The following is a 273,996-nucleotide window of genomic DNA, read 5'->3' as shown; positions in this document are numbered from 1 at the left end:
ACTATAAGGTCCCAGCCCAATACCCCGGAGCTGCACTCACTAAACACTGTAAGGTCCCAGCCCAATACCCCGGAGCTGCACTCACTAAACACTATAAGGTCCCAGCCCAATACCCCGGAGCTGCACTCACTAAACACTATAAGGTCCCAGCCCAATACCCCGGAGCTGCACTCACTAAACACTATAAGGTCCCAGCCCAATACCCCGGAGCTGCACTCACTAAACACTATAAGGTCCCAGCCCAATACCCCGGAGCTGCACTCACTAAACACTGTAAGGTGTCAGCCCAATACCCCGGAGCTGCACTCACTAAACACTGTAAGGTGCCAGCCCAATACCCCGGAGCTGCACTCACTAAACACTGTAAGGTGTCAGCCCAATACCCCGGAGCTGCACTCACTAAACACTGTAAGGTGCCAGCCCAATACCCCGGAGCTGCACTCACTAAACACTGTAAGGTTCCAGCCCAATACCCCAGAGCTGCACTCACTAAACACTGTAAGGTGCCAGCCCAATACCCCGGAGCTGCACTCACTAAACACTATAAGGTCCCAGCCCAATACCCCAGAGCTGCACTCACTAAACACTGTAAGGTCCCAGCCCAATACCCCGGAGCTGCACTCACTAAACACTGTAAGGTCCCAGCCCAATACCCCAGAGCTGCACTCACTAAACACTATAAGGTGCCAGCCCAGTACCCCGGAGCTGCACTCACTAAACACTGTAAGGTGCCAGCCCAATACCCCGGAGCTGCACTCACTAAACACTATAAGGTCCCAGCCCAATACCCCAGAGCTGCACTCACTAAACACTAAGGTCCCAGCCCAATACCCCGGAGTTGCACTCACTAAACACTGTAAGGTCCCAGCCCAGTACCCCGGAGCTGCACTCACTAAACACTGTAAGGTGCCAGCCCAATACCCCAGAGCTGCACTCACTAAACACTAAGGTCCCAGCCCAATACCCCGGAGCTGCACTCACTAAACACTGTAAGGTGCCAGCCCAATACCCCAGAGCTGCACTCACTAAACACTATAAGGTCCCAGCCCAATACCCCGGAGCTGCACTCACTAAACACTGTAAGGTGTCAGCCCAATACCCCGGAGCTGCACTCACTAAACACTGTAAGGTGCCAGCCCAATACCCCAGAGCTGCACTCACTAAACACTGTAAGGTGCCAGCCCAATACCCCAGAGCTGCACTCACTAAACACTATAAGGTGCCAGCCCAATACCCCAGAGCTGCACTCACTAAACACTGTAAGGTGCCAGCCCAATACCCCGGAGCTGCACTCACTAAACACTATAAGGTGCCAGCCCAATACCCCAGAGCTGCACTCACTAAACACTATAAGGTCCCAGCCCAATACCCCGGAGCTGCACTCACTAAATACTGTAAGGTGCCAGCCCAATACCCCGGAGCTGCACTCACTAAACACTGTAAGGTCCCAGCCCAATACCCCGGAGCTGCACTCACTAAACACTGTAAGGTGCCAGCCCAATACCCCGGAGCTGCACTCACTAAACACTATAAGGTCCCAGCCCAATACCCCGGAGCTGCACTCACTAAACACTATAAGGTCCCAGCCCAATACCCCGGAGCTGCACTCACTAAACACTATAAGGTGCCAGCCCAATACCCCGGAGCTGCACTCACTAAACACTATAAGGTCCCAGCCCAATACCCCAGAGCTGCACTCACTAAACACTATAAGGTCCCAGCCCAATACCCCAGAGCTGCACTCACTAAACACTATAAGGTCCCAGCCCAATACCCCGGAGCTGCACTCACTAAACACTGTAAGGTCCCAGCCCAGTACCCCAGAGCTGCACTCACTAAACACTATAAGGTCCCAGCCCAATACCCCAGAGCTGCACTCACTAAACACTATAAGGTCCCAGCCCAATACCCCAGAGCTGCACTCACTAAACACTATAAGGTCCCAGCCCAATACCCCGGAGCTGCACTCACTAAACACTATAAGGTGTCAGCCCAATACCCCGGAGCTGCACTCACTAAACACTATAAGGTGCCAGTCTAGTACCCCAGAGCTGCACTCATAGTAACATAGTAACATAGTAACATAGTTAGTAAGGCCGAAAAAAGACATTTGTCCATCCAGTTCAGCCTATATTCCATCATAATAAATCCCCAGATCTACGTCCTTCTACAGAACCTAATTGTATGATACAATATTGTTCTGCTCCACTCACTCAACACTATAAGGTCCCAGCCCAATACCCCAGAGCTGCACTCACTAAACACTGTAAGGTACCAGCCCAATACCCCAGAGCTGCACTCACTAAACACTGTAAGGTCCCAGCCCAGTACCCCAGAGCTGCACTCACTAAACACTATAAGGTCCCAGCCCAATACCCCAGAGCTGCACTCACTAAACACTATAAGGTGTCAGCCCAATACCCCGGAGCTGCACTCACTAAACACTATAAGGTGCCAGCCTAGTACCCCAGAGCTGCACTCACTAAACACTATAAGGTCCCAGCCCAATACCCCAGAGCTGCACTCACTAAACACTGTAAGGTCCCAGCCCAATACCCCAGAGCTGCACTCACTAAACACTGTAAGGTCCCAGCCCAATACCCCAGAGCTGCACTCACTAAACACTGTAAGGTCCCAGCCCAATACCCCGGAGCTGCACTCACTAAACACTATAAGGTGCCAGCCCAATACCCCAGAGCTGCACTCACTAAACACTGTAAGGTCCCAGCCCAATACCCCAGAGCTGCACTCACTAAACACTGTAAGGTGCCAGCCCAATACCCCGGAGCTGCACTCACTAAACACTATAAGGTGCCAGCCCAATACCCCAGAGCTGCACTCACTAAACACTATAAGGTCCCAGCCCAGTACCCCAGAGCTGCACTCACTAAACACTGTAAGGTGCCAGCCCAATACCCCGGAGCTGCACTCACTAAACACTATAAGGTGCCAGCCCAATACCCCAGAGCTGCACTCACTAAACACTGTAAGGTCCCAGCCCAATACCCCGGAGCTGCACTCACTAAACACTGTAAGGTCCCAGCCCAATACCCCAGAGCTGCACTCACTAAACACTGTAAGGTGCCAGCCCAATACCCCAGAGCTGCACTCACTAAACACTGTAAGGTCCCAGCCCAATACCCCAGAGCTGCACTCACTAAACACTGTAAGGTCCCAGCCCAGTACCCCAGAGCTGCACTCACTAAACACTATAAGGTCCCAGCCCAATACCCCAGAGCTGCACTCACTAAACACTATAAGGTCCCAGCCCAATACCCCGGAGCTGCACTCACTAAACACTATAAGGTGTCAGCCCAACACCCCGGAGCTGCACTCACTAAACACTATAAGGTGCCAGCCTAGTACCCCAGAGCTGCACTCACTAAACACTATAAGGTCCCAGCCCAATACCCCAGAGCTGCACTCACTAAACACTGTAAGGTACCAGCCCAATACCCCAGAGCTGCACTCACTAAACACTGTAAGGTCCCAGCCCAGTACCCCAGAGCTGCACTCACTAAACACTATAAGGTCCCAGCCCAATACCCCAGAGCTGCACTCACTAAACACTATAAGGTGTCAGCCCAATACCCCGGAGCTGCACTCACTAAACACTGTAAGGTCCCAGCCCAGTACCCCAGAGCTGCACTCACTAAACACTGTAAGGTCCCAGCCCAGTACCCCAGAGCTGCACTCACTAAACACTATAAGGTGCCAGCCCAATACCCCAGAGCTGCACTCACTAAACACTGTAAGGTCCCAGCCCAATACCCCAGAGCTGCACCCACTAAACACTGTAAGGTCCCAGCCCAATACCCCAGAGCTGCACTCACTAAACACTGTAAGGTGCCAGCCCAATACCCCAGAGCTGCACTCACTAAACACTGTAAGGTCCCAGCCCAATACCCCGGAGCTGCACTCACTAAACACTGTAAGGTCCCAGCCTAGTACCCCAGAGCTGCACTCACTAAACACTATAAGGTTCCAGCCCAATACCCCAGAGCTGCACTCACTAAACACTATAAGGTGCCAGCCCAATACCCCGGAGCTGCACTCACTAAACACTATAAGGTGCCAGCCCAGTACCCCAGAGCTGCACTCACTAAACACTATAAGGTGCCAGCCCAATACCCCAGAGCTGCACTCACTAAACACTGTAAGGTGCCAGCCCAATACCCCAGAGCTGCACTCACTAAACACTGTAAGGTCCCAGCCCAATACCCCAGAGCTGCACTCACTAAACACTGTAAGGTCCCAGCCCAATACCCCGGAGCTGCACTCACTAAACACTGTAAGGTCCCAGCCCAGTACCCCAGAGCTGCACTCACTAAACACTATAAGGTGCCAGCCCAATACCCCAGAGCTGCACTCACTAAACACTGTAAGGTCCCAGCCCAGTACCCCAGAGCTGCACTCACTAAACACTATAAGGTGCCAGCCCAGTACCCCAGAGCTGCACTCACTAAACACTATAAGGTGCCAGCCCAGTACCCCAGAGCTGCACTTACTAAACACTATAAGGTGCCAGCCCAGTACCCCAGAGCTGCACTCACTAAACACTGTAAGGTCCCAGCCCAGTACCGCAGAGCTGCACTCACTAAACACTATAAGGTCCCAGCCCAATACCCCAGAGCTGCACTCACTAAACACTATAAGGTGCCAGCCCAGTACCCCAGAGCTGCACTCACTAAACACTATAAGGTGCCAGCCCAGTACCCCAGAGCTGCACTCACTAAACACTATAAGGTGCCAGCCCAGTACCCCAGAGCTGCACTCACTAAACACTGTAAGGTCCCAGCCCAGTACCCCAGAGCTGCACTCACTAAACACTATAAGGTCCCAGCCCAATACCCCAGAGCTGCACTCACTAAACACTATAAGGTGCCAGCCCAATACCCCAGAGCTGCACTCACTAAACACTGTAAGGTCCCAGCCCAATACCCCAGAGCTGCACTCACTAAACACTGTAAGGTGCCAGCCCAATACCCCAGAGCTGCACTCACTAAACACTGTAAGGTCCCAGCCCAATACCCCGGAGCTGCACTCACTAAACACTGTAAGGTCCCAGCCCAGTACCCCAGAGCTGCACTCACTAAACACTATAAGGTGCCAGCCCAATACCCCAGAGCTGCACTCACTAAACACTGTAAGGTCCCAGCCCAGTACCCCAGAGCTGCACTCACTAAACACTATAAGGTGCCAGCCCAGTACCCCAGAGCTGCACTCACTAAACACTATAAGGTGCCAGCCCAGTACCCCAGAGCTGCACTCACTAAACACTATAAGGTGCCAGCCCAGTACCCCAGAGCTGCACTCACTAAACACTGTAAGGTCCCAGCCCAGTACCCCAGAGCTGCACTCACTAAACACTATAAGGTCCCAGCCCAATACCCAAGAGCTGCACTCACTAAACACTATAAGGTGCCAGCCCAGTACCCCAGAGCTGCACTCACTAAACACTATAAGGTGCCAGCCCAATACCCCAGAGCTGCACTCACTAAACACTATAAGGTGCCAGCCCAGTACCCCAGAGCTGCACTCACTAAACACTATAAGGTGCCAGCCCAGTACCCCAGAGCTGCACTCACTAAACACTATAAGGTCCCAGCCCAGTACCCCAGAGCTGCACTCACTAAACACTATAAGGTGCCAGCCCAATACCCCGGAGCTGCACTCACTAAACACTATAAGGTCCCAGCCCAATACCCCGGAGCTGCACTCACTAAACACTATAAGGTGCCAGCCCAGTACCCCAGAGCTGCACTCACTAAACACTATAAGGTGCCAGCCCAGTACCCCAGAGCTGCACTCACTAAACACTATAAGGTGCCAGCCCAGTACCCCAGAGCTGCACTCACTAAACACTGTAAGGTCCCAGCCCAGTACCCCAGAGCTGCACTCACTAAACACTATAAGGTCCCAACCCAATACCCCAGAGCTGCACTCACTAAACACTATAAGGTGCCAGCCCAGTACCCCAGAGCTGCACTCACTAAACACTATAAGGTGCCAGCCCAATACCCCAGAGCTGCACTCACTAAACACTATAAGGTGCCAGCCCAGTACCCCAGAGCTGCACTCACTAAACACTATAAGATCCCAGCCCAATACCCCGGAGCTGCACTCACTAAACACTATAAGGTGCCAGCCCAGTACCCCAGAGCTGCACTCACTAAACACTATAAGGTGCCAGCCCAGTACCCCAGAGCTGCACTCACTAAACACTATAAGGTGCCAGCCCAGTACCCCAGAGCTGCACTCACTAAACACTGTAAGGTCCCAGCCCAGTACCCCAGAGCTGCACTCACTAAACACTGTAAGGTCCCAGCCCAGTACCCCAGAGCTGCACTCACTAAACACTATAAGGTCCCAGCCCAATACCCCAGAGCTGCACTCACTAAACACTATAAGGTGCCAGCCCAGTACCCCAGAGCTGCACTCACTAAACACTATAAGGTGCCAGCCCAATACCCCAGAGCTGCACTCACTAAACACTATAAGGTGCCAGCCCAGTACCCCAGAGCTGCACTCACTAAACACTATAAGGTCCCAGCCCAGTACCCCAGAGCTGCACTCACTAAACACTATAAGGTGCCAGCCCAATACCCCGGAGCTGCACTCACTAAACACTATAAGGTCCCAGCCCAATACCCCGGAGCTGCACTCACTAAACACTATAAGGTGCCAGCCCAATACCCCAGAGCTGCACTCACTAAACACTATAAGGTGCCAGCCCAATACCCCAGAGCTGCACTCACTAAACACTATAAGGTCCTAGCCCAATACCCCGGAGCTGCACTCACTAAACACTACAAGGTCCCAGCCCAGTACCCCAGAGCTGCACTCACTAAACACTATAAGGTGCCAGCCCAATACCCCAGAGCTGCACTCACTAAACACTATAAGGTCCCAGCCCAATACCCCGGAGCTGCACTCACTAAACACTATAAGGTCCCAGCCCAGTACCCCAGAGCTGCACTCACTAAACACTATAAGGTGCCAGCCCAATACCCCAGAGCTGCTCTCACTAAACACTATAAGGTGCCAGCCCAATACCCCAGAGCTGCACTCACTAAACACTATAAGGTCCCAGCCCAGTACCCCAGAGCTGCACTCACTAAACACTGTAAGGTCCCAGCCCAATACCCCGGAGCTGCACTCACTAAACACTATAAGGTCCCAGCCCAATACCCCAGAGCTGCACTCACTAAACACTATAAGGTGCCAGCCCAATACCCCAGAGCTGCACTCACTAAACACTATAAGGTGCCAGCCCAATACCCCAGAGCTGCACTCACTAAACACTATAAGGTGCCAGCCCAATACCCCGGAGCTGCACTCACTAAACATTATAAGGTACCAGCCCAATACCCCAGAGCTGCACTCACTAAACACTAAAAGGTGCCAGCCCAATACCCCGGAGCTGCACTCACTAAACACTATAAGGTCCCAGCCCATTACCCCGGAGCTGCACTCACTAAACACTGTAAGGTTCCAGCCCAATACCCCAGAGCTGCACTCACTAAACACTATAAGGTCCCAGCCCAATACCCCGGAGCTGCACTCACTAAACACTATAAGGTCCCATCCCAATACCCCAGAGCTGCACTCACTAAACACTATAAGGTCCCAGCCCAATACCCCAGAGCTGCACTCACTAAACACTGTAAGGTGCCAGCCCAATACCCCAGAGCTGCACTCGCTAAACACTATAAGGTGCCAGCCCAGTACCCCAGAGCTGCACTCACTAAACACTGTAAGGTCCCAGCCCAATACCCCAGAGCTGCACTCACTAAACACTGTAAGGTTCCAGCCCAATACCCCAGAGCTGCACTCACTAAACACTGTAAGGTCCCAGCCCAATACCCCAGAGCTGCACTCGCTAAACACTGTAAGGTCCCAGCCCAGTACCCCAGAGCTGCACTCACTAAACACTGTAAGGTGCCAGCCCAATACCCCAGAGCTGCACTCACTAAACACTGTAAGGTCCCAGCCCAATACCCCGGAGCTGCACTCACTAAACACTGTAAGGTGCCAGCCCAATACCCCGGAGCTGCACTCACTAAACACTATAAGGTGCCAGCCCAATACCCCAGAGCTGCACTCACTAAACACTATAAGGTCCCAGCCCAATACCCCAGAGCTGCACTCACTAAACACTATAAGGTGCCAGCCCAATACCCCGCAGCTGCACTCACTAAACACTATAAGGTCCCAGCCCAATACCCCAGAGCTGCACTCACTAAACACTATAAGGTCCCAGCCCAATACCCCGGAGCTGCACTCACTAAACACTGTAAGGTCCCAGCCCAGTACCCCAGAGCTGCACTCACTAAACACTATAAGGTCCCAGCCCAATACCCCAGAGCTGCACTCACTAAACACTATAAGGTCCCAGCCCAATACCCCAGAGCTGCACTCACTAAACACTATAAGGTCCCAGCCCAATACCCCGGAGCTGCACTCACTAAACACTATAAGGTGTCAGCCCAATACCCCGGAGCTGCACTCACTAAACACTATAAGGTGCCAGCCTAGTACCCCAGAGCTGCACTCACTAAACACTATAAGGTACCAGCCCAATACCCCAGAGCTGCACTCACTAAACACTGTAAGGTCCCAGCCCAATACCCCAGAGCTGCACTCACTAAACACTGTAAGGTGCCAGCCCAGTACCCCAGAGCTGCACTCACTAAACACTATAAGGTTCCAGCCCAATACCCCAGAGCTGCACTCACTAAACACTGTAAGGTCCCAGCCAAATACTCCAGAGCTGCACTTACTAAACACTGTAAGGTCCCAGCCCAATACCCCGGAGCTGCACTCACTAAACACTGTAAGGTCCCAGCCAAATACTCCAGAGCTGCACTTACTAAACACTGTAAGGTGCCAGCCCAGTACCCCAGAGCTGCACTCACTAAACACTATAAGGTACCAGCCCAATACCCCAGAGCTGCACTCACTAAACACTATAAGCTACCAGCCCAATACCCCAGAGCTACACTCACTAAACACTGTAAGGTGCCAGCCCAATACCCCGGAGCTGCACTCACTAAACACTGTAAGGTGCCAGCCCAATACCCGGGAGCTGCACTCACTAAACACTATAAGGTACCAGCCCAATACCCCAGAGCTGCACTCACTAAACACTATAAGGTACCAGCCCAATACCCCAGATCTGCACTCACTAAACACTATAAGGTACCAGCCCAATACCCCAGAGCTGCACTCACTAAACACTATAAGGTACCAGCCCAATACCCCAGAGCTGCACTCACTAAACACTATAAGGTCCCAGCCCAATACCCCGGAGCTGCACTCACTAAACACTGTAAGGTCCCAGCCCAATACCCCAGAGCTGCACTCACTAAACACTATAAGGTCCCAGCCCAGTACCCCAGAGCTGCACTCACTAAACACTGTAAGGTGCCAGCCCAATACCCCGGAGCTGCACTCACTAAACACTGTAAGGTGCCAGCCCAATACCCCGGAGCTGCACTCACTAAACACTATAAGGTACCAGCCCAATACCCCAGAGCTGCACTCACTAAACACTATAAGGTACCAGCCCAATACCCCAGAGCTGCACTCACTAAACACTATAAGGTGCCAGCCCAATACCCCGGCGCTGCACTCACTAAACACTATAAGGTACCAGCCCAATACCCCGGAGCTGCACTCACTAAACACTATATAGTGCCAGCCCAATACCCCGGAGCTGCACTCACTAAACACTATAAGGTACCAGCCCAATACCCCAGAGCTGCACTCACTAAACACTGTAAGGTCCCAGCCCAATACCCCAGAGCTGCACTCACTAAACACTGTAAGGTGCCAGCCCAATACCCCGGAGCTGCACTCACTAAACACTGTAAGGTCCCAGCCCAATACCCCGGAGCTGCACTCACTAAACACTATAAGGTCCCAGCCCAATACCCCAGAGCTGCACTCACTAAACACTGTAAGGTGCCAGCCCAATACCCCGGAGCTGCACTCACTAAACACTGTAAGGTCCCAGCCCAATACCCCAGAGCTGCACTCACTAAACACTATAAGGTCCCAGCCCAATACCCCAGAGCTGCACTCACTAAACACTATAAGGTGCCAGCCCAATACTCTAGAGCTGCACTCACTAAACACTATAAGGTCCCAACCCAATACCCCAGAGCTGCACTCACTAAACACTGTAAAGTCCCAACCCAATACCCCAGAGCTGCACTCACTAAACACTATAAGGTTCCAGCCCAATACCCCAGAGCTGCACTCACTAAACACTGTAAGGTCCCAGCCCAATACCCCAGAGCTGCACTCACTAAACACTGTAAGGTCCCAACCCAATACCCCAGAGCTGCACTCACTAAACACTGTAAGGTCCCAGCCCAGTACCCCAGAGCTGCACTCACTAAACACTATAAGGTTCCTGCCCAATACCCCAGAGCTGCACTCACTAAACACTATAAGGTCCCAGCCCAGTACCCCAGAGCTGCACTCACTAAACACTGTAAGGTCCCAGCCCAATACCCCAGAGCTGCACTCACTAAACACTGTAAGGTCCCAGCCCAGTACCCCAGAGCTGCACTCACTAAACACTATAAGGTCCCAGCCCAATGCCCCAGAGCTGCACTCACTAAACACTATAAGATACCAGCCCAATACCCCAGAGCTGCACTCACTAAACACTGTAAGGTGCCAGCCCAATACCCCAGAGCTGCACTCACTAAACACTGTAAGGTCCCAACCCAATACCCCAGAGCTGCACTCACTAAACACTATAAGGTCCCAGCCCAATACCCCAGAGCTGCACTCACTAAACACTATAAGATACCAGCCCAATACCCCAGAGCTGCACTCACTAAACACTGTAAGGTCCCAGCCCAATACCCCAGAGCTGCACTCACTAAACACTGTAAGGTCCCAACCCAATACCCCAGAGCTGCACTCACTAAACACTGTAAGGTCCCAGCCCAATACCCCAGAGCTGCACTCACTAAGCACTATAAGATACCAGCCCAATACCCCAGAGCTGCACTCACTAAACACTATAAGGTCCCAGCCCAATACCCCAGAGCTGCACTCACTAAACACTATAAGGTCCCAGCCCAATACCCCAGAGCTGCACTCACTAAACACTGTAAGGTCCCAACCCAATACCCAAGAGCTGCACTCACTAAACACTGTAAGGTCCCAGCCCAGTACCCCAGAGCTGCACTCACTAAACACTATAAGGTTCCTGCCCAATACCCCAGAGCTGCACTCACTAAACACTATAAGGTCCCAGCCCAGTACCCCAGAGCTGCACTCACTAAACACTGTAAGGTCCCAGCCCAATACCCCAGAGCTGCACTCACTAAACACTGTAAGGTCCCAGCCCAGTACCCCAGAGCTGCACTCACTAAACACTATAAGGTCCCAGCCCAATACCCCAGAGCTGCACTCACTAAACACTATAAGATACCAGCCCAATACCCCAGAGCTGCACTCACTAAACACTATAAGGTCCCAGCCCAATACCCCAGAGCTGCACTCACTAAACACTATAAGATACCAGCCCAATACCCCAGAGCTGCACTCACTAAACACTGTAAGGTGCCAGCCCAATACCCCGGAGCTGCACTCACTAAACACTATAAGGTTCCAGCCCAATACCCCGGAGCTGAACTCACTAAACACTGTAAGGTTCCAGCCCAATACCCCGGAGCTGCACTCACTAAACACTATAAGGTTCCAGCCCAATACCCCGGAGCTGAACTCACTAAACACTGTAAGGTCCCAGCCCAATACCCCAGAGCTGCACTCACTAAACACTATAAGGTGCCAGCCCAATACCCCAGAGCTGCACTCACTAAACACTATAAGGTTCCAGCCCAATACCCCAGAGCTGCACTCACTAAACACTGTAAGGTCCCAGCCCAATACCCCAGAGCTGCACTCACTAAACACTATAAGGTTCCAGCCCAATACCCCAGAGCTGCACTCACTAAACACTGTAAGGTCCCAGCCCAATACCCCAGAGCTGCACTCACTAAACACTATAAGGTCCCAGCCCAATACCCCAGAGCTGCACTCACCAAACACTATAAGGTGCCAGCCCAATACCCCAGAGCTGCACTCACTAAACACTATAAGGTTCCAGCCCAATACCCCAGAGCTGCTCTCACTAAACACTGTAAGGTCCCAGCCCAGTACCCCAGAGCTGCACTCACTAAACACTATAAGGTTCCAGCCCAATACCCCAGAGCTGCACTCACTAAACACTATAAGGTCCCAGCCCAGTACGCCAGAGCTGCACTCACTAAACACTGTAAGGTTCCAGCCCAATACCCCAGAGCTGCACTCACTAAACACTGTAAGGTCCCAGCCCAATACCCCAGAGCTGCACTCACTAAACACTGTAAGGTCCCAACCAAATACCCAAGAGCTGCACTCACTAAACACTGTAAGGTTCCAGCCCAATACCCCAGAGCTGCACTCACTAAACACTATAAGGTGCCAGCCCAATAACCCAGAGCTGCACTCACTAAACACTATAAGGTTCCAGCCCAATACCCCAGAGCTGCACTCACTAAACACTGTAAGGTCCCAACCAAATACCCCAGAGCTGCACTCACTAAACACTGTAAGGTTCCAGCCCAATACCCCAGAGCTGCACTCACTAAACACTATAAGGTGCCAGCCCAATAACCCAGAGCTGCACTCACTAAACACTATAAGGTTCCAGCCCAATACCCCAGAGCTGCACTCACTAAACACTGTAAGGTCCCAGTCCAATACCCCAGAGCTGCACTCACTAAACACTATAAGGTTCCAGCCCAATACCCCAGAGCTGCACTCACTAAACACTGTAAGGTCCCAGCCCAATACCCCAGAGCTGCACTCACTAAACACTATAAGGTCCCAGCCCAATACCCCAGAGCTGCACTCACCAAACACTATAAGGTGCCAGCCCAATACCCCAGAGCTGCACTCACTAAACACTATAAGGTTCCAGCCCAATACCCCAGAGCTGCTCTCACTAAACACTGTAAGGTCCCAGCCTAGTACCCCAGAGCTGCACTCACTAAACACTATAAGGTTCCAGCCCAATACCCCAGAGCTGCACTCACTAAACACTATAAGGTCCCAGCCCAATACCCCAGAGCTGCACTCACTAAACACTGTAAGGTCCCAGCCCAGTACCCCAGAGCTGCACTCACTAAACACTGTAAGGTCCCAGCCCAGTACCCCAGAGCTGCACTCACTAAACACTATAAGGTCCCAGCCCAATACCCCGGAGCTGCACTCACTAAACACTATAAGGTACCAGCCCAATACCCCAGAGCTGCACTCACTAAACACTGTAAGGTGCCAGCCCAATACCCCAGAGCTGCACTCACTAAACACTGTAAGGTTCCAGCCCAATACCCCGGAGCTGCACTCACTAAACACTATAAGGTTCCAGCCCAATACCCTGGAGCTGAACTCACTAAACACTGTAAGGTACCAGCCCAATACCCCAGAGCTGCACTCACTAAACACTATAAAGTGCCAGCTGTTGTGAATTCTGTTGTCAAGCTCCCTCCTGTGGTCATGAATGGTACTTCGGCTGGTTCTGTCCATTGGCTTCCTCTGGTGGTTGTGAGTGGGGCTGCTTCTGAGTTTCCTTCCACAGGTGACGAGGTTAATTCGTTAGCTGGCTGCTCTATTTAACTCCACTTAGATCATTGCTCCATGCCACCTGTCAATGTTCCAGTATTGGTCTAGTTCTCTCCTGGATTGTTCTTGTGACCTGTCTTCCCAGCAGAAGCTAAGTTCCTGCTTGTTTTTCTCTTGTTTGCTATTTTTCTGTCCAGCTTGCTACTTTGATTTTTGTTTTGCTTGCTGGAAGCTCTGGGACGCAGAGGGAGCGCCTCCGCACCGTGAGTCGGTGCGGAGGGTCTTTTTGCGCCCTCTGCATGGTCTTTTTGTAGTTTTTTGTGCTGACCGCAAAGTTGCCTTTCCTATCCTCAGTCTGTTCAGTAAGTCGGGCCTCACTTTGCTAAATCTATTTCATCTCTGTGTTTGTAATTTTCATCTTTACTCACAGTCATTATATGTGGGGGGCTGCCTTTTCCTTTGGGCAATTTCTCTGAGGCAAGGTAGGATTTATTTTTCTTTCTTCAGGGCTAGCTAGTTCCTTAGGCTGTGCCGAGTTGCATAGGGAGCGTTAGGCGCAATCCACGGCTATTTCTAGTGTGTTTGATAGTATAAGGGATTGCGGTCAGCAGAGTTCCCACGTCTCAGAGCTCGTCCTATATTATTAGTAACTATCAGGTCATTCCGTGTGCTCTTTACCACCAGGTCCATTATTGTCCTAACCACCAGGTCATAACAGCCAGCCCAATACCCCGGAGCTGCACTCACTAAACACTATAAGGTCCCAGCCCAATACCCCAGAGCTGCACTCACTAAACACTGTAAGGTACCAGCCCAATACCCCGGAGCTGCACTCACTAAACACTGTAAAGTACAAGCCCAGTACTCCAGAGCTGCACTCACTAAACACTGTAAGGTACCAGCCCAGTACCCTAGAGCTGCACTCACTAAACACTGTAAGGTCCCAGCCCAATACCCCAGAGCTGCACTCACTAAACACTATAAGGTCCCAGCCCAATACCCCGGAGCTGCACTCACTAAACACTGTAAGGTTCCAGCCCAATACCCCAGAGCTGCACTCACTAAACACTATAAGGTACCAGCCCAATACCCCAGAGCTGCACTCACTAAACACTGTAAGGTGCCAGCCCAATACCCCAGAGCTGCACTCACTAAACACTGTAAGGTTCCAGCCCAATACCCCGGAGCTGCACTCACTAAACACTATAAGGTTCCAGCCCAATACCCCGGAGCTGAACTCACTAAACACTGTAAGGTACCAGCCCAATACCCCAGAGCTGCACTCACTAAACACTATAAGGTGCCAGCTGTTGTGAATTCTGTTGTCAAGCTCCCTCCTGTGGTCATGAATGGTACTTCGGCTGGTTCTGTCCATTGGCTTCCTCTGGTGGTTGTGAGTGGGGCTGCTGCTTCTGAGTTTCCTTCCACAGGTGACGAGGTTAATTCGTTAGCTGGCTGCTCTATTTAACTCCACTTAGATCATTGCTCCATGCCACCTGTCAATGTTCCAGTATTGGTCTAGTTCTCTCCTGGATCGTTCTTGTGACCTGTCTTCCCAGCAGAAGCTAAGTTCCTGCTTGTTTTTCTCTTGTGTGCTATTTTTCTGTCCAGCTTGCTACTTTGATTTTTGTTTTGCTTGCTGGAAGCTCTGGGACGCAGAGGGAGCGCCTCCGCACCGTGAGTCGGTGCGGAGGGTCTTTTTGCGCCCTCTGCATGGTCTTTTTGTAGTTTTTTGTGCTGACCGCAAAGTTGCCTTTCCTATCCTGAGTCTGTTCAGTAAGTCGGGCCTCACTTTGCTAAATCTATTTCATCTCTGTGTTTGTAATTTTCATCTTTACTCACAGTCATTATATGTGGGGGGCTGCCTTTTCCTTTGGGCAATTTCTCTGAGGCAAGGTAGGCTTTATTTTTCTTTCTTCAGGGCTAGCTAGTTCCTTAGGCTGTGCCGAGTTGCATAGGGAGCGTTAGGCGCAATCCACGGCTATTTCTAGTGTGTTTGATAGTATTAGGGATTGCGGTCAGCAGAGTTCCCACGTCTCAGAGCTCGTCCTATATTATTAGTAACTATCAGGTCATTCCGTGTGCTCTTTACCACCAGGTCCATTATTGTCCTAACCACCAGGTCATAACAGCCAGCCCAATACCCCGGAGCTGCACTCACTAAACACTATAAGGTCCCAGCCCAATACCCCAGAGCTGCACTCACTAAACACTGTAAGGTACCAGCCCAATACCCCGGAGCTGCACTCACTAAACACTGTAAAGTACAAGCCCAGTACTCCAGAGCTGCACTCACTAAACACTGTAAGGTATCAGTCCAGTACCCTAGAGCTGCACTCACTAAACACTGTAAGGTCCCAGCCCAATACCCCAGAGCTGCACTCACTAAACACTATAAGGTCCCAGCCCAATACCCCGGAGCTGCGCTCACTAAACACTATAAGGTCCCAGCCCAATACCCCGGAGCTGCCCTCACTAAACACTATAAGGTCCCAGCCCAATACCCCGGAGCTGCACTCACTAAACACTATGAGGTGCCAGCCCAATACCCCAGAGCTGCACTCACTAAACACTATGAGGTACCAGCCCAATACCCCAGAGCTGCACTCACTAAACACTATAAGGTGCCAGCCCAATACCCCGGAGCTGCACTCACTAAACACTATAAGGTGCCAGCCCAATACCCCGGAGCTGCACTCACTAAACACTATAAGGTGCCAGCCCAATACCCCAGAGCTGCACTCACTAAACACTATAAGGTGCCAGCCCAATACCCCAGAGCTGCACTCACTAAACACTATAAGGTGCCAGCCCAATACCCCGGAGCTGCACTCACTAAACACTATAAGGTGCCAGCCCAATACCCCGGGGCTGAGCTCACTAAACACTATAAGGTGCCAGCCCAATACCCCAGAGCTGAACTCACTAAACACTATAAGGTGCCAGCCCAATACCCCGGGGCTGAACTCACTAAACACTATAAGGTGCCAGCCCAATACCCCAGAGCTGAACTCACTAAACACTATAAGGTGCCAGCCCAATACCCCAGAGCTGAACTCACTATTCCAAACCTCCCAACTTTCGAGGAAGGGAAAGAGGGATAAAGTAAGCAGTGCGCACAGCGGCAAATTTTAGGTCACACCTCTGACCACACCCATTTCACAACTAGTCACACCCCAACCACACCCATTTAGCACTTCTGATCACAATGTTTCGTAAACATAAACAATAATTATAAACAAAAATAAATATGGCCACACAGTGGTCCATACAGTATAATGGGCCCACATGATGCTCCACACAGTATAATGGGCCCACATGATGCTGCATACTGTATAATGACCCAAATGATGCTGCGTACAGTATACTGGCCCCACGTGATGCTCCATACTGTATAATGGCCACACATGATGCTCCATACTGTATAATGACCCCACATGATGCTGCATACTGTATAATGGCCACACATGATGCTGCATACTGTATAATGGCCACACAGTGCTCCATACTGTATAATGTCCCCAAATGATGCTGCATACAGTATACTGGCCCCACGTGATGCTCCATACTGTATAATGGCCACACATGATGCTCCATACTGTATAATGGCCACACATGATGCTCCATACTATATAATGGCCCGCAATGATGCTGCATACAGTGTACTGGCCCCACGTGAAGCTCCATACAGTATAATAGGCCCACATGATGCTGCATACTGTATAATGGCCACACATGATGCTCCATACTGTATAATGGCCACACATGATGCTCCATACTGTATAATGGCCCCAAATGATGCTGCATACAGTGTACTGGCCCCACGTGATGCTGCATACTATATAATGGCCACACATGATGCTCCATACTGTATATTGGCCACACAGTGCTCCATACTGTATAATGGGCCCACATGATGTTCCATACAGTATAACGGGCCCACATGATGCTGGATCTCTATATATATAATTGTCTAAGGGTTTTTCCGTCTGTCTTTCTGTCTGTCTTTCTGTCTGTCTGTCCTGGAAATCCCGCGTCTCTGATTGGTCGAGGCCGCCAGGCAGTCAGCGACGGGCACAGCGACGATGATGTCATAAAGGACGTAGACATACAGCGTCTCTGATTGGTCGAGGCCGCCAGTCAATCAGCGACGGGCACAGCGACGATGATGTCATAAAGGACGTATAAATCCCACGTTTCTGATTCAGCGACGGGCACAGTATCGACGTAGATGTCATAATGGTTGCCATGGCGACGATGTCATAAAGGTTGCCTCGACCAATCAGCGACGGGCACAATCTGCTGCGAATTCTGGAATCATCATTGTCCATATACTACGGGGACATGCAAATTCTAGAATATCCGATGCGTTAGAATCGGGCCACAATCGTAGTATACTACATGACTGGGCAGTATACTACGTGGCTGGGCAATATACTATGTGGCTCTGTGCTGTATACTACGTGGCTGGGCAATATACTACGTGGCTGGGCAATATACTACGTGGCTGGGAAATATACTACGTGGCTGGGCAATATACTACGTGACTGGGCAATATACTACGTGGCTGGGCACGTATACTGGGCTCTGTGCTGTATACTACGTGGCTGGGCAATATACTACGTGGCTGGGCAATATACTACGTGGCAGGGCAATATACTACGTGGCTGGGCAATATACTACGTGGCAGGGCAATATACTACGTGGCTGGGCAGTATACTACGTGACTGGGCAGTATACTATGTGACTCTGTGCTGTATACTACGTGGCTGGCCAATATATTATGTGAACTACGTGGCTGGGCAATATACTACGTGGCTCTGTGCTGTATACTACATGGCTGGGCAATATACTACGTGGCTGGGCACTATACTACTTGGCTGGGCAATTGTCTAAGGGTTTTTCTGTTTGTCTTTCTGTCCTAGAAATCCCGCGTCTCTGATAACGGGGACATGCATATTCTAGAATACCCGATGTGTTAGAATCGGGCCACAATCTAGTACTGTATAATGACCCAAATTATGCTGCGTACAGTATACTGGCCCCACGTGATGCTCCATACTGTATAATGGCCACACATGATGCTCCATACTGTATAATGACCCCACATGATGCTCATCCTGTATAATGGCCCCAAATGATGCTGCATACAGTATACTGGCCTCACGTGATGCTCCATACTGTATAATGGCCACACATGATGCTCCATACTGTATAATGGCCCCAAATGATGCTGCATACAGTATACTGGCCCACGTGATGCTCCATACTGTATAATGGCCACACATGATGCTCCATACTGTATAATGGCCACACATGATGCTCCATACTGTATAATTGCCCCAAATGATGCTCCATACTGTATAATGACCCCACATGATGCTCCATACTGTATAATGGCCACACATGATGCTCCATTCTGTATAATGGCCACACATGATGCTCCATACTGTATAATGGCCACACATGATGCTCCATACTGTATAATGGGCCCAAATGATGCTGCATACAGTATACTGGTCCCACGTGATGCTCCATACTGTACAATGGCCACACATGATGCTCCATACTGTATAATGGCCCCAAATGATGCTCCATACTGTATAATGGCCCCAAATGATGCTCCATACTGTATAATGTAAGCAAATGATGCTGCGTACAGTGTACTGGCCCCACGTGATGCTCCATACTGTATAATGGCCACACATGATGCTCCATACTGTATAATGGCCCCAAATGATGCTGCATACAGTATACTGGCCCCACGTGATGCTTCATACTGTATAATGGCCACACATGATGCTCCATACTGTATAATGGCCACACATGATGCTCCATACTGTATAATGGCCCCAAATGATGCTCCATACTGTATAATGGCCACACATGATGCTCCATACTGTATAATGGCCCCAAATGATGCTGCGTACAGTGTACTGGCCCCACGTGATGCTCCATACCGTATAATGGCCACACATGATGCTCCATACTGTATAATGACCCCACATGATGCTCATCCTGTATAATGGCCCCAAATGATGCTGCATACAGTATACTGTATAATGGCCACACAGTGCTCCATACTGTATAATGTCCCCAAATGATGCTGCGTACAGTGTACTGGCCCCACGTGATGCTCCATACTGTATAATGGCCCCCCATGATGCTGCATACAGTGTACTGGCCCCACGTGATGCTCCATACTGTATAATGGCCCCCCATGATGCTGCATACAGTGTACTGGCCCCACGTGATGCTCCATACTGTATAATGGCCACACATGATGCTCCATACAGTGTACTGGCCCCACGTGATGCTCCATACAGTATAATGGGCCCACATGATGCTGCATACTGTATAATGGCCACACATGATGTTCCATAATGTATAATGGCTCCACATGATGCTCCATACTGTATATTGGCCACACAGTGCTCCATACTGTATAATGGCCACACAGTGCTCCATACTGTATAATGGCTACACACTATGCTCCATACTGTATAATGGCCACACATGATGCTCCATACTGTATAATGGCCACACATGATGCTACTTACTGTATAATGGCTCCACATGATGCTCCATACTGTATAATGGCCACATTATGCTCCATACTGTATAATGGCCCCACATGATGCTGCGTACAGTATACTTGCCCTACATGATGGTCCATACAGTATAATAGCCCGACATGATGCTTTGTACAGTATTGTCATGCCGTTGCTGCCGCCTCCTCTCCCCACTGCAGCTCGCCGGGTGCGCGCGCGCCGCATTCAGCTCTGCGCGTACGCACATCTGATTCCTCTGTTGGCGCTCTTTCCTGTCCTCTCTGTCATCCTGGAGGACTGTAACCCGGAAGTAGCTCCCATGCTGCTATGTAAACTGCTTCCTGCTGCTCCTCTGTGCCTGATGTTCATTTGTGTTTACAAGTGCTTCTGGCCACCTGTGGTCTCTGTGCGTTCCTAGCTCTCTGACTTTGGGTCTCCTCCGCCCTCTGCAGTGCCTGCCTGTTTCCTGTGTTCCTGCCTTGTTCCTTCAGTTCCTTTTCCTCTGCGGTACCTGCCCGGCTCCTATATCTTTTCCTTGCTCCCGTCAGCCTCGGTCTCTCCATATTGTCCTGCCAGTCTCCGTGCCTCTGTAGCGTTCCCATCTTCTCCCTTGTCTCAGTATTTCCTTTCTGTTCCCTCTTTCCCGTCTGTGCCTGCTGTGTTCCCATCTGTTCTCAGTCGACCCTGCAGCTTCCGTGGCGATAGTCCCTCACGGGCCTGCCCCTAACTCTCCCTGTATAGGGGGCGGTCCACCTGGTCAGCTCGTCCGAGAGGGGTTCGTCATCACGGTCCAGTGGGTCCAATCTCCGTTTGAATCTACATGCTCTAATCGGACTGCACTCGGGTGACATCCGAGTGCAGCCAGATTCTTACAGCGTCACAAGTATACTGGCCCCACACGATGCTCCATACAGTATAATGACCCCACAGAATGCTGGGCACAGTATAATGGCCCCACACGATGCTTCATACAGTATAATGGCCGCACACAATGCTGGGTACAGTATAATGGCCACACAAAGTTACCCGACCCCCATCATTGCCTTTTCCATCACTACACACACACACCTTTCACCGCGCACCCTCGCTGCAGCCGGCAGCTTCCACTCCCACGGCGCTGAATGGTGTCATCCAGCTGTGCCGCCGACTGCCCACGTCGTCGCTGCAGCGGTGATACGCCACTGATAAAGACCCCTCCGTGTCTCCTGTGCCAGTCAGTGTCAGAGCGAGGAGCAATATCTGCTCCGATCTGACACAGCCAGCGTCCGCTCCGTACACCTCGTACACATGCAACTCCGCTCCATACACCTCGTACACATGACTCCGCTCCCTACACCTTGCACAGGCGGCTCCGCTTCGTACACCTCATACACACACGGCTCATCTCCATACATCTCGTACACATCTTACACACAGGACTCTGCTCCATACACCTTTCACATGCTGCTCCGCTCCGTACACCTCGTATACACGCGGCTGTGCTCCGTACACGTCTTACACACACGACTCTGCTCCATACACCTTTCACACGCTGCTATACTCTGTACACCTCGCATACACGCAGCTGTGCTCCATACACCTCGTACACACGGCTCCGTACACCTCTTACATACACGATTCCACTCCGTACACCTTTCACACGCTGCTCCAATCCGTAGACCTCGTACACACGTGGCTGTGCTCCGTACACCTCATGCACACAGCTCCGTACACCTCTTACACACACTACTCCGCTCCGCACACCTTTCACACGCTGCTCCAATCCGTAGACCTTGTACACACGTGGCTGAGCTCCGTACACCTCATGCACACAGCTCCGTACACCTCTTACACACACTACTCCGCTCCGCACACCTTTCACACGCTGCTCCAATCCGTAGACCTCGTACATACGCGGCTGAGCTCCGTACACCTCATGCACACAGCTCCGTACACCTCTTACACACACTACTCCGCTCCGCACACCTTTCACACGCTGCTCCAATCCGTAGACCTCGTACGTACGCGGCTCTGCTACATCCACACTGTAAATGCAACGCCCCAGAGTCCTGGTCGTTGCAGTAATGTTATTCTTCCACCAGGGGGAGTGATGTTACGTCTGAGGGCAATGAAGGAGATCTTCTGTCCAGGTATCACAACCACAATACACACTTCACACTCCAGGCCGCCAGGGGGAGCCATGCTTCTATCTATTAAGGCACTCCTCACAATTAGGTAAAACTGGTGGTCGGGAGAGAAAGTTAGTGAGAAGGAGGAGAGGAGAGCAGACTGCGGTCTGCGGGAGAACGAGGGTTCACGGAGCTGCGCCTGCCCCACGTGCGGCAGCATCCAAAGAAAGGGACATTGAAAGGAATTGTGTTGCAGTGAGTGAGAAACAAAGTCATAGCAAAAGGAGAGGAACATCAGAGGGAGACCAGCTAGAAGCAGGCTGCCTCCTTCTGAAGCGCAGTACTGATAGCCAGAACACCGAGGGAGTAAGGATCTCTATGCTTTACTTCGGAGACTGGCAGGACAGTTGATTCCACGTTGGCTGCTCGGCCATATACCCAGGAGGCACGGTGGCAACTTGTGGAGGCCGGGGCATCTCTAGGGTCCCTATAAAAAGCCTCAGGCCACCAGTCATACGGGTTTGTCCTATCCATCAGGGGGACAGAAAGAGACTTAACACCTACAATAGTTGTGAGGACCTTACTGAGTTGCTCAGCAGGGAGGAACTACAACACTCAGGCGCTAGAGGAAGGCTATTGAATTCCACCTGGATAAGGGGACTCTGGATTTGCCTTCAGACCGCCCGGACCCTGCCTGCCCTGTGGTCCCTACCCTGGACTGTGGATGCTGAAGCCTTCAGTAAAAGGTAAAGAGACTGCAACCTTGTGTCCTCGTTATTCACTGCGCCTTACATCATCCACCATCCACTATCTACACTCTGGGAAGCCCTGGGGACATACTTCACCTGCGGGAAGGTATACCATCTAGCTGCCAAAACATCACCCCAGCGGATCCCTAAGCAGCGTTGGTCACCCTGAACGAATACCACAGGTGTCCCCTAGGGCCACAAACCGGGTCAGCCACCGTGACATCCCTGATGAAAACCGAAGGGCCCGGTACCGAGTAACCCCTAGCCCTTGGGGGCGCTCCATAAACACCTCCTGACCTCACATATACGCTTACCCTCCTCCAGCGTCATGACAACCAGCAGAGTCCTGTACACAGAGGTCCTCCCAATCATGTGACCCCCTGACTCCTCCCATCCTGTGACTTTATCACAGGTCCTGTGCGCAGAGCAGCCAATATGTGGTGTGCTGCTCTGCGGGTGCAGCTGACCGGGTGTTATTACACACTCCCAACCAGTGCGGGATAACTAATGTCCCGCCCGGGATCGCGGGGCTGACTGTCAAAATCAGGACAGTCCCGCTGGATCCGGGACGGTTGGGAAGTATGCTATTCTGCTGGTGCGGTCACTGTGTACATACATTACATTACTGTTCCTGAGTTACATCGTGTATTATACCCCAGAGCTGCACTCACTATTCTGCTGGTGCAGTCACTGTGTACATACATTACTGATCCTGAGTTACATCGTGTATTATACCCTAGAGCTGCACTCACTATTCTGCTGGTGCAGTCACTGTGTACATACATTACATTACTGATCCTGAGTTACATCGTGTATTATACCCTAGAGCTGCACTCACTATTCTGCTGGTGCAGTCACTGTGTACATACATTACATTACTTATCCTGAGTTACATCCTGTATTATTCTCCAGAGCTCCACTCACTATTCTGCTTGTGCAGTCACTGTGTACATACATTACTGATCCTGAGTTACCTCCTGTATTACTGATCCTGAGTTACATCCTGTATTATACTCCAGAGCTGCACTCACTATTCTGCTGGTGCAGTCACTGTGTACATACATTACATTACTGATCCTGAGTTACATCCTGTATTATACCCCAGAGCTGCACTCACTATTCTGCTGGTGCAGTCACTGTGTACATACATTACATTACTTATCCTGAGTTACATCCTGTATTATTCTCCAGAGCTCCACTCACTATTCTGCTTGTGCAGTCACTGTGTACATACATTACTGATCCTGAGTTACATCGTGTATTATACCCTAGAGCTGCACTCACTATTCTGCTGGTGCAGTCACTGTGTACATACATTACATTACTTATCCTGAGTTACATCCTGTATTATTCTCCAGAGCTCCACTCACTATTCTGCTTGTGCAGTCACTGTGTACATACATTACTGATCCTGAGTTACCTCCTGTATTACTGATCCTGAGTTACATCCTGTATTATACTCCAGAGCTGCACTCACTATTCTGCTGGTGCAGTCACTGTGTACATACATTACATTACTGATCCTGAGTTACATCCTGTATTATACCCCAGAGCTGCACTCACTATTCTGCTGGTGCAGTCACTGTGTACATACATTACTGATCCTGAGTTACATCGTGTATTATACCCCAGAGCTGCACTCACTATTCTGCTGGAGCAGTCACTGTGTACATACATTACTGATCCTGAGTTACATCGTGTATTATACCGCAGAGCTGCACTCACTATTCTGCTGGTGCAGTCACTGTGTACATACATTACTGATCCTGAGTTACATCCTGTATTATTCTCCAGAGCTCCACTCACTATTCTGCTGGTGCAGTCACTGTGTACATACATTACTGATCCTGAGTTACATCGTGTATTATACCCTAGAGCTGCACTCACTATTCTGCTGGTGCAGTCACTGTGTACATACATTACATTACTGATCCTGAGTTACATCGTGTATTATACCCTAGAGCTGCACTCACTATTCTGCTGGTGCAGTCACTGTGTACATACATTACATTACTTATCCTGAGTTACATCCTTTATTATTCTCCAGAGCTCCACTCACTATTCTGCTTGTGCAGTCACTGTGTACATACATTACTGATCCTGAGTTACATCGTGTATTATACCCTAGAGCTGCACTCACTATTCTGCTGGTGCAGTCACTGTGTACATACATTACATTACTTATCCTGAGTTACATCCTGTATTATTCTCCAGAGCTCCACTCACTATTCTGCTGGTGCAGTCACTGTGTACATACATTACTGATCCTGAGTTACATCGTGTATTATACCCTAGAGCTGCACTCACTATTCTGCTGGTGCAGTCACTGTGTACATACATTACATTACTGATCCTGAGTTACATCGTGTATTATACCCTAGAGCTGCACTCACTATTCTGCTGGTGCAGTCACTGTGTACATACATTACATTACTTATCCTGAGTTACATCCTGTATTATTCTCCAGAGCTCCATTCACTATTCTGCTTGTGCAGTCACTGTGTACATACATTACTGATCCTGAGTTACCTCCTGTATTACTGATCCTGAGTTACATCCTGTATTATACTCCAGAGCTGCACTCACTATTCTGCTGGTGCAGTCACTGTGTACATACATTACATTACTGATCCTGAGTTACATCCTGTATTATACCCCAGAGCTGCACTCACTATTCTGCTGGTGCAGTCACTGTGTACATACATTACTGATCCTGAGTTACATCGTGTATTATACCCCAGAGCTGCACTCACTATTCTGCTGGAGCAGTCACTGTGTACATACATTACATTACTGATCCTGAGTTACATCGTGTATTATACCGCAGAGCTGCACTCACTATTCTGCTGGTGCAGTCACTGTGTACATACATTACATTACTGATCCTGAATTACATCCTGTGTTATACTCCAGAGCTGCACTCAGCTCACTATTCTGCTGGTGCAGTCACTGTGTACATACATTACATTACTGATCCTGAATTACATCCTGTGTTATACTCCAGAGCTGCACTCAGCTCACTATTCTGCTGGTGCAGTCACTGTGTAGATACATTACATTACTGATCCTGAGTTACATCCTGTATTATAACCCAGAGCTGCACTCACTATTCTGCTGGTGCAGTCACTGTGTACATACATTACATTACTGATCCTGAGTTACCTCCTGTATTATACCCCAGAGCTGCACTCACTATTCTGCTGGTGCAGTCACTGTGTACATACATTACATTACTGATCAAGTTACCTCCTGTATTATACCCAAGAGCTGCACTCACTATTCTGCTGGTGCAGTCACTGTGTACATACATTACTGATCCCGAGTTACCTCCTGTATTATATCCCAGAGCTGCACTCACTATTCTGCTTGTGCAGTCACTGTGTACATACATTACATTACTGATCCTGAATTACCTCCTGTATTATACTCCAGAGCTGCACTCACTATTCTGCTGGTGCAGTCACTGTGTACATACATTACATTACTGATCCTGAGTTGCCTCCTGTATTATACTCCAGAGCTGCACTCACTATTCTGCTGGTGCAGTCACTGTGTACATACATTACTGATCCTGAATTACCTCCTGTATTATACTCCAGAGCTGCACTCACTATTCTGCTGGTGCAGTCACTGTGTACATACATTACATTACTGATCCTGAGTTACCTCCTGTATTATACTCCAGAGCTGCACTCACTATTCTGCTGGTGCAGTCACTGTGTACATACATTACATTACTGATCCTGAATTACCTCCTGTATTATACTCCAGAGCTGCACTCACTATTCTGCTGGTGCAGTCACTGTGTACATACATTACTGATCCTGGGTTACATCCTGTATTATACTCCAGAGCTGCATTCACTATTCTGCTTGTGCAGTCACTGTGTACATACATTACATTACTGATCCTGAATTACCTCCTGTATTATACTCCAGAGCTGCACTCACTATTCTGCTGGTGCAGTCACTGTGTACATACATTACATTACTGATCCTGAGTTGCCTCCTGTATTATACTCCAGAGCTGCACTCACTATTCTGCTGGTGCAGTCACTGTGTACATACATTACATTACTGATCCTGAATTACCTCCTGCATTATACTCCAGAGCTGCACTCACTATTCTGCTGGTGCAGTCACTGTGTACATACATTACTGATCCTGAGTTACCTCCTGTATTATACTCCAGAGCTGCACTCACTATTCTGCTGGTGCAGTCACTGTGTACATACATTACATTACTGATCCTGAATTACCTCCTGTATTATACTCCAGAGCTGCACTCACTATTCTGCTGGTGCAGTCACTGTGTACATACATTACTGATCCTGGGTTACATCCTGTATTATACTCCAGAGCTGCATTCACTATTCTGCTGGTGCAGTCACTGTGTACATACATTACATTACTGATCCAGAGTTACATCCTGTATTAGGTTAGGTTCATATTGCGTTAGTGCAACCCGTTTAGCGCTAGCGGGTTGCGCCAACGCAATGTTTTTAATGGGGCCGCGTCCCGGGGTCGCGGTAACGTCCCCGCTCTCGCAGATCCCCGGTCTGCGAGAGCGGGGAACGGACAGCGGGCGCGCCTCGGACGCTGCAAGCAGCGTCCGCGGCGCGCCAGGAAACACCGGCGCTTCGCATAGCGCGTGCCGAACATGGCACGCGCTAGTGCTGCGCGTTCCCATTGCTGTGAATGGGCGCGCTAACGGACGCGTTGCACGGCGTTAATTTCACCGTGCAACGCTGTCCGTTAGCGCTTTCCCATTAACGCAATGTGAACCCAGCCTTATACTCCAGAGCTGCACTCACTATTCTGCTGGTGCAGTCACTGTGTACATACATTACATTACTGATCCTGAGATACATCCTGTATTATACTTCAGAGCTGCACTCACTATTCTGCTGGTACAGTCACTGTGTACATACATTACATTACTGATCCTGAGATACATCCTGTATTATACCCCAGAGCTGCACTCACTATTCTGCTGGTGCAGTCACTGTGTACATACATTACATTACTTATCCTGAGTTACATCCTGTATTATACCTCAGAGCTGCACTCACTATTCTGCTGGTGCAGTCACTGTGTACATACATTACTGATCCTGAGTTACATCCTGTATTATACCCCAGAGCTGCACTCACTATTCTGCTGGTGCAGTCACTGTGTACATACATTACATTACTGATCCTGAGTTACATCCTGTATTATACTCCAGAGCTGCACTCATTACTCTGCTGGTGCAGTCACTGTGTACATACATTACATTATTTATCCTGAGTTCCCTCCTGTAGTATAACCCAGAGCTGCACTCACCATTCTGATACTTTGGAGCTGTAATCTCCCAGCATTCCTGTGTTCTGGTGAGTTGCATGCTGGGAGGTGAAAACTTTGCTGTGCACAGATATATTTGCCTCCCGCATTAGAGGAATTACTGACAGACGATGTTTCTGGGTTTTTTTCTTTTTTTCAAGATTTAACATTTATTTTACAAAAAAGGAATTGATAAAGGCGTCGTCACCGCAGCACATGGAGCCTCCAGTAATTGGGCCATTTTTTTTTCTTATATATATATGCTTTAAAAAAATGACAATGGGGCACGAGACCAAAGAAATAAATAGATATCTATAAACAGAGGTGAGTGGCGGTATAATGACCGTCCTGACACCGCGCCGAGGTCCCGGAGCAGAGTCGTCATGTCCGCGCGGTGGTGGAGGTGCCGGCTCCTCTCCGCTGTCCCTGGCCGAGGTTTGCTGCAAACGTTGTATTTGGCAAATTTGTGAGAGATGTTACAACGTCGAGGAACCCAAGGTCAAAAAATGACCGGACATCACCGGGAGATCCTGAGCGTCTACCTACTAACTAGTGTTCTAAGAGCTGCGGCAGTACGGGGGTTAACTGCAGTCTGTCCAAAGACAGATCACGTGGGACCACTGTATCGCAGACAGGACCGCCAGATCACTAACAGGACCGCCGTATCGCAGACAGGACCGCCATATCACTAACAGGACCACTGTCACAGATGGGACCACCGTATCGCAGATGGGACCGCCGTATCGCAGACAGGACCGCTGTCACAGATGGGACCGCTGTCACAGAAGGGACGGCGTATCGCAGACAGGACCGCCATATCACTAACAGGACCACTGTCACAGATGGGACCACCGTATCGCAGACAGGACCGCCGTATCGCAGACAGGACCGCTGTCACAGATGGGACCACCGTATCGCAGATGGGACCGCCGTATCGCAGACAGGACCGCTGTCACAGATGGGACCGCTGTCACAGAAGGGACGGCGTATCGCAGACAGGACTGCCATATCACTAACAGGACCGCCGTATCGCAGACAGGACCGCCATATCACTAACAGGACCGCCGTATCGCAGACAGGACCGCCATATCACTAACAGGACCGCCGTATTGCAGACAGGACCGCCATATCACTAACAGGACTGCTGTCACAGAAGGGACCGCCGTATCGCAGACAGGACCGCCATATCACTAACAGGACCACTGTCACAGATGGGACCACCGTATCGCAGATGGGACCACCGTATCGCAGACAGGACCGCCATATCACTAACAGGACCACTGTCACAGATGGGACCACCGTATCGCAGACAGGACCGCTGTCACAGATGGGACCGCTGTCACAGAAGGGACGGCGTATCGCAGACAGGACTGCCATATCACTAACAGGACCGCCGTATCGCAGACAGGACCGCCATATCACTAACAGGACCGCCGTATCGCAGACAGGACCGCCATATCACTAACAGGACCGCTGTCACAGATGGGACCGCCGTATCGCAGACAGGACCGCCATATCACTAACAGGACTGCTGTCACAGAAGGGACCGCCGTATCGCAGACAGGACCGCCATATCACTAACAGGACCGCCGTATCGCAGACAGGACCGCCATATCACTAACAGGACCGCTGTCACAGATGGGACCGCCGTATCGCAGACAGGACCGCCATATCACTAAACAGGACCGCTGTCACAGATGGGACCGCCGTATTGCAGAGAGGACCGCTGTCACAGATGGGACCGCCGTATCGTAGAGAGGACCACCATATCACTAAACAGGACCGCTGTCACAGATGGGACCGCCATATCACTAACAGGACCGCCGGATCACAGACAGGACCGCCATATCGTAGACAGGACCGCGCATCACAGATAGGACCGCCATATCGCAGACAGTACCGCCATATCACTAACAGGACCGCCGTATTGCAGACAGGACCGCTGTCACAGATGGGACCGCCATATCGCAGACAGTACCGCCATATCACTAACAGGACCGCCGTATCACAGACAGGACCGCCATATCGCAGACAGGACCGCGTATCCCAGATAGGACCGCCATATCGCGGAATATGAACCCTGAATCTTATTTTTGTATAGTTCGGTTTAGGATTTTATTAGGAATTTAAAGCCATTTGATCGTCAGTAATCTACCCGTCACATTTGGAAAGGGCAAAGAGTTAAACATTTATTTAACACCATAAGACAGGATTGAGTCCTGCAACTATGGAGGGTTTTCGACACAGCACGTCCCCCTCACCGGTCAGGACTAGTCCTCGCTGCTGCTCAGCCATTACTTGGTTGTATCTGAGGATGATCCCCGTGGCCGCTCCGCGCTGCTGCCGCCACTGATCACGGCTGCTGTGTGGATCCCACGCACCTCTGCCATATAGGATATCAGGATTTGTCCAGTTGAAAGTATTACACATGAAATCACCGCAGACGTAACTGATCAAAAAATGATGGAAAAATTGGAACGATATTTACAACCTCTGGATTCTTCAGTCCAGAGTCTGAGCCTCGTGCAGAAATCCCGACACCTCCGGCCTCGGCTGCTGTCACTGAGGTTATTAATAGTCGCTTGAGGAAGGAAATCCTCAGAGTCTGCTGCTCGCAGCTCCCGTGTAATCACCGACCAATGACGTCCCTGATGTGCTCGATGGCGACAAGTCCGGCGGCGCTGCAGCCACAGGAGACAAGTCCAGAGACACTGCAGCCATAGGAGACAAGTCCGGCGGCGCTGCAGCCACAGGAGACAAGTCCAGAGACACTGCAGCCACAGGAGACAAGTACGGCGGCGCTGAAGCCACAGGGACAAGCCTGGAGACGCTGCAGCCACAGGAGACAAGTACGGCGGCGCTGCAGCCACAGGGACAAGCCTGGAGACGCTGCAGCCACAGGAGACAAGTCCAGAGACACTGCAGCCACAGGAGACAAGTACGGCGGCGCTGCAGCCACAGGGACAAGCCTGGAGACGCTGCAGCCACAGGAGACAAGTACGGCGGCGCTGCAGCCACAGGGACAAGCCTGGAGACGCTGCAGCCACAGGAGACAAGTCCAGAGACACTGCAGCCACAGGAGACAAGTACGGCGGCGCTGCAGCCACAGGGACAAGCCTGGAGACGCTGCAGCCACAGGAGACAAGTACGGCGGCGCTGCAGCCACAGGAGACAAGTCCGGAGACGCTGCAGCCATGGGAGACAAGTCTGGAGATGCTGCAGCCACGGGAGACAAGTCTGGAGATGCTGCAGCCACAGGAGACAAGTCCAGAGACACTGCAGCCGTGGGAGACAAGTCCGGAGACGCTGCAGCCACGGGAGACAAGGCCGGAGATGCTGCAGCCACGGGAGACAAGTCTGGAGATGCTGCAGCCACAGGAGACAAGTCCGGAGACGTTGCAGCTAAGGAACACAAGTCCGGAGACCCTGCAGCCACGGGAGACAAGTCCGGAGCTGCTGCAGCCACGGGAGACAAGTCCGGAGACGCTGCAGCCACGGAAGACAAGTCCGGAGCCGCTGCAGCCACGGGAGACAAGTCCGGAGCCGCTGCAGCCACGGGAGACAAGTCCGTCCGGAGACACTGCAGCCACAGGAGACAAGTCCAGAGACGTTGCAGCTAAGAAACACAAGTCCAGGGACACTGCAGCCACGGGAGACAAGTCCAGAGATACTGCAGCCGTGGGAGACAAGTCTGGAGACGCTGCAGCCACAGGAGACAAGTCAGGAGACACTGCAGCCACAGGGGACAAGTCCAGAGACGTTGCAGCTAAGAAACACAAGTCCAGGGACACTACAGCCACGGGAGACAAGTCCAGAGATACTGCAGCCGTGGGAGACAAGTCTGGAGACGCTGCAGCCACGGGAGCAGGTTTAGGCCATGCAGGAAGTACAAGGAATATGCAACCTTTGGTTGTGTTGTAAAATGGCCGCACCAGTGGATCCATGATTGATCTAATGTGTACTGCAAGTGAAGTTATATGTCATATATTGAGCTTGAGGCGTCAGAGTCTACACAAAATATCAGGAGACGTGTGCGTAACATAATATTCGATAGCCGGACCCATCCTGTCTTCATTTCAGGTGCACTAACATCTCGATGTTAATTTGTTGGTGGAAACAGTGTCCATTTCTCCAGTGTTCCTAGACCAGTATTTAGCGCGACACGTCCAGGCCACATGTTCCTCGCACTACTGTGAGCCACCAGTGTGACCTAGACCTGAAGCCCTAGCTGCAGCATTTCAGGATTTCTCTCCCGTGGCTGCAGCATTTCTGGATTTCTCTCCCGTGGCTGCAGCATTTCCAGACTTGTCTCCCGTGGCTGCAGCGTCTCCAGACTTGTCTTCCGTGGCTGCAGCATCTCCAGACTTGTCTCCCGTGGCTGCAGCGTCACTGGACTTGTCTCCCGTGGCTGCAGCGTCTCCAGACTTGTCTCCCGTGGCTGCAGCGTCTCCAGACTTGTCTCCTGTGGCTGCAGCGTCTCTGGTCTTGCCATCAGGGACGCCATTGGTCGGTGGTCACATGGAAGCTGCCGGCAGAGGATCCTGATGATTTGTACAATCAGCAGCAGAACCTCCCTCAGACGACATTAATAATGTCAGTGACAGCAGCTGAGGCCGATGGTGCCAGGATTTCTGCACGAGGTTCTAACTCTGGACTGGAGAATCCAGAGGTTGTGACAATTTAGTTTCCATCACTTGCAGACGAGTGACATCTCCGTCCTGTGATCTCCCATCATCCTTCTCCTTTTTGGGTCCGTAATAGTGACCTGCGCAGTGTGAGGATAGCTGCGCATTTCCACAGCTAACCCAGCCGCCTCCTCGGTCACGGCCAATTCGCAGACGCAGGGGTCTGGCTTAGCTACAGAGGGGTCTGGCTTAGCTACAGAGACTGAGCGGTCAGCCGCCCCTTTCACACCGAGCACATGGCAGCAGAGGAGCCGCTGAGCCCGGGGGGGATGTCTAGAGATCGGGCCCCCGTGATCAGTGCATTGTGCCCCTTTCATGTATAATGTGGACGTGACAGAGGAATCGTCCCCCAGGAATGGCGCAGCAACCAGGGGGTGTGCGAGCGACAGATTTCCATCCCTTTCCCCTCACCCCACCTCCTATATTAACACTGTGCCCAAAATTGATGTCGGTCTCTGTACTTTATATCAGGTGACGAGGTAAAACGTACAATAAAAAAATAAGATTTAAAAGGAAATACAGTAAAATACCTGACAAACCGCAACGTATAAACCCCTCCCTGCTGGGGGTGCGCTTTACAACCTGCCTGACAAATCTGCAACTAAACTTAATGCAGCAGAACTTCTCTAGAGGCGACTTCCTGCGACATCCAACGAGTCACTGACTACACGCAGGAAAGCGTCGGGCGAGCGGGGCGTCTGCGCACGGACCTGACCTCTGGCGGAGCGTACAAACCCCCCACATCGGCGCACGATCCTCCCTCACTGACGGCGGCTCAGTGCCGCTCTACGATGGTGGACGTGTGACTACAATGGCCGTTCCCTGTGCAGGACGGCGTCCCAGACCATCCTGACGGTGTAGGAAAGTGTTTAGGAAGTTGAGTTTCTCTGGAAGTCTGACAACCGACACTCATTTAGGTCATTAGTCCTGAGGAGAGGGGAGGTGCCCCCCGTCCTGTCCCCTTCCCTGTGGAATGACAAGAATGATGAAACTGTGCTTGTTGCCCCCGCAGCGCTTAGTCAGGGCCCTGGAGCGGTACCCCCCACAACTGAAGATCCAGCGGAGTGGGGGGAGGCACAGTCCTCTGCCAATGCCTATCGGCACCGAGTCCTCACTGCCCTGGTACCTCCACCACGTCATCGTCTTTCCCATCCTCCTCGCTGGACTCCAGCTCGCCCTCGCCCAGAGGAAGGGAGCGGGAAGCAGCTCCGGCAGCTGGAGGTTGGTAGCCGGGCTGGGAGGAGAGGTAGCCAGGGAAGGTCGAAGCCGCGCTGTTAGTGGAGAGACCTCGGTTCAGCATTGAAGATGGAAATGGGGCAAACATTCGTGTCTGAGCGGGCAATGACTGTGTGAAGGGCATAGAGAAGGACGGGGGCAGAAGGTACGGGGGCACACTGGAGGAGGCTGAGGAGGTGCCTGAGGTGGGGGGCAGTAGGGGGTCAGGAACCATCGGGAGACCTAACTGTGGGTCCGATAGCAAGGAGGGCAGCTGAAAGTGGGGAGCACCACCGCCGGCCCCCATATACACAGAGTTCGCTGCCCTTGATAAGCTGTGATTCAGCGAGGAGGGAGTGACGCCAAAGCCTGCCAAACCGGGGAAAGGCAGCTGGCTGAAGGGGTGCCGCTTACTGGACGACCACTGGCTGGACTGGTCCGGCAGCTCTTTGCGCTTTCTGGACTGTATTTTGGGCACCTGAATCACACCGTGAGGATGAATGTTGGGGATCGGGAGCTGGGGGGCACTCTGTGAGCTGCGTGGCCCCGTGGCCTGTGCATACTGCTGCAGCTCGCTCAGAATCTGTGGGCTGTCTGGAGAGAGCGGTCGTGATGGCTCCTCGCGGTCCTGGGAAGGGGAGCTAGACGTATGACGCCCATTACTCACATAGGGCACTGGCTGACCTTGGCCCGGGCCCTGGGCACCTGCAGATGGAAACAGAGACAAGACAAGTAAGTCCTCGGTGTCAGGGAGAGTAGATCGGCTGCAATACTGGGGCTGAGGAATGAGAGGGCGGCGTATTACCTAACTGCAACGAACGCCGCAGTTCAGAACTTTTCTGTTTGCTGCTTGACCTGATGGCGAATATCCGCCCGTCACTGGTACGGATGTACGTTCCTGAAATGAAGAGGATAACAAAGCTGAGCGATACCGCAGAGTTATTAGGCCTTCTGCTACTTTCTAGTAACTTCGTGATTCCGTTTCTTATTTCCAAGATCTCTGCTTGCTGTCAATAAATACGAAGGCTTATTGTTATCTATCAGGGTAAGGAATCCTGTGTGATCACAAATCTCACTACTGTCCTAAATGCTGCAATCAGCTGCCAGCAAGCAGAGATCTTATAAATAATGAGGAATTTCAAAGACGTCTTAGCAAGTCACTAATGGTCAGCAGGCTCTCCTCACCTTTTGTTCCCCGGATAACGTGAATGCTCTCGCCCGCACTGATTCGCGCCTGCACGTCCGTGGATGTCGTCATTCCCGGTATTACAATATCTACAAGAGAGACCATCAGAATATGGACGGAGGGTCTCAGCATAAAAGCAATCTGAGCTGCCCACCACAGTGACCCCATGAGACCGCTGGCTCCAGCACCTACCCGTGGTGGTGACCACCTTCTGAACAATGACCCCCGCCCTCTGAAGGTAGTTCACAGGGAAGTTAAAGGAAGGGACAGAGCCGGAGGCAGAACCATGGCCGACAGGAATGTGCCGGGGCATCATGGGGATTGGTGTGGACTGCAGAGGTCGGACACTGGCCACCGGCCGATCGTCGCCCTTCAGCAATGGCCGCCTGGGATCAAACATAAAGACAGTGAGCTGATTAAGCTACAGACACCGTGCGCATCTTGTCGGCTCCTGCTCCCTCACCAGTTCCTCTGGCTGAAAGCTGGGATGTTTGCCAGGTTGTGGTCTGGTGCCGGGTAGTACTGGGTATAGGATGGTCGGGTGTAGGGCACAGATGCCCTCTTCTCCTCCTCATAGCTGCGTTTTGCCGCTTTCTTCTCAGCCAGAGTCAGTTTTTGTTCCTTACGATCCAGGAGAAGAGATTCGTGTTGGAAAGGATCCTGCAGACGAGAGCGAAGATGATGATGGAACAATGCGCGGACATTATGAATGACTGCATGCGATGGGCCGGGGTGCAGGACGCAAGTCTCCCCCATGGTCGGGGCGGCGGTGCCAGGGGCGGCTCACCTTGGTGATCAGCTGAGGATACGCCGTACAAGCTTTCTGCAGCACAGTCTCATTGAATTTCTCGGGATCCAGGTGCTGACGGGACAGATCCGGTTCCTCTTCCACAAAATGCAGCAGATTCTCCACTTCTCGTCGGGTGAAGTTTACATCTGGGTTCAGGTCATCGACCACACGATCTGGAGAGAGACGGTGGCGTTACCTCCCCGGGGCGCAGGACACGGTGTGTCACCGTCAGCCGCACACTCACCTGACATGCCCTGCTTGGTGATCTGCCGGTCGTATATCTTCCTTTCTAAGGTGAAGTCAGACACTAGGCGGTAAATGTGACAAGGTTTCCGCTGGCCATATCTGTAGACGCGGCACACGGCCTGGGCGTCATGACACGGGTTCCACGAGGCATCAAACACGACCACTCGGTTAGCGCCAATCAGGTTGACACCCAGGCAGCCGGCACTGGAAAAAAAACTGCTGTTGTCAGCTCCTGACTGATGGAAAAAGATCCATCATTGTCTGACAAGGCCTGCCCCTCCCCCACTCACCGGGTGGACAACAGGAACAGCCAGACATTCTCATTACCGGGATCGTTAAACTGATTTATTAACCTCTCCCGTTCTGAGGCCGAAGTGCTTCCATCCAATCCTGATAAAGGAGAAGACGAGTAGAAAGCAATGAAAAAATACAGAGGTGACGTCGGAGGTCTCCTGACAAATCAGATCCTTCCCTAATAAACATCAAATGAAAACACACTAAACTTTATGATGCAGTTTCAGCAGTGGCCACTAGATGTCAGCAGAGGACGCTAAACCAAGTCATGCTCTATTGCTCCTATCAGGGTGTGAGCGAAGGGTTAATGACAGGATCCATCTCTGCTGGGAAGGGTTAATGACAGGAGCCATCTCTGCTGGGAAGGGTTAATGACAGGAGCCATCTCTGCTGGGAAGGGTTAATGACAGGAGCCATCTCTGCTGGGAAGGGTTAATGACAGGAGCCATCTCTGCTGGGAAGGGTTAATGACAGGAGCCATCTCTGCTGGGAAGGGTTAATGACAGAGGCCATCTCTGCTGGGAAGGGTTAATGACAGAGGCCATCTCTGCTGGGAAGGGTTAACGACAGGAGCCATCTCTGCTGGGAAGGGTTAACGACAGGGGCAATCTCTGCTGGGAAGGGTTAACGACAGGGGCAATCTCTGCTGGGAAGGGTTAACGACAGGGGCAATCTCTGCTGGAAAGGGTTAACGACAGGGGCTATCTCTGCTGGGAAGGGTTAATGACAGGATTTATCTCTGCTGGGAAGGGTTAATGACAGAGGCCATCTCTGCTGGGAAGGGTTAACGACAGAGGCCATCTCTGCTGGGAAGGGTTAACGACAGGAGCCATCTCTGCTGGGAAGGGTTAACGACAGGGGCAATCTCTGCTGGGAAGGGTTAACGACAGGGGCAATCTCTGCTGGGAAGGGTTAACGACAGGGGCAATCTCTGCTGGGAAGGGTTAACGACAGGGGCAATCTCTGCTGGGAAGGGTTAACGACAGGGGCAATCTCTGCTGGGAAGGGTTAACGACAGGGGCAATCTCTGCTGGGAAGGGTTAACGACAGGGGCTATCTCTGCTGGGAAGGGTTAATGACAGGATTTATCTCTGCTGGGAAGGGTTAATGACAGAGGCCATCTCTGCTGGGAAGGGTTAATGACAGGAGCCATCTCTGCTGGGAAGGGTTAATGACAGGAGCCATCTCTGCTGGGAAGGGTTAATGACAGAGGCCATCTCTGCTGGGTAGGGTTAATGACAGGATTTATCTCTGCTGGGAAGGGTTAATGACAGAGGCCATCTCTGCTGGGAAGGGTTAATGACAGGAGCCATCTCTGCTGGGAAGGGTTAATGACAGGGGCCGTCTCCGCTGGGAAGGGTTAATGACAGGGGCCATCTCTGCTGGGAAGGGTTAATGACAGGGGCAATCTCTGCTGGGAAGGGTTAATGACAGGGGCCGTCTCTGCTGGGAAGGGTTAATGCTTGGTGAGGCACACCCCATCATTTATTACAGGATGGGGGCGCTGCACCAGGCGGCACTCACTGTAGTAGTTGACGTTCCTGACCCAGGTGTTCCTGTCTTGACTTTCCTTCCCCGGAGCGACGGGCATCGGCCTCTTCGATAAAAAATCTTCAATGATGGAAAGTGTTGACAAGCTCTGACTGCAAGAGAAAGGCTGTGAGCTCAAAAGCTGCAAACCAGACGACTGCACGGTCCCCATCATTACCCAGGGGCCCTGCACCCCACCTCCCTGAACCACTGCACAGCCCCAATGTATCCCCCACAATCACTGCAAGCCCACCTAGTATCCCCCAGAATCACTGCTCGCCCCCAGGTATCCCCCAGGAGCAGTGCACGTCCACCTCCCAGAATCACTGCTCGCCCCCAGGTATCCCCCAGGAGCAGTGCACGCCCACCTCCCAGAATCACTGCTCGGCCCCCAGGTATCCCCCAGGAGCAGTGCACGTCCACCTCCCAGAATCACTGCTCGGCCCCCAGGTATCCCCCAGGAGCAGTGCACGCCCACCTCCCAGAATCACTGCTCGGCCCCCAGGTATCCCCCAGGAGCAGTGCACGTCCATCTCCCAGAATCACTGCTCGGCCCCCAGGTATCCCCCAGGAGCAGTGCACGCCCACCTCCCAGAATCGCTGCTCGCCCCCAGGTATCCCCCAGGAGCAGTGCACGCCCACCTCCCAGAATCACTGCTCGGCCCCCAGGTATCCCCCAGGAGCAGTGCACGCCCACCTCCCAGAATCACTGCTCGGCCCCCAGGTATCCCCCAGGAGCAGTGCACGTCCATCTCCCAGAATCACTGCTCGGCCCCCAGGTATCCCCCAGGAGCAGTGCACGCCCACCTTCCAGAATCACTGCTCGGCCCCCAGGTATCCCCCAGGAGCAGTGCACGCCCACCTCCCAGAATCACTGCTCGGCCCCAGATATCCCCCAGGAGCAGTGCACGTCCATCTCCCAGAATCACTGCTCGGCCCCCAGGTATCCCCCAGGAGCAGTGCACGCCCACCTCCCAGAATCACTGCTCGGCCCCCAGGTATCCCCCAGGAGCAGTGCACGTCCATCTCCCAGAATCACTGCTCGGCCCCCAGGTATCCCCCAGGAGCAGTGCACGCCCACCTTCCAGAATCACTGCTCGGCCCCCAGGTATCCCCCAGGAGCAATGCACGCCCACCTCCCAGAATCACTGCTCGCCCCCAGATATCCCCCAGGAGCAGTGCACGTCCACCTCCCAGAATCACTGCTCGGCCCCCAGGTATCCCCCAGGAGCAGTGCACGTCCATCTCCCAGAATCACTGCTCGGCCCCCAGGTATCCCCCAGGAGCAGTGCACGCCCACCTCCCAGAATCACTGCTCGGCCCCCAGGTATCCCCCAGGAGCAGTGGACGTCCACCTCCAAGAATCACTGCTCGGCCCCCAGGTATCCCCTAGGAGCAGTGCACGTCCACCTCCCTGAACCACTGCACAGCCCCAATATATCCCCCAGAAACACTGCAAGCCCACCTAGTATCCCCCAGAATCACTGCTCGGCCCCCAGGAGCAGTGCACGTCCACCTCCCAGAATCACTGCTTGCCCCCAGGTATCTCCCAGGAGCAGTGCACGCCCACCTCCCAGAATCACTGCTCGCCCCCAGGTATCCCCCAGGAGCAGTGCACATCCACCTCCCAGAATCACTGCTCGCCCCCAGGTATCCCCCAGGAGCAGTGCACGTCGTCCACCTCCCAGAATCACTACTCGCCCCCAGGAGCACTGCACGCCCATCTCCCAGAATCACTGCTCGCCCCCAGGTATCCCCCAGGAGCAGTGCACGCCCATCTCCCAGAATCACTGCTCGCCCCCAGGTATCCCCCAGGAGCAGTGCACGCCCATCTCCCAGAATCACTGCTCGGCCCCCAGGTATCCCCAGGAGCAGTGCACGCCCACCTCCCAGAATCACTGCTCGCCCCCAGGTATCCCCCAGGAGCAGTGCACGTCCACCTCCCAGAATCACTGCTCGCCCCCAGGTATCCCCAGGAGCAGTGCACATCCACCTCCCAGAATCACTGCTCGCCCCCAGGTATCCCCCAGGAGCAGTGCACGCCAACCTCCCAGAATCACTGCTCGCCCCCAGGTATCCCCAGGAGCAGTGCACGCCCACCTCCCAGAATCACTGCTCGGCCCCCAGGTATCCCCCAGGAGCACTGCACGCCCATCTCCCAGAATCACTGCTCGGCCCCCAGGTATCCCCCAGGAGCAGTGCACGCCCACCTCCCAGAATCACTGCTCGGCCCCCAGGTATCCCCCAGGAGCACTGCACGCCCATCTCCCAAAATCACTGCTCGGCCCCCAGGTATCCCCAGGAGCAGTGCACGCCCACCTCCCAGAATCACTGCTCGGCCCCCAGGTATCCCCAGGAGCAGTGCACGCCAACCTCCCAGAATCACTGCTCGGCCCCCAGGTATCCCCCAGGAGCAGTGCACGCCCATCTCCCAGAATCACTGCTCGGCCCCCAGGTATCCCCCAGGAGCAGTGCACGCCCCCCTCCTAGAATCACTGCTCGGGCCCCAGGTATCCCCAGGAGCAGTGCACGCCCATCTCCCAGAATCACTGCTCGCCCCCAGGTATCCCCCAGGAGCAGTGCACGCCCCCCTCCTAGAATCACTGCTCGGGCCCCAGGTATCCCCAGGAGCAGTGCACGCCCACCTCCCAGAATCACTGCTCGCCCCCAGGTATCCCCAGGAGCACTGCACGCCCACCTCCCAGAATCACTGCTCGGGCCCCAGGTATCCCCAGGAGCAGTGCACGCCCACCTCCCAGAATCACTGCTCGCCCCCAGATATCCCCCAGGAGCACTGCACGCCCACCTCCCAGAATCACTGCTCGCCCCCAGGTATCCCCCAGGAGCAGTGCACGCCCATCTCCCAGAATCACTGCTCGCCCCCAGGTATCTCCCAGGACCACACACCTGAACACCAGGATCTTGTCTCCCAGTTTCATGCTTTCCTCAATGAGGTGGAACAGCAGGACCATCTTTGGGGAGTTTGTCAGGACGCCCGTTTGGTAGTCACACAGAATCTCTTTGGCCTGAAGACGACAGAAAGGAACAGACTGTCAATGATCCCACAACGGGGTCACTGCTGATTTTAAAATTTGTGGGGGTGCAGGGGAAATGTAGCACTGTAATAACATGTAAAGGGGAAACAGAGGGCGACGTGATGTGCCGCAGCCCTGCCACCCGGTACACGGAGGCGAGCAGGCGGAGGTCCGGGCACTCACCCACTCATACGTAACAACTTGGTTGGCTTTCTCCTGGCCGGGATGGAAGCCCATGCCTTGCAGAAGTTTGCTATTGGCTGCCTCGCCCATAAGGGCCCCTAATGCCCCAGTTTCCACTTTGACTTTTGATCCCTGGGTCTGACATCGGGTGTTTGTTCCGAGATCATCAACATCCAAATCCTGTTCATTGGCCAAGTTCTCCTTCTGCAGAGCCTCGTACAAAACGTCCGGATGATTCCAGATCTGGAAGGAGAAAACGTAGTCACATCCACTGTATGAACACTGCCGGACCTGACAAGTCATGGTGTGAGGGTCTGGACCGTCACCACTGCTGGACCTGACAAGTCGTGGTGTGAGGGTCTGGACCGTCAAAACTGCTGGACCTGACAAGTCGTGGTGTGAGGGTGCAGACCGTCACCACTGCCGGACCTGATAAGTCGTGGTGTGAGGGTGCGGACCGTCACCACTGCCGGACCTGATAAGTCGTGGTGTGAGGGTGCAGACAGTCACCACTGTCGGACCTGACAAGTCATGGTGTGAGGGTGCGGACCGTCACCACTGCCGGACCTGACAAGTCGTGGTGTGAGGGTGCGGACCGTCACCACTGCCGGACCTGACAATTCGTAGTGTGAGGGTGCAGACCGTCACCACTGCTGGACCTGACAAGTCGTGGTGTAAGGGTGCAGACCGTCATCACTGCCGGACCTGACAAGTCATGGTGTGAGGGTCCAGACCGTCACCACTGCTGGACCTGACAAGTCGTGGTGTAAGGGTGCAGACCGTCATCACTGCCGGACCTGACAAGTCGTGGTGTGAGGGTGCGGACCGTCACCACTGCCAGACCTGACAAGTCGTGGTGTGAGGGTGCAAACCGTCACCACTGCTGGACCTGACAAGTCGTGGTGTAAGGGTGCAGACCGTCATCACTGCCGGACCTGACAAGTCATGGTGTGAGGGTCCAGACCGTCACCACTGCCGGACCTGACAAGTCATGGTGTGAGGGTCCAGACCGTCACCACTGCCGGACCTGACAAGTCATGGTGTGAGGGTGCGGACCGTCACCACTGCTGGACCTGACAAGTCATGGTGTGAGTGTGCTGACCGTCACCACTGCCGGACCTGACAAGTCATGGTGTGAGGGTCCAGATCGTCACCACTGCCGGACCTGACAGGGGGCGGTGTGAGGGTCCGGACAGTCACCACTGCCGGACCTGACAAGTCATGGTGTGAGGGTGCGGACCGTCACCACTGCTGGACCTGACAAGTCATGGTGTGAGGGTCCAGATCGTCACCACTGCCGGACTTGACAGGGGGCGGTGTGAGGGTCCGGACCGTCACCACTGCCGGACCTGACAAGTCATGGTGTGAGGGTGTGGACCGTCACCACTGCTGGACCTGACAAGTCATGGTGTGAGGGTCCAGACCGTCACCACTGCCGGACCTGACGGGGCGGTGTCAGGGTGCGGACTATCACCACTGTCGGACCTGACAAGGAACGGTATGAACACTGTCAGACCTGACAGGGGGCGGTTTGAGGGTCCGGATTGTTACCACTATATGAACGCTGCTGGACATGACAAGGCGGTGTGAGGGTCCGGACCGTCACCACTGTACTAACTCTCAGAATCAGCGCTCACCTTGCAGCAGACACAGAAAGCTTTCAGCGGGTTGAGCCCGAGCCATCCACTGTTCCCAGCATCCCGGAACCTGTTCATGAACTCTGTGTACAGCGCCCGCTGTATCGGGGACAGACGAACCAGGATCACATGTTCTTCTTTAGAGGGGAGCTGCGCCTTTAAAACTGTATGCCCACGCCTACACCACACAGGTGAAAACAGAGAACAGTAGCCTCAGAGCCCAGGACTGGACAATTCCATCAAAACAGTGCACCGATATCAGAGCGTTACGTAGGTCTGCAGCTTCCGAACATTAATCCTAATATCAGAAAATCATCTGATCGTCCGGCACAGGTCAGATGAGGGTCGAGGCACCTCATGAGTTTAGTGATACTAAAGCGCCCATGAATTGACCCCAGATCTGACACACCACGTGCCGGACTATGAGGTGAGGGAATACATGTGTGCTATGTATGTTCAGATTTTCCAATAATCCAGAAAATCGTATGCATTCCTGGGATCCTGCTGCCCTCGTGCCCCTGCAGGAGGCCCCTATAAGCCCAGCCAGCGAGTGGTGCCCCATCCTCACCTCTGTACGAAGCCTTCCAGCAGGCTGTGGAGCACGTGGCTGCGGTACCTCATCAGCCGCTTGTCCTGCGGCGTACTGTCCGTACATTGACCATTCAGGATGGGCCGCTCAAACATGTTACTGAACTCTTGCCTGGTGCCCAGAAAGTCCGGTCGCACAAAGTCCACCATGCACCAGTACTCAATGAGGTTGTTCTGCAGAGGGTATCCGGTCAAGACCACCCGCCGCCTGGACCGGATGTTCTTCAGGGCTTGGGATGTGCTGGCGTGACAGTTCTTTATACGATGGCCCTCATCACAGATGACCACATCCGGGCCTGGCCGAGACAAAGCCTTCTCCATCCCTAGGAACAAAGGGGATGTTAGTAAGAAGCTACACTAGGGAGATATGTGGTGATGGGTCCAAGCTACGTCTCTCCTGGGACTTCCTGAAGCACCGCGACCAGAACACCACCAACCTTTTAGCATCTCTTGCTGCCGATCCTCCTCATCCAGGTCAATAATCACCGGCCCGGCTGCTTTCTTGCTCCTTTTCTTTCTACCCACTGTGAAGGATTTCTTGAGGGACAGGAGCCGGTACATCTCATACCCCATTAAGAGGACGCCTCCATCTGCTGCCCACTCATTCACAACCTTGGCTCGAGCAGCTGTTGTTCTAGAGGAAATGAGGAATTATTACACAGTATGTCCGATAGGCAGGTCCAACCCGGGACACCCATGTAGCCAGCACTGGTGGGGTCCAATCCGGGACACCCATATAGCCAGCAATGCTGGGGTCCAACCCAGGGACACCCATATAGCCAGCACTGATGGGGTCCAACCCGGGACACCCACATACCCAGCACAGGTGGGGTCCAACCCGGGACACCCATATAGCCAGCACTGATGGGGTCCAACCCGGGACACCCACATACCCAGCACTGGTGGGGTCCAACCCGGGACACCCATATAGCCAGCACTGGTGGGGTCCAACCCAGGGACACCCATATAGCCAGCACTGGTGGGGTCCAACCCAGGGACACCCATATAGCCAGCACTGATGGGGTCCAACCCGGGACACCCACATACCCAGCACTGGTGGGGTCCAACCCGGGACACCCATATAGCCAGCACTGATGGGGTCCAACCCGGGACACCCACATACCCAGCACTGGTGGGGTCCAACCCGGGACACCCATATAGCCAGCACTGGTGGGGTCCAACCCAGGGACACCCATATAGCCAGCACTGGTGGGGTCCAACCCAGGGACACCCATATAGCCAGCACTGATGGGGTCCAACCCGGGACACCCACCTACCCAGCACTGGTGGGGTCCAACCCGGGACACCCATATAGCCAGCACTGATGGGGTCCAACCCGGGACACCCATATACCCAGCACTGGTGGGGTCCAACCCGGGACACCCATATAGCCAGCACTGATGGGGTCCAACCCAGGGACACCCATATAGCCAGCACTGATGGGGTCCAACCCGGGACACCCACATACCCAGCACTGGTGGGGTCCAACCCGGGACACCCATATAGCCAGCACTGATGGGGTCCAACCCGGGACACCCACATACCCAGCACTGGTGGGGTCCAACCTGGGACACCCATATAGCCAGCACTGGTGGGGTCCAACCCGGGACACCCATATAGCCAGCACTGATGGGGTCCAACCCGGGACACCCACATACCCAGCACTGGTGGGGTCCAACCCGGGACACCCATATAGCCAGCACTGATGGGGTCCAACCCGGGACACCCACATACCCAGCACTGGTGGGGTCCAACCCGGGACACCCATATAGCCAGCACTGATGGGGTCCAACCCGGGACACCCACATACCCAGCACTGGTGGGGTCCAACCCGGGACACCCATATAGCCAGCACTGGTGGGGTCCAACCCGGGACACCCATATAGCCAGCACTGATGGGGTCCAACCCGGGACACCCACATACCCAGCACTGGTGGGGTCCAACCCGGGACACCCATATAGCCAGCACTGATGGGGTCCAACCCGGGACACCCATATAGCCAGCACTGGTGGGGTCCAACCCGGGACACCCATATAGCCAGCACTGATGGGGTCCAACCCGGGACACCCATATACCCAGCACTGGTGGGGTCCAACCCGGGACACCCATATAGCCAGCACTGGTGGGGTCCAACCCGGGACACCCATATAGCCAGCACTGGTGGGGTCCAACCCAGGGACACCCATATAGCCAGCACTGATGGGGTCCAACCCGGGACACCCACATACCCAGCACTGGTGGGGTCCAACCCGGGACACCCATATAGCCAGCACTGATGGGGTCCAACCCGGGACACCCATATAGCCAGCACTGGTGGGGTCCAACCCAGGGACACCCATATAGCCAGCACTGCTGGGGTCCAACCCGGGACACCCATAAAGCCAGCACTGCTGGGGTCCAACCCGAGGCACCCACATACCCAGCACTGGTGGAGTCCAAACTGGGACACCCACATACCCGGCACTGGTGGGGTCCAACCCAGGGTCACTCAGGCACCCACATACCCGGCACTGGTGGGGTCAGACCCCAGGGAACCCACAGACTTAGATATGCAGTAACTTCCCCACACACACAGAGCGGAGACACTTACTTGTGCTCATCATTCAGCGTATGAACTTTGAACGCTCGTGGCTGCACAAACTCAGGGTCGTGATCAGGAGGTAACGACTCAGGAGCAGGAAGCCACATATTAAACTCAGCTAGCCAATTCTGCAGAGTGTTCACCTGACAAGAGAAATTACCATATAAGACCCCAACATTAAGGAGGTCCAAAGCTAAGAGCACATCCCCTCCTATATAGGTAAACCAGTCATCTTATATCACCTGCAGAATTACTGCACCAGCAGAATAGTGAGTGCAGCTCTGGAGTATAATACAGGATGTAACTCAGGATCAGTAATGTAATGTATGTACACAGTGACTGCACCAGCAGAATAGTGAGCGCAGCTCTGGGGTATAATACAGGAGGTAACTCAGGATCAGTAATGTAATGTGTGTACACAGTGACTGCACCAGCAGAATAGTGAGTGCAGCTCTGGAGTATAATACAGGATGTAACTCAGGATCAGTAATGTAATGTATGTACACAGTGACTGCACCAGCAGAATAGTGAGTGCAGCTCTGGAGTATAATACAGGATGTAACTCAGGATCAGTAATGTAATGTATGTACACAGTGACTGCACCAGCAGAATAGTGAGTGCAGCTCTGGAGTATAATACAGGATGTAACTCAGGATCAGTAATGTAATGTATGTACACAGTGACTGCACCAGCAGAATAGTGAGTGCAGCTCTGGGGTATAATACAGGAGGTAACTCAGGATCAGTAATGTATGTACACAGTGACTACACCAGCAGAATAGTGAGTGCAGCTCTGGAGTATAATACAGGATGCAACTCAGGATCAGTAATGTAATGTATGTACACAGTGACTGCACCAGCAGAATAGTGAGTGCAGCTCTGGAGTATAATACAGGATGCAACTCAGGATCAGTAATGTAATGTATGTACACAGTGACTGCACCAGCAGAATAGTGAGTGCAGCTCTGGAGTATAATACAGGATGCAACTCAGGATCAGTAATGTAATGTATGTACACAGTGACTGCACCAGCAGAATAGTGAGTGCAGCTCTGGAGTATAATACAGGATGCAACTCAGGATCAGTAATGTAATGTATGTACACAGTGACTGCACCAGCAGAATAGTGAGTGCAGCTCTGGGGTATAATACAGGATGTAACTCAGGATCAGTAATGTAATGTATGTACACAGTGACTGCACCATCAGAATAGTGAGTGCAGCTCTGGAGTATAATACAGGAGGTAACTCAGGATCAGTAATGTAATGTATGTACACAGTGACTGCACCATCAGAATAGTGAGTGCAGCTCTGGAGTATAATACAGGATGTAACTCGGGATCAGTAATGTAATGTATGTACACAGTGACTGCACCAGCAGAATAGTGAGTGCAGCTCTGGGGTATAATACAGGATGTAACTCAGGATCAGTAATGTAATGTATGTACACAGTGACTGCACCAGCAGAATAGTGAGTGCAGCTCTGGAGTATAATACAGGATGTAACTCAGGATCAGTAATGTATGTACACAGTGACCGCACCAGCAGAATAGTGAGTGCAGCTCTGGGGTATAATACAGGATGTAACTCAGGATCAGTAATGTAATGTATGTACACAGTGACTGCACCAGCAGAATAGTGAGTGCAGCTCTGGAGTGTAATACAGGATGTAACTCAGGATCAGTAATGTAATGTATGTACACAGTGACTGCACCAGCAGAATAGTGAGTGCAGCTCTGGAGTATAATACAGGATGTAACTCAGGATCAGTAATGTAATGTATGTACACAGTGACTGCACCAGCAGAATAGTGAGTGCAGCTCTGGAGTATAATACAGGATGTAACTCAGGATCAGTAATGTAATGTATGTACACAGTGACTGCACCAGCAGAATAGTGAGTGCAGCTCTGGGGTATAATACAGGATGTAACTCAGGATCAGTAATGTAATGTATGTACACAGTGACTGCACCAGCAGAATAGTGAGTGCAGATCTGGGGTATAATACAGGATGTAACTCAGGATCAGTAATGTAATGTATGTACACAGTGACTGCACCAGCAGAATAGTGAGGGCAGCTCTGGGGTATAATACAGGATGTAACTCAGGATCAGTAATGTAATGTATGTACACAGTGACTGCTCCAGCAGAATAGTGAGTGCAGCTCTGGAGTATAATACAGGAGGTAACTCAGGATCAGTAATGTAATGTATGTACACAGTGACTGCTCCAGCAGAATAGTGAGTGCAGCTCTGGAGTATAATACAGGATGTAACTCAGGATCAGTAATGTAATGTATGTACAGTGACTGCACCAGCAGAATAGTGAGTGCAGCTCTGGAGTATAATACAGGAGGTAACTCAGGATCAGTAATGTATGTACACAGTGACTGCACCAGCAGAATAGTGAGTGCAGCTCTGGAGTATAATACAGGAGGTAACTCAGGATCAGTAATGTAATGTATGTACACAGTGACTGCTCCAGCAGAATAGTGAGTGCAGCTCTGGAGTATAATACAGGAGGTAACTCAGGATCAGTAATGTAATGAATGTACACAGTGACTGCACCAGCAGAATAGTGAGTGCAGCTCTGGAGTATAATACAGGAGGTAACTCAGGATCAGTAATGTAATGTATGTACACAGTGACTGCTCCAGCAGAATAGTGAGTGCAGCTCTGGAGTATAATACAGGATGTAACTCAGGATCAGTAATGTAATGTATGTACACAGTGACTGCACCAGCAGAATAGTGAGTGCAGCTCTGGAGTATAATACAGGATGTAACTCAGGATCAGTAATGTAATGTATGTACACAGTGACTGCACCAGCAGAATAGTGAGTGCAGCTCTGGGGTATAATACAGGATGTAACTCAGGATCAGTAATGTAATGTATGTACACAGTGACTGCACCAGCAGAATAGTGAGTGCAGCTCTGGGGTATAATACAGGATGTAACTCAGGATCAGTAATGTAATGTATGTACACAGTGACTGCTCCAGCAGAATAGTGAGTGCAGCTCTGGAGTATAATACAGGAGGTAACTCAGGATCAGTAATGTAATGTATGTACACAGTGACTGCACCAGCAGAATAGTGAGTGCAGCTCTGGGGTATAATACAGGAGGTAACTCAGGATCAGTAATGTAATGTATGTACACAGTGACTGCACCAGCAGAATAGTGAGTGCAGCTCTGGAGTATAATACAGGAGGTAACTCAGGATCAGTAATGTAATGTATGTACACAGTGACTGCACCAGCAGAATAGTGAGTGCAGCTCTGGAGTATAATACAGGAGGTAACTCAGGTGATGCTGCCTATTAAATCCTATCTATAACCTGTAGAATGATCAGACCTGATTCTGGGCCTTTAGCTCGAGGCCACGTTTTGCTTTCATCGATGACATTTTGTGTTAGCCTCCTTGCAGGTTTCACTACTATATGACTATACTCTGGCTGTGATGCTGTCCATAGTTTTGCAATATGTGGATACCCAGGTAATGAAACACGAGAGCTCCTCACCGGTACAATCGCCAGCACGGTCTTGGCCGGCGTGTGCTGGAAGAGAACGTCCAGGAACGAGATGACCTGCAGGGTCTTGCCCAATCCCATGCTGTGCGCCAGGATGCAGCCAAACCCACTGCTGCTGGAAAATCTCTCCAGAGACTCCACGAGGTTATCGTACAGAAAGCGGATGCCCCCAATCTGCCCAGGAGAGAACGGCAGATATTGGGGGTTACATGGCACAGCAGGAGACATGGGGGAGTCATTAGAAGCAGAACGGAGGCCGTGCACTCACCTGATGTGGTTTCACAGATCCGGCCAGTTGTGGTGCCAGGAAAATGTCCTTCTCATTGGGCGGGTGGTTAATATTGACAAGGACCTGTCCAAAGGCATCCGGCAGGTTCAAAGTGTCATTGACGTGGGAGCCGCTGTTTTCACCCCCGAGATCAGCGTCATCGACTTCACTAGTGGAATCGCCAGTGTCCACAGTCTGCAGAGATTCCTCCTCCCCCGAGCTCAGCTCGATCACCTCTGTAAGGAGCACACAAAGAGGGAGAGTGATAATGATGGGAGTTGTGGTACGTTCACTCCCAGACCCTCGGACCAAACACTGAAGAGAAGCCTCCGAGGCCTTACACCCCCCAACGTATGTCCTCACCAGCCAGAACTTTCCTCTGGGCCTCGTCCTCGCTGTCCCCGCTGCTGCTGTCCAGGCAGATGATCTCCTGGTTCCCCACAATGTGTGACACGTCTGCCGTCCTCAGCCCGATCTCTTCTGTAAAGTAAATTGCACATCACTCTAGTGGTGGTCCCGGCTCTACCGTCCCTCCTGGCCCCAATCAGCCCCTGCGCCCGTACCAGTGAGGAAGTCCAGAGAGCCAGCAGGCAGCGTAGGGATCAGGGGTACGGGGTAGTCCTTCCTCTGCTGCTCCAGACGCTTCCGTCTTTCCAGCTCCTCCTGTTGTGCGGTCTTGGTCACCGCCTCCAACTGATCCTCACGGAGCAGCTTCCTGCGTCACAGCGAGACAAGTGTCATTATTCAGTGCGTCACACATAGGAGGACCCAACCCCAACCACTGTGTGTTCATACAGGTGGGCATAATGCAGACCCACCCCCTGGACTGCGAGATCAGACCCGCCCCCTGGACTGAGAGATCAGACCCATCCATATGGACTGCGAGATTAGACCCACCCCCTGGACTGAGAGATCAGACCCGCCCCCATGGACTGCGAGATTAGACCCGCCACCCTGGACTGCGAGATCAGACCCGCCACCCTGGACTGCGAGATCAGACCCGTCCATATGGACTGCGAGATCAGACCCGCCTCCATGGACTGCGAGATCAGACCCGCCCCCATGGACTGCGAGATCAGACCCGCCCCCATGGACTGCGAGATCAGACCCGCCCCCATGGACTGCGAGATCAGACCCGCCACCCTGGACTGCGAGATCAGACCCGCCCACATGGACTGAGAGATCAGACCCGCCCCCAGGGACTGAGAAATCAGACCCGCCCCCATGGACTGCGAGATCAGACCCGTCCATATGGACTGCGAGATTAGACCCACCCCCTGGACTGAGAGATCAGACCCGCCCCCATGGACTGCGAGATTAGACCCGCCACCCTGGACTGCGAGATCAGACCCGCCCACATGGACTGCGAGATCAGACCCACCCACATGGACTGCGAGATCAGACCCGTCCATATGGACTGCGAGATCAGACCCGTCCATATGGACTGCGAGATCAGACCCGCCTCCATGGACTGCGAGATCAGACCCGCCCCCATGGACTGCGAGATCAGACCCGCCACCCTGGACTGCGAGATCAGACCCGCCCACATGGACTGAGAGATCAGACCCGCCCCCAGGGACTGAGAAATCAGACCCGCCCCCATGGACTGCGAGATCAGACCCGTCCATATGGACTGCGAGATCAGACCCGCCCACATGGACTACGAGATCAGACGAGCCGCCATGGACTGCGAGATCAGACCCGCCCACATGGACTGCAAAATCAGACCCGCCCCCATGGACTGCGAGATCAGACCCGCCCCCATGGACTGCGAGATCAGACCCGCCCCCATGGACTGCGAGGTAAGACCTGCCCCCATGGACTGCGAGATCAGACCCGCCCCCATGGACTGCGAGATCAGACCCGCCCCCACATTATGAGATCAGACCCGCCCCCGCACTATAAGATCAGACCCGCCCCCGCACTATAAGATCAGACCCGCCCCCGCAATATAAGATCAGACCCGCCCCCGCACTATGAGATCAGACCCGCCCCCGCACTATAAGATCAGATCCGCCCCCGCACTATAAGATCAGACCCGCCCCCGCACTATGAAATCAGACCCGCCCCCGCACTATGCGATCAGACCCGCCCCCGCACTATGCGATCAGACCCGCCCCCGCACTATGAGATCAGACCCGCCCCCGCACTATGAGATCAGACCCGCTCCCGCACTATGAGATCAGACCCGCCCCCGCACTATGCGATCAGACCCGCCCCCGCACTATGCGATCAGACCCGCCCCCGCACTATGAGATCAGACCCGCCCCCGCACTATGAGATCAGACCCGTCCCCGCACTATGAGATCAGACCCGCCCCCGCACTATGAGATCAGACCCGCCCCCGCACTATAAGATCAGACCCGCCCCCGCACTATGCGATCTGACCCACCCCCGCACTATGCGATCAGACCCGCCCCCGCACTATGCGATCAGACCCGCCCCCGCACTGAGATCAGACCCGCCCCCGCACTATGCGATCAGACCCGCCCCCGCACTATGCGATCAGACCCGCCCCCGCACTATGCGATCAGACCCGCCCCCGCACTATGCGATCAGACCCGCCCCCGCACTATGCGATCAGACCCGCCCCCGCACTATGCGATCAGACCCGCCCCCGCACTATGCGATCAGACCCGCCCCCGCACTATGCGATCAGACCCGCCCCCGCACTATGCGATCAGACCCGCCCCCGCACTATGCGATCAGACCCGCCCCCGCACTATGCGATCAGACCCGCCCCCGCACTATGCGCTCAGACCCGCCCCCGCACTATGCGATCAGACCCGCCCCCGCACTATGAGATCAGACCCGCCCCCGCACTATGAGATCAGACCCGCCCCCGCACTATGAGATCAGACCCGCCCCCGCACTATGAGATCAGACCCGCCCCCGCACTATGAGATCAGACCCGCCCCCGCACTATGAGATCAGACCCGCCCCCGCACTATGAGATCAGACCTGCCCCCGCACTATGCGATCAGACCCGCCCCCGCACTATGCGATCAGACCTGCCCCCGCACTATGAGATCAGACCCGCCCCCGCATATTCTCACCTGATGTTCCTCCTCATGTTGGTTGGCTTCTGTAATCGTTTCTTCATTTCCTCCTCATTTGATGTCGCCTTCTCCCCCTTTTCGCTCTGCTCTGAGGTAGATGAGCATTTCCTTTCATCCTCACCACCGGAGCCGTGGTCAGAATTTTCTGCACCAAGTGCGGCGCTCTGAGACTTTTCTGCAAAAGAGAGAAGAAATCTGAGACGTTCCTCACAATAAGTGAACATTTGGGCAGCATCCAGTAGGGGGCGCTCAGGAGGGAGATTAGGGCAGGTATCCAGTGGGGTGGATGGGAGCGGTGTAACGATGGGCGGACAGTCCGTGCACCCCCGACACCTTTCCCACCAGGATCTATCCAGCAGTCACCCCTGAATATAGGTCATAGTGTGTCTGCCTACTTATCGCCATCTGTGTCCTGCACAGACACCGTCCTGCGCCCTCCACACTAACAGCGAGTGCAACGCCCGGCGAGAATATGTGCGCGAGGAGACGCCATGTCAGTGGGGAGGGATCTGGAACATAAGGGGTTACACAGCTCAATATTTGGCCTCCTGTTATATAAGCGGTTAATCTGCTGGGTGTTACATAAAGAGGCCGCGACGTTACATAACGCTGCAAGGACCAGACGACGCAGACCCCAGAAAGGCCGGAAACTGACCCTGAAGGCTGGACAAAAGCCGGGCACAATCACCAAGAACAGGGACTGCAGGGAGGGCTCATATCCCGCAGGGTGGGCACAGACCCTGAGCACAGACCCCACAGGGTGGGAACAGACTCCGAGCACAGACCACGGAGGGTGGGCACAGACCCGAGCACAGACCCCGGAGGGTGGGCACAGACCCGAGCACAGACTCCGGAGGGTGGGCACAGACCCGAGCACAGACCCCGGAGGGTGGGCACAGACACCGAGCACAGACTCCGGAGGATGGGCACAGACACCGAGCACAGACCACGGAGGGTGGGTACAGACCCGAGCACAGACCCCGGAGGGTGGGCACAGACCCGAGCACAGACCCCGGAGGGTGGGCACAGACCCGAGCACAGACTCCGGAGGGTGGGCACAGACCCGAGCACAGACTCCGGAGGGTGAGCACAGACACCGAGCACAGACCCCGGAGGGTGAGCACAGACACCGAGCACAGACCCCGGAGGGTGGGCACAGACCCGAGCACAGACTCCGGAGGGTGAGCACAGACACCGAGCACAGACCCCGGAGGGTGAGCACAGACACCGAGCACAGACCCCGGAGGGTGAGCACAGACACCGAGCACAGACTCCGGAGGGTGAGCACAGACACCGAGCACAGACCCCGGAGGGTGAGCACAGACACCGAGCACAGACTCCGGAGGGTGGGCACAGACCCGAGCACAGACCCCGGAGGGTGGGCACAGACCCGAGCACAGACCCCGGAGGGTGGGCACAGACACCGAGCACAGACTCCGGAGGGTGAGCACAGACACCGAGCACAGACTCCGGAGGGTGGGCACAGACACCGAGCACAGACTCCGGAGGGTGGGCACAGACCCGAGCACAGACCCCGGAGGGTGGGCACAGACACCGAGCACAGACTCCGGAGGGTGGGCACAGACACCGAGCACAGACTCCGGAGGGTGGGCACAGACCCCGGAGGGTGGGAACAGACCCTGAACACAGACCCTGGAGGGTGGACAAACAGTGGTCATAAGTAAAAAAAAAAAAAAAAAAAGGAAGTGTGGTCAATGATATCTGTGATACCTACCTTCTCACTACAAGCCCCAGCATGCCCATATAATTGAAGGATGAGATCTCACACATGCAGGAATCCGCTCTTTTATTCATGGGATTGATGGTGTCCGGCGCCGGCAGCCGCCATGATAAAACCGGGCTGCCGCTTTCCTGCACGTATGTAAGGAGGGGGCGGCAGTGAGGACCGGGGCGCAACAACACGGTGAGCGGTGACTGCACCTGGAGGAGCCCCGGGACCCACTCACCCACCGCTCCTACCTGACCCCTGGGGCGCAGCACACCAACACCGCTCACATGTGTGGCAGAGCCGAGTATGTCGTCGACTTGTGTCATTCCAAAGACATACTGATAGGGAATTTAGATTGTGAGCCCCAACGGGGACAGTGATGATAATGTGTGCAAACTGTAAAGCGCTGCGGAATATGTTAGCGCTATATAAAAATAAAGATTATTATCCACTTCAGACCGAAGACAGGGTAATAGATTGTAGTCTCCTCCCCAGTAATGGCTGATAACAGGGAGTAATAGATTGTAGTCTCCTCCCCCAGTAATGGCTGATAACAGGGAGTAATAGATTGTAGTCTCCTCCCCCAGTAATGGCTGATAACAGGGAGTAATAGATTGTAGTCTCCTCCCCCAGTAATGGCTGATAACAGGGAGTAATAGATTGTAGTCTCCTCCCCAGTAATGGCTGATAACAGGGAGTAATAGATTGTAGTCTCCTCCCCCAGTAATGGCTGATAACAGGGAGTAATAGATTGTAGTCTCCCCCCTGTAATGGCTGATAACAGGGAGTAATAGATTGTAGTCTCCTCCCCCAGTAATGGCTGATAACAGGGAGTAATAGATTGTAGTCTCCTCCCCAGTAATGGCTGATAACAGGGAGTAATAGACTGTAGTCTCCTCCCCAGTAATGGCTGATAACAGGGAGTAATAGATTGTAGTCTCCTCCCCCAGTAATGGCTGATAACAGGGAGTAATAGATTGTAGTCACCTCCCCCAGTAATGGCTGATAACAGGGAGTAATAGATTGTAGTCTCCTCCCCCAGTAATGGCTGATAACAGGGAGTAATAGACTGTAGTCTCCTCCCCAGTAATGGCTGATAACAGGGAGTAATAGATTGTAGTCTCCTCCCCAGTAATGGCTGATAACAGGGAGTAATAGACTGTAGTCTCCTCCCCAGTAATGGCTGATAACAGGGAGTAATAGATTGTAGTCTCCTCCCCCAGTAATGGCTGATAACAGGGAGTAATAGATTGTAGTCTCCTCCCCAGTAATGGCTGATAACAGGGAGTAATAGACTGTAGTCTCCTCCCCAGTAATGGCTGATAACAGGGAGTAATAGATTGTAGTCTCCTCCCCCAGTAATGGCTGATAACAGGGAGTAATAGATTGTAGTCACCTCCCCCAGTAATGGCTGATAACAGGGAGTAATAGATTGTAGTCTCCTCCCCAGTAATGACTGATAACAGGGAGTAATAGATTGTAGTCTCCTCCCCCAGTAATGGCTGATAACAGGGAGTAATAGACTGTAGTCTCCTCCCCCAGTAATGGCTGATAACAGGGAGTAATAGACTGTAGTCTCCTCCCCAGTAATGGCTGATAACAGGGAGTAATAGACTGTAGTCTCCTCCCCAGTAATGGCTGATAACAGGGAGTAATAGATTGTAGTCTCCTCCCCAGTAATGGCTGATAACAGGGAGTAATAGATTGTAGTCTCCTCCCCAGTAATGGCTGATAACAGGGAGTAATAGATTGTAGTCTCCCCCCAGTAATGGCTGATAACAGGGAGTAATAGATTGTAGTCTCCTCCCCCAGTAATGGCTGATAACAGGGAGTAATAGATTGTAGTCTCCTCCCCAGTAATGGCTGATAACAGGGAGTAATAGATTGTAGTCTCCCCCCAGTAATGGCTGATAACAGGGAGTAATAGATTGTAGTCTCCTCCCCCAGTAATGGCTGATAACAGGGAGTAATAGATTGCAGTCTCCTCCCCAGTAATGGCTGATAACAGGGAGTAATAGATTGTAGTCTCCCCCCAGTAATGGCTGATAACAGGGAGTAATAGATTGTAGTCTCCCCCCAGTAATGGCTGATAACAGGGAGTAATAGACTGTAGTCTCCTCCCCAGTAATGGCTGATAACAGGGAGTAATAGATTGCAGTCTCCTCCCCAGTAATGGCTGATAACAGGGAGTAATAGATTGTAGTCTCCCCCCAGTAATGGCTGATAACAGGGAGTAATAGATTGTAGTCTCCTCCCCCAGTAATGGCTGATAACAGGGAGTAATAGATTGTAGTCTCCTCCCCAGTAATGGCTGATAACAGGGAGTAATAGATTGCAGTCTCCTCCCCAGTAATGGCTGATAACAGGGAGTAATAGATTGTAGTCTCCTCCCCCAGTAATGGCTGATAACAGGGAGTAATAGATTGTAGTCTCCTCCCCAGTAATGGCTGATAACAGGGAGTAATAGATTGTAGTCTCCTCCCCCAGTAATGGCTGATAACAGGGAGTAATAGATTGTAGTCTCCTCCCCCAGTAATGGCTGATAACAGGGAGTAATAGATTGTAGTCTCCTCCCCCAGTAATGGCTGATAACAGGGAGTAATAGATTGTAGTCTCCTCCCCAGTAATGGCTGATAACAGGGAGTAATAGATTGTAGTCTCCTCCCCAGTAATGGCTGATAACAGGGAGTAATAGATTGTAGTCTCCTCCCCCAGTAATGGCTGATAACAGGGAGTAATAGATTGCAGTCTCCTCCCCAGTAATGGCTGATAACAGGGAGTAATAGATTGTAGTCTCCTCCCCCAGTAATGGCTGATAACAGGGAGTAATAGATTGTAGTCTCCTCCCAGTAATGGCTGATAACAGGGAGTAATAGATTGTAGTCTCCTCCCCCAGTAATGGCTGATAACAGGGAGTAATAGATTGTAGTCTCCTCCCCCAGTAATGGCTGATAACAGGGAGTAATAGATTGTAGTCTCCTCCCCCAGTAATGGCTGATAACAGGGAGTAATAGATTGTAGTCTCCTCCCCCAGTAATGGCTGATAACAGGGAGTAATAGATTGTAGTCTCCTCCCCCAGTAATGGCTGATAACAGGGAGTAATAGATTGTAGTCTCCTCCCCCAGTAATGGCTGATAACAGGGAGTAATAGATTGTAGTCTCCTCCCAGTAATGGCTGATAACAGGGAGTAATAGATTGTAGTCTCCTCCCCCAGTAATGGCTGATAACAGGGAGTAATAGATTGCAGTCTCCTCCCCAGTAATGGCTGATAACAGGGAGTAATAGATTGTAGTCTCCTCCCCAGTAATGGCTGATAACAGGGAGTAATAGATTGTAGTCTCCTCCCCAGTAATGGCTGATAACAGGGAGTAATAGATTGTAGTCTCCTCCCCCAGTAATGGCTGATAACAGGGAGTAATAGATTGTAGTCTCCTCCCCCAGTAATGGCTGATATCAGGGAGTAATAGATTGTAGTCTCCTCCCCAGTAATGGCTGATAACAGGGAGTAATAGATTGTAGTCTCCTCCCCCAGTAATGGCTGATAACAGGGAGTAATAGATTGCAGTCTCCTCCCCAGTAATGGCTGATAACAGGGAGTAATAGATTGTAGTCTCCTCCCCCAGTAATGGCTGATAACAGGGAGTAATAGATTGTAGTCTCCTCCCAGTAATGGCTGATAACAGGGAGTAATAGATTGTAGTCTCCTCCCCAGTAATGGCTGATAACAGGGAGTAATAGATTGCAGTCTCCTCCCCCAGTAATGGCTGATATCAGGGAGTAATAGATTGTAGTCTCCTCCCCCAGTAATGGCTGATAACAGGGAGTAATAGATTGCAGTCTCCTCCCCAGTAATGGCTGATAACAGGGAGTAATAGATTGTAGTCTCCTCCCCCAGTAATGGCTGATAACAGGGAGTAATAGATTGTAGTCTCCTCCCAGTAATGGCTGATAACAGGGAGTAATAGATTGCAGTCTCCTCCCCCAGTAATGGCTGATAACAGGGAGTAATAGATTGTAGTCTCCTCCCCCAGTAATGGCTGATAACAGGGAGTAATAGATTGCAGTCTCCTCCCCCAGTAATGGCTGATAACAGGGAGTAATAGATAGCAGTCTCCTCCCCCAGTAATGGCTGATAACAGGGAGTAATAGACTGTAGTCTCCTCCCCCAGTAATGGCTGATATCAGGGAGTAATAGATTGCAGTCTCTCCCCAGTAATGGCTGATAACAGGGAGTAATAGATTGCAGTCTCCTCCCCAGTAATGGCTGATAACAGGGAGTAATAGATTGTAGTCTCCTCCCCCAGTAATGGCTGATAACAGGGAGTAATAGATTGTAGTCTCCTCCCAGTAATGGCTGATAACAGGGAGTAATAGATTGCAGTCTCCTCCCCCAGTAATGGCTGATAACAGGGAGTAATAGATTGTAGTCTCCTCCCCCAGTAATGGCTGATAACAGGGAGTAATAGACTGTAGTCTCCTCCCCCAGTAATGGCTGATAACAGGGAGTAATAGATTGCAGTCTCCTCCCCCAGTAATGGCTGATATCAGGGAGTAATAGATAGCAGTCTCCTCCCCCAGTAATGGCTGATAACAGGGAGTAATAGACTGTAGTCTCCTCCCCCAGTAATGGCTGATAACAGGGAGTAATAGATTGTGGTCTCCTCCCCCAGTAATGGCTGATAACAGGGAGTAATAGATTGTAGTCTCCTCCCCCAGTAATGGCTGATAACAGGGAGTAATAGATTGCAGTCTCCTCCCCCAGTAATGGCTGATATCAGGGAGTAATAGATAGCAGTCTCCTCCCCCAGTAATGGCTGATAACAGGGAGTAATAGACTGTAGTCTCCTCCCCCAGTAATGGCTGATAACAGGGAGTAATAGATTGCAGTCTCCTCCCCAGTAATGGCTGATAACAGGGAGTAATAGATTGTAGTCTCCTCCCCCAGTAATGGCTGATAACAGGGAGTAATAGATTACAGTCTCCTCCCCCAGTAATGGCTGATAACAGGGAGTAATAGATTGTGGTCTCCTCCCCCAGTAATGGCTGATAACAGGGAGTAATAGATTGTAGTCTCCTCCCCCAGTAATGGCTGATAACAGGGAGTAATAGATTGCAGTCTCCTCCCCAGTAATGGCTGATAACAGGGAGTAATAGATTGTAGTCTCCTCCCCCAGTAATGGCTGATAACAGGGAGTAATAGATTGTAGTCTCCTCCCAGTAATGGCTGATAACAGGGAGTAATAGATTGTAGTCTCCTCCCCCAGTAATGGCTGATAACAGGGAGTAATAGATTGCAGTCTCCCCCCAGTAATGGCTGATAACAGGGAGTAATAGATTGTAGTCTCCTCCCAGTAATGGCTGATAACAGGGAGTAATAGATTGTAGTCTCCTCCCCCAGTAATGGCTGATAACAGGGAGTAATAGATTGTAGTCTCCCCCCAGTAATGGCTGATATCAGGGAGTAATAGATTGCAGTCTCTCCCCAGTAATGGCTGATAACAGGGAGTAATAGATTGTAGTCTCCTCCCCCAGTAATGGCTGATAACAGGGAGTAATAGATTGCAGTCTCCTCCCCAGTAATGGCTGATAACAGGGAGTAATAGATTGTAGTCTCCTCCCAGTAATGGCTGATAACAGGGAGTAATAGATTGCAGTCTCCTCCCCCAGTAATGGCTGATAACAGGGAGTAATAGATTGTAGTCTCCTCCCCCAGTAATGGCTGATAACAGGGAGTAATAGATTGTAGTCTCCCCCCAGTAATGGCTGATAACAGGGAGTAATAGACTGTAGTCTCCCCCCAGTAATGGCTGATAACAGGGAGTAATAGATTGTAGTCTCCTCCCCCAGTAATGGCTGATAACAGGGAGTAATAGATTGTAGTCTCCTCCCCCAGTAATGGCTGATAACAGGGAGTAATAGACTGTAGTCTCCTCCCCCAGTAATGGCTGATAACAGGGAGTAATAGATTGCAGTCTCCTCCCCCAGTAATGGCTGATATCAGGGAGTAATAGATAGCAGTCTCCTCCCCCAGTAATGGCTGATAACAGGGAGTAATAGATTGTAGTCTCCTCCCCAGTAATGGCTGATAACAGGGAGTAATAGACTGTAGTCTCCTCCCCCAGTAATGGCTGATAACAGGGAGTAATAGATTGTGGTCTCCTCCCCCAGTAATGGCTGATAACAGGGAGTAATAGATTGTAGTCTCCTCCCCAGTAATGGCTGATAACAGGGAGTAATAGATTGTAGTCTCCTCCCCAGTAATGGCTGATAACAGGGAGTAATAGACTGTAGTCTCCTCCCCAGTAATGGCTGATAACAGGGAGTAATAGACTGTAGTCTCCTCCCCCAGTAATGGCTGATAACAGGGAGTAATAGATTGTGGTCTCCTCCCCCAGTAATGGCTGATAACAGGGAGTAATAGATTGTAGTCTCCTCCCCAGTAATGGCTGATAACAGGGAGTAATAGATTGTAGTCTCCTCCCCAGTAATGGCTGATAACAGGGAGTAATAGATTGTAGTCTCCTCCCCCAGTAATGGCTGATAACAGGGAGTAATAGATTGTAGTCTCCTCCCCAGTAATGGCTGATAACAGGGAGTAATAGATTGTAGTCTCCCCCCCAGTAATGGCTGATAACAGGGAGTAATAGATTGTAGTCTCCTCCCCCAGTAATGGCTGATAACAGGGAGTAATAGATTGTAGTCTCCTCCCCAGTAATGGCTGATAACAGGGAGTAATAGATTGTAGTCTCCCCCCCAGTAATGGCTGATAACAGGGAGTAATAGATTGTAGTCTCCCCCCCAGTAATGGCTGATAACAGGGAGTAATAGATTGCAGTCTCCCCCCCAGTAATGGCTGATAACAGGGAGTAATAGATTGTAGTCTCCTCCCCAGTAATGGCTGATAACAGGGAGTAATAGATTGTAGTCACCTCCCCCAGTAATGGCTGATAACAGGGAGTAATAGATTGTAGTCTCCTCCCCAGTAATGGCTGATAACAGGGAGTAATAGATTGTAGTCTCCTCCCCCAGTAATGGCTGATAACAGGGAGTAATAGATTGTAGTCTCCTCCCCCAGTAATGGCTGATAACAGGGAGTAATAGATTGCGGTCTCCTCCCCAGTAATGGCTGATAACAGGGAGTAATAGATTGTAGTCTCCTCCCCAGTAATGGCTGATAACAGGGAGTAATAGATTGTAGGCTCCTCCCCCAGTAATGGCTGATAACAGGGAGTAATAGATTGTAGTCTCCTCCCCAGTAATGGCTGATAACAGGGAGTAATAGACTGTAGTCTCCCCCCAGTAATGGCTGATAACAGGAGTAATAGATTGTAGTCTCCTCCCCAGTAATGGCTGATAACAGGGAGTAATAGATTGTAGTCTCCTCCCCAGTAATGGCTGATAACAGGGAGTAATAGATTGTAGTCTCCCCCCAGTAATGGCTGATAACAGGGAGTAATAGATTGTAGTCTCCTCCCCCAGTAATGGCTGATAACAGGGAGTAATAGATTGTAGTCTCCTCCCAGTAATGGCTGATAACAGGGAGTAATAGATTGCAGTCTCCTCCCCAGTAATGGCTGATAACAGGGAGTAATAGATTGTAGTCTCCTCCCCCAGTAATGGCTGATAACAGGGAGTAATAGATTGTAGTCTCCTCCCCCAGTAATGGCTGATAACAGGGAGTAATAGATTGTAGTCTCCTCCCCAGTAATGGCTGATAACAGGGAGTAATAGATTGTAGTCTCCTCCCCCAGTAATGGCTGATAACAGGGAGTAATAGATTGTAGTCTCCTCCCCCAGTAATGGCTGATAACAGGGAGTAATAGATTGTAGTCTCCTCCCCCAGTAATGGCTGATAACAGGGAGTAATAGATTGTAGTCTCCTCCCCAGTAATGGCTGATAACAGGGAGTAATAGATTGTAGTCTCCTCCCCCAGTAATGGCTGATAACAGGGAGTAATAGATTGTAGTCTCCTCCCCCAGTAATGGCTGATAACAGGGAGTAATAGATTGTAGTCTCCTCCCCCAGTAATGGCTGATAACAGGGAGTAATAGATTGTAGTCTCCTCCCCCAGTAATGGCTGATAACAGGGAGTAATAGATTGTAGTCTCCTCCCCCAGTAATGGCTGATAACAGGGAGTAATAGATTGTAGTCTCCTCCCCCAGTAATGGCTGATAACAGGGAGTAATAGATTGTAGTCTCCTCCCCCAGTAATGGCTGATAACAGGGAGTAATAGATTGTAGTCTCCTCCCCCAGTAATGGCTGATAACAGGGAGTAATAGATTGTAGTCTCCTCCCCCAGTAATGGCTGATAACAGGGAGTAATAGATTGTAGTCTCCTCCCCCAGTAATGGCTGATAACAGGGAGTAATAGATTGTAGTCTCCTCCCCAGTAATGGCTGATAACAGGGAGTAATAGATTGTAGTCTCCTCCCCAGTAATGGCTGATAACAGGGAGTAATAGATTGTAGTCTCCTCCCCCAGTAATGGCTGATAACAGGGAGTAATAGATTGTAGTCTCCCCCAGTAATGGCTGATAACAGGGAGTAATAGATTGTAGTCTCCTCCCCAGTAATGGCTGATAACAGGGAGTAATAGATTGCAGTCTCCTCCCCAGTAATGGCTGATAACAGGGAGTAATAGATTGCAGTCTCCTCCCCCAGTAATGGCTGATAACAGGGAGTAATAGACTGTAGTCTCCTCCCCCAGTAATGGCTGATAACAGGGAGTAATAGATTGTAGTCTCCTCCCAGTAATGGCTGATAACAGGGAGTAATAGATTGTAGTCTCTTCCCCCAGTAATGGCTGATAACAGGGAGTAATAGACTGTAGTCTCCTCCCCCAGTAATGGCTGATAACAGGGAGTAATAGATTGTAGTCTCCTCCCAGTAATGGCTGATAACAGGGAGTAATAGATTGCAGTCTCCTCCCCCAGTAATGGCTGATAACAGGGAGTAATAGATTGCAGTCTCCTCCCCAGTAATGGCTGATAACAGGGAGTAATAGATTATAGTCTCCTCCCAGTAATGGCTGATAACAGGGAGTAATAGATTGTAGTCTCCCCCCAGTAATGACTGATAACAGGGAGTAATAGATTGTAGTCTCCTCCCCAGTAATGGCTGATAACAGGGAGTAATAGATTGTAGTCTCCTCCCCAGTAATGGCTGATAACAGGGAGTAATAGATTGTAGTCTCCCCCCAGTAATGACTGATAACAGGGAGTAATAGATTGCAGTCTCCTCCCCAGTAATGGCTGATAACAGGGAGTAATAGATTGTAGTCTCCTCCCCAGTAATGGCTGATAACAGGGAGTAATAGATTGTAGTCTCCTCCCCCAGTAATGGCTGATAACAGGGAGTAATAGATTGTAGTCTCCTCCCAGTAATGGCTGATAACAGGGAGTAATAGATTGTAGTCTCCTCCCCAGTAATGGCTGATAACAGGGAGTAATAGATTGTAGTCTCCTCCCAGTAATGGCTGATAACAGGGAGTAATAGATTGTAGTCTCCTCCCCAGTAATGGCTGATAACAGGGAGTAATAGATTGTAGTCTCCCCCAGTAATGGCTGATAACAGGGAGTAATAGATTGCAGTCTCCTCCCCAGTAATGGCTGATAACAGGGAGTAATAGATTGTAGTCTCCTCCCAGTAATGGCTGATAACAGGGAGTAATAGATTGCAGTCTCCTCCCCCAGTAATGGCTGATAACAGGGAGTAATAGATTGCAGTCTCCTCCCCAGTAATGGCTGATAACAGGGAGTAATAGATTGTAGTCTCCTCCCCAGTAATGGCTGATAACAGGGAGTAATAGATTGCAGTCTCCCCCCCCAGTAATGGCTGATAACAGGGAGTAATAGATTGTAGTCTCCTCCCCAGTAATGGCTGATAACAGGGAGTAATAGATTGTAGTCTCCCCCAGTAATGGCTGATAACAGGGAGTAATAGATTGTAGTCTCCTCCCAGTAATGGCTGATAACAGGGAGTAATAGATTGTAGTCTCCCCCAGTAATGGCTGATAACAGGGAGTAATAGATTGTAGTCTCCTCCCAGTAATGGCTGATAACAGGGAGTAATAGATTGTAGTCTCCTCCCCAGTAATGGCTGATAACAGGGAGTAATAGATTATAGTCTCCTCCCAGTAATGGCTGATAACAGGGAGTAATAGATTGTAGTCTCCTCCCCAGTAATGGCTGATAACAGGGAGTAATAGATTGTAGTCTCCCCCCAGTAATGGCTGATAACAGGGAGTAATAGATTGTAGTCTCCTCCCCAGTAATGGCTGATAACAGGGAGTAATAGATTGTAGTCTCCCCCCAGTAATGGCTGATAACAGGGAGTAATAGATTGCAGTCTCCCCCCCAGTAATGGCTGATAACAGGGAGTAATAGATTGTAGTCTCCTCCCCAGTAATGGCTGATAACAGGGAGTAATAGATAGCAGTCTCCTCCCCAGTAATGGCTGATAACAGGGAGTAATAGATTGCAGTCTCCTCCCCCAGTAATGGCTGATAACAGGGAGTAATAGATTATAGTCTCCTCCCAGTAATGGCTGATAACAGGGAGTAATAGATTGTAGTCTCCTCCCCAGTAATGGCTGATAACAGGGAGTAATAGATTGTAGTCTCCTCCCCCAGTAATGGCTGATAACAGGGAGTAATAGATTGTAGTCTCCTCCCCCAGTAATGGCTGATAACAGGGAGTAATAGACTGTAGTCTCCTCCCCCAGTAATGGCTGATAACAGGGAGTAATAGACTGTAGTCTCCTCCCCCAGTAATGGCTGATAACAGGGAGTAATAGATTGTAGTCTCCTCCCCAGTAATGGCTGATAACAGGGAGTAATAGATTGTAGTCTCCTCCCAGTAATGGCTGATAACAGGGAGTAATAGATTGTAGTCTCCTCCCCCAGTAATGGCTGATAACAGGGAGTAATAGATTGTAGTCTCCTCCCCCAGTAATGGCTGATAACAGGGAGTAATAGATTGTAGTCTCCTCCCCAGTAATGGCTGATAACAGGGAGTAATAGACTGTAGTCTCCTCCCCCAGTAATGGCTGATAACAGGGAGTAATAGATTGTAGTCTCCTCCCCAGTAATGGCTGATAACAGGGAGTAATAGATTGTAGTCTCCTCCCAGTAATGGCTGATAACAGGGAGTAATAGATTGTAGTCTCCTCCCCAGTAATGGCTGATAACAGGGAGTAATAGATTGTAGTCTCCCCCAGTAATGGCTGATAACAGGGAGTAATAGATTGTAGTCTCCTCCCCAGTAATGGCTGATAACAGGGAGTAATAGATTGCAGTCTCCTCCCCAGTAATGGCTGATAACAGGGAGTAATAGATTATAGTCTCCTCCCAGTAATGGCTGATAACAGGGAGTAATAGATTGCAGTCTCCTCCCCAGTAATGGCTGATACCAGGGAGTAATAGATTGTAGTCTCCTCCCCCAGTAATGGCTGATAACAGGGAGTAATAGACTGTAGTCTCCTCCCCAGTAATGGCTGATAACAGGGAGTAATAGATTGTAGTCTCCTCCCCAGTAATGGCTGATAACAGGGAGTAATAGACTGTAGTCTCCTCCCCAGTAATGGCTGATAACAGGGAGTAATAGATTGCAGTCTCCTCCCCAGTAATGGCTGATACCAGGGAGTAATAGATTGTAGTCTCCTCCCCCAGTAATGGCTGATAACAGGGAGTAATAGACTGTAGTCTCCTCCCCAGTAATGGCTGATAACAGGGAGTAATAGATTGCAGTCTCCTCCCCAGTAATGGCTGATAACAGGGAGTAATAGATTGTAGTCTCCTCCCCCAGTAATGGCTGATAACAGGGAGTAATAGATTGTAGTCTCCTCCCCCAGTAATGGCTGATAACAGGGAGTTATAGATTGTAGTCTCCTCCCCCAGTAATGGCTGATAACAGGGAGTAATAGATTGTAGTCTCCTCCCCAGTAATGGCTGATAACAGGGAGTAATAGATTGTAGTCTCCTCCCCCAGTAATGGCTGATAACAGAGAGTAATAGATTGCAGTCTCCTCCCCCAGTAATGGCTGATAACAGGGAGTAATAGATTGTAGTCTCCTCCCCAGTAATGGCTGATAACAGGAGTAATAGATTGTAGTCTCCCCCCAGTAATGGCTGATAACAGGGAGTAATAGATTGTAGTCTCCTCCCCAGTAATGGCTGATAACAGGGAGTAATAGATTGTAGTCTCCTCCCCCAGTAATGGCTGATAACAGAGAGTAATAGATTGCAGTCTCCTCCCCCAGTAATGGCTGATAACAGGGAGTAATAGATTGTAGTCTCCCCCCAGTAATGGCTGATAACAGGGAGTAATAGATTGTAGTCTCCTCCCCAGTAATGGCTGATAACAGGGAGTAATAGATTGTAGTCTCCCCCCAGTAATGGCTGATAACAGGGAGTAATAGATTGTAGTCTCCTCCCCAGTAATGGCTGATAACAGGGAGTAATAGATTGCAGTCTCCCCCCCCAGTAATGGCTGATAACAGGGAGTAATAGATTGTAGTCTCCTCCCCCAGTAATGGCTGATAACAGGGAGTAATAGATTGTAGTCTCCTCCCCCAGTAATGGCTGATAACAGAGAGTAATAGATTGCAGTCTCCTCCCCCAGTAATGGCTGATAACAGGGAGTAATAGATTGTAGTCTCCTCCCAGTAATGGCTGATAACAGGGAGTAATAGATTGTAGTCTCCTCCCCAGTAATGGCTGATAACAGGGAGTAATAGATTGTAGTCTCCTCCCCCAGTAATGGCTGATAACAGAGAGTAATAGATTGTAGTCTCCTCCCCCAGTAATGGCTGATAACAGGGAGTAATAGATTGTAGTCTCCTCCCAGTAATGGCTGATAACAGGGAGTAATAGATTGTAGTCACCTCCCCCAGTAATGGCTGATAACAGGGAGTAATAGATTGTAGTCTCCTCCCCCAGTAATGGCTGATAACAGGGAGTAATAGATTGCAGTCTCCCCCCAGTAATGACTGATAACAGGGAGTAATAGATTGTAGTCTCCTCCCCCAGTAATGGCTGATAACAGGGAGTAATAGATTGTAGTCTCCTCCCCAGTAATGGCTGATAACAGGGAGTAATAGATTGTAGTCTCCTCCCCAGTAATGGCTGATAACAGGGAGTAATAGATTGTAGTCTCCTCCCCCAGTAATGGCTGATAACAGGGAGTAATAGATTGTAGTCTCCTCCCCAGTAATGGCTGATAACAGGGAGTAATAGATTGTAGTCTCCTCCCCCAGTAATGGCTGATAACAGGGAGTAATAGATTGCAGTCTCCTCCCCAGTAATGGCTGATAACAGGGAGTAATAGATTGCAGTCTCCTCCCCAGTAATGGCTGATAACAGGGAGTAATAGATTGTAGTCTCCCCCCAGTAATGGCTGATAACAGGGAGTAATAGATTGTAGTCTCCTCCCCAGTAATGGCTGATAACAGGGAGTAATAGATTGTAGTCTCCTCCCCAGTAATGGCTGATAACAGAGAGTAATAGATTGTAGTCTCCTCCCCCAGTAATGACTGATAACAGGGAGTAATAGATTGTAGTCTCCTCCCCAGTAATGGCTGATAACAGGGAGTAATAGATTGTAGTCTCCTCCCCCAGTAATGGCTGATAACAGGGAGTAATAGATTGCAGTCTCCTCCCCAGTAATGGCTGATAACAGGGAGTAATAGATTGCAGTCTCCTCCCCAGTAATGGCTGATAACAGGGAGTAATAGATTGTAGTCTCCTCCCCAGTAATGGCTGATAACAGAGAGTAATAGATTGTAGTCTCCTCCCCCAGTAATGGCTGATAACAGGGAGTAATAGATTGCAGTCTCCTCCCCAGTAATGGCTGATAACAGGGAGTAATAGATTGTAGTCTCCTCCCCAGTAATGGCTGATAACAGGGAGTAAAGGTACTGTCACACTAGACGATATCGCTAGCGATCCGTGACGTTGCAGCGTCCTGGCTAGCGATATCGTCCAGTGTGACAGGCAGCAGCGATCAGGCCCCTGCTGTGCTGTCGCTGGTTGGGGAAGAAAGTCCAGAACTTTATTTCGTCGCTGGATCTCCCGCAGACGTCGCTGAATCGGCGTGTGTGACGCCGATTCAGCGATGTCTTCGCTGGTAACCAGGGTAAACATCGGGTTACTAAGTGCAGGGCCGCACTTAGTAACCCGATGTTTACCCTGGTTACCATCGTTAAAGTAAAAAAAACAACCACTTCATACTTACCTTCCGCTGTCTGTCCCCGGCGCTCTGCTTCTCTGTACTGACTGTGAGCGCCGGGCAGCCGGAAAGCAGAACGGTGACGTCACCGCTTTGCTTTCCGGCCGCTGCGCTCACAGTCAGTACAGAGAAGCAGAGCGCCGGGGACAGACAGCGGAAGGTAAGTATGAAGTGGTTGTTTTTTTTACTTTAACGATGGTAACCAGGGTACACATCGGGTTACTAAGTGCGGCCCTGCGCTTAGTTACCCGATGTTTACCCTGGTTACCGGCATCGTTGGTCGCTGGAGAGCTGTCTGTCGCTCCCCGCACCCCACCCGCCCCCCTCGCCTACCCCCACCTGCCCCGCCCCTTCGCCACACCCTCGCCCACACCCGCCCCCCCGCACCCTAGTCCTCTGCCCCCCACACCCTCACACGCCCCCCTGCACCCTCGCCCACCCCCACACTCACCCGCCCCCCTCGCCTACCCCCACCTGCCCCGCCACACCCTCGCCCACACCCTCACCTGCCCCCCCGCACCCTAGTCCTCTGCCCCCCACACCCTCACATGCCCCCCTGCACCCTCGCCCACCCCCACACCTGCCCCTCTCGCCTGCCGCCCCCCGCACACGCCCCCCCTGCACTCTTGCCCACCCCCAAACACTCACCTGTCCTCCCGTACCCTCGCCCGCCGACCCCCACACCCTCAGCTGCCCCCCCATACCCTCACCCGCCCCATCGCCCACCCCCACACCCTCACCTGTCCCCCCGTACCCTCGCCCGCCGACCCCCCACACCCTCAGCTGCCCCCCCACACCCTCGCCTGCCCCCCCCCCGCACCCTCGCCCACCCCCACACCCTCACGTGACCCCTCACCCGCCACCCCTGCACCCTGCCCCCCCATGTACAGAGGTCACAAACTACACTCACTTTTCTTGTCGTCCACTTCATCTTCATCATCCCCATCATTTTCATCATCCGACCCATCCTCTTCATCAGCCTCGTCATCGTCATCATCATCATCTTCCTCCTCGTCCTCCTCCTCTTCCTGTGGATCCAGGTCTGGCTCACTTGGAGAGATGGATGCGTCAGACATTGCAAATCCTTCCGGGGAGCAGCACGTTACCTGCGCATCGTCCTGGGACAAACGGGGAGCTGTAGATACAAACACACCGACATCAGGACACAGCGAGCAGAGATATTTCATAGAAAGAAGTTAAAGAGCCAAATAAATTAGAAAGTCGCAAAACTTAAGTAAAAAAATGCAGCCTGGAATGTGGGGGAAGCATTTTCAGGGTGCACCTTCGTCCGGTCCCATCACACTGTAATTGGTGCAGTAATAAATAGATCGGATTGGTGGATGCTTGTCATGTGACCCGACAGTGCAGCAGATCAGACTACGATCACAGTCACCTGGTGAGACCGAGACAAAAACACGCTGGAAGCTCGGCTGATAACAGAGAGCAACAGCCTGCACTGATCTTACAAGCAAAGTCAGAAGCAGATGAGTCTGGCAGAACCAGGTGCAGAGATCAGAACCGTGCGCCCAACCTGGCCCAGGGGAAGAGGCCGGCCACGTGCTGGACTAGCAGGCAGTCCGGACTATCAGACATGGCAGAGGGCGGCTCTCCATACAGTCACCTGCAGGACCAGGTCTCGCACCCGCCGTGTATGACTGGCGCCCCCTGCTCCTCCCAGTCACACGAGGATTGGGGGGATGAGACCCCTGTCTGCTGCAATCGCAACATGCAGAACTGTCCTCCGCCCAAAACATGGCATCCGGGACCGCTGAACTACTACCCCCAGCAGGAGGACCAGGGCTGAACTACTACCCCCAGCAGGAGGACCAGGGCTGAACTACTACCCCCAGCAGGAGGACCAGCGCTGAACTACTACCCCCAGCAGGAGGACCAGGGCTGAATTACTACCCCCAGCAGGAGGACCAGAGCTGAACTACTACCCCCAGCAGGAGGACCAGCGCTGAACTACTACCCCCAGCAGGAGGACCAGCGCTGAACTACTACCCCCAGCAGGAGAACCAGCACTGAACTACTACCCCCAGCAGGAGAACCAGCGCTGAACTACTACCCCCAGCAGGAGAACCAGAGCTGAATTACTACCCCCAGCAGGAGAACCAGAGCTGAATTACTACCCCCAGCAGGAGAACCAGAGCTGAACTACTACCCCCAGCAGGAGGACCAGAGCTGAACTACTACCCCCAGCAGGAGGACCAGAGCTGAACTACTACCCCCAGCAGGAGAACCAGAGCTGAACTACTACCCCCAGCAGGAGGACCAGAGCTGAACTACTACCCCCAGCAGGAGGACCAGCGCTGAACTACTACCCCCAGCAGGAGGACCAGGGCTGAATTACTACCCCCAGCAGGAGGACCAGAGCTGAACTACTACCCCCAGCAGGAGGACCAGCGCTGAACTACTACCCCCAGCAGGAGGACCAGCGCTGAACTACTACCCCCAGCAGGAGAACCAGCACTGAACTACTACCCCCAGCAGGAGAACCAGCGCTGAACTACTACCCCCAGCAGGAGAACCAGAGCTGAATTACTACCCCCAGCAGGAGAACCAGAGCTGAATTACTACCCCCAGCAGGAGAACCAGAGCTGAACTACTACCCCCAGCAGGAGGACCAGAGCTGAACTACTACCCCCAGCAGGAGGACCAGAGCTGAACTACTACCCCCAGCAGGAGAACCAGAGCTGAACTACTACCCCCAGCAGGAGAACCAGAGCTGAATTACTACCCCCAGCAGGAGAACCAGAGCTGAATTACTACCCCCAGCAGGAGAACCAGAGCTGAATTACTACCCCCAGCAGGAGAACCAGAGCTGAATTACTACCCCCAGCAGGAGGACCAGAGCTGAACTACTACCCCCAGCAGGAGAACCAGAGCTGAATTACTACCCCCAGCAGGAGAACCAGAGCTGAATTACTACCCCCAGCATGAGGACCAGAGCTGAATTACTACCCCCAGCAGGAGAACCAGAGCTGAATTACTACCCCCAGCAGGAGAACCAGAGCTGAATTACTACCCCCAGCAGGAGGACCAGAGCTGAACTACTACCCCCAGCAGGAGAACCAGAGCTGAATTACTACCCCCAGCAGGAGAACCAGAGCTGAATTACTACCCCCAGCAGGAGAACCAGAGCTGAATTACTACCCCCAGCAGGAGGACCAGAGCTGAACTACTACCCCCAGCAGGAGAACCAGAGCTGAATTACTACCCCCAGCAGGAGAACCAGAGCTGAATTACTACCCCCAGCATGAGGACCAGCGCTGAACTACTACCCCCAGCAGGAGAACCAGAGCTGAATTACTACCCCCAGCAGGAGAACCAGAGCTGAACTAATACCCCCAGCAGGAGAACCAGCGCTGAACTACTACCCCCAGCAGGAGAACCAGAGCTGAATTACTACCCCCAGCAGGAGAACCAGAGCTGAACTACTACCCCCAGCAGGAGAACCAGAGCTGAATTACTACCCCCAGCAGGAGAACCAGCGCTGAATTACTACCCCCAGCAGCAGAACCAGAGCTGAACTACTACCCCCAGCAGGAGAACCAGCGCTGAACTACTACCCCCAGCAGGAGAACCAGCGCTGAACTACTACCCCCAGCAGGAGAACCAGAGCTGAATTACTACCCCCAGCAGGAGAACCAGCGCTGAACTACTACCCCCAGCAGGAGAACCAGAGCTGAATTACTACCCCCAGCATGAGGACCAGCGCCGAACTACTACCCCCAGCAGGAGAACCAGAGCTGAATTACTACCCCCAGCAGGAGAACCAGCGCCGAACTACTACCCCCAGCAGGAGAACCAGAGCTGAATTACTACCCCCAGCAAGAGAACCAGCGCTGAACTACTACCCCCAGCAGGAGAACCAGAGCTGAACTACTACCCCCAGCAGGAGAACCAGAGCTGAATTACTACCCCCAGCAGGAGAACCAGCGCTGAATTACTACCCCCAGCAGGAGAACCAGAGCTGAACTACTACCCCCAGCAGGAGAACCAGAGCTGAACTACTACCCCCAGCAGGAGAACCAGAGCTGAACTACTACCCCCAGCAGGAGAACCAGCGCTGAACTACTACCCCCAGCAGGAGAACCAGAGCTGAACTACTACCCCCAGCAGGAGAACCAGCGCTGAACTACTACCCCCAGCAGGAGAACCAGCGCTGAACTACAACCCCCAGCAGGAGAACCAGAGCTGAATTACTACCCCCAGCAGGAGAACCAGAGCTGAATTACTACCCCCAGCAGGAGAACCAGCGCTGAACTACTACCCCCAGCAGGAGAACCAGCGCTGAACTACTACCCCCAGCAGGAGAACCAGAGCTGAACTACTACCCCCAGCAGGAGAACAGACTTGGAGCATTCTTGGGAAAACTTCCCGATATTATGGATATTGTACTTCTCACTAAATTAGAAAATCATCAAAAAGTGATTTTATTTCAGTTCTTCAATACAAAAAGTGAATCCATATATTCTATAGAGTCATTACACAGAGTGATCTATTTCACGTGTTTATTTCTGTTAATGTTGAGGATTATGGCGTACAGCCAATGAAAATCTAAAAGTCATTATCTCAGTAAATTAGAATAATTAACACAATAAACACCTGTAAAGGCTCCTAAGTGTTTATGAAGGTCCTTAGTCTGTTTCAGTAGCTCCACAATCATGGGGAAGACTGCTGACCTGACAGATGTCCAGAAGGCGTCACTGACACACTCCACAAGGAGGAGAAGCCACAGAAGGTCATTGCTAAAGAAGCCGGCTGTTCACACAGTGCTGGATCCAAGAATATTAATGGAAAGTGGAAGGAAACAGTGTGGTAGAGAAAGGTGCACAAGCAACCGGGATAACCGCAGCCTGGAAAGGATTGTTAAGAAAAGGCCATTCAGTAATGTGGGGGAGATTCACAAGGAGCGGACTGCTGCTGGAGTCATTGCTTCACCACACACAGACGTATCCAGGACATGGACTACAAGTGTCACATTCCTTGTGTCCGGCCACTCATGACCAATAGACAACTTCTTACCTGAGCCAAGGAGAAAAGAACTGGACTGTTGTCAGTGGTCCAAGGTCCCAGAGTCTGGAGGAAGAGTGGAGGCCACAATCCAAGCTGCTGGAGGTCTAGTGTGAGGTCTCCACAATCAGTGATGGTTTGGGGTGCCATGTCATCTGCTGGTGTAGGTCCACTGTGTTTTATCAAGACCAAAGTCAGTGCAGCCGTCTACCAGGACATTTCAGAGCACTTCATGCTTCCCTCTGCCGACAAGATTTTTGGAGATGGAAATGTCATTCTCCAGCAGGACTTGGCCCCTGTCCACACTGACAAAAGTACCAATACCTGGTGTACAAACAACAGAATCAGCCCGGAAGCTGCGTATGGGATGTATTTGGACGTTCCAACATGACAACGATCCAAAACACAAGGCCAAGTCAACCTGCCATTGGCTACAGCAGAATAAAGTGAAGGTTCCGGAGTGGCCATCTCAGTCTCCTGACCTCAGTATCATTGAGCCACTCTGGGGAGATCTCAAGCGCGAAGTTCATGCTCGACAGCACAGGAGTTTACAGGAACTGGAGGCTTTTTACCAAGAAGAGTGGGCAGCTTTACCATCTGAGAAAATAAAGACCCTCATCCACAACGACCACAGAAGACGTCAAGCTGTCATTGATGTTAGAGGGGGCAATACACGGTATTAGGAAATGGGGTACGTGAACTTTTGATCAGGGTCATTTGGATGTTTTGGGTTGTCATTATCATTTATAAACAGATAACACAGTAGTCTGACAATAAATGGCTTCACCCAACCACTAACCATGAGTGGAGAAAGAGTTTTGGTGTTATCATTCATATTCTCTGAAAAAAGGCCAAGAAAGCAAAAATTCTCCCGGGGTGTGTAAACTTTTAAGCACAACTGTATGAGATTCACTTTTTGTATTGAAGAACTGAAATATATGCATTTTTTGGTGACATTCTAGTTTTGTGAGAAGCTCCTGTATATGGAGGCCGTGACGTCCATCATCCATAGACTTCCATGTACCGAAACCGGGACCCATTAACCAAAGCATGCTTCTCCTAGAAGGCGAGATGGCACATTTACAGCCAGACATGGGGGGATATTGGGGCCACCTTGACCGGTGTACTCATTGGCGTGTGGTGGTGAACATACGTCGTCGTGATTCTCTGCAGACACAGCGAGCTCCTAACAATACTCGTCCCTCCTCAGATGCCAAGAGGAGTACGACTACCCTGCTGTAAAGTAGTGCGACCACCGGTGGCGGGGAACATCTCATGGATGGATCCTGCTGTGGGGCATGTACTCGGATTTCTGCTCTCGGCAGCAGACGTGCGACGCCGCCGTGCAGGACACGTTATTCTACAACTGCCAGAATGAGACAACCGTGGCCGAAGCCAAACCGATCCCCCCGGCTCACCGGCGACAATCTGCAGGAGACAGTCTGATATCAGGCAAATCACTGAGCCTAAACTCACGGGCGTGGCGGAGGACCTGACGGAGGGCGTGCAGTGTGGGTCACTGTCACCAGGAAGCATTGCAGCCATACTGCAGAGACCACACGAAGGCTTCCTGATCACAGTGACCCATACATACTGATCCAGTCACAGGAAAGTGTCAGAAACGCACTGATCCATCATCTCATACACACTGGTCCACCATCATCTCCTACACAACCAGGGGCTCATACACATTGATCCGTCATCTCATACACAGTGATCCATCAACTCATACAGAGTGATCCATCATCTCATACACACTGATCCATCATCTCACACAACCAGGGACTCATTTCATACACAACCAGGGGCTCATGTATGATCTCTCTGTGTTTGCGTGGGTTTCCTCCAGGTTCTCCAGTTTCCTCCCACATTCCAAAGACATACAGATAGGGAATTTAAGAAAATTAATTCTCGGCGCCCCCCGAGGAAGCAACGTGTGCGAAACGCGCGTCGGGGCCTTCCTTCTCCACGCACGAGCAGCAGGTTGGTTCATTGCCTTTAGTGTTATTCCTTATTCTAATTCTTATTCTCTACTACCATGTAAGAAATAATTCTGGCCTTATTCTTCATACACTATATATGGGACTTCCCGAAAATAGCGGTATATATACGGTTGTGTACAAGTTGTATAGGGTTCCTCATGGTATTTATAGTATGGTATACTTTTTGTATGTACGCTCAGGCTTTGAACCTCCTCATGGATATATGATGCTTTGGAGCCTCACATTGGTGGTGTGGCTGTTTCTATGCTCTAGTAACTATTGATATTATTATCTAGTATAATCTGATTGTATATGGAGTAACTAGGTCACTTACTTGGATTCCCTATAAAGCATTTATCAATATATTTAGATCTATATATACAGGTATCTGTTGTACGGCTCACCTGCTTAGTTTTCTTGTGCGTGGCACTAGTGTTGCCTTTCTTTTATCTTTGCATCGTTCTTATTGTTGTTTGTATTTATGTATTTATATACTTTTTTAGAATTTTGTCTTCAATAAAATTGCTTATTTTAGCTCCTGTGTCCATCTTTTGTTTGTTTTCTTATATACATATTATGGCGGAGTACTTTATATTGATTGCCCCCCTTGTAGGTTTATAGATAGGGAATTTAGATTGTGTGCCCCGTCGGGGACAGCAATGATAATGTGTGCAAACTGTAAAACGCTGCGGAATAGGTTAGCGCTATGTAAAAATAAAGATTATTATTATTATTATACACACTGATCCACCATCTAATACACAACCATGGGCTCATACACACTGATCCAATATCATCATATACACAAACAGGTGCTCATACATACTGATCCACCATCATCATATACACAACCAGGGGCTCATACACACTAATCCACCATCATCTCATACACAACCAGGGGCTCATACATACTGATCCACCATCATCTCATACATAACTAGGGGCCCATACACACTGATCCACATCATCATATACACAACTAGGGGCTCATACATACTGATCCATCAACTCATACACAACCAGGAGCTCACACACTGATCTATCAACTCACGCACAAGCTGAAGCTCATACATACTGATCCATCCTCTCATACAAACTTATCCATCAACGCATACACAACTAGGGACTCATAAACAGTGATCAATCATCTCATACTCAACCAGGAGCTCATACACAATGATCCATCATGTAGTGAAAATATGTATTTGTAGACGACGTATGACCGGCCGTAAATTAGCATCCGTTCTTAGGCTGTAGCTCTTCACAAAGGTCATAACCTATGTTATCTATCGCAAATGAAGCTTTCCTGCTCGCAGGTTCTCAGACCCCAGGGGGCCTTCCTGAGAACGCCCCGGATTGGAACCATTTCACACCTCTGATGCTTATTGTAAGCACTGTACCTTTTCTATTAAAGGGAACTTGTCACCCCCAAAATCGATGGTGAGGTAAGCCCACCGTCATCAGGGGCTTATCTACAGCATTCTGTAATGCATTCTGTAATGCTGTAGATAAGCCCCGATGTGTCCTGAAAGAGGAGAAAAAGAGGTTACATTATACTCACCCAGGGGCAGTTCTGCTCCGATAGGTGTCTCAGGTCCGGAACAGCGCCTCCCATCTTCATTCCATGACGTCCTCTTCTGGTCTTCATGCTGCGGCTCCAGCGCAGGCGTAGTTTGTCTGCCCTGTTGAGGGCAGAGCAAAGTACTGCAGTGCGCAGGCGCCGGAAAGGTCAGATGCCCAGCACCTGCGCACTGCAGTACTTTGCTCTGCCCTCCACAGGGCAGACAAAGTACGACTGCGCTATAGCCGCGGCGTGAAGACCAGAAGAGGACGTCATGGAATGAAGATGTGAGGCGCCGGAGCGGACCTGAGACACCCATTTGACCAGACCGCAGCGGGACCGCCCCTGGGTGAGTATAATCTAATCTCTTTTTCTCCTCTTTCAGGTTACATCGGGGGCTTATCTACAGCATTACAGAATGCTGTAGATAAGCCCCTGATGATGGTGGGCTTACCCCACCATAGATATTGGGGGTGACAGGTTCCCTTTAAAGCTGAAAACTTTAATAAGTCTGAACCTTGTATGTTCTAAAATAATCCATAAGCTTAGAGTGTGTGACCCTGCTGATTGGCAGACAGTAGTAATAATATTTCCAGGACTCATCGCCCGTGTATTCGGTGAGTGGTGGCAGCGTGTATGAGCGGGTGTGTGGCCTGGGTCGGTGTGTGATTTACAGTTGTGGCCAAAAGTATTGACACCCCTGCAATTCTGTCAGATAATACTCAGTTTCTTCCTGAAAATGATTGCAATCACAAATTCTTTGGTATTATTATCTTCATTTAATTTGTCTTAAATGAAAAAGCACAAAAGAGAATGAAGCAAAAAGCATAACATTGATCATTTCACACAAAACTCCAAAAATGGGCCAGACAAAGTATTGGCACCCTCAGCCTAATACTTGGTGGCACAACCTTTAGCCAAAATACCTGCGACCAACCGCTTCCAGTAACAATCGATGAGTTTCTTACAATGCTCTGCTGGAATTTTAGACCATTCTTCTTTGGCGAACTGCTCCAGGTCCCTGATATTTGAAGGGCGCCTTCTCCAAACTGCCATTTTTAGATCTCTCCACAGGTGTTCTATGGGATTCAGGTCTGGACTCATTGCTGCCACCTTAGAATTCTCCAGTGCTTTCTCTCAAACCATTTTCTAGTGCTTTTTGAAGTGTGTTTTGGGTCATTGTCCTGCTGGAAGACCCATGACCTCTGAGGGAGACCCAGCTTTCTCACACTGGGTGCTACATTATGCTGTAAAATTTGTTGGTAGTCTTCAGACTTCATAATGCCATGCACACGGTCAAGCAGTCTAGTGCCAGAGGCAGCAAAGCAACCCCAAAACATCAGGGAACCTCCACCATGTTTGACTGTAGGGACTGTGTTCTTTTCTTTGAATGCCTCTTTTTTTTCTCCTGTAAACTCTATGTTGATGCCTTTGCCCAAAAAGCTCTACTTTTGTCTCATCTGACCAGTGAACATTCTTCCAAAACGTTTTAGGCCTTTTCAGGTAAGTTTTGGCAAACTCCAGCCTGGCTTTTTCATGTCTCGGGGTAAGAAGTGGGGTCTTCCTGGGTCTACCATACAGTCCCTTTTCATTCAGACGCCGACGGATAGTACGGGTTGACAATGTTCTACCCTCGGACTGCAGGGCAGCTTGAACTTGTTTGGATGTTAGTCGAGGTTCTTTATCCAACATCCGCACAATCTTGCGTTGAAATCTCTTGTCAATTTTTCTTTTCCGTCCACATCTAGGGAGGTTAGCCACAGTGCCATGGGCTTTACACTTCTTGATGACACTGCGCACGGTAGACACAGGAACATTCAGGTCTTTGGAGATGGACTTGTAGCCTTGAGATTGCTCATGCTTCCTCACAATTTGGTTTCTCAAGTCCTCAGACAATTCTTTGGTCTTCTTTCTTTTCTCCACGCTCAATGTGGTCACACAAGGACACAGGACAGAGGTTGAGTCAACTTTAATCCATGTCAGCTGACCGCAAGTGTGATTTAGTTATTGCCAACACCTGTTAGGTGCCACAGGTAAGTTACAGGCGCTGTTAATTACACTAATTAGAGAAGCATCACATGATTTTTCGAATGGTGCTAATACTTTTGTCCACCCCCTTTTTTATGTTTGGTGTGGAATTATATTCAATTTGGCTTTAGGACAATTCTTTTTGTGTTTTTTCATTTAAGACAAATTAAAGATTGTAATACCAAATAATTTGTGATTGCAATCATTTTCAGGAAGAAATTTAGTTTTATCTGACAGAATTGCAGGGGTGTCAATACTTTGGGCCGCAACTGTTTGCTCCCATTACAGCATAGGACAGAGGATGAATGCTGGACTGAGGGAGGGGACATACATTAACCCTTGCAGCCGCAACCCCCAATCACATGCTGAGAAGTGGGAACGTGATCCATCATCTCATACACAACCAGGGGCTCATACACACTGATCCATCATTTCATACACAACCAGGGACTCATACACACTGATCCATCATCTCATACACAACCAGGGGCTCATACACACTGATCCATCATTTCATACACAACCAGGGACTCATACACACTGATCCATCATTTCATACACAACCAGGGGCTCATATACACTGATCCATCATTTCATACACAACCAGAAGCTCATACACACTGATCCATCATCTCACACGCAACAAGGGACTCATACACACTGATCCATCATTTCATACACAACCAGGAACTCATACACACTGATCCATCATTTCATACACAACCAGGGGCTCATACACACTGATCCATCATTTCATACACAACCAGGGACTCATACACACTGATCCATCATCTCATACACAACCAGGGACTCATACACACTGATCCATCATCTCACACACAACAAGGGACTCATACACACTGATCCATCATCTCATTCACAACAAGGGGCTCATACACACTGATCCATCATTTCACACACAACAAGGGACTCATACACACTGATCCATCATCTCACACACAACAAGGGACTCATACACACTGATCCATCATCTCACACACAACCAGGGACTCATACACACTGATCCATCATCTCATACACAACAAGGGACTCATACACACTGATCCATCATCTCATTCACAACAAGGGACTCATACACACTGATCCATCATCTCATACACAACAAGGGACTCATACACACTGATCCATCATCTCACACACAACAAGGGACTCATACACACTGATCCATCATCTCACTCACAACAACGGACTCATACATACTGATCCATCATCTCATACACAACCAGAGGCTCATACACACTGATCCATCATTTCATACACAACCAGGCGCTCATACACAGTGATCCATCATCTCATACACAACAAGGGACTCATACACACTGATCCATCATCTCACACACAACCAGGGGCTCATACACACTGATCCATCATCTCATACACAACCAGGGGCTCATACACACTGATCCATCATCTCATTCACAACCAGGGACTCATACACACTGATCCATCATCTCATACACAACCAGAGGCTCATACACACTGATCCATCATCTCATACACAACCAGGGGCTCATACACACTGATCCATCATTTCATACACAACCAGGGACTCATACACACTGATCCATCATCTCATACACAACCAGGGACTCATACACACTGATCCATCATTTCATACACAACCAGGGGCTCATACACACTGATCCATCATTTCATACACAACCAGGGGCTCATACACACTGATCCATCATCTCACACACAACCAGAGGCTCATACACACTGATCCATCATCTCATACACAACCAGAGGCTCATACACACTGATCCATCATTTCATACACAACCAGGGGCTCATACACACTGATCCATCATCTCATACACAACCAGGGACTCATACACACTGATCCATCATTTCATACACAACCAGGGGCTCATACACACTGATCCATCATTTCATACACAACCAGGGGCTCATACACACTGATCCATCATCTCACACACAACCAGAGGCTCATACACACTGATCCATCATCTCATTCACAACCAGGGGCTCATACACACTGATCCATCATCTCACAACCAGAGGCTCATACACACTGATCCATCATCTCACACACAACAAGGGACTCATACACACTGATCCATCATTACATACACAACCAGGGACTCATACACACTGATCCATCATCTCACAACCAGAGGCTCATACACACTGATCCATCATCTCACACACAACAAGGGACTCATACACACTGATCCATCATTACATACACAACCAGGGACTCATACACACTGATCCATCATCTCATACACAACCAGGGACTCATACACACTGATCCATCATCTCACAACCAGAGGCTCATACACACTGATCCATCATCTCACAACCAGAGGCTCATACACACTGATCCATCATCTCACACACAACAAGGGACTCATACACACTGATCCATCATTACATACACATCTGCTTATATAATTGCCTTGTAATGTTTTCATTTCCTGTTCGGTCCAGATGTCACCGTATCCCAGAATTTCAGGCGGAGGAAGTTCACCGACCGCCATTCTGGGACACCCGAGTGATGGGTGTCTCAATATGGAAACTGCTGGTACAAACCTATAGCGCAGTACCACCAGCGGAACACCACCGCATCACACACACTCTACACGCTGTATGCACCACACACACACACAGCCTCTTGCGCGGTACCACCAGCGGAACACCGTGACGAACACGCCGCCACCGGGATCAGCCGAATGATTCACTGACCGCCGCCATCTTTGTACAGGAGGAGCACAGTTTTAATGTGACCGCCGTTATCTGTCTGCACAAGGATGGCGGCGGCCTGATTCACTGCGCCTGTGCGGATTCCCTGCAGTGAATCACTGGGATGATATCAGTGGCAGATGTGCGACGTGTCTACAGGCAGAGGACGCCGGTCACATTAAAGGGGTTTTCCCACAAACGAAAGTTCATTTAAAAAACTGTCTGTGTCTGACGGTGTACGGAGCATCGCACATCTCCTGGGCAGGGGAGGAAGCAAGAGACAATACTGACATTACAGCAGGGTCACAGAGGAGTCATTTTGTGAGGTAAAATATTTCACTGACTGTTTTTAAAAAATATTTTACCTCACAAAGTGTGTCCTCTGCGATCAAAGCGCACAGGGGTGAGAGAGACCGAGCACAGGGGGAGAAAGCACATGAGGGGAGAACAGAGCACAGGAAGGAGAGACACAGGGGAGACAGCAAATGGGGGAGAACAGAGCACAGGAAGGAGAGACACAGGGGGAGACAGCACATGAGGGGAGAACAGAGCACAGGAAGAAGAGACACAGGGGAGACAGCAAATGGGGGAGAACAGAGCACAGGAAGGAGAGACACAGGGGGAGACAGCACATGAGGGGAGAACAGAGCACAGGAAGAAGAGACACAGGGGAGACAGCAAATGGGGGAGAACAGAGCACAGGAAGGAGAGACACAGGGGGGAGACAGCACATGAGGGGAGAACAGAGCACAGGAAGGAGAGACACAGGGGGGAGAACAGAGCACAGGAAGGAGAGACACAGGGGAGACAGCACATGAGGGGAGAACAGAGCACAGGAAGGAGAGACACAGGGGGGAGACAGCACATGAGGGGAGAACAGAGCACAGGAAGGAGAGACACAGGGGGGAGAACAGAGCACAGGAAGGAGAGACACAGGGGAGACAGCACATGAGGGGAGAACAGAGCACAGGAAGGAGAGACACAGGGGGGAGACAGCACATGAGGGGAGAACAGAGCACAGGAAGGAGAGACACAGGGGGGAGAACAGAGCACAGGAAGGAGAGACACAGGGGAGACAGCACATGAGGGGAGAACAGAGCACAGGAAGGAGAGACACAGGGGAGAGACAGCACATGAGGGGAGAACAGAGCACAGGAAGGAGAGACACAGGGGAGAGACAGCACATGAGGGGAGAACAGAGCACAGGAAGGAGAGACACAGGGGAGAGACAGCACATGAGGGGAGAACAGAGCACAGGAAGGAGAGACACAGGGGGGAGACAGCACATGAGGGGAGAACAGATCACAGGAAGGAGAGACACAGGGGGAGACAGCACATGAGGGGAGAACAGAGCACAGGAAGGAGAGACACAGGGGGGAGACAGCACATGAGGGGAGAACAGATCACAGGAAGGAGAGACACAGGGGGAGACAGCACATGAGGGGAGAACAGAGCACAGGAAGGAGAGACACAGGGGGGAGACAGCACATGAGGGGAGAACAGAGCACAGGAAGGAGAGACACAGGGGGAGACAGCACATGAGGGGAGAACAGAGCACAGGAAGGAGAGACACAGGGGGGAGACAGCACATGAGGGGAGAACAGAGCACAGGAAGGAGAGACACAGGGGGGAGACAGCACATGAGGGGAGAACAGAGCACAGGAAGAAGAGACACAGGGGGGAGACAGCACATGAGGGGAGAACAGAGCACAGGAAGAAGAGACACAGGGGAGACAGCACATGGGGGAGAACAGAGCACAGGAAGGAGAGACACAGGGGGAGACAGCACATGAGGGGAGAACAGAGCACAGGAAGGAGAGACACAGGGGGAGACAGCACATGAGGGGAGAACAGAGCACAGGAAGGAGAGACACAGGGGAGACAGCAAATGGGGGAGAACAGAGCACAGGAAGGAGAGACACAGGGGGGAGACAGCACATGAGGGGAGAACAGAGCACAGGAAGGAGAGACACAGGGGGAGACAGCACATGAGGGGAGAACAGAGCACAGGAAGGAGAGACACAGGGGGAGACAGCACATGAGGGGAGAACAGAGCACAGGAAGGAGAGACACAGGGGAGACAGCACATGAGGGGAGAACAGAGCACAGGAAGGAGAGACACAGGGGGGAGACAGCACATGAGGGGAGAACAGAGCACAGGAAGGAGAGACACAGGGGGAGACAGCACATGAGGGGAGAACAGAGCACAGGAAGAAGAGACACAGGGGGGAGACAGCACATGAGGGGAGAACAGAGCACAGGAAGAAGAGACACAGGGGGGAGAACAGAGCACAGGAAGGAGAGACACAGGGGGGAGACAGCACATGAGGGGAGAACAGAGCACAGGAAGAAGAGACACAGGGGGGAGAACAGAGCACAGGAAGGAGAGACACAGGGGGGAGACAGCACATGAGGGGAGAACAGAGCACAGGAAGGAGAGACACAGGGGGGAGACAGCACATGAGGGGAGAACAGAGCACAGGAAGGAGAGACACAGGGGGAGACAGCACATGAGGGGAGAACAGAGCACAGGAAGGAGAGACACAGGGGAGACAGCAAATGGGGGAGAACAGAGCACAGGAAGGAGAGACACAGGGGGGAGACAGCACATGAGGGGAGAACATAGCACAGGAAGGAGAGACACAGGGGAGACAGCACATGAGGGGAGAACAGAGCACAGGAAGGAGAGACACAGGGGGGAGACAGCACATGAGGGGAGAACAGAGCACAGGAAGGAGAGACACAGGGGAGACAGCACATGAGGGGAGAACAGAGCACAGGAAGGAGAGACACAGGGGGGAGACAGCACATGAGGGGAGAACAGAGCACAGGAAGGAGAGACACAGGGGGAGACAGCACATGAGGGGAGAACAGAGCACAGGAAGAAGAGACACAGGGGGGAGACAGCACATGAGGGGAGAACAGAGCACAGGAAGAAGAGACACAGGGGGGAGAACAGAGCACAGGAAGGAGAGACACAGGGGGGAGACAGCACATGAGGGGAGAACAGAGCACAGGAAGAAGAGACACAGGGGGGAGAACAGAGCACAGGAAGGAGAGACACAGGGGGGAGACAGCACATGAGGGGAGAACAGAGCACAGGAAGGAGAGACACAGGGGGGAGACAGCACATGAGGGGAGAACAGAGCACAGGAAGGAGAGACACAGGGGGAGACAGCACATGAGGGGAGAACAGAGCACAGGAAGGAGAGACACAGGGGAGACAGCAAATGGGGGAGAACAGAGCACAGGAAGGAGAGACACAGGGGGGAGACAGCACATGAGGGGAGAACATAGCACAGGAAGGAGAGACACAGGGGAGACAGCACATGAGGGGAGAACAGAGCACAGGAAGGAGAGACACAGGGGGGAGACAGCACATGAGGGGAGAACAGAGCACAGGAAGGAGAGACACAGGGGAGAGACAGCACATGAGGGGAGAACAGAGCACAGGAAGGAGAGACACAGGGGAGAGACAGCACATGAGGGGAGAACAGAGCACAGGAAGGAGAGACACGGGGGAGACAGCACATGAGGGGAGAACAGAGCACAGGAAGGAGAGACACAGGGGGAGACAGCACATGAGGGGAGAACAGAGCACAGGAAGGAGAGACACAGGGGGGAGACAGCACATGAGGGGAGAACAGAGCACAGGAAGAAGAGACACAGGGGGAGACAGCACATGAGGGGAGAACAGAGCACAGGAAGGAGAGACACAGGGGGGAGACAGCACATGAGGGGAGAAAAGAGCACAGGAAGGAGAGAAACAGGGGGAGACAGCACATGAGGGGAGAACAGAGCACAGGAAGGAGAGACACAGGGGGGAGACAGCACATGAGGGGAGAACAGAGCACAGGAAGGAGAAACACAGGGGGGAGACAGCAAATGGGGGAGAACAGAGCACAGGAAGGAGAGACACAGGGGGGAGACAGCACATGAGGGGAGAACAGAGCACAGGAAGAAGAGACACAGGGGGGAGACAGCACATGAGGGGAGAACAGAGCACAGGAAGGAGAGACACAGGGGGAGACAGCACATGAGGGGAGAACAGAGCACAGGAAGGAGAGACACAGGGGGGAGACAGCACATGAGGGGAGAACAGAGCACAGGAAGGAGAGACACAGGGGGGAGACAGCACATGAGGGGAGAACAGAGCACAGGAAGAAGAGACACAGGGGGGAGACAGCACATGAGGGGAGAACAGAGCACAGGAAGAAGAGACACAGGGGGGAGACAGCACATGAGGGGAGAACAGAGCACAGGAAGGAGAGACACAGGGGGAGACAGCACATGAGGGGAGAACAGAGCACAGGAAGAAGAGACACAGGGGAGACAGCACATGGGGGAGAACAGAGCACAGGAAGGAGAGACACAGGGGAGACAGCACATGAGAGGAGAACAGAGCACAGGAAGGAGAGACACAGGGGGAGACAGCACATGAGGGGAGAACAGAGCACAGGAAGAAGAGACACAGGGGGGAGACAGCACATGAGGGGAGAACAGAGCACAGGAAGAAGAGACACAGGGGGGAGAACAGAGCACAGGAAGGAGAGACACAGGGGGGAGACAGCACATGAGGGGAGAACAGAGCACAGGAAGAAGAGACACAGGGGGGAGAACAGAGCACAGGAAGGAGAGACACAGGGGGGAGACAGCACATGAGGGGAGAACAGAGCACAGGAAGGAGAGACACAGGGGGGAGACAGCACATGAGGGGAGAACAGAGCACAGGAAGGAGAGACACAGGGGGAGACAGCACATGAGGGGAGAACAGAGCACAGGAAGGAGAGACACAGGGGAGACAGCAAATGGGGGAGAACAGAGCACAGGAAGGAGAGACACAGGGGGGAGACAGCACATGAGGGGAGAACAGAGCACAGGAAGGAGAGACACAGGGGGGAGAACAGAGCACAGGAAGGAGAGACACAGGGGAGACAGCACATGAGGGGAGAACAAAGCACAGGAAGAAGAGACACAGGGGGAGACAGCACATGAGGGGAGAACAGAGCACAGGAAGGAGAGACACAGGGGGGAGACAGCACATGAGGGGAGAACAGAGCACAGGAAGGAGAGACACAGGGGGGAGAACAGAGCACAGGAAGGAGAGACACAGGGGAGACAGCACATGAGGGGAGAACAGAGCACAGGAAGGAGAGACACAGGGGGAGACAGCACATGAGGGGAGAACAGAGCACAGGAAGGAGAGACACAGGGAGGAGACAGCACATGAGGGGAGAACAAAGCACAGGAAGAAGAGACACAGGGGGGAGACAGCACATGAGGGGAGAACAGAGCACAGGAAGGAGAGACACAGGGGGGAGACAGCACATGAGGGGAGAACAGAGCACAGGAAGGAGAGACACAGGGGGGAGAACAGAGCACAGGAAGGAGAGACACAGGGGAGACAGCACATGAGGGGAGAACAGAGCACAGGAAGGAGAGACACAGGGGGAGACAGCACATGAGGGGAGAACAGAGCACAGGAAGGAGAGACACAGGGAGGAGACAGCACATGAGGGGAGAACAGAAGCACGGGAAGAAGAGACACAGGGGAGACAGCACATGGGGGAGAACAGAGCACAGGAAGGAGAGACACAGGGGGGAGACAGCACATGAGGGGAGAACAGAGCACAGGAAGGAGAGACACAGGGGGAGACAGCACATGAGGGGAGAACAGAGCACAGGAAGGAGAGACACAGGGGAGACAGCACATGAGGGGAGAACAGAGCACAGGAAGGAGAGACACAGGGGGGAGACAGCACATGAGGGGAGAACAGAGCACAGGAAGGAGAGACAGCACATGAGGGGAGAACAGAGCACAGGAAGGAGAGACACAGGGGAGACAGCACATGAGGGGAGAACAGAGCACAGGAAGGAGAGACACAGGGGGAGACAGCACATGAGGGGAGAACAGAGCACAGGAATGAGAGACACAGGGGGAGACAGCACATGAGGGGAGAACAGAGCACAGGAAGGAGAGACACAGGGGGGAGACAGCACATGAGGGGAGAACAGAGCACAGGAAGGAGAGACACAGGGGGGAGACAGCACATGAGGGGAGAACAGAGCACAGGAAGGAGAGACAGCACATGAGGGGAGAACAGAGCACAGGAAGGAGAGACACAGGGGGAGACAGCACATGAGGGGAGAACAGAGCACAGGAAGGAGAGACACAGGGGAGACAGCACATGAGGGGAGAACAGAGCACAGGAAGGAGAGACACAGGGGGAGACAGCACATGAGGGGAGAACAGAGCACAGGAAGGAGAGACACAGGGGGAGACAGCACATGAGGGGAGAACAGAGCACAGGAAGGAGAGACACAGGGGGAGACAGCACATGAGGGGAGAACAGAGCACAGGAAGGAGAGACACAGGGGGAGACAGCACATGAGGGGAGAACAGAGCACAGGAAGGAGAGACACAGGGGGGAGACAGCACATGAGGGGAGAACAGAGCACAGGAAGGAGAGACACAGGGGGAGACAGCACATGAGGGGAGAACAGAGCACAGGAAGGAGAGACACAGGGGAGACAGCACATGAGGGGAGAACAGAGCACAGGAAGGAGAGACACAGGGGGAGACAGCACATGAGGGGAGAACAGAGCACAGGAAGGAGAGACACAGGGGGGAGACAGCACATGAGGGGAGAACAGAGCACAGGAAGGAGAGACACAGGGGGAGACAGCACATGAGGGGAGAACAGAGCACAGGAAGGAGAGACACAGGGGGAGACAGCACATGAGGGGAGAACAGAGCACAGGAAGGAGAGACACAGGGGGAGACAGCACATGAGGGGAGAACAGAGCACAGGAAGGAGAGACACAGGGGGGAGACAGCACATGAGGGGAGAACAGAGCACAGGAAGGAGAGACACAGGGGGAGACAGCACATGAGGGGAGAACAGAGCACAGGAAGGAGAGACACAGGGGGAGACAGCACATGAGGGGAGAACAGAGCACAGGAAGGAGAGACACAGGGGGAGACAGCACATGAGGGGAGAACAGAGCACAGGAAGGAGAGACACAGGGGGAGACAGCACATGAGGGGAGAACAGAGCACAGGAAGGAGAGACACAGGGGGAGACAGCACATGAGGGGAGAACAGAGCACAGGAAGGAGAGACACAGGGGGAGACAGCACATGAGGGGAGAACAGAGCACAGGAAGGAGAGACACAGGGGGAGACAGCACATGAGGGGAGAACAGAGCACAGGAAGGAGAGACACAGGGGGGAGACAGCACATGAGGGGAGAACAGAGCACAGGAAGGAGAGACACAGGGGGAGACAGCACATGAGGGGAGAACAGAGCACAGGAAGGAGAGACACAGGGGGGAGACAGCACATGAGGGGAGAACAGAGCACAGGAAGGAGAGACAGCACATGAGGGGAGAACAGAGCACAGGAAGGAGAGACACAGGGGGAGACAGCACATGAGGGGAGAACAGAGCACAGGAAGGAGAGACACAGGGGAGAGACAGCACATGAGGGGAGAACAGAGCACAGGAAGGAGAGACACAGGGGGGAGACAGCACATGAGGGGAGAACAGAGCACAGGAAGGAGAGACAGCACATGAGGGGAGAACAGAGCACAGGAAGGAGAGACACAGGGGGAGACAGCACATGAGGGGAGAACAGAGCACAGGAAGGAGAGACACAGGGGGGAGACAGCACATGAGGGGAGAACAGAGCACAGGAAGGAGAGACAGCACATGAGGGGAGAACAGAGCACAGGAAGGAGAGACACAGGGGGAGACAGCACATGAGGGGAGAACAGAGCACAGGAAGGAGAGACACAGGGGGGAGACAGCACATGAGGGGAGAACAGAGCACAGGAAGGAGAAACACAGGGGGAGACAGCAAATGGGGGAGAACAGAGCACAGGAAGGAGAGACACAGGGGAGACAGCACATGAGGGGAGAACAGAGCACAGGAAGGAGAGACACAGGGGAGACAGCACATGAGGGGAGAACAGAGCACAGGAAGGAGAGACACAGGGGGAGACAGCACATGAGGGGAGAACAGAGCACAGGAAGGAGAGACACAGGGGGAGACAGCACATGAGGGGAGAACAGAGCACAGGAAGGAGAGACACAGGGGGGAGACAGCACATGAGGGGAGAATAGAGCACAGGAAGGAGAGACAGCACATGAGGGGAGAACAGAGCACAGGAAGGAGAGACACAGGGGGAGACAGCACATGAGGGGAGAACAGAGCACAGGAAGGAGAGACACAGGGGGGAGACAGCACATGGGGGAGAACAGAGCACAGGAAGGAGAGACACAGGGGGAGACAGCACATGAGGGGAGAACAGAGCACAGGAAGGAGAGACACAGGGGGAGACAGCACATGAGGGGAGAACAGAGCACAGGAAGGAGAGACACAGGGGGAGACAGCACATGAGGGGAGAACAGAGCACAGGAAGGAGAGACACAGGGGGAGACAGCACATGAGGGGAGAACAGAGCATAGGAAGGAGAGACACAGGGGGGAGACAGCACATGAGGGGAGAACAGAGCACAGGAAGGAGAGACAGCACATGAGGGGAGAACAGAGCACAGGAAGGAGAGACACAGGGGGAGACAGCACATGAGGGGAGAACAGAGCACAGGAAGGAGAGACACAGGGGAGACAGCACATGAGGGGAGAACAGAGCACAGGAAGGAGAGACACAGGGGAGACAGCACACGAGGGGAGAACAGAGCACAGGAAGGAGAGACACAGGGGAGACAGCACATGGGGGAGAACAGAGCACAGGAAGGAGAGACACAGGGTGGATAGCACATGGGGGGAGAACAGAGCACAGGAAGGAGAGAGACGGGAGACAGCACATGAGGGGAGAACAGAGCACAGGAAGGAGAGACACAGGGGGAGACAGCACATGAGGGGAGAACAGAGCACAGGAAGGAGAGACACAGGGGAGACAGCACATGAGGGGAGAACAGAGCACAGGAAGGAGAGACACAGGGGGAGACAGCACATGAGAGGAGAACAGAGCACAGGAAGGAGAGACACAGGGGAGACAGCACATGAGGGGAGAACAGAGCACAGGAAGGAGAGACACAGGGGGGAGACAGCACATGAGGGGAGAACAGAGCACAGGAAGGAGAGACACAGGGAGAGACAGCACATGAGGGGAGAACAGAGCACAGGAAGGAGAGACACAGGGGAGACAGCACATGGGGGAGAACAGAGCACAGGAAGGAGAGACACAGGGGGGATAGCACATGAGGGGAGAACAGAGCACAGGAGGGAGAGACACAGGGAGAGACAGCACATGAGGGGAGAACAGAGCACAGGAAGGAGAGACACAGGGGAGACAGCACATGAGGGGAGAACAGAGCACAGGAAGGAGAGACACAGGGGGAGACAGCACATGAGGGGAGAACAGAGCACAGGAAGGAGAGACACAGGGGGGATAGCACATGAGGGGAGAACAGAGCACAGGAAGGAGAGACACAGGAGGAGACAGCACATGAGGGGAGAACAGAGCACAGGAAGGAGAGACACAGGGGGAGACAGCACATGAGGGGAGAACAGAGCACAGGAAGGAGAGACACAGGGGGAGACAGCACATGAGGGGAGAACAGAGCACAGGAAGGAGAGACACAGGGGGAGACAGCACATGAGGGGAGAACAGAGCACAGGAAGGAGAGACACAGGGGGGATAGCACATGGGGGAGAACAGAGCACAGGAAGGAGAGACACAGGGGGGAGACAGCACATGAGGGGAGAACAGAGCACAGGAAGGAGAGACACAGGGGGGATAGCACATGGGAGAGAACAGAGCACAGGAAGGAGAGACACAGGGGGGATAGCACATGAGGGGAGAACAGAGCACAGGAAGGAGAGACACAGGAGGAGACAGCACATGAGGGGAGAACAGAGCACAGGAAGGAGAGACACAGGGGGAGACAGCACATGAGGGGAGAACAGAGCACAGGAAGGAGAGACACAGGGGGGAGACAGCACATGAGGGGAGAACAGAGCACAGGAAGGAGAGAAACAGGGGGAGACAGCACATGGGAGAGAACAGAGCACAGGAAGGAGAGACACAGGGGGGATAGCACATGGGGGAGACAGGTCAAAGATGAGCGCACAGACGGGAGAAGTCAGCACCTGGGGAAAGAGGGGGGACAGGTGGGTGAGCACGTGGGGGGGGGGGAGAGGTGGGTGAGCACGTGGGGGGGGGGGGGAGAGGTGGGGTGAGCACGTGGGGGGGGAGGTGGGTGAGCACGTGGGGGGGAGGTGGGTGAGCACGTGGGGGGGGAGGTGGGTGAGCACGTGGGGGGGAGAAAGGTGGGCGAGCACGAGGGGGGGGGGAAAGGTGGGTGAGCACGTGGGGGGGGGAGAGGTGGGTGAGCACGAGGGGGGGGGAAAGGTGGGTGAGCACGAGGGGGGGGGGAAAGGGTGGGTGAGCACGAGGGGGGGGGGAAAGGTGGGTGAGCACGTGGGGGGGAGAGAGGTGGGTGAGCACGTGGGGGGGAGAGAGGTGGGTGAGCACGTGGGGGGGAGAGAGGTGGGTGAGCACGTGGGGGGGAGAGAGGTGGGTGAGCACGTGGGGGGGGAGAGAGGTGGGTGAGCACGTGGGGGGGAGAGAGGTGGGTGAGCACGTGGGGGGGAGAGAGGTGGGTGAGAACATGGGGGAGAGATTCTCAACACTACAAAGCCTGCCACCAACGTGACATTACCGCCATTGGGCCTCAATCAAGTTGATTCATAATCTCATACACAACCAGGGTCTCATACACACTGATCCATCATATCATACACAACCAAGGGCTCATACACACTGATCCATCATCTCATACACAGTCTGGGCTCGCACTCACTGATCCATCTCATATACAACCAAGGGCTCATACACACTGATCCATAATCTCAGACACAACCAGGGTCTTAAACACTCTTATCCATCATCTCATACACACTAATCCATCACCTACACAACCTGGGGCTCAAACACACTGATCCACCATCATCTCATAGAGAAAGAGGGATCATACAGTACGATCCATCATCTCATACACAAAGATCAATCATCTCATACACAACCTGATGCTCATGCACACTGATCCATCATCTCATACAAAACAGGGCACAAACACACTGATCCATAATCTAGTATACAACCAGGCGCTGTGACTCAATAACCCATTAAACAACTATGGTCTCATCAATCACTTGGTATAGAACCAGCAACCTAAAAGCAAAAACCTATTATTGACTAAATATCAAGGGACTGGTACACGCCGATCTATCACACATAACTTGGTATACTTACTGTTCCATCATCCAATAAAGAACTAGAACCTCATACACACTGAGCCATCAACTACTATACAACCATTGTTCTATATACAGTGGGTCCGGAAAGTATTCAGACCCCTTTACATTTTTCGCTCTTTTGTTTCATTGCAGTCATTTGGTAAATTCAGTAAAGTCCATTTTTCCTCATTAGGCCATGTTCACACCATCCTTTTTTTCATGCGGAATCGCCGCGATTTTCCCGCTGCGGGTCCGCAGCGGTTTTCCATGCAGGGTACATTACAATGTACCCTATGGAAAACAGGAACTGCTGTGCCCACATTGCGGAAAATCGCGGAAAAAGCCGCGCTGAATAGCCGCGGTAAAAAAGAAGTACCATGTCACTTCTTTTTGCGGAACTGCAGCGGTTCTGCACCCATAGACCTCCATTGTGAGGTCAAACCCGCAGTAAAACCCGCAGATGAAAAAAATATCTGCGGGTTTTCTGCGGTTTGTGGTGCAGAACCGCTGCAGTGTAGCTGCCCCCCCGTGCTCCAATCCCACCCCCCCATGCTCCGATGCCACCCCCCCCTTGCTCCGACGCCCCCCCTCCCCCGTATGCGCATGCGCAGTGCGCCCGCCGAATCTGCCGGCCGGCAGATTCGTTCCAAAGTGCATTTTGATCACTGAGATATAACCGATATCAGTGATCAAAATAGAAAAAATAGTAAATGACCCCCCTTTGTCACCCCCATAGGTAGGGACAATAAAAAAATTAAGAATTTTTTTTTTTTTCCACTAAGGTTAGAATAGGGGTAGGGTTAGGGGTAGGGTATTTTCAGCCATTTTAACCCTAAAAAACTTCCTAGAAAACACACAGACTCTGCATAGAAAACTGCATTAAAAAACGCACCAAAAAAGCACCAAAAAAAGGACCTGCGTTTTCTGCCAAGAGCTGCGGTTTTTAGTCCTGAAAAAAAAGGAGGGAAATCAGGAACGTGTGAACATAGCCTTAATGTTCACTCTGCACCCCATCTTCACTGAAAAAAAGCAGAAATGTAGAAATTTTTGCAAATGTATTAAAAAATAAAACCTGAAATATCCCATGGCCATAAGTCTTCAGACCCTTTTTAATATCAGATGGTCATAAGTCTTCAGACCCTTTTTAATATCACATGGTCATAAGTCTTCAGACCCTTTTTAATATCACATGGTCATAAGTCTTCAGACCCTTTTTAATATCACATGGTCATAAGTCTTCAGACCCTTTTTAATATCACATGGCCATAAGTCTTCAGCCCCTTTGCTCAGTATTGGTAGAAGCCCCTTTTGAGCTCGTACAGCCATGAGTCTTCTTGGGAATGATGGAACAAGTTTCTCACCCCTGGATTTGGGGATCCTCGGCCATTCTTCCTTGCAGATCCTCTCCAGTTCCGTCAGGTTGGATGGTGAACGTTGGTGGACGCCATTTTCAGGTCTCTCCAGAGATGCTCCATTGGGTTTAGGTCAGGGCTCTGGCTGGGCCGGTCACGAATGGTCACAGAGTTGTTCTGAAGCCGCTCCTTTGTTATTTTAGCTGTGTGCTCAGGGTCATTGTCTTGTTGGAAGGTGAACCTTCGGCCAAGTCTGAGGTCCAGAGCACTCTGGAAGAGGTTTTCATCCAGGATATCTCTGTACTTGGCCGCATTCATGTTTGCTTCAATGACAACCAGTCGTCCTGTCCCTGCAGCTGAAAAACACCCCCATAGCATGATGCTGCCTCCACCATGTTTCACTGTGGGGATTGTATTGGGCAGGTGATGAGCAGTGCCTGGTTTTCTCCACACATACCACTTAGAATTATCACCAAAGAGGTCATTCTTCGTTTCATCAGACCAGAGAGTCTTATTTCTCATAGTCTGTGAGTCCTTCATGTGTTTTTTAGCAAACTCTATGCTGACTTTCATATGTCTTGCACTGAGGAGAGGCTTGCGTTGGGCCACTCTGCCATAAAGACCCGACTGGTGGAGGCTGCAGTGATAGTTGACTTTGTGGAACTTTCTCCCATCTCCCTACTGCATCTCTGGAGCTCAGCCACAGTGATCTTGGGAATCTTCTTTACCTCTCACCAAGGCTCTTCTCCCACGATTGCTCAGTTTGGCTGGACGGCCAGGTCTAGGAAGACTTCTGGAGGTCCCAAACTTCTTTCATTTAAGGATTATGGAGGCCACTGTGCTCTTAGGAACCTTGAGTCCTGCAGAAGTTCTTTTGTAACCTTGGCCAGGTCTGTGCCTTGCCACAATTCTGTTTCTGAGCTCCTTGGCCAGTTCCTTTGACCTCGTGACTCTTATTTGGTCTGACATGCACTGTGAGCGGTGAGGTCTTATATAGACAGGTGTGCGCCGCTACAAATCACGTCCTATCAGTTTAATTACACACAGCTGGACTCCACTGAAGGAGGAGAACCATCTCAAGGAGGATCACAAGGAAATGGACAGAATGTGACTTAGGGTATGTGTCCACTTTCAGGATGGCCGGTGGTATCGTCGGAGCGGCTTTGCCGCTCTGTGCTAAGCCCCGCCCCCTTCTGGGACGCGATGATGCCGGATGTGTTCACAGCACACATTCGGCATCATCGCACCCATCGCATAGGACCCTGTGCTATATCTTGCGGCGACGCAGCGTCGCCGCAAGATATACGGACATGCTGCGATCTGAAAAGACGCGCAGCATGTCCGGAGTCGCAGGGCCGCCGCGTGCGTATTACCACGCATAGTGGAGACGGGATTTCATTAAATCCCCTCCACTATGCTGTAACATCTGGACGCTGCGTGTCTGACGCTGCAGCTCTATGCAGCGTCAGACATGCAGCGTTTCCTGCACGTGGAAACATACCCTAAGGTTTTTTTAGCCAAGATGGGGTGCAGAGTGAACATTAATGAGGAAAATGAATTTTATAGAATTTACCAAATAGCTGCAATGAAACAAAGAGTGAAAAATTTAAAGGGGTCTGAATACTTTCCGCACCCAGTGTATATCAATCTATCATTCACTATACATCCAATGTCTCATACCTTGATCCATCACAAACTATAAACCCAGGATCCCATACTCACTGATCCAACATTATCTACTGACCCAGGAGCCCACACTAACTCCATCCACAATTCTCTACAGACCCAGGATTCTGCACTCACTGACCCATTATGCTCTATAACAGGGGTGTCAAACTGCATTCCTCAAGGGCTGCAAACAGGTCATGTTTTCAGGATTTCCTTGTACTGCACAGGTGATAATTTAATCACCTACACACACAATGATTACAGCACCTTGTGCAATGCTAAGGTAATCTTGAAAACACGCATGGTTTGCGGCCCTCGAGGAATGCAGTTTAACACTCCTGCTCTATAAACCCAAAGCCTCATAGACGCCAATCCACTCACTAAAGACTCAAGGTTTTGCACTCATTGATCCACCATTTTCTACAGTCAGAGGGCCCCATACTCACTGGTCCAGGATTCTCTATAGACAATGAGTCTCACACAGTATTTCATTACCCAGTATAAGCCATGGGTTTCAGACTCATTGATCTTTAATCACTGATCCATCACCCACTATAAACCCAGGGTCTCATACTCACTAATCCGTCACCCACTTTAAACCCTGGGTCTCATACTCACTAATCCGTCACCCACTATAAACCCAGGCTCTCATACTCACTGATCCATCACCCACTATAAACCCAGGCTCTCATACTCACTGATCCATCACCCACTATAAACCCAGGCTCTCATACTCACTGATCCATCACCCACTATAAACCCAGGCTCTCATACTCACTGATCCATCACCCAATATAAACCCAGGCTCTCATACTCACTGATCCATCACCCAATATAAACCCAGGCTCTCACACTCACTGATCCATCACCCATTATAAACCCAGGCTCTCATACTCACTAATCCGTCACCCACTATAAACCCTGGGTCTCATACTCACTAATCCGTCACCCACTATAAACCCAGGCTCTCATACTCACTGATCCATCACCCACTATAAACCCAGGCTCTCATACTCACTGATCCATCACCCACTATAAACCCAGGCTCTCATATTCACTGATCCATCACCCACTATAAACCCAGGGTCTCATACTCACTGATCCATCACCCACTATAAACCCAGGCTCTCATATTCACTGACCCATCACCCACTATAAACCCTGGGTCTCATACTCACTGATCCATCACCCACTATAAACCCAGGCTCTCATACTCACTGATCCATCACCCACTATAAACCCAGGCTCTCATACTCACCGATCCATCACCCACTATAAACCCTGGGTCTCATACTCACTGATCCATCACCCACTATAAACCCAGGCTCTCATACTCACTGATCCATCACCCACTATAAATCCTGGGTCTCATACTCACTGATCCATCACCCACTATAAACCCTGGGTCTCATACTCACTGATCCATCACCCACTATAAACCCTGGGTCTCATACTCACTGATCCATCACCCACTATAAACCCTGTGTCCTATACTCACTGATCAATCATCCTCCATAGATCCAGGTTTCTGTAGCCACTGATTCATCATCTGCTATAGACACATGAGCTCGTACTCACTGATCCACCATCGCCTATAGACCCAGGCTCCCGTTCTCACTAACCTGGGGGAGGGGCTTTGTCATGGTTCCCGGGACCCCTATATAACACACGTGTACATAACAACGTCTCCGTGCGGAGCGGCGGAGTGCACCGAGGGGCGGGCGCGCACACTCACCTCACACCGGTTCGGTTCTGCCCTCAGACCGGGCTCTCCCCAGCTCCGGGGCTCCCCGTTTCCCTGACTCCTGTTCCGGCCTCTGCGAGTCTCCCCCGCCTCCGCTCAGTCCCTGCAGGCCTGTCCGCTCAGCGCCGCCCCGCCGGGAACACAGGACAAGGCACAGAACGTTCCGACCTGCAAGAAAGGTTCCGCCTCACGGGACTGACACAGGTTAGGCGGGGAACTGCGACCGTAACCCGGGACTGAGCCGGTGCCACGTGCTGGACGGTGGTTACCGTGATGTGTGTCCGGTGTCACCGACTGCACGTCAGACCCTGCGGTGTAAGAGTGATACAGAGCAATCCTATGTAATGTAATGCCAGTGTATGGAGAGCAAGGCAAGTGTCAGTGCTGTGGAGGAGCCTGAGAGCTAAAGAACCGTGTAATAACGGGGGAAGAGACTACAGAGGGGGAGCGTCACATGTAATAGTGTGAGAACATACTGCTCCGATATAAAGTGACAATAATCATATCTGACCCCCCTCATCTGACCCGTCCCCCGGTACTGACCCCCCTCATCTGACCCGTCCCCCGGTACTGACCCCCCTCATCTGACCCGACCCCCGGTACTGACCCCCCTCATCTGACCCGTCCCCCGGTACTGACCCCCCTCATCTGACCCGTCCCCCGGTACTGACCCTCCTCATCTGACCCGTCCCCCGGTACTGACCCCCCTCATCTGACCCGTCCCCCGGTACTGACCCCCCTCATCTGACCCGTCCCCCGGTACTGACCCCCCTCATCTGACCCGTCCCCCGGTACTGACCCCCCTCATCTGACCCGTCCCCCGGTACTGACCCCCCTCATCTGACCCGTCCCCCGGTACTGACCCCCCTCATCTGACCCGTCCCCCGGTACTGACCCCCCTCATCTGACCCGTCCCCCGGTACTGACCCCCCTCATCTGACCCGTCCCCCGGTACTGACCCTCCTCATCTGACCCGTCCCCCGGTACTGACCCCCCTCATCTGACCCGTCCCCCGGTACTGACCCCCCTCATCTGACCCGTCCCCCGGTACTGACCCTCCTCGTCTGACCCGTCCCCCGGTACTGACCCTCCTCATCTGACCCGTCTCCCGGTACTGACCCCCCTCATCTGACCCGTCCCCCGGTACTGACCCCCCTCATCTGACCCGTCCCCCGGTACTGACCCCCCTCATCTGACCCGTCCCCCGGTACTGACCCCCCTCATCTGACCCGTCCCCCGGTACTGACCCCCCTCATCTGACCCGTCCCCCGGTACTGACCCCCCTCATCTGACCCGTCCCCCGGTACTGAACCCCCTCATCTGACCCGTCCCCCGGTACTGAACCCCCTCATCTGACCCGTCCCCCGGTACTGACCCCCCTCATCTGACCCGTCCCCCGGTACTGATTCTTCTCATCTCACCCATCTCTCGATACTGACTCTTTTCATCTGACCCAATCCTCTGTACTGATCCTTCTTGCCTCATCTGACCCATGCTCCTTTACTGATCTTACGTATCTGACCCATCCCCCCACCCCCGGTACTGATCCTTGTCTGACCCATCCCGGCTACTGATCCTCCTCATCTGACCCATCCCCAATATTGATTTTCCTCATGTCACCCATCCCCGTACTGACCCTCCTCATCTGACCCGTCCCCCGGTACTGACCCTCCTCATCTGACCCGTCCCCCGGTACTGACCCTCCTCATCTGACCCGTCTCCCGGTACTGACCCTCCTCATCTGACCCGTCTCCCGGTACTGACCCTCCTCATCTGACCCGTCCTCCGGTACTGACCCCCCTCATCTGACCCGTCCCCCGGTACTGACCCCCCTCATCTGACCCGTCCTCCGGTACTGACCCCCCTCATCTGACCCGTCCCCCGGTACTGACCCTCCTCATCTGACCCGTCCCCCGGTACTGACCCCCCTCATCTGACCCGTCCTCCGGTACTGACCCCCCTCATCTGACCCGTCCCCCGGTACTGACCCCCCTCATCTGACCCGTCCCCCGGTACTGACCCCCCTCATCTGACCCGTCCCCCGGTACTGACCCCCCTCATCTGACCCGACCCCCGGTACTGACCCCCCTCATCTGACCCGTCCCCCGGTACTGACCCCCCTCATCTGACCCGTCCCCTGGTACTGACCCCCCTCATCTGACCCGTCCCCCGGTACTGATTCTTCTCATCTCACCCATCTCTCGATACTGACTCTTTTCATCTGACCCAATCCTCTGTACTGATCCTTCTTGCCTCATCTGACCCATGCTCCTTTACTGATCTTACGTATCTGACCCATCCCCTCACCCCCGGTACTGATCCTTGTCTGACCCATCCCGGCTACTGATCCTCCTCATCTGACCCATCCCAAATATTGATTTTCCTCATGTCACCCATCCCCGTACTGACCCTCCTCATCTGACCCGTCCCCCGGTACTGACCCTCCTCATCTGACCCGTGCCCCGGTACTGACCCTCCTCATCTGACCCGTCTCCCGGTACTGACCCTCCTCATCTGACCCGTCCCCGATATTGATTTTCCTCATGTCACCCATCCCCCGGTACTGACCCTCCTCATCTGACCCGTCCCCCGGTACTGACCCTCCTCATCTGACCCGTCCCCCGGTACTTACCCTGATCCTTCTCATGTGACCTACAGATGCTTCTCACTAAATTGAAATAAATTCACTTTTTGATGATATTCTATTTCTTCAATACAAAAAGTGAATCTCCTATCTTCTATAGAGCCATTACACACAGAGTGATCTATTTCACGTGTTTATTTCTGTTAATGTTGATTATGGCTTACAGCCAATGAAAACCCAAAAGTCATTATCTCAGTAAATTAGAATACTTTATAACACCAGCTTGAAAAATGATTGTAAAATCTGAAATGTTCCCTACTGAAATGTATGATCAGTAAATGCCCTCAATACTTGGTCGGGGCTCCTTGTGCATCAATTACTGCATCAATGCGGCGTGGCATGGAGGCGATCAGCCTGTGGCGCTGCTGAGGGGTTATGGAAGCCCAGGTTGCTTTGATAGTAGCCTTCAGCTCGTCTGCATTGTTGGCTCTGATGTCTCATCTTCCTCTTGACAATACTCCATAGATTCTCTATTGGGTTAAGGTCAGGGGAGTTTGCTGCCAATCAAGCCCAGTGATACTGTTGTTTTTACACCAGGTGTTGGTACTTTTGTCAGTGTGGACAGGGACCAAGTCCTGCTGGAGAATGACATTTCCATCTCCAAAAATCTTGTCAGCAGAGGGAAGCATGAAATGCTCTAAAATGTCCTGGTAGACGGCTGCGCTGACTTTGGTCTTGATAAAACCCAGTGGACCTCCACCAGCAGATGACATGGCCCCCAAACCATCACTGACTGTGGAGACTTCACACCAGACCTCCAGCAGCTTGGATTGTGGCCTCCACTCTTCCTCCAGACTCTGGGACCTTGGACCACTGACAACAGTTCGGTTCTTTCCTCCTTGGCCCAGGTAAGACGCTTCTGGTGTTGTCTATTGGTCATGAGTGGCCGGACACAAGGAATGTGACACTTGTAGCCCATGTCCTGGAGACGTCTGTGTGCGGTGGAGCAATGACTCCAGCAGCCGTCCACTTCGTGTGAATCTCCCCCATGTTAGGTTCCCTTTAAGAAAAGGCCATTCCATATCACCCCCAAAATCGAAGAGGAGCTAAGCCCACCGGCACCGCCCCTGGGTGAGTATAATCTAACTTCTTTTCTCATCTTTCAGGATACATCGGGGGCTTATCGACATTACAGAATGCTGTAGATAAGCACCTGATGCCGGTGGGCATAGCTCAACTTCAATTTTGGGGGTGAGAGGTTCCCTTTAACAATCCTCTCCAGGGTGCGGTTATCCCGGTTGCTTGTGCACCATTTTCTACCACACTTTTTCCTTCCACTGTCCATTAATCTGCTTGGATCCAGCACTGTGTGAACAGCCGGCTTCTTTAGCAATGACCTTCTGTGGCTTCCCCTCCTTGTGGAGTGTCAGTGACGCCTTCTGGACATCTGTCAGGTTAGGAGTCTTCCCCATGATTGTGGAGTTACTGAAACAGACTAAAGCTGGAGTCACACATAACGATATCTTTAACGATATCGTTGCAACGTCACGCTTTTGGTGACGTAGCAACGATCCCGCTAACGATATCTTTATGTGTGACCGCGACCAACGATCAGGCCCCTGCTGGGAGATCGTTGGTCGCTGGGAATGATCAGGACCATTTTTTGGTCGCTTATCACCCGCTGTCATCGCTGGATCAACGTGTGTGACGACGATCAAGCGATGTGTTCACTTGTAACCAGGGTAAACATCGGGTTACTAAGCGCGGCCCTGCACTTAGTAACCCGATGTTTACCCTGGTTACCCGGGGAGTTCGGCATCGTTGAAGACAGTTTCAACGATGCCGAAGTCTTTCCCCGATCGTTGGTCGCTGGAGAGCTGTCTGTGTGACAGCTCCCCAGCGACCACACAACGACTTACCAACGATCACGGCCAGGTCGTATCACTGGTCGTGATCGTTGGTAAGTCGTTTAGTGTGACTAAAGCTTAAGGGACATTTAAGGTACCTTCACACATAACGATATTGTTAACGATATCGTTGCTATTTGTGACGTAGCAACGATATCGTTAATGAAATCGTTATGTGTGACAGCGACCAACGATCAGGCCCCTGCTGGGAGATCGTTGGTCGCTGAATAAAGTCCAGAACTTTATTTCGTCGCTGGACTCCCGCTGACATCGCTGGATCGGCGTGTGTGACACCGATCCAGCGATGTCTTCACTGGTAACCAGGGTAAACATCGGGTAACTAAGCGCAGGGCCGCGCTTAGTAACCCGATGTTTACCCTGGATACCATGCTAAAAGTAAAAAAAAACAAACACTAGATACTTACCTAACGCTGTCTGTCCTCCAGCGCTGTGCTCTGCACTCCTCCTGTACTGTCTGTGAGCACAGCGGCCGGAAAGCAGAGCGGTGACGTCACCGCTCTGCTTTCCGGCTCACAGCCAGTACAGGAGGAGAGCAGAGAAGCAGAGCGCAGCGCTGGAGGACAGACGGCTGTAGGTAAGTATCTAGTGTTTGGTTTTTTTTACTTTTAGCATGGTATCCAGGGTAAACATCGGGTTACTAAGCGCGGCCCTGCGCTTAGTTACCCGATATTTACCCTGGTTACCGGCATCGTTGGTCGCTGGAGAGCGGTCTGTGTGACAGCTCTCCAGCAACCAAACAGCGACGCTGCAGCGATTCGGATCGTTGTCGGTATCGCTGCAGCGTCGCTTAATGTGAAGGGGCCTTTATAAACACTTAGGAGCCTTTGCAGGTGTTTATTGTTAATTATTCTAATTTACTGAGATAATGACTTTTGGGTTTTCACAGGCTGTAAGCCATAATCATCAACATTAACAGAAATAAACACGTGAAATAGATCACTCTGTGTGTAATGACTATAGAATATATGAGATTCACTTTTTGTTTTGATGAACTGAAATAAATTCACTTTTTGATGATATTCTAATTTTGTGAGAAGCACTTGTATCTCCAGATACTGATGCTCCTCATCTGACCCATCCCCCGGGACTACAATGAGAAGGGTCGGATGAGGAGGATCAATACCGGGGGGATGGGTCGGATGAGGAGGATCAATACCGGGGGGATGGGTCGGTTGAGGAGGATCAATATCGGGGGGATGGGTCGGATGAGGAGGATCAATATCGGGGGGATGGGTCGGATGAGGAGGATCAATATCGGGGGGATGGGTCGGATGAGGAGGATCAATATCGGGGGGATGGGTCGGATGAGGAGGATCAATATCGGGGGGATGGGTCGGATGAGGAGGATCAATATCGGGGGGATGGGTCGGATGAGGAGGATCAATATCGGGGGGATGGGTCGGATGAGGAGGATCAATATCGGGGGGATGGGTCGGATGAGGAGGATCAATATCGGGGGGATGGGTCGGATGAGGAGGATCAATATCGGGGGGATGGGTCGGATGAGGAGGATCAATATCGGGGGGATGGGTCGGATGAGGAGGATCAATATCGGGGGGATGGGTCGGATGAGGAGGATCAATATCGGGGGGATGGGTCGGATGAGGAGGATCAATACTGGGGGGATGAGGAGGATCAATACGGGGGGGGGGGGGGGGATGGGTCGGATGAGGAGGATCAATATCGGGGGGGGATGGGGAGGATCAGTATTGGGTCTTTATTAGATACACAGCTCAGTAAACAGTGTCTGAAGTAACAGCATTAGATACAGCGGATCAGGAGACTGAATCAAACTTAAATGGATTAGTCAAGTACAACCCCAACTCCATCAATGTGAGCCGCCGGCTGTGGAAAATGTAAGAATACCAGAATATGATGATCAGGAAACATTGGATCTTCGTATTCACTCGCACAGAAAATAGCTCCTTTCAAAATTGACAGTAGTAACAAATCTGACAGTGTTGGGCAGGAACAAAGCGACCAACGAACAACAGCAGGAAGACTGAGCCTCAAATAAGTCACACGACTGCATGTAAAGTGGAACAACTTCAGAGAAATGCCCCTCGCCGTGACGTTGCGTTCTACCCCTCGCCGTGACGTCTCGTTCTGCCCCCCGCCGTGAGTGACGTCGCGTTCTGCCCCTCGCCGTGAGTGACGTCGCGTTCTGCCCCTCGCCGTGAGTGACGTCGCGTTCTGCCCCTCGCCGTGAGTGACGTCGCGTTCTGCCCCCCGCCGTGAGTGACGTCGCGTTCTGCCCCCCGCCATGAGTGACGTCGCGTTCTGCCCCCCGCCGTGAGTGACGTCGCGTTCTGCCCCTCGCCGTGAGTGACGTCGCGTTCTGCCCCCCGCCGTGAGTGACGTCGCGTTCTGCCCCCCGCCGTGAGTGACGTCGCGTTCTGCCCCCCGCCGTGAGTGACGTCGCGTTCTGCCCCCCGCCGTGAGTGACGTCGCGTTCTGCCCCTCGCCGTGAGTGACGTCGCGTTCTGCCCCCCGCCGTGAGTGACGTCGCGTTCTGCCCCTCGCCGTGAGTGACATCGCGTTCTGCCCCTCGCCGTGAGTGACATCGCGTTCTGCCCCCCGCTGTGCGTGACGTCGCGTTCTGCCCCTCGCCGTGAGTGACGTCGCGTTCTGCCCCTCGCCGTGAGTGACGTCGCGTTCTGCCCCTCGCCGTGAGTGACGTCGCGTTCTGCCCCTCGCCGTGAGTGACGTCGCGTTCTGCCCCTCGCCGTGAGTGACGTCGCGTTCTGCCCCTCGCCGTGAGTGACGTCGCGTTCTGCCCCTCGCCGTGAGTGACGTCGCGTTCTGCCCCTCGCCGTGAGTGACGTCGCGTTCTGCCCCTCGCCGTGCGTGACGTCACGTTCTGCCCCCCGCCGTGCGTGACGTCGCGTTCTGCCCCCCGCCGTGAGTGACGTCGCGTTCTGCCCCTCGCCGTGCGTGACGTCGCGTTCTGCCCCTCGCCGTGAGTGACGTCGCGTTCTGCCCCTCGCCGTGAGTGACGTCGCGTTCTGCCCCTCGCCGTGCGTGACGTCGCGTTCTGCCCCTCAGGATGACGATACAGGGCACAGGCGGGCATAGAACCTGGGACAATTTGCAGCCCCTGACAGAAGGAGGACACTATAAGCCGGCAGCGGTCTGCAGTGCAGATATGGGGGGATTATGATCTCCCTTCATGCCTCCGCCTCAGATGATTCTGTCCCCGGTGAGAGAACACGCACTGAGACAAAGATGATGATCACCGGCGGATAGAACCATTCAGTGACTGGTGTCGTTAGTGCCGGCGTTGTAGCATTCACATTGTGCTGCTCGCTGAGGGAGGAGCAGAGGGTCGGAGATTCCGAGTATGGGTGGGTGACGACCACATGTCCGCACTGTACGGCGTCTCCTCGTGTCTTTGATCTCAGAGTAAGGCCGGCGTCACACTAGCGAGTTTTACGGACGTATGAGCGCATAAAATACGTCCGTAAAACTCGCCTAACAAACGTCCCAATTATTCTCTATGCCCCTGCTCCTATCTGCCGTATTTTACTGATCAGTATTATACGGCTTTCTACGGCCGTAGAAAATTGCAGCATGCTGCGTTTGTCACCGTATTGCGCAAAAAAAACCGCCAATGAAAGTCTATGGAAGCCCCAAAAATACGGATTACACACGGACAAGCAGTGTGACTTGCGAGGAATACACAGCGCTGTTAGCGAGAAAAGCCGGTAATTCAGTGCGGTGTACAGTAAAATCACACTGACAGCTTCCAGTAGAATAAATGTGTACACATAGAATAGGTAGATATATATATATATATATATATAATGTCAGTGAGACACACATATGTCTATATATATTATTACTTCATACAGCGCTAGATAGCTTTAAAGCTGGTGATTCAATTACCGGCTTTTGCTTTCTCCTTCCTAAACCCGACATGATATGAGACCTGGTTACATACAGTAAACCATCTCATATCCCCCTTTTTTGCATATTCCACACTACTAATGTCAGTAGTGTGTATGTGCAAAATTTGTCCATTCTAGCTATTAAATTAAAGGGTTAAATGGCGGAAAAAATTGGCGTGGGCTCCCGCGCAATTTTCTCCGCCAGAGTAGTAAAGCCAGTGACTGAGGGCAGATATTAATAGCCTGGAGAGGGTCCACGGTTATTGGCCCCTTCCCTGGCTAAAAACACCTGCCCCCAGCCACCCCAGAAAAGGCACATCTGGAAGATGCGCCTATTCTGGCACTTGGCCACTCTCTTCCCATTCCCGTGTAGCGGTGGGATATGGGGTAATGAAGGGTTAATGCCACCTTGCTATTGTAAGGTGACATTAAGCCAAATTAATAATGGAGAGGCGTCAATTATGACACCTATCCATTATTAATCCAATACTAGTAAAGGGTTAAAAAAAAACACAAACACATTAATAAAAATTATTTTAATGAAATAAAAACAAAGGTTGTTGTAATAATTTATTCTACGCTCAATCCTTCTGAAGACCCTCGATCTGTAAATAAAAAAAAAAAAATAATAAACCAACAATATACATACCTTCCGAGGATCTGTCACGTCCAACGATGTAAATCCATCTGCTGGCTGTTCCTGGAGCGTGGCAACTTTCCTAGAAAGCTCCCAGGCTCGAGTTCATATGAGGACAACCAGCAGAGGGCGCCTCACCGCAAATGAAGGTAAATATAGGTCATTGACCTACATTACCTTCATTCCCCGAGGTTTTACAGCCACAAGCACCGCTGCATTAGCAGAGCTCCTGGCTGCAAAATATTTTAACCCCTTCAGATGGATTTACATCGTGGGACGTTACAGATCTTCGGAAGGTATGGATATTGTTGGTTTATATTTTTTTTTTGTTACAGAACGAGGGTCTTCAGTGATTGGATTGAGCGTAGAATAAATTATTACAACAACCTTTGTTTTTTTCATTAAAATAATTTGTATTAATGTGTTTTTTTTAACCCTTTACTAGTATTGGATTAATAATGGATAGGTGTCATAATTGACGCCTCTCCATTATTAATTTGGCTTAATGTCACCTTACAATAGCAAGGTGGCATTAACCCTTCATTACCCCATATCCCACTGCTACACGGGAATGGGAAGAGAGTGGCCAAGTGCCAGAATAGGCGCATCTTCCAGATGTGCCTGTTCTAGGGTGGCTGGGGGCAGGTGTTTTTAGCCAGGGGGGGGCCAATAACCGTGGACCCTCTCCAGGCTATTAATATCTGCCCTCAGTCACTGGCTTTACTACTCTGGCGGAGAAAATTGCGCGGGAGCCCACGCCAATTTTTTCCGCCATTTAACCCTTTAATTTAATAGCTAGAACGGCCAAATTTTGCACATACACACTACTAACATTAGTAAAGAGGAATATGCAAAAAAAAAAATGGGGAGAAGACATGGTTTACTGTATGTAAACCATGTCTCAAATCATGTCGGGTTTAGGAAGGAGAAAGCAAAAGCCGGTAATTGAATTACTGGCTTTCTGCTATATCGCGCTGGATGAAATATTAATATATATACATATGTGTCTACTGACATATATACTGTGTGTATATATATATATATATATATATATATATATATATATATATATATATATATATATATATATATAGTTTTTTTTTACACATGGATCCCTTGTATGTCCGTATGTCGGTTTTGCAAGCCTGCGAGAAAACCACGCAGTACGGATGCCATACGGATTACATACGGAGGATGCCATGCGCAAAATACGCTGACACACCCTGCCTACGGAGGAGCTACGGACCACTATTTTGGGGACTTTTCAGCGTATTACGGCCGTAATATACGGACCGTATTTTCTTATGCTGAGTGTGACGCCGGCCTAAGAAAGGAGAAATCTGAGAAGTAATTCATTCTTTTTCAGTTCAGTTTTCATCTAGCAGTGTGTCACGTCCACGAGCAAATGGCAAAGACGTTCAATATCCCACACTCGGCCCGGGTACAATGGGGGCAAAGCCAACGGCACAATGAGGGGCAAGGTCAACGGCACAATGGGGGACATGGCGGGTACAATGGGGGCAAAGCCGACGGCACAATGAGGGACACGGCCCAGATACAATGGGAGACTCGGCCCGGGTACTACTGTGTCGCCGACATCAATTTATAAATTAGATAATTAATTTTATGAAACAGAAGAACGTCCGATCTGTTCTGTGTGATAAAATCTAAGAGATTGTCACATTCTGGTGTTCTTAAGTTTTACAATTAAAGTTTGTTTCAAAGTTTAAAACCTTAGATACACGGCTCAGCGGTCAGTATCACATGGGAGAGGATTAGATACACGGCTCAGCAGTCAGTATCACACAGGATAGGATTAGATACACGGCTCAGCAGACAGTATCACACAGGAGAGGATTAGATACACGGCTCAGCAGACAGTATCACACAGGAGAGGATTAGATACACGGCTCAGCAGACAGTATCACACAGGAGAGGATTAGATACACGGCTCAGCAGTCAGTATCACATGGGAGAGGATTAGATACACGGCTCAGCAGACAGTATCACACGGGAGAGGATTAGATACACGGCTCAGCAGACAGTATCACACAGGAGAGGATTAGATACACGGCTCAGCAGACAGTATCACACAGGAGAGGATTAGATACACGGCTCAGCAGACAGTATCACACAGGATAGGATTATATACACGGCTCAGCAGACAGTATCACACAGGATAGGATTAGATACACGGCTCAGCAGACAGTATTCCACAGGAGGATTAGATACACGGCTCAGCAGACAGTATCACACAGGATAGGATTAGATACACGGCTCAGCAGACAGTATTCCACAGGAGGATTAGATACACGGCTCAGCAGACAGGATCACACAGGAGAGGATTAGATACACGGCTCAGCAGACAGTATCACACAGGATAGGATTAGATACACAGCTCAGCAGTATCACACAGGAGAGGATTAGATACACAGCTCAGCAGTCAGTATCACACAGGATAGGATTAGATACACGGCTCAGCAGTCAGTATCACACAGGATAGGATTAGATACACGGCTCAGCAGTCAGTATCACACAGGATAGGATTAGATACACGGCTCAGCAGACAGTATCACACAGGAGAGGATTAGATACACGGCTCAGCAGACAGTATCACACAGGAGAGGATTAGATACACACCTCAGCAGTATCACACAGGAGAGGATTAGATACACGGCTCAGCAGTCAGCATCACACAGGAGAGGATTAGATACGGCTCAGCAGTCAGTATCACACAGGAGAGGATTAGATACGGCTCAGCAGTCAGTATCACACAGGAGAGGATTAGATACACAGCTCAGCAGTCAGTATCACACAGGAGAGGATTAGATACACAGCTCAGCAGTCAGTATCACACAGGATAGGATTAGATACACGGCTCAGCAGTCAGTATCACACAGGAGAGGATTAGATACACGGCTCAGCAGACAGTATCACACAGGAGAGGATTAGATACACGGCTCAGCAGTCAGTAACACACAGGAGAGGATTAGATACACGGCTCAGCAGACAGTATCACACAGGATAGGATTAGATACACGGCTCAGCAGACAGTATTCCACAGGAGGATTAGATACACGGCTCAGCAGACAGTATCACACAGGATAGGATTAGATACACAGCTCAGCAGTCAGTATCACACAGGAGAGGATTAGATACACGGCTCAGCAGACAGTATCACACAGGATAGGATTAGATACACAGCTCAGCAGTATCACACAGGAGAGGATTAGATACACAGCTCAGCAGTCAGTATCACACAGGATAGGATTAGATACACGGCTCAGCAGTCAGTATCACACAGGATAGGATTAGATACACGGCTCAGCAGTCAGTATCACAGGAGAGGATTAGATACACGGCTCAGCAGACAGTATCACACAGGAGAGGATTAGATACACAGCTCAGCAGACAGTGTCACACAGGATAGGATTAGATACACGGCTCAGCAGTCAGCATCACACAGGAGAGGATTAGATACACACCTCAGCAGTATCACACAGGATAGGATTAGATACACGGCTCAGCAGTCAGTATCACACAGGAGAGGATTAGATACACGGCTCAGCAATACAGTATCACACAGGATAGGATTAGATACACAGCTCAGCAGTCAGTATCACACAGGAGAGGATTAGATACACAGCTCAGCAGTCAGTATCACACAGGATAGGATTAGATACACAGCTCAGCAGACAGTATCACACAGGAGAGGATTAGATACACAGCTCAGCAGACAGTATCACACAGGAGAGGATTAGATACACGGCTCAGCAATACAGTATCACACAGGAGAGGATTAGATACACGGCTCAGCAATACAGTATCACACAGGAGAGGATTAGATACACGGCTCAGCAGACGGTATCACACAGGATAGGATTAGATACACGGCTCAGCAGACAGTATCACACAGGAGAGGATTAGAAACACAGCTCAGCAGTCAGTATCACACAGGAGAGGATTAGATACACGGCTCAGCAATACAGTATCAAACAGGAGAGGATTAGATACACACCTCAGCAGTATCACACAGGATAGGATTAGATACACAGCTCAGCAGACAGTATCACACAGGATAGGATTAGATACACAGCTCAGCAGACAGTATCACACAGGAGAGGATTAGATACACAGCTCAGCAGTCAGTATCACACAGGAGAGGATTAGATACACGGCTCAGCAGACAGTATCACACAGGAGAGGATTAGATACACAGCTCAGCAGTCAGTATCACACAGGAGAGGATTAGATACACAGCTCAGCAGTCAGTATCACACAGGATAGGATTAGATACACAGCTCAGCAGTCAGTATCACACAGGAGAGGATTAGATACACGGCTCAGCAGACAGTATCACACAGGAGAGGATTAGATACACAGCTCAGCAGTCAGTATCACACAGGATAGGATTAGATACACAGCTCAGCAGTCAGTATCACACAGGATAGGATTAGATACACAGCTCAGCAGTCAGTATCACACAGGAGAGGATTAGATACACGGCTCAGCAGACAGTATCACACAGGAGAGGATTAGATACACAGCTCAGCAGACAGTATCACACAGGAGAGGATTAGATACACAGCTCAGCAGTCAGTATCACACAGGAGAGGATTAGATACACGGCTCAGCAGACAGTATCACACAGGAGAGGATTAGATACACGGCTCAGCAGACAGTATCACACAGGAGAGGATTAGATACACAGCTCAGCAGTCAGTATCACACAGGAGAGGATTAGATACACGGCTCAGCAGACAGTATCACACAGGAGAGGATTAGATACACAGCTCAGCAGTCAGTATCACACAGGAGAGGATTAGATACACAGCTCAGCAGTCAGTATCACACAGGATAGGATTAGATACACAGCTCAGCAGTCAGTATCACACAGGAGAGGATTAGATACACGGCTCAGCAGACAGTATCACACAGGAGAGGATTAGATACACAGCTCAGCAGACAGTATCACACAGGATAGGATTAGATACACAGCTCAGCAGACAGTATCACACAGGAGAGGATTAGATACACGGCTCAGCAGTATCACACAGGAGAGGATTAGATACAGTATCTAATGTGTGATCACAGAGGTAAGATGCACAAAGCCCTAACACCTGATCTTACACTGAGAATGAACTATTTAGAAATCTGACAAGAGAACGCGTCATCGCTTTTTTTCTTCATGACCATTAATAATCTATTGTAAGGACCACAACAAAGCCCTGGGTATGCAAAGATGGCAGCTCCGGAACTTCCGGTGGTTACACAACAGCCGGGACAAAACAACAGAGGGAACAGCATCAACTTCCGCTCACGTTACAAATCAGAGCTAGCGCACGATAACCCCCGCGCATGCGTGAACTAGCAAACAAAGGGGATTACTGCGCTTGCGGACAGGAAGTTGTTGTCAAGGTGATAGCAAGCTGCGCATGCCCAGAAACAGTGTTTTATTCCTATAGCAACAGCGTAACGTAGTTGGCTCCGGTGAGGGAAGATGGAATCCAACCCGGTGCTGCTGTACGGAGAAGCCGAGGGAATGGTCCAGAGCCTGCAGAGCTTCACCGTGCGCGATACCGGCTCCGGAGGGTGAGATACCGGACAGATAGTGGTGATAAGAGCGCAGCTCTGGGGGATTATTATTATTTATAGAGCACCATTAGTTCCATGGTGCTGTACATGAGAAGAGGTGACGTGCAGAGATACAGATATCATTAACAGTAAACAAATTTACTATGACAGACTGGTACAGAGGGGCGAGGACCCTGTGCTTGCGGACTAACATTCTATGGGATAGTGGGGAAGAGGCAGGAGGTCGGGGGAGCGGCAGCTCTGGTGGTGGTGAGGCGGCAGCTCTGGTGGTGGTGAGGCGGCAGCTCTGGTGGTGGTGAGGCGGCGGCTCTGGTGGTGGTGAGGCGGCAGCTCTGGTGGTGGTGAGGCGGCAGCTCTGGTGGTGGTGAGGCGGCGGCTCTGGTGGTGGTGAGGGGGCAGCTCTGGTGGTGGTGGTGAGGGGGCAGCTCTGGTGGTGGGTGAGGCGGCAGCTCTGGTGGTGGTGAGGCGGCAGCTCTGGTGGTGGTGAGGGGGCAGCTCTGGTGGTGGTGGTGAGGGGGCAGCTCTGGTGGTGGGTGAGGCGGCAGCTCTGGTGGTGGTGAGGCGGCAGCTCTGGTGGTGGTGAGGCGGCAGCTCTGGTGGTGGTGAGGCGGCAGCTCTGGTGGTGGTGAGGCGGCGGCTCTGGTGGTGGGTGAGGCGGCAGCTCTGGTGGTGGGTGAGGCGGCAGCTCTGGTGGTGGGTGAGGCGGCAGCTCTGGTGGTGGGTGAGGCGGCAGCTCTGGTGGTGGGTGAGGCGGCAGCTCTGGTGGTGGTGAGGGGGCAGCTCTGGTGGTGGTGAGGCGACAGCTCTGATGGTGGTGAGGCGGCAGCTCTGGTGGTGGTGAGGCGGCAGCTCTGGTGGTGGTGGGGCGGCAGCTCTGGTGGTGGTGAGGCAGCAGAATGGTTATTGCAGGCTGTAGGCTTTCCTGAAGAGATGGTTTTCAGGTTCCATCTGAAGGATCCGAGGGTGCTGGATAATCGGATGTGTTGAGGCGTGGAATTCCAGAGGATGGGAGAAATCTTGGAGGCGGTTGTGTGAGGAGCGAATAAGTGTAGAGGAGAGTAGGAGGTCTCGGGAGGATCAAAGATTACGTGAGGGAAGATATTGGAAGTTTACTTCAGAGATATATGGAGGGGACAGGTTGTGGATGGATTTGTAGATCAGTGTTAGTAGTCTGAACTGGATTCGTTGGGGAATTGGGAGCCAGTGGAGGGATTTGCGAGGGGTGAAGCAGGGGAGTAGTGAGGAGAGAGGTGGATTAGCCGGGCAGCAGAGTTGAGGACAGACTGGAGAGGAGCAAGGGAGTTAGCGGGGAGGCTACAGAGGAGGGTGTTGCAGTAATCAAGGCGGGAGATGATGAGGGCATGCACAAGAGTTTTAGTAGATTGTTGGCTGAGGAAGGGACTGATTCTGGCAATAATTTTGAGTTGGAGGCGACAGGAGGTGGCATGGGTTTGGACGTGCGGAGACGAGAGTTACCCCAAGGCAGCGGATTTCAGGTGCAGGAGAGAGCGTGATGCCGTTTACCATAATAGATAGATCAGGTAGGGGGGATACGTGAGATGGGGGAAAGATGATGAGTTCGGTTTTGCCTACATTGAGTTTTAGGAAGCGAGAGGTGAAGAAGGAGGATATGGCTGACAGATACTTCAGGATTCTGGACAGCAGAGAGGTGACATCTGGGCCAGAGAGGTAGATCTGAGTGTCGTCCGCATACAGGTGGAACTGGAAGCCATGGAACTTTATGAGTTGTCCTAGGGTATAGATGGAAAAAAGTAGGGGCCCTAGGATAGAGCCTTGAGGGACTCCAACAGAGAGAGGGCGGGGTGAGGAGGTAGTATGGGAGTGGGAAACTCTAAATGTGCGGTCGGAAAGGTATGAGGCAATCCAGGACAGGGTGAGGTCTTCGATGCCAAGGGAAGAAAGAACCTGTAGCAGTGGGCAGTGGTCGACTGTGTCGAAAGCAGAGGACAGGTCGAGAAGGAGGAGTATGGAGAACTGTCTGTTGGCTTTGGCTGTGAGTAAGTCATTAATAATTTTTGTCATGGCCGTTTCGGTGGAGTGGTGGGGCGGAAGCCAGACTGGAGGTTGTCAAGGAGAGAGATGAGAGGTGGAAGGAAAGTTGACCATGGACGTGCTGCTCAAGGAGTTTGGAAGTAAACGGGAGCAGTGATATGGGGCGGTAGCTGGGATAGCAGTTGGGTCAAGGTTAGCTTTTTTGAGGATGGGTTTGATGGTGGCAAGTTTTAAGGCAGAGGGGAAAGTACCAGAAGATAGCGATCGGTTGAGGAGATGGGTTAGGGCTGGAATGAGGGTGTTAGTGAGTTTGGGGAGCAGGTGGGAAGGAATGGGGTCAAGTGAACAGGTGGTGAGGTGTGATTTGGAAAGGAGGTGAGTAAGTTCTCCTTCAGTGATGTTGGAGAGGGAAGTTATTGGGGAAGGGCAGAGGTCTGGTATATGGAGTGGTTGGGGTGATGGAACAGTAAAGGTTTGCCTTGTTTGGTCGATCTTGTTTTTGAAGTAGGTGGCAAAGTCCTCAGAAGAGAGTTGGGAGGTGGCAGTGGTGGGCGGAGGAGGGAGGTAAATGTGCTGAACAGTTGTTTTGGGTTGTAGGATAGTGAAGATACAAGGTTAGTGAAATAGGTCTGTTTAGCAGAGGTTTGAAGGCAAGTGTAGCTTGTTTGAAAGCGGTGAAGTCGTCTGGCAGGCGTGTTTTCCGCGACCCTGGATGCTTGTTGGAGTTTTTTGGTGAGGTTGCTATGCCAGGGTTGCCTATTGATTTGTCGCACTTTGCCATACATGAGAGGGACGACTGAGTCTATGGCTGATGTGAGGCTGGAGTTACAGAGAGCGATGGCACTGTCCGCGTCATGGAGTGAAGATATGGAGGACAGGGGTAGAAGAGTCTGAGAGTCTGTGATTGTCTAGGAGGATGTGGTACTGGCTGGTCATAGGGGGCAGGTGAGGAGGACAAAGATGAGAAGGTGAGTAGATGGTGGTCAGATGGGGGAAGGGAGAGATTGTGAGATTAGAGGCGGGTGAAGATGAGGCCTAGTGTATGTCCGTCTTCGTGGGTGGCTGTGGAGGACCACTGAGTAAGTCCAAAGGATGAGGTAAGGACCAGGAGCTTGGAGGCTACTGGCTGGCGGGTGTCAGGGATATTAAAGTCACCCATGATGATGGTGGGGATGTCTGCAGAGAGAAAGAAACTCAGGATAACTCGGGGATAACTTAGGATCAGTAATGTAATGTATGTACACAGTGACTGCACCAGCAGAATAGTGAGTGCAGCTCTGGGCTATAATACAGGATGTAACTCAGGATCAGTAATATAATGTATGTACACAGTGACTGCACCAGCAGAATAGCGAGTGCAGCTCTGAGGTATAATACAGGATGTAACTCAGGATCAGTAATGTAATGTATGTACACAGTGACTGCACCATCAGAATAGTGAGTGCAGCTCTGCAGTATAATACAGGAGGTAACTCAGGATCAGTAATCTAATGTATGTACACAGTGACTGCACCAGCAGAATAGCGAGTGCAGCTCTGGAGTATAATACAGGATGTAACTCAGGATCAGTAATGTATGTACACAGTGACTGCACCAGCAGAATAGTGAGTGCAGCTCTGGGGTATAATACAGGATGTAACTCCGGATCAGTAATGTAATGTATGTACACAGTGACTGCACCAGCAGAATAGTGAGTGCAGCTCTGGGGTATAATACAGGATGTAACTCGGGATCAGTAATGTATGTACACAGTGACTGCACCAGCAGAATAGTGAGTGCAGCTCTGGGGTATAATACAGGATGTAACTCAGGATCAGTAATGTAATGTATGTACACACTGACTGCACCAGCAGAATAGTGAGTGCAGCTCTGGGGTATAATACAGGATGTAACTCAGGATCAGTAATGTAATGTATGTACACAGTGACTGCACCAGCAGAATAGTGAGTGCAGCTCTGGAGTATAATACAGGATGTAACTCAGGATCAGTAATGTATGTACACAGTGACTGCACCAGCAGAATAGTGAGTGCAGCTCTGGGGTATAATACAGGATGTAACTCAGGATCAGTAATGTAATGTATGTACACAGTGACTGCACCAGCAGAATAGTGAGTGCAGCTCTGGGGTATAATACAGGATGTAACTCAGGATCAGTAATGTAATGTATGTACACAGTGACTACACCAGCAGAATAGTGAGTGCAGCTCTGGAGTATAATACAGGATGTAACTCAGGATCAGTAATGTAATGTATGTACAGTGACTGCACCAGCAGAATAGTGAGTGCAGCTCTAGGGTATAATACAGGAGGTAACTCAGGATCAGTAATGTATGTACACAGTGACTGCACCAGCAGAATAGTGAGTGCAGCTCTAGGGTATAATACAGGAGGTAACTCAGGATCAGTAATGTAATGTATGTACACAGTGACTGCACCAGCAGAATAGTGAGTGCAGCTCTGGAGTATAATACAGGAGGTAACTCAGGATCAGGAATGTAATGTATGTACACAGTGACTGCACCAGCAGAATAGTGAGTGCAGCTCTGGAGTATAATACAGGAGGTAACTCAGGATCAGTAATGTAATGTATGTACACAGTGACTGCACCAGCAGAATAGTGAGTGCAGCTCTAGGGTATAATACAGGAGGTAACTCAGGATCAGTAATGTAATGTATGTACACAGTGACTGCACCAGCAGAATAGTGAGTGCAGCTCTGGGGTATAATACAGGAGGTAACTCAGGATCAGGAATGTAATGTATGTACACAGTGACTGCACCAGCAGAATAGTGAGTGCAGCTCTGGGGTATAATACAGGATGTAACTCAGGATCAGTAATGTAATGTATGTACACAGTGACTGCACCAGCAGAATAGTGAGTGCAGCTCTAGGGTATAATACAGGAGGTAACTCAGGATCAGTAATGTAATGTATGTACACAGTGACTGCACCATTGCCGTTCTCCTGTGCTGTAGACCTATTTTTAATTGCTGTGCTTGTGCAGTGATTATATGGGGTGAGTGAAAACCCTTTTTTCTATTGATTATTGGGGTCTCGGTGCTGACACAGTAATCATGTGACGTGTATACTGGTGGTCTGAGTGGGGTGTTTCGCTTTCTGTTAACAGACTATTTAAAAAAAAAAAAAAATCAAATTGTCGCACACTGATCTCTGATGCAGATATTGAGGTTTTATTCCTTGGTCTCAGATGGCTGAAGCAGCACGAGTACCTGGAGAAGCTGAACATACAGGCGATCGTCAACGCCTCCGCCGGCCAAGAGGAGATGATCAAGGATTTAATGGTGACCCATGGAAAGGTATCTATCTATTTATCATCTAGCTATTATCTATGTATCTATTATATATTTGTCACGGATCCCTTCTCCGTGGTGTCACTTATTCGTCACATGCCTGCTCTCAGCACGTGACTTGGGTTGTGCCTGCAAGGGTTAATCTCTCTCCCCACTCTCAGTCCAGCATTCAACCTCTGTCCTATGCTGTAATGGGAGCATAAATCACACCCTGACCCAGGCCACACACCCGCTCATACACGCTGCCACCACTCACCGAATACATGGGCGATGAGTCCCGGAAATATTAATACTAATAATGTCTATCACTCGTAAGGCTCACCCACTTTAGGCTATGGATTCTTTTAGATCATTCAAGGTTCAACTTGTTAAAGTTTTATACTTTAATACAAACGGTTCAGTGCTTACAGTAAGAAAAAAATATAAAAATATGATAATGAAAAGACATACAACTTATGCAAAACAGTATAAAAATAAACAGGAGAAACTTAAAGAAATCATCTAACTGGTAGTCTGCTTTCTGTTCCCTGAGGGGGGTGAATGGAGTTAGTGGAACACATCAGTATCTCAGGCTGCCCTCACTTGTGAACTCGATTCTATGTATACAGCCCTAATTTATAGCTTTGGTCTGGAGGTCAGGTTTCTAGACCAGCCCCTCAGATTAATATCATAATTGCTTGTTTTTTGATTGGACCACGGCCGCGCCCCCCAATGAATATATTATTTTCTCTTGAAATCCTTTGTGTAAAAGTTCTCACAGAGATACTATCAGGCCGTAATTAACATCTCTCTTCCAAGAGCTAGGAGGTGTCAAATGTTACCTTTCTTCTTGGCTTCCAGCAGGACCTCCTGGTGAGATTGGAGACAGAAGTCTACCTGTCCCAGGAAAATACATATTAACACCTGGGCGCGAACCCGCAGCTTTTCAAGACGGATGTTATATTATTGCCAGTGACTCAATAAATCTACTATATAATTGCCTAAGGGTCACTTCTGTCTTTCTGTCACGGATATTCATTGGTCGCGGCCTCTGTCTGTCATGGAATCCATGTCGCTCATTGGCCATGGCAAAACGCCCACGACCATTGCCACGACAAAACAGTGACGGGCGCAGTCCGGCGGCAACATGGCCGCCCCTTCCTCCCCACAGTCAGTGCCCGCTCCATACTCCTCGCAGTCACCGCTCACACAGGGTTAATGCCAGCGGTAACGGACCGCGTTATGCCGCGGGTAACTCACTCCGTTACCGCCGCTATTAACCCTGTGTGACCAAGTTTTTACTATTTATGCTGCCTATGCAGCGTCAATAATAAAAGGATCTAATGTTAAAAATAATAAAAATAAAAAAATAAATAAAAAATCATTATATACTCACCTTCCGCCGCCTTTCCCGCTCCTCGCGACGCTCCGGTAACCGCTCCATGCAAGCAGCAGGTTCCGGTGGCAAGGATGGTTTGAGACAAGGACCTGCCATGACGTCACGGTCATGTGACTGCGATGTCATCACGGGTCCTGCGCTACCAACCCTGGGACCGGAAGCTGCCGAGTGCACCGCACACAGGCGACATGACTACAAGGGGCCCTCGGAAGGTGAGTATATGTTTATTTTTTAACCTGTGACATACGTGGCTGGGTAATATACTACGTGGCTCTGTGCAGTATACTACGTGGCTGGGCAATATACTACGTGGCTCTGTGCAGTATACTACGTGGCTGGGCAATATACTACATGGCTGGGCAATATACTACGTGGGCTGTGCAATATATTACGTGGACATGCATATTCTAGAATACCCGATGCGTTAGAATTGGGCTACCTGCTCTTTCCTCCCCGCAGTCAGTGCCCGCTCCATACTCCCCTCCAGTCATCCAGTCAGCCCTCCCACAGGGTTAACGTCAGCGTTACCGGAGCTATTAACCCTGTGTGACCAACGTTTTACAATTGAGGCTGTGTATGCAGCATCAATAGTAAAATGATCTTATATTAAAAAAAAACAACAAAATCATTGTATACTCACCTTCCGCCACTTTTCCCGCTCCTCGCGACGCTCCGGTGACCGCTCCATGTAAGCAGCAGGTTCCGGTGGCAAGGATGGTATGCGAGAAGGACCTGCCATGACGTCACGGTCATGTGACCGTGACGTCATCACAGGTCTTGTGCTCATACCAACCCTGGGACCGGAAGCTGCCGTGTGCATCGCACACAGGCGACAGGACTACAAGGGATACTCAGGACTACAAGGGGCCCTCGGAAGGTGAGTATATGTTTTTTATTTTTTAACTTGTTACATACGTCACTGGGCAGTATACTACGTGACTGGCCAATATACTACGTGGCTCTGTGCTGTATGCTACGTGGCTGGGCAATATGCTACGTGGCTGGGCAATATGCTACGTGGCTGGGCAATATGCTACGTGGCTGGGCAATATACTACGTGGCTGGGCAATATACTACGTGGCTCTGTGCTGTATACTACTATATTATGTGTGTGGGGACATATGTCTAGGGTTTATATGTGTGACTAGTGATAATGTAACTTTTCAAAAAACCTGATCTGCACATCCAAACATAGACTGAGTGTGAACAGGTGCTGAACCCAGAGTCGCCAACTCGCATATAGTTAAATAAATAGGGCAGCACACTGCAGCGCCAAAACATGCAAACTTGAAAACACGAAATTTGAACTGCATTACTGCACTAGAAATATGAAAAATGAGAGTTTTAGCGCATAAAAATGGCCAATTTTATGTGTACCTGGTAGCCCCTTTACGGCATCTCTCTTATACCAGGTCCTACTCTAAACCTGAAACACCCACAACCAAGCTATAGATTAGTACCAGGTAAAACGCCAAGCAGAGATTAGATATAAAAATGCCTTTATTATTTTATGACTGGCAATAGATATATAAACAATACATGATTGTGCGCGCAAAAAACAAAGGAATAAATTAACAAAAATAAAAAAGAGTATATAATATATAAAACCAATGTACATATAAAAGGTAGAATAATATAGCGGACTGACCCAGGGGATAAACTAATTATGTTTATATACTACCAGGGGTAACCTCTAAAAATAATCCAGTGTCTAAACAGTACATAGCCAAAGATGTAAAAAATGGTCAAAAACCCCTATGCAAAAAAGGCCACAGTAAAAATATAAGAATATATAGACATATGTATATAAAAAGTGCCAAAAAATCAAAAGAGGTGTATAAGGAATAATTATCCTACTCAAATACCATGTAAAAAATATATAACATACTAAATCTGCTCACAAAAATATTTATATATAATGTGCAAATCAAGCGATATTTAAATATAAAAGTGCAAATTTGGCAAAAAAGTGTATATAAAGGGGTGCATAGAACCACATCTAAACCTATTTGGCTCAAAAATACATGGTCAAGTAACCAGTGATTAACCATGAATATATATACATATATATATATATATATATATATATATATAGTGCAATAGTTTATATAATACCAGGCTTCAAAAGAAGGGGTTAATAACGCAAATATACTATACAGATCAGTGGATAAGAGTACTCCCGTATAATATAAGATGTTAAGCTGAACTAAAAAGAGGCACCTAATGTCTTCCAATGAAACATATGAGGCATATCACTGACAAGCTTCTCTGGAATCACACACACTGCCGCAATAGAGCTCCAACAGGAGTCCCACCATAAGGTGCAGATTAGCATAAATAGTGTGGAAGCGTGCCGTACCTTAATCACGCAGAACACTCTGGGTCAGTCCGGTCCTTTGCTAGAGCGCACCCCGACGCGCGTTTCGGAACAAGACCCCTGACGAAGGACTTGTTCCGAAACGCGCGTCGGGGTGCGCTCTAGCAAAGGACCGGACTGACCCAGAGTGTTCTGCGTGATTAAGGTACGGCACGCTTCCACACTATTTATGCTAATCTGCACCTTATGGTGGGACTCCTGTTGGAGCTCTATTGCGGCAGTGTGTGTGATTCCAGAGAAGCTTGTCAGTGATATGCCTCATATGTTTCATTGGAAGACATTAGGTGCCTCTTTTTAGTTCAGCTTAACATCTTATATTATACGGGAGTACTCTTATCCACTGATCTGTATAGTATATTTGCGTTATTAACCCCTTCTTTTGAAGCCTGGTATTATATAAACTATTGCACTATATATATATATATATATATATATATATATGTATATATATTCATGGTTAATCACTGGTTACTTGACCATGTATTTTTGAGCCAAATAGGTTTAGATGTGGTTCTATGCACCCCTTTATATACACTTTTTTGCCAAATTTGCACTTTTATATTTAAATATCGCTTGATTTGCACATTATATATAAATATTTTTGTGAGCAGATTTAGTATGTTATATATTTTTTACATGGTATTTGAGTAGGATAATTATTCCTTATACACCTCTTTTGATTTTTTGGCACTTTTTATATACATATGTCTATATATTCTTATATTTTTACTGTGGCCTTTTTTGCATAGGGGTTTTTGACCATTTTTTACATCTTTGGCTATGTACTGTTTAGACACTGGATTATTTTTAGAGGTTACCCCTGGTAGTATATAAACATAATTAGTTTATCCCCTGGGTCAGTCCGCTATATTATTCTACCTTTTATATGTACATTGGTTTTATATATTATATACTCTTTTTTATTTTTGTTAATTTATTCCTTTGTTTTTTGCGCGCACAATCATGTATTGTTTATATATCTATTGCCAGTCATAAAATAATAAAGGCATTTTTATATCTAATCTCTGCTTGGCGTTTTACCTGGTACTAATCTATAGCTTGGTTGTGGGTGTTTCAGGTTTAGAGTAGGACCTGGTATAAGAGAGATGCCGTAAAGGGGCTACCAGGTACACATAAAATTGGCCATTTTTATGCGCTAAAACTCTCATTTTTCATATTTCTAGTGCAGTAATGCAGTTTAAATTTCGTGTTTTCAAGTTTGCATGTTTTGGCGCTGCAGTGTGCTGCCCTATTTATTTAACTTTAGTGATAATGTAACATCTGTCCCGAAGGCAGGTCTGGCATATAACTTCTATTGGCCCAAGATGGGGACACATATTGCCAATTACTGCCGATCGTGTGTAGTTTGTCAGAGAGTTGGAAAGTCCAGGAATATACAGAAAGCTCCATTGATACCACTGCCTGTGATCGATGAACCTTCCCAGCGAGTGGCTGTGGATATCATAGGGCCACTTGCAATCCCTAGCAGCTCTGGGAAAAAGTACATCCTCACAGTGGTGGACTATGCTACACGATACCCGGAAGCTGTGGCACTATCCTCCATCCGAGCAGACAAAGTGGCGGATGCTTTACTGACTGTGTTCTCTCGTGTGGGTTTCCCCAGGGAAATGTTGATCGATCAGGGAACCCAGTTCATGTCTGATCTGATGGAAAGCCTCTGTGAAAGAATACAAGTGCAGCATCTTGTGGCCAGCGCCTATCATCCCCAAACCAACGGACTCTGCGAGCGCTTCAATGGAACATTAAAGCAAATGCTGAAAATACATAGTAACATAGTAACATAGTTAGTAAGGCCGAAAAAAGACATTTGTCCATCCAGTTCAGCCTATATTCCATCATAATAAATCCCCAGATCTACGTCCTTCTACAGAACCTAATAATTGTATGATACAATATTGTTCTGCTCCAGGAAGACATCCAGGCCTCTCTTGAACCCCTCGACTGAGTTCGCCATCACCACCTCCTCAGGCAAGCAATTCCAGATTCTCACTGCCCTAACAGTAAAGAATCCTCTTCTATGTTGGTGGAAAAACCTTCTCTCCTCCAGACGCAAAGAATGCCCCCTTGTGCCCGTCACCTTCCTTGGTATAAACAGATCCTCAGCGAGATATTTGTATTGTCCCCTTATATACTTATACATGGTTATTAGATCGCCCCTCAGTCGTCTTTTTTCTAGACTAAATAATCCTAATTTCGCTAATCTATCTGGGTATTGTAGTTCTCCCATCCCCTTTATTAATTTTGTTGCCCTCCTTTGTACTCTCTCTAGTTCCATTATATCCTTCCTGAGCACCGGTGCCCAAAACTGGACACAGTCCTCCATGTGTGGTCTAACTAGGGATTTGTACAGAGGCAGTATAATGCTCTCATCATGTGTATCCAGACCTCTTTTAATGCACCCCATGATCCTGTTTGCCTTGGCAGCTGCTGCCTGGCACTGGCTGCTCCAGGTAAGTTTATCATTAACTAGGATCCCCAAGTCCTTCTCCCTGTCAGATTTACCCAGTGGTTTCCCATTCAGTGTGTAATGGTGATATTGATTCCTTCTTCCCATGTGTATAACCTTACATTTATCATTGTTAAACCTCATCTGCCACCTTTCAGCCCAAGTTTCCAACTTATCCAGATCCATCTGTAGCAGAATACTATCTTCTCTTGTATTAACTGCTTTACATAGTTTTGTATCATCTGCAAATATCGATATTTTACTGTGTAAACCTTCTACCAGATCATTAATGAATATGTTGAAGAGAAGAGGTCCCAATACCAACCCCTGCGGTCCCCACTGGTCACAGCGACCCAGTTAGAGACTATACCATTTATAACCACCCTCTGCTTTCTATCACTAAGCCAGTTACTAACCCATTTACACACATTTTCCCCCAGACCAAGCATTCTCATTTTGTGTACCAACCTCTTGTGCGGCACGGTATCAAACGCTTTGGAAAAATCGAGATATACCACGTCCAATGACTCACCGTGGTCCAGCCTATAGCTTACCTCTTCATAAAAACTGATTAGATTGGTTTGACAGGAGCGATTTCTCATAAACCAATGCTGATATGGAGTTAAACAGTTATTCTCATTGAGATAATCCAGAATAACATCCCTCAGAAACCCTTCAAATATTTTACCAACAATAGAGGTTAGACTTACTGGCCTATAATTTCCAGGTTCACTTTTAGAGCCCTTTTTGAATATTGGCACCACATTTGCTATGCGCCAGTCCTGCGGAACAGACCCTGTCGCTATAGAGTCCCTAAAAATAAGAAATAATGGTTTATCTATTACATTACTTAGTTCTCTTAGTACTCGTGGGTGTATGCCATCCGGACCCGGAGATTTATCTATTTTAATCTTATTTAGCCGCTTTCGCACCTCTTCTTGGGTTAGATTGGTGACCCTTAATATAGGGTTTTCATTGTTTCTTGGGATTTCACCTAGCATTTCATTTTCCACCGTGAATACCGTGGAGAAGAAGGTGTTTAATATGTTAGCTTTTTCCTCGTCATCTACAACCATTCTTTCCTCACTATTTTTTAAGGGGCCTACATTTTCAGTTTTTATTCTTTTACTATTGATATAGTTGAAGAACAGTTTGGGATTAGTTTTACTCTCCTTAGCAATGTGCTTCTCTGTTTCCTTTTTGGCAGCTTTAATTAGTTTTTTAGATAAAGTATTTTTCTCCCTATAGTTTTTTAGAGCTTCAATGGTGCCATCCTGCTTTAGTAGTGCAAATGCTTTCTTTTTACTGTTAATTGCCTGTCTTACTTCTTTGTTTAGCCACATTGGGTTTTTCCTATTTCTAGTCCTTTTATTCCCACAAGGTATAAACCGCTTACACTGCCTATTTAGGATGTTCTTAAACATTTCCCATTTATTATCTGTATTCTCATTTCTGAGGATATTGTCCCAGTCTACCAGATTAAGGGCATCTCTAAGCTGGTCAAACTTTGCCTTCCTAAAGTTCAGTGTTTTTGTGACTCCCTGACAAGTCCCCCTAGTGAAAGACAGGTGAAACTGTACAATATTGTGGTCGCTATTTCCTAGAAAATGCTGGTGGAGACTGAAGGGAGAGACTGGGAGCGGTACCTTCCCCATCTGTTGTTTGCCTACAGAGAGGTACCCCAGGCGTCTACTGGATTCTCCCCCTTTGAACTGGTCTATGGGAGAAGGGTCAGGGGGCCACTTGATTTGATTAAGGACTGTTGGGAGGACGACCCCAGAACTACTGGAGTCTCAGTGGTTGAATATGTCCTGCGGCTCAGAGAGAGAATGCAGAAACTGAGCAACCTGGCCCATGAGAACGTGACCCAGGCCCAAATCAACCAGAAGGTCTGGTACGACCGTAATGCCAGACTGAGGGCCTACGAGGAAGGGCAGAAGGTTTGGGTGTTGGTCTCTGTTACAGAACAAATTGCAGGCCGCATGGGAGGGACCATACACTGTACATAAGCGGCTGAATGATGTTAATTATGTGGTGACACTAGATGAGCATGCAAAGCGTCAGAAAGTGTTTCATGTAAATATGCTGAAGGCTCATCATGGCAGGGAGGCCTGTGTCTTACCTGTCTGTAGCCGGCCTGAAGAGGGGGAGGCTGATCTGTTACTGGATGTGGGGGCCGGGACTCAGTACATGGAGTCCCTGGAGTCAGCAGAGTTTAGCCCTGAGCTATCCCACAGTCAGAGGTCTGAGCTGATGGGGGCGCTCAGCGAGTTCAACGAAGTCTTCACAGGGGAGCCAGGGAGGACACACTTAGCAGTTCACCATGTGGACACTGGTACTAATCCCCCAGTACGGCAGTCTGCACACCGTGTGTCAGCAGAGGTGAAGGCACACATGAGGGAACAGGTAGAGGAGATGCTGAAACTCAAGGTGATACAAAAATCCCAGAGTGCCTGGGCCTCGCCTGTGGTTCTTGTCCCAAAAAAGGACCGTACTACCCGGTTCTGTGTAGACTACAGGAGATTAAATGTATTGACTACATGTGAGGTCTACCCCATGCCGAGGATAGACGAGCTGTTAGAGCAGCTAGCTAAAGCATCGTACCTCACCATCATGGACCTGAGTAGGGGATAGTGGCAGATACCCCCGACCAGAGAAGCTCAGGAGAGCTCTGCCTTTATAACGCCATTCGGGCTGTTTGAGTTTCTGGTGATGCCCTTTGGTATGAAGGATGCCCATGCGACCTTCCAGAGGTTGGTCAATCACTTATTGGAAGGATGTGATGGTTTTGCCGTCGCTTATCTTGATGATATCGCCATCTTTAGTGATTCTTGGGAGGAACACCTCGTACATCTGTCTCAGGTGTTGCAAAAGCTTAAAACTGCAGGTCTTACCGTTAAGCCAGGGATGTGTCAGGTAGCCATGCGGGAAGTACAATACCTGGGACACACGGTTGGGGGAGGACTGCTAAAACCTGAGCCAGGGAAGGTAGAAGCCATTACAGCCTGGGCCACCCCACGAACCAAGAAGCAGGTACTGTCCTTCCTGGGTACGGCTGGCTACTATAGGAGGTTTGTACCAAACTACAGTGCTCTGGCCAAACCATTAATTAATCTGACCAGGAAGAGACTTCCTAAAATTGTCTCCTGGAGTCCTCAGTGTGAGGAATCATTTTCTGCCCTAAAGTCGGCATTGGTCAGTTCACCTGTCCTGCAGGCTCCAGATTTCACTCGCCGGTTTGTAGTGCAGACAGATGCCAGCACCTATGGGCTAGGTGCAGTTCTCAGCCAGGTGAACCAACAAGGAGAGGAACACCCAATCCTGTACCTAAGCAGGAAACTCCTGCCCAGAGAAGTGGCTTATGCCACCATTGAAAAAGAATGTCTGGCAATTGTGTGAGCTCTGCAGAAGCTGCAACCATACCTCTATGGGCGCAACTTCACCGTGATCACAGATCATAACCCATTGAGTTGGCTCAACCGAGTAGTTGGGGACAATGGGAAATTGCTTAGATGGAGTTTGATACTTCAGCAATATGATTTCACAATTCAGCCCAAGAAGGGAGTTCATCATGGCAATGCCGATGGCCTTTCCCGCCAAGATGGCACAGAACCAGATACGTGCTCGGGAGCTTACCTGGAAGTCAACCCCCATGCACGTTCATAAGGAGGGAGGTGTGGTGAAATATGTGTATATATATCGGTGTGTGTGTGTGTAGGGACATATGTTTAGGGTTATATGTGCGACCAGTGATAATGTAACATCTGTCCTGAAGGCAAGTCGCACCTAGGTGTTAATAGGTAATTCCTTGGGACTAGTAGAATTTCTGTCTCCATATCTCACCAGGGGGTCTAGCTAGGGCCGAGAAGAAAAGCAACATTTGGCACCTCTGAGGTCTTGGAGGGGAGATGCTAATTTGCGGCCTGAGGGAAGCTATTCCTGGGAATCTGGTCACAAGTGTCTCAAGAGGAAAATAATATATATTCATTAGTAGAGCGGCCGTGGCCCAATCAAACAGACCGCAGTTATGATATTAACCTGGTAGGCCGGTCTAGAAACCTGACCTCAGACCAAAGTTATAAATTTAGGCTGCAAACAGAGAATTGTGTTCACATGATGGCGGCAGCCTGAGAAGCTGATGTGATCCAATCTACATTCTTCCTTCCCTCAGGGAACAGAAAGCAAACTACCAGATGATTTCTGTAAGTTTATCCTGTTTATTTTGACATTGTTTGCATAAGTTGTATGTCTTTTTATTATCATATTTTTATACCTTTTTCTTATTGTAAGCATTGAACTTTTTGCTATTAAAGCATAAAACTTTAACAAGTTGAACCTTGAATGTTCTAAAGAATCCATAGCCTAAGGTGTGTGAGCCTTATGAGTGATAGGCATATTTTTATTAGTATTATTAGTTCCAGGACTCATCGCCTGTGTATTCGATGAGTGGTGGCAGCGTATATGAGCGGGTGTGTGGCCTGGGTCGGTGTGTGATTTATGCTCCCATTACAGAATAGGACAGAGGTTGAATGCTGGACTGAGAGTGGGGAGAGAGATTAACCCTTGCAGGCACAACCCCAAGTCACGTGTGAGAGCAGGCACGTGACGAATAAGTGACACCACGGAGAAGGGATCCGTGACACTGGGCAATATACTACGTGGACATGCATATTCTAGAATACCCGATGCGTTAGGATCGGGCCACCATCTAGTCTATATATAGTCCACTGTATGTGTGTATGTATGTATGTGTGTGTATATATGTACGTACGTACGTACGTACGTACGTACGTACAGTACAGACCAAAAGTTTGGACACACCTTCTCATTTAAAGATTTTTCTATATATTCATGACTATGAAAATTGTACATTCACACTGAAGGCATCAAAACTATGAATTAACACATATGGAATTATAAACTTAACAAAAAAGTGTGAAAAAACTGAAAATGTCTTCTAGGTTTTTCAAAGTAGCCACTTTTGGTTTGCTTTGATGACTGCTTTGCACACTCTTGGCATTCTCTTGATGAGCTGCAAGAGGTAGTCACTGGGAATGGTTATCACTTCACAGGTGTGCCCTGTCAGGATTAATAAGTGGGATTTCTTGCCTTATAAATGGGGTTGGGACCATCAGTTGTGTTGAGCAGAAGTCTGGTGGATACACAGCTGATAGTCCTACTGAATAGACTATTAGAATTTGTATTATGGCAAGAAAAAAACAGCTAAGTAAAGAAAAACGAGTGGCCATCATTACTTTACGAAATGAAGGTCAGTCAGTCCGAATTATTGGGAAAACTTTGAAAGTGTCCCCAAGTGCAGTGGCAAAAACCATCAAGCGCTACAAAGAAACTGGTTCACATGAGGACCGCCCCAGGAAAGGAAGACCAAGAGTCACCTCTGCTTCTGAGGATAAGTTTATCCGAGTCACCAGCCTCAGAAATCGCAGGTTAACAGCAGCTCAGATTAGAGACCAGGTCAATGCCACACAGAGTTCTAGCAGCAGACACATCTCTACAACAACTGTTAAGAGGAGACTTTGTGCAGCAGCCTTCATGGTAAAATAGCTGCCAGGAAACCACTGCTAAGGACAGGCAACAAGCAGAAGAGACTTGTTTGGGCTAAAGAACACAAGGAATGGACATTAGACCAGTGGAAATCTGTGCTTTGGTCTGATGAGTCCAAATTTGAGATCTTTGGTTCCAACCACCGAGTCTTTGTGCGACGCAGAAAAGGTGAATGGATGGACTCTACATGCCTGGTTCCCACCGTGAAGCATGGAGGAGGAGGTGTGATGGTGTGGGGGGCTTTGCTGGTGACACTGTTGGGGATTTATTCAAAACTGAAGGCATACTGAACCAGCATGGCTACCACAGCATCTTGCAGCGGCATGCTATTCCATCCGGTTTGCGTTTAGTTGGACCATCATTTATTCTTCAACAGGACAATGACCCCAAACACCTCCAGGCTGTGTAAGGGCTATTTGACCAAGAAGGAGAGTGATGGGGGCTACATCAGATGACCTGGCCTCCACAGTCACCAGACCTGAACCCAATCGAGATGGTTTGGGGTGAGCTGGACGCAGAGTGAAGGCAAAAGGGCCGACAAGTGCTAAGCATCTCTGGGAACTCCTTCAAGATTGTTGGAAGATCATTCCCGGTGACTACCTCTTGAAGCTCATCAAGAGAATGCCAAGAGTGTGCAAAGCAGTCATCAAAGCAAAAGGTGGCTACTGTGAAGAATCTAGAATATAAGACAGAATTTCAGTTGTTTCACACTTTTTTGTTAAGTATATGATTCCACATGTGTTAATTCATAGTTTTGATGCCTTCAGTGTGAATGTACAATTTTCATAGTCATGAAAACACAGAAAAATCTTTAAATGAGAAGGTGTGTCCAAACTTTTGGTCTATACTGTACGTACATACATACACATATTTCACGACATATTATCTATCAATCTTTCTATCTATTATGTATCTATCCCCTGTGTGTGATTGTTCTGTAACGCTGATGTCTGACTTTTCCCGCATTTACAGACGTCCCAGTTTTCCGCCATGTGACGCGTTGCGATACATTGCACAGCTTTGTTTCGGCCTCTCTCCATACTGCGCATTTACTGCCCCACGTGGCGACATTACATTTAAGAACCTTAACTTGTCTCAGTATTAGATTGGGCCGATGACGTCTTGTTCCCACAATAAGGATCTCGTGTGAATTTACAGATTTTTTTTTTTTCAGTATTTCTGCACTAATAAGATACTTTAATTTACTCGCAGATTTTTCTCTTTTGGTGTCAGGTTTTCTACGCAGCTGTTTTCTGTAAATCCCGTCCACTTTGCTGTAAGATGTTGTGTTTTTTTGCATAATGAAAATGTGCAGGGTCTAAACGTCATGGTGTTTTGCGCTCCTTGTTTAGTTCTGTCTTCTTTGCATCGCTCTATGTATCTCCATCTCGACTGTCGCCTTCTCTGCTCTTCTCTCAGGTTTCCACATTGGTCCGGGAGTTGATCGCTGTAGAGATCTGGAAGCAGAAGGTTTTCCCTGTGATCTCTGAACTGCAGGATTTCCAGCCCAGAAGCACCTTCCCCCTGTACATGGTGGTAAGTGCATCTCATGAGCGCCCCCGCAGCGGCTGCCGGGTCACATACTGACCAGTGTCTCCTTCCTTCAGATTCATCATGAGGCGACTATAATTAATCTCCTGGAAACCATATTCTACCACAAGGTGAGACTTGCAGGGGCCAGGGAAGCCCCATACAATAATCCTGGAGGCACCAGACAAGTACCCGAGCACTTCGCTTCTCACTGCTATCACCAACCTGAGCGCGCCTGTCAGCGCCGTCACCAACCTGAGCGCCTGTCACCGCCATCACCAACCTGAGTGCCTGTCACCGCCGTCACCAACCTGAGCGCCTGTCAGCGCCGTCACCAACCTGAGCGCCTGTCAGCGCCGTCACCAACCTGAGCGCGCCTGTCAGTGCCGTCACCAACCTGAGCGCCTGTCAGCGCCGTCACCAACCTGAGCGCCTGTCACCGCCATCACCAACCTGAGTGCCTGTCACCGCCGTCATCAACCTGAGCGCCTTGTGTCACTGCCGTCACCAACCTGAGCGCCTGTCAGCGCCGTCACCAACCTGAGCGCCTGTCACCGCCATCACCAACCTGAGTGCCTGTCACCGCCGTCATCAACCTGAGCGCCTTGTGTCACCAGCTCATTATCTACAAATTTTATTTCACATCAGTAACAATCTAAACTATCAGATCCTTTGGATGGCGTCCGTCGGCGTGCATCGGTGACTGCAGGGTAACACAGCTTTGTGCACACTTTCGGGGAGCTGTCAGGGTCCACACATGTCGTGTCACATGATATGCAGGCAGGCGATGGCTGCAGGCGCTGAGGGTGATATACACAGCGAAGCGTCCTCTCCGGAGCCCGGATTCTCACCCGCGGATGATGGCTGCAGGCGCTGAGGGTGATATACACAGCGGAACGTCCTTTCCGGAGCCCGGATTCTCACCCGCGGGTGATGGCTGCAGATGCTGAGGGTGATATACACAGCGGAGCGTCCTCTCCGGACCCCGGATTCTCACCCGCGGGTGATGGCTGCAGCGAAGCGTCCTCTCCGGAGCCCGGATTCTCACCCGCGGGTGATGGCTGCAGATGCTGAGGGTGATATACACAGCGGAACGTCCTCTCCGGAGCCCGGATTCTCACCCGCGGGTGATGGCTGCAGATGCTGAGGGTGATATACACAGCGAAGCGTCCTCTCCGGACCCCGGATTCTCACCCGCGGGTGATGGCTGCAGGCGCTGAGGGTGATATACACAGCGAAGCGTCCTCTCCGGAGCCCGGATTGTCACCCGCGGGTGATGGCTGCAGATGCTGAGGGTGATATACACAGCGGAGCGTCCTCTCCGGACCCCGGATTCTCACCCGCGGGTGATGGCTGCAGATGCTGAGGGTGATATACACAGCGGAGCGTCCTCTCCGGACCCCGGATTCTCACCCGCGGGTGATGGCTGCAGGCGCTGAGGGTGATATACACAGCGGAGCGTCCTCTCCGGACCCCGGATTCTCACCCGCGGGTGATGGCTGCAGGCGCTGAGGGTGATATACACAGCGGAACGTCCTCTCCGGATTCTGCTGATTCTCATTTTTTTTTCTGATAAAGGTCAGATCCTTCGGGTTCTTATAGGCCCCAGAGCGGCGAGCGGATCTCCCAGACCGCCCAGCCTGGTGTGAACTGGTGGTGTCCCAGCGCGTCACTATAATGTACCCGCCATTTCTGTGCTGTGCCCATTCTCAGCCACTGCAGAGACTGATGCTCCGACACGGTCCTGTGCTGGGACATCATTGCTCACATCAGGCGCCGTGTGACAGCTTCCGTTCATAGACAGCAAGCGGAGATCCTGAGAGCAGTGCTGCGGTGTAAGGTGCAGTGTGTGATGTCTCGTGATCTCCACAGGACGTGTGTGAATCGGCCGAGGATCTGCTGCTGGATCTCATTGACTATTGTCATCGGAAGCTGACGGTGCTGCTGTCGCGATGTTCTGCAGGAGTTCCAGCGAGTCAGGACAGGCTGCAGCCGAGCTCTTCTCTCCAGGTACAGTACATGAGGCTCTGCAAAGCGCCATTCACCGCAGAATATTCCTCCCGCCGCCTCCGCACAGCCCTGTCTGCACATAGAAAAGGCGAAGCGTGCAGGACCCCGGCCTCGTACATAGGGGGCTACACTCTGCGCTGTGCTGATATTAAGGGGCCAGTAATGATCATGGGGCAAAAGGGGTCTATAACTGTCGCTCACAACATCCGACGCTCCCTGACCTGAAATGGCTGATAACAGGGAGTAATAGATTGCAGTCTCCTCCCCAGTAATGGCTGATAACAGGGAGTAATAGATTGTAGTCTCCTCCCCAGTAATGGCTGATAACAGGGAGTAATAGATTGTAGTCTCCTCCCCCAGTAATGGCTGATAACAGGGAGTAATAGATTGTAGTCTCCTCCCCAGTAATGGCTGATAACAGGGAGTAATAGATTGTAGTCTCCTCCCCAGTAATGGCTGATAACAGGGAGTAATAGATTGTAGTCTCCTCCCCCAGTAATGGCTGATAACAGGGAGTAATAGATTGTAGTCTCCTCCCCCAGTAATGGCTGATAACAGGGAGTAATAGATTGTAGTCTCCTCCCCAGTAATGGCTGATAACAGGGAGTAATAGATTGTAGTCTCCTCCCCCAGTAATGGCTGATAACAGGGAGTAATAGATTGTAGTCTCCTCCCCCAGTAATGGCTGATAACAGGGAGTAATAGATTGTAGTCTCCTCCCCCAGTAATGGCTGATAACAGGGAGTAATAGATTGTAGTCTCCTCCCCCAGTAATGGCTGATAACAGGGAGTAATAGATTGTAGTCTCCTCCCAGTAATGGCTGATAACAGGGAGTAATAGATTGTACTCTCCTCCCCCAATAATGGCTGATAACAGGGAGTAATAGATTGTAGTCTCCTCCCCAGTAATGGCTGATAACAGGGAGTAATAGATTGTAGTCTCCTCCCCCAGTAATGGCTGATAACAGGGAGTAATAGATTGTAGTCTCCTCCCCCAGTAATGGCTGATAACAGGGAGTAATAGATTGTAGTCTCCTCCCCAGTAATGGCTGATAACAGGGAGTAATAGATTGTAGTCTCCTCCCCAGTAATGGCTGATAACAGGGAGTAATAGATTGTACTCTCCTCCCCCAGTAATGGCTGATAACAGGGAGTAATAGATTGTAGTCTCCTCCCCCAGTAATGGCTGATAACAGGGAGTAATAGATTGTAGTCTCCTCCCCCAGTAATGGCTGATAACAGGGAGTAATAGATTGTAGTCTCCTCCCCAGTAATGGCTGATAACAGGGAGTAATAGATTGTAGTCTCCTCCCAGTAATGGCTGATAACAGGGAGTAATAGATTGTAGTCTCCTCCCCCAGTAATGGCTGATAACAGGGAGTAATAGATTGTAGTCTCCTCCCAGTAATGGCTGATAACAGGGAGTAATAGATTGTACTCTCCTCCCCCAGTAATGGCTGATAACAGGGAGTAATAGATTGTACTCTCCTCCCCCAGTAATGGCTGATAACAGGGAGTAATAGATTGTAGTCTCCTCCCCCAGTAATGGCTGATAACAGGGAGTAATAGATTGTAGTCTCCTCCCCAGTAATGGCTGATAACAGGGAGTAATAGATTGTACTCTCCTCCCCCAGTAATGGCTGATAACAGGGAGTAATAGATTGTACTCTCCTCCCCCAGTAATGGCTGATAACAGGGAGTAATAGATTGTAGTCTCCTCCCCAGTAATGGCTGATAACAGGGAGTAATAGATTGTAGTCTCCTCCCCAGTAATGGCTGATAACAGGGAGTAATAGATTGTACTCTCCTCCCCCAGTAATGGCTGATAACAGGGAGTAATAGATTGTAGTCTCCTCCCCCAGTAATGGCTGATAACAGGGAGTAATAGATTGTAGTCTCCTCCCCCAGTAATGGCTGATAACAGGGAGTAATAGATTGTAGTCTCCTCCCCAGTAATGGCTGATAACAGGGAGTAATAGATTGTAGTCTCCTCCCAGTAATGGCTGATAACAGGGAGTAATAGATTGTAGTCTCCTCCCCCAGTAATGGCTGATAACAGGGAGTAATAGATTGTAGTCTCCTCCCAGTAATGGCTGATAACAGGGAGTAATAGATTGTAGTCTCCTCCCCAGTAATGGCTGATAACAGGGAGTAATAGATTGCAGTCTCCTCCCAGTAATGGCTGATAACAGGGAGTAATAGATAGCAGTCTCCTCCCCCAGTAATGGCTGATAACAGGGAGTAATAGATTGCAGTCTCCTCCCCAGTAATGGCTGATAACAGGGAGTAATAGATTGTAGTCTCCTCCCCCAGTAATGGCTGATAACAGGGAGTAATAGATTGTAGTCTCCTCCCCCAGTAATGGCTGATAACAGGGAGTAATAGATTGTAGTCTCCTCCCCAGTAATGGCTGATAACAGGGAGTAATAGATTGTAGTCTCCTCCCAGTAATGGCTGATAACAGGGAGTAATAGATTGTAGTCTCCTCCCCCAGTAATGGCTGATAACAGGGAGTAATAGATTGTAGTCTCCTCCCAGTAATGGCTGATAACAGGGAGTAATAGATTGTAGTCTCCTCCCCAGTAATGGCTGATAACAGGGAGTAATAGATTGTAGTCTCCTCCCAGTAATGGCTGATAACAGGGAGTAATAGATTGTAGTCTCCTCCCCAGTAATGGCTGATAACAGGGAGTAATAGATTGTAGTCTCCCCCCAGTAATGGCTGATAACAGGGAGTAATAGATTGTAGTCTCCTCCCCAGTAATGGCTGATAACAGGGAGTAATAGATTGTAGTCTCCTCCCCAGTAATGGCTGATAACAGGGAGTAATAGATTGTAGTCTCCTCCCCCAGTAATGGCTGATAACAGGGAGTAATAGATTGTAGTCTCCTCCCCAGTAATGGCTGATAACAGGGAGTAATAGATTGTAGTCTCCTCCCAGTAATGGCTGATAACAGGGAGTAATAGATTGTAGTCTCCTCCCCCAGTAATGGCTGATAACAGGGAGTAATAGATTGTAGTCTCCTCCCAGTAATGGCTGATAACAGGGAGTAATAGATTGTAGTCTCCTCCCCAGTAATGGCTGATAACAGGGAGTAATAGATTGTAGTCTCCTCCCAGTAATGGCTGATAACAGGGAGTAATAGATTGTAGTCTCCTCCCCAGTAATGGCTGATAACAGGGAGTAATAGATTGTAGTCTCCCCCCAGTAATGGCTGATAACAGGGAGTAATAGATTGTAGTCTCCTCCCCAGTAATGGCTGATAACAGGGAGTAATAGATTGTAGTCTCCTCCCCAGTAATGGCTGATAACAGGGAGTAATAGATTGTAGTCTCCTCCCCAGTAATGGCTGATAACAGGGAGTAATAGATTGTAGTCTCCTCCCCCAGTAATGGCTGATAACAGGGAGTAATAGATTGTAGTCTCCTCCCCCAGTAATGGCTGATAACAGGGAGTAATAGATTGCAGTCTCCTCCCCCAGTAATGGCTGATAACAGGGAGTAATAGACTGTAGTCTCCTCCCCAGTAATGGCTGATAACAGGGAGTAATAGACTGTAGTCTCCTCCCCAGTAATGGCTGATAACAGGGAGTAATAGATTGTAGTCTCCTCCCCAGTAATGGCTGATAACAGGGAGTAATAGACTGTAGTCTCCTCCCAGTAATGGCTGATAACAGGGAGTAATAGATTGTAGTCTCCTCCCCAGTAATGGCTGATAACAGGGAGTAATAGATTGTAGTCTCCTCCCCAGTAATGGCTGATAACAGGGAGTAATAGATTGCAGTCTCCTCCCCCAGTAATGGCTGATAACAGGGAGTAATAGACTGTAGTCTCCTCCCAGTAATGGCTGATAACAGGGAGTAATAGATTGCAGTCTCCTCCCCCAGTAATGGCTGATAACAGGGAGTAATAGATTGTAGTCTCCTCCCCAGTAATGGCTGATAACAGGGAGTAATAGATTGTAGTCTCCTCCCCCAGTAATGGCTGATAACAGGGAGTAATAGATTGTAGTCTCCTCCCAGTAATGGCTGATAACAGGGAGTAATAGATTGTAGTCTCCTCCCCAGTAATGGCTGATAACAGGGAGTAATAGATTGTAGTCTCCTCCCAGTAATGGCTGATAACAGGGAGTAATAGATTGTAGTCTCCTCCCCAGTAATGGCTGATAACAGGGAGTAATAGATTGTAGTCTCCTCCCCAGTAATGGCTGATAACAGGGAGTAATAGATTGTAGTCTCCTCCCCAGTAATGGCTGATAACAGGGAGTAATAGATTGTAGTCTCCTCCCCAGTAATGGCTGATAACAGGGAGTAATAGATTGCAGTCTCCTCCCCCAGTAATGGCTGATAACAGGGAGTAATAGATTGTAGTCTCCTCCCCAGTAATGGCTGATAACAGGGAGTAATAGATTGTAGTCTCCTCCCCAGTAATGGCTGATAACAGGGAGTAATAGATTGTAGTCTCCTCCCCAGTAATGGCTGATAACAGGGAGTAATAGATTGCAGTCTCCTCCCCCAGTAATGGCTGATAACAGGGAGTAATAGATTGTAGTCTCCTCCCCAGTAATGGCTGATAACAGGGAGTAATAGATTGTAGTCTCCTCCCCAGTAATGGCTGATAACAGGGAGTAATAGATTGTAGTCTCCTCCCCAGTAATGGCTGATAACAGGGAGTAATAGATTGTAGTCTCCTCCCCCAGTAATGGCTGATAACAGGGAGTAATAGATTGTAGTCTCCTCCCCCAGTAATGGCTGATAACAGGGAGTAATAGATTGTAGTCTCCTCCCCAGTAATGGCTGATAACAGGGAGTAATAGATTGTAGTCTCCTCCCCCAGTAATGGCTGATAACAGGGAGTAATAGATTGTAGTCTCCTCCCCCAGTAATGGCTGATAACAGGGAGTAATAGATTGTAGTCTCCTCCCCAGTAATGGCTGATAACAGGGAGTAATAGATTGTAGTCTCCTCCCCAGTAATGGCTGATAACAGGGAGTAATAGATTGCAGTCTCCTCCCCCAGTAATGGCTGATAACAGGGAGTAATAGATTGTAGTCTCCTCCCCAGTAATGGCTGATAACAGGGAGTAATAGATTGTAGTCTCCTCCCCAGTAATGGCTGATAACAGGGAGTAATAGATTGTAGTCTTCTCCCCCAGTAATGGCTGATAACAGGGAGTAATAGATTGTAGTCTCCTCCCCAGTAATGGCTGATAACAGGGAGTAATAGATTGCAGTCTCCCCCCAGTAATGGCTGATAACAGGGAGTAATAGATTGTAGTCTCCTCCCCAGTAATGGCTGATAACAGGGAGTAATAGATTGTAGTCTCCTCCCCCAGTAATGGCTGATAACAGGTAGTAATAGATTGCAGTCTCCTCCCCAGTAATGGCTGATAACAGGGAGTAATAGATTGTAGTCTCCTCCAGTAATGGCTGATATCAGGGAGTAATAGATTGTAGTCTCCTCCCAGTAATGGCTGATAACAGGGAGTAATAGATTGTAGTCTCCTCCCAGTAATGGCTGATAACAGGGAGTAATAGATTGCAGTCTCCTCCCCCAGGAATGGCTGATAACAGGGAGTAATAGATTGTAGTCTCCTCCCAGTAATGGCTGATATCAGGGAGTAATAGATTGTAGTCTCCTCCCAGTAATGGCTGATAACAGGGAGTAATAGATTGCAGTCTCCTCCCCCAGGAATGGCTGATAACAGGGAGTAATAGATTGTAGTCTCCTCCCCCAGGAATGGCTGATAACAGGGAGTAATAGATTGTAGTCTCCTCCCCCAGGAATGGCTGATAACAGGGAGTAATAGATTGTAGTCTCCTCCCAGTAATGGCTGATAACAGGGAGTAATAGATTGTAGTCTCCTCCCCCAGTAATGGCTGATAACAGGGAGTAATAGATTGCAGTCTCCTCCCCCAGGAATGGCTGATAACAGGGAGTAATAGATTGTAGTCTCCTCCCCCAGGAATGGCTGATAACAGGGAGTAATAGATTGTAGTCTCCTCCCAGTAATGGCTGATAACAGGGAGTAATAGATTGCAGTCTCCTCCCCCAGGAATGGCTGATAACAGGGAGTAATAGATTGTAGTCTCCTCCCAGTAATGGCTGATATCAGGGAGTAATAGATTGTAGTCTCCTCCCAGTAATGGCTGATAACAGGGAGTAATAGATTGCAGTCTCCTCCCCCAGGAATGGCTGATAACAGGGAGTAATAGATTGTAGTCTCCTCCCCCAGTAATGGCTGATAACAGGGAGTAATAGATTGTAGTCTCCTCCCCCAGTAATGGCTGATAACAGGGAGTAATAGATTGTAGTCTCCTCCCCCAGTAATGGCTGATAACAGGGAGTAATAGATTGTAGTCTCCTCCCCAGTAATGGCTGATAACAGGGAGTAATAGATTGTAGTCTCCTCCCCCAGTAATGGCTGATAACAGGGAGTAATAGATTGTAGTCTCCTCCCCAGTAATGGCTGATAACAGGGAGTAATAGATTGTAGTCTCCTCCCCCAGTAATGGCTGATAACAGGGAGTAATAGATTGTAGTCTCCTCCCCAGTAATGGCTGATAACAGGGAGTAATAGATTGTAGTCTCCCCCCCCAGTAATGGCTGATAACAGGGAGTAATAGATTGTAGTCTCCTCCCAGTAATGGCTGATAACAGGGAGTAATAGATTGTAGTCTCCTCCCCCAGTAATGGCTGATAACAGGGAGTAATAGATTGTAGTCTCCTCCCCAGTAATGGCTGATAACAGGGAGTAATAGATTGTAGTCTCCCCCAGTAATGGCTGATAACAGGGAGTAATAGATTGTAGTCTCCTCCCCCAGTAATGGCTGATAACAGGGAGTAATAGATTGTAGTCTCCTCCCAGTAATGGCTGATAACAGGGAGTAATAGATTGTAGTCTCCTCCCCCAGTAATGGCTGATAACAGGGAGTAATAGATTGCAGTCTCCTCCCCCAGTAATGGCTGATAACAGGGAGTAATAGATTGTAGTCTCCTCCCCAGTAATGGCTGATAACAGGGAGTAATAGATTGTAGTCTCCTCCCCAGTAATGGCTGATAACAGGGAGTAATAGATTGTAGTCTCCTCCCCCAGTAATGGCTGATAACAGGGATTAATAGATTGTAGTCTCCTCCCAGTAATGGCTGATAACAGGGAGTAATAGACTGTAGTCTCCTCCCCCAGTAATGGCTGATAACAGGGAGTAATAGATTGTAGTCTCCTCCCCCAGTAATGGCTGATAACAGGGAGTAATAGATTGTAGTCTCCTCCCAGTAATGGCTGATAACAGGGAGTAATAGATTGTAGTCTCCTCCCCCAGTAATGGCTGATAACAGGGAGTAATAGATTGTAGTCTCCTCCCCAGTAATGGCTGATAACAGGGAGTAATAGATTGTAGTCTCCTCCCCCAGTAATGGCTGATAACAGGGAGTAATAGATTGTAGTCTCCTCCCAGTAATGGCTGATAACAGGGAGTAATAGATTGCAGTCTCCTCCCCCAGTAATGGCTGATAACAGGGAGTAATAGATTGCAGTCTCCTCCCCCAGTAATGGCTGATAACAGGGAGTAATAGATTGTAGTCTCCTCCCAGTAATGGCTGATAACAGGGAGTAATAGATTGCAGTCTCCTCCCCCAGTAATGGCTGATAACAGGAGTAATAGATTGTAGTCTCCTCCCCAGTAATGGCTGATAACAGGGAGTAATAGATTGCAGTCTCCTCCCCCAGTAATGGCTGATAACAGGAGTAATAGATTGTAGTCTCCCCCCCCAGTAATGGCTGATAACAGGGAGTAATAGATTGTAGTCTCCTCCCAGTAATGGCTGATAACAGGGAGTAATAGATTGTAGTCTCCTCCCCCAGTAATGGCTGATAACAGGGAGTAATAGATTGTAGTCTCCTCCCAGTAATGGCTGATAACAGGGAGTAATAGATTGTAGTCTCCTCCCCCAGTAATGGCTGATAACAGGGAGTAATAGATTGTAGTCTCCTCCCCCAGTAATGGCTGATAACAGGAGTAATAGATTGTAGTCTCCTCCCCCAGTAATGGCTGATAACAGGGAGTAATAGATTGTAGTCTCCTCCCCCAGTAATGGCTGATAACAGGGAGTAATAGATTGTAGTCTCCTCCCCAGTAATGGCTGATAACAGGGAGTAATAGATTGTAGTCTCCTCCCCAGTAATGGCTGATAACAGGGAGTAATAGATTGTAGTCTCCCCCCAGTAATGGCTGATAACAGGAGTAATAGATTGTAGTCTCCTCCCCCAGGAATGGCTGATAACAGGGAGTAATAGATTGTAGTCTCCTCCCCAGTAATGGCTGATAACAGGGAGTAATAGATTGTAGTCTCCTCCCCCAGTAATGGCTGATAACAGGGAGTAATAGATTGTAGTCTCCTCCCCAGTAATGGCTGATAACAGGGAGTAATAGATTGTAGTCTCCTCCCCAGTAATGGCTGATAACAGGGAGTAATAGATTGTAGTCTCCTCCCCCAGTAATGGCTGATAACAGGGAGTAATAGATTGTAGTCTCCTCCCCCAGTAATGGCTGATAACAGGAGTAATAGATTGTAGTCTCCTCCCCCAGTAATGGCTGATAACAGGGAGTAATAGATTGTAGTCTCCTCCCCCAGTAATGGCTGATAACAGGAGTAATAGATTGTAGTCTCCTCCCCAGTAATGGCTGATAACAGGGAGTAATAGATTGCAGTCTCCTCCCCCAGTAATGGCTGATAACAGGGAGTAATAGATTGCAGTCTCCTCCCCCAGTAATGGCTGATAACAGGGAGTAATAGATTGTAGTCTCCTCCCCCAGTAATGGCTGATAACAGGGAGTAATAGATTGCAGTCTCCTCCCCCAGTAATGGCTGATAACAGGGAGTAATAGATTGTAGTCTCCTCCCCAGTAATGGCTGATAACAGGAGTAATAGATTGTAGTCTCCTCCCCCAGTAATGGCTGATAACAGGGAGTAATAGATTGTAGTCTCCTCCCCAGTAATGGCTGATAACAGGGAGTAATAGACTGTAGTCTCCTCCCCAGTAATGGCTGATAACAGGAGTAATAGATTGTAGTCTCCTCCCCAGTAATGGCTGATAACAGGGAGTAATAGATTGTAGTCTCCTCCCCAGTAATGGCTGATAACAGGGAGTAATAGACTGTAGTCTCCTCCCCAGTAATGGCTGATAACAGGAGTAATAGATTGTAGTCTCCTCCCCCAGTAATGGCTGATAACAGGGAGTAATAGATTGTAGTCTCCTCCCCAGTAATGGCTGATAACAGGGAGTAATAGATTGTAGTCTCCTCCCCCAGTAATGGCTGATAACAGGGAGTAATAGATTGTAGTCTCCCCCCAGTAATGGCTGATAACAGGGAGTAATAGATTGTAGTCTCCTCCCCCAGTAATGGCTGATAACAGGGAGTAATAGATTGTAGTCTCCCCCCAGTAATGGCTGATAACAGGGAGTAATAGATTGTAGTCTCCTCCCCCAGTAATGGCTGATAACAGGGAGTAATAGATTGTAGTCTCCCCCCCCAGTAATGGCTGATAACAGGGAGTAATAGATTGTAGTCTCCCCCCAGTAATGGCTGATAACAGGGAGTAATAGATTGTAGTCTCCTCCCCAGTAATGGCTGATAACAGGGAGTAATAGATTGTAGTCTCCCCCCAGTAATGGCTGATAACAGGGAGTAATAGATTGTAGTCTCCCCCCAGTAATGGCTGATAACAGGGAGTAATAGATTGTAGTCTCCTCCCCCAGTAATGGCTGATAACAGGGAGTAATAGATTGTAGTCTCCCCCCAGTAATGGCTGATAACAGGGAGTAATAGATTGTAGTCTCCTCCCCCAGTAATGGCTGATAACAGGGAGTAATAGATTGTAGTCTCCTCCCAGTAATGGCTGATAACAGGGAGTAATAGATTGTAGTCTCCTCCCCCAGTAATGGCTGATAACAGGGAGTAATAGATTGTAGTCTCCCCCCCCCAGTAATGGCTGATAACAGGGAGTAATAGATTGTAGTCTCCCCCCAGTAATGGCTGATAACAGGGAGTAATAGATTGTAGTCTCCTCCCCAGTAATGGCTGATAACAGGGAGTAATAGATTGTAGTCTCCCCCCAGTAATGGCTGATAACAGGGAGTAATAGATTGTAGTCTCCCCCCAGTAATGGCTGATAACAGGGAGTAATAGATTGTAGTCTCCTCCCCAGTAATGGCTGATAACAGGGAGTAATAGATTGTAGTCTCCTCCCAGTAATGGCTGATAACAGGGAGTAATAGATTGCAGTCTCCTCCCCCAGTAATGGCTGATAACAGGAGTAATAGATTGTAGTCTCCTCCCCAGTAATGGCTGATAACAGGGAGTAATAGATTGTAGTCTCCTCCCCAGTAATGGCTGATAACAGGGAGTAATAGATTGCAGTCTCCCCCCCCAGTAATGGCTGATAACAGGGAGTAATAGATTGTAGTCTCCTCCCCAGTAATGGCTGATAACAGGGAGTAATAGATTGTAGTCTCCTCCCCAGTAATGGCTGATAACAGGGAGTAATAGATTGCAGTCTCCCCCCCCAGTAATGGCTGATAACAGGGAGTAATAGATTGTAGTCTCCCCCCAGTAATGGCTGATAACAGGGAGTAATAGATTGCAGTCTCCTACCCAGTAATGGCTGATAACAGGGAGTAATAGATTGTAGTCTCCCCCCAGTAATGGCTGATAACAGGGAGTAATAGATTGTAGTCTCCCCCCCCAGTAATGGCTGATAACAGGGAGTAATAGACTGTAGTCTCCTCCCCAGTAATGGCTGATAACAGGGAGTAATAGATTGTAGTCTCCTCCCCAGTAATGGCTGATAACAGGGAGTAATAGATTGCAGTCTCCTCCCCAGTAATGGCTGATAACAGGGAGTAATAGATTGTAGTCTCCTCCCCAGTAATGGCTGATAACAGGGAGTAATAGATTGTAGTCTCCTCCCCAGTAATGGCTGATAACAGGGAGTAATAGATTGTAGTCTCCTCCCCAGTAATGGCTGATAACAGGGAGTAATAGATTGCAGTCTCCTCCCCAGTAATGGCTGATAACAGGGAGTAATAGATTGTAGTCTCCTCCCCAGTAATGGCTGATAACAGGGAGTAATAGATTGTAGTCTCCTCCCCAGTAATGGCTGATAACAGGGAGTAATAGATTGTAGTCTCCTCCCCAGTAATGGCTGATAACAGGGAGTAATAGATTGCAGTCTCCCCCCCCAGTAATGGCTGATAACAGGGAGTAATAGATTGTAGTCTCCTCCCCCAGTAATGGCTGATAACAGGAGTAATAGATTGTAGTCTCCCCCCAGTAATGGCTGATAACAGGGAGTAATAGATTGCAGTCTCCTCCCCAGTAATGGCTGATAACAGGGAGTAATAGATTGCAGTCTCCTCCCCAGTAATGGCTGATAACAGGGAGTAATAGATTGTAGTCTCCTCCCCAGTAATGGCTGATAACAGGGAGTAATAGATTGTAGTCTCCTCCCCAGTAATGGCTGATAACAGGGAGTAATAGATTGTAGTCTCCTCCCCAGTAATGGCTGATAACAGGGAGTAATAGATTGCAGTCTCCCCCCCCAGTAATGGCTGATAACAGGGAGTAATAGATTGCAGTCTCCTCCCCAGTAATGGCTGATAACAGGGAGTAATAGACTGCAGTCTCCTCCCCAGTAATGGCTGATAACAGGGAGTAATAGATTGTAGTCTCCTCCCAGTAATGGCTGATAACAGGGAGTAATAGATTGTAGTCTCCTCCCCAGTAATGGCTGATAACAGGGAGTAATAGATTGCAGTCTCCTCCCCAGTAATGGCTGATTACAGGGAGTAATAGATTGTAGTCTCCTCCCAGTAATGGCTGATAACAGGGAGTAATAGATTGTAGTCTCCTCCCCAGTAATGGCTGATAACAGGGAGTAATAGATTGCAGTCTCCTCCCCAGTAATGGCTGATAACAGGGAGTAATAGATTGCAGTCTCCTCCCCAGTAATGGCTGATAACAGGGAGTAATAGATTGCAGTCTCCTCCCCAGTAATGGCTGATAACAGGGAGTAATAGATTGTAGTCTCCTCCCCAGTAATGGCTGATAACAGGGAGTAATAGATTGCAGTCTCCTCCCCAGTAATGGCTGATAACAGGGAGTAATAGATTGCAGTCTCCTCCCCAGTAATGGCTGATAACAGGGAGTAATAGATTGCAGTCTCCTCCCCAGTAATGGCTGATAACAGGGAGTAATAGATTGCAGTCTCCTCCCCAGTAATGGCTGATAACAGGGAGTAATAGATTGTAGTCACCTCCCCAGTAATGGCTGATAACAGGGAGTAATAGATTGTAGTCTCCTCCCCCAGTAATGGCTGATAACAGGGAGTAATAGATTGCAGTCTCCTACCCAGTAATGGCTGATAACAGGGAGTAATAGATTGTAGTCTCCTCCCCCAGTAATGGCTGATAACAGGGAGTAATAGATTGTAGTCTCCTCCCCAGTAATGGCTGATAACAGGGAGTAATAGATTGCAGTCTCCTCCCCAGTAATGGCTGATAACAGGGAGTAATAGATTGCAGTCTCCTCCACCAGTAATGGCTGATAACAGGGAGTAATAGATTGTAGTCACCTCCCCAGTAATGGCTGATAACAGGGAGTAATAGATTGTAGTCTCCTCCCCCAGTAATGGCTGATAACAGGGAGTAATAGATTGCAGTCTCCTACCCAGTAATGGCTGATAACAGGGAGTAATAGATTGTAGTCTCCCCCCAGTAATGGCTGATAACAGGGAGTAATAGATTGGAAATAGACATTATACTTTGGTCCTGATTCCTCAAAGCTTTTACTGCAGATTTCTTTCAAAACAAACTTTGAAAAGTTTCAAACGTTTTGGGTAACTCTGAGTTGTGCTAAACTTTTGTGACCACTATTGTTTTCCTGCCGGTTTCGCCAGCTGTTGCTTTCTCCTGAGTGCAGTCAGATTTGTGGAGCTGCACTCAGATCACATGCGACCTGCAGCGAGGTGTGCGGTAAAGCCGCCACCTGTATACACCACGTATGACTGATACTCCATCATCCCCAGGACCTAAAGCTGCAGGCCGAGGCGCTGGACTTTGATGTTGCCCTGAAGTGTCTGTCTGTCCTGCGGTACATCACCGACCACACGGACAGGTAAGTCCCTGGGGTGATGGGTGCAGGGTATCGGCCTGAGAGTGATATACGCCGTATACCCACAGCCTCACGCTGAGCGCCAGCACCCGCCTGCTCAACACACACAACCTGCCCTGTGTCCTGGTGGAACTGCTGCACCTCTGCCCGTGGAGCCGGCGGAGCAAAGGTACGAGGGGCTGCCCCAGCACCACGGCACGTAGCCCCCTCCTCATAAATACCCCACCCTCACTGTCTCCCCCCTGCAGGTCTCATGCAGAAGTACGAGAGCGGCCGCTGGTTGTCAGTGCCTGCCGAGGACCAGCAGAAGATGACCAAGCTGGATGGTCAGGTGTGGATATCGCTGTACAACCTGCTGCTGAGGCCGGAGTGCCAGCGGAAGTACCACATCGACAGCTTCACCCGGGGACAGCTGCTGAAGGTGCGGACCCCCAGTGCAGATCCCTGTTGCAGATTCTTGGTACAGACCCCCAATGCGGACACCCAGTGCAGATCCCTGGTGCGGACCCCCAGTGCAGATCCCTGATGCAGTCCCCTGGGCAGATCCTTGGTACAGATTCCTGGTGCAGACCCTAGTGCAGAACCCTGATGCGGACCCCCAGTGCAGATCCCTGTTGCAGATTCTTGGTACAGACCCCCAATGCGGACCCCCGGTGCAGATCCCTGGTGCAGTCCCCTGGTGCAGATCCTTGGTACAGATTCCTGGTGCAGACCCTAGTGCAGAACCCTGATGCGGACCCCCAGTGCAGATCCCTGTTGCAGATTCTTGGTACAGACCCCCAATGCGGACACCCAGTGCAGATCCCTGGTGCGGACCCCCAGTGCAGATCCCTGATGCAGTCCCCTGGGCAGATCCTTGGTACAGATTCCTGGTGCAGACCCTAGTGCAGAACCCTGATGCGGACCCCCAGTGCAGATCCCTGTTGCAGATTCTTGGTACAGACCCCCAATGCGGACCCCCAGTGCAGATCCCTGGTGCGGACCCCCAGTGCAGATCCCTGATGCAGTCCCCTGGTGCAGATCCTTGGTACAGATTCCTGGTGCAGACCCTAGTGCAGAACCCTGATGCGGACCCCCAGTGCAGATCCCTGGTGCAGACTCTTGGTACAGACCCCCAATGCGGACCCCCGGTGCAGATCCCTGGTGCGGACCCCCAGTGCAGATCCCTGATGCAGTCCCCTGGGCAGATCCTTGGTACAGATTCCTGGTGCAGACCCTAGTGCAGAACCCTGATGCGGACCCCCAGTGCAGATCCCTGTTGCAGATTCTTGGTACAGACCCCCAATGCGGACCCCCAGTGCAGATCCCTGGTGCGGACCCCCAGTGCAGATCCCTGATGCAGTCCCCTGGTGCAGATCCTTGGTACAGATTCCTGGTGCAGACCCTAGTGCAGAACCCTGATGCGGACCCCCAGTGCAGATCCCTGGTGCAGACTCTTGGTACAGACCCCCAATGCGGACCCCCGGTGCAGATCCCTGGTGCGGACCCCCAGTGCAGATCCCTGATGCAGTCCCCTGGGCAGATCCTTGGTACAGATTCCTGGTGCAGACCCTAGTGCAGAACCCTGATGCGGACCCCCAGTGCAGATCCCTGTTGCAGATTCTTGGTACAGACCCCCAATGCGGACCCCCAGTGCAGATCCCTGGTGCGGACCCCCAGTGCAGATCCCTGATGCAGTCCCCTGGTGCAGATCCTTGGTACAGATTCCTGGTGCAGACCCTAGTGCAGAACCCTGATGCGGACCCCCAGTGCAGATCCCTGGTGCAGACTCTTGGTACAGACCCCCAATGCGGACCCCCGGTGCAGATCCCTGGTGCGGACCCCCAGTGCAGATCCCTGATGCAGTCCCCTGGGCAGATCCTTGGTACAGATTCCTGGTGCAGACCCTAGTGCAGAACCCTGATGCGGACCCCCAGTGCAGATCCCTGGTGCGGACCATGCAGCGCTCTGCCATCATTACGTGACCCTATGTCCTGTCGTTTCAGCTCCGCTCTCATCTCACCGAGGTCCTCATCGATCAGCTGCCGAACCTGTCAGAGCTGCAGCGATTCCTCAGTCATCTGTCAGTGAGTGACGCGGCCCCCCCAAAGAAAGAGCTGATCTTAGAGCAGGTATGAGCGGGTTCCTGGCATCCAGGGGGGGCAGCCTTGTGCTTCAGTCCCTCCCGATATGTAAGATCTCTGCTTGTGCTAAGTGAATGAGAACGTTCCTGTTTCCATCCATTACTCCAGGTGACTTAAAGGGGCTGTCGAGGACCTTTCTATGATGGCAGGGACCGGCCGTAGGCCCCTGTGCAGGACCTGTCTATGGTGGTGGGGATCGGCCGGACGTAGGCCCCTGTGCAGAACCTGTCTATGATGGCAGGGACCGGCCGTAGGCCCCTGTACAGGACCTGTCTATGGCGGTGGGGACTGGCCGGACGTAGGCCCCTGTACAAGACCTGTCTATGGCGATGGGAGCCCGGACGTAGGCCCCTGTACAAGACCTGTCTATGGCGGTGGGGACTGGCCGGACGTAGGCCCCTGTACAAGACCTGTCTATGGCGGTGGGGACTGGCCGGACGTAGGCCCCTGTACAAGACCTGTCTATGGCGGTGGGGACTGGCCGGACGTAGGCCCCTGTACAGGACCTGTCTATGGCGGTGGGGACCGGCCGGATGTAGGCCCCTGTACAGGACCTGTCTATGGTGGTGGGGACTGGCCGGACGTAGGCCCCTGTGCAGGACCTGTCTATGATGGTGGGGACTGGCCGGACGTAGGCCCCTGTGCAGGACCTGGTTATGGTGGTGGGGACCTGCCGGACGTAGGCCCCTGTGCAGGACCTGGCTATGGTGGTGGGGACTGGACGGATGTAGGCCCCTGTGCAGGACCTGTCTATGGTGGTGGGGACTGGCCGGACTTAGGCCTCTGTGCAGGACCTGTCTATGGTGGTGGGGACTGGCCGGACGTAGGCCCCAGTGCAGGACCTGTCTATGGTGGTGGGGACTGGCCGGACTTAGGCCCCTGTACAGGACCTGTCTATGGTGGTGGGGACTGGCCGGACTTAGGCCCCTGTACAGGACCTGTCTATGGTGGTGGGGACTGGCCGGACATAGGCCCCTGTACAGGACCTGTCTATGGTGGTGGGGACTGGCCGGACGTAGGCCCCAGTGCAGGGCCGTTTCTAAGAAGGGCCACTCAGCTAAGACAAGCGCTACTCACCCACAGCAAGCAGGGATCCCAAGAAAATGATGGTCTGTAAGAAAGCTGCAGAATTCTGTGTTGTCCCCTCCTGACGTCTCTGAGCTCGGACCCCGAATCGTCTGCACCCCGTGGTGAAGATTGCGGTTCTGCCCCTCCCCCGCGCTGCGGCTCCGTCCTCCCATCACTTTCTCACCTCTCTGGAGTTTTCAGGTTCCAGAAGTCTACGACTCCATTATCAGAGAGGATTCTGGGAAATGGAAGGCGATAGCGAAGCACCAGATCAAGCACAACTTCTCCCCCAGCGACAGCGAACTGCGCCAACAGGCCCAGAGGTCAGTGACCCGAGACCACCGTGTACCCAGCCGCAGGGGCACAACCGCCTGAGCTCTATTATTACCCACAGGTGGGCGCAGACCTACAACATGGACGTCATGGAGGCACTAGTGCCGGAGAAACCCAAGTGTGGATCCTGTGGAGCCGAGGCTGCGAAACGCTGCGCCCGCTGCCAGAGTGAGCGCTACTGCACCAGGTGAGAGCGGAGCGGTGTGCCCGCACTGTCAGAGGGTCCACCCCGACCACCACAGCAGAATAGTGAGTGCAGCTCTGGAGGATAATACAGGATGTAACTTAGGATCAGTAATGTAATGTATGTACACAGTGACTGCACCAGCAGAATAGTGAGTGCAGCTCTGGAGTATAATACAGGATGTAACTCAGGATCAGTAATGTAATGTATGTACACAGTGACTGCACCAGCAGAATAGTGAGTGCAGCTCTGGAGTATAATACAGGATATAACTCAGGATCAGTAATGTAATGTATGTACACAGTGACTGCACCAGCAGAATAGCGAGTGCAGCTCTGGAGTATAATACAGGATGTAACTCGGGATCAGTAATGTAATGTATGTACACAGTGACTGCACCAGCAGAATAGTGAGTGCAGCTCTGGGGTATAATACAGGATGTAACTCGGGATCAGTAATGTAATGTATATACACAGTGACTGCACCAGCAGAATAGTGAGTGCAGCTCTGGGGTATAATACAGGATGTAACTCAGGATCAGTAATGTAATGTACAGTGGGGCAAAAAAGTATTTAGTCAGTCAGCAATAGTGCAAGTTCCACCACTTAAAAAGATGAGAGGCGTCTGTAATTTACATCATAGGTAGACCTCATCTATGGGAGACAAACTGAGAAAAAAAAATCCAGAAAATCACATTGTCTGTTTTTTTAACAATTTATTTGCATATTATGGTGGAAAATAAGTATTTGGTCAGAAACAAACAATCAAGATTTCTGGCTCTCACAGACCTGTAACTTCTTCTTTAAGAGTCTCCTCTTTCCTCCACTCATTACCTGTAGTAATGGCACCTGTTTAAACTTGTTATCAGTATAAAAAGACACCTGTGCACACCCTCAAACAGTCTGACTCCAAACTCCACTATGGTGAAGACCAAAGAGCTGTCAAAGGACACCAGAAACAAAATTGTAGCCCTGCACCAGGCTGGGAAGACTGAATCTGCAATAGCCAACCAGCTTGGAGTGAAGAAATCAACAGTGGGAGCAATAATTAGAAAATGGAAGACATACAAGACCACTGATAATCTCCCTCGATCTGGGGCTCCACGCAAAATCCCACCCCGTGGGGTCAGAATGATCACAAGAACGGTGAGCAAAAATCCCAGAACCACGCGGGGGGACCTAGTGAATGAACTGCAGAGAGCTGGGACCAATGTAACAAGGCCTACCATAAGTAACACACTACGCCACCATGGACTCAGATCCTGCAGTGCCAGACGTGTCCCACTGCTTAAGCCAGTACATGTCCGGGCCCGTCTGAAGTTTGCTAGAGAGCATTTGGATGATCCAGAGGAGTTTTGGGAGAATGTCCTGTGGTCTGATGAAACCAAACTGGAACTGTTTTGTAGAAACACAACTTGTCGTGTTTGGAGGAAAAAGAATACTGAGTTGCATCCATCAAACACCATACCTACTGTAAAGCATGGTGGTGGAAACATCATGCTTTGGGGCTGTTTCTCTGCAAAGGGGCCAGGACGACTGATCCGGGTACATGAAAGAATGAATGGGGCCATGTATCGTGAGATTTTGAGTGCAAACCTCCTTCCATCAGCAAGGGCATTGAAGATGAAACGTGGCTGGGTCTTTCAACATGACAATGATCCAAAGCACACCACCAGGGCAACGAAGGAGTGGCTTCGTAAGAAGCATTTCAAGGTCCTGGAGTGGCCTAGCCAGTCTCCAGATCTCAACCCTATAGAAAACCTTTGGAGGGAGTTGAAAGTCTGTGTTGCCAAGCGAAAAGCCAAAAACATCACTGCTCTAGAGGAGATCTGCATGGAGGAATGGGCCAACATACCAACAACAGTGTGTGGCAACCTTGTGAAGACTTACAGAAAACGTTTGACCTCTGTCATTGCCAACAAAGGATATATTACAAAGTATTGAGATGAAATTTTGTTTCTGACCAAATACTTATTTTCCACCACAATATGCAAATAAAATGTTAAAAAAACAGACAATGTGATTTTCTGGATTTTTTTTTCTCAGTTTGTCTCCCATAGTTGAGGTCTACCTATGATGTAAATTACAGACGCCTCTCATCTTTTTAAGTGGTGGAACTTGCACTATTGCTGACTGACTAAATACTTTTTTGCCCCACTGTATGTACACAGTGACTGCACCAGCAGAATAGTGAGTGCAGCTCTGGAGTATAATACAGGATGTAACTCAGGATCAGTAATGTAATGTATGTACACAGTGACTGCACCAGCAGAATAGTGAGTGCAGCTCTGGAGTATAATACAGGATGTAACTCAGGATCAGTAATGTAATGTATGTACACAGTGACTGCACCAGCAGAATAGTGAGTGCAGCTCTGGGGTATAATACAGGGTGTAACTCAGGATCAGTAATATAATGTATGTACACAGTGACTGCACCAGCAGAATAGTGAGTGCAGCTCTGGAGTATAATACAGGATGTAACTCAGGATCAGTAATGTAATATATATACACAGTGACTGCACCAGCAGAATAGTGAGTGCAGCTCTGGGGTATAATACAGGAGGTAACTCAGGATCAGTAATGTATGTACACAGTGACTGCACCAGCAGAATAGTGAGTGCAGCTCTGGAGTATAATACAGGATGTAACTCAGGATCAGTAATGTAATGTATGTACACAGTGACTGCACCAGCAGAATAGTGAGTGCAGCTCTGGAGTATAATACAGGATGTAACTCAGGATCAGTAATGTAATATATATACACAGTGACTGCACCAGCAGAATAGTGAGTGCAGCTCTGGGGTATAATACAGGAGGTAACTCAGGATCAGTAATGTATGTACACAGTGACTGCACCAGCAGAATAGTGAGTGCAGCTCTGGAGTATAATACAGGATGTAACTCAGGATCAGTAATGTATGTACACAGTGACTGCACCAGCAGAATAGTGAGCGCAGCTCCTTTGTTCAGTGGATTATGACCTTCAGGACGTTTTTCTCGTTTCTGTCGCAGGCAGTGTCAGGTCAGTCATTGGCAGAAGCATAAGAAGGCCTGTGATCTAGTGAGTGCTGCCATGAAGAAGATGAAGGATGATATGAAGACTCCGATGTGATGCTGTAATTGTGGGAATCGTCGCTCTGCCCCATCTTCTGACCTCATGAACCTTTACATGTCCAAGAGCCAATCGGATTGTGCCGGCTCGCCATGACTCCGCCCAGCGCTATTCGGTAGATTTGGCGTCTCAGTGAATTTTGCGCTCGGTTGTAAATATTCAGATTTTGTTTTGTTTCTTTTATTAAATGATTTTTTTTGTAAGTAATGTCTCGTTCTGAGAATGTAGACTTTTATGGCTGCTGTCTGTGCCTCAGAGCTGCGCTCTCACATCTCACACCACGGGAGGACGTCAGCATGAAGGCCTGAGTCTCTTGCTAATCTTGGCTCCTGTTCACACCACATTCTCCAGACTTCCTGCGCCTTTTCTGTTGTACAGGACTGGACTCATATACGAGACTACTACTCCCAGCATGACACGACCGCTGCAGACTGTCAGTGCTGCTGGGAGAGGCTCCGATGTGCTCGGCATGTCATCAGACATAAAAGCTGCGAGGTATCGAGATGCCGGCGAGCGCATCACTGTGGTTTCCTGCCGCTGCAGAATCAAGCACAAGATGATGGGATGTGGTGGCCACGGACCACATGGTACTGACGTCTGCAAGCCATGTGGCCGCTCTCGCTCTCTCTCCACACGGGTCTCTCTCTCGCGCTCTCTCTCTCTCTCGCGCTCTCTCTCTCTCTCGCGCTCTCTCTCTCTCGCGCTCTCTCTCTCTCGCGCTCTCTCTCTCTCGCGCTCTCTCTCTCGCGCTCTCTCTCTCTCTCGCGCTCTCTCTCTCTCTCGCGCTCTCTCTCTCTCGCGCTCGCGGTCTCTCTCTCGCGCTCTCTCTCTCTCGCGCTCGCGGTCTCTCTCTCGCGCTCTCTCTCTCGCGCTCTCTCTCGCGCTCTCTCTCGCGCTCTCTCTCTCGCGCTCTCTCGCGCGCTCTCTCTCGCTCTCTCGCGCGCTCTCTCTCGCTCTCTCTCTCGCGGTCTCTCTCTCGCGCTCTCTCTCTCTCGCGCTCTCTCTCGCTCGCTCGCGCTCTCTCTCTCTCGCGCTCTCTCTCTCTCGCGCTCTCTCTCTCTCGCTCTCTCTCGCGCTCTCTCTCTCGCGCTCTCTCTCTCGCGCTCTCTCTCGCGCTCTCTCTCGCGGTCTCTCTCTCGCGGTCTCTCTCTCGCGCTCTCTCTCTCTCGCGCTCTCTCTCGCTCGCTCGCGCTCTCTCTCTCTCGCGCTCTCTCTCTCTCGCGCTCTCTCTCTCTCGCTCTCTCTCGCGCTCTCTCTCTCGCGCTCTCTCTCTCGCGCTCTCTCTCGCGCTCTCTCTCGCGCTCTCTCTCGCGCGCGCGCGCTCTCTCTCTCTCTCTCTCTCTCTCTCTCTCTCTCTCTCTCGCTCTCTCTCTCGCTCTCTCTCGCGCGCTCTCTCTTTCTCTCTCTCCCAAATCCTCCCGCCCCCCCCCCCCCCCCCCCCCGCTGGTCTCTCTCGCCATCAGTTAGGACTTTAGGACTAGCCCCGGCATGTTAGGACTAGCCCCGGCATGACTTGCTCTCCTGGTCGGTGTGCTGTTCAGCCTTCACTTCTGCCGGTGACCTGGGTGATGACTGATGAGCTGTAACGTCGGCCATCTTAGTTGTCTCGTTCTCTCACTGCCAGCTGTGTGACTCGCTGTGACTTCTTTTTCTTTGTGATTTCTTGACTTCAGGAGGAGGCGGACAGGGTCTGGCGTGAGGTCTGGGGCGATGGGCGCAGTCCCCTCCAGTAATTAGTAATGGACGCTGCTCTCTGTAGATAAAGCGATAGGAAGTTTAGTTCAAATACAAGAAAAAAGTCCAGACAGAGAGCGGGGGGCTTCCTGATATTCATGGATGGGGGGATGAATGGCAGCATGATGTTCCTGAGACCTCAATGTCAGGACGACAGAGGAGCGTTCACACGAGGAAAGCGGGGCCGTTGTTACTGCAGCCTGCGCCTCCATCCATATAACTCCAAGAAACAGAGGTCCTATAACTACCCCCCCTACACCGGACCCAGGGGTCCTATAACTACCCCCCGTACACCGGACCAAGGGGTCCTATAACTACCCCCCCTACACCGGACCAAGGGGTCCTATAACTACCCCCCCTACACCGGACCAAGGGGTCCTATAACTACCCCCCCTACACCGGACCCAGGGGTCCTATAACTACCCCCCCTACACTGGACCAAGGGGTCCTATAACTACCCCCCCTACACCGGACCAAGGGGTCCTATAACTACCCCCCCGTACACCGGACCAAGGGGTCCTATAACTACCCCCCCTACACCGGACCAAGGGGTCCTATAACTACCCCCCCTACACTGGACCAAGGGGTCCTATAACTACCCCCCGTACACCGGACCCAGGGGTCCTATAACTACCCCCCCTACACCGGACCAAGGGGTCCTATAACTACCCCCCCTACACCGGACCCAGGGGTCCTATAACTACCCCCCCTACACTGGACCAAGGGGTCCTATAACTACCCCCCCTACACCAGACCCAGGGGTCCTATAACTACCCCCCCTACACCGGACCCAGGGGTCCTATAACTACCCCCCGTACACCGGACCCAGGGGTCCTATAACTACCCCCCCCTACACCGGACCCAGGGGTCCTATAACTACCCCCCGTACACCGGACCAAGGGGTCCTATAACTACCCCCCCTACACCGGACCAAGGGGTCCTATAACTACCCCCCCCTACACTGGACCAAGGGGTCCTATAACTACCCCCCCTACACTGGACCAAGGGGTCCTATAACTACCCCCCCTACACCAGACCCAGGGGTCCTATAACTACCCCCCCTACACCGGACCCAGGGGTCCTATAACTACCCCCCGTACACCGGACCCAGGGGTCCTATAACTACCCCCCCTACACCGGACCAAGGGGTCCTATAACTACCCCCCCTACACCGGACCCAGGGGTCCTATAACTACCCCCCCTACACTGGACCAAGGGGTCCTATAACTACCCCCCCTACACCAGACCCAGGGGTCCTATAACTACCCCCCCTACACCGGACCCAGGGGTCCTATAACTACCCCCCCTACACCAGACCAAGGGGTCCTATAACTACCCCCCCCCTACACCAGACCCAGGGGTCCTATAACTACCCCCCCCTACACCGGACCCAGGGGTCCTATAACTACCCCCCCTACACCGGACCAAGGGGTCCTATAACTACCCCCCCTACACCGGACCCAGGGGTCCTATAACTACCCCCCCTACACCAGACCCAGGGGTCCTATAACTACCCCCCCCCTACACCGGACCAAGGGGTCCTATAACTACCCCCCCTACACCAGACCCAGGGGTCCTATAACTACCCCCCCCCCTACACCGGACCAAGGGGTCCTATAACTACCCCCCCCTACACCAGACCCAGGGGTCCTATAACTACCCCCCCCCCCCTACACCGGACCAAGGGGTCCTATAACTACCCCCCCTACACCGGACCAAGGGGTCCTATAACTACCCCCCCCTACACCGGACCCAGGGGTCCTATAACTACCCCCCCTACACCAGACCCAGGGGTCCTATAACTACCCCCCCTACACCGGACCCAGGGGTCCTATAACTACCCCCCGTACACCGGACCCAGGGGTCCTATAACTACCCCCCCCTACACCGGACCCAGGGGTCCTATAACTACCCCCCCTACACCGGACCAAGGGGTCCTATAACTACCCCCCCCTACACCGGACCAAGGGGTCCTATAACTACCCCCCCTACACCGGACCCAGGGGTCCTATAACTACCCCTCTACACCGGACCAAGGGGCCCTATAACTACCCCCCCCTACACCGGACCCAGGGGTCCTATAACTACCCCCCCCTACACCGGACCCAGGGGTCCTATAACTACCCCCCCCTACACCGGACCCAGGGGTCCTATAACTACCCCCCCCTACACCGGACCCAGGGGTCCTATAACTACCCCCCCTACACCGGACCCAGGGGTCCTATAACTACCCCCCCGTACACCGGACCCAGGGGTCCTATAACTACCCCTTGTACACCGGACCCAGGGGTCCTATAACTACCCCCCCTACACCGGACCCAGGGGTCCTATAACTACCCCCCCTACACCGGACCCAGGGGTCCTATAACTACCCCCCCTACACCGGACCCAGGGGTCCTATAACTACCTCCCCTACACCGGACCAAGGGGTCCTATAACTACCCCCCCTACACCGGACCAAGGGGTCCTATAACTACCCCCCCTACACCGGACCAAGGGGTCCTATAACTACCCCCCCTACACCGGACCAAGGGGTCCTATAACTACCCCCCTACACCGGACCAAGGGGTCCTATAACTACCCCCCTACACCGGACCCAGGGGTCCTATAACTACTCCCCTACACCGGACCCAGGGGTCCTATAACTACCCCCCCTACACCGGACCCAGGGGTCCTATAACTACCCCCCCCTACACCGGACCCAGGGGTCCTATAACTACCCCCCCTACACCGGACCCAGGGGTCCTATAACTACCCCCCCTACACCGGACCCAGGGGTCCTATAACTACCCCCCCTACACCGGACCAAGGGGTCCTATAACTACCCCCCCTACACCGGACCAAGGGGTCCTATAACTACCCCCCCTACACCGGACCAAGGGGTCCTATAACTACCCCCCTACACCGGACCAAGGGGTCCTATAACTACCCCCCCTACACCGGACCAAGGGGTCCTATAACTACCCCCCCTACACCGGACCAAGGGGTCCTATAACTACCCCCCCTACACCGGACCAAGGGGTCCTATAACTACCGCCCTACACCGGGCCAAGGGGTCCTATAACTACCCCCCTACACCGGACCCAGGGGTCCTGTAACTACAGTACAGACCAAAAGTTTGGACACACCTTCTCATTTAAAGATTTTTCTATATATTCATGACTATGAAAATTGTACATTCACACTGAAGGCATCAAAACTATGAATTAACACATGTGGAATTATATACTTAACAAAAAAGTGTGAAACAACTGAAATTCTGTCTTATATTCTAGGTTCTTCAAAGTAGTCACCTTTTGCTTTGATGACTGCTTTGCACACTCTTGGCATTCTCTTGATTAGCTTCAAGAGGTAGTCACCGGGAATGGTCTTCCAACAATCTTGAAGGAGTTCCCAGAGATGCTTAGCACTTTTGTTGGCCCTTTTGCCTTCACTCTGCGGTCCAGTTCACCCCAAACCATCTCGATTGGGTTCAGGTCTGGTGACTGTGGAGGCCAGGTCATCTGGTGTAGCCCCCATCACTCTCCTCCTTGGTCAAATAGCCCTTACACAGCCTGGAGGTGTTTGGGGCCATTGTCCTGTTGAAAAATAAATGATGGTCCAACTAAACACAAACCGGATGGAATAGCATGCCGCTGCAAGATGCTGTGGTAGCCATGCTGGTTCAGTATGCCTTCAATTTTTAATAAATCCCCAACAGTGTCCCCAGTAAAGCCCCCACACCATCACACCTCCTCCTCCATGCTTCACGGTGGGAACCAGGCATGTAGAGTCCATCCGTTCACCTTTTCTGCGTCGCACAAAGACACGGTGGTTGGAACCAAAGATCTCAAATTTGGACTCCTCAGACCAAAGCACAGATTTCCACTGGTCTAATGTCCATTTCTTGTGTTCTTTAGCCCAAACAAGTCTCTTCTGCTTGTTGCCTGTCCTTAGTAGTGGTTTCCTGGCAGCTCTTTTACCATGAAGGCTGCTGCACAAAGTCTCCTCTTAACAGTTGTTGTAGAGATGTGTCTGCTGCTAGAACTCTGTGTGGCATTGACCTGGTCTCTAATCTGAGCTGCTGTTAACCTGCGATTTCTGAGGCTGGTGACTCGGATAAACTTATCCTCAGAAGCAGAGGTGACTCTTGGTCTTCCTTCCCTGGGGCGGTCCTCATGTGAACCAGTTTCTTTGTAGCGCTTGATGGTTTTTGCCACTGCACTGGGGGACACTTTCAAAGTTTTCCCAATTTTTCGCACTGACTGATCTTCATTTCCTAAAGTAATGATGGCCACTCGTTTTTCTTTACTTAGCTGCTTTTTTCTTGCCATAATACAAATTCTAACAGTCTATTCAGTAGGACTATCAGCCGTGTATCCACCAGACTTCTGCACAACTCAACTAATGGTCCCAACCCCATTTATAAGGTAAGAAATCCCACTTATTAATCCTGACAGGGCACACCTGTGAAGTGATAACCATTCCCGGTGACTACCTCTTGAAGCTCATCAAGAGAATGCCAAGAGTGTGCAAAGCAGTCATCAAAGCAAAAGGTGGCTACTTTGAAGAACCTAGAATATAAGACATAATTTCAGTTGTTTCACACTTTTTTGTTAAGTATATAATTCCACATGTGTTAATTCAGAGTTTTGATGCCTTCAGTGTGAATGTACAATTTTCATAGTCATGAAAATACAGAAAAATCTTTAAATGAGAAGGTGTGTCCAAACTTTTGGGCTGTACTGACCTCATACACCAGATCCAGGGGTCCTATAACTACCCCCCTACACCAAACCCAGGGGTCAGGGCCGGACTGGTCATTGGGCAGTTCTGGCAAATGCCAGAAGGGCCGGTGCCAGTAGTGGGTCGCTGCACGCTGTGCCGTTGTCAGTGGCGCCAGCGCCGACTTGCCCCCCCCCCCACCACCACCAGTGCCGCCACATTCAACTATACCGGCGTCTATGACGCCGGTACAGTTCAATGCAATGATGGAGGAGAGAGCGTCTGATGACACTTCCTCTCCCATCATTTCCCACTCTGCCTCTGACACTGCGGCAGTGTGGCTGCAGCCGCCGAGACTGGAGCAGGGAGCAGCGCAGGTACGAGGAGAGGTGAGGAGTGTGTTGTTGTTTTTTTTTAACTGGACAGTGGGGCCATTTTAAGGGGGGGGGGGGCTGTGCAGTATACTACTGTGTAGGCTGTGCTGTATACTATGTGGGCTGTGCTGTATACTACTACGTTGGCTGTGCTATATTATGTGGGTTGTGCTATATACTATGCGGGCTTTGCTATATACTATTGGGGGTATATTATATTCTATGGGGGAGGTCATGTTATATACTATGTGGCTGTGTTATATACTATTGTGGGGGTATATTATATTCTATGGGGGAGGCTGTGTTATATACTATTAGATGGTGGTCCGATTCTAACGCATCGGGTATTCTAGAATATGCATGTCCACGTAGTATATTGCACAGCCCATGTAGTATATTGCCTAGCCACGTAGTATATTGCCCAGCCACGTAGTATATTGGCCAGTCACGTAGTATGTTGCCCAGCCACATAGTATATTGCCCAGTCACGTAGCATATTGCCCAGTCACGTAGTATATTGCCCAGCCACATAGTATATTGCCCTATGGGGGAGGCTGTGTTATATACTATTAGATGGTGGCCCGATTCTAACGCATCGGGTATTCTAGAATATGCATGTCCACGTAGTATATTGCACAGCCCATGTAGTATATTGCCTAGCCACGTAGTATATTGCCCAGTCACGTAGTATATTGCCCAGTCACGTAGTATATTGCCCAGCCACGTAGTATATAGCCCAGTCACGTAGTATATTGCCCAGCCACGTAGTATATAGCCCAGTCACGTAGTATATTGCCCAGCCACGTAGTATATAGCCCAGTCACGTAGTATATTGCCCAGCCACGTAGTATATTGCCCAGCCACATAGTATATTGCCCAGCAACGTAGTATATTGCCCAGCCACGTAGTATATTGCCCAGCCACGTAGTATATAGCCCAGTCACGTAGTATATTGCCCAGTCACGTAGTATATAGCGAGACCGCTAAGTCTTCTGGGTAAGTTTGCAATGCATCTCTGGGAACGGAAGATGGCGGCAGGTGCGAGCGCATCGTCCGACGACGGAAAGTGAGTATAGCAGGTTTTTTGTTTTTTTATTATTTTTAACATGACATCTTTTTACTATTGATGCTGCATAGGTAGCATCAATAGTTAAAACTTGGTCACACAGGGTTAATAGCAGCGGAGTGTGTTACCCGCGGCATAACGCGGTCCGTTACCGCTGCCATTAACCCTGTGTGAGCGGTGACCGGAGGGGAGTATGGAGTGGGCACTGACTGCGGGGAGTATGGAGCGGGCATCGGGGACACTGACTGCGGGGAGTATGGAGCGGACGCCGGGGACACTGACTGCGGGGATCGGGGAGTATGGAGCGGAGCGCCAGGGACACTGACTGCGGGGATCGGGGAGTATGGAGCGGAGCGCCAGGGACACTGACTGCGGTGAGTGTGGAGCGGACGCCGGGGACACTGACTGCGGGGATCGGGGAGTATGGAGCGGAGCGCCAGGGACACTGACTGCGGGGAGTATGGAGCGGACGCCGGGGACACTGACTGCGGGGATCGGGGAGTATGGAGTGGACGCCGGGGACACTGACTGCGGGGATCGGGGAGTATGGAGTGGACGCCGGGAACACTGACTGCGGGGATCGGGGAGTATGGAGTGGACGCCGGGGACACTGACTGCGGGGATCGGGGAGTATGGAGTGGACGCCGGGGACACTGACTGCGGGGATCGGGGAGTATGGAGTGGACGCCGGGGACACTGACTGCGGGGATCGGGGAGTATGGAGTGGACGCCGGGGACACTGACTGCGGGGATCGGGGAGTATGGAGTGGACGCCGGGGACACTGACTGCGGGGATCGGGGAGTATGGAGCGGAGCGCCAGGGACACTGACTGCGGGGAGTATGGAGCGGACGCCGGGGACACTGACTGCGGCGATCGGGGAGTATGGAGTGGACGCCGGGGACACTGACTGCGGCGATCGGGGAGTATGGAGCGGACGCCGGGGACACTGACTGCGGCGATCGGGGAGTATGGAGCGGACGCCGGGGACACTGACTGCGGGGATCGGGGAGTATGGAGCGGAGCGCCAGGGACACTGACTGCGGGGAGTATGGAGCGGAGCGCCGGGGACACTGACTGCGGGGAGTATGGAACGGACGCCGGGGACACTGACTGCGGGGAGTATGGAGCGAGGAGTATGGAGCCGACGCCGGGGACACTGACTGCGGGGAGTATGGAACGGACGCCGGGGACACTGACTGCGGGGATCGGGGAGTATGGAGCGGAGCGCCAGGGACACTGACTGCGGGGAGTATGGAGCGAGGAGTATGGAGCCGACGCCGGGGACACTGACTGCGGGCAGTATGGAGCGGAGCGCCGGGGACACTGACTGCGGGCAGTATGGAGCGGAGCGCCGGGGACACTGACTGCGGGGAGTATGGAACGGACGCCGGGGACACTGACTGCGGGGATCGGGAAGTATGGAGCGGAGCGCCAGGGACACTGACTGCGGGGAGTATGGAGTGAGGAGTATGGAGCCGACGCCGGGGACACTGACTGCGGGGAGTATGGAACGGAGCGCCAGGGACACTGACTGCGGGGATCGGGGAGTATGGAACGGAGCGCCAGAGACACTGACTGCGGGGATCGGGGAGTATGGAGCGGAGCGCCGGGGACACTGACTGCGGGGATCGGAGAGTATGGAGCGGAGCGCCGGGGACACTGACTGCGGGGATCGGAGAGTATGGAGCGGAGCGCCGGGGACACTGACTGTGGGGATCGGAGAGTATGGAGCGGAGCGCCGGGGACACTGACTGCGGGGATCGGAGAGTATGGAGCGGAGCGCCGGGGACACTGACTGTGGGGATCGGAGAGTATGGAGCGGAGCGCCGGGGACACTGACTGCGGGGATCGGGGAGTATGGAACGGAGCGCCAGAGACACTGACTGCGGGCAGTATGGAGCGGAGCGTCGGGGACACTGACTGCGGGGAGTATGGAACGGACGCCGGGGACACTGACTGCGGGGAGTATGGAACGGACGCCGGGGACACTGACTGCGGGGATCGGGAAGTATGGAGCGGAGCGCCAGGGACACTGACTGCGGGGAGAATGGAGTGAGGAGTATGGAGCCGACGCCGGGGACACTGACTGCGGGGAGTATGGAACGGAGCGCCAGGGACACTGACTGCGGGGATCGGGGAGTATGGAACGGAGCGCCAGGGACACTGACTGCGGGGAGTATGGAACAGAGCGCCAGGGACACTGACTGCGGGGATCGGGGAGTATGGAGCGGAGCGCCGGGGACACTGACTGCGGGGATCGGGGAGCATGGAGCGGGCGGCGGGCACTGTGAGTGTAGGGGAGGAACTAATCGAACTGTGCCTGTCGCTGATTGGTCGCGGCAGCCATGACAGGCAGCTGCCGAGACCAATCAGCGACGTGGGATTTCCGTTATGGAAGTTGAGGCCAGGAAGACGGAAGTGACCTATATATATATATATATATATATATATATATATATATATATACTGTATATATATAGGGTGTATATTATATTCTATGGGGGAGGCTGTGTTATATACTATGGGGGGCTACATTATATATTATGGGGAGGTGGGCTGTATTATATTCTATGGGGGGCTGTATTGGATTTTATGAGGGATGATTGCATCATACTCTTTGATGGGGCTGCATTATATTCTATGGGGAGGTCTGCTGTATTACACCATGTTCCAAATTATTATGCAGATGACATTGTTCTCGGATTTTCCTAAATGATCGGTGCAGATGACTCAGTCTAATAAAAGTCATCACCTGTTAGATTATACATTGAATTTTATTGAAGAAACCTCCCAATGATGACAGTATAATCTCCAAAATGAATAAAACCCCACAATGCACTGTTCCAAATTATTAGGCCCAGTAGAATTTCTATACATTTGATAAAAAGAACTGAAAAGTCTCATTTGTGGAATTTGCAGCATTAGGAGGTCACATTCACTGAACAAAAAAGCTATTTAACTCCAAAACCTCCTAACAGCCAAGTTACATGTAACATCGGAGCCTTCTGTGATTTCACCTTCACATTTCTTGCATTCTTGAGTTTTTGGAGAGTTTCTGCTTGTATTTCTTCCCTCCCAGAGCTGCTGTTTTGATGTGAACGGCCTCCCACCCTCATAGATCTTGTGCTTGATGATGCTCCAAAGGTTCTCTATAGGGTTGAGGTCAGGGGAAGATGGTGGCCGCACCATGAGTTTATCTACTTTTATGCCCATAGCAGCCAATGACTCTGATTCTTTGCAGCATGAGATGGGGCATTGTCATCATGAAGATGATTTTGCTCCTGGTTTCTGCTTTTTAGACCATGGAAGAAAGTTGTCAGTCAGAAACTCTCTATACTTTGCAGAGGTCATTTTCACACCTTCAGGAACCTTAAAGGGCCCCACCAGCTGTTTCCCCGGGATTCTGGCCCAAAACATGACTCCTCCACCTCCTTGATGACGTTGCAGCCTTGTTGGGACATGGTGGCCTCCACCAACCATCCACTACTCCATCCATCTGGACCATCCAGGGTTGCTCGACACTCATCAGTAAACAAGACTGTTTGGAAATTAGTCTTCATGTATGTCTGGGCCCACTGCAGCCGCTTCTGCTCATGAACACTGTTTAGGGGTGGCCGAATAGTAGGTTTATGCACCACAGCAAGCCTTGGAAGGATCCTACACCTTGAGGTTCGAGGGACTCCAGAGGCACCAGCAGCTTCAAATAACTGTTTGCTGCTTTGTAATGGTATTTTGGCAGCTGCTCTCTTAATCCCATGAATTTGTCTGGCAGAAACCTTCCTCATTATGCCTTTATCTGCATGAACTCTGTCTGTGCTCTGTTTCAGTCACAAATCTCTTCACAGTATGATGATCACTCTTAAGTTTTCGTGAAATATCTAATGTTTTCATACCTCGTCCAAGGCATTGCACTATTTAACGCTTTTCAGCAGCAGAGAGATCCTTTTTATTTCTCATATTGCTTGAAACCTTTGGCTGCTTAATAATGTGGAACATCATTTTTAAGTAGTTTTCCTTTCATTAGAATCACCTGGAAAACTAATTATCACATGTGTTTAAAATTGATTTCAGTGATCCATTGAGCCCTGAGACACAATACCATCCATGAGTTTATTTGAAAAACAAAATGATTAAATCTTTATGACACTTAACCCCTTAGCGACCGCCGATGCGCCTTTTAACGGCGGCCGCTAATGGTACTTAAACCACAGCGCCGTTAATTAACGGTTCTGTGGAAAAAGTGTATAGCGCCCCCCAGAGTCGGATTTTCTCCGGGGTCTCGGCTGCTGGGGGTAGCCGAGACCCCAGACAACATGATTCGGGGTTTTTTTTACCCACCCCGCATTTGCGATCGCCGGTAATTAACCGTTTACCGGCGATCGCAAAAAAAAAACGCGATCTCTTTTTAATTTCTCTGTCCTCCGATGTGATCGCACATCGGAGGACAGAGAAAAGGGTTCCCAGATAGCCCCCCAATACTCACCTATCTCCTCCGGTGCTCCTCGTGTCTCCCGGTGGGCGCCGCCATCTTCAAAATGGCGGGCGCATGCGCAGTGCGCCCGTCGGCCGGCCCCGCGAGAATCTATGGGGTCTCGGCTGCCGGTGGTAGCCGAGACCCCAAAGAGTATGATATGATCGGGGTCGGTTTTACCGACCCCTGTTTTGCGATCGCCGGTAATTAACTGTTTACCGGCGACCGCAAAAAAAAAAAAAAAGTAAAGTGTAATTCTCTGTCCTCTGATGTGATCGCACATCAGAGGACAGAGAAATAGGGGGATTCGGGGACCCTATCATACTCACCTGTGTCCCTGGATCCTCCTGCTGCTCCTCCTGGCCGCCGGCAAAAGAAAATGGCGGGCGCATGCGCAGTGCGCCCGCCATCTGTCTCCATCTGCTGGCCGGCAGGAGAACAGCAGTTGGGGCTAAAATTAGGGTTAGGGGTAGGGTTAGGGCTAGGGGTAGGGTTAGGGCTAGGGTTGGGGCTAAATTTAGGGTTAGGGTTGGGGCTAAATTTAGGGTTAGGGTTGGGGCTAAATTTAGGGTTAGGCTTCTTTCACACTTACGTCGGTACGGGGCCGTCGCAATGCGTCGGCCCGACATACCGACGCACGTTGTGAAAATTGTGCACAATGTGGGCAGCAGCTGTAGTTTTTCAACGCATCCGCTGCCCAATCTATGTCCTGGGGAGGAGGGGGCGGAGTTATGGCCACGCATGTGCGGTCAGAAATGGCGGAGGCGACGTACAAAAAAAGTTACATTGAACGTTTTTTTTGTGCTGACGGTCCGCCAAAACACAACTTATCCAGTGCACGACGGACGCGACGTGTGGCCATCCGTCACGATCCGTCGGCAATACCAGTCTATGGGCAAAAAACGCATCCTGCGGGCACATTTGCAGGATCCGTTTCTTGTCCAAAACGACGGATTGCGACGGATGCCAAACGACGCAAGTGTGAAAGTAGCCTTAGGGCTAGGGTTAGGGTTGGGGCTAAAGTTAGGGTTAGAGTTGGGATTAGGGTTAGGGTTTGGATTAGGGTTGGTATTAGGGTTAGGGTTGGCATTAGGGTTAGGTTTGGGATTAGGGTTAAGGTTAGGGTTGTGATTAGGGGTGTATTGGGATTAGGGTTAGGTTTGAGGTTAGGGTTGAGATTAGGATTAGGGGTGTGTTGGATTTAGGGTTTTGATTAGGGTTATGGTTAGGGTTGACATTAGGGTTGTTTTGGGGTAAGGGTTGTGATTATCGTTAGGGTTAGTGATTAGGATTATGGATCAGGTTGGGATTAGGGTTAGGGGTGTGTTGGGGTTAGGGTTGGAGCTAGAATTGGGGGGTTTCCACTGTTTAGGTACATCAGGGGGTCTCCAAACACGACAGCCAATTTTGCGCTCAAAAAGTCAAATGGTGCTCCCTCCCTTCTGAGCTCTGCCGTGCGCCCAAACAGTGGGTTACCCCCACATATGGGGCATCAGCGTACTCAGGATAAATTGGACAACAACTTCTGGGGTCCAATTTCTCTTGTTACCCTTGTGAAAATAAAAACTTGGGGGCTACAAAATCTTTTTTTGTGGAAAAATATATATATATATATATTTTTTTTTATGACTCTGCATTATAAACTTCTGTGAAGCACTTGGGCATTCAAAGTTCTCACCACACATCTATATAAGTTCCTTAGGGGGTCTAGTTTCCAAAATGGGGTCACTTGTGCGGGGTTACTACAGTTTAGGTACATCAGGGGCTCTGCAATCGCAACATAATGCCCACAGACCATTCTATCAAAGTCTGCATTCCAAAAAGGCGCTCCTTCCCTTCCAAGCTCTGCCGTGCGCCCAAACAGTGGTTTACCCCCACATATGGCACATCAGCGTACTCGGGATAAATTGGACAACAACTATTGCAGTCCAATTTCTCTTGTTACCCTTGTGAAAATAAAAACTTGGGGGCTACAATATCTTTTTTGTGGAAAAAAAATATTTTTTATTTTCACGACTCTGCATTCTAAACTTCTGTGAAGCACTTGGGCATTCAAAGTTCTCACCACACATCTAGATAAGTTCCATGGGGGGTCTAGTTTCCAAAATGGGGTCACTTGTGGGGGATTTCTACTGTTTAGGCACATCAGGGGCTCTCCAAACGCGACATGGCGTCCGATCTCAATTCCAGCCAATTCTACATTGAAAAAGTAAAACGGCACTCTTTCTCTTCCAAGCTCTGCGGTGCGCCCAAACAGTGGTTTACCCCCACATATTGGGTATCGACGTACTCAGGAGAAATTGCACAACAACTTTAGTGGTCTAATTTCTCCTGTTACCCTTGTGAAAATAAAAATTTGTGGGCAAAAAGATAATTTTTGTAGAAAAAATGCGATTTTTTTTTTTTTTTTTCATGGCTCTACATTATAAACTTCTGTGAAGCACATGGGGGTTCAAAGTGCTCGCCACACATCTAGATAAGTTCCTTAAGGGGTCTAGTTTCCAAAATGGTGTCACTTGTGGGGGGTTTCCACTGTTTAGGCACATCAGGGGCTCTGCAAACGTGACATGGCGTCCGATCTCAATTCCAGCCAATTCTGCATTGAAAAAGTAAAACGACACTCCTTCACTTCCAAGCTCTGCGGTGCGCCCAAAAAGTGGTTTACCCTCACATATGGGGCATCGACGTATTCAGGAGAAATCGCACAACAACTTTTGTGGTCTAATTTCTCCTGTTACCCTTGTGAAAATAAGAATTTGTGGGCGAAAAGATCATTTTTGTGTAAACAAAAGCGATTTTTTATTTTCACGGCTCTACGTTATAAACTTCTGTGAAGCACTTGGGGGTTCAAAGTGCTCACCACACATCTAGATAAGTTCCTTAAGGGGTCTAGTTTCCAAAATGGTGTCACTTGTGGGGGGTTTCCACTGTTCAGGCACATCAGGGGCTCTCCAAACGTGACATGGCGTCCGATCTCAATTCCAGCCAATTCTGCATTGAAAAAGTCAAACGGCGCTCCTTCACTTCCAAGCTCTGCGGTGCGCCCTAACAGTGGTTTACCCCCACATATGGGGTATTGGCGTATTCAGGAGAAATTGCATAACAAAATTTATGGTTACATTTCGGTTTTTACACTTGTGAAAATAAAAAAAATGGTTCTGAATTAAGATGTTTGCAAAAAAAAGTTAAATGTTCATTTTTTCCTTCCACATTGTTTCAGTTCCTGTGAAGCACGTAAAGGGTTAATAAACTTCTTGAATGTGGTTTTGAGAACCTTGAGGGGTGTAGTTTTTAGAATGGTGTCACACTTCATTATTTTCTATCATATAGACCCCTCAAAATGACTTCAAATGTGAGGTGGTCCCTAAAAAAAAATGGTGTTGTAAAAATGAGAAATTGCTGGTCAACTTTTAACCCTTATAACTTCCTAACAAAAAAAAATTTTGTTTCCAAAATTGTGCTGATGTTAAGTAGACATGTGGGAAATGCTATTTATTAACTATTTTCTGCGACATATCTCTCTGATTTAAGGGCATAAAAATACAAAGTTTGAAAATCGGAAAATTTTAAAAATTTTCGCCATATTTCCGTTTTTTTCATAAATAATCGCAAGTAATATCGAAGAAATCTTACCACTAACATGAAGTACAATATGTCACGAAAAAACAATCTCAGAATCAGTGTGATCCGTTGAAGCGTTCCAGAGTTATAACCTCATAAAGTGACAGTGGTCAGAATTGTAAAAATTGGCCCGGTCAATAAGTACCAAATTGGCTCTGTCACTAAGGGGTTAAATCCAATTTGCATAATACGTTGGAACATGGTGTATATTCTGTTCGGGGCTACATTATATTCTATGGGGGCTGTATTATATTTATATTCTATGAGGGGTGATTGCATCACACTCTATGAGGGGGGCTGCATTATATTCTATGGGTGGTTACATTATACTCTGTGGGGTGGCTGCATTATACTCTGTAGGGTGGTGGCTGCTTATACTGTATCGAGGATTATGGGGAATACGTTATACTATATAAAGAACTATGGGGTGCGTTATACTATGGGAAGTGAATTGTACTACATGGATGACTATGGCGGTGCATTATACTATATGGAGCACTATGAGGAGTGTAATATACTATGCGGAGGACTGAGCAGTGTATTTTAATATATGGAGGACTATAGGGAGTGTATTATACTATATGGAGGACTGTGGTGCACATTATAATATAAGGAGGACTATGGGGTGTATTTTACTAAACAAGTAAAATGCTGCATACTCAGATTGTTTTTGCCGGGACAAAAATCCTTGTTCTCAGCAGCGCATCACCGGTGTAAACTGTAGATGTGCTGCTGATAACATGATCCTGTATGGTGATCTGTTAGTGATCTATTAGTGATCGTTCTGTCCCATCATTATTCCTCAGCTGGTGGAAAGAGGCCGGGAAACAAGTGTTGATCAAACTCATTTAGCGGCCTAAACTCAGCGCTTGTAAATACAACCGAAATGCTTCTGTGTGATGGGCAGTATGTTGGCATTTGGGGCCCCAGTTTAAACTTTGCCTAAAACCGGCCCTGCCTACAAGTGTACACAGATATTATACAGTCACCATGTGACCAGTGGGCCTGTGTACCTTCAATGCCAGGGCTGAATTTTAGTCCCAGTCCGGCCCTGCCAGGGGTCCTATAGCTACCCCCCTACACCAGACCAAGGAATGTGTCATTTATCCTCATTATCCATCTTGAACTATTCTCCAGATCCCGACTCCAATGTTGTATTGTTAATCATGCTCTGTCCCCCATGTTGCACTGCTTGTTGTATCCCGATCATCTTGTACCGCTCACCGTACCCCGGCCCCCATGTATCGCTCGTCATACCCCGGCCCCCATGTACCGCTCGCCGTACCCCGGCCCCCATGTATCGCTCGTCATACCCCGGCCCCCATGTACCGCTCGTCATACCCCGGCCCCCATGTATCGCTCGTCATACCCCGGCCCCCATGTACCGCTCGCCGTACCCCGGCCCCCATGTACCGCTCGTCATACCCCGGCCCCCATGTATCGCTCGTCATACCCCGGCCCCCATGTACCGCTCGTTGTACCCCGGCCCCCATGTACCGCTCGTCATACCCCGGCCCCCATGTACCGCTCGCCGTACCCCGGCCCCCATGTATCGCTCGTCATACCCCGGCCCCCATGTATCGCTCGTCATACCCCGGCCCCCATGTACCGCTCGTTGTACCCCGGCCCCCATGTACCGCTCGTTGTACCCCGGCCCCCATGTTTCGTTCGCTGTACCCCTGGCCCCCATGTTTCGCTCGCCGTACCCCGGCCCCCATGTTTCGTTCGCTGTACCCCTGGCCCCCATGTTTCGCTCGTTGTACCCTGGCCCCCATGTTTCGCTCGCCGTACCCCCAGCCCCCATGTTTCGCTCGTTGTACCCCGGCCCCCATGTTTCGTTCGCTGTACCCCCGGCCCCCATGTTTCGCTCGTTGTACCCCGGCCCCCATGTTTCGCTCGCCGTACCCCGGCCCCCATGTTTCGCTCGTTGTACCCCGGCCCCCATGTTTCGTTCGCTGTACCCCTGGCCCCCATGTTTCGTTCGCTGTACCCCTGGCCCCCATGTTTCGCTCGCCGTACCCCGGCCCCCATGTTTCGCTCGCCGTACCCCGGCCCCCATGTTTCGCTCGCCGTACCCCGGCCCCCATGTTTTGCTCGCCGTACCCCCGGCCCCCATGTTTCGCTCGCCTTACCCCCGACCCCCATGTTTCGCTCGCCGTACCCCGGCCCCCATGTTTCGCTCGTCGTACCCCGGCCCCCATGTTTCGCTCGTCGTACCCTGGCCCCCATGTTTTGCTCGCCGTACCCCCGGCCCCCATGTTTCGCTCGTTGTACCCCGGCCCCCATGTTTCGTTCGCCGTACCCCCGGCCCCCATGTTTTGCTCGTCGTACCCTGGCCCCCATGTTTCGCTCGCTGTACTCCGGCCCCCATGTTTCGCTCGCCTTACCCCCGGCCCCCATGTTTTGCTCGTCGTACCCCGGCCCCCATGTTTCGCTCGTCGTACCCCCAGCCCCCATGTTTCGCTCGCCGTACCCCCGGCCCCCATGTTTCGCTCGCTGTACCCCCGGCCCCCATGTTTCGCTCGCCGTACCCCCGGCCCCCATGTTTCGCTCGCCGTACCCCCGGCCCCCATGTTTTGCTCGCCGTACCCCCAGCCCCCATGTTTCATTCGCCGTACCCCCGGCCCCCATGTTTCGCTCGTCGTACCCCCGGCCCCCATGTTTCGCTCGCCGTACCCCCGGCCCCCATGTTTCGCTCGCTGTACCCCCGGCCCCCATGTTTCGCTCGCTGTACCCCCGGCCCCCATGTTTCGCTCGCTGTACCCCCGGCCCCCATGTTTCGCTCGCCGTACCCGGCTCAGTGTTGGCGGGCACATTTATAGGTAGGGGTGCGTGGCGCTGATTGCGGTCAGTGGCCCCTGGGGCTCTTCTGCTGCTCGATCATCAGGTTGAGGGAACTTTTCTGCATTTTTCTCTCTCCTCTCGTCACCGCTGCCTCCACATTCTGGCTTTTCACTAATCTATTTTGTTTTTTGCTCTTTCTGTGGGGCAGCGCCGGCCGGGGTCTCCTCCGCCCCCCGTATCTCCTCCGCTGCTGACGTTCTTCTTTACTCCAGACATTTTCCATCCTACAAAGCGGTTTCGTCGGTCACTTCGGGCTGGCGACGTCTTTTTCTCCACTTTTGCTTTTCTTTGTCCTGACTTTGCAGGATCTTTTGTGGAGTTGCCAGGTCCCCTCTTCGTTTCCCCCGGACCCCCGCAGCTGTTGGCATGGCTTCCCTAACCCCTTCATGGCCAGATCCCACACTCACCCGCCGTCCATCCTGCTGATTGTCACCAGACTGTGACACTGAACTTCAGGGGGTGGTCTGTGAATTCCTGAGACCCCCACAGCCCCCGCTGCAGCTCGGATTTTGGGGACCCTGATAACGTTTTCTGTCATCGATGATGAGAAGTTCAAACTGTAAGAAAGCGAAGAAAGAAAGACGGAAGAATAAGACCGAGGGGAGGAGGGAAGGAAGCCAGAAATGAGACAGAAGAAGAAAGGAAGAGGCGCTGCAGCAGCCGGCAGTGAGAGGTCGGGGTCACGCTGACCCCCAGACTGCACCCCATTGACCCCCAGCTTACCTGATGTCTTATGAGATGATAGAACTGCGGACCCTGAGTCCATGCGAGGAGCTGGAGGGGCTGGATCTGACCAAGGCCCCCAAAGGAGGTCACCGGCTGGAGCGGACGAACGCGGTGCGGATCCCCCCGGGCAGAGCGCCCCTCATCCTACAGCGGAGAAGGCTGGTGCCAGGACAGGAGGACCCGCTGCCCCCCGGACAGGAGGACCCGCTGCCCCCAGGCAAAGTCGGCAGGGGGCACTACTTCCAGCCCACGTCCCCCGCACAGTACACCTGGTGCGACCTCTGCGGGGACTTCATCTGGGGCATCTACCGGAAGAGCCTGCGCTGCGCCTGTGAGTACCAACCTGTTAATGGAGGGTACGGCCGTGTTCACACGTGCGAGCACTGGCCTCTGCACACAACGGCTATGTCTGTTTATAAAATCTCATTTCAATTGGGTCCGTTTTTGTTTTGTTTTTTACCATTGAAGTCTATGGAAACCGGATCCGTTATTTCGCCATCCACTTTTCTTTCATGGCTCCAGTTCAAATGGGAGAACAAGAGATGGCGAAATAACGGATCCAGTTTCCATACACTTCAATGGTGAAAAAAAGAACAGTATTCTGCTGTGACATCATGTCTTATCCTCCAGTCACCTCCAGAGCTGCAGTCACTATCCTGCTGTGACATCGTGTCTTATCCTCCAGTCACCTCCAGAGCTGCACTCACTATTCTGCTGTTACATCATGTCTTATCCTCCAGTCACCTCCAGATCTGCAGTCACTATTAAGCTTTTACATCGTCTTATCCTCCAGTCACCTCCAGAGCTGCACTCACTGTTCTGCTGTTACATCATGCCTTATCCTCCAGAGCTGCACTCACTATTCTGCTGTTACATCATGTCTTATCCTCCAGTCACCTCCAGAGCTGCACTCACTATTCTGCTGTGACATCATGTCTTATCCTCCTGTCACATCCAGAGCTGCAGTCACTATCCTGCTGTGACATCGTGTCTTATCCTCCAGTCACCTCCAGAGCTGCACTCACTATTCTGCTGTTACATCATGCCTTATCCTCCAGTCACCACCAGAGCTGCCATCAGTATTCTGCTGTGACATCATGTCTTATCCTCCAGTCACCTCCAGAGCTGCACTCACTATTCTGCTGTGACATCATGTCTTATCCTCCAGTCACCTCCAGAGCTGCAGTCACTATCCTGCTGTGACATCGTGTCTTATCCTCCAGTCACCTCCAGAGCTGCACTCACTATTCTGCTGTTACATCATGTCTTATCCTCCAGTCACCTCCAGATCTGCAGTCACTATTAAGCTTTTACATCGTCTTATCCTCCAGTCACCTCCAGAGCTGCACTCACTGTTCTGCTGTTACATCATGCCTTATCCTCCAGAGCTGCACTCACTATTCTGCTGTTACATCATGTCTTATCCTCCAGTCACCTCCAGAGCTGCACTCACTATTCTGCTGTGACATCTTGTCTTATCCTCCAGTCACCTCCAGAGCTGCACTCACTGTTCTGCTGTTACATCATGCCTTATCCTCCAGAGCTGCACTCACTATTCTGCTGTTACATCATGTCTTATCCTCCAGTCACCTCCAGAGCTGCAGTCACTATCCTGCTGTTACATCTTGTCTTATCCTCCAGTCACCTCCAGAGCTGCACTCACTATTCTGCTGTTACATCATGTCTTATCCTCCAGTCACCTCCAGATCTGCAGTCACTATTAAGCTTTTACATCGTCTTATCCTCCAGTCACCTCCAGAGCTGCACTCACTGTTCTGCTGTTACATCATGTCTTATCCTCCAGTCACCTCCAGAGCTGCACTCACTATTATGCTGTTACATCATCTTATCCTCCGGTCACCTCCAGAGCTGCACTCACTATTCTGCTGTTACATCGTCTTATCCTCCTGTCACCTCCAGAGCTGCACTCACTATTCTGCTGTTACATCATTACATCATGTCTTATCCTCCAGTCGCCTCCAGAGCTGCAGTCACTATTCTGCTGTTACATTGTGTCTTATCCTCCAGTCACCTCCAGAGCTGCACTCAGTATTCTGCTGTTACATTCTTATCCTCCAGTCACCTCCAGAGCTGCACTCACTATTCTGCTGTTGCATCATGTCTTATCCTCCAGTCACCTCCAGAGTTGCTGTCAATAATTTTCTGTTACATTGTGTCTTATCCTCCAGCCACCTCCAGAGCTGCGGTCACTATTCTGCTGTTACATTGTGTCTTAGGCTGGGTTCACATTGCGTTATGGCGGTACGTTTAACGGACTACGTTACACCGCGGCATAACGCGGTGTAACGTAGTCCATTAACGCCGCCATAGACTGCAATGTCGGACGCATCGCTAGCGCACGCCCACAATGGGTGTGCGCTAGCGATGTGCCATCATTTGAGTGACGAACCCGAGACGCGGGCTGCAGCGTTTCCGGGTCCGCCACTGGTAGCGCAGATAGAGCTAGCAGAAGCTCCATCTGCGATAGCGCTGTGCAAAAGTCGTCACTTGCGTTAGCGCAGTCCGTTCAACATATGCGTTGAACGGACTGCACTAACGCAATGTGAACCTAGCCTTATCCTCCAGTGCAGCGCCCCAGAGTCCTGGTCGTTGCAGTAATGTCGCTCTGCCACTAAGGGGAGTGATGTTATGTCTGATTGCACTAAAGGAGTTCACCTGACCAGGTATCACAGTCACACATTACACTTCACACTCCGGCCACCAGGGGGAGCAAAAGGCACTATGTATTAGGCCACTCCTCACACTTTGGTAAAACTGGGGGTTGGATAGGAAGTTAGGACAGAACGCAGCCTGGGAGAGCTCCAGGGAGGACCTGTCAGGGGTGGGATCCTGGCAGGGACCTAGCAGAAAGAGTAGAAAGTGACGGAGCCGCACCTGCACTACCTTGCGGCGGCATCCTAAGGAAGGACACAAAGAGAAGGATATTGTGGAGAAGTGAGAAACGAGATCACAGCACAAAGGAGATAGAACCAGTAGGAGTCGTGCCCCGGAGAACGGCAACATCCTACTGAGGCGCGTAGCCGGTGGCCGGAACACCGAGGAAGTAACTGACTCTATGCCTTACTTCAAATACCGCAGGACAGTTGATTATAGGTTGGCTGTCTACCATACATCACCTAAGAAGACATAGGGGGCAAACGTGGAGAGGGGCATCTCTAGGGTCGCAGAATAGCTCCGAGCCTTCCCGTCATACGGGTGCGTCCTATCCAGATATACTTGGGGGACGGAGAGAGAACGAACGAATACAAAAGTTGTGAGGACTATCCCGAATGCTCAGCAGGGAAGCACTACAACACACAGGCGCTAGTGGTAGGCACTGATTTCCACCTGCAAAGGGAACTCTGGATGTGCCCATCGGACCGGCCGGTCTCAGCCCTGTTAGCAGTGCTCTGGATTGCGGATCCTGAAGTCACCAGTAAAGAGGTAAAGAGACTGCAACCCTGTGTCCTCGTTATTAACTGCACCTCACACCATCACCACCTACATTATCGGGAGGCCCTGGGGACATACTTCACCTGTGGGAAGGTATACCATCTAGCTGCCACAACATCACCCCAGCGGACCCCAAGCAGCGTCGGTCATCCTGACCGAACACCACAGGTGGCGTCACGAAACCTTGACAAACTATCATCAACCCTTTCATTGGACGCCCCTTAGCAGGGTCACGGACCGGGTCCAGCCACCGTGACAACCCCAGCACTGAGACAGAGAGGACCGGTACTGAGAACCCGCGGCCCTGTGTCTGGGGGCGCTCCACCAGTCACTTCCAAAGCTGCAGTCACTATTCTGCTCTTACATCATGTCTTATCCTCCAGTCACCTCCAGAGCTGCACTCAGTATTCTGCTGTTACATCATGTCTTATCCTCCAGTCACCTCCAGAGCTGCACTCAGTATTCTGCTGTTACATCGTGTCTTATCCTCCAGCCACCTCCAGAGCTGCAGTCACTATTCTGCTGTTACATTGTGTCTTATCCTCCAGCCACCTTCAGAGCTGCAGTCACTATTCTGCTGTTACAGCGTGTCTTATCCTCCAGCCACCTCCAGAGCTGCAGTCACTATTCTGCTGTTACATCGTGTCTTATCCTCCAGCCACCTTCAGAGCTGCAGTCACTATTCTGCTGTTACATTGTGTCTTATCCTCCAGTCACCTCCAGAGCTGCAGTCACTATTCTGCTGTTACATTCTTATCCTCCAGCCACCTCCAGAGCTGCACTCATTATTCTGCTGTTACATTGTGTCTTATCCTCCAGTCACCTCCAGAGCTGCACTCACTATTCTGCTGTTAGGCTACGTTCACATTAGCGTTGTGTGCCGCTGCGTCGGCGACGCAATGCACAACGCACGCAAAAACGCTGCGTTTTGCGACACATGCGTCGTTTTTTGCCGAAATTTGGACGCAAGAAAAATGCAACTTGTTGCGTTTTCTTGGTCCGACGCTTGCGGCAAAAAAGACGCATGCGTCGCACAACGCAACAAACAAAAACGCATGCGTCCCCCATGTTAAATATAGGGGCGCATGACGCATGCGTCGCCGCTGCGTCGCCCGACGCAAACTAGCATAACGCTAGTGTGAACGTAGCCTTACATCATGTTGTAACGGGGTCTACCAAGCGTCTTCTGTGCCGCTGCTCCGTCCTCTGTGCCGCTGCTCTTCCCTCTGTGCCGCTGCTCTTCCGTGTGCCGCTGCGCCTCTCTCTGTGCCGCTGCGCCTCCCTCTGTGCCGCTGCGCCTCCCTCTGTGCCGCTGCTCCGTCCTCTGTGCCGCTGCTCCGTCCTCTGTGCCGCTGCTCCGTCCTCTGTGCCGCTGCGCTTCCTCCTGTGCCGCTGTGCGTCCTCCTGTGCCGCTGAGCATCTTCTGTGCTGGCTCATTTCCCTCCAACGCCTCTCCTTTTTCTCCTATGGCGTAGAAATGACACGTGGCGCCCCCTGCTGGGGATGTGCTGTGTTTGGGCCTCACCAGTCACCTGCATTACTCTTGTGTCTCGCAGATTGCAGTTTCACCTGTCACTACCGATGCCGCGCTCTCATCCGATTGGACTGCAGCAGAGAAGATGACACGGACAGTGACAGCGACCAATCACAGGACACGGCCTGGGAGAAAGACACTAATGTGGTAAGACCACCATACCTGGTGACCCCCATATTACCCGAAACTGAACACTACCCATGACTGGAAAATCGGAGAGGGGTCTGGAGGAGGCGGCAGAAAAGTCTGGAGGAAGGGGGCCGAGGAGTCTGGAGGAAGGGGGCCGAGGAGTCTGGAGGAAGGGGGCCGAGGAGTCTGGAGGAAGGGGGCCGAGGAGTCTGGAGGAAGGGGGCCGAGGAGTCTGGAGGAATGGGGCCGAGGAGTCTGGAGGAATGGGGCCGAGGAGACTGTAGTAAGGGGGCCGAGGAGTCTGGAGGAAGGGGGCCGAGGAGTCTGGAGGAAGGGGGCCGAGGAGTCTGGAGGAAGGGGGCCGAGGAGTCTGGAGGAAGGGGGCCGAGGAGTCTGGAGGAATGGGGCAGAGGAGTCTGGAGGAATGGGGCAGAGGAGTCTGGAGGAGGGGGCAGAGGAGTCTGGCGGGAGGGGGCAGAGGAGTCTGGCGGGAGGGGGCAGAGGAGTCTGGCGGGAGGGGGCAGAGGAGTCTGGAGGAGGGGACAGTGGAGTCTGGAGGAGGGAACAGAGGAGTCTGGAGGAATGGGGCCGAGGAGTCTGGAGGAATGGGGCCGAGGAGTCTGGAGGAATGGGGCCGAGGAGTCTGGAGGAGGGGGCAGAGGAGTCTGGAGGAAGGGGCAGAGGAGTCTGGAGGAGGGGGGCCCAGGAGACTGGAGGAAGGGGGCAGAGGAGACTGGAGGAAGGGGGCAGAGGAGTCTGGAGGAGGGAACAGAGGAGTCTGGAGGAATGGGGCCGAGGAGTCTGGAGGAATGGGGCCGAGGAGTCTGGAGGAGGGGGCAGAGGAGTCTGGAGGAAGGGGCAGAGGAGTCTGGAGGAAGGGGCAGAGGAGTCTGGAGGAGGGGGGCCCAGGAGACTGGAGGAAGGGGGCAGAGGAGTCTGGAGGAGGGAACAGAGGAGTCTGGAGGAATGGGGCCGAGGAGTCTGGAGGAATGGGGCCGAGGAGTCTGGAGGAGGGGGCAGAGGAGTCTGGAGGAAGGGGCAGAGGAGTCTGGAGGAGGGGGGCCCAGGAGACTGGAGGAAGGGGGCAGAGGAGTCTGAAGGAGGGGGGCAGAGGAGTCTGGAGGAAGGGGGAAGAAGAGTCTGAAGGAAGGGGGAAGAGGAGTCTGGAGGAGGGGGCAGAGGAGTCTGGAGGAAGGGGGAAGAAGAGTCTGGAGGAAGGGCAGAGGAGTCTGGAGGAAGGGGCAGAGGAGTCTGGAGGAGGGGACAGAGGAGTCTGGAGGAAGGGGGCAGAGGAGTCTGGAGGGAGGGGGCGGAGGAGTCTGGAGGAATGGGGCAGAGGAGTCTGGAGGAATGGGGCAGAGGAGTCTGGAGGAATGGGGCAGAGGAGTCTGGAGGAATGGGGCAGAGGAGTCTGGAGGAATGGGGCAGAGGAGTCTGGCGGGAGGGGGCAGAGGAGTCTGGAGGAGGGGGCAGAGGAGTCTGGAGGAAGGGGCAGAGGAGTCTGGAGGAGGGGGGCCCAGGAGACTGGAGGAAGGGGGCAGAGGAGACTGGAGGAAGGGGGCAGAGGAGTCTGGAGGAGGGAACAGAGGAGTCTGGAGGAATGGGGCCGAGGAGTCTGGAGGAATGGGGCCGAGGAGTCTGGAGGAGGGGGCAGAGGAGTCTGGAGGAAGGGGCAGAGGAGTCTGGAGGAAGGGGCAGAGGAGTCTGGAGGAGGGGGGCCCAGGAGACTGGAGGAAGGGGGCAGAGGAGTCTGGAGGAGGGAACAGAGGAGTCTGGAGGAATGGGGCCGAGGAGTCTGGAGGAATGGGGCCGAGGAGTCTGGAGGAGGGGGCAGAGGAGTCTGGAGGAAGGGGCAGAGGAGTCTGGAGGAGGGGGGCCCAGGAGACTGGAGGAAGGGGGCAGAGGAGTCTGAAGGAGGGGGGCAGAGGAGTCTGGAGGAAGGGGGAAGAAGAGTCTGAAGGAAGGGGGAAGAGGAGTCTGGAGGAGGGGGCAGAGGAGTCTGGAGGAAGGGGGAAGAAGAGTCTGGAGGAGGGGCAGAGGAGTCTGGAGGAAGGGGCAGAGGAGTCTGGAGGAGGGGACAGAGGAGTCTGGAGGAAGGGGGCAGAGGAGTCTGGAGGGAGGGGGCGGAGGAGTCTGGAGGAATGGGGCAGAGGAGTCTGGAGGAATGGGGCAGAGGAGTCTGGAGGAATGGGGCAGAGGAGTCTGGCGGGAGGGGGCAGAGGAGTCTGGAGGAGGGGGCAGAGGAGTCTGGAGGGAGGGGGCAGAGGAGTCTGGAGAGGGGACAGTGGAGTCTGGAGGAGGGAACAGAGGAGTCTGGAGGAATGGGGCCGAGGAGTCTGGAGGAGGGGCAGAGGAGTCTGGAGGAAGGGGCAGAGGAGTCTGGAGGAAGGGGCAGAGGAGTCTGGAGGAAGGGGGCAGAGGAGTCTGGAGGCGGGAACAGAGGAGTCTGGAGGAATGGGGCCAAGGAGTCTGGAGGAATGGGGCCGAGGAGTCTGGAGGAATGGGGCCGAGGAGTCTGGAGGAATGGGGCAGAGGAGTCTGGAGGAATGGGGCAGAGGAGTCTGGCGGGAGGGGGCAGAGGAGTCTGGAGGAGGGGGCAGAGGAGTCTGGAGGGAGGGGGCAGAGGAGTCTGGAGAGGGGACAGTGGAGTCTGGAGGAGGGAACAGAGGAGTCTGGAGGAAGGGGGCAGAGGAGTCTGGAGGAAGGGGGCAGAGGAGTCTGGAGGAAGGGGGCAGAGGAGTCTGGAGGAATGGGGCAGAGGAGTCTGGAGGAAGGGGGCAGAGGAGTCTGGAGGAGGGGGCAGAGGAGTCTGAAGGAATGGGGCCGAGGAGTCTGGAGGAATGGGGCAGAGGAGTCTGGAGGAGGGGGCAGAGGAGTCTGGAGGAAGGGGGCATTGAGTTGTGTAGAACATAAAAAGAGCCCCCTATAAAGTTGGGTTGCAGCGACTGCAGAATCCATATAAATTGATAATTGGTCACCCCCTGCTGTGCCGGCCAGAGATCTGTCCCTTTAAGACAACGCTGGTCCCGTAGTTAACCCATAGTGACCCTTGGACTGTGTATAATTTTCTGACCCTGAAATAATCTGAACTGTCAGAAACGTCAGACGTACCGACTGTATCTGGGGGCTTCATCCTTATCCGCATCTTCTGAGTGTGGTTGTCAGACAATAAGAGAGTTGTCAGCCCAGTGTACATGTGTTTTCAAAGGGGAAAGGAGGAACAAATGCAACTCGGGATCTTAAAGGGTCCCGGATGTCGGACCCCACTGATGATAGTAATGCCATATCATTTGTTACATAAAATATCCCTTTAAATATCAACCACCACGTCCAATCCCTGTGAAGGTGCGGCAGGTCTGTAGTTGAGGCCGGGCCTCTGTGAGTGGAGGCCGCTCAGTGTCACAGAGTAATGGCCGTGGTTAGATTACAGCCTGATTTTACAGCGATGACCCCGAGGGGCCGGTAACTATTAAAGGCAGGATGTTCCCACATCTGGCAGCTGACCCCCGGCCTCAGGATGCACGGTCATGTGATCAAGAGTTGCTGCCAAAATCACAAGAACAAAGATTAATATGAAGTAGAGCAGCGGGGGAAGGGGCGTCATGTGCTAATCACAGGGTCCATGTACAGCACTGACAGGAGCTCACCATCCTGGTCGCTCTTCTCTGAACTTGCTCCAGCTTTTCAATGTCTTTATTACAATGTGGAGCCCAGAACTGGACCCAGTATCCAGATGATGCCTGACCAAGGAGGAGTAGAGGGAGATAATGACTTCACGTGATCTAGACTCGGTGCTTCTCTTAATACATCCTAGAATTGGATTTGCCTTTTTTTGCTGCTGCATCACCCAGGTGACTCATGTGCAGTCTGTGATCTATTAGTATACACAAGTCTTTTTCACACGTGCTGTTGCTTAGTTCTATTCCTCCCATTCTGTAGATGTAATTTTTGTTTTTCTTGCCCGGATGTAGAATCTTGCGTTTCTCCCTGTTAAATCCCATTCTATTAATCGCTGCCCATTGTTCAAGCTTCTGTAGATCCTTCTGAATCTTTCCTGTCTTCTCTAGTGTTAGCTTTCCCTCCAGCAGCCCAGAGTCATGTGACCCTGTGGATTACGCCTTCGGTGCCCACTTTGATGCCATTTTTATGCCACTTTCATAATTGTTGCAGCTGCTCTTATGTGTGTTCACGTCCGGGCTCCGCACCATTATATTGTTCTCATCATTTCTTATTGTTATTAAACCTGTAAAAAAAAAAAAAAAAAAAACATTTTGTAAGTAAGAAACAACTTCAGCCTCGTATCAAAATCTGCTGCACTGAAAAATAACTGCCAGCAGCTGCGGAGGTCTAGGACTGGGACTGTATCTGGAACTGGGACTGTATATGGGACTGGATCTGGGTCTTGGACTGGATCTAGGACTGGGTTTAGGACTGGATCTTATTCTAGGACTGCATCTGGGTCTAGGACTGGATCTGGGTCTAGGACTGGATCTGGGTCTAGGGCTAGGACTGGATCTTATTATAGAACTGGATCTGGGTCTAGGACTGGATCTAGGACTGGATCTAGGACTGGATCTTATTCTAGGACTGGATCTGGGTCTAGGAATATTTCTGGGTCTAGCACTGGGACTGGATCTATGACTGGATCTGGGTCTAGGACTGAATCTAGAACTGGGACTAGGACTCGATCTTATTCTAGGGCTGAATCAGGGTCTAGCACTGGATCTGGGTCTAGGACTGGATCTAGCACTGGATCTGGGTCTAGCTCTGAATCTGGGTCTAGGACTGGATCTGGGTCCAGCACTGGATCTGGGTCTAGGACTGGATCTGGGTCTAGCACTGGATCTGGGTCTAGGACTGGATCTAGATCTGGGTCTAGGACTGGATCTGGGTCTATGACTGGATCTGGGTCTAGGACTGGATCTGGGTCTAGGACTGGATCTGGGTCTAGGACTGGGTCTGGTGCTGGATCTGGGTCCAGCACTGGATCTGAGTCTAGGACTGGATCTGGGTCTAGCACTGCATCTGGGTCTAGGACTGGATCTGGGTCTAGCACTGGATCTGAGTCTAGGACTGGATCTGGTTCCAGCACTGCATCTGAGTCTAGGACTGGATCTGGGTTTAGCGATGGATCTGGGTTTAGCGCTGGATCTGGGTCTAGCGCTGGATCTGGGTCTAGTGCTGGATCTAGGTCTAGGACTGGATCTGGGTCTAGCACTGGATCTAGGTCTAGGGCTGGATCTTGGTCTAGGACTGAATCTGGGTCTAGCACTGGATCTAGGTCTAGCACTGGGTCTAGGAATGGGTTTAGGACTGGATCTTATTCTAGATCTGCATCTGGGTCTAGGACCGGATCTGGGTCTTGGACTGGGACTGGATCTAGGACTAGATCTTGTTCTAAGACTGGATCTTGTTCTAGGACTGGATCTGGTTCCAGCACTGCATCTGGGTCTAGGACAGGATCTGGGTCTAGCGATGGATCTGAGTTTAGCACTGGATCTTGTTCTAGGACTGGATCTGGTTCCAGCACTGCATCTGGGTCTAGGACTGGATCTGGGTCTAGCGATGGATCTGAGTTTAGCACTGGATCTGGGTCTAGCACTGGATCTGAGTCTAGGACTGGATCTGGTTCCAGCACTGCATCTGGGTCTAGGACTGGATCTGGGTCTAGCGCTGGATCTGGGTCTAGGACTGGATCTGGGTTTAGCGCTGGATCTGGGTCTAGGGCTGGATCTGGGTCTAGGGCTGGATCTTGGTCTATGACTGAATCTGGGTCTAGCACTGGATCTAGGTCTAGCGCTGGATCTGAGTCTAGGACTGGATCTGGGTCCAGCACTGGGTCTAGGACTGGATCTGGGTCTAGCACTGGATCTGGGTCTAACTCTGGGTATAGGGCTGGAACTGGGTCTAGGACTGGATCTGGGTCTAGCGCTGGATCTCGCACTGGATCTGGGTCTAGCATTGGATCTGGGTCTAGCTCTGAATCTGGGTCTAGCTCTGAATCTGGGTCTACGACTGGATCAGGGTCTAGGACTGGATCTAGATCTGGGTCTAGGACTGGATCTGGGTCTAGGACTGGATCTGAGTCTAGAGCTGGATCTGGGTCTAGCACTGGATCTGAGTCTAGGACTGGATCTGGGTCTAGCGATAGATCTGGGTTTAGCACTGTATCTAGGACTGGATCTGGGTCTAGCACTGGATCTGGGTCTAGGACTGGAACTGGGTCTAACACTGGATCTAGGTCTAGCGCAGGATCTGGGTCTAGGAATGGGTTTAGGACAGGATCTTTTTATAGGACTGCATCTGGGTCTAGGACTGGATCTTGTTCTAGGACTGGATCTTGTTCTAGGACTGGATCTGAGTCTAGGACTGATTCTGGGTCTAGCACTGGGACTGGATCTATGACTGGGTCTAGGGCTGGATCTGGGTCTAGGGCTGGATGTGGGTCTAGGACTGGATCTGGGTCTAGGGCTTGATCTAGGTCTAGGGCTGGATCTGGGTCTAGGACTGGATCTAGGTCTAGGACTGGATCTAGGGCTGGATCTGAGTCTAGGGCTGGATCTGGGTCTAGGGCTGGATCTGGGTCTAGGACTGGATCTTATTCTAGCTGTGGGTCTAGGGCTGGATCTGGGTCTAGGACTTGATCTTATTCTAGCACTGGATCTGGGTCTAGGGCTGAATCTGGGTCTAGGACTGGATCTTATTCTAGCACTGGATCTGGGTCTAGGGCTCGATCTGGGTCTAGGACTGGATCTGGGTCTAGCACTGGATCTGGGTCTAGGACTGGATCTTATTTTAGCACTGGATCTGGGTCTAGGGCTGGATCTGGGTCTAGGGCTGGATCTGGGTCTAGGACTGGAACTTATTCTAGCACTGGATCTGGGTCTAGGACTGGATCTGGGTCTAGGGCTGGATCTGGGACTGGAACTTATTCTAGCACTGGATCTGGGTCTAGGGCTGGATCTGGGTCTAGGACTGGATCTTGGTCTAGGGCTGGATCTGGGTCTAGGACTGGATCTTGGTCTAGGGCTGGATCTGGGTCTAGGACTGGAACTTATTCTAGCACTGGATCTGGGTCTAGGGTTGGATCTGGGTCTAGGGCTGGATCTAGGTCTAGAGCTGGATCTGAGTCTAGGGTTGGATCTGGGTCTAGGACTGGATCTTATTCTAGCACTGGATCTTATTCTAGCACTGGAACTTATTCTAGCACTGGATCTGGGTCTAGCACTGGATCTGGGTCTAGGACTGGAACTTATTCTAGCACTGGATCTGGGTCTAGCACTGGATCTGAGTCTAGGACTGGATCTGGGTCTAGGACTGGATCTGGGTCTAGGGCTGGATTTGGGTCTAGGACTGGAACTTATTCTAGCACTGGATCTGGGTCTAGGACTGGAACTTATTCTAGCACTGGATCTGGGTCTAGGACTGGATCTTATTCCAGCACTGGATCTTATTCTAGCACTGGAACTTATTCTATTATTATTATTATACATTTTTATAGCGCCATTTATTCCATGGCGCTTTACATGTGAATACGGGGCAAATATAGACCAATACATTAAACATGAGCAGATAACAAGGCACACGAGTACATAAGGAGGGAGGACCCTGCCCGCGAGGGCTCACAGTCTGCAGGGGGTGGGTGAGGATACACTAGGAGAGGGTAGAGCAGGCTGTGCAGCTGTTCAGTAGGTTGAGGATCACTGCAGGCTGTAGGCTTGTCGGAAGAGATGAGTCTTCAGGTTCTTTTTGAAGGTTTCTATGGTAGGCGCAAGTCTGATGTGTTGGGGTAGAGAGTTCCAGAGTATGGGAGAAGCACGGGAGAAGTCTTGGATGCGGTTATGGGAAGAAGAGATGAGAGGGGAGTAGAGAAGGAGGTCTTGGGAGGATCGGAGGTCGCGTGTAGGTAGGTACCGGGAGACCATGTCACAGATGTATGGAGGAGACAGGTTGTGGATGGCTTTGTATGTCAGTGTGAGGGTTTTGAACTGGAGTCTCTGGGCGATAGGAAGCCAGTGAAGGGCTTGACACAGGGGAGAGGCTGGGGAATAGCGGGGGGACAGGTGGATTAGTCGGGCAGCAGAGTGTAGGATGGATTGGAGCGGTGCCAGAGTGCTAGAGGGGAGTCCAGAGAGTAGGAGGTTGCAGTAGTCGAGGCGGGAGATGATAAGGGCATGCACTAGCGTTTTTGCAGTGTTGCGGTCAAGGAAAGCACGGATCCGGGAAATATTTTTGAGTTTGAGACGACAGGAGGAGGCAAGGGCTTGGATATGTGGCTTGAAAGAGAGGGCAGAGTCGAGGATCACCCCGAGGCACCGGGCGAGTGGGACTGGGGATAGTGAGCAGCCATTGACATTGATGGATAGGTCTGGTGGAGGGGTAGAGTGAGATGGGGGAAAGATGATGAATTCTGTTTTGTCTAGCACTGGATCTGGGTCTAGCACTGGATCTGGGTCTAGGACTGGAACTTATTCTAGCACTGGATCTGGGTCTAGGGCTGGATCTGGGTCTAGGGCTGGATCTGGGACTAGGACTGGAACTTATTCTAGCACTGGATCTGGGTCTAGGGCTGGATCTGGGTCTAGGACTGGATCTGGGTCTAGTGCTGGATCTGGGGTTGGATCTTATTCTAGCACTGGATCTTGGTCTAGCGCTGGATCTGGGGTTGGATCTGGGTCTAGGACTGGATCTTATTCTAGTACTGGATCTTATTCTAGCGCTGGATCTGGGTCTAGGACTGGATCTTATTCTAGCACTGGATCTGGGGTTGGATCTTATTCTAGCACTGGATCTGGGTCTAGTGCTGGATCTGGGGTTGGATCTTATTCTAGCGCTGGATCTGGGTCTAGTGCTGGATCTGGGGTTGGATCTGGGTCTAGGACTGGATCTTATTCTAGCACTGGATCTGGGGTTGGATCTTATTCTAGCACTGGATCTGGGGTTGGATCTTATTCTAGCACTGGATCTGGGGTTGGATCTTATTCTAGCACTGGATCTGGGTCTAGCGCTGGATCTGGGGTTGGATCTAGGTCTAGGACTGGATCTTATTCTAGCACTGGATCTGGGGTTGGATCTTATTCTAACACTGGATCTGGGGTTGGATCTTATTCTAGCACTGGATCTGGGGTTGGATCTTATTCTAGCACTGGATCTGGGTCTAGCGCTGGATCTGGGGTTGGATCTTATTCTAGCACAGGATCTGGGTCTAGTGCTGGATCTGGGGTTGGATCTTATTCTAGCACTGGATCTGGGTCTAGCGCTGGATCTGGGGTTGGATCTGGGTCTAGGACTGGATCTTATTCTAGCACTGGATCTGGGGTTGGATCTTATTCTAGCACTGGATCTGGGGTTGGATCTTATTCTAGCACTGGATCTGGGGTTGGATCTTATTCTAGCACTGGATCTTATTCTAGCGCTGGATCTTATTCTAGCGCTGGATCTGGGGTTGGATCTTATTCTAGCGCTGGATCTGGGGTTGGATCTTATTCTAGCGCTGGATCTGGGGTTGGATCTTATTCTAGCACTGGATCTGGGGTTGGATCTGGGTCTAGCACTGGATCTTATTCTAGCGCTGGATCTGGGTCTGGTCTGGGGTTGGATCTGGACCTAGCACTGGATCTGGGTCTAGGACTGGATCTTATTCTAGCGCTGGATCTTATTCTAGCGCTGGAGCTGGGGTTGGACCTGGGGTTGGATCTTATTCTTGCACTGGATCTGGGGTTGGATCTTATTCTAGCACTGGATCTTATTCTAGCGCTGGATCTGGGGTTGGATCTTATTCTAGCGCTGGATCTGGGGTTGGATCTTATTCTAGCACTGGATCTTATTCTAGCACTGGATCTTATTCTAGCGCTGGATCTGGGGTTGGATCTTATTCTAGCGCTGGATCTGGGGTTGGATCTTATTCTAGCACTGGATCTTATTCTAGCGCTGGATCTTATTCTAGCGCTGGATCTGGGTCTGGGGTTGGATCTGGACCTAGCACTGGATCTGGGTCTAGGACTGGATCTTATTCTAGCGCTGGATCTGGGGTTGGATCTGGGGTTGGATCTTATTCTAGCACTGGATCTTATTCTAGCGCTGGATCTGGGGTTGGATCTTATTCTAGCGCTGGATCTGGGGTTGGATCTTATTCTAGCACTGGATCTTATTCTAGCGCTGGATCTGGGGTTGGATCTTATTCTAGCGCTGGATCTGGGGTTGGATCTTATTCTAGCACTGGATCTTATTCTAGCGCTGGATCTTATTCTAGCGCTGGATCTGGGTCTGGGCTTGGATCTGGACCTAGCACTGGATCTGGGTCTAGGACTGGATCTTATTCTAGCGCTGGATCTTATTCTAGCGCTGGATCTGGGGTTGGATCTGGGGTTGGATCTTATTCTAGCACTGGATCTGGGGTTGGATCTTATTCTAGCACTGGATCTGGGGTTGGATCTGGGTCTAGCACTGGATCTTATTCTAGCGCTGGATCTGGGGTTGGATCTTATTCTAGCGCTGGATCTGGGGTTGGATCTTATTCTAGCACTGGATCTGGGGTTGGATCTTATTCTAGCGCTGGATCTGGGGTTGCATCTTATTCTAGCACTGGATCTGGGGTTGGATCTGGGTCTAGCACTGGATCTTATTCTAGCGCTGGATCTTATTCTAGCACTGGATCTGGGGTTGGATCTTATTCTAGCGCTGGATCTGGATCTTATTCTAGCACTGGATCTGGGGTTGGATCTGTGTCTAGCGCTGGATCTGGGGTTGGATCTGGGTCTAGCACTGGATCTTATTCTAGCGCTGGATCTGGGGTTGGATCTGGGGTTGGATCTTATTCTAGCACTGGATCTGGGGTTGGATCTGGGGTTGGATCTTATTCTAGCACTGGATCTGGGGTTGGATCTTATTCTAGCACTGGATCTGGGGTTGGATCTTATTCTAGCGCTGGATCTGGGGTTGGATCTTATTCTAGCACTGGATCTTTTTCTAGTGCTGGATCTGGGGTTGGATCTTATTCTAGCGCTGGATCTGGGGTTGGATCTTATTCTAGCACTGGATCTTATTCTAGCGCTGGATCTGGGGTTGGATCTTATTCTAGCGCTGGATCTGGGGTTGGATCTTATTCTAGCACTGGATCTTATTCTAGCACTGGATCTTATTCTAGCGCTGGATCTGGGGTTGGATCTTATTCTAGCGCTGGATCTGGGGTTGGATCTTATTCTAGCGCTGGATCTTATTCTAGCGCTGGATCTGGGTCTGGGGTTGGATCTGGACCTAGCACTGGATCTGGGTCTAGGACTGGATCTTATTCTAGCGCTGGATCTTATTCTAGCGCTGGATCTGGGGTTGGATCTTATTCTAGCACTGGATCTGGGGTTGGATCTTATTCTAGCACTGGATCTTATTCTAGCGCTGGATCTGGGGTTGGATCTTATTCTAGCGCTGGATCTGGGGTTGGATCTTATTCTAGCACTGGATCTTATTCTAGCGCTGGATCTGGGGTTGGATCTTATTCTAGCGCTGGATCTGGGGTTGGATCTTATTCTAGCACTGGATCTTATTCTAGCGCTGGATCTTATTCTAGCGCTGGATCTGGGTCTGGGGTTGGATCTGGACCTAGCACTGGATCTGGGTCTAGGACTGGATCTTATTCTAGCGCTGGATCTTATTCTAACGCTGGATCTGGGGTTGGATCTGGGGTTGGATCTTATTCTAGCACTGGATCTGGGGTTGGATCTTATTCTAGCACTGGATCTGGGGTTGGATCTGGGTCTAGCACTAGATCTTATTCTAGCGCTGGATCTGGGGTTGGATCTTATTCTAGCGCTGGATCTGGGGTTGGATCTTATTCTAGCACTGGATCTGGGGTTGGATCTTATTCTAGCGCTGGATCTGGGGTTGGATCTTATTCTAGCACTGGATCTGGGGTTGGATCTTATTCTAGCGCTGGATCTGGGGTTGGATCTTATCCTAGCACTGGATCTGGGGTTGGATCTTATTCTAGCGCTGGATCTGGATCTTATTCTAGCACTGGATCTGGGGTTGGATCTGGGTCTAGCGCTGGATCTGGGGTTGGATCTGGGTCTAGCACTGGATCTTATTCTAGCGCTGGATCTGGGGTTGGATCTGGGGTTGGATCTTATTCTAGCACTGGATCTGGGGTTGGATCTGGGGTTGGATCTTATTCTAGCACTGGATCTGGGGTTGGATCTTATTCTAGCACTGGATCTGGGGTTGGATCTTATTCTAGCGCTGGATCTGGGGTTGGATCTTATTCTAGCACTAGATCTTTTTCTAGTGCTGGATCTGGGGTTGGATCTTATTCTAGCGCTGGATCTTATTCTAGCGCTGGATCTGGGGTTGGATCTTATTCTAGCGCTGGATCTGGGGTTGGATCTTATTCTAGCACTGGATCTTATTCTAGCACTGGATCTTATTCTAGCACTGGATCTTATTCTAGCGCTGGATCTGGGGTTGGATCTTATTCTAGCGCTGGATCTGGGGTTGGATCTTATTCTAGCACTGGATCTTATTCTAGCGCTGGATCTTATTCTAGCGCTGGATCTGGGTCTGGGGTTGGATCTGGACCTAGCACTGGATCTGGGTCTAGGACTGGATCTTATTCTAGCGCTGGATCTTATTCTAGCGCTGGATCTGGGGTTGGATCTTATTCTAGCACTGGATCTGGGGTTGGATCTTATTCTAGCACTGGATCTTATTCTAGCGCTGGATCTGGGGTTGGATCTTATTCTAGCGCTGGATCTGGGGTTGGATCTTATTCTAGCACTGGATCTTATTCTAGCGCTGGATCTTATTCTAGCGCTGGATCTGGGTCTGGGGTTGGATCTGGACCTAGCACTGGATCTGGGTCTAGGACTGGATCTTATTCTAGCGCTGGATCTTATTCTAGCGCTGGATCTGGGGTTGGATCTGGGGTTGGATCTTATTCTAGCACTGGATCTGGGGTTGGATCTTATTCTAGCACTGGATCTGGGGTTGGATCTGGGTCTAGCACTGGATCTTATTCTAGCGCTGGATCTGGGGTTGGATCTTATTCTAGCGCTGGATCTGGGGTTGGATCTTATTCTAGCACTGGATCTGGGGTTGGATCTTATTCTAGCGCTGGATCTGGGGTTGGATCTTATTCTAGCACTGGATCTGGGGTTGGATCTGGGTCTAGCACTGGATCTTATTCTAGCGCTGGATCTGGGGTTGGATCTTATTCTAGCACTGGATCTGGGGTTGGATCTTATTCTAGCGCTGGATCTGGATCTTATTCTAGCACTGGATCTGGGGTTGGATCTGGGTCTAGCGCTGGATCTGGGGTTGGATCTGGGTCTAGCACTGGATCTTATTCTAGCGCTGGATCTGGGGTTGGATCTGGGGTTGGATCTTATTCTAGCACTGGATCTGGGGTTGGATCTTATTCTAGCGCTGGATCTGGGTCTGGGGTTGGATCTGGACCTAGCACTGGATCTGGGTCTAGGACTGGATCTTATTCTAGCGCTGGATCTTATTCTAGCGCTGGATCTGGGGTTGGATCTGGGGTTGGATCTTATTCTAGCACTGGATCTGGGGTTGGATCTTATTCTAGCACTGGATCTGGGGTTGGATCTGGGTCTAGCACTGGATCTTATTCTAGCGCTGGATCTGGGGTTGGATCTTATTCTAGCGCTGGATCTGGGGTTGGATCTTATTCTAGCACTGGATCTGGGGTTGGATCTTATTCTAGCGCTGGATCTGGGGTTGGATCTTATTCTAGCACTGGATCTGGGGTTGGATCTTATTCTAGCGCTGGATCTGGGGTTGGATCTTATCCTAGCACTGGATCTGGGGTTGGATCTTATTCTAGCGCTGGATCTGGATCTTATTCTAGCACTGGATCTGGGGTTGGATCTGGGTCTAGCGCTGGATCTGGGTCTAGCACTGGATCTTATTCTAGCGCTGGATCTGGGGTTGGATCTTATTCTAGCACTGGATCTGGGGTTGGATCTGGGGTTGGATCTTATTCTAGCACTGGATCTGGGGTTGGATCTTATTCTAGCACTGGATCTGGGGTTGGATCTTATTCTAGCGCTGGATCTGGGGTTGGATCTTATTCTAGCACTGGATCTTTTTCTAGTGCTGGATCTGGGGTTGGATCTTATTCTAGCGCTGGATTTTATTCTAGCGCTGGATCTGGGGTTGGATCTTATTCTAGCGCTGGATCTGGGGTTGGATCTTATTCTAGCACTGGATCTTATTCTAGCACTGGATCTTATTCTAGCGCTGGATCTGGGGTTGGATCTTATTCTAGCGCTGGATCTGGGGTTGGATCTTATTCTAGCACTGGATCTTATTCTAGCGCTGGATCTTATTCTAGCGCTGGATCTGGGTCTGGGGTTGGATCTGGACCTAGCACTGGATCTGGGTCTAGGACTGGATCTTATTCTAGCGCTGGATCTTATTCTAGCGCTGGATCTGGGGTTGGATCTGGGGTTGGATCTTATTCTAGCACTGGATCTGGGGTTGGATCTTATTCTAGCACTGGATCTGGGGTTGGATCTGGGTCTAGCACTGGATCTTATTCTAGCGCTGGATCTGGGGTTGGATCTTATTCTAGCACTGGATCTGGGGTTGGATCTTATTCTAGCGCTGGATCTGGGGTTGGATCTTATTCTAGCACTGGATCTGGGGTTGGATCTGGGTCTAGCACTGGATCTTATTCTAGCGCTGGATCTGGGGTTGAATCTTATTCTAGCACTGGATCTGGGGTTGGATCTTATTCTAGCGCTGGATCTGGATCTTATTCTAGCACTGGATCTGGGGTTGGATCTGGGTCTAGCGCTGGATCTGGGGTTGGATCTGGGTCTAGCACTGGATCTTATTCTAGCGCTGGATCTGGGGTTGGATCTTATTTTAGCACTGGATCTGGGGTTGGATCTTATTCTAGCACTGGATCTGGGGTTGGATCTTATTCTAGCACTGGATCTGGGGTTGGATCTTATTCTAGCGCTGGATCTGGGGTTGGATCTTATTCTAGCACTGGATCTTTTTCTAGTGCTGGATCTGGGGTTGGATCTTATTCTAGCGCTGGATCTGGGGTTGGATCTTATTCTAGCGCTGGATCTGGGGTTGGATCTGGGTCTAGCACTGGATCTGGGGTTGGATCTGGGTCTAGCGCTGGATCTGGGGTTGGATCTGGGTCTAGCACTGGATCTTATTCTAGCGCTGGATCTGGGGTTGGATCTTATTCTAGCACTGGATCTGGGGTTGGATCTTATTCTAGCACTGGATCTGGGGTTGGATCTTATTCTAGCACTGGATCTGGGGTTGGATCTTATTCTAGCGCTGGATCTGGGGTTGGATCTTATTCTAGCACTGGATCTTTTTCTAGTGCTGGATCTGGGGTTGGATCTTATTCTAGCGCTGGATCTGGGGTTGGATCTTATTCTAGCACTGGATCTTATTCTAGCACTGGATCTGGGGTTGGATCTGGGTCTAGCGCTGGATCTGGGGTTGGATCTGGGTCTAGCACTGGATCTTATTCTAGCGCTGGATCTGGGGTTGGATCTGGGGTTGGATCTTATTCTAGCACTGGATCTGGGGTTGGATCTCATTCTAGCACTGGATCTGGGGTTGGATCTTATTCTAGCACTGGATCTGGGGTTGGATCTTATTCTAGTGCTGGATCTGGGGTTGGATCTTATTCTAGCACTGGATCTTTTTCTAGTGCTGGATCTGGGGTTGGATCTTATTCTAGCGCTGGATCTGGGGTTGGATCTTATTCTAGCACTGGATCTTATTCTAGCACTGGATCTGGGGTTGGATCTTATTCTAGCGCTGGATCTGGGGTTGGATCTGGGTCTAGCACTGGATCTGGGGTTGGATCTGGGTCTAGCGCTGGATCTGGGGTTGGATCTGGGTCTAGCACTGGATCTTATTTTAGCGCTGGATCTGGGGTTGGATCTGGGGTTGGATCTTATTCTAGCACTGGATCTGGGGTTGGATCTGGGGTTGGATTTTATTCTAGCACTGGATCTGGGGTTGGATCTTATTCTAGCACTGGATCTGGGGTTGGATCTTATTCTAGCGCTGGATCTGGGGTTGGATCTTATTCTAGCACTGGATCTTTTTCTAGTGCTGGATCTGGGGTTGGATCTTATTCAAGCGCTGGATCTGTGGTTGGATCTTTTTCTAGCACTGGATCTTATTCTAGCACTGGATCTGGGGTTGGATCTGGGTCTAGCTAGCGCTGGATCTGGGGTTGGATCTGGGTCTAGCACTGGATCTTATTCTAGCGCTGGATCTGGGGTTGGATCTGGGGTTGGATCTTATTCTAGCACTGGATCTGGGGTTGGATCTTATTCTAGCACTGGATCTGGGGTTGGATCTTATTCTAGCACTGGATCTGGGGTTGGATCTGGGTCTAGCACTGGATCTTATTCTAGCGCTGGATCTGGGGTTGGATCTTATTCTAGCACTGGATCTGGGGTTGGATCTGGGGTTGGATCTTATTCTAGCACTGGATCTGGGGTTGGATCTTATTCTAGCACTGGATCTGGGGTTGGATCTTATTCTAGCGCTGGATCTGGGGTTGGATCTTATTCTAGCACTGGATCTTTTTCTAGTGCTGGATCTGGGGTTGGATCTTATTCTAGCGCTGGATCTGGGGTTGGATCTTATTCTAGCACTGGATCTTATTCTAGCACTGGATCTGGGGTTGGATCTTATTCTAGCGCTGGATCTGGGGTTGGATCTGGGTCTAGCACTGGATCTGGGGTTGGATCTGGGTCTAGCGCTGGATCTGGGGTTGGATCTGGGTCTAGCGCTGGATCTGGGGTTGGATCTTATTCTAGCACTGGATCTGGGGTTGGATCTTATTCTAGCACTGGATCTGGGGTTGGATCTTATTCTAGCACTGGATCTTATTCTAGCGCTGGATCTTATTCTAGCGCTGGATCTGGGTCTGGGGTTGGATCTGGACCTAGCACTGGATCTGGGTCTAGGACTGGATCTTATTCTAGCGCTGGATCTTATTCTAGCGCTGGATCTGGGGTTGGATCTGGGGTTGGATCTTATTCTAGCACTGGATCTGGGGTTGGATCTTATTCTAGCACTGGATCTGGGGTTGGATCTGGGTCTAGCACTGGATCTTATTCTAGCGCTGGATCTGGGGTTGGATCTTATTCTAGCGCTGGATCTGGGGTTGGATCTTATTCTAGCACTGGATCTGGGGTTGGATCTTATTCTAGCGCTGGATCTGGGGTTGCATCTTATTCTAGCACTGGATCTGGGGTTGGATCTGGGTCTAGCACTGGATCTTATTCTAGCGCTGGATCTTATTCTAGCACTGGATCTGGGGTTGGATCTTATTCTAGCGCTGGATCTGGATCTTATTCTAGCACTGGATCTGGGGTTGGATCTGTGTCTAGCGCTGGATCTGGGGTTGGATCTGGGTCTAGCACTGGATCTTATTCTAGCGCTGGATCTGGGGTTGGATCTGGGGTTGGATCTTATTCTAGCACTGGATCTGGGGTTGGATCTGGGGTTGGATCTTATTCTAGCACTGGATCTGGGGTTGGATCTTATTCTAGCACTGGATCTGGGGTTGGATCTTATTCTAGCGCTGGATCTGGGGTTGGATCTTATTCTAGCACTGGATCTTTTTCTAGTGCTGGATCTGGGGTTGGATCTTATTCTAGCGCTGGATCTGGGGTTGGATCTTATTCTAGCACTGGATCTTATTCTAGCGCTGGATCTGGGGTTGGATCTTATTCTAGCGCTGGATCTGGGGTTGGATCTTATTCTAGCACTGGATCTTATTCTAGCACTGGATCTTATTCTAGCGCTGGATCTGGGGTTGGATCTTATTCTAGCGCTGGATCTGGGGTTGGATCTTATTCTAGCGCTGGATCTTATTCTAGCGCTGGATCTGGGTCTGGGGTTGGATCTGGACCTAGCACTGGATCTGGGTCTAGGACTGGATCTTATTCTAGCGCTGGATCTTATTCTAGCGCTGGATCTGGGGTTGGATCTTATTCTAGCACTGGATCTGGGGTTGGATCTTATTCTAGCACTGGATCTTATTCTAGCGCTGGATCTGGGGTTGGATCTTATTCTAGCGCTGGATCTGGGGTTGGATCTTATTCTAGCACTGGATCTTATTCTAGCGCTGGATCTGGGGTTGGATCTTATTCTAGCGCTGGATCTGGGGTTGGATCTTATTCTAGCACTGGATCTTATTCTAGCGCTGGATCTTATTCTAGCGCTGGATCTGGGTCTGGGGTTGGATCTGGACCTAGCACTGGATCTGGGTCTAGGACTGGATCTTATTCTAGCGCTGGATCTTATTCTAACGCTGGATCTGGGGTTGGATCTGGGGTTGGATCTTATTCTAGCACTGGATCTGGGGTTGGATCTTATTCTAGCACTGGATCTGGGGTTGGATCTGGGTCTAGCACTAGATCTTATTCTAGCACTGGATCTGGGGTTGGATCTTATTCTAGCGCTGGATCTGGGGTTGGATCTTATTCTAGCACTGGATCTGGGGTTGGATCTTATTCTAGCGCTGGATCTGGGGTTGGATCTTATCCTAGCACTGGATCTGGGGTTGGATCTTATTCTAGCGCTGGATCTGGATCTTATTCTAGCACTGGATCTGGGGTTGGATCTGGCTCTAGCGCTGGATCTGGGGTTGGATCTGGGTCTAGCACTGGATCTTATTCTAGCGCTGGATCTGGGGTTGGATCTGGGGTTGGATCTTATTCTAGCACTGGATCTGGGGTTGGATCTGGGGTTGGATCTTATTCTAGCACTGGATCTGGGGTTGGATCTTATTCTAGCACTGGATCTGGGGTTGGATCTTATTCTAGCGCTGGATCTGGGGTTGGATCTTATTCTAGCACTAGATCTTTTTCTAGTGCTGGATCTGGGGTTGGATCTTATTCTAGCGCTGGATCTTATTCTAGCGCTGGATCTGGGGTTGGATCTTATTCTAGCGCTGGATCTGGGGTTGGATCTTATTCTAGCACTGGATCTTATTCTAGCACTGGATCTTATTCTAGCACTGGATCTTATTCTAGCGCTGGATCTGGGGTTGGATCTTATTCTAGCGCTGGATCTGGGGTTGGATCTTATTCTAGCACTGGATCTTATTCTAGCGCTGGATCTTATTCTAGCGCTGGATCTGGGTCTGGGGTTGGATCTGGACCTAGCACTGGATCTGGGTCTAGGACTGGATCTTATTCTAGCGCTGGATCTTATTCTAGCGCTGGATCTGGGGTTGGATCTTATTCTAGCACTGGATCTGGGGTTGGATCTTATTCTAGCACTGGATCTTATTCTAGCGCTGGATCTGGGGTTGGATCTTATTCTAGCGCTGGATCTGGGGTTGGATCTTATTCTAGCACTGGATCTTATTCTAGCGCTGGATCTTATTCTAGCGCTGGATCTGGGTCTGGGGTTGGATCTGGACCTAGCACTGGATCTGGGTCTAGGACTGGATCTTATTCTAGCGCTGGATCTTATTCTAGCGCTGGATCTGGGGTTGGATCTGGGGTTGGATCTTATTCTAGCACTGGATCTGGGGTTGGATCTTATTCTAGCACTGGATCTGGGGTTGGATCTGGGTCTAGCACTGGATCTGATTCTAGCGCTGGATCTGGGGTTGGATCTTATTCTAGCGCTGGATCTGGGGTTGGATCTTATTCTAGCACTGGATCTGGGGTTGGATCTTATTCTAGCGCTGGATCTGGGGTTGGATCTTATTCTAGCACTGGATCTGGGGTTGGATCTGGGTCTAGCACTGGATCTTATTCTAGCGCTGGATCTGGGGTTGGATCTTATTCTAGCACTGGATCTGGGGTTGGATCTTATTCTAGCGCTGGATCTGGATCTTATTCTAGCACTGGATCTGGGGTTGGATCTGGGTCTAGCGCTGGATCTGGGGTTGGATCTGGGTCTAGCACTGGATCTTATTCTAGCGCTGGATCTGGGGTTGGATCTGGGGTTGGATCTTATTCTAGCACTGGATCTGGGGTTGGATCTTATTCTAGCGCTGGATCTGGGTCTGGGGTTGGATCTGGACCTAGCACTGGATCTGGGTCTAGGACTGGATCTTATTCTAGCGCTGGATCTTATTCTAGCGCTGGATCTGGGGTTGGATCTGGGGTTGGATCTTATTCTAGCACTGGATCTGGGGTTGGATCTTATTCTAGCACTGGATCTGGGGTTGGATCTGGGTCTAGCACTGGATCTTATTCTAGCGCTGGATCTGGGGTTGGATCTTATTCTAGCGCTGGATCTGGGGTTGGATCTTATTCTAGCACTGGATCTGGGGTTGGATCTTATTCTAGCGCTGGATCTGGGGTTGGATCTTATTCTAGCACTGGATCTGGGGTTGGATCTTATTCTAGCGCTGGATCTGGGGTTGGATCTTATCCTAGCACTGGATCTGGGGTTGGATCTTATTCTAGCGCTGGATCTGGATCTTATTCTAGCACTGGATCTGGGGTTGGATCTGGGTCTAGCGCTGGATCTGGGTCTAGCACTGGATCTTATTCTAGCGCTGGATCTGGGGTTGGATCTTATTCTAGCACTGGATCTGGGGTTGGATCTGGGGTTGGATCTTATTCTAGCACTGGATCTGGGGTTGGATCTTATTCTAGCACTGGATCTGGGGTTGGATCTTATTCTAGCGCTGGATCTGGGGTTGGATCTTATTCTAGCACTGGATCTTTTTCTAGTGCTGGATCTGGGGTTGGATCTTATTCTAGCGCTGGATTTTATTCTAGCGCTGGATCTGGGGTTGGATCTTATTCTAGCGCTGGATCTGGGGTTGGATCTTATTCTAGCACTGGATCTTATTCTAGCACTGGATCTTATTCTAGCGCTGGATCTGGGGTTGGATCTTATTCTAGCGCTGGATCTGGGGTTGGATCTTATTCTAGCACTGGATCTTATTCTAGCGCTGGATCTTATTCTAGCGCTGGATCTGGGTCTGGGGTTGGATCTGGACCTAGCACTGGATCTGGGTCTAGGACTGGATCTTATTCTAGCGCTGGATCTTATTCTAGCGCTGGATCTGGGGTTGGATCTGGGGTTGGATCTTATTCTAGCACTGGATCTGGGGTTGGATCTTATTCTAGCACTGGATCTGGGGTTGGATCTGGGTCTAGCACTGGATCTTATTCTAGCGCTGGATCTGGGGTTGGATCTTATTCTAGCACTGGATCTGGGGTTGGATCTTATTCTAGCGCTGGATCTGGGGTTGGATCTTATTCTAGCACTGGATCTGGGGTTGGATCTGGGTCTAGCACTGGATCTTATTCTAGCGCTGGATCTGGGGTTGAATCTTATTCTAGCACTGGATCTGGGGTTGGATCTTATTCTAGCGCTGGATCTGGATCTTATTCTAGCACTGGATCTGGGGTTGGATCTGGGTCTAGCGCTGGATCTGGGGTTGGATCTGGGTCTAGCACTGGATCTTATTCTAGCGCTGGATCTGGGGTTGGATCTTATTTTAGCACTGGATCTGGGGTTGGATCTTATTCTAGCACTGGATCTGGGGTTGGATCTTATTCTAGCACTGGATCTGGGGTTGGATCTTATTCTAGCGCTGGATCTGGGGTTGGATCTTATTCTAGCACTGGATCTTTTTCTAGTGCTGGATCTGGGGTTGGATCTTATTCTAGCGCTGGATCTGGGGTTGGATCTTATTCTAGCGCTGGATCTGGGGTTGGATCTGGGTCTAGCACTGGATCTGGGGTTGGATCTGGGTCTAGCGCTGGATCTGGGGTTGGATCTGGGTCTAGCACTGGATCTTATTCTAGCGCTGGATCTGGGGTTGGATCTTATTCTAGCACTGGATCTGGGGTTGGATCTTATTCTAGCACTGGATCTGGGGTTGGATCTTATTCTAGCACTGGATCTGGGGTTGGATCTTATTCTAGCGCTGGATCTGGGGTTGGATCTTATTCTAGCACTGGATCTTTTTCTAGTGCTGGATCTGGGGTTGGATCTTATTCTAGCGCTGGATCTGGGGTTGGATCTTATTCTAGCACTGGATCTTATTCTAGCACTGGATCTGGGGTTGGATCTGGGTCTAGCGCTGGATCTGGGGTTGGATCTGGGTCTAGCACTGGATCTTATTCTAGCGCTGGATCTGGGGTTGGATCTGGGGTTGGATCTTATTCTAGCACTGGATCTGGGGTTGGATCTCATTCTAGCACTGGATCTGGGGTTGGATCTTATTCTAGCACTGGATCTGGGGTTGGATCTTATTCTAGTGCTGGATCTGGGGTTGGATCTTATTCTAGCACTGGATCTTTTTCTAGTGCTGGATCTGGGGTTGGATCTTATTCTAGCGCTGGATCTGGGGTTGGATCTTATTCTAGCACTGGATCTTATTCTAGCACTGGATCTGGGGTTGGATCTTATTCTAGCGCTGGATCTGGGGTTGGATCTGGGTCTAGCACTGGATCTGGGGTTGGATCTGGGTCTAGCGCTGGATCTGGGGTTGGATCTGGGTCTAGCACTGGATCTTATTTTAGCGCTGGATCTGGGGTTGGATCTGGGGTTGGATCTTATTCTAGCACTGGATCTGGGGTTGGATCTGGGGTTGGATTTTATTCTAGCACTGGATCTGGGGTTGGATCTTATTCTAGCACTGGATCTGGGGTTGGATCTTATTCTAGCGCTGGATCTGGGGTTGGATCTTATTCTAGCACTGGATCTTTTTCTAGTGCTGGATCTGGGGTTGGATCTTATTCAAGCGCTGGATCTGTGGTTGGATCTTTTTCTAGCACTGGATCTTATTCTAGCACTGGATCTGGGGTTGGATCTGGGTCTAGCGCTGGATCTGGGGTTGGATCTGGGTCTAGCACTGGATCTTATTCTAGCGCTGGATCTGGGGTTGGATCTGGGGTTGGATCTTATTCTAGCACTGGATCTGGGGTTGGATCTTATTCTAGCACTGGATCTGGGGTTGGATCTTATTCTAGCACTGGATCTGGGGTTGGATCTGGGTCTAGCACTGGATCTTATTCTAGCGCTGGATCTGGGGTTGGATCTTATTCTAGCACTGGATCTGGGGTTGGATCTGGGGTTGGATCTTATTCTAGCACTGGATCTGGGGTTGGATCTTATTCTAGCACTGGATCTGGGGTTGGATCTTATTCTAGCGCTGGATCTGGGGTTGGATCTTATTCTAGCACTGGATCTTTTTCTAGTGCTGGATCTGGGGTTGGATCTTATTCTAGCGCTGGATCTGGGGTTGGATCTTATTCTAGCACTGGATCTTATTCTAGCACTGGATCTGGGGTTGGATCTTATTCTAGCGCTGGATCTGGGGTTGGATCTGGGTCTAGCACTGGATCTGGGGTTGGATCTGGGTCTAGCGCTGGATCTGGGGTTGGATCTGGGTCTAGCGCTGGATCTGGGGTTGGATCTTATTCTAGCACTGGATCTGGGGTTGGATCTTATTCTAGCACTGGATCTGGGGTTGGATCTTATTCTAGCACTGGATCTGGGGTTGGATCTTATTCTAGCGCTGGATCTGGGGTTGGATCTTATTCTAGCACTGGATCTTTTTCTAGTGCTGGATCTGGGGTTGGATCTTATTCTAGCGCTGGATCTGGGGTTGGATCTTATTCTAGCACTGGATCTTATTCTAGCACTGGATCTGGGGTTGGATCTGGGTCTAGCGCTGGATCTGGGGTTGGATCTGGGTCTAGCACTGGATCTTATTCTAGCGCTGGATCTGGGGTTGGATCTGGGGTTGGATCTTATTCTAGCACTGGATCTGGGGTTGGATCTTATTCTAGCACTGGATCTGGGGTTGGATCTTATTCTAGCGCTGGATCTGGGGTTGGATCTTATTCTAGCACTGGATCTTTTTCTAGTGCTGGATCTGGGGTTGGATCTTATTCTAGCGCTGGATCTGGGGTTGGATCTTATTCTAGCACTGGATCTTATTCTAGCACTGGATCTGGGGTTGGATCTTATTCTAGCGCTGGATCTGGGGTTGGATCTTATTCTAGCGCTGGATCTGGGGTTGGATCTTATTCTAGCGCTGGATCTGGGGTTGGATCTTATTCTAGCGCTGGATCTGGGGTTGGATCTTATTCTAGCGCTGGATCTGGGGTTGGATCTGGGTCTAGCACTGGATCTTATTCTAGCGCTGGATCTGGGGTTGGATCTGGGTCTAGCACTGGATCTTATTCTAGTGCTGGATCTGGGGTTGGATCTTATTCTAGCACTGGATCTGGGGTTGGATCTTATTCTAGCACTGGATCTGGGGTTGGATCTGGGTCTAGCACTGGATCTGATTCTAGCGCTGGATCTGGGGTTGGATCTGGGTCTAGCACTGGATCTTATTCTAGCGCTGGATCTGGGGTTGGATCTTATTCTAGTGCTGGATCTGGGGTTGGATCTTATTCTAGCACTGGATCTTATTCTAGCACTGGATCTGGGGTTGGATCTTATTCTAGCACTGGATCTGGGGTTGGATCTTATTCTAGCGCTGGATCTGGGTCTAGCGCTGGATCTGGGGTTGGATCTGGGTCTAGCACTGGATCTTTTTCTAGCGCTGGATCTGGGGTTGGATCTTATTCTAGCGCTGGATCTGGGGTTGGATCTTATTCTAGCACTGGATCTGGGGTTGGATCTTATTCTAGCGCTGGATCTGGGGTTGGATCTTATTCTAGCGCTGGATCTGGGGTTGGATCTTATTCTAGCGCTGGATCTGGGGTTGGATCTTATTCTAGCGCTGGATCTGGGGTTGGATCTTATTCTAGCACTGGATCTGGGGTTGGATCTTATTCTAGCGCTGGATCTGGGGTTGGATCTTATTCTAGCGCTGGATCTGGGGTTGGATCTTATTCTAGCGCTGGATCTGGGGTTGGATCTTATTCTAGCGCTGGATCTGGGGTTGGATCTTATTCTAGCACTGGATCTGGGGTTGGATCTTATTCTAGCGCTGGATCTGGGGTTGGATCTTATTCTAGCACTGGATCTTATTCTAGCACTGGATCTGGGGTTGGATCTTATTCTAGCACTGGATCTGGGGTTGGATCTTATTCTAGCACTGGATCTGGGGTTGGATCTTATTCTAGCGCTGGATCTGGGGTTGGATCTTATTCTAGCGCTGGATCTGGGGTTGGATCTTATTCTAGCACTGGATCTGGGGTTGGATCTTATTCTAGCGCTGGATCTGGGGTTGGATCTTATTCTAGCGCTGGATCTGGGGTTGGATCTTATTCTAGCACTGGATCTGGGGTTGGATCTTATTCTAGCGCTGGATCTGGGGTTGGATCTTATTCTAGCGCTGGATCTGGGGTTGGATCTTATTCTAGCACTGGATCTGGGGTTGGATCTTATTCTAGCGCTGGATCTGGGGTTGGATCTTATTCTAGCGCTGGATCTGGGGTTGGATCTTATTCTAGCACTGGATCTGGGGTTGGATCTTATTCTAGCGCTGGATCTGGGGTTGGATCTTATTCTAGCGCTGGATCTGGGGTTGGATCTTATTCTAGCGCTGGATCTGGGGTTGGATCTTATTCTAGCACTGGATCTGGGGTTGGATCTTATTCTAGCGCTGGATCTGGGTCTAGTGCTGGATCTGGGGTTGGATCTTATTCTAGCACTGGATCTGGGGTTGGATCTTATTCTAGCACTGGATCTTATTCTAGCACTGGATCTGGGGTTGGATCTTATTCTAGCACTGGATCTGGGGTTGGATCTTATTCTAGCACTGGATCTGGGGTTGGATCTTATTCTAGCACTGGATCTGGGGTTGGATCTTATTCTAGCACTGGATCTGGGGTTGGATCTTATTCTAGCGCTGGATCTGGGGTTGGATCTTATTCTAGCGCTGGATCTGGGGTTGGATCTTATTCTAGCGCTGGATCTGGGGTTGGATCTTATTCTAGCGCTGGATCTGGGGTTGGATCTTATTCTAGCGCTGGATCTGGGGTTGGATCTTATTCTAGCACTGGATCTTATTCTAGCACTGGATCTGGGGTTGGATCTTATTCTAGTGCTGGATCTGGGGTTGGATCTTATTCTAGCGCTGGATCTGGGGTTGGATCTTATTCTAGCACTGGATCTGGGGTTGGATCTTATTCTAGCACTGGATCTGGGGTTGGATCTTATTCTAGCACTGGATCTGGGGTTGGATCTTATTCTAGCGCTGGATCTGGGGTTGGATCTTATTCTAGCACTGGATCTGGGGTTGGATCTTATTCTAGCGCTGGATCTGGGGTTGGATCTTATTCTAGCGCTGGATCTGGGGTTGGATCTTATTCTAGCACTGGATCTTATTCTAGCACTGGATCTGGGGTTGGATCTTATTCTAGTGCTGGATCTGGGGTTGGATCTTATTCTAGCGCTGGATCTGGGGTTGGATCTTATTCTAGCACTGGATCTGGGGTTGGATCTTATTCTAGCACTGGATCTGGGGTTGGATCTTATTCTAGCGCTGGATCTGGGGTTGGATCTTATTCTAGCACTGGATCTGGGGTTGGATCTTATTCTAGCACTGGATCTGGGGTTGGATCTTATTCTAGCACTGGATCTTATTCTAGCACTGGATCTGGGGTTGGATCTTATTCTAGTGCTGGATCTGGGGTTGGATCTTATTCTAGCGCTGGATCTGGGGTTGGATCTTATTCTAGCACTGGATCTGGGGTTGGATCTTATTCTAGCGCTGGATCTGGGTCTAGTGCTGGATCTGGGGTTGGATCTTATTCTAGCACTGGATCTGGGGTTGGATCTTATTCTAGCACTGGATCTTATTCTAGCACTGGATCTGGGGTTGGATCTTATTCTAGCACTGGATCTGGGGTTGGATCTTATTCTAGCACTGGATCTGGGGTTGGATCTTATTCTAGCACTGGATCTGGGGTTGGATCTTATTCTAGCACTGGATCTGGGGTTGGATCTTATTCTAGCGCTGGATCTGGGGTTGGATCTTATTCTAGCGCTGGATCTGGGGTTGGATCTTATTCTAGCGCTGGATCTGGGGTTGGATCTTATTCTAGCGCTGGATCTGGGGTTGGATCTTATTCTAGCGCTGGATCTGGGGTTGGATCTTATTCTAGCACTGGATCTTATTCTAGCACTGGATCTGGGGTTGGATCTTATTCTAGTGCTGGATCTGGGGTTGGATCTTATTCTAGCGCTGGATCTGGGGTTGGATCTTATTCTAGCACTGGATCTGGGGTTGGATCTTATTCTAGCACTGGATCTGGGGTTGGATCTTATTCTAGCACTGGATCTGGGGTTGGATCTTATTCTAGCGCTGGATCTGGGGTTGGATCTTATTCTAGCACTGGATCTGGGGTTGGATCTTATTCTAGCGCTGGATCTGGGGTTGGATCTTATTCTAGCGCTGGATCTGGGGTTGGATCTTATTCTAGCACTGGATCTTATTCTAGCACTGGATCTGGGGTTGGATCTTATTCTAGTGCTGGATCTGGGGTTGGATCTTATTCTAGCGCTGGATCTGGGGTTGGATCTTATTCTAGCACTGGATCTGGGGTTGGATCTTATTCTAGCACTGGATCTGGGGTTGGATCTTATTCTAGCGCTGGATCTGGGGTTGGATCTTATTCTAGCACTGGATCTGGGGTTGGATCTTATTCTAGCACTGGATCTGGGGTTGGATCTTATTCTAGCACTGGATCTGGGGTTGGATCTTATTCTAGCACTGGATCTGGGGTTGGATCTTATTCTAGCACTGGATCTGGGGTTGGATCTTATTCTAGCACTGGATCTTATTCTAGCACTGGATCTGGGGTTGGATCTTATTCTAGCACTGGATCTGGGGTTGGATCTTATTCTAGCGCTGGATCTGGGGTTGGATCTTATTCTAGCGCTGGATCTGGGGTTGGATCTTATTCTAGCGCTGGATCTGGGGTTGGATCTTATTCTAGCGCTGGATCTGGGGTTGGATCTTATTCTAGCACTGGATCTTATTCTAGCACTGGATCTGGGGTTGGATCTTATTCTAGTGCTGGATCTGGGGTTGGATCTTATTCTAGCGCTGGATCTGGGGTTGGATCTTATTCTAGCACTGGATCTGGGGTTGGATCTTATTCTAGCACTGGATCTGGGGTTGGATCTTATTCTAGCACTGGATCTGGGGTTGGATCTTATTCTAGCGCTGGATCTGGGGTTGGATCTTATTCTAGCACTGGATCTGGGGTTGGATCTTATTCTAGCGCTGGATCTGGGGTTGGATCTTATTCTAGCGCTGGATCTGGGGTTGGATCTTATTCTAGCACTGGATCTTATTCTAGCACTGGATCTGGGGTTGGATCTTATTCTAGTGCTGGATCTGGGGTTGGATCTTATTCTAGCGCTGGATCTGGGGTTGGATCTTATTCTAGCACTGGATCTGGGGTTGGATCTTATTCTAGCACTGGATCTGGGGTTGAATCTTATTCTAGCGCTGGATCTGGGGTTGGATCTTATTCTAGCTCTGGATCTGGGGTTGGATCTTATTCTAGCACTGGATCTGGGGTTGGATCTTATTCTAGCACTGGATCTTATTCTAGCACTGGATCTGGGGTTGGATCTTATTCTAGCACTGGATCTTTTTCTAGTGCTGGATCTGGGGTTGGATCTTATTCTAGCGCTGGATCTGGGGTTGGATCTTATTCTAGCACTGGATCTTATTCTAGCACTGGATCTGGGGTTGGATCTTATTCTAGCGCTGGATCTGGGGTTGGATCTGGGTCTAGCACTGGATCTGGGGTTGGATCTGGGTCTAGCGCTGGATCTGGGGTTGGATCTGGGTCTAGCGCTGGATCTGGGGTTGGATCTTATTCTAGCACTGGATCTGGGGTTGGATCTTATTCTAGCACTGGATCTGGGGTTGGATCTTATTCTAGCACTGGATCTGGGGTTGGATCTTATTCTAGCGCTGGATCTGGGGTTGGATCTTATTCTAGCACTGGATCTTTTTCTAGTGCTGGATCTGGGGTTGGATCTTATTCTAGCGCTGGATCTGGGGTTGGATCTTATTCTAGCACTGGATCTTATTCTAGCACTGGATCTGGGGTTGGATCTGGGTCTAGCGCTGGATCTGGGGTTGGATCTGGGTCTAGCACTGGATCTTATTCTAGCGCTGGATCTGGGGTTGGATCTGGGGTTGGATCTTATTCTAGCACTGGATCTGGGGTTGGATCTTATTCTAGCACTGGATCTGGGGTTGGATCTTATTCTAGCGCTGGATCTGGGGTTGGATCTTATTCTAGCACTGGATCTTTTTCTAGTGCTGGATCTGGGGTTGGATCTTATTCTAGCGCTGGATCTGGGGTTGGATCTTATTCTAGCACTGGATCTTATTCTAGCACTGGATCTGGGGTTGGATCTTATTCTAGCGCTGGATCTGGGGTTGGATCTTATTCTAGCGCTGGATCTGGGGTTGGATCTTATTCTAGCGCTGGATCTGGGGTTGGATCTTATTCTAGCGCTGGATCTGGGGTTGGATCTTATTCTAGCGCTGGATCTGGGGTTGGATCTGGGTCTAGCACTGGATCTTATTCTAGCGCTGGATCTGGGGTTGGATCTGGGTCTAGCACTGGATCTTATTCTAGTGCTGGATCTGGGGTTGGATCTTATTCTAGCACTGGATCTGGGGTTGGATCTTATTCTAGCACTGGATCTGGGGTTGGATCTGGGTCTAGCACTGGATCTGATTCTAGCGCTGGATCTGGGGTTGGATCTGGGTCTAGCACTGGATCTTATTCTAGCGCTGGATCTGGGGTTGGATCTTATTCTAGCGCTGGATCTGGGGTTGGATCTTATTCTAGCACTGGATCTTATTCTAGCACTGGATCTGGGGTTGGATCTTATTCTAGCACTGGATCTGGGGTTGGATCTTATTCTAGCGCTGGATCTGGGTCTAGCGCTGGATCTGGGGTTGGATCTGGGTCTAGCACTGGATCTTTTTCTAGCGCTGGATCTGGGGTTGGATCTTATTCTAGCGCTGGATCTGGGGTTGGATCTTATTCTAGCACTGGATCTGGGGTTGGATCTTATTCTAGCGCTGGATCTGGGGTTGGATCTTATTCTAGCGCTGGATCTGGGGTTGGATCTTATTCTAGCGCTGGATCTGGGGTTGGATCTTATTCTAGCGCTGGATCTGGGGTTGGATCTTATTCTAGCACTGGATCTGGGGTTGGATCTTATTCTAGCGCTGGATCTGGGGTTGGATCTTATTCTAGCGCTGGATCTGGGGTTGGATCTTATTCTAGCGCTGGATCTGGGGTTGGATCTTATTCTAGCGCTGGATCTGGGGTTGGATCTTATTCTAGCACTGGATCTGGGGTTGGATCTTATTCTAGCGCTGGATCTGGGGTTGGATCTTATTCTAGCACTGGATCTTATTCTAGCACTGGATCTGGGGTTGGATCTTATTCTAGCACTGGATCTGGGGTTGGATCTTATTCTAGCACTGGATCTGGGGTTGGATCTTATTCTAGCGCTGGATCTGGGGTTGGATCTTATTCTAGCGCTGGATCTGGGGTTGGATCTTATTCTAGCACTGGATCTGGGGTTGGATCTTATTCTAGCGCTGGATCTGGGGTTGGATCTTATTCTAGCGCTGGATCTGGGGTTGGATCTTATTCTAGCACTGGATCTGGGGTTGGATCTTATTCTAGCGCTGGATCTGGGGTTGGATCTTATTCTAGCGCTGGATCTGGGGTTGGATCTTATTCTAGCACTGGATCTGGGGTTGGATCTTATTCTAGCGCTGGATCTGGGGTTGGATCTTATTCTAGCGCTGGATCTGGGGTTGGATCTTATTCTAGCACTGGATCTGGGGTTGGATCTTATTCTAGCGCTGGATCTGGGGTTGGATCTTATTCTAGCGCTGGATCTGGGGTTGGATCTTATTCTAGCGCTGGATCTGGGGTTGGATCTTATTCTAGCACTGGATCTGGGGTTGGATCTTATTCTAGCGCTGGATCTGGGTCTAGTGCTGGATCTGGGGTTGGATCTTATTCTAGCACTGGATCTGGGGTTGGATCTTATTCTAGCACTGGATCTTATTCTAGCACTGGATCTGGGGTTGGATCTTATTCTAGCACTGGATCTGGGGTTGGATCTTATTCTAGCACTGGATCTGGGGTTGGATCTTATTCTAGCACTGGATCTGGGGTTGGATCTTATTCTAGCACTGGATCTGGGGTTGGATCTTATTCTAGCGCTGGATCTGGGGTTGGATCTTATTCTAGCGCTGGATCTGGGGTTGGATCTTATTCTAGCGCTGGATCTGGGGTTGGATCTTATTCTAGCGCTGGATCTGGGGTTGGATCTTATTCTAGCGCTGGATCTGGGGTTGGATCTTATTCTAGCACTGGATCTTATTCTAGCACTGGATCTGGGGTTGGATCTTATTCTAGTGCTGGATCTGGGGTTGGATCTTATTCTAGCGCTGGATCTGGGGTTGGATCTTATTCTAGCACTTGATCTGGGGTTGGATCTTATTCTAGCACTGGATCTGGGGTTGGATCTTATTCTAGCACTGGATCTGGGGTTGGATCTTATTCTAGCGCTGGATCTGGGGTTGGATCTTATTCTAGCACTGGATCTGGGGTTGGATCTTATTCTAGCGCTGGATCTGGGGTTGGATCTTATTCTAGCGCTGGATCTGGGGTTGGATCTTATTCTAGCACTGGATCTTATTCTAGCACTGGATCTGGGGTTGGATCTTATTCTAGTGCTGGATCTGGGGTTGGATCTTATTCTAGCGCTGGATCTGGGGTTGGATCTTATTCTAGCACTGGATCTGGGGTTGGATCTTATTCTAGCACTGGATCTGGGGTTGGATCTTATTCTAGCGCTGGATCTGGGGTTGGATCTTATTCTAGCACTGGATCTGGGGTTGGATCTTATTCTAGCACTGGATCTGGGGTTGGATCTTATTCTAGCACTGGATCTTATTCTAGCACTGGATCTGGGGTTGGATCTTATTCTAGTGCTGGATCTGGGGTTGGATCTTATTCTAGCGCTGGATCTGGGGTTGGATCTTATTCTAGCACTGGATCTGGGGTTGGATCTTATTCTAGCGCTGGATCTGGGTCTAGTGCTGGATCTGGGGTTGGATCTTATTCTAGCACTGGATCTGGGGTTGGATCTTATTCTAGCACTGGATCTTATTCTAGCACTGGATCTGGGGTTGGATCTTATTCTAGCACTGGATCTGGGGTTGGATCTTATTCTAGCACTGGATCTGGGGTTGGATCTTATTCTAGCACTGGATCTGGGGTTGGATCTTATTCTAGCACTGGATCTGGGGTTGGATCTTATTCTAGCGCTGGATCTGGGGTTGGATCTTATTCTAGCGCTGGATCTGGGGTTGGATCTTATTCTAGCGCTGGATCTGGGGTTGGATCTTATTCTAGCGCTGGATCTGGGGTTGGATCTTATTCTAGCGCTGGATCTGGGGTTGGATCTTATTCTAGCACTGGATCTTATTCTAGCACTGGATCTGGGGTTGGATCTTATTCTAGTGCTGGATCTGGGGTTGGATCTTATTCTAGCGCTGGATCTGGGGTTGGATCTTATTCTAGCACTGGATCTGGGGTTGGATCTTATTCTAGCACTGGATCTGGGGTTGGATCTTATTCTAGCACTGGATCTGGGGTTGGATCTTATTCTAGCGCTGGATCTGGGGTTGGATCTTATTCTAGCACTGGATCTGGGGTTGGATCTTATTCTAGCGCTGGATCTGGGGTTGGATCTTATTCTAGCGCTGGATCTGGGGTTGGATCTTATTCTAGCACTGGATCTTATTCTAGCACTGGATCTGGGGTTGGATCTTATTCTAGTGCTGGATCTGGGGTTGGATCTTATTCTAGCGCTGGATCTGGGGTTGGATCTTATTCTAGCACTGGATCTGGGGTTGGATCTTATTCTAGCACTGGATCTGGGGTTGGATCTTATTCTAGCGCTGGATCTGGGGTTGGATCTTATTCTAGCACTGGATCTGGGGTTGGATCTTATTCTAGCACTGGATCTGGGGTTGGATCTTATTCTAGCACTGGATCTGGGGTTGGATCTTATTCTAGCACTGGATCTGGGGTTGGATCTTATTCTAGCACTGGATCTGGGGTTGGATCTTATTCTAGCACTGGATCTTATTCTAGCACTGGATCTGGGGTTGGATCTTATTCTAGCACTGGATCTGGGGTTGGATCTTATTCTAGCGCTGGATCTGGGGTTGGATCTTATTCTAGCGCTGGATCTGGGGTTGGATCTTATTCTAGCGCTGGATCTGGGGTTGGATCTTATTCTAGCGCTGGATCTGGGGTTGGATCTTATTCTAGCACTGGATCTTATTCTAGCACTGGATCTGGGGTTGGATCTTATTCTAGTGCTGGATCTGGGGGTGGATCTTATTCTAGCGCTGGATCTGGGGTTGGATCTTATTCTAGCACTGGATCTGGGGTTGGATCTTATTCTAGCACTGGATCTGGGGTTGGATCTTATTCTAGCACTGGATCTGGGGTTGGATCTTATTCTAGCGCTGGATCTGGGGTTGGATCTTATTCTAGCACTGGATCTGGGGTTGGATCTTATTCTAGCGCTGGATCTGGGGTTGGATCTTATTCTAGCGCTGGATCTGGGGTTGGATCTTATTCTAGCACTGGATCTTATTCTAGCACTGGATCTGGGGTTGGATCTTATTCTAGTGCTGGATCTGGGGTTGGATCTTATTCTAGCGCTGGATCTGGGGTTGGATCTTATTCTAGCACTGGATCTGGGGTTGGATCTTATTCTAGCACTGGATCTGGGGTTGAATCTTATTCTAGCGCTGGATCTGGGGTTGGATCTTATTCTAGCTCTGGATCTGGGGTTGGATCTTATTCTAGCACTGGATCTGGGGTTGGATCTTATTCTAGCACTGGATCTTATTCTAGCACTGGATCTGGGGTTGGATCTTATTCTAGTGCTGGATCTGGGGTTGGATCTTATTCTAGCGCTGGATCTGGGGTTGGATCTTATTCTAGCACTGGATCTGGGGTTGGATCTTATTCTAGCACTGGATCTGGGGTTGGATCTTATTCTAGCACTGGATCTGGGGTTGGATCTTATTCTAGCGCTGGATCTGGGGTTGGATCTTATTCTAGCACTGGATCTGGGGTTGGATCTTATTCTAGCGCTGGATCTGGGGTTGGATCTTATTCTAGCACTGGATCTGGGGTTGGATCTTATTCTAGCACTGGATCTGGGGTTGGATCTTATTCTAGCACTGGATCTGGGGTTGGATCTTATTCTAGCACTGGATCTGGGGTTGGATCTTATTCTAGCACCGGATCTGGGGTTGGATCTTATTCTAGCGCTGGATCTGGGGTTGGATCTTATTCTAGCCCTGGATCTGGGGTTGGATCTTATTCTAGCACTGGATCTGGGGTTGGATCTTATTCTAGCACTGGATCTGGGGTTGGATCTTATTCTAGCACTGGATCTGGGGTTGGATCTTATTCTAGCACTGGATCTGGGGTTGGATCTTATTCTAGCGCTGGATCTGGGGTTGGATCTTATTCTAGCACTGGATCTGGGGTTGGATCTTATTCTAGCACTGGATATGGGGTTGGATCTTATTCTAGCACTGGATCTTATTCTAGCACTGGATCTGGGGTTGGATCTTATTCTAGTGCTGGATCTGGGGTTGGATCTTATTCTAGCGCTGGATCTGGGGTTGGATCTTATTCTAGCACTGGATCTGGGGTTGGATCTTATTCTAGCGCTGGATCTGGGTCTAGTGCTGGATCTGGGGTTGGATCTTATTCTAGCACTGGATCTGGGGTTGGATCTTATTCTAGCACTGGATCTTATTCTAGCACTGGATCTGGGGTTGGATCTTATTCTAGCACTGGATCTGGGGTTGGATCTTATTCTAGCACTGGATCTGGGGTTGGATCTTATTCTAGCACTGGATCTGGGGTTGGATCTTATTCTAGCACTGGATCTGGGGTTGGATCTTATTCTAGCGCTGGATCTGGGGTTGGATCTTATTCTAGCGCTGGATCTGGGGTTGGATCTTATTCTAGCGCTGGATCTGGGGTTGGATCTTATTCTAGCGCTGGATCTGGGGTTGGATCTTATTCTAGCGCTGGATCTGGGGTTGGATCTTATTCTAGCACTGGATCTTATTCTAGCACTGGATCTGGGGTTGCATCTTATTCTAGTGCTGGATCTGGGGTTGGATCTTATTCTAGCGCTGGATCTGGGGTTGGATCTTATTCTAGCACTGGATCTGGGGTTGGATCTTATTCTAGCACTGGATCTGGGGTTGGATCTTATTCTAGCACTGGATCTGGGGTTGGATCTTATTCTAGCGCTGGATCTGGGGTTGGATCTTATTCTAGCACTGGATCTGGGGTTGGATCTTATTCTAGCGCTGGATCTGGGGTTGGATCTTATTCTAGCGCTGGATCTGGGGTTGGATCTTATTCTAGCACTGGATCTTATTCTAGCACTGGATCTGGGGTTGGATCTTATTCTAGTGCTGGATCTGGGGTTGGATCTTATTCTAGCGCTGGATCTGGGGTTGGATCTTATTCTAGCACTGGATCTGGGGTTGGATCTTATTCTAGCACTGGATCTGGGGTTGGATCTTATTCTAGCGCTGGATCTGGGGTTGGATCTTATTCTAGCACTGGATCTGGGGTTGGATCTTATTCTAGCACTGGATCTGGGGTTGGATCTTATTCTAGCACTGGATCTGGGGTTGGATCTTATTCTAGCACTGGATCTGGGGTTGGATCTTATTCTAGCACTGGATCTGGGGTTGGATCTTATTCTAGCACTGGATCTTATTCTAGCACTGGATCTGGGGTTGGATCTTATTCTAGCACTGGATCTGGGGTTGGATCTTATTCTAGCGCTGGATCTGGGGTTGGATCTTATTCTAGCGCTGGATCTGGGGTTGGATCTTATTCTAGCGCTGGATCTGGGGTTGGATCTTATTCTAGCGCTGGATCTGGGGTTGGATCTTATTCTAGCACTGGATCTTATTCTAGCACTGGATCTGGGGTTGGATCTTATTCTAGTGCTGGATCTGGGGTTGGATCTTATTCTAGCGCTGGATCTGGGGTTGGATCTTATTCTAGCACTGGATCTGGGGTTGGATCTTATTCTAGCACTGGATCTGGGGTTGGATCTTATTCTAGCACTGGATCTGGGGTTGGATCTTATTCTAGCACTGGATCTGGGGTTGGATCTTATTCTAGCACTGGATCTGGGGTTGGATCTTATTCTAGCACTGGATCTGGGGTTGGATCTTATTCTAGCGCTGGATCTGGGGTTGGATCTTATTCTAGCACTGGATCTGGGGTTGGATCTTATTCTAGCGCTGGATCTGGGGTTGGATCTTATTCTAGCACTGGATCTGGGGTTGGATCTTATTCTAGCGCTGGATCTGGGGTTGGATCTTATTCTAGCGCTGGATCTGGGGTTGGATCTTATTCTAGCACTGGATCTTATTCTAGCACTGGATCTGGGGTTGGATCTTATTCTAGTGCTGGATCTGGGGTTGGATCTTATTCTAGCGCTGGATCTGGGGTTGGATCTTATTCTAGCACTGGATCTGGGGTTGGATCTTATTCTAGCACTGGATCTGGGGTTGGATCTTATTCTAGCGCTGGATCTGGGGTTGGATCTTATTCTAGCTCTGGATCTGGGGTTGGATCTTATTCTAGCACTGGATCTGGGGTTGGATCTTATTCTAGTGCTGGATCTGGGGTTGGATCTTATTCTAGCGCTGGATCTGGGGTTGGATCTTATTCTAGCACTGGATCTGGGGTTGGATCTTATTCTAGCACTGGATCTGGGGTTGGATCTTATTCTAGCGCTGGATCTGGGGTTGGATCTTATTCTAGCACTGGATCTGGGGTTGGATCTTATTCTAGCACTGGATCTGGGGTTGGATCTTATTCTAGCACTGGATCTGGGGTTGGATCTTATTCTAGCACTGGATCTGGGGTTGGATCTTATTCTAGCACTGGATCTGGGGTTGGATCTTATTCTAGCACTGGATCTTATTCTAGCACTGGATCTGGGGTTGGATCTTATTCTAGCACTGGATCTGGGGTTGGATCTTATTCTAGCGCTGGATCTGGGGTTGGATCTTATTCTAGCGCTGGATCTTATTCTAGCACTGGATCTGGGGTTGGATCTTATTCTAGCACTGGATCTGGGGTTGGATCTTATTCTAGCACTGGATCTTATTCTAGCACTGGATCTGGGGTTGGATCTTATTCTAGCGCTGGATCTGGGGTTGGCTCTTATTCTAGCACTGGATCTGGGGTTGGATCTTATTCTAGCACTGGATCTGGGGTTGGATCTTATTCTAGCACTGGATCTTATTCTAGCACTGGATCTGGGGTTGGATCTTATTCTAGCGCTGGATCTGGGGTTGGATCTTATTCTAGCGCTGGATCTGGGGTTGGCTCTTATTCTAGCACTGGATCTGGGGTTGGATCTTATTCTAGCACTGGATCTGGGGTTGGATCTTATTCTAGCACTGGATCTTATTCTAGCACTGGATCTTATTCTAGCACTGGATCTGGGGTTGGATCTTATTCTAGCGCTGGATCTGGGGTTGGATCTTATTCTAGCACTGGATCTGGGGTTGGATCTTATTCTAGCACTGGATCTGGGGTTGGATCTTATTCTAGCACTGGATCTGGGGTTGGATCTTATTCTAGCACTGGATCTGGGGTTGGATCTTATTCTAGCACTGGATCTGGGGTTGGATCTTATTCTAGCACTGGATCTTATTCTAGCACTGGATCTGGGGTTGGATCTTATTCTAGCGCTGGATCTGGGGTTGGATCTTATTCTAGCACTGGATCTGGGGTTGGATCTTATTCTAGCACTGGATCTGGGGTTGGATCTTATTCTAGCACTGGATCTTATTCTAGCACTGGATCTTATTCTAGCACTGGATCTGGGGTTGGATCTTATTCTAGCGCTGGATCTGGGGTTGGATCTTATTCTAGCGCTGGATCTGGGGTTGGATCTTATTCTAGCGCTGGATCTGGGGTTGGATCTTATTCTAGCGCTGGATCTGGGGTTGGATCTTATTCTAGCACTGGATCTGGGGTTGGATCTTATTCTAGCACTGGATCTGGGGTTGGATCTTATTCTAGCACTGGATCTTATTCTAGCACTGGATCTTATTCTAGCGCTGGATCTGGGGTTGGATCTTATTCTAGCACTGGATCTGGGGTTGGATCTTATTCTAGCGCTGGATCTGGGGTTGGATCTTATTCTAGCACTGGATCTGGGGTTGGATCTTATTCTAGCACTGGATCTGGGGTTGGATCTTATTCTAGCACTGGATCTGGGGTTGGATCTTATTCTAGCGCTGGATCTGGGGTTGGATCTTATTCTAGCACCGGATCTGGGGTTGGATCTTATTCTAGCACTGGATCTGGGGTTGGATCTTATTCTAGCACTGGATCTTATTCTAGCACTGGATCTCATTCTAGCGCTGGATCTGGCTCCGGATCTGGGTGATCCTCGCCGGTTTGAATGATGCAGACGCTGCTGCTCCGGGCCGGGCGGATGTGGGTGTGGTGGGGCCTCATGAAGTCATCGCCCCGCCCGATCCTCCGCGCACTCGGTCTGATCTCTGCCGCAGACAGGACGCCGCTGTGCGATCTGCTCCATTATCTGCCGCCATCATGGGGAAGGGAGACAAGGACCGTGCGACATTCGAGCGGAGCTGGAGCAGCACCACGAGCAGCGGATACTGCAGCCAGGAGGAGTCCGACCCGGAGCTGGAGCTCTACTACACCGCCAGGACCTCCATACTGCCCCGGAGACCCCCGGCCACGAGCCAGGTCAGAGGCGAGGCCGCACCCTGCAGATAGCGCCAACACGCGCCGCAGCGCCGGGAGAAGAGGCAGCGAAATGCGACACTTAACCGGGAGAGGGGAGAGAGGAGGAGGAGGAGGAGGAGGAGGTGAGGGGGGGAGGAGGAGGAGGTGAGGGGGGGAGGAGGAGGAGGTGAGGGGGGGAGGAGGAGGAGGTGAGGGGGGGAGGAGGAGGAGGTGAGGGGGGGGAGGAGGAGGTGAGGGGGGGAGGAGGAGGAGGTGAGGGGAGGAGGTGAGGGGGGGAGGAGGAGGAGGTGAGGGGAGGAGGTGAGGGGAGGAGGAGGAGGTGAGGGGGGAGGAGGAGGAGGTGAGGGGGGGAGGAGGAGGAGGTGAGGGGGGGGAGGAGGAGGGGAGGAGGAGGAGGAGGTGAGGGGAGGAGGTGAGGGGGGGAGGAGGAGGAGGTGAGGGGGGGAGGAGGAGGAGGTGAGGGGGGGAGGAGGAGGTGAGGGGGGGAGGAGGAGGAGGTGAGGGGGGGAGGAGGAGGAGGTGAGGGGGGGAGGAGGAGGAGGTGAGGGGGGGGAGGAGGAGGTGAGGGGGGGAGGAGGAGGTGAGGGGGGGAGGAGGAGGAGGTGAGGGGGGGAGGAGGGGAGGGGGGGAGGAGGAGGTGAGGGGAGGAGGAGGAGGTGAGGGGAGGAGGAGGAGGAGGAGCAGGTGAGGGGGGGAGGAGGAGCAGGTGAAGGGGGGAGAGGAGGAGGTGAGGGGGGGAGAGGAGGAGGAGGTGAGGGGGGGAGAGGAGGAGGAGGAGCAGGTGAGCGGGGGGAGGAGGAGCAGGTGAGGGGGGGATAGGAGGAGGAGGAGCAGGTATGGGGGGAGAGGAGGAGGAGCAGGTGAGGGGGGATAGGAGGAGGAGGTGTGGGGGGATAGGAGGAGGAGCAGGTGGGGGGATAAGAGGAGGAGCAGGTGGGGGATAGGAGGAGGAGCAGGTGGGGGATAGGAGGAGGAGCAGGTGGGGGGATAGGAGGAGGAGGAGGTGAGGGGAAGGATAGGAGGAGGAGGTGAGGGGAAGGATAGGAGGAGCAGGTGAGGGGGGGATAGGAGGAGGAGCAGGTGAGGGGGGGATAGGAGGAGGAGCAGGTGAGGGGGGGATAGGAGGAGGAGCAGGTGAGGGGAAGGATAGGAGCAGGAGGTGAGGGGGGGGATAGGAGGAGGTGGTGAGGGGGGGATAGGAGGAGGTGGTGAGGGGGGGATAGGAGGAGGTGAGGGGGGGATAGGAGGAGGAGGTGAGGGGGGATAGGAGGAGGTGAGGGGGGGATAGGAGGAGGAGCAGGTGAGGGGGGGATAGAAGGAGGAGCAGGTGAGGGGGGATAGAAGGAGGAGCAGGTGAGGGGGGGATAGAAGGAGGAGCAGGTGAGGGGGGATAGGAGGAGGAGCAGGTGAGGGGAAGGATAGGAGGAGGAGGTGAGGGGGGGATAGGAGGAGGAGGTGAGGGGGGATAGGAGGAGGTGAGGGGGGGATAGGAGGAGGAGGTGAGGGGGGGATAGGAGGAGGTGAGGGGGGGATAGGAGGAAGAGCAGGTGAGGGGGGGATAGGAGGAGGAGCAGGTGAGGGGGGATAGGAGGAGGAGCAGGTGGGGGGATAGGAGGAGGAGCAGGTGAGGGGGGGATAGGAGGAGGAGCAGGTGAGGGGGGATAGGAGGAGGAGCAGGTGGGGGGATAGGAGGAGGAGCAGGTGAGGGGGGGATAGGAGGAGGAGCAGGTGAGGGGGGGATAGAAGGAGGAGCAGGTGAGGGGGGGATAGGAGGAGGAGCAGGTGGGGGGATAGGAGGAGGAGCAGGTGAGGGGGGATAGGAGGAGGAGCAGGTGAGGGGGGGATAGGAGGAGGAGCAGGTGAGGGGGGATAGGAGGAGGAGCAGGTGGGGGGGGATAGGAGGAGGAGCAGGTGAGGGGGGATAGGAGGAGGAGCAGGTGAGGGGGGATAGGAGGAGGAGCAGGTGAGGGGGGATAGGAGGAGGAGCAGGTGAGGGGGGGATAGGAGGAGCAGGTGAGGGGGGATAGGAGGAGGAGCAGGGGAGGGGGGGATAGGAGGAGGAGCAGGTGAAGGGGGGGATAGGAGGAGGAGTGGGGGGATAGGAGGAGGAGCGGGTGAGGGGGAATGGGAAGAGCAGGTGAGGAGGGGATAGGAGGAGCGGGTGAGGAGGGGGGGACAGACGGGAGGGGGGACAGATGGGAGGAGGAGGGGGGACAGACAGGAGGAGCAGGTGATGTGGGGGGGACATGAGGAGCAGATGGAGGAGAGGGTGAAGCTGCAGTAAGGGTATAAGACTGGGTGTGAGGCAGGATATGTATAAGGGGCACCATGTGGATGGGAGCCGTGTCCAGCTGGGTGCGAGGCCCGGTGGGAGCCGTGTCTGGCTGGGTGCGAGGCCCGGTGGGAGCCGTGTCTGGCTGGGTGCGGGGCCCGGTGGGAGCCGTGTCCGGCTGGGTGTTTGGAGTTTCCTTCCTCTCCGTTTCTGGTTCTCAGGACTCCTTTCACTTCAGTTAAACTTCAGAGCCGGGTTGCCGGAGGCTGGCGGCCGTCCAATGGCTCCCAACCCCCATCATCTACAACAAATGGAGTGATGCAACTGTGAGCAAGAAGCGGAAGGAGGGGGTGTGTGGAGAAAACGGGGCAGAGAGGTGGTGTCGTCACAGTGTAACGCCGGCTGGATGGAAACTGCTTTCTGGGTTTTGTGCCTATGATAGTTCTTATTGTTACTCCGTATCTCACATGGTGTATCATGAAGGTATTAAGTACGGGTGCCCGTCATGGGAGGGGACGAGTGTGAAGGGCAGGGGTGCAGGTAAGTCTCTGTGCCGCCCTGTTCATCCCAAGGAAACCCCATGATCCAATCAGACTGTGTCCTAGAGGCAAACGATGGAGGAGCGGCATCTTGTGTAGGAAAGGATTCTTTACAGTCAGAGCAGAGGACCAGCCCCAGGAGGAAATCGTGTCCAGCTGTGAAGGGTTAATCTGCCCCAGTGATTAGCCGCTGTCAGTCAGTGAGCTCAGGAAACTCCCGAGTCTTCACCTCCCAAACCTAGGAGGCAAGTGCGGAGGAACCAGAAGAACTCGTCAGGGGATCCGCAGCCGCCTAAAGGTGATCTCCACATCTGCCTGACGGTGGATCATGACTCCCATCATCTCTTGTCTTTACAGGATGAGAAGCAGCCGCCGGCCCTGAGCCCGAAGGAGACGCAGCAGATGATCAAGGACTACAACTCCAAGATCAAAAGCAACCTCTTCATGAGCCTGGTGCGTCCTCCTGGCTGACACCTGCGAGACGTCGCTGACGGGGGACGGCAGGGTGACCAGCGCCGACTGTCGGAGGGGTGGGGGGACGTGACTGGGGCTGACTGTCTGAGGGGTGGGGGGCTGTGGCGTGACAGGGGCTGACTGTTTGGGGTGGGGACTCCGGAGTGACGGGGGCCGACTGTTCGGGGGGCTCCAGAGTGACGGGGGCCGACTGGGGGGCTCCAGAGTGACGGGGGCTGACTGTTGGGGGGGGCTGTGGAGTGATGGGGGACGACTGTTGGGGGCTCCAGAGTGACGGGGGCTGACTGTTGGGGGGGGGGGCTGTGGAGTGATGGGGGACGACTGTTGGGGGCTCCAGAGTGACGGGGGCTGACTGTTGGGGGGGGGGGGGGGGGCTGTGGAGTGATGGGGGACGACTGTTGGGGTCTCCGGAGTGACGGGGACGACTGTTGGGGGAGGGTGATCCAGAGTGACAGGGGCCGACTGTTGAGGGGGATCTGGAGTGTTGGGGGGGCTGTGAAGTGACGGGGGCTGACTGTTGGGGGGCGGTGGTGACTATATCCCCTATGACAGTTGCGGTGACTGGGCTGGTTCTGGTATCAGGACCTGGTTCTCCCTCTAGGCACCATGATCCCATTTTCGGGGGATACGTGAACCTGTTCTCGCCTCCTCAGAGTAAAGACGGCTCCTACACCGGATTCATCAAGGTGCAGCTGAAGCTCGTCCGCCCGGTCTCGGTGCCCGAATCTAAGAAGCCATCTTGTAATCATGAGAGGAGAGGAGCTGTGCGCTCCCAGGTGAAGCGCAGAACCTCCTTCTACCTCCCCAAGGACGCCTCCAAACACCTGCACCTCAGCTCCCGCACCCCGGCCAGCGAGGTCATCCAGGCGCTGCTGCGCAAATTCACCGTGCTGGATAATCCCCGGAAATTCGCCTTGTTTCAGAGAACAGAGAAGGAAGGTCAAGGTGAGACCCTGCCCAAAGATGGCGTCCTCCGCCCTGTACTCCCCGCAGAGCCGACAGCATCGATGGCTGCACCGCAAATATACAGCATCACATGTGACTGATATCAGCCCCTCTTATAACGCTCCAGTACTGATATAACCCCAGACATTACACCGTATGTGACTGATATCAGCCCCTCTTATAACGCTCCAGTACTGATATAACCTCCAGACATTACACCATATGTGACTGATCTCAGCCTCTTATAACGCTCCAGTACTGATATAACCCCCAGACATTACATCATATGTGACTGATATCAGCCTCTTATAACGCTCCAGTACTGATATAACCTCCAGACATTACACCATATGTGACTGATATCAGCCCCTCTTATAACGCTCCAGTACTGATATAACCTCCAGACATTACACCATATGTGACTGATCTCAGCCTCTTATAACGCTCCAGTACTGATATAACCTCCAGACATTACACCATATGTGACTGATCTCAGCCTCTTATAACGCTCCAGTACTGATATAACCCCCAGACATTACATCATATGTGACTGATATCAGCCTCTTATAACGCTCCAGTACTGATATAACCTCCAGACATTACACCATATGTGACTGATATCAGCCCCTCTTATAATGCTCCAGTACTGATATAACCCCAGACATTACACCATATGTGACTGATATCAGCCCCTCTTATAACGCTCCAGTACTGATATAACCCCAGACATTACACCATATGTGACTGATATCAGCCCCTCTTATAATGCTCCAGTACTGATATAACCCCAGACATTACACCATATGTGACTATCAGCCCCTCTTATAATGCTCCAGTACTGATATAACCCCAGACATTACACCATATGTAACTGATATCAGCCCTTCTTATAACGCTCCAGTACTGATATAACCCCCAGACATTACATCATATGTGACTGATATCAGCCCCTCTTATAACGCTCCAGTACTGATATAACCTCCAGACATTACACCATATGTGACTGATCTCAGCCTCTTATAACATAGTAACATAGTTAGTAAGGCCGAAAAAAGACATTTGTCCATTCAGTTCAGCCTATATTCCATCATAATAAATCCCCAGATCTACGTCCTTCTACAGAACCTAATAATTGTATGATACAATATTGTTCTGCTCCAGGAAGACATCCAGGCCTCTCTTGAACCCCTCGACTGAGTTCGCCATCACCACCTCCTCAGGCAAGCAATTCCAGATTCTCACTGCCCTAACAGTAAAGAATCCTCTTCTATGTTGGTGGAAAAACCTTCTCTCCTCCAGACGCAAAGAATGCCCCCTTGTGCCCGTCACCTTCCTTGGTATAAACAGATCCTCAGCGAGATATTTGTATTGTCCCCTTATATACTTATACATGGTTATTAGATCGCCCCTCAGTCGTCTTTTTTCTAGACTAAATAATCCTAATTTCGCTAATCTATCTGGGTATTGTAGTTCTCCCATCCCCTTTATTAATTTTGTTGCCCTCCTTTGTACTCTCTCTAGTTCCATTATATCCTTCCTGAGCACTGGTGCCCAAAACTGGACACAGTACTCCATGTGCGGTCTAACTAGGGATTTGTACAGAGGCAGTATAATGCTCTCATCATGTGTATCCAGACCTCTTTTAATGCACCCCATGATCCCGTTTGCCTTGGCAGCTGCTGCCTGGCACTGGCTGCTCCAGGTAAGTTTATCATTAACTAGGATCCCCAAGTCCTTCTCCCTGTCAGATTTACCCAGTGGTTTCCCGTTCAGTGTGTAATGGTGATATTGATTCCCTCTTCCCATGTGTATAACCTTACATTTATCATTGTTAAACCTCATCTGCCACCTTTCAGCCCAAGTTTCCAACTTATCCAGATCCATCTGTAGCAGAATACTATCTTCTCTTGTATTAACTGCTTTACATAGTTTTGTATCATCTGCAAATATCGATATTTTACTGTGTAAACCTTCTACCAGATCATTAATGAATATGTTGAAGAGAACAGGTCCCAATACTGACCCCTGCGGTACCCCACTGGTCACAGCGACCCAGTTAGAGACTATACCATTTATAACCACCTTCTGCTTTCTATCACTAAGCCAGTTACTAACCCATTTACACACATTTTCCCCCAGACCAAGCATTCTCATTTTGTGTACCAACCTCTTGTGCGGCACGGTATCAAACGCTTTGGAAAAATCGAGATATACCACGTCCAATGACTCACCGTGGTCCAGTCTATAGCTTACCTCTTCATAAAAACTAATTAGATTGGTTTGACAGGAGCGATTTCTCATAAACCCATGCTGATATGGAGTTAAGCAGTTATTCTCATTGAGATAATCCAGAATAACATCCCTCAGAAACCCTTCAAATATTTTACCAACAATAGAGGTTAGACTTACTGGCCTATAATTTCCAGGTTCACTTTTAGAGCCCTTTTTGAATATTGGCACCACATTTGCTATGCGCCAGTCCTGCGGAACAGACCCTGTCGCTATAAAGTCCCTAAAAATAAGAAATAATGGTTTATCTATTACATTACTTAGTTCTCTTAGTACTCGTGGGTGTATGCCATCCGGACCCGGAGATTTATCTATTTTAATCTTATTTAGCCGGTTTCGCACCTCTTCTTGGGTTAGATTGGTGACTCTTAATATAGGGTTTTCATTGTTTCTTGGGATTTCACCTAGCATTTCATTTTCCACCGTGAATACCGTGGAGAAGAAGGTGTTTAATATGTTAGCTTTTTCCTCGTCATCTACAACCATTCTTTCCTCACTATTTTTTAAGGGGCCTACATTTTCAGTTTTTATTCTTTTACTATTGATATAGTTGAAGAACAGTTTGGGATTAGTTTTACTCTCCTTAGCAATGTGCTTCTCTGCTTCCTTTTTGGCAGCTTTAATTAGTTTTTTAGATAAAGTATTTTTCTCCCTATAGTTTTTTAGAGCTTCAGTGGTGCCATCCTGCTTTAGTAGTGCAAATGCTTTCTTTTTACTGTTAATTGCCTGTCTTACTTCTTTGTTTAGCCACATTGGGTTTTTCCTATTTCTAGTCCTTTTATTCCCACAAGGTATAAACCGCTTACACTGCCTATTTAGGATGTTCTTAAACATTTCCCATTTATTATCTGTATTCTCATTTCTGAGGATATTGTCCCAGTCTACCAGATTAAGGGCATCTCTAAGCTGTTCAAACTTTGCCTTCCTAAAGTTCAATGTTTTTGTGACTCCCTGACAAGTCCCCCTAGTGAAAGACAGGTGAAACTGCACAATATTGTGGTCGCTATTTCCTAAATGCCCAACCACCTGCAGATTTGTTATTCTGTCAGGTCTATTAGATAGTATTAGGTCTAAAAGTGCTGCTCCTCTGGTTGGATTCTGCACCAATTGTGAAAGATAATTTTTCTTGGTTATTAGCAGAAACCTGTTGCCTTTATGGGTTTCACAGGTTTCTGTTTCCCAGTTAATATCCGGGTAGTTAAAGTCCCCCATAACCAGGACCTCATTATGGGTTGCAGCTTCATCTATCTGCTTTAGAAGTAGACTTTCCATGCTTTCTGTTATATTTGGGGGTTTGTAACAGACCCCAATGAGAATTTTGTTACCATTTTTCCCTCCATGAATTTCAACCCATATGGACTCGACATCCTCATTCCCTTCGCTAATATCCTCCCTTAAAGTGGACTTTAGACAAGACTTTACATAGAGACAAACCCCTCCTCCTCTCCGATTTTTACGATCCTTTCTAAACAGACTGTAACCCTGTAAGTTAACTGCCCAGTCATAGCTTTCATCTAACCATGTCTCGGTTATTCCCACTATGTCAAAGTTACCTGTAGATATTTCTGCTTCTAGTTCTTCCATCTTGTTTGTCAGGCTTCTGGCGTTTGCGAGCATGCAGTTTAGAGGATTTTGTTTTGTTCCAATCTCCTCACTGTGGATTGTTTTAGAAATGTTCTTACCTCCCTTCTGAGTATGTTTTCCTGGGTCGTCTTTGTTCGAGTCTAATGTTTTTCTTCCCGTCCCCTCTTCTTCTAGTTTAACGCCCTCCTGATGAGTGTAGCGAGTCTTCTGGCGAATGTGTGTTTCCCAGGTTTGTTGAGGTGTAGTCCGTCTCTGGCGAGGAGTCCATCGTACAAGTAATTCACACCGTGGTCCAGGAATCCAAATCCTTGTTGTCTGCACCATCGTCTTAGCCAGTTGTTTGCATCAAGGATCCTGTTCCATCTCCTGGTGCCATGCCCGTCTACTGGAAGGATAGAAGAAAAAACTACCTGTGCATCCAGTTCCTTTACTTTCTTCCCCAACTCTTCAAAGTCCTTGCAGATTGTCGGTAGGTCCTTCCTTGCCGTGTCATTGGTGCCAACATGTATCAGAAGAAATGGGTGGACGTCCTTGGAGCTGAAGAGCTTTGGTATCCTATCGGTCACATCCTTGATCATCGCACCTGGAAGGCAGCATACTTCTCTTGCAGTTATGTCCGGTCTGCAGATGGCTGCTTCTGTGCCTCTCAGTAGTGAGTCTCCCACCACCACCACTCTTCGTTGCTTCTTGGCTGTACTTTTTGCTGTCACTTGTTGCTGTGTGCCCTTTTCTTTTTTGCTTGCTGGTATTGCTTCATTCTTAGGTGTGCCATCTTCATCCTCTACAAAGATTTGATATCGGTTCTTCAGTTGTGTGGTTGGTGATTTCTCCATGGTCTTCTTGCTTCTTTTGGTCACATGCTTCCACTCATCTGCTTTTGGAGGTTCTCTGACACTTTTTGCACCTTCTGTGACCAGTAGAGATGCTTCTGTTCTGTCTAGAAAGTCTTCATTCTCTTTGATGAGTTTCAAAGTTGCTATTCTTTCTTCCAGACCCCGCACCTTTTCTTCTAAAAGGGCCACTAGTCTACACTTCTGACAGGTGAAATTGGATTCTTCTTCTGGTCGATCTGTGAACATGTAGCACATGCTGCAGCTCACCATGTAGGTTGTCACATCTGCCATGTTGCTCCTAGATCCTGCTGACTTGCTGTGTGTTTTCCTTCTTGTGTAATCTACTCAGCCAAGCTCTCTTGCAATAATGTCCTACAGGCAAAAATTCGGTTTGGTGATTCTTTCCAAGCAGCTGGTCCCGGCTGTACCCAACGATCTTCTAGCTTAGGGAGACTTCGCTTCTCCCAGAAGGCACCTGGAATATGCAAATTAGCCTCCTGAAGCTTGAATCCCTGGTTTGGTGATGCTTTCGAAGCAGCTGGTCCCGGCTGTACCCAACGATCTTCTAGCTTAGGGAGCCTTCGCTTCTCCCAGAAGGCACCTGGAATATGCAAATTAGCCTCCTGAAGCTTGAATCCCTGGTTCGCTCCAGTACTGATATAACCCCCAGACATTACATCATATGTGACTGATATCAGCCTCTTATAACGCTCCAGTACTGATATAACCTCCAGACATTACACCATATGTGACTGATCTCAGCCTCTTATAACGCTCCAGTACTGATATAACCCCCAGACATTACATCATATGTGACTGATATCAGCCTCTTATAACGCTCCAGTACTGATATAACCTCCAGACATTACACCATATGTGACTGATCTCAGCCTCTTATAACGCTCCAGTACTGATATAACCCCCAGACATTACATCATATGTGACTGATATCAGCCTCTTATAACGCTCCAGTACTGATATAACCTCCAGACATTACACCATATGTGACTGATATCAGCCCCTCTTATAACGCTCCAGTACTGATATAACCTCCAGACATTACACCATATGTGACTGATATCAGCCCCTCTTATAACGCTCCAGTACTGATATAACCTCCAGACATTACACCATATGTGACTGATCTCAGCCTCTTATAACGCTCCAGTACTGATATAACCCCCAGACATTACATCATATGTGACTGATATCAGCCTCTTATAACGCTCCAGTACTGATATAACCTCCAGACATTACACCATATGTGACTGATATCAGCCCCTCTTATAACGCTCCAGTACTGATATAACCCCCAGACATTACATCATATGTGACTGATATCAGCCTCTTATAAAGCTCCAGTACTGATATAACCTCCAGACATTACACCATATGTGACTGATATCAGCCCCTCTTATAACGCTCCAGTACTGATATAACCCCCAGACATTACACCATATGTGACTGATATCAGCCTCTTATAACGCTCCAGTACTGATATAACCCCCAGACATTACACCATATGTGACTGATATCAGCCCCTCTTATAACGCTCCAGTACTGATATAACCCCCAGACATTACATCATATGTGACTGATATCAGCCTCTTATAACGCTCCAGTACTGATATAACCTCCAGACATTACACCATATGTGACTGATATCAGCCCCTCTTATAACGCTCCAATACTGATATAACCCCCAGACATTACACCATATGTGACTGATATCAGCCCCTCTTATAATGCTCCAGTACTGATACTATTTCTTGCAGTCTGTATGCGGAGACTTTCCGATGATGAGGAGCCCTTGAGGTTGCGGCTGCTCTCGGGGCCGTGTGAGAAGACTCTGAGCTTCATCCTGAAGGAGAATGAGACTGGTGAAGTGAATGTAAGTTGTTCCTCTGCTGCCTCGCCTCACGTCTATATCGCTTCTCCTCTTCCATCTCCTGTGCCGCTCTGTCGCTTTTCCTGTGCCGCTCTGTCGCTTCTCCTCTTCCATCTCCTGTGCCGCTCTGTCGCTTTTCCTGTGCCGCTCTGTCGCTTCTCCTCTTCCATCTCCTGTGCCGCTCTGTCGCTTTTCCTGTGCCGCTCTGTCGCTTCTCCTCTTCCATCTCCTGTGCCGCTCTGTCGTTTCTCCTGTGCCGCTCTGTCGTTTCTCCTGTGCCGCTCTGTCGCTTCTCCTGTGCCGCTCTGTCGCTTCTCCTGTGCCGCTCTGTCGCTTCTCCTCTTCCATCTCCTGTGCCGCTCTGTCGCTTCTCCTGTGCCGCTCTGTCGCTTCTCCTGTGCCGCTCTGTCGCTTCTCCTGTGCCGCTCTGTCGCTTCTCCTGTGCCGCTCTGTCGTTTCTCCTGTGCCGCTCTGTCGTTTCTCCTGTGCCGCTCTGTCGCTTCTCCTGTGCCGCTCTGTCGCTTCTCCTGTGCCGCTCTGTCGCTTCTCCTCTTCCATCTCCTGTGCCGCTCTGTCGCTTTTCCTGTGCCGCTCTGTCGCTTCTCCTCTTCCATCTCCTGTGCCGCTCTGTCGCTTTTCCTGTGCCGCTCTGTCGCTTCTCCTCTTCCATCTCCTGTGCCGCTCTGTCGTTTCTCCTGTGCCGCTCTGTCGTTTCTCCTGTGCCGCTCTGTCGCTTCTCCTGTGCCGCTCTGTCGCTTCTCCTGTGCCGCTCTGTCGCTTCTCCTCTTCCATCTCCTGTGCCGCTCTGTCGCTTCTCCTGTGCCGCTCTGTCGTTTCTCCTGTGCCGCTCTGTCGCTTCTCCTGTGCCGCTCTGTCGCTTCTCCTGTGCCGCTCTGTCGTTTCTCCTGTGCCGCTCTGTCGTTTCTCCTGTGCCGCTCTGTCGCTTCTCCTGTGCCGCTCTGTCGCTTCTCCTGTGCCGCTCTGTCGCTTCTCCTCTTCCATCTCCTGTGCCGCTCTGTCGCTTCTCCTGTGCCGCTCTGTCGCTTCTCCTGTGCCGCTCTGTCGCTTCTCCTGTGCCGCTCTGTCGCTTCTCCTGTGCCGCTCTGTCGCTTCTCCTGTGCCGCTCTGTCGCTTCTCCTGTGCCGCTCTGTCGCTTCTCCTGTGCCGCTCTGTCGCTTCTCCTGTGCCGCTCTGTCGCTTCTCCTGTGCCGCTCTGTCGCTTCTCCTGTGCCGCTCTGTCGCTTCTCCTGTGCCGCTCTGTCGCTTCTCCTGTGCCGCTCTGTCGCTTCTCCTGTGCCGCTCTGTCGCTTCTCCTGTGCCGCTCTGTCGCTTCTCCTGTGCCGCTCTGTCGCTTCTCCTGTGCCGCTCTGTCGCTTCTCCTGTGCCGCTCTGTCGCTTCTCCTGTGCCGCTCTGTCGCTTCTCCTGTGCCGCTGTCGCTTCTCCTGTGCCGCTCTGTCGCTTCTCCTGTGCCGCTCTGTCGCTTCTCCTGTGCCGCTCTGTCGCTTCTCCTGTGCCGCTCTGTCGCTTCTCCTGTGCCGCTCTGTCGCTTCTCCTGTGCCGCTCTGTCGCTTCTCCTGTGCCGCTCTGTCGCTTCTCCTGTGCCGCTCTGTCGCTTCTCCTGTGCCGCTCTGTCGCTTCTCCTGTGCCGCTCTGTCGCTTCTCCTCTTCCATCTCCTGTGCCGCTCTGTCGCTTCTCCTGTGCCGCTCTGTCGTTTCTCCTGTGCCGCTCTGTCGTTTCTCCTGTGCCGCTCTGTCGCTTCTCCTGTGCCGCTGTGTCGCTTCTCCTGTGCCGCTCTGTCGCTTCTCCTCTTCCATCTCCTGTGCCGCTCTGTCGCTTCTCCTGTGCCGCTCTGTCGCTTCTCCTGTGCCGCTCTGTCGCTTCTCCTGTGCCGCTCTGTCGCTTCTCCTGTGCCGCTCTGTCGCTTCTCCTGTGCCGCTCTGTCGCTTCTCCTGTGCCGCTCTGTCGCTTCTCCTGTGCCGCTCTGTCGCTTCTCCTGTGCCGCTCTGTCGCTTCTCCTGTGCCGCTGTCGCTTCTCCTGTGCCGCTCTGTCGCTTCTCCTGTGCCGCTCTGTCGCTTCTCCTCTTCCATCTCCTGTGCCGCTCTGTCGCTTCTCCTCTTCCATCTCCTGTGCCGCTCTGTCGTTTCTCCTGTGCCGCTCTGTCGTTTCTCCTGTGCCGCTCTGTCGTTTCTCCTGTGCCGCTCTGTCGCTTCTCCTGTGCCGCTCTGTCGCTTCTCCTGTGCCGCTCTGTCGCTTCTCCTGTGCCGCTCTGTCGCTTCTCCTGTGCCGCTCTGTCGCTTCTCCTGTGCCGCTCTGTCGCTTCTCCTGTGCCGCTCTGTCGCTTCTCCTGTGCCGCTCTGTCGCTTCTCCTGTGCCGCTCTGTCGCTTCTCCTGTGCCGCTCTGTCGCTTCTCCTGTGCCGCTCTGTCGCTTCTCCTGTGCCGCTCTGTCGCTTCTCCTGTGCCGCTCTGTCGCTTCTCCTGTGCCGCTCTGTCGCTTCTCCTGTGCCGCTCTGTCGCTTCTCCTGTGCCGCTCTGTCGCTTCTCCTGTGCCGCTCTGTCGCTTCTCCTGTGCCGCTCTGTCGCTTCTCCTGTGCCGCTCTGTCGCTTCTCCTGTGCCGCTCTGTCGCTTCTCCTCTTCCATCTCCTGTGCCGCTCTGTCGCTTCTCCTGTGCCGCTCTGTCGTTTCTCCTGTGCCGCTCTGTCGTTTCTCCTGTGCCGCTCTGTCGCTTCTCCTGTGCCGCTCTGTCGCTTCTCCTGTGCCGCTCTGTCGCTTCTCCTCTTCCATCTCCTGTGCCGCTCTGTCGCTTCTCCTCTTCCATCTCCTGTGCCGCTCTGTCGCTTCTCCTGTGCCGCTCTGTCGCTTCTCCTGTGCCGCTCTGTCGCTTCTCCTGTGCCGCTCTGTCGCTTCTCCTGTGCCGCTCTGTCGCTTCTCCTGTGCCGCTCTGTCGCTTCTCCTGTGCCGCTCTGTCGCTTCTCCTCTTCCATCTCCTGTGCCGCTCTGTCGCTTCTCCTCTTCCATCTCCTGTGCCGCTCTGTCGTTTCTCCTGTGCCGCTCTGTCGTTTCTCCTGTGCCGCTCTGTCGTTTCTCCTGTGCCGCTCTGTCGCTTCTCCTGTGCCGCTCTGTCGCTTCTCCTGTGCCGCTCTGTCGCTTCTCCTGTGCCGCTCTGTCGCTTCTCCTGTGCCGCTCTGTCGCTTCTCCTGTGCCGCTCTGTCGCTTCTCCTGTGCCGCTCTGTCGCTTCTCCTGTGCCGCTCTGTCGCTTCTCCTGTGCCGCTCTGTCGCTTCTCCTGTGCCGCTCTGTCGCTTCTCCTGTGCCGCTCTGTCGCTTCTCCTGTGCCGCTCTGTCGCTTCTCCTGTGCCGCTCTGTCGCTTCTCCTGTGCCGCTCTGTCGCTTCTCCTGTGCCGCTCTGTCGCTTCTCCTGTGCCGCTCTGTCGCTTCTCCTGTGCCGCTCTGTCGCTTCTCCTGTGCCGCTCTGTCGCTTCTCCTGTGCCGCTCTGTCGCTTCTCCTGTGCCGCTCTGTCGCTTCTCCTGTGCCGCTCTGTCGCTTCTCCTGTGCCGCTCTGTCGCTTCTCCTGTGCCGCTCTGTCGCTTCTCCTGTGCCGCTCTGTCGCTTCTCCTGTGCCGCTCTGTCGCTTCTCCTGTGCCGCTCTGTCGCTTCTCCTCTTCCATCTCCTGTGCCGCTCTGTCGCTTCTCCTGTGCCGCTCTGTCGTTTCTCCTGTGCCGCTCTGTCGTTTCTCCTGTGCCGCTCTGTCGCTTCTCCTGTGCCGCTCTGTCGCTTCTCCTGTGCCGCTCTGTCGCTTCTCCTCTTCCATCTCCTGTGCCGCTCTGTCGCTTCTCCTGTGCCGCTCTGTCGCTTCTCCTGTGCCGCTCTGTCGCTTCTCCTGTGCCGCTCTGTCGCTTCTCCTGTGCCGCTCTGTCGCTTCTCCTGTGCCGCTCTGTCGCTTCTCCTGTGCCGCTCTGTCGCTTCTCCTGTGCCGCTCTGTCGCTTCTCCTGTGCCGCTCTGTCGCTTCTCCTGTGCCGCTCTGTCGCTTCTCCTGTGCCGCTCTGTCGCTTCTCCTGTGCCGCTCTGTCGCTTCTCCTGTGCCGCTCTGTCGCTTCTCCTGTGCCGCTCTGTCGCTTCTCCTGTGCCGCTCTGTCGCTTCTCCTGTGCCGCTCTGTCGCTTCTCCTGTGCCGCTCTGTCGCTTCTCCTGTGCCGCTCTGTCGCTTCTCCTGTGCCGCTCTGTCGCTTCTCCTGTGCCGCTCTGTCGCTTCTCCTGTGCCGCTCTGTCGCTTCTCCTGTGCCGCTCTGTCGCTTCTCCTGTGCCGCTCTGTCGCTTCTCCTGTGCCGCTCTGTCGCTTCTCCTCTTCCATCTCCTGTGCCGCTCTGTCGCTTCTCCTGTGCCGCTCTGTCGTTTCTCCTGTGCCGCTCTGTCGTTTCTCCTGTGCCGCTCTGTCGCTTCTCCTGTGCCGCTCTGTCGCTTCTCCTGTGCCGCTCTGTCGCTTCTCCTCTTCCATCTCCTGTGCCGCTCTGTCGCTTCTCCTGTGCCGCTCTGTCGCTTCTCCTGTGCCGCTCTGTCGCTTCTCCTGTGCCGCTCTGTCGCTTCTCCTGTGCCGCTCTGTCGCTTCTCCTGTGCCGCTCTGTCGCTTCTCCTCTTCCATCTCCTGTGCCGCTCTGTCGTTTCTCCTGTGCCGCTCTGTCGTTTCTCCTGTGCCGCTCTGTCGTTTCTCCTGTGCCGCTCTGTCGCTTCTCCTGTGCCGCTCTGTCGCTTCTCCTGTGCCGCTCTGTCGCTTCTCCTCTTCCATCTCCTGTGCCGCTCTGTCGCTTCTCCTGTGCCGCTCTGTCGCTTCTCCTGTGCCGCTCTGTCGCTTCTCCTGTGCCGCTCTGTCGCTTCTCCTGTGCCGCTCTGTCGCTTCTCCTGTGCCGCTCTGTCGCTTCTCCTGTGCCGCTCTGTCGCTTCTCCTGTGCCGCTCTGTCGCTTCTCCTGTGCCGCTCTGTCGCTTCTCCTGTGCCGCTCTGTCGCTTCTCCTGTGCCGCTCTGTCGCTTCTCCTGTGCCGCTCTGTCGCTTCTCCTGTGCCGCTCTGTCGCTTCTCCTGTGCCGCTCTGTCGCTTCTCCTGTGCCGCTCTGTCGCTTCTCCTGTGCCGCTCTGTCGCTTCTCCTCTTCCATCTCCTGTGCCGCTCTGTCGCTTCTCCTGTGCCGCTCTGTCGTTTCTCCTGTGCCGCTCTGTCGTTTCTCCTGTGCCGCTCTGTCGCTTCTCCTGTGCCGCTCTGTCGCTTCTCCTGTGCCGCTCTGTCGCTTCTCCTGTGCCGCTCTGTCGCTTCTCCTGTGCCGCTCTGTCGCTTCTCCTGTGCCGCTCTGTCGCTTCTCCTGTGCCGCTCTGTCGCTTCTCCTGTGCCGCTCTGTCGCTTCTCCTGTGCCGCTCTGTCGCTTCTCCTGTGCCGCTCTGTCGCTTCTCCTGTGCCGCTCTGTCGCTTCTCCTGTGCCGCTCTGTCGCTTCTCCTGTGCCGCTCTGTCGCTTCTCCTGTGCCGCTCTGTCGCTTCTCCTGTGCCGCTCTGTCGCTTCTCCTGTGCCGCTCTGTCGCTTCTCCTGTGCCGCTCTGTCGCTTCTCCTGTGCCGCTCTGTCGCTTCTCCTCTTCCATCTCCTGTGCCGCTCTGTCGTTTCTCCTGTGCCGCTCTGTCGTTTCTCCTGTGCCGCTCTGTCGTTTCTCCTGTGCCGCTCTGTCGCTTCTCCTGTGCCGCTCTGTCGCTTCTCCTGTGCCGCTCTGTCGCTTCTCCTCTTCCATCTCCTGTGCCGCTCTGTCGCTTCTCCTGTGCCGCTCTGTCGCTTCTCCTGTGCCGCTCTGTCGCTTCTCCTGTGCCGCTCTGTCGCTTCTCCTGTGCCGCTCTGTCGCTTCTCCTGTGCCGCTCTGTCGCTTCTCCTGTGCCGCTCTGTCGCTTCTCCTGTGCCGCTCTGTCGCTTCTCCTGTGCCGCTCTGTCGCTTCTCCTGTGCCGCTCTGTCGCTTCTCCTGTGCCGCACTCACCCTGTCTCTCCCTCACAGTGGGACGCGTTCAGCATGCCGGAGCTGCAGAACTTCCTGCTTATTCTTCAGCGGGAGGAAGAGGAGCACATGCGGCAGATTGTGCAGCGCTACGCCCGTTGCCGGCAGCAGATGCAGGAGGCTTTGGTGTCGCGGACTCCTGGTTGACGCGCCATGCATACACCTGAAGGCAATGAGCGCATGAAGACTGCACGACTGATCCAGAGGATGCGGTGTGACTGGAGTGTGGGAGAGCGACTGCCGGGGTCTCGGAGGTCTCCCCCCGCAGAATACATGTGAGCGAGCGGAAGAGAGAGAGTGCATCTGCAAAGGTGGGCGATGACACCGAGGGGACAGGATGAACGTCCCGGCGTAACTGAGCAGGAACCTCAGCGCGAGGCTCTGTGACTGCGCCCTTCATGAGGCTGCGCTGGAGACGTGCTGGCAATGGGGCACGTGGTGCAGGCGGGGAGGAGGTGCGCCGTCTGGTCCCGTCTGCTTCTGTGTTTGTGTTTCTGGCACTAATAAAGTTTTGTGCTGCTTTGTACTTGCAGTTTCCTTTTACTATTTCCTGTAGAAACCCTGCTCTGCGCAATGGGAGACACAGGGCCGATCCGTCAAAGCTTTCACCCCAGTACAAAAGCCACGAAAAGTTGCAAAAAATATGCACAAATCAAAGTGGCTCCTAAACTTAGATTTCTGGCATTTTCACACCAGTTTCTCCACAATGGGTGACGTGGGCAGAGCACTCTCTGCTCATCAACTTCATTACAACTGGCAGCATTCGCTACACCACAAATCTTACTCCAGCGGAGGCACCGGTGCCCCCGATTCATGAAAAGGCGTTCGCCCGCAAATATGGAGCGTCAGACTCCATCTCCTCAATGAATCGGACCCAAAGTGTTACTACCATATACTAATCTCTGGAGGACAAGACACCGTGTAACAGCAGAACAGTGAGTGCAGCTCTGGAGGATAAGAAACAGCAGAACAGTGAGTGCAGCTCTGGAGGATAAGAAACAGCAGAACAGTGAGTGCAGCTCTGGAGGATAAGAAATAGCAGAACAGTGAGTGCAGCTCTGGAGGATAAGAAACAGCAGAACAGTGAGTGCAGCTCTGGAGGATAAGAAATAGCAGAACAGTGAGTGCAGCTCTGGAGGATAAGAAACAGTAGAACAGTGAGTGCAGCTCTGGAGGATAAGAAACAGCAGAACAGTGAGTGCAGCTCTGGAGGATAAGAAACAGCAGAACAGTGAGTGCAGCTCTGGAGGATAAGAAACAGCAGAACAGTGACCGCAGCTCTGGATGATAAACAGCAGAACAGTGACCGCAGCTCTGGAGGATAAGAAACAGCAGAACAGTGAGTGCAGCTCTGGATGATAAACAGCAGAACAGTGAGTGCAGCTCTGGAGGATAAGAAACAGCAGAACAGTGACCGCAGCTCTGGAGGATGAGGAATGATGTGACCGCAGCTCTGGAGGATAAGACATGACAGTTTTGGAGCAGTAGAAATCTCATTATTTGTAGATTTTTATGCTGTGGACAGGGGCTGATTGGACATTTGCAGTAATGACACTTAGTAAATCTCCCCTTTCCAGTCACTGGCACTGCAGAGTATTGCACCATGTTCTGCCACGTATGAGTCATTTCCTGCAGATGGGGGACGGTTCATTCAGAGAAAACATTCAATCTGAATCATATCCTTATTTAAAGACCCAGCGTCCTCATTATCTTCAGGATCTAAGCCGGGATCTTGTAATGTTATCTCAGGTAGGAAACAAGAATCAAAAGTGAGCAAAGAGCGCCCCCCACATCACTGGCTGTACTGGGTACTGCAGGGCAGTGTTTGACAGATTGAGGATTTTCACATTTTCCCTCCAGTCTTTTTGCTCATTAGTCGCTGTTTCTATGATTACTGATGGACAATTATAAACATTCTGCACATTGCTACATTTTATTAACAAATCCATAAAGTTCCTGTAAAACCTCAATATTCCCAGCGCTGCTAGATGAAGATTACATCACAAGATAAAAATGATGAGTAAAAAAGAGAAAAGTTTGTATCCATAGCCGGAAATGCCCCAGATCTCGTCTCGGGGAGAGCCTGCGGTCAATCCTCAAAGAGAGAAAACCCCCAAAGAAAGATAAATCCGAGCTCTGATGAGACAAGAACGGGTGGACATCAATCAGGATCTGCCCAGAAGCCGATATCCAGCATCCAGGGGAAAGGGCAGAAGTCTGAAGAATAAGGAGTGTGGAGAATAAGGAGCAGGAGTGTGGAGAATAAGGGACAGAAGTGCGGAGAATAAGGGGCAGGAGTGTGTGGAATAAGGGGCAGGAGTGTGGAGAATAAGGGACAGGAGTGTGGAGAATAAGGGACAGGAGTGTGGAGGATAAGGGGCAGGAGTGTGGAGGATAAGGGGCAGAAGTGTGGAGGATAAGGGGCAGGAGTCTGGAGGATAAGGGACAGGAGTCTGGAGAATAAGGGACAGGAGTCTGGAGAATAAGGGGCAGGAGTGTGGAGGATAAGGGGCAGGAGTGTGGAGAATAAGGGGCAGGAGTGTGGAGAATAACGGGCAGGAGTTTGGAGAATAAGGGGTAGGAGTGTGGAGAATAAGAGGCAGGAGTGCGGAGAATAAGGGGCGGGAGTGTGGAGAATAAGGGGCGGGAGTGTGGAGAATAAGGGGCGGGAGTGTGGAGAATAAGGGGCGGGAGTGCGGAGAATAAGGGGCGGGAGTGTGGAGAATAAGGGGCGGGAGTGTGGAGAATAAGGGGCAGGAGTGTGGAGGATAAGGGGCAGGAGTGTGGAGGATAAGGGGCAGGAGTGCGGAGAATAAGGGGCGGGAGTGTGGAGAATAAGGGGCGGGAGTGCGGAGAATAAGGGGCAGGAGTGTGGAGAATAAGGGGCGGGAGTGTGGAGAATAAGGGGCAGGAGTGTGGAGGATAAGGGGCAGGAGTGCGGAGAATAAGGGGCGGGAGTGTGGAGAATAAGGGGCGGGAGTGCGGAGAATAAGGGGCAGGAGTGTGGAGAATAAGGGGCGGGAGTGTGGAGAATAAGGGGCAGGAGTGTGGAGGATAAGGGGCAGGAGTGCGGAGAATAAGGGGCGGGAGTGTGGAGAATAAGGGGCGGCAGTGCGGAGAATAAGGGGCAGGAGTGTGGAGAATAAGGGGCAGTAGTCTGGAGAATAAGGGGCAGGAGTGTGGAGAATAAGGAGCAGGAGTGCGGAGAATAAGGGGCAGGAGTGTGGAGAATAAGGGGCAGGAGTGTGGAGAATAAGGGGCAGGAGTGTGGAGGATAAGGGGCAGGAGTGTGGAGAATAAGGGGCAGGAGTGTGGAGAATAAGGGGCAGGAGTGTGGAGAATAAGGGACAGGAGTGTGGAGAATAAGGGGCAGGAGTGTGGAGAATAAGGGGCAGGAGTGTGGAGAATAAGGGACAGGAGTGTGGAGGATAAGGGGCAGGAGTGTGGAGAATAAGGGGCAGGAGTGTGGAGAATAAGGGACAGGAGTGTGGAGGATAAGGGACAGGAGTGTGGAGGATAAGGGGCAGGAGTGTGGAGGATAAGGGGCAGGAGTGTGGAGAATAAGGGACAGGAGTGTGGAGGATAAGGGGCAGGAGTGTGGAGGATAAGGGGCAGGAGTGTGGAGCATAAAGGGCAGCAATGTGAATATTGAGGCTTCACAGGAACTTCATGGAATTATCAGAAAATGTAACAACATGTGGAATGTTTATAATCATTCGTTAGTAACCATAGAAACAGCGACTAAGCCTTATTCTGGCCTCTGTGATTGTTCACGCTAAGTGTCATCCATGTTTGTCCGTGTCCTGTGTTTTATCATCTGTTTAGTCAGCGATTTTTCTGATAAGTGACCTAGCTTCTCCCATCCATTGCTTTGTGACTCCCAGACCATGCGGACGGGTACGGAGGGTCATGGACACATAGACTTGTATGGCTGTTTCCGTGATTTCATACACTGTGATAGATGCATGTTCTACCCATGGAAATCACAGGACTCGTACATGAACCACCGATGTCTGAATGAGGCCTAAAAATTGAAAACCACCGAAGCAGCAATGTGTGAAAACCAAACTGAATGTCATCACAGCATCTCTACTGGTCACAGAAGGTGAAAAAAGTGTCAGAGAACCTCCGAAAGCAGATGAGTGGAAGCATGTGACCAAAAGAAGCAAGAAGACCATGGAGAAATCACTAACCACACAATTGAAGAACCGATATCAAATCTTTGTAGAGGATGAAGATGGCACACCTAAGGATGAAGCAATACCAGCAAGCAAAAAAAGAAAAGGGCACACAGCAACAAGTGACAGCAAAAAGTACAGCCAAGAAGCAACGAAGAGTGGTGGTGGTGGGAGACTCACTACTGAGAGGCACAGAAGCAGCCATCTGCAGACCGGACATAACCGCAAGAGAAGTATGCTGCCTTCCAGGTGCGATGATCAAGGATGTGACCGATAGGATACCAAAGCTCTTCAACTCCAAGGACGTCCACCCATTTCTTCTGATACATGTTGGCACCAATGACACGGCAAGGAAGGACCTACCGACAATCTGCAAGGACTTTGAAGAGTTGGGGAAGAAAGTAAAGGAACTGGATGCACAGGTAGTTTTTTCTTCTATCCTTCCAGTAGACGGGCATGGCACCAGGAGATGGAACAGGATCCTTGATGCGAACAACTGGCTAAGACGATGGTGCAGACAACAAGGATTCGGATTCCTGGACCACGGTGTGAATTACTGGTATGATGGACTCCTCGCCAGAGACGGACTACACCTCAACAAACCTGGGAAACACACATTTGCCAGAAGACTCGCTACACTCATCAGGAGGGCGTTAAACTAGAAGAAGAGGGGACAGGAAGAAAAACATTAGACTTGAACAAAGAAGACCCAGGAAAACATACTCAGAAGGGAGGTAAGAACATTTCTAAAACAATCCACAGTGAGGAGATTGGAACAAAACAAAATCCTCTAAACTGCATGCTCGCAAACGCCAGAAGCCTGACAAACAAGATGGAAGAACTAGAAGCAGAAATATCTACAGGTAACTTTGACATAGTGGGAATAACCGAGACATGGTTAGATGAAAGCTATGACTGGGCAGTTAACTTACAGGGTTATAGTCTGTTTAGAAAGGATCGTAAAAATCGGAGAGGAGGAGGGGTTTGTCTCTATGTAAAGTCTTGTCTAAAGTCCACTTTAAGGGAGGATATTAGCGAAGGGAATGAGGATGTCGAGTCCATATGGGTTGAAATTCATGGAGGGAAAAATGGTAACAAAATTCTCATTGGGGTCTGTTACAAACCCCCAAATATAACAGAAACCATGCAAAGTCTACTTCTAAAGCAGATAGATGAAGCTGCAACCCATAATGAGGTCCTGGTTATGGGGGACTTTAACTACCCGGATATTAACTGGGAAACAGAAACCTGTGAAACCCATAAAGGCAACAGGTTTCTGCTAATAACCAAGAAAAATTATCTTTCACAATTGGTGCAGAATCCAACCAGAGGAGCAGCACTTTTAGACCTAATACTATCTAATAGACCTGACAGAATAACAAATCTGCAGGTGGTCGGGCATCTAGGAAATAGCGACCACAATATTGTGCAGTTTCACCTGTCTTTCACTAGGGGGACTTGTCAGGGAGTCACAAAAACACTGAACTTTAGGAAGGCAAAGTTTGAACAGCTTAGAGATGCCCTTAATCTGGTAGACTGGGACAATATCCTCATATCCTCAGAAATAAGAATACAGATAATAAACGGGAAATGTTTAAGAACATCCTAAATAGGCAGTGTAAGCGGTTTATACCTTGTGGGAATAAAAGGACTAGAAATAGGAAAAACCCTATGTGGCTAAACAAAGAAGTAAGACAGGCAATTAACAGTAAAAAGAAAGCATTTGCACTACTAAAGCAGGATGGCACCATTGAAGCTCTAAAAAACTGTAGGGAGAAAAATACTTTATCTAAAAAACTAATTAAAGCTGCCAAAAAGGAAACAGAGAAGCACATTGCTAAGGAGAGTAAAACTAATCCCAAACTGTTCTTCAACTATATCAATAGTAAAAGAATAAAAACTGAAAATGTAGGCCCCTTAAAAAATAGTGAGGAAAGAATGGTTGTAGATGACGAGGAAAAAGCTAACATATTAAACACCTTCTTCTCCACGGTGGAAAATGAAATGCTAGGTGAAATCCCAAGAAACAATGAAAACCCTATATTAAGGGTCACCAATCTAACCCAAGAAGAGGTGCGAAACCGGCTAAATAAGATTAAAATATATAAATCTCCGGGTCCGGATGGCATACACCCACGAGTACTAAGAGAACTAAGTAATGTAATAGATAAACCATTATTTCTTATTTTTAGTGACTCTATAGCGACAGGGTCTGTTCCGCAGGACTGGCGCATAGCAAATGTGGTGCCAATATTCAAAAAGGGCTCTAAAAGTGAACCTGGAAATTATAGGCCAGTAAGTCTAACCTCTATTGTTGGTAAAATATTTGAAGGGTTTCTGAGGGATGTTATTCTGGATTATCTCAATGAGAATAACTGTTTAACTCCATATCAGCATGGGTTTATGAGAAATCGCTCCTGTCACCAATCTAATCAGTTTTTATGAAGAGGTAAGCTATAGGCTGGACCACGGTGAGTCATTGGACGTGGTATATCTCGATTTTTCCAAAGCGTTTGATACCGTGCCGCACAAGAGGTTGGTGCACAAAATGAGAATGCTTGGTCTGGGGGAAAATGTGTGTAAATGGGTTAGTAACTGGCTTAGTGATAGAAAGCAGAGGGTGGTTATAAATGGTATAGTCTCTAACTGGGTCGCTGTGACCAGTGGGGTACCGCAGGGGTCAGTATTGGGACCTCTTCTCTTCAACATATTCATTAATGATCTGGTAGAAGGTTTACACAGTAAAATATCGATATTTGCAGATGATACAAAACTATGTAAAGCAGTTAATACAAGAGAAGATAGTATTCTGCTACAGATGGATCTGGATAAGTTGGAAACTTGGGCTGAAAGGTGGAAGATGAGGTTTAACAATGATAAATGTAAGGTTATACACATGGGAAGAGGGAATCAATATCACCATTACACACTGAACGGGAAACCACTGGGTAAATCTGACAGGGAGAAGGACTTGGGGATCCTAGTTAATGATAAACTTACCTGGAGCTGCCAGTGCCAGGCAGCAGCTGCCAAGGCAAACAGGATCATGGGGTGCATTAAAAGAGGTCTGGATACACATGATGAGAGCATTATACTGCCTCTGTACAAATCCCTAGTTAGACCACACATGGAGTACTGTGTCCAGTTTTGGATACCGGTGCTCAGGAAGGATATAATGGAACTAGAGAGAGTACAAAGGAGGGCAACAAAATTAATAAAGGGGATGGGAGAACTACAATACCCAGATAGATTAGCGAAATTAGGATTATTTAGTCTAGAAAAAAGACGACTGAGGGGCGATCTAATAACCATTTATAAGTATATAAGGGGACAATACAAATATCTCGCTGAGGATCTGTTTATACCAAGGAAGGTGACGGGCACAAGGGGGCATTCTTTGCGTCTGGAGGAGAGAAGGTTTTTCCACCAACATAGAAGAGGATTCTTTACTGTTAGGGCAGTGAGAATCTGGAATTGCTTGCCTGAGGAGGTGGTGATGGCGAACTCAGTCGAGGGGTTCAAGAGAGGCCTGGATGTCTTCCTGGAGCAGAACAATATTGTATCATACAATTAGGTTCTGTAGAAGGACGTAGATCTGGGGATTTATTATGATGGAATATAGGCTGAACTGGATGGACAAATGTCTTTTTTCGGCCTTACTATGTTACTATGTTACAATAGTGCCCCCACGGCACAGGCTGCACTGAGTACTGCAGGCAGGCTGAGGGTCGCTGTCATCTCCCTTTTTTTACCCCAGTGTTTCCAGCCGATGGTCCCTGGCGTCGCCATTCAGGGCGTCTTGCACTGGTGATGACTGTGGAAACATACAACGTGGCTGTGCAATAAACTACGTGGCTGTGCTATATACTACGTGGCTGTGCAATATACTACGTGGGCTGTGCTATATAATACGTGGCTGTGCTATATACTACGTGGCTGTGCAATATACTTCGTGGCTTTGCTATATACTACGTGGCTGGGCAATATACTACGTGGCTGTGCTGTATACTACGTGGCTGTGCTATATACTACATGGCTGTGCTACATACTACATGGCTGTGCTATATACTACATGGCTGTGCTACTTACTACGTGGCTGTGCTATATACTACATGGCTGTGCTATATACTACATGGCTGTGCTATATACTACGTGGCTGTGCTATATACTACGTGGCCCTTATACTACGTGGCTGTGCTATATACTACGTGGGCTGTGTTATATACTTTGTGGCTGTGCAATATACTATGTGGGCTGTGCTATATACTACGTGGGCTGTGCTATATACTACGTGGCTGTGCCAAATACTATGTGGGCTGTGCTAAATGCCACGTCGCTGTGCTGCATACTACGTGGCTGTTATATACTGTGTGGCCTGTGCTGTATACTGCGTGGGCTGTGTTATATACTACATGGCTGTGCAATATATTACCTGGGCTGTGCTATATGCTACGTGGCTGTGCTATATACTACGTGGCCTGTGCTAAATACTACGTCGCTGTGCTGCATACTATGTGGCTGTTATATACTGCGTGGCCTGTGTTATATACTGCGTGGCCTGTGTTATATACTACCTGGGCTGTGCTATATACTACGTGGTTGTGCTATATACTACGTGGCTGTGCTATATACTATGTGGCTGTGCTATATACTATGTGGGCTGTGTTATATACTACCTGGGCTGTGCTATATACTACGTGGCTGTGCTATATACTACGTGGTTGTGCTATATACTACGTGGCTTTGCTATATACTATGTGGGCTGTGCTATATACTACGTGGCTGTGCTATATACTACGTGGCTGTGCTATATACTATGTGGGCTGTGTTATATACTACCTGGGCTGTGCTATATACTACGTGGTTGTGCTATATACTACGTGGCTGTGCTATATACTACGTGGCTGTGCTATATACTATGTGGGCTGTGTTATATGCTACGTGGCTCTGCTATATACTACGTGGGCTGTGTTATATGCTACGTGGGCTGTGATACTCTTTCGCCCGGGGCCCTCAAAAACCTGGAGCTCGCCCTGACTTCACTGATTGGTCGCGCCCGGCCGGCCACGAATTGGCTCGGGATTTGAACCACGCTTCGCTAATTGGTCGCGGCCGGCCCAATCCTGTGTATTCATTGTATTATTCTGAAATCTTCATAAATACACTACATACATATTCTAGAATACCCAAGGCATTAGAATCGGGCCACCATCTAGTACCCTATAAGTCGGCTTGAGACTCTTGGACCCCAGCTCTCGTGATCGGGGGTCCCAGCAATCATATGTCACTTGATGGGATGTTTGTGGTCTACCACAAAAGTCTCAAGGCAGAAAATACATAAGAAGTGAGATAATGGTGCGTCTCTGGGCCGGACATAACAGGGCTCCGCGGGGGAGGGGGGGAGGTTGTGACATTGTCCTGTGTGACACCTGTGCGCTGTCGCCTGGAGACACCACTGTGCGGCCTTGTATGTATCGGCCCCTGCGGGGTAGGAAGCCCCCCTATAGTAGAGCATGGTGACCCCTCATCTTCACACTCCTCAGTGCACAGCACTGCAGGGACCTGAGACCAGACACAATGCCAGTCTCTGGCAATCACCCACAATCTGAGGGCAGCCAGTAATCTAGTTTCCATGATAACGAATAAGATGACTCCTTTCATTTTCTATTTTGTACTGGACACGTGAAAGATGGATTCTGATTGGCAGCCTGCTTGACCGTTTCTCACCGTCACGTGCTGTTTTGAAGCCTGTGAGAGTTGGAGTGACATGAGTCACGTGACCGGCCGCCTGATTGTCACCTACAGTCACGTGTGCATCCAAGCCTCGCTGTCAGAATTGGTCACGCCCCTGTTCTTGATTCTGATTGGCTGTGATGATGACAGCACGCGCCGGTCCATTCCCGGAAGTGACGCAGTGAGATAGCGGAGTGACAGGAGGCAGCGGGCACCGGAGGTCAGTCCTCAGGGTGCCCGGTGTTCACCGCACTGTGCGAGTCAGCCTGCACGAGCTGTCATGGGCGGCAGCGGATCCAGAGCCCGCGGTCTATGGCCTTTCTCGTCACAGGGAACCGAGAGCCCCGGGAGCAACAGCGAGCAGAGCGTGGCCCGGATCCGCAAAGCCACCCCATTCATCTTCACCCGGCGCGGGTGAGCGACGGGCCTGCGGGAGGGAGGCGACCCCAATGCCGAACCTGAGCCCCCGATACTGAACATGAGCCCCCCCCCCCGATACTGACCACGAGCTGATACCAAACATGAGCCCCCGATACCGAACCTGAGCCCCCCCCCCAATACCGAACATGAGCCCCCCGATACTGACCACGAGCTGATACCAAACATGAGCCCCCGATACCGAACATGAGCCCCCCGATACTGACCACGAGCTTATACTGAACATGAGCCCCCCGATACTGACCACGAGCTTATACTGAACATGAGCCCCCCGATACTGACCACGAGCTTATACTGAACATGAGCCCCCAATACCGAACATGAGCCCCCCCCCAATACCGAACATGAGCCCCCCGATACTGACCACGAGCTGATACCGAACATGAGCCCCCCGATACTGACCACGAGCTTATACTGAACATGAGCCCCCAATACTGACCACGAGCTGATACTGAACATGAGCCCCCAATACCGAACATGAGCCCCCCCAATACCGAACATGAGCCCCCCGATACTGACCACGAGCTGATACCGAACATGAGCCCCCCGATACTGACCACGAGCTTATACTGAACATGAGCCCCCAATACTGACCACGAGCTGATACTGAACATGAGCCCCCAATACCGAACATGAGCCCCCCCCCAATACCGAACATGAGCCCCCCGATACTGACCACGAGCTGATACCGAACATGAGCCCCCCGATACTGACCACGAGCTTATACTGAACATGAGCCCCCCGATACTGAACATGAGCCCCCCCAATACCGAACATGAGCCCCCCGATACTGACCACGAGCTTATACCGAACATGAGACCCCCGATACCGAACATGAGACCCCCGATACTGACCACGGGCTGATACCGAACCTGAGCCCCCAATACTGAACATGAGACCCCCGATACTGACCACGGGCTGATACCGAACATGAGACCCCCGATACTGACCACGGGCTGATACCGAACCTGAGCCCCCCAATGCCGAACATGAGCCCCCAATACTGAACATGAGACCCCCGATACTGAACATGAGCCCCCGATACTGACCACGGGCTGATACCGAACATGAGCCCCCCGATACTGACCACGGGCTGATACCGAACATGAGCCCCCCGATACTGACCACGGGCTGATACCGAACATGAGCCCCCCAATGCCGAACATGAGCCCCCAATACTGAACATGAGACCCCCGATACTGAACATGAGCTGATACCGAACATGAGCCCCTGATACCGAACATGAGACCCCCGATACTGACCACCAGCTGATACTGAACATGAGCCCCCCGATACTGACCATGAGCTGATACCGAACATGAGCCCCCCCGATACTGAACCTGAGCCCCCCAATACTGACCACGGGCTGATACTGAACATGAGCCCCCCGATACTGAACATGAGCTGATACCGAACATGAGCCCCCCGATACTGACCACGAGCTGATACCGAACATGAGCCCCCCAATACTGAACCTGAGCCCCCCGATACTGACCACGGGCTGATACCGAACATGAGCCCCCCAATACTGAACCTGAGCCCCCCGATACTGACCACGGGCTGATACCGAACATGAGCCCCCCGATACTGACCACGAGCTGATACCGAACATGAGCCCCTCGATTCTGAACCTGAGCCCCCCGATACTGACCACGAGCTGATACTGAACATGAGCCCCCCGATACTGACCATGAGCTGATACCGAACCTGAGCCCCCCCGATACTGACCACGAGCTGATACCGAACATGAGCCCCCGATACTGACCACGAGCTGATACCGAACATGAGCCCCTCGATACTGAACCTGAGCCCCCCGATACTGACCACGAGCTGATACCGAACCTGAGCCCCCCCGATACTGACCACGGGCTGATACCGAACATGAGCCCCCCGATACTGACCACGGGCTGATACCGAACATGAGCCCCTGATACCGAACACGAGCCCCCGATCCTGACCACGGGCTGATACCGAACATGAGCCCCCCAATGCCGAACATGAGCCCCCAATACTGAACATGAGCTGATACCGAACATGAGCCCCTGATACCGAACATGAGACCCCCGATACTGACCACCAGCTGATACTGAACATGAGCCCCCCGATACTGACCACCAGCTGATACTGAACATGAGCCCCCCGATACTGACCATGAGCTGATACCGAACATGAGCCCCCCCGATACTGAACCTGAGCCCCCCGATCCTGACCACGGGCTGATACCGAACATGAGCCCCCCAATGCCGAACATGAGCCCCCAATACTGACCACGGGCTGATACTGAACATGAGCCCCCCGATACTGAACATGAGCTGATACCGAACATGAGCCCCCCGATACTGACCACGAGCTGATACCGAACATGAGCCCCCCAATACTGAACCTGAGCCCCCCGATACTGACCACGGGCTGATACCGAACATGAGCCCCCCAATACTGAACCTGAGCCCCCCGATACTGACCACGGGCTGATACCGAACATGAGCCCCCCGATACTGACCACGAGCTGATACCGAACATGAGCCCCTCGATTCTGAACCTGAGCCCCCCGATACTGACCACGAGCTGATACTGAACATGAGCCCCCCGATACTGACCATGAGCTGATACCGAACCTGAGCCCCCCCGATACTGACCACGAGCTGATACCGAACATGAGCCCCCGATACTGACCACGAGCTGATACCGAACATGAGCCCCTCGATACTGAACCTGAGCCCCCCGATACTGACCACGAGCTGATACCGAACCTGAGCCCCCCCGATACTGACCACGGGCTGATACCGAACATGAGCCCCCCGATACTGACCACGGGCTGATACCGAACATGAGCCCCTGATACCGAACACGAGCCCCCGATCCTGACCACGGGCTGATACCGAACATGAGCCCCCCAATGCCGAACATGAGCCCCCAATACTGAACATGAGCTGATACCGAACATGAGCCCCTGATACCGAACATGAGACCCCCGATACTGACCACCAGCTGATACTGAACATGAGCCCCCCGATACTGACCATGAGCTGATACCGAACATGAGCCCCCCGATACTGAACCTGAGCCCCCCGATCCTGACCACGGGCTGATACCGAACATAGTAACATAGTAACATAGTTAGTAAGGCCAAAAAAAGACATTTGTCCATCCAGTTCAGCCTATATTCCATCATAATAAATCCCCAGATCTACGTCCTTCTACAGAACCTAATAATTGTATGATACAATATTGTTCTGCTCCAGGAAGACATCCAGGCCTCTCTTGAACCCCTCGACTGAGTTCGCCATCACCACCTCCTCAGGCAACATGAGCCCCCCAATGCCGAACATGAGCCCCCAATACTGACCACGGGCTGATACTGAACATGAGCCCCCCGATACTGAACATCAGCCCCCCGATACTGAACATCAGCCCCCCGATACTGAACATGAGCCCCCCGATACTGACCACGAGCTGATACTGAACATGAGCCCCCCGATACTGACCACGAGCTGATACTGAACATGAGCCCCCGATACTGACCACGAGCTGATACCAAACATGAGCCCCCCAATACTGAACCTGAGCCCCCCGATACTGACCACGGGCTGATACCGAACATGAGCCCCCCAATACTGAACCTGAGCCCCCCGATACTGACCACAGGCTGATACCGAACATGAGCCCCCCGATACTGACCACGAGCTGATACCGAACATGAGCCCCTCGATTCTGAACCTGAGCCCCCCGATACTGACCACGAGCTGATACTGAACATGAGCCCCCCCGATACTGACCACGAGCTGATACTGAACATGAGCCCCCCCGATACTGACCACGAGCTGATACCGAACATGAGCCCCCGATACTGACCACGAGCTGATACCGAACATGAGCCCCTCGATACTGAACCTGAGCCCCCCGATACTGACCACGAGCTGATACCGAACCTGAGCCCCCCCGATACTGACCACGGGCTGATACTGAACATGAGCCCCCAATGCCGAACATGAGCTGATACTGAACATGAGCCCCCCGATACTGACCACGGGCTGATACCGAACATGAGCCCCCCGATACTGACCACGGGCTGATACCGAACATGAGCCCCCCGATACTGACCACGGGCTGATACTGAACATGAGCCCCCAATGCCGAACATGAGCTGATACTGAACATGAGCCCCCCGATACTGACCACGGGCTGATACCGAACATGAGCCCCCCGATACTGACCACGGGCTGATACCGAACATGAGCCCCCCGATACTGACCACGGGCTGATACCGAACATGAGCCCCCCGATACTGACCACGGGCTGATACTGAACATGAGCCCCCAATGCCGAACATGAGCTGATACTGACCACGAGCTGATGCCAAACATGAGCCCCCCGATACTGACCACGAGCTGATACTGAACATGAGCCCCCCGATACTGACCACGGGCTGATACTGAACATGAGCCCCCAATGCCGAACATGAGCTGATACTGACCACGAGCTGATGCCAAACATGAGCCCCCCGATACTGACCACGAGCCGATACTGAACATGAGCCCCCCGATACTGACCATGAGCCGATACTGAATATGAGCCCCCCGATACTGACCACGAGCTGATACCGAACTTGAGCCCCCTGATACTGAACATGAGCTGATACTGAACATGAGCCCCCCGATACTGAACATGAGCCCCCCGATACTGACCACGGGCTGATACCGAACATGAGCCCCCTGATTCTGACCACGAGCTGATACTGAACATGAGCCCCCCGATACCACGGGCTGATACCGAACATGAGCCCCCTGATACTGAACATGAGCCCCCCGATACTGACCACGGGCTGATACCGAACATGAGCCCCCTGATACTGAACATGAGCCCCCCGATACTGACCACGAGCTGATACTGAACATGAGCCCCCCGATACTGACCACGGGCTGATACCGAACATGAGCCCCCTGATACTGAACATGAGCCCCCCGATACTGACCACGAGCTGATACTGAACATGAGCCCCCTGATACTGAACATGAGCCCCCCGATACTGACCACGAGCTGATACTGAACATGAGCCCCCCGATACTGACCACGAGCTGATACTGACCACGAGCTGATACTGAACATGAGCCCCCCCGATACTGACCACGAGCTGATACTGAACATGAGCCCCCCCCCCCCCCGATACTGACCACGAGCTGATACCAAACATGAGCCCCCTGATACTGAACATGAGCCCCCCGATACTGACCACCAGCTGATACCGAACATGAGCCCCCTGATACTGAACATGAGCCCCCCGATACTGACCACCAGCTGATACCGAACATGAGCCCCCCGATCCTGACCACGAGCTGATACTGAACATGAGCCCCCCGATACTGACCATGAGACGATACTGAACATGAGCCCCCGATACTGACCACCAGCTGATACCAAACATGAGCCCCCCGATACTGACCACGAGCTGATACCGAACATGAGCCCCCCAATACTGACCATGAGCCGATACTGAACATGAGCCCCCGATACTGACCACGAGCCGATACTGAACATGAGCCCCCCGATACTGACCACGAGCCGATACTGACCATGAGCCCCCCGATACTGACCATGAGCCGATACTGACCATGAGCCGATACTGAACATGAGCCCCCCAATACTGACCATGAGCCGATAATGAACATGAGCCCCCCAATACTGACCACGAGCTGATGCCGAACATGAGCCCCCCAATACTGACCCCGAGCTGACACTGAACATGAGCCCCCCAATACTGACCACGAGCTGATACCGAACATGAGCCCCCCAATACTGACCCCGAGCTGACACTGAACATGAGCCCCCCGATACTGACCACGAGCCGATACTGAACATGAGCCCCCCAATACTGACCACGAGCTGATACTGAACATGAGCCCCCCAATACTGACCATGAGCCGATACTGAACATGAGCCCCCCCGATACTGACCATGAGCTGATACTGAACATGAGCCCCCCAATACTGACCATGAGACGATACTGAACATGAGCCCCCCGATACTGACCACAAGCTGATACTGAACATGAGCCCCCCGATACTGACCACAAGCTGATACTGAACATGAGCCCCCCGATACTGACCATGAGCTGATACTGAACATGAGCCCCCCGATACTGACCATGAGCTGATACTGAACATGAGCCCCCCGATACTGACCACAAGCTGATACTGAACATGAGCCCCCCGATACTGACCATGAGCTGATACTGAACATGAGCCCCCCGATACTGACCACAAGCTGATACTGAACATGAGCCCCCCGATACTGACCACAAGCTGATACTGAACATGAGCCCCCCGATACTGACCATGAGCTGATACTGAACATGAGCCCCCCGATACTGACCACAAGCTGATACTGAACATGAGCCCCCCGATACTGACCACAAGCTGATACTGAACATGAGCCCCCCGATGCTGACCATGAGCTGATACTGAACATGAGCCCCCCGATACTGACCACAAGCTGATACTGAACATGAGCCCCCCGATACTGACCACAAGCTGATACTGAACATGAGCCCCCCGATACTGACCACAAGCTGATACTGAACATGAGCCCCCCGATACTGACCATGAGCTGATACTGAACATGAGCCCCCCAATACTGACCACGAGCTGATACCGAACATGAGCCCCCCAATACTGACCCCGAGCTGACACTGAACATGAGCCCCCCGATACTGACCACGAGCCGATACTGAACATGAGCCCCCCAATACTGACCACGAGCTGATACTGAACATGAGCCCCCCAATACTGACCATGAGCCGATACTGAACATGAGCCCCCCCGATACTGACCATGAGCTGATACTGAACATGAGCCCCCCAATACTGACCATGAGACGATACTGAACATGAGCCCCCCGATACTGACCACAAGCTGATACTGAACATGAGCCCCCCGATACTGACCACAAGCTGATACTGAACATGAGCCCCCCGATACTGACCATGAGCTGATACTGAACATGAGCCCCCCGATACTGACCATGAGCTGATACTGAACATGAGCCCCCCGATACTGACCACGAGCTGATACTGAACATGAGCCCCCCGATACTGACCATGAGCTGATACTGAACATGAGCCCCCCGATACTGACCACAAGCTGATACTGAACATGAGCCCCCCGATACTGACCACAAGCTGATACTGAACATGAGCCCCCCGATACTGACCATGAGCTGATACTGAACATGAGCCCCCCCGATACTGACCACAAGCTGATACAGAACGTGAGCCTCCCCACGACACGTAGCAGGAGCCCCCCGAAATGGAGCACGAGCTAAGGATGAGCCCACCCCAATGCTGAGCACCCCGTAAGGACTCACCACTCCACCCTTCGCCCCCGCTGCCTTGTGTTGTGGACAGCTTTACAGCCGGTGCCCCCGGACCCTGCACACCTATCGTTTGTCCTGCCGGCTCCCGGTGGTCCGCACTATATAATGTAATGGACTGTGATAGACGTCGCTGGACCCCCGAGGAGCCGCCGCGCTGGCAGGAGCCGCCGGTGTAATGAGAGTGGATGGCTGAACTCTCTGTGAGATGTGCGGCGTCATTGGGCTGATCTGCCTCTGGGGGGCGCTGTGAGGGTCTCTGCATTCATGTGAGGACTGGGCAGTGCCCGGAGAAGACCCTCCAAGTGTCGGAGCATCGGGGAGCCCCTTCATAAGTGAATCCTCCGATTCTTTGCAGTGTTTTCCTCAGATTGTTCTTCTTTGGCGCCGGTGTTTGGATCTGATTACAATAATTTTCTTTTCTTTCTTTTTTTTTCCACAGCTCCATGTACTTTGATGAGGACGGTGACCTGGCGCACGAATTCTACGAGGAAACAATTGTGACCAAGAACGGCCGGAAGCGGGCAAAACTGAAGCGAGTCCACAAGAACCTGCGGCCCCAGGTAAATCTGCAGAAGAATGCAATCTATTACTCCCTGTTATCAGCCATTACTGGGGAGGAGACTACAATCTATTACTCCCTGTTATCAGCCATTACTGGGGAGGAGACTACAATCTATTACTCCCTGTTATCAGCCATTACTGGGGGAGGAGACCACAATCTATTACTCCCTGTTATCAGCCATTACTGGGGAGAAGACTGCAATCTATTACTCCCTGTTATCAGCCATTACTGGGGAGGAGACTACAATCTATTACTCCCTGTTATCAGCCATTACTGGGGAGAAGACTGCAATCTATTACTCCCTGTTATCAGCCATTACTGGGGAGGAGACTGCAATCTATTACTCCCTGTTATCAGCCATTACTGGGAGGAGACTACAGTCTATTACTCCCTGTTATCAGCCATTACTGGGGAGAAGACTGCAATCTATTACTCCCTGTTATCAGCCATTACTGGGGGAGGAGACTACAATCTATTACTCCCTGTTATCAGCCATTACTGGGGAGAAGACTGCAATCTATTACTCCCTGTTATCAGCCATTACTGGGGAGGAGACTGCAATCTATTACTCCCTGTTATCAGCCATTACTGGGAGGAGACTACAGTCTATTACTCCCTGTTATCAGCCATTACTGGGGAGAAGACTGCAATCTATTACTCCCTGTTATCAGCCATTACTGGGGGAGGAGACTACAATCTATTACTCCCTGTTATCAGCCATTACTGGGGGAGGAGACTACAATCTATTACTCCCTGTTATCAGCCATTACTGGGGGAGGAGACTACAATCTATTACTCCCTGTTATCAGCCATTACTGGGGAGGAGACTACAATCTATTACTCCCTGTTATCAGCCATTACTGGGGAGGAGACTACAATCTATTACTCCCTGTTATCAGCCATTACTGGGGAGGAGACTACAATCTATTACTCCCTGTTATCAGCCATTACTGGGGGAGGAGACTGCAATCTATTACTCCCTGTTATCAGCCATTACTGGGGAGGAGACTACAGTCTATTACTCCCTGTTATCAGCCATTACTGGGGAGAAGACTGCAATCTATTACTCCCTGTTATCAGCCATTACTGGGGAGGAGACTGCAATCTATTACTCCCTGTTATCAGCCATTACTGGGAGGAGACTACAATCTATTACTCCCTGTTATCAGCCATTACTGGGGGAGGAGACTACAATCTATTACTCCCTGTTATCAGCCATTACTGCGGAGGAGACTACAATCTATTACTCCCTGTTATCAGCCATTACTGGGAGGAGGAGACTGCAATCTATTACTCCCTGTTATCAGCCATTACTGGGGGGAGACTGCAATCTATTACTCCCTGTTATCAGCCATTACTGGGGGGAGACTGCAATCTATTACTCCCTGTTATCAGCCATTACTGGGGAGGAGACTACAATCTATTACTCCCTGTTATCAGCCATTACTGGGGGAGGAGACTACAATCTATTACTCCCTGTTATCAGCCATTACTGGGGGAGGAGACTACAATCTATTACTCCCTGTTATCAGCCATTACTGGGGGAGGAGACTGCAATCTATTACTCCCTGTTATCAGCCATTACTGGGGGAGGAGACTACAATCTATTACTCCCTGTTATCAGCCATTACTGGGGAGAAGACTGCAATCTATTACTCCCTGTTATCAGCCATTACTGGGGAGGAGACTACAATCTATTACTCCCTGTTATCAGCCATTACTGGGGAGAAGACTACAATCTATTACTCCCTGTTATCAGCCATTACTGGGGAGGAGACTGCAATCTATTACTCCCTGTTATCAGCCATTACTGGGGGAGGAGACTACAATCTATTACTCCCTGTTATCAGCCATTACTGGGGAGAAGACTACAATCTATTACTCCCTGTTATCAGCCATTACTGGGGAGGAGACTACAGTCTATTACTCCCTGTTATCAGCCATTACTGGGGAGGAGACTACAGTCTATTACTCCCTGTTATCAGCCATTACTGGGGAGAAGACTGCAATCTATTACTCCCTGTTATCAGCCATTACTGGGGAGGAGACTGCAATCTATTACTCCCTGTTATCAGCCATTACTGGGAGGAGACTACAGTCTATTACTCCCTGTTATCAGCCATTACTGGGGAGAAGACTGCAATCTATTACTCCCTGTTATCAGCCATTACTGGGGGAGGAGACTACAATCTATTACTCCCTGTTATCAGCCATTACTGGGGAGGAGACTACAGTCTATTACTCCCTGTTATCAGCCATTACTGGGGAGAAGACTGCAATCTATTACTCCCTGTTATCAGCCATTACTGGGGAGGAGACTGCAATCTATTACTCCCTGTTATCAGCCATTACTGGGAGGAGACTACAGTCTATTACTCCCTGTTATCAGCCATTACTGGGGGAGGAGACTACAATCTATTACTCCCTGTTATCAGCCATTACTGCGGAGGAGACTACAATCTATTACTCCCTGTTATCAGCCATTACTGGGAGGAGGAGACTGCAATCTATTACTCCCTGTTATCAGCCATTACTGGGGGGAGACTGCAATCTATTACTCCCTGTTATCAGCCATTACTGGGGGGAGACTGCAATCTATTACTCCCTGTTATCAGCCATTACTGGGGAGGAGACTACAATCTATTACTCCCTGTTATCAGCCATTACTGGGGGAGGAGACTACAATCTATTACTCCCTGTTATCAGCCATTACTGGGGGAGGAGACTACAATCTATTACTCCCTGTTATCAGCCATTACTGGGGGAGGAGACTGCAATCTATTACTCCCTGTTATCAGCCATTACTGGGGGAGGAGACTACAATCTATTACTCCCTGTTATCAGCCATTACTGGGGAGAAGACTGCAATCTATTACTCCCTGTTATCAGCCATTACTGGGGAGGAGACTACAATCTATTACTCCCTGTTATCAGCCATTACTGGGGAGAAGACTACAATCTATTACTCCCTGTTATCAGCCATTACTGGGGAGGAGACTGCAATCTATTACTCCCTGTTATCAGCCATTACTGGGGGAGGAGACTACAATCTATTACTCCCTGTTATCAGCCATTACTGGGGAGAAGACTACAATCTATTACTCCCTGTTATCAGCCATTACTGGGGAGGAGACTACAATCTATTACTCCCTGTTATCAGCCATTACTGGGGAGGAGACTACAATCTATTACTCCCTGTTATCAGCCATTACTGGGGAGGAGACTGCAATCTATTACTCCCTGTTATCAGCCATTACTGGGGGAGGAGACTACAATCTATTACTCCCTGTTATCAGCCATTACTGGGGAGGAGACTACAATCTATTACTCCCTGTTATCAGCCATTACTGGGGGAGGAGACTACAATCTATTACTCCCTGTTATCAGCCATTACTGGGGAGAAGACTGCAATCTATTACTCCCTGTTATCAGCCATTACTGGGGAGGAGACTACAATCTATTACTCCCTGTTATCAGCCATTACTGGGGAGGAGACTGCAATCTATTACTCCCTGTTATCAGCCATTACTGGGAGGAGACTACAATCTATTACTCCCTGTTATCAGCCATTACTGGGGAGGAGACTACAATCTATTACTCCCTGTTATCAGCCATTACTGGGGGAGAAGACTACAATCTATTACTCCCTGGTATCAGCCATTACTGGGGGAGGTGACTACAATCTATTACTCCCTGTTATCAGCCATTACTGGGGAGGAGACTACAGTCTATTACTCCCTGTTATCAGCCATTACTGGGGGAGGAGACTACAATCTATTACTCCCTGTTATCAGCCATTACTGGGGGAGGAGACTACAATCTATTACTCCCTGTTATCAGCCATTACTGGGGAGGAGACTACAATCTATTACTCCCTGTTATCAGCCATTACTGGGGAGGAGACTACAATCTATTACTCCCTGTTATCAGCCATTACTGGGGAGGAGACTGCAATCTATTACTCCCTGTTATCAGCCATTACTGGGGGAGGAGACTACAATCTATTACTCCCTGTTATCAGCCATTACTGGGGAGGAGACTACAATCTATTACTCCCTGTTATCAGCCATTACTGGGGAGGAGACTGCAATCTATTACTCCCTGTTATCAGCCATTACTGGGGAGGAGACTACAATCTATTACTCCTGTTATCAGCCATTACTGGGGGAGGAGACTACAATCTATTACTCCCTGTTATCAGCCATTACTGGGGAGAAGACTGCAATCTATTACTCCCTGTTATCAGCCATTACTGGGGAGGAGACTGCAATCTATTACTCCCTGTTATCAGCCATTACTGGGGGAGGAGACTACAATCTATTACTCCCTGTTATCAGCCATTACTGGGGAGAAGACTGCAATCTATTACTCCCTGTTATCAGCCATTACTGGGGGAGAAGACTACAATCTATTACTCCCTGTTATCAGCCATTACTGGGGAGGAGACTACAGTCTATTACTCCCTGTTATCAGCCATTACTGGGAGGAGACTACAATCTATTACTCCCTGTTATCAGCCATTACTGGGGGAGGAGACTACAATCTATTACTCCCTGTTATCAGCCATTACTGGGGAGGAGACTACAATCTATTACTCCCTGTTATCAGCCATTACTGGGGAGGAGACTGCAATCTATTACTCCCTGTTATCAGCCATTACTGGGGGAGGAGACTACAATCTATTACTCCCTGTTATCAGCCATTACTGGGGAGGAGACTACAATCTATTACTCCCTGTTATCAGCCATTACTGGGGAGAAGACTACAATCTATTACTCCCTGTTATCAGCCATTACTGGGGGAGGAGACTGTAATCTATTACTCCCTGTTATCAGCCATTCCTGGGGGAGGAGACTACAATCTATTACTCCCTGTTATCAGCCATTACTGGGGAGGAGACTGCAATCTATTACTCCCTGTTATCAGCCATTACTGGGGGAGGAGACTACAATCTATTACTCCCTGTTATCAGCCATTACTGGGGAGGAGACTACAATCTATTACTCCCTGTTATCAGCCATTACTGGGGGGAGACTACAATCTATTACTCCCTGTTATCAGCCATTACTGGGGAGGAGACTGCAATCTATTACTCCCTGTTATCAGCCATTACTGGGGGGAGACTACAATCTATTACTCCCTGTTATCAGCCATTACTGGGGAGGAGACTACAATCTATTACTCCCTGTTATTAGCCATTACTGGGGGGAGACTACAATCTATTACTCCCTGTTATCAGCCATTACTGGGGAGGAGACTACAATCTATTACTCCCTGTTATCAGCCATTACTGGGGGGAGACTACAATCTATTACTCCCTGTTATCAGCCATTACTGGGGAGGAGACTACAATCTATTACTCCCTGTTATCAGCCATTACTGGGGGGAGACTACAATCTATTACTCCCTGTTATCAGCCATTACTGGGGGGAGACTACAATCTATTACTCCCTGTTATTAGCCATTACTGGGGGGAGACTGCAGTCTATTACTCCCTGTTATCAGCCATTACTGGGGAAGGAGACTGTAATCTATTACTCTCTGTTATCAGCCATTACTGGGGGAGGTGACTGTAGGACAGGAGCCTACAATCTATTACTCCCTGTTATCAGCCATTACTGGGGGAGGAGACTGTAGGACAGGAGCCTACAATCTATTACTCCCTGTTATCAGCCATTACTGGGGGAGGTGACTGTAGGACAGGAGCCTACAATCTATTACTCCCTGTTATCAGCCATTACTGGGGGAGGAGACTGTAGGACAGGAGCCTACAATCTATTACTCCCTGTTATCAGCCATTACTGGGGGAGGAGACTGTAGGACAGGAGCCTACAATCTATTACTCCTGTTATCAGCCATTACTGGGGAGGTGACTGTAGGACAGGAGCCTACAATCTATTACTCCTGTTATCAGCCATTACTGGGGGAGGTGACTGTAGGACAGGAGCCTACAATCTATTACTCCCTGTTATCAGCCATTACTGGGGGAGGAGACTGTAGGACAGGAGCCTACAATCTATTACTCCTGTTATCAGCCATTACTGGGGGAGGTGACTGTAGGACAGGAGCCTACAATCTATTACTCCCTGTTATCAGCCATTACTGGGGGAGGAGACTACAATCTATTACTCCCTGTTATCAGCCATTACTGGGGAGGAGACTACAATCTATTACTCCCTGTTATCAGCCATTACTGGGGGAGGAGACTGCAATCTATTACTCCATGTTATCAGCCATTACTGGGGGAGGAGACTGTAGGACAGGAGCCTACAATCTATTACTCCCTGTTATCAGCCATTGCTGGGGGAGGTGACTGTAGGACAGGAGACTACAATCTATTGTTTTCTGTTATTAGCCATGAGGCAGTAACTGCTCCTTTTTCTTCCACACAGGGCACGATCAGGTTAGACCATCCGCGTATCCATGTGGATTTCCCGGTCGTCCTATGTGAGGTGTGACGCCAGCACCCTCGCCTGCCAGGCTGCGCCCTCCTCTGCCACCTTTGCACCCTCTGCTGTGCTCCTGGGTCCGGGAGCGAGGACAGTGACAGGGAGGTGCAGACTTCGGAGTGGTATGTGCATAGACACTGACTGAGCTGTGAAAAGAGACAATTAACCCGCTCTCTGCCAGGGCCAACACTACTGGGGTGTAACGTTCTGCGGCTTCGTTCTTCTGTGGGCTGCTGGACCTTTCTCTCTTTGGCTTTAATCCTCACCGGTGTCTGCACTGTCCTTCATGGAGGCTCAGTCTCCGGCCTCTTCTGGGGGACACGGCTCAGTACTAACGATGTGACGGCCACAGCTGCCCAGTGCACTCGGCTCCAGACGTAGCATAGATGCCAACCTGGCACCATCGAGGGGATCCATTCTGGTCCCCAGTCTTCTGGCCTCACGGTCCGGCATCAATCTCAGTGGTCTTTCTGTTCTCCAGCACATGTAGAGTGGTCAGTGACCCGTGTCCCTGGTAAGGGGCTGCTCTGCACTATTCGGGGGACGCTCGTCTGTGTGATGCACTGCCGCTGTCGGGTGTTCCCTGGTACAATCACATGTATGTACAGTTCGGGGGGCTCACGCCTTCATTTATTTATTACATGTATGTTTTAGTTTGTGTTCTATATTCCTGAGCTGTGAAGCCTCTCGCCCCCGACCAGACTGTGATTATTCTACATGGCAGCAGGAGATATTCGGGGCGCTGGACATTCCCCCCCCAATAAACCCTGTGTTTGTAAGTTGGACTTCTGGTGTCACTGTTATTCCAGATCCTGGTAAACATCTGTTGGCTCCGGATCTGGAGAGAAGATCGAACGGCATCATGAGCCTCCAGCTGAACGCTACCCGCACCTGAAGCGGCAGGTGGATATTGGGTGTCATAGTCTGGAAAGTTCTGGGGGTTATAATAAGAGGAGGTCCTGGATGTCTTCTCGTTTCTTTGCCCTCCTCACAAGCCTCCTGGCTCATGATGGGGGTCGTAGTAGTCCTGAATCATGTAGTTTCCTTTCTGCCATGGCCGACAATGTAAGGTGTAATGGTCCCATTGTCCCCCCAGCATCTGCCATCTGTGATCAGACGTGTTGCTTTGGGTTGTCGCATCCCTTCTAATGGCACAGCGTCCCCCATCCTACCCTAGGTGCGCTCAGGGTGTCCTCATTTCTGTGTTTTTCTGCATGTTTTGCAGTTATGTAGACTGAGGTCGACCATCTTGCCTGGGTCCACTTGTTCCTTTCTGTTCTATGGTTGGGGCCGCACTCATCTAATCAATGAAGTGTGTTCACCCCGGGTGAAAAGCGGAGGGCAAGGTGCTGCTGGATACCCCATAGCACAGATATATTGCCCCCATAATGCTGCATAGACGAGATTAGTGACCATGGAGCCCGGGGACATCGCTGTCCTTATTCCACCCCAGCCGCCGCCATCACTCAGGAAATCCTGCACATTGTGAGGGACCAGCAGAGTTCGGACCCCAGTGACCATCTGACTCCTTCCATCTCCCTAAACCTGGATATAAATCTAATCCTTGTGGTCCCTGTGTCCGTCCACACGAGGAGGCCGTCCCCTGAGAATCTGCCGCGCCGTCAGTCTCCAGTGACCGGCGCCGCACGTTCTCCATCTCAGCCCCAAAGCTCCGGTATTATGAATCCCCCACACACGGCAGGTTCTTATGGGGGGCTTTGGACATCGGCTCCAGGCTCTGGGCTTTTTTAGATTAATAGTGCAGTCAATGGCTGCGTGCGAAGTCACTGACAGATGACACTATAGATAGCAGGGGAGACGCCGTGACATCCCAGCCTCACGCAGTGTCCTCACATCCTTTTCCTCTGCCTGTGCTGACGTTATGGGGGACCCCAGAGGAAATCCTGAGGGAGTGGCCGCCGGTCACAGTATGTGCTACGAAAGCGCAAGTTATCACATTCTCACGCCCAACCCAAAATCTGAGCAGCGTCCTAGTTACCAGGCGACCAATAGAGGGGTCACAGAGGACCCCCGCTCCCTGGGAGGACCTGCTGGCGGCTCTGTGCCCGCTCCCTGGGAGGACCTGCTGGCGGCTCTGTGCCCGCTCCCAGGGAGGACCTGCTGGCGGCTCTGTGCCCGCTCCCTGGGAGGACCTGCTGGCGGCTCTGTGCCCGCTCCCTGGGAGGACCTGCTGGCGGCTCTGTGCCCGCTCCCAGGGAGGACCTGCTGGCGGCTCTGTGCCCGCTCCCAGGGAGGACCTGCTGGCAGCTCTGTGCCCGCTCCCAGGGAGGACCTGCTGGCGGCTCTGTGCCCGCTCCCAGGGAGGACCTGCTGGCGGCTCTGTGCCCGCTCCCAGGGAGGACCTGCTGGCGGCTCTGTGCCCGCTCCCAGGGAGGACCTGCTGGCGGCTCTGTGCCCGCTCCCAGGGAGGACCTGCTGGCGGCGCTGTGCTGGTCAGTATGGCAGCGGGAGGGCAGGACGGAGCGATGAGGGTAGAGCATGTCCGCTGTAGGGTGCATACTAGGCACGGCAGCATGGAGAAAAGCCAGCTCCGGACTGATACATTGTAACAAACGATCAGCATAAAGGAGTGATGGTGCAGCTGATGTCTGCACTGATGCGACTGTACCAAACCCTCTGCTGGACAGCTGTTCAGGCACCCGTATCTCAACAAGTGTTTCCATTCACTGGCAGCCGGCAGAGATCTTCTTGGTGGTGAGGAGGCTGTCGGCAACGTTCGGGTCGTGGTGATAATCAGCAATAATCGATACAAGATGGCAGCGGGCGCACGACACACGATCTCAGACGGGTGTTAGATCAAAGAAACGGGAGCTCACAACAAATATTGGGGGAATCGCTGACCACACGCTTAAATAAACCACTGAAAAAGGAGAAAAGTGTGAAAATAACGGTCCAGATCACCAAAAAATGATTGCATCAAATACGTTTTATTATTAAACGGAGATGAACACCTGGATAAAAACAACTAAAAAGTCAAAATGGCTGAACAAATAACACCAGAAGACCCTGTATAAAGTGTACCCCTGTATAAAGTGTACCCCTGTATAAAGTGTACCCCTGTATAAAGTGTACCCCTGTATAAAGTGTACCCCTGTATAACACGTACCCCTGTATAACACGTACCCCTGTATAACACGTACCCCTGTATAAAGTGTACCCCTGTATAAAGTGTACCCCTGTATAAAGTGTACCCCTGTATAAAGTGTACCCCTGTATAACACATACCCCTGTATAACACGTACCCCTGTATAACACGTACCCCTGTATAACACGTACCCCTGTATAACACGTACCCCTGTATAACATGTATTGGGACCAACCAAACCTCCAAAGTGCGAGCTGCAAGCAGACTAAGTACAGTTGTATTACAATGAAAAGGTCACCTGATAATACCGCGCCTTGTGAAAGTATTCGGCCCCCTGGAACTTTTCAACCTTTTCCCACATATCATGCTTCAAACATAAAGATACCAAATGTAATTGGTTATTTTACATTTTTGTGGAAATTCAAAACCTGAAAATTGTGGCGTGCAATATTATTCGGCCCCTGTAACTTAATACTTTGTTGCCCCTTTTGCTGCGATTACAAGTCTCTTGGGGTTTGTCTGTATCAGTTTTGTACATGGAGAGACTGAAATTCTCGCCCATTCTTCCTTGGCAAACATCTCGCGCTCAGTGAGGTTTGATGGAGATCGTTTGTGAACAGCAGTTTTCAGCTCTTTCCACAGATTCTCCATTGGATTGAGGTCTGGACTCTGACTCGGCCATTCTAACACCTGGATACGTTTATTTGTGAACCATTCCATTGTAGATTTTGCTTTATGTTTGGGATCATTGTCTTGTTGGAAGACAAATCTCCGTCCCAGTCTCAGGTCTTTTGCAGACTCCAACAGGTTTTCTACAAGAATGGTCCTGTATTTGGCTCCATCCATCTTCACTGTCCCTGCTGGAGAAAAGCCGGAAAAAATCATGATGCTGCCACCACCATGTTTGACAGTGGGGATGGTGTGTTCAGGGTGATGAGCTGTGTTGCCTTTACGCCAAACATATCGTTTTCAATGTTGCCAAAAAGTTTGATGTTGGTTTCATCTGACCAGAGCTCCTTCTTCCACAAGTTTGGTGTCTCCCAGGTGGCTTGTTGCAAACTTTAAACAACACTTTTTATGGATATCTTTGAGAAATGGCTTTCTTCTTGCCACTCTTCCATAAAGGCCAGATTTGTGCAGTGTACGACTGATTGTTGTCCTATGGACAGACTGTCCCACCTCAGCTGTAGATCTCTGCAGTTCATCCAGAGGGATCATCGGCCTCTTGGCTGCATCTCTGATCAGTCTTCTCCTTGTGTGAGATGAAAGTTTAGAGGGACGGCCGTGTCTTGGTAGATTTGCAGTGGTATGATGCTCCTTCCACTTCAATATGATCGCTTGCACAGTGCTCCTTGGGATGTTTAAAGTTTTGGAAATCATTTTGTATCCAAATTCAGCTTTAAACTTCTCCACAACAGTATCACGGACCTGCCTGTTGGGTTTCTTGGTCTTCATGATGTTCTCTGTGCTTCACACAGAACCCTGAGACTATCACAGAGCAGGTGCATTCATACGGAGACTTGATCACACACAGGTGGATTATATTTATCATCATTAGGCATTTAGCACAACATTGGATCCTTCAGAGATCCACAATGAACTTCTGCACTGAAATTAAAGGGGCCGAATAATATTGCACGACCCACTGTTCAGTTTTTGAATTTGCAAAAAAATGTAAAATAACCAATAAATTTCGTTCAACTTCACAATTGTGTTCCACTTGTTGTTGATTCTTCACCAAAAATTTATCTTTATGTTTGAAGCATGATATGTGGGAAAAGGTTGAAAAGTTCCAGGGGGCCGCATACTTTCGCAAGGTACTGTAGTTGGTAGTTTCTGAAAGTAAAATCCATAAAGCCGAAGCGGATCATATATTCATATGCAGATAATACTACATGGTTATAATAAAAGCTCCATGAGACCAAACAAAAACCGATCCACATCTGCACCACGGCACAATGTCTGTAGATAGCTCAAGAAGTGCAATACACAGAGCAAGGCATGCCCCGATGTAAGTGCCGAGATGGAGAATATGAACCAAGATAATGAGAAGATACAGGAAAAGCCTAATAAATGAAGCACAACCAAAAGGGTTAATTCATTCATTGTAATATTGCAGCCTGGTGGTAAGATGAAGGGCCCTTGTGTATCGCCACCTATAAGCGTGGCTTCTGCCGGGGAAAGAAAGAGTGGACTTGCCGTTCACGAAACGTGCCATGTAAATACAAAAAATAATAAAAGATGATTACCATGTCGGTGCGTACACTTGTGGAAGCGGCGTCCGGCAGCAAGGACTGCACGTGTGCGATCTGAGCTCTCCGTTGGCGAAGTCACCATTGAAGGTGACGTAAAGAATTGAAACATCGCATGTGCAAAAATGGTGTCCAGAAGCGCTGACTGCATGTGTGCAACCTAGACCCCAAGTTAGCAGCATAACCATTGAGGGTGACGTAGGAGGCTGGATACGCGCATGCGCAGAATGGTAAAACTACGACTAATCCCGGTGCAATTGCCGAGACCGTGTATCTAATAGACTCCTGATGACAAATAGACCACTGGTTCACATGTAGAGTTTCGTATGGAGTCTATAGAGACTAAATGCCCGTATACGAGTATAGTCCATGCCTCTGTGTCACAAAGAATCCAACAAGTGCATCTAAAAGGAGGAATACTATGTATAAATATAGAAATAGGGATACACTTTACTATTAGATGTAAGTGACAAAAGTATAGTATATCGCCTACATCTGTAATTAATGCAGCAAGAACATGAGAAGAAATGTTTTTAATGAGTACACGGCTTATGACGATGGATGATTGTCCACAAGAAGCGCATAAAGTGAAAAATCAGCTTAGATGGAAAAAATGGCGATTCAATAAAGAACTAATTTCGCACTGATGAAATATTCCTGGTAAAGACACTGCGCAAATAGGAAGTATGAGATACCGAATGGTCACAAAGAAAAATCCGAGATCACATCAGGGAAACGAAGGCTGGAACCTTGAGAACGCGTGATAAGACGCCATTAATGATTCAGACTCCGAAATCTGGGATAGGAAAAAGAGATTGTAAATATATATACACTGCTCAAAAAAATAAAGGGAACACTTACACAACAGAATCTAACTCCAAGTAAATTAAACTTCTGTGAAATCAAACTGTTCACTTAGGAAGCAACACTGATTGACAATTAATTTCACATGCTGTTGTGGAAATGGAATAGACAACAGATGGAAATTATTGGCAATTATCAAGACCCCCTCAATAAAGGAGCGGTTCTGCAGGTGGGGACCACAGACCACATCTCAGTACCAATGCTTTCTGTCTGATGTTTTGGTCACTTTTGAATGTTCGTTGTGCTTTCACACTCGTGGTAGCATGAGACGGACTCTACAACCCACACAAGTGGCTCAGGTAGTGCAGCTCATCCAGGATGGCACATCAATGCCATCGATTTCAGTGCGATTTCTTAATTATGAATGGATCCGGAGCCAACCCAAATCAGTAGCGTAATTCACTTCAGAGGACGTGACAGTTCGTTATAGAGCAAGGAGAAACAAAGCTAGTAATTTTATATATTTTACTCCAAAAAAGGTAGACAGTCTTTACAGAAGTATAAAACGGTATTACAAAGAAGACAAGTATCGCATGTACATTACAATTGCAAATAAAATGGGATTAAAGTTGAAAAAACGCATTTTGTTTAGATCATTTCATCTCATGGCTGACCATATGCTCAGGGGACACATCAAGATGCATTACACCCCGGTCTCGCAGGTAGACCCAGGACAAAAGACACTGAAGACTGCTGTCTCGCGTATCTCCCAGCCTAAATCCAGGGCACTCTCCCTGTGGTGACCTCACTCAGGCTGAATTCTCCCTTTTCTTAGAGTTATGACAAACCATTTCTATACATAACTCGCTGTATGAACCTCGTATATGCACGACACTATGATCAGGATGTTCACCACGTCAGGGGAGTTCTTTTAAGTATAAACACGGCGTAGATACATGACTCCCTTGCAGAGAAATCCGCTCCTTGCAACTCGTTGGGTTATTATTTATTTCTATAGCACCATTGATTCCATGGTGCTGTACATGAGAAGGGGTTACATACAAATTACAGATATCACTTACTGTAAACTAACAATGACAGACTGATACAGAGGGGCGAGGACCCTGCCCTTGCAGGCTTACATTCTACAGGATGGTGGGGAAGGAGACAGGAGGTTGAGGGTTGCAGGAGCTCCGGTGTTGGTGAGGCGGTAGCTTCGGTGTTGCTGAGGCGGTAGCTCCGGGGGTGATGAGGCGGTAGCTCCGGTGTTGGTGAGGCGGTAGCTCCAGTGTTGTTGAGGCGGTAGCTCCGGTGTTGGTGAGGCGGTAGCTTCGGTAGTGGTGAGGAGGCAGCGGGGTCAGTGCAGGCTGCAGGCTTTCCTGAAGAGATGGGTTTTCAGGTTCCGTCTGAAGGATCCGAATGTGGTTGATAGTCGGACGTGTTGGGGCAGAGAGTTCCAGAGGATGGGGGATGTTCGGGAGAAGTCTTGGAGGCGATTGGATGAGGAGCGAATAAGTGTGGAGGAGAGAAGGAGGTCTTGGGAGGACCGGAGATCACGTGAGGGAAGATATCAGGACATTAGTTCAAAACAAACAAACAAAAAAAACCTCCAACACATCTCTAGTATTTTGTTGCACCACCTCTGGCTTTTCTTACAGCTTGCAGTCTCTGAGGCCTGGACTTATTGAGGGCCCCCCAGGACTCTTCATCAATCTGCCTCCTACTTTCTCTGATTGCTGTCACCAGATCAGCTTTGCAGGTTGGATTCTTGTCATCGACCATTTTCTTCAACTTCCACCAAAGATTTTCAATTGGATTGAGATCCGGACTATTTGCAGCCATGACATTGACCTTATGTGTCTTTCCAGGAATGTTTTCATAGTTTTTGTTCTATGGCAGGAGGCATTATCATCTTGAAAAATGATTTCATCATCCCCAAACATCCTTTCATTTGATGGGATAAGAAAAGAGTCCAAAATATCAACATAAACTTGTCCATTTATTGAAGATGTAATGACAGCCATCTCCCCGGTGCCTTTACCTGACATGCGGCCCCATTTCATCAATGACTGTGGAGATCTGCATGTTCTCTTCAGGCAGTCATCTTTATAAATCTCATTGGAACGGCACCAAACAGAAGTTCCAGCATCATCACCTTGCCCAATGCAGATTTGCGATTCATCACTGAATACGACTTTCATCCAGTCATCCACAGTCCACGGTTACTTTTCCTTAGCCCACTGTAACTGTTATAAACTTAGTGCTAAGTGCAGTGGAGATCAGTATCATGGGTCAGAAAAGAGGCCGAGAGACAACAGGTTAAGAGTTCAATAATATTTATGATGGTATGCAGGTAAACAGCTATGACACAGCAAGTTAGTAGCAGACAGAGCTGGATAAGCAGTAAGCACGTGTACAGACCGTGGAAGTCCAAGTATGTGAGATCCAGATACCTGGAGACCAGGCCAGCCTCCTAGCAGGGAACAGTCCAGCAGCAGAGATGAGTGCAGAGCAGATCCAGGGAAACAAGTCTTATGATGAAGAGATGTAGATCCGGAGACAGATGGGGTATCCCAAGGTAATGAAGAAACCAGCAAGATAGCAGTTCTTCCAGCTCGATCACAAGTCCAGGAACAAGATACTCAAGCAATGAGTAATATACAGAGCTCCCTTATATACACCACAGACAGGAACAAGGAAAGTCTGACAGGAAGCAAGATGGCCCCCGTGAGGCCAGTGACTCCATCTTAGGTAAGGGCAAAAGTAACCGAACTGAGGGCAACAGCAGACAGGAACAGATGTACAGTCCAAATCCTTACATTACTCCCTTCTTAAAAGACGTCCTCTGGACGATCTTAAGTCTGGCTTATTGGGGTATCTGCTGTGAAACAGTCTGATCAGATGGGGAGCATGGATGTTCTCCAGAGGTTCCCAGGAATTTTCTTCAACAGAGTATCCCTGCCATTTCACCAGATACTGAAGACGTCCCCTATGAATCCGTGAATCCAAGATTTTCTCCACGACGAATTCTTCTTGCCCATCAATGAGGACTGGATCAGGAGGAGCAGAGGTGCGTCCGGGAAAAGAATTAGGCACTGCTGGTTTAAGCAGGGAAACATGGAAAACAGGATGAATTTTTAAAGAGTTAGGCAACTTGAGTCGACAGGCTACAGGACTCACAATACCGCTGATCTTATATGGGCCAACATATTTTTGCCCCAGCTTGGAAGTTGGAATTCTGAGTTTTAAGTTTTTTGTTGAGAGCCAGACCATGTCTCCTACCTTGTACGTTGGTGCTGGCTTACGGAATCTGTCTGCTGCCTTCTTGAATCTTTCCTGTGCTGAAACTAAGGTGTTTTTTAAAACGTCCAAATTTTGCTGTAAAGATGCAATGCGGTCAGCAACCGCAGGCACAGACATGTCTATGGGGAGTCGAGGGAGAATACTGGGATGATATCCCTTGTTAGCAAAGAACGGAGATAATTTGGTGGAAGCATTCTGAGAGTTGTTATACGTGAACTCAGCCAATGGCAGTAGACTCACCCAATCGTCTTGTAGATGACACACGTAGCAACGCAGATACTGCTCCAAAGTTTGATTGGTTCGCTCTGTTTGGCCGTTAGACTGTGGATGAAAAGCAGATGATAATTTAACTTTGATGTCCAGAGCAGCACAGAAGCTTTGCCAGAACCGTGAGGTGAATTGAACTCCACGATCAGATATGACTTCATCCGGAGCTCCGTGTAAACGAAAAACATTTTGCACAACAAGATCCGCTGTTTGCTTAGCTGTTGGGACACCAGCACAGGGAATAAAATGAGCAGCTTTAGTCAACCGGTCAACTACTACAAGAATCGTGGTTTTTCCCTGTGACAAAGGCAACTCCACAATAAAATCCATTGAAATTGACCCCCAGGGACGAGATGGAACAGGCAGAGGTTGCAACAGTCCTGTAGGTGAAGAACGAGGGACTTTTGACCTGGCACATACCTCACACGATGACACGTACCGAAGAACATCTTTCCGAAAAGTCGGCCACCAGAAAAAACGAGACAGAAATTCCTGAGTCTTCTGAACTCCCCTATGACCGGCAAACTTGGAGTCATGCATTAATTTCAACACACTCAGTTTTACTGTTTCTGGGATATACAGACGCTGTCCTTGAAACCAAAGTCCATTCTTGAAAGTCAGATTTACCCGAGTGGGTGGTTGACTCAAAAGTGAATCCGCAGCATATGCCTCCTTAATCTCAGTTAGAAGATCCTGATTATGCAAGACGCTTACAAAGTTTTTCTCAGATAGAATGGTCTTTGAAGACGAAGACGAAGTTGCTTCATCTGAATGAATCCTGGATAGTGCATCAGCCTTCTTATGACGAGAGCCCGGCCTATAGGAAATGACAAAATCAAATTGATTAAGAAAAAGATTCCATCGAGCCTGTCTAGGTTTCAGACATCTTGCCGACCTCATAAATTCGAGATTCCGATGATCTGTGAGTATAACAATCTGTTGGGATGCTCCTTGTAACAGATGTCTCCATTCCTTAAATGCGGTTATGATGGCTAACAGTTCCTTGTTGCCAACGTCGTAATTCCTTTCTGCGGGTGACAATTTTTGCGAGAGAAAGGCACATGGATGCAAGAGATCTTTCTCACCTGTTCTTTGTGAGAGTATGGCCCCTACAGCACAGTCCGAGGCATCCACTTCCACTATGAAGGCTTTGTCTGGATCAGGGTGGATAAGAATGGGAGCTGTCGTAAATTTAGATTTCAATGTAGAAAATGCTGTTTGAGCTTGGGGAGACCAGACAAATGGCGTCTTCTTCTGGGTTAACTGAGTGATGGGTGCAACGATCGCTGAAAAATTTTTAATAAAGCGTCTGTAAAAATTGGCGAATCCGATGAATCGCTGTACTTCCTTTACTGACTTGGGAGTCGGCCAGTCCTGAATGGCTTGTGTCTTGCTTGCGTCCATGCTGAGACCCTGGGGAGAAATAACATATCCCAAGAATTGAATTTCTGTTTTGTGAAACTCACATTTCTCCAGTTTGATGTATAAATGATTCTGCCGTAGACGATCCAAAACTAATTTCACGTGTCGCTGATGGTCCTCGATGTTGCTGGAAAAAATCAAGATGTCATCCAAATAAATCACAACAAAAATATCGAGTATATCCCGGAAAACATCATTCGCCAAGTGCTGGAATGTAGCTGGTGCGTTACGGAGACCGAAAGACATAACGAGGTACTCGAAATGTCCATAACGTGACCGAAAAGCCGTTTTCCACTCATCGCCAGGACGAATCCGTACTAAATTGTACGCTCCACGAAGATCCAATTTTGTGAAGATTTTGGCGTGTCGCACTCTCTCAAGTAATTCGGGAATTAGCGGGAGTGGATAAGAGTTCCTGATTGTGACTTTGTTGAGCTCCCGGTAGTCAATGCATGGTCGGAGTGAGCCATCTTTTTTTTTGACAAAGAAGATAGGAGCACCTGCTGGGGAGGAAGATGGTCGTATAAACCCCTTAGCTAGGTTTTCATCTATGTACTCCTTGAGAGCTTTTAATTCTGGCCCAGACAATGGATAAATACTCCCGAAAGGAATCGCGGCACCAGGCAATAATTCCACGGGACAGTCATATGGCCGATGTGGCGGTAATTTATCCGCATTTTTTTTGTCACACACATCACTGAAGTCCCGATACTCTACCGGCAATGTCGAGTCGACCGTGACTGCTGTCTTCACTGGAGCCAGCTCTCCGGACAACGCTGATTCATTTGGAAACTGTAATTCCTTCGTTGTCCAATTGATAGTCGGATTTCGCAGCCGCAACCAGGGCAAACCTAAAATAATAGGAAAATTAGGAGAAGAAATCAACAAAAAGGACATATTTTCAGAATGATCCGCGCCCATACGGATCTTTAATGGGACTGTTTCGAGTTTCACAGGCCCAGATATTAGTGGAGACCCGTCCATGGTCTCCATAAACACCGGAGAGTCTCTTTTTCGTGAGCGTATGCCATGTTTTTCAGCAAAGGAGATATCCATGAGATTGCTGCAAGCTCCAGAGTCTATCATGGCGGAGCAGGTGATCCAGCAGGAACACACCCAAATTTTGATGGAAACGCAGCAGAGCGAATCCCTCCTCGCCGTGGTAGAACTTACGGAAAGTAAGGCTATGTCCACAGGTGATGATGTTAATGATGAATCATCAGGAAAATCAAAGTTATCAGCAGATATTTCCTGTCTGTGCGGAAGAGAACACACTGAAGATACATCCGAAAAGTCAAGTCCAGTTACTGCAGCTGCGGACTTGCGATTTTTCCCAGGGCACTCTGAAATATAGTGACCCGATTTACCGCAGTAAAAACATAGATTCTCCTTGAAACGATATTCCTTACGTGCATCGATGGGTTTCCTCCGTACTGCGTCAACCTGCATAGGTTCCAGCTCTGTCTGAGATAAAGTCTTAGTCAGCGCCTCCTTGGTGGGGGATGGAAAAGGCATAAAGTTATTACGATTAGCATCAGCCCATTTTTCTTGACGACGTTCGGTGAGACGAATATCAATCCGAATACAATGATGTATAAAGTCAGCCAAATTAGTAGGTGATTCACCTCGAGCTAGTTCATCTTTGATGGAAGCAGATAAACCTCTCCTGAACACTGCATATTTCGCTGAATCGCACCAAGTAGTATCCAGCACCCATTTCCGAAACTCCATTGCGTATTCCACAACAGGACGCTTCCCCTGACGTAGTGTCAGTAATGCGGTTTCAGCTGTGATACTCCGATTAGGGTCATCAAACATCTGACACATTGCTGCAGTAAAGTCTTTCAGGGAATTCAAGCACACATCATTAGTCTCAATCAGAGGATTAGCCCAGGCTAACGCTTTGTTTGTTAGCAACATGATTATAGTCAACACTTTATCCCGATCAGTTGCAAACTGGGCCGCACGTGCAGAGAAATACAGCTGACATTGATTCAAAAACCCCCGAAATTTCTCTCTTTCACCACCAAACCTGAATGGTGGGAGTTTAGGAAAAGCCGGACCAGGAGCCGGGATTGGAGCAGATACCATGTTTGCAGCTGTAATCTCCACATTTGAAAGTCGAGATGCTAAGGCCTGAATAGACGTATCGGCCACATTCGCATTATGATTAGTTTGCGATTCTAATGTCCCCAGTTTTCTTTTTATAGCCTGCAGCTCCCCATGAAGTCCAGAGACAAAAGAGCAAAGTTTTTTCATTCGCACCTCCATAGAATCTGACCCAGAGATCTCCATTTTTTTGGGCTTGAGTATTCTGTTATAAACTTAGTGCTAAGTGCAGTGGAGATCAGTATCATGGGTCAGAAAAGAGGCCGAGAGACAACAGGTTAAGAGTTCAATAATATTTATGATGGTATGCAGGTAAACAGCAGGTTAGTAGCAGACAGAGCTGGATAAGCAGTAAGCACGTGTACAGACCGTGGAAGTCCAAGTATGTGAGATCCAGAGACCTGGAGACCAGGCCAGCCTCCTAGCAGGGAACAGTCCAGCAGCAGAGATGAGTGCAGAGCAGATCCAGGGAAACAAGTCTTACGATGAAGAGATGTAGATCCGGAGACAGATGGGGTATCCCAAGGTAATGAAGAAACCAGCAAGATAGCAGTTCTTCCAGCTTGATCACAAGTCCAGGAACAAGATACTCAAGCAATGAGTAATATACAGAGCTCCCTTATATACACCACAGACAGGAACAAGGAAAGTCTGACAGGAAGCAAGATGGCCCCCGTGAGGCCAGTGACTCCATCTTAGGTAAGGGCAAAAGTAACCGAACTGAGGGCAACAGCAGACAGGAACAGATGTACAGTCCAAATCCTTACAGTAACCTTGTTTTTCTGTTTAGGTGTTAATGATGGCTTTCGTTTAGCTTTTCTGTATGTAAATCCCATTTCCTTTAGTCTGTTTCTTACAGTTCGGTCACAGACGTTGACTCCAGTTTCCTCCCATTCGTTCCTCATTTGTTTTGTTGGGCATTTCCTGTTTTGCAGACATATTGCTTTAAGTTTCCGGTCTTGACGCTTTGATGTCTTCCTTGGTCTACCAGTATGTTTGCCTTTAACAACCTTCCCGTGTTGTTTGTATTTGATCCAGATTTTAGACACAGCTGTGAACAACCAACATCTTTTGCAGCATTATCTGATGATTTACCCTCTTTTAAAGTTTGATAATCCTTGATTGATTTGATAATCCTTTGTTTCAATTGACATCTCTCGTGTTGGAGCCATGATTCATGTCAGTCCACTTGGTGCAGCAGCTCTCCAAGGTGTGATCACTACTTTTTAGATGCAGACTAACGAGCAGATCTAATTTGATGCAGGTGTTATTTTTGGGTATGAAAATTTACAGGGTGACTCCATAAATTTTTCCTCAGAATTGAGTGATTCCATAATTTTTCTCCTATGCTTGGTTAAAAAAAGTAACCATTACTGACTCCCACTTTTTTTTTCTTGATTTCTTTTAAAGTTTCTTAAAGCCAGAAAGTTGCCATTTGAAGTGACTTTAGGTTTGTGGGGGGGTTGCACAAAGCTTTGGGCACAGAGACGTTCTTATCTGATTCATATCCTTCAGGTGTGTGGGCAAGGACAGACTCTGCACCAGAGCGCCCCCTGCTGTCCATGGGAGCAAGTCACAGGCGCTGCATGCAGGGGACAGAGAAGACCCCGAGTCTCCGGCCAGGAGGAGGGGAGTGCAGGCCACATAGCCCCGGGAGATGCACGGCTCAGCCAACGGTATCACACAGGAGAGGATTAGATACACGGCTCAGCCAACGGTATCACACAGGATAGGATTAGATACACGGCTCAGCATTCAGTATCACACAGGATGGGATTAGATACACGGCTCAGCAGTCAGTATCACACAGGAGAGGATTAGATACACGGCCCAGCAGTCAGTATCACACAGGAGAGGATTAGATACACGGCTCAGCAGGCAGTATCACACAGGAGAGGATTAGATAC

At 50.6% G+C, this 273,996-nt stretch overlaps 5 protein-coding genes across 8 annotated transcripts; 3 read left to right on the top strand and 2 right to left on the bottom strand.

The window, feature by feature from the left end:
* Window positions 1-33,488: 33,488 nt before the first annotated feature.
* On the bottom strand, window positions 33,489-98,612 carry RAD54L2 (RAD54 like 2). The gene is made up of 22 exons (XM_069736056.1): window positions 98,479-98,612; window positions 70,053-70,277; window positions 53,182-53,359; window positions 50,689-50,840; window positions 50,489-50,605; window positions 50,126-50,361; window positions 49,849-50,031; window positions 46,342-46,475; window positions 44,188-44,384; window positions 43,731-44,073; window positions 43,163-43,340; window positions 41,526-41,768; window positions 41,215-41,333; window positions 38,302-38,420; window positions 36,774-36,873; window positions 36,482-36,687; window positions 36,235-36,410; window positions 35,911-36,107; window positions 35,640-35,833; window positions 35,447-35,536; window positions 35,067-35,159; window positions 33,489-34,966 (listed from the first exon to the last, which is right to left on the bottom strand). The coding sequence occupies exons 2-22, from the start codon at window positions 70,216-70,218 to the stop codon at window positions 34,158-34,160; spliced, it is 4,230 nt and encodes a 1,409-aa protein (XP_069592157.1). The 5' UTR covers window positions 70,219-70,277; window positions 98,479-98,612; the 3' UTR covers window positions 33,489-34,157.
* A 5-nt stretch (window positions 98,613-98,617) lies between these two features.
* On the top strand, window positions 98,618-153,967 carry ZMYND10 (zinc finger MYND-type containing 10). 3 transcript variants are annotated; one of them, XM_069736057.1, is made up of 13 exons: window positions 98,644-98,858; window positions 101,748-101,979; window positions 118,342-118,450; window positions 131,651-131,767; window positions 131,839-131,892; window positions 133,634-133,771; window positions 146,858-146,946; window positions 147,012-147,112; window positions 147,192-147,364; window positions 148,929-149,054; window positions 150,336-150,457; window positions 150,529-150,654; window positions 153,665-153,967. In XM_069736057.1, exons 2-13 carry the CDS (start codon window positions 101,843-101,845, stop codon window positions 153,762-153,764), a joined length of 1,392 nt encoding a protein of 463 aa, XP_069592158.1. In that variant the 5' UTR covers window positions 98,644-98,858; window positions 101,748-101,842; the 3' UTR covers window positions 153,765-153,967. The 3 variants fall into 3 exon arrangements, with proteins under 3 accessions (XP_069592160.1, XP_069592158.1, XP_069592159.1); XM_069736059.1 differs by lacking the exon at window positions 101,748-101,979 and having other exon boundaries at window positions 98,618-98,691; XM_069736058.1 differs by lacking the exons at window positions 98,644-98,858; window positions 101,748-101,979 and adding an exon at window positions 112,944-113,115.
* Window positions 153,968-172,790: 18,823 nt separating this feature from the next.
* RASSF1 (Ras association domain family member 1) lies at window positions 172,791-234,624 on the top strand. Of its 2 annotated transcripts, XM_069736051.1 has the most exons (6): window positions 172,791-173,637; window positions 178,316-178,440; window positions 220,419-220,514; window positions 221,189-221,480; window positions 227,962-228,077; window positions 234,099-234,624. In XM_069736051.1, the coding sequence occupies exons 1-6, from the start codon at window positions 173,307-173,309 to the stop codon at window positions 234,243-234,245; spliced, it is 1,107 nt and encodes a 368-aa protein (XP_069592152.1). In that variant the 5' UTR covers window positions 172,791-173,306; the 3' UTR covers window positions 234,246-234,624. The 2 variants fall into 2 exon arrangements, with proteins under 2 accessions (XP_069592152.1, XP_069592153.1); XM_069736052.1 differs by lacking the exons at window positions 172,791-173,637; window positions 178,316-178,440 and adding an exon at window positions 216,907-217,250.
* LOC138647424 (serine/arginine-rich splicing factor 2-like) lies at window positions 190,158-193,898 on the bottom strand (the record flags this gene model as incomplete). Its single annotated transcript, XM_069736415.1, has 3 exons — window positions 190,158-190,208; window positions 192,864-193,016; window positions 193,848-193,898. Coding segments are annotated over 3 exons (255 nt in total), but the record flags the coding sequence as incomplete, so codon positions are not given.
* Window positions 234,625-244,164: 9,540 nt separating the features above from the next.
* Window positions 244,165-259,605, top strand: TUSC2 (tumor suppressor 2, mitochondrial calcium regulator). The gene is made up of 3 exons (XM_069736050.1): window positions 244,165-244,423; window positions 252,255-252,375; window positions 258,770-259,605. Exons 1-3 carry the CDS (start codon window positions 244,290-244,292, stop codon window positions 258,833-258,835), a joined length of 321 nt encoding a protein of 106 aa, XP_069592151.1. The 5' UTR covers window positions 244,165-244,289; the 3' UTR covers window positions 258,836-259,605.
* The last annotated feature ends 14,391 nt before the right edge of the window (window positions 259,606-273,996 follow it).

The sequence above is a fragment of the Ranitomeya imitator genome, chromosome 8 (assembly GCF_032444005.1).
Source record: "Ranitomeya imitator isolate aRanImi1 chromosome 8, aRanImi1.pri, whole genome shotgun sequence".
Lineage (NCBI taxonomy): Eukaryota > Metazoa > Chordata > Amphibia > Anura > Dendrobatidae > Ranitomeya > Ranitomeya imitator.
This window is presented reverse-complemented; position numbering and strand designations above follow the sequence as displayed.

Bases quoted from the DNA above. Each gene is read 5' to 3' on its own strand.
- RASSF1 (XM_069736051.1), top strand. From the start codon at position 173,307: ATGTCTTATGAGATGATAGAACTGCGGACCCTGAGTCCATGCGAGGAG. The intron at 178,441-220,418 runs GTAAGACCACCA...TTGTCTTTACAG, and splicing joins GGGAGAAAGACACTAATGTG to GATGAGAAGCAGCCGCCGGC. The intron at 221,481-227,961 runs GTGAGACCCTGC...TATTTCTTGCAG, and splicing joins AACAGAGAAGGAAGGTCAAG to TCTGTATGCGGAGACTTTCC.
- RAD54L2 (XM_069736056.1), bottom strand. From the start codon at position 70,218: ATGTCTGACGCATCCATCTCTCCAAGTGAGCCAGACCTGGATCCACAG. The intron at 36,688-36,773 runs GTGAGTGGGGGA...TTTTTTTTCCAG, and splicing joins CTGTTCCTGTTGTCCACCCG to TGCCGGCTGCCTGGGTGTCA. The intron at 35,834-35,910 runs GTGAGGGAGCAG...GTTTGATCCCAG, and splicing joins GCTTTCAGCCAGAGGAACTG to GCGGCCATTGCTGAAGGGCG.
- TUSC2 (XM_069736050.1), top strand. From the start codon at position 244,290: ATGGGCGGCAGCGGATCCAGAGCCCGCGGTCTATGGCCTTTCTCGTCA. The intron at 244,424-252,254 runs GTGAGCGACGGG...TTTTTTCCACAG, and splicing joins TTCATCTTCACCCGGCGCGG to CTCCATGTACTTTGATGAGG. The intron at 252,376-258,769 runs GTAAATCTGCAG...TCTTCCACACAG, and splicing joins ACAAGAACCTGCGGCCCCAG to GGCACGATCAGGTTAGACCA.
- ZMYND10 (XM_069736057.1), top strand. From the start codon at position 101,843: ATGGCCCCCAAACCATCACTGACTGTGGAGACTTCACACCAGACCTCC. The intron at 133,772-146,857 runs GTACAGTACATG...CATCATCCCCAG, and splicing joins AGCCGAGCTCTTCTCTCCAG to GACCTAAAGCTGCAGGCCGA. The intron at 147,365-148,928 runs GTGCGGACCCCC...CTGTCGTTTCAG, and splicing joins CCCGGGGACAGCTGCTGAAG to CTCCGCTCTCATCTCACCGA.